This window comes from Tachyglossus aculeatus, chromosome X4 (assembly GCF_015852505.1).
Source record: "Tachyglossus aculeatus isolate mTacAcu1 chromosome X4, mTacAcu1.pri, whole genome shotgun sequence".
NCBI lineage: Eukaryota > Metazoa > Chordata > Mammalia > Monotremata > Tachyglossidae > Tachyglossus > Tachyglossus aculeatus.
In genome coordinates, this window is record NC_052098.1 from 50,207,955 (window position 1) to 50,496,312 (window position 288,358).

Below are 288,358 nucleotides of genomic sequence, written 5' to 3' on the forward strand. Positions count from 1 at the left end.
AGGAAGGTACGACGGGGCTGAGCACCGGTGATTAGCACCGATCTGTGGGAATCACTGGCCGGCGGGTGGGCTGGAACCCAGCCCCAGGGCGGAGGGGAGACGTTTTCAAAGGGGGCTCCCGGACCCGGTAAGCTCCGGTCTGGGGATGCCCCTTTCTTTGCAATTCAAATTCATTCATTCGATCGGCTTTATTGAGCGCTTACTGTGTGCAGAGCACTGAACTAAACGCTTGGGGGAGTACAAATACAACAATAGACTTGGTATTTGGGTCTGTACCCACCTAAGCATTTTCCTGGACAGAGCACGGGCCCCGCCCACAACGAGTTTACCGTCTAGAGGGCGGGAGATGGACATCGATACAAATAGATGACAGATAGGGACAGAAGTGTTGCTTGTGGGACTGGAAGCTAGGGTGCTTGGCCACGTGCGTGTAACATGGAAATGTGAAGCAGCGTGGCTTAGTGGCACCGATCCTCGAACTCGTCTCGGCGACAGGTGACATAAATGTCGAAGGGTAATAATAATTATGATGGTATTTGTTAAGCGCTTACTATGTGTCAAGGCTGTCCTAAGCGCTGGATGGGATGGGATGGGCGACTGGCGATGGATGGGGGAGGTGGGGGCGTGGGGCTGATAGCCTTCCTCGCGGATCGGGGATGGAAGACCCCGAGATGAGACCGCCGCTGGGTAGGGAATCCCTGGGACGATTCCCGGATCCTCGAGGAAAGGCAAACAGCCTTCCCGGCTCTTCATCGCCGGTCCCGTCCTTCGCCGCCCGGACCAGGAAAAAAAGTGGGGGAGACGGTCCTCCGCGTTCTCCTTGCTACGGCTTCTCAAGCCGCCGTAGGGGACAGAGAATGGTGTCGGGAGGAAAAGAAAACCCTAGAGGAGAAACTCAGCGAGAGGGAGACGAAATATTTCTTCGTTGCAGCCCGAGGTCAGAAGGCAGCAGGCGGCCCTGTTGGAGCAGAAGTTGGCCCCCCGGGGGGCCAAGGAGTTACAGAAGCGGAGGAACCTCCCAGTGAATGAGCAGGAGATGAAGCGGGTCGTGTGTTCGGGGTCGTGCGGGGACGAGGAGGAGGAGAATAAGGAGGAGGAGGAGCAGGAGGAAGAGGGGAATTCCCTCGACCCCGCCCCGGAGCCGGAACCATTATCTTCCAGGCTGGATGAGGGAGTGCCCCCGCAGAACCCCCGGATGTCCGCCCAAGCCCCTCTATCCCATTCTTGAGGAGGATCTGGATCACGAGGGGAAGGCCACCACCCAGACCACGACCTTCATCGCCACCCTGGTCAGCCAGGTTTCCCAGGAATTTGCCCCCGACCCTGGAGAACCAGTGATTTCTAGACTGTGAGCCCACTGTTGGGTAGGGACCGTCTCTATATGTTGCCGACTTATACTTCTCAAGCGTTTAGTACAGTGCTTTGCACACAGTAGGCGCTCAATAAATACAATTGATTGATTGATTGATTGATAGGCTGGCTGGCTGGAGTATGGAAGGCAGGAGCTGGCCGGATGGACGTGACCCACACTCATAGTCAAGGTCGCCCTCACCCCCCGGGACCCTCGCAGTGCACTGGGCTCGGACCATTCCTGTGCTCTTTCCAACTAGGCCACACTGCGTCTTCTGGCTAAGTACACCAAATTCATTTCCATAAGCCAGGATTTTGGCATATTGGAGCTGAGAGATTCTATCAGCTGATCTTATTGTGTAGCATCGTGGCATTCCTTCTTTTCAGCAGCTTGGAAATACACCCCTGAAGTTTCAAGGATTCGGTATTGTCTGATCTGATTATCTTGTATCCACCCCAAGGCTTACCCATTGCAGGGCTTGGTACGTAGTAAGCTCTTAACAAATACCAGAATTCTTATCGTTAGTATTTTTTTATCATTATTACTGTAATAACGCCAGGTGGTGTTAGCTGTGTCCTTCCCCGAATCTTTGCAGGTGACACCAAGAGAATAGGATGGAAGAGATGAATAGTAGTTCTGAAGCTTGTATGTGCTGACATTCGCCCTCAGTGTAAAAATCATGACGTTGGCATGTGTAATTTTATTGCTCATACCAATGCTGTTAATTTTCACCTCTTACGTTTTCAACCTCTCCACCACCCTAAGAATGAAGTCTGCAGAGGGAAGGCTCAAAGCTTTTTCCACCTGCTCAGCCCACTTGACCGTGGTGATCTTATTCTATGGTTCTGCTCTTTTCACCTACATGAAGTCCAAGTCGAAAGACACACAGACTTTGGATGAATTAATTGGATTGTCCTATGGAGTGGTGAATCCCATGCTGAATCCCATCATCTACAGTCTGAAGAACAAGGAGGTTAAAGAAGCCGTGAGAAACGTGCTGAGCAGAAACCTGTTCCATCAGAGAAGGTGACAGGTGGTTTATTTTATATGCACATTTGTGCATGGGAATCAGTGTTCTTTGTAATCAAAAAGGATGTGTCTAATGATGTCCCCGTCCATGTGTTCAAATGGGACTGGAAAAAAATCACTGACTGAAATTTTAGAAGCAATGTGAGCTGAGTTGTTATGAACCCCAAGCATGGCCCAAATTTGATAGGTGTTTCGATAGACAAATTTCATCCATCCCAAACGGACATCCCTAAGCCATCAAGTGCTTGAGTGGAGGAAGGAGCCCACACCTCTCAGAGGGTACGTGACTAGGTACTGATTTTGGCCTTAATCCGGAGAATCCATCTAACGGTCAATAGACCAAGTCCCAGGACTTTTCCGTGGGGACTGCTGCTACTACTCCTATTCAGTGCCCCCCAGCTGAATGACACCAATCCAGGTTATCACTTTCATCCGAGGTGGGCTCTCTAACCCCCCTGTGATATCCTAAACGTTAGGAAACAAAAAGATACTCTGCAAGCACTTGGCATTTGGGTTATGGATGTCCTCGATCTCCACATCAATCAAAACTCCTTACCATCGGTTTTAAAGCACTCGATCAGGTCTCCCCCTTCTACCTCACCTCACTGATCTCTTCTTTCAACCCAGCCCGCACACCTCCCGCTCTTCCAGGGCCACCCTACTCACTGCACTTCCATGTCGTCCATCTCCCCAAAGACTCTTTCGCCCTCCCTCCCCATGCAGGTCAGACAGTCCGCTGCTCTCCCCATCTTCAAAGCCATCCCAGAGTCCTCCAGGAAGAGCTTCCTTGACTAATCTCTCAGTTCCGCACCCTTCTTCTTCCCTTCTGTGTCGCCTTGGCATTTGGGTCTGTACCCACCTACGCATTTTACTGGACAGAGCACGGGGCTGGGAGTCAAAAGGTCATGGGTTCTAATCTCAGCTCTACCACTTGCCTGCTGGGTGATCTTAGGCAAGTCGCTTTACTTTGCTGGGCCTCAGTGACCTCATCTGTAAAACGGGGATTGGGAATGTGAGCCCCACATGGGACAGAGACTGTGTTCAACTCGATTTGTTTGGATCCACCCCAGCCCTTAGTACAGTGCCAGGCACATAGTAAGTACTTAACAATTGCCATCACTTTGGTATTTACCCTATCCTACCCAAACGAAGGCGGCTGCGGGGATGGGGGAGGTGAGTTGGGGAAGGAAGAGGGGTTGGCTCAGAGTCCCCTCATTCATACTGACAACACAACACAACATGACGGGTGTGGTTTAGGGAAAAGGAAGGGACGGCGGGGCTGAGCACCGGTGATTAGCACCGATCTGTGGGAATCACTGGCCGGTGGGTGGGCTGGAACCGAGCCCCAGGAAGGACAGGAGACGTTTTCAAAGGGGGCTCCAGGACCCGGAAAGCTCCTTTTCGTCGCAATTCAAATTCATTCATTAGGTAGGCTTTATTGAGCGCTTACTGTGTGCAGAGCACTGAACCAAACACTTTGGAGAGTACAAATACAACAATAAACTTGGCATTTGGGTCTGTACCCACCTAAGCATTTTCCTGGACAGAGCATGGGCCCTGCCCACAACGAGGTTACCGTCTAGAGGGCGGGAGATGGACATCGATACAAATAGATGACAGATAGGGACAGAAGTGTTGCTTGTGGGACTGGAAGCTAGGGTGCTTGGCCACGTGCGTGTAACATGGAAATGTGAAGCAGCGTGGCTTAGTGGCACCGATCCTCGAACTCGTCTCGGCGACAGGTGACATAAATGTCGAAGGGTAATAATAATTATGATGGTATTTGTTAAGCGCTTACTATGTGTCAAGGCTGTTCTAAGCGCTGGACGGGATGGGATGGGCGACTGGCGATGGATGGGGGAGGTGGGGGCGTGGGGCTGATAGCCTTCCTCGCGGATCGGGGATGGAAGACCCCGAGATGAGACCGCCGCTGGGTAGGGAATCCCCGGGACGATTCCCGGATCCTCGAGGAAAGGCAAACAGCCTTCCCGGCTCTTCATCGCCGGTCCCGTCCTTCGCCGCCCGGACCAGAAAAAAAAGTGGGGGAGACGGTTCTCCGCGTTCTCCTTGCTACGGCTTCTCAAGCCGCCGTAGGGGACGGAGAATGGTGGCGGGAGGAAAAGAAAGCCCTAGAGGAGAAACTCAGCGAGAGGGAGACGAAATGTTTCTTCGTCGCAGCCCGAGGTCAGAAGGCAGCAGGCGGCCCTGTTGGAGCAGAAGTTGGCCCCCTGGGATTCCAAGGAGTTACGGAAGCGGAGGAACCTCCCAGTGAATGAGCAGGAGATGAAGTGGCTCGTGTGTTCGGGGTTGTGCGGGGACGAGGAGGAGAAGCAGGAGGAGGAGGGTAGCATCGTGACATTCCTTCTTTTCAGCAGCTCTTTACTTCGTCCATTTCAAGTAAAGGTTTATCTAAGGCGTTCAGTCCTCTAGCCCGTGAGCTCGTCCTCCAGACCGTTAGCTCGTTGTAGGCAGGGAATGTGTCTGCTATATTGTGATATTGTACTTTCCCAAGAGCTAGTACAGTGCTCTGCACTCAGTAAGCACTCCATAAATACCATTGATTCATTGATCGATTCACGTTTCCATCTCTTTGCACATCAGTTATGCTACCTTCCTTCTTTAATATTCACATTACTTTGGGTGTTAACACTTCTAACAACTTTTCTGCCACTCGTTTCCGTAACTGCTTCCTTTATCTGCTACCGAGAATTCTGTGATATTTTTAGATAAGCCCCCTCAGGAATCCCATGCCTTCAGTAAGGAAAAGCTGGTCTACGGCATCACCTAGTGGTCATGTTGCATCATGGCACCACAATGCATTGAGCTCAGTTCTCTATTTTAATCGGTAAAGTAATAAAATAAAAATAATGAAGATAATAGTAACATTTTAAGCGCCTATTATGTTTCCAGAACTGTATTAATCGCTGGGGAAATGCAAGAAGATCAGGTTCCACATGGGGCTCACAGTCTGAGTAGAAGGGGGAACAGTAATCGCTCAATAAATACGATTGAATGAGTGAATGAACGAATGAATAAGTGAATGAACGAATGAATGAGTGAGTGAATGAATAATAATAATAATAATGATGGTATTTTTTAAGCGCTTACTATGTACAAAGCACTGTTCTAAGCGCTGAGGGATACAGGGTGATCAGGTTGTCCCACGTGGGGCTCACAATCTTAATCCCCATTTTACAGATGAGGTAACTGAGGCCCAGAGAAGTGAAGTGACTTGCCCAAAGTCACACAGCCGATGAGTGGCGGAGTCGGGATTAGAACCCATGATCTCTTACTCCCAAGCCCGTGCTCTTTCCACTGAACCACGATGCTTCTCGAATGAATGAATGACTGAGTGAATGAATTAATGAGTGAGTGAGTGAATGAACGAATGAATGAATGAATGACGGTACTCCGACTCCCGCACACTCCACTCCTCAGAAACTGCTCTGTAGGAGAGGGCGGGGAAGGCGCTCGCACTTCCGGTGGCCAACCAGTGGGAGCCCCGGGTTTTTGCTTTTTTAAAAATCTCCTTTCGGCTTCCGTAGGCAGCTTTTTTCGGAGGAAACAAAAATGAAGTAGAAGCTGTGAAGGGCAGAAGAGTTGAAACGGATAGGGCTACCTTGTTTGGCGTCCGTTCCGCTTCGGTAGCTCCAGCCTCTCCGTTCTACCTCCAACTTGGCTTCGGCCCCCGCCGGCGGCGCCATGGCCTGTTTGCGGAGCGGCCTGAGGAGCCTCGTGGGCCGGGGCGGCTCCCAGGTAATGGCCGCCGGGGAGGCGGACTTGGGCCTTTCCTCCCGCTCGGCCGGCTTCCAGGCAGGGTCTGCTCCCTGGCACCGGCGGTAAAGCGGTGTGCGTTCGGGGCAGGCGAACGGGTGGGTGCCTGCTGCCTCTGGCGACCTCCATGTTATTATGTTTGTTAAGCGCTTACCCTGTGACAGGTACTGTACTAAGCGCTGGGGTGGGTCCAAACAAATCGAGTTGAACACGGTCCCTGTCCCACGTGGGGCTCACAGTCTCACTCCCCATTTGACAGATGAGGTCACTGGGGCCCAGAGAAGTGAAGTGACTTACCCAGGGTCACACAGCAGACAAGTGGTGGAGCGGGATCAGAACCCATGACCTTCTGATTCCCAGGCCCCGGCTCTAGCCACTATGCCATGCTGTTCCTCCGTAGTGAAGGAAGGTCTCCGACTTGGCTAAAGCACAGACCTGAGAAGAAGGCAGAGAGAAAAGAGGGTGGGGGGAGAAGGGCGAAGACCTTCAGAACCTCATCAATCCATCATATTTATTGACAGACTGTAAACTTCTTGTGGGCGGGGAACGTGTCTAGCAACTCATGCACTTTCCTAAATGCTTAGTATAGTGTTGTGCAGACGGTGCCCAATAATTGTACTCTCCCAAGCGCTTAGTACAGGGCTTGGCACACAGTAAACGCTCATTACTTGAACTCTCCCAAGCACTTAATACAGTGCTGTGCACACAGTAGGTGCTCAATAATTATTCTCTCCTAAGTGCTTAGTACAGTACTCCACACAAAGTTAGCACTCAATGATTGTACTCTCTCAAGCACTTAGGGCAGTGCTCTGCACACAGAAGGTCCTCAATAAATACCATTGATTGAGTACTTGCTGTGTGCAGAGCACTGTACTGAGTGCTTGGGAGAGCTCAATGTAACTGAGTTGGTAGACACATTCCCTGCCTCACAAGGAGCTTGCAGACTAGATGGGGAGACTGACTTGTATACAAGTGCTGAGGGAAGGGGAAATAAAGGGAGTAAATCTCTTAACAAATTGTTTTACAGCAGCTCCTCTGCTGTACTCTTTGTTAGCTCCATTCCCCCTTCTTGTTCAGAAGCAGTCTGGCCTAATGGAAAGAGCACAGATCTGGGAGACGAAGGGCCTGGGTTCTAATCCTGACTGCATGATTTGGTACAAATCACTTAGCTTCTCTGTGCTTCAGTTTCCTCATCTATAAAATGAGGGTTAAATCCTATTCCTTCCTGCTTGACTTTGAGCCCCAGATCAAACAGGGATTGTGTCCGGCCTCATCTTGTATTTACTGTAGCTCTCAGGACAGTGCTTGGTACATAGTAAGCGCTTAATAAATATGAGCTGAAATAGATCATGTTTTTTTGGTGCTTGAAGTGGATTTTACATTCATTCTTTTCAACTGAGGCAAAATCAGGTGAAAATGGCCCAATATTCCATATTTTTCCAGTCATGGCGTATCTGTTGTGCCTTGCCAAAAGAGCAAGTAATCATTATTTGAGCTTCTTTAAAAATAAAAATAATCTTTTTCTTTTCTTCAGGTATCTTTCGCTACAGGACCCAGGCAGCGTGATGCTACATTCTATGAATTTCGTACTTACATTCTTAAACCAGCAAAGATGAGTGAATTCCTGGAAAACACAAAGAAAAACATACACCTTCGCACAGCTCATTCTGAGTTGGTTGGCTATTGGAGCCTAGAGTTTGGAGGCCTGAATAAAGTCTTTCACATTTGGAAGTATGGTATGTGTTATGCCACCAGTTCAAGTAAAATTAGAGCTGTGTTAGTATTTAAGTATCCACTTTCACTGTACTAAATGCTAGGGAAGTTCAAAACAGTGACATGCATTTCTTGTCCATGTTTCTAGCAAGACTGTAGAATCCTTATATACTGAACAAGCAAGTAAATGCCCCCCACCACCCCTGAAGTTTAAAAAGCAAGTAAAGAATTTTATTTAAATGGACTTCTGAGGGTGGTGGAAAAAAGATGACTGCCTAGGTGGAAAAAAGGAAGTTCTGAAACTAGTGAAGACAAGCAGTGTTAATTGTCTGCTAATCCTATAAAGTTCGAGAGACTGCTTTTAAAGGAAGTACTATTTCCGTATGTAATCCCTGTTCCCTGTACTGTAACCCACTATCCAAATATATAATTATTTTGGTTTCCATGTTCTAGGTATATTAACCCCCAGATCTTTTAATTCAGGCTAATATGTAGTTTAGGGGCCTGAATTGTTCAGATATTAGTTTCTCCCTCTAAAATAGAAATACAGGTCTCCTTTTTTCTTGCTTTACACTGAGACTCTTTTGAGAGGAAAAAGCAGTGGAGAGAGAATTAGCCTAAAGTGAACCCAGTTGAAAAAACAATAATAATACTAAGAAAGGTAGTGATATGGTTGCAGACTCAGACCATAAAACAGCATAGATCTTTCTATGGAAATTTGGATTCAGATTTTTCGTGCCTGCTCTCACACTTACACATGGACTCCTCTAGTCTCAAATAGGAAGGAGAGGAGACTATCAGGTAAGGAAAGCTCCAGCAGAATTTCAGGTGCTTAAAACAGTATGAGGGCCAGCAAGGGAAATGATCAAGTTGCCCTATAGAAGGATTAAAAAAGAAAATGGGAGAGAGAGTGAGTCACTCTTATCCTCTAAGCAGGTACACAGTTGAATAGGTTTTCCAGCTAGTAATGGATGATATTTTTCAGTACGGGCTACTTTGGTGTTTCATCAGCCATCTTCAGGATGAGAAGTAGTGTGGCCTAGTGGAAAGAGCTTGGGAGCCAGAGTCAAAAGAACTGGATTCTAATCCCGGCTCTGCCATGTGTTTGCTGTTTGACCTAGGGCAAGTCACTTAACATCCTCTATGCCTCAGTTACCTCATCTGAAAATGGGGGTGAAATCCTACTCCCTCCTACTTAGACTGTTAACCCCTTCTGGGACAGAGACTGTGTCCAACCTGATTTACTTTATCTACCCCAGCAGCACTTAGAACCATGATTGGCACATAGTAAATGCTTAATGAATACCATTATTAAATTATTATTTTGTTGATGATTCTATAATCTGTGCTGCTGCCGCCTGCCTAACGCTTACATTTTTGATGTTCACACTGATTGTAGTGAGAACTTCTATGTCAGGAGTCCCTGGTGGGGACTTGGTTTTGTTGTTCACAGGTTGTTCTGTTAACCATGTAGTTCTGCCATGCCAGCTGGAGTCTGAAAAATATACCGACTGAATATGGGGTTCTGTTACAGTCCAGATGGTCTAGATCAAGGAGTCTCTGGCATGAGGTTCTCTTCGATTTTGAAGATTTTCTTGATTTTTCTGCCTCTGAGTTGTTTCTACTGAATGGTGTGGAGTCCTTCAAAGTTGACGTTACATTGGGTTTCCTGTATGATTCATTAGAGTTGATGCAGATGTCCCAGTTCTCTTTTGCATTATAGAGATGTATCTTTGTTCTTGAAAAGATGTTTTTTGCTGTGCTCTGCACACATATGTTCTGGCACATGAGCCACGTGGTGTCTTCCAGACACCTTGCGGTTCACCAATCTCCGTAATATTTCCAACCTGTATGGTTTGTCCAGTTTTAATTCTATAGATTGGGGTAAGAGATGAGTCATTTTGGGCTCAAGTTCGTCTGTGTCTCTCCCTCTGGTTTGCTATTTATGGCCTTATTGAAGGTGTTAGAAAAACCACCAACTGTAGGCTTATCTTTACTGTTGATAGTTCCTGGATTTTGAGTTTTAAGGATTGGATAACAAGAGTGTTGGCCATTAAGCAGATTGGAGGCTGATGGATATTGGGATTTGGCACTTAATATCTATTAAGTATTGATTGTAGACTCTGTGTCCCAGTTTTTGTTTAGCAGAATACTTAGGAAGGGGAGTTTGCTGTCATTCTCAAATTCCAAAGTGAAGCCAAGTATTTTTATTAATGCTGCTTACTAATGCTACATTAGTTGGACCTGAAGTGAAGCCCTTTGGTGAAGATGTTGTCTCTGAATTGAATCCAGCAGGTAGGTTTTAGTTATGCCATTTCAAGGACTCAGATCTCTGGATCGCTTGAGAACAAATTGGCTACTGAGTTGATGGCAACCCTCCCACCGTAGCACCCTTGACTTGCCTGTAAAAGTCGTCTTTGTACATGCACAGTGTTGTTAAGGCTTTATAAACTTCAACATGTGTTTGGTGGGGGTTGAAATTGTTTTTGACAATGGCTAGACCTTCTGGTATCAATCAATCAGTGATAGGTAGATTGCAGAGCACTGTAAGAAGCACTTGGGAAAGTACAATACAATAATGTTGGTAGATGTCATCCCTGCCCACAAGGAAGTTACAGTCTACAGGGGGAGACAGACATTAAAATAAATTACAGATAGGGATGGTAATAGAGTATAAGTGCTGTGGAGCTGGGATGAGTATAAAGGGCCCACAACCAAGTGCATAGTTGATATACAGGGGAGGGCGGATAGTGGGTTCAGTTAGGGAAGGCCTCCTGGAGGAGATGTGTGCTAGTGAGCAGGGGCACCGTATTGGAAGTTTCTAGAAGATGGTCCTGGGAAACCATGATTTTTTTTTTTTTGCATGTCTATGAATTGTGCTGCGTTTTTTTTCTTAGGTTCGTAAAATTTGGCTGCTTTAACATAGTGATGTAATGGCTGTAGACTGTAAGGCCATTGTGGGCAGTGGTATGTCTACCAACTCTGTTGTATCATACTCTCCCCAAACTCTTAGCACAGTGCTCTGCACACATTAAGTGCTCAATAAATGCCACCGATTGATTGATTACCTGTGCCAGCTAGCTAGCCAGTGCTTGAGTAGGAGAGTTAAGTGCTCTGAAGATTGGATATAGAAGATAGCTGAGGATCCAGTTATTCATGAGATTTTTCTCAGATGGCATAAGCGTTAGTCCTCTTCGTGACCATTCCGGCAAAATTCAGTTTCTTCGCTTTTAATTCTTAGGTATACAGTTGGGTATTCTGGTCCTTTTTTTTTTTTTTTTAAATAGGTGACATAATTGAGAAGGCCTATGTCTGAAGCAACAAAATATGGAATCAGGGCCATGCATATATCACACAAGAAGATCAAAATACAATCAATCAATGGTATTTACTGAGCGCTTACCATGTGCAGAGCACTGTACTAAGTGCTTGAGAAAGTTAGTACTACAGAGTTGGTAGACACGTTCCCTGCGCATGAGGAGCTTGACATCAGTGAAAGCTGTTCCATTCCTAGAAACTCAAGCTATATCATGTGGCTTGTGGGCCCCAAGGTGAAGGATACCACTCCCATGCAAGATAACCCAATAAAAGTATCCTGAGTCAGACAACAATTTTAACAATGGCATCTCATCAAATAGTGACCTCAAGAGTAGAGTGCCGGACTAACCATTGGCCTGAAACACATCAGGCTCACCCTGACAATACAGCCAAAGTTAGGTACCTGGAAGAAAACAGACCTGCAAGGAATAGCCGTCCCATTGGAACAAGGGATTCATCATCATCATCAATCATCAATCGTATTTACTGAGCGCTTACTATGTGCAGAGCACTGTACTAAGCGCTTGGGAAGTACAAATTGGCAACATATAGAGACAGTCCCTACCCAACAGTGGGCTCACAGTCTAAAAGGGGGAGACAGAGAACAAAACCAAACATACTAATAAAATAAAATAAATAGAATAGATATGTACAAATAAAATAAATAAATAGAGTAATAAATATGTACAAACATATATACATATATACAGGTGCTGTGGGGAAGGGAAGGAGGTAAGATGGGATGGAGAGGGGGACGAGGGGGAGAGGAAGGAAGGGGCTCAGTCTGGGAAGGCCTCCTGGAGGAGGTGAGCTCTCAGCAGGGCCTTGAAGGGAGGAAGAGAGCTAGCTTGGCGGATGGGCAGAGGGAGGGCATTCCAGGCCCGGGGGATGACGTGGGCCGGGGGTCGATGGCGGGACAGGCGAGAGCAAGGTACGGTGAGGAGATTAGCGGTGGAGGAGCGGAGGGTGTGGGCTGGGCTGTAGAAGGAGAGAAGGGAGGTGAGGTAGGAGGGGGCACCAGCCAACTCCAGTTGGATTCTCAACTCCAAGCGCCAACCTAAGCAGCAAATGGACATTTATCCCTGGTACTGTTTCCCGGGCAGCCAGCTTGACACTGGGCACGGATGTCAAAAGTCACCAAGACTAGTTCAGTGAGCATGACTTGGAGATTATCAGTCGATGCTATTTGTTGAGCGTTTATTGTGTGCAGAACACTGCACTAAGTTCTCAAGAGATTATTTGCAGCAAGACAAGAAATGCATCAGCAGCACCGTACAGCCCCTCACCACCCTGACGAGAGATTTGCGGAAACCTATATCGAGATGTACACATCATGTTAATGGACTTGCATAGGCAATGATCCATTCCCCATCACTGATAGATTAAAGCAGACACACACGGACCCATTGGATCAATCAATGATATTTATCGAGTGCTTACTGTATGCAGAGCACTGTAATAAGTGCTTTGGAAAGTTCAATACAGTGGAGTTTGGTAGACAGTGATCCCTGCTCACAAGGACCCTACTGTTGATTTTTACACTCGTTCTGGAGGTTGCATCAAAGGACCTGGATGCTGGTGTTGGAATACATTTCCACTCCTCCAAGAAGACCAACAGACTTCAAACATCAACAGGGCTACAGTCAGCCATTCAGGAATCGCTGTATGAGGTTGACCGAAGTTCTGCAGCTAAGAACACCCGCAGATGATTGTGAATAGCTTTGCAGAATCAGACTGGTGTTATGGACTGGAGATAAATGTGAAGAAAGCTGAGGTAATGTATCGGACACTGTCCCATCGTGTACCTCTTTCCCTTCGTCAGAGCCCTCTTTCAAAGCCACCTGCTCCAGGGGGATTCCCACCTCCCTAGTCTTGATAGCTCATTAACCATCCTTAGTTTATATGCATATGTTTCTTTGTTCCATTTATTTATTAATGTAGTCAGTGCTAGTGGGCACATCTTGGCCAATACCACATGTAAAGTTGTTTCTTTCAACATCGTACTGAGCTCTACCCAGACAGAAGTGTGTTGTTGGAAGAACGTTCCCCCATTTTCTGACAGCATTGTATGCAAAGTATGTAATGAAAACACATTATAGGAAAAGTGACTTTTTTCATTTTTTCCATATTTTTGTTTTCATCACTTGTATCAGTGCTCTCATACGTCTGCAGTTTGTTTCGCCTGTCTTCCACCAGTTGATTATCAGTTCCTTGAGAGCAAGAGCCATGTCTTAGATTAGTCGTATGTTCTTAAGCATGTAGTACAGTGCTGGGCACACAGCACTCAAATGCTGATAATCATGGTGGTAAGTACCTTTCACAAAACTAAAGTTCTTCATCAGCAATAGAGAACTGAGCCATATCGCATACTTTTTTTACCCGGGCAGCCAAGTGTCCAATGATGCAACAATCAGTTGTATTTATTGAGTATTTACTATGTGCAGAGTACTATCTTAAGTGCTTGGGAGAGTACAGTATAACAGAGTTGGTTAGGCGTAGACCCTGCCCACAAGGAGCTTTAGAATCTAGAGGGGGAAAGACATTAAAATAAATTGCAGATATGTATATCAGTGCTGTGGGGCTGAGGGTGGCGTGAAAGAAGGGAACAAATCCAAGTGCAAAGACAATGCAGAAGGGAGAGGAAGTACGGGAAATGAGGGCTTAGTAGTGGAAATCAAAGATTGACTCAAGATCAGTATATCCTTTGGGAGAATGTTAAATACAGTGTGGTTGCTAAAATGGTATCAGACAAAACTGAAGGTCTACAAAGTTGTAGGGCTGTCCAACCTGCAGTATGATTTTGACACCGGTGCCTTCCACAAGCACCACCATCTGGCTCTTGAAGCAGTTTCGTTCATGTCAGTTGTGTGCCACAATCCAACATCTAGTGGAAAGATCACGGACCTGGGAGTCAGAGGACCTGGGTTTTAATCCTGGCTCTGGTAGGTATCTGCTCAGTTATCTTGGACAAGTCCCTTCTCTGTGCCTCAGTGTCCTCAACCATAAAATGGGGATTAAATACCCGTTCTCCCTCCTACTTAAACTTTGAGCCCCTGTGGGACATGGACTGTGTCCGATTTGATTAAGTTGTGTCTATTCCAGTGCTTAGAACAATGCATGACACATAGTAAGCACACATACAGTTATAAGACAGGATTACAAGCAACAAAGTCCTGGAGTGAAGTCAGTCTTCTAGCGTGGAAGTTAAGCTTACCTCAACACAGCTTTGATGGGTGGGTTTATTTGAGAAGAGTGGGTAAAAGAAAGATACACAACTAGTTGTTGGGTTGAGCCACATTAGGGCAGTGAACACGAGGGCCAAGGAAATGCTTTCAAGACCTAGGAAAGCATAGCACTAGACATTACAAATCACAGCTGAAAGGTCAGAGGCTCCTGTGGCAGGCTGATCAGCTGGGCATACTGCAATCAAGAGGAGTTGCTCTGAGCAGAAGCTTCAAGGATTGAGAAGCAGGCAAAATTAAAAACAGCATGACATGGGGCAATCTTCTTGTGTAGATGATAGGGTTGGGATTTTCAGTCCCTCATTGGTCTTTTCAGCCACATAAATGTCATCATAAGTAGTATTTTTGTCAAATATATATGTGCTCAGAGAACCCTCATGCCCCCCAAATACCAGCACCAAGAGGGCACCACCAGGCTATTGAGCTAATGATTCCATAGCCACTGCTTGAGGAGAGCCACACCTCTCCTAATTGCCACCTGCCAGGTTAGTTCATCTGTTGTTCTGGTGGCTGTGCTTCATTTTCCTTCACTGTCTTAAAGTTTGTTCCGCTTGCCTCGCTTGTAGGTACCCCATTTTAGCTCACTGTACCCAGGTTTTTTGGTTATCCTTCCCTCAGAGAGTTTATAATCTAACTGGGAAATCTTTGGTTGTGTGCCGGGCGGATCCAGATCTCTACTTTTCAGGTTTAGCTGTCCATGTCACTATGCTGACTGAAGCAGTTCATAATCATTTCCAAGATTTTCGTGAATGTGCTTCAGGACCATAAATCAGCTCTGTCAATCAATCGGTGGAATTTCTGGAGTGCTTCCTGTGTGCAGAGCACTGTACTAGCGCCTGGGAGAGTGCAATATAACAGAGTTGGTAGAAACATTAAGGTGACTTTCTCAAGGACTCAAGCTGATGCTCGTAGCCTGTTGTGTGTGGGAAGAAGTTCCTCGATGATCGAAAGCACGTTCTAGCATTACTTTCCAGGTCACTTGCTTGGGCTTCAGAATTGGTATCCTAAAACTTTATCATCTTTTTACTACACTCCATTGGATTTTGGGGAAAGAGCTAGTCCTTTTGACCTCCCGTGCATACAGTTACTTGGCACATAGTAAGTGCTTAACAGATACCATCATTATTATACCATTATGGAGTATTCTTAGGATCTTGGTGAGTGAAATTTTTTTTAAGTTAGCAGATTTGGTTGGCAGCTTCCAGAGCCTGGGTCTGTTGATGCTTGAAGATAGTGAGGGGTGTGACTTTAGAATCCTAAGTTTCCTTATTGTTCATATGATTGAGGAGAAGAAGCCCGTCCCTCATTGTTTGTAGATTTTAATGAGTGCCCTCAGATCCAGGAGAATTATTGTTCTCAAAGTTAGAAAAGAGTCCATTGCCTACATTTGACTGGCGGGGGGGCAGGTCTGTGTTCTTAGAGACTTAGAATATGGAAGGTGTGTTCAAAAGATCGTTGAAGTATTGTTGCCATCAGTGCAGGCTGCCCTCCTTGTCTGTGATCAGGGGACAGCCACCTACCCTTTTCAGCCATGTGCTGATATTTTGTATTTAATATCATGAATTTGTATAGCAATTTTATTTTTTCAAAATGCTGTCATGTTACTGATCTCATTTTGTCCTATCAACACCCCTGGGAGATATGGAAAGGCAGGTTTCATTACCCTTATTTTACAGGTGAGGAAACTGAGGTTCAGAGAGGTTAAGGGACCTGACTGAGGTCACCCAGCAAACCAGTGGCATTGCTGGAACTAGAATCCAGGTCTTCTGATTCTTAAAACTATTTGGTGACAAACTAGGTATCCTTGGGTTCTTTCATCTTTGGCATTCTACCACTGGTCGCAAATGTTGCTTAACATTCTCTCCCTGTAATGGTGTGGTTTTTATAGGCTGTCATTCTAGTGCTTGGAACAATGCAAGCTCTTGAAACCAAAATGAGGGCTCTATTAAGAGCTTGCACTGTACTAAGCACTAGAGTAAATGCAAAATAATCACATGACATGGTAATGTTACATTGGCTTCAGAGTACAGATGGTGTTTAATCTAATTGAGATTGTGGACTTTGTGCATTTTTCTTAACACCTTTTTCATTTTTTATAGATAATTTTGCTCAGCGAACGGCTGTTCGGAAAGCATTAGCCAATGATAAAGAATGGCAGGAAAAATACATCTCTCCCAATATGCCTTTTATAGAGAAACAGGAAAATGAAGTTACTTATTTGGTGCCATGGTGTAAAATAGAGAAGCCTCCAAAAGAAGGTGAGCATTTCATAACCCTGTTGTTTTAGAGCGAGTTAGTAATAAAATGGTCTAATTTTGAAGACAAGCAAAAAATGGAAGATTATTTGTCTTGCCAAGAGCACATGATGTATAGTAAAGTTGAGATACCTGAAGCCCTTTTTCACACACTTTTTAAAGGAAAGAAATCACTCTATAGCATTTGCCAAAGTGAGAGTTTTGAGGTCCCCAAGGCATGACTGTGGTTCAAAGGGAGGTCTGAAGGCCTAGAAGGTGGTGGGTAGAGGTTGGGGTTTCAGGAACCAAAAATGAGATGGAACCCAGGCTGTTTGCTCACAGGCCCAAGTACTTTCCATGAGGCAACACCCATTTCTTATATCCCCTCCTTTATCATTCAATAGTCTCTGTTGAGCACCTGCATATAGGGCACTAAATTAAGTGCTTGGGAAAATACGATAAAAATAAAACAACCCAGTCCTTGCCCTCGAGGAACTTACAAACCAACTGGGAGTTTATATTCTATCCAGGCCTGTGTGTCTAATTCTCTTCCTCCTAAAATAGTTAGAAATCCTTATCTTTCTCCTTCATCCCAAACCTTCCCTGCTTGCACAGCTTCCCTATTCCTCTTTCCTATGTTTCTTTCAAGCCAACATCATGGGATAATCTTCAACCCATCATTTTTCTTTTTCAGAGTTTGTTTTTTGACCTCCCACCTCACACACACACACACACACACACACACACATATTCCCTAACAATAGCCATATCCTTCTGTTCAACAAACTCTTGTCCTGTTTACCCTATCTGTTCCTATCATGAAATCTCTACCCAGGCCCTAGTTCTTTAAGTCCTGGAATACTGTAACCTCTTGGTTTCCCAGTTTCCATTCACTTATAGCTGTCCTCCAGGCATTGCCAAAATCATTGCTAATTCCTGTTGCTTCAACTACTTCTTTTTGCTGTTTACAACACTCCAGTAGCCCCCTAGCACCATCCAGATCAAATACAGAATTTCAGACTTTCCTCTGAAGCTGTCTAGCAGTAAGCCTAGTCTCCTTGCCTTCTCTTGTCTTCTGATATATGCCCCACTCTACAGCAGCCAAGTTTTCCTTCTTTCTGACCTTGCATTCAGACCCCTCTCCCTTCCTTTCAACCTTTGCCTAATTGGAACCCTGCTCCTCCTATCAATCAATCAATCGATGGTGTTTCATTGAGCCCTTACTGTGTGCAGAGCACTATACTAAGCACTTGGGAGAGTACAGTCCAACAAAGTTAGCAGTTATGTTCCCTGTCCACAACAAGCCTAGTTGCCAAACTGTAATCTCCCCCTTCCTTTAGAGCTCTGTTCAGAGCCCATGCTGTCTGGGAAGCTCCTTCTAATTTCACCTATTCCCTGATTTGCTAATTCAATCCTTAATGCACCATTTTTGTTTTTTGGAATTTAACTGTATATGTCTGGGTTAATTATTGAGCTCTATTGGTGTCCCTGCCCTCAAGACATTAGTTTATCTAAACTTCACTAAGAAGCAGCGTGGTATAGTGGAAAAGACCCAGTCCTGGGAGTCAGAGGAACTGGGTTCTCACCTTGGCTCTGCCACTTGTCTGCTATGTGATCTTGGACATGTCACTTCACTTTTCTGTGCCTCAGTTCGTAGGGGGGCAGGGGTGGGGCGGAGGGGGGCTGGGGGCGCCCACGGGAGCGTGAGGTGGAAAGTGCAGATGATCTCGCTTTCTTCCTCTCCTTTCCCTCCCTCCCTCCCACTTTATTGCTCCACTTCTCCCTGTCCCGTCCGGCGTCCATCCTTCCACCTTTTCCACTTGAAAAGCCCTACTGAGAGCTCACCTCCTCCAGGAGGCCTTCCCAGACCGAGCCCCGTCCTTCCCCTCCCCACAGCACCTGTATATATGTATATATGTTTATATGTATTTATTACTCCATTTATTTATTTTACTTGTACATATTTAGTCTATTTATTTTACTTTGTTAATATGTTTTGTTGTCTGCCTCCCCCTTCAAGACTGTGAGCCCACTGTTGGGCAGGGACCGTCTCTATATGTTTCCAACTTGTACTTCCCAAGCGCTTAGTACAGTGCTCTGCACACAGTAAGCGCTCAATAAATACGATTGACTGACTCATCTGCAAAATGGGGATTCGGTACCTGTTTTCCCTCCTACTTAGATTGGGAGCCCCATTTGGGACCTGATGATCTTGTATCTATCTCAGCGCTTAGTTCAGTCAGTCAGTTGTATTTATTGAGCACTTACTGTGTGCAGAGCATTGAAATAAGCACTTGGGAGAGTACCATATAACAGACACATTCCCTGCCCACAACAAGCTTACAGTTTAAAGTACAATGCTTGGCACATAGCAAGTGCTTAACAAATAAAATTATTGTTATTATAAGATATCCAAATGCTTAGTACAATGTTCCACTTCTTGTTTATGTTCAAAAACATTTATTTGTTGACCGATTTCTTGCACTACATTCTGGTAGGGAAGAGACATTCAGTTTTAAGGCTATTAAGCAAATATGACCCATTATTTCCATTGCAGTGAACTCTTATTAGATTGAATCCATTTTATTTAAGCTCAATTCTTCTATTTCCTCAGCTTTGTTCAACTCTTTGTACATGGTGTGACAGCTTAAACTATTCTTTTTAAAGCTCCATGCATATAGCCTCTTGGGAAAGTCGGTAGCTTAAAATAATTCAAGGCAACAGCCAGAATCCAGGCACCAATCCTTGTCTTGTTTTTTTTCATGGAACTGTACTTGAAGTAGTAATAGTATTTATTAAACACTTACTATGTGCAAAGCACTTTATTGAGTGCTGAGAAAGCATATGCAGATGATCATCAAGCAGGGTCCTTAGCTCTCAAGGGGCTTGTAAAATTAAATCATACTCTTACATATAAAATAAACAGACATTTGGTTCTATGCAAGCATTTGATAACTAGTGAGTACTGTATTTCAATAAGTAATCATCCTGGAAACCAGTAGTTTTCTCTTTTTGCCATGTATATTTAATTTAATGACACGTCATTTTTTTGTTCCCCTCATACTCTAGGAGTTTATGAATTGGTTACCTTTCAGATGAAACCTGGAGGACCAGCCTTGTGGGGTGAAGCATTTAAAAAAGCAATTAATGCCCATGTCAATACAGGCTACACCAAACTGATTGGAGTGTTCCACACAGAATATGGATTACTTAATAGAGGTATAGTATTCATTTCTGAGAGGTAATGAATCTCTCAGTTAATCGATTTTTCACCAACTTTTTTCCTGTTGCTTCTCTCTAGGGATGCATTGTGTTGTTTCCAAATATCCTTGAACCATCTGCCAAGGTTTCTGCGAAATCTAGACATACCTGCTGAAACCTGCTTAATCCAGCACATATTATGCGTGTTTGCAAAATTTGATGTCACTCTCTTATCTAGTGGAGGAATCCTCAGGCTCTGGAATATTGACTTTTTAAAATTTTATTTTTTACGGTATTTAAGTGCTTACTATGTGCCCAGGCACTGAACTAAATGCTGGGGTAGATAACAAGCTAATCAGGTTGGACACAGTCCATGTCCCACATGGGGCTCACAATCTTAATCCCCATTTTATAGATGAGGTAACTGAGGCCCAGAGAAGTGAAGCGATTTGCCCAAGGTCACGTAGCAGACAAGTGGCGGATCCGAGATTAGGACCCAGATCCTCTGACTCCCAAGCCTGTGCTCTATCCACTAGGCTGTGCTGCTTCTCTAAATTCTTCTTAAAGTTCTTTAGTAAACTGGCATTGTTCAGCAATGTGAAACAGCCAATAATTCTAGTATCACTAGATTAGAAAGGATTTGAGAAATCATCCAGGCCCATCTCCCCCTGTCTTCAAACAGAAATGCACTTTACTTACCCTCTAACTTACCCTGATTTTCAAGACCTCTGGAGACTTTTGGAAAGTACATAACCATCCTTGGTAATCCATGTTAACATGTAACTATTTTTACTTTGGTCAAAATCATATTTTATTAAATTTCTTGCTGTTTAAACATTCAGCCCACAAGATAGCTGTTTTACTGTTGAATCCTTGTGACTTCTAAGGCTTTGCTTTTGTACTCGACTTTCTAGGGCAGCAGCACTCTTCATAGGTGGCTTCAGTTCATTGAGCTCAGTGCATGGCCTAGCAGGTTTCCGATGTGTGTCTTTTTGGGTGGGTCATGGTTAGCTCCTCTCTGTTCTTGAGACCTATCAGCGCAGGGCTGAAGATGAGAATACTCTGACAGCCAGAAGCAGCCTGCACTCTATATACAGCCTAGTGGATAGATTACGGGCTTGGAAGTTAGAAGGACCTGGGTTCTAATCCTGGCTCTGCCACTTGTCTGCTGTGTGACCCTGGGCAGGTCACTTCTCTGTGCTTGTTACCTCATCTGTAAAATGGGGATTAAGACTGTGAGCCCCTTGTGGGACAATGGACTGATTAGCTTGTATCTATCCCAGCACTTAGTAGGGTGCCTGGCACACAGTAAACACTTAAAAAATATCATGAAAAAGAAACGGTTGACTTCCTACAGCTGTCTGTACCATCAGCATCTCTACCATGCTCTTGGTACTGTCAGGAGGTGGAGTATTTTCCTTTTTTTCCTCCCTTTCTCCATATACGTATGCTTTCTGTATGGACGAGAACCTCATTTTAGAGTGTGGGGCTTGGGTTTTAAACCTAAAGAGTGTGTTTATTCGTCCAGGGAAGGATGAGCAGAAATAGGCTTCAAGTGCAATGAATATGAGAATTTCTGAACAAGTGGTATGGTCCTCTGGTAGCGGGGGTGGCGGAGTGGACGGACTCAGGTGGCCTTTTCCGGCCCTGTGCTCCTGTGATTTAGGGATATAACAATATGATACATTTGAAGTCTTCTCACTACTTTCCTATTTTTAGAAACAGAATAGGCGGTTGGTTTTGAATCGTGTCAGCAATGTAATCTTTGGGGTCTGTTTGGTTTCATTTCTACAGTTCACGCTCTTTGGTGGAATGAGAATCCAGATAGTCGTGCAGCTGGTAGACACTATGCCCACGAGGATGCCAGAGTAGTGGCAGCCGGTAAGCTGGGGAGCCAGAGCATCATCTATTTTTCAGGCCAAAACATGGTTCCGAGGGTTTTGTGGACTTCCTCATTACCTCTGGATTTTCATTTCAGTGCGAGAAAGTGTCAGTTACCTGGTGTCCCAGCAAAACATGCTCCTGATCCCTACATCTTTTTCACCTCTGAAGTAGTCTCTGAAGTCTGAAGACCCGTCTTTCAGCATGGAATGATGTGGAATGAGAAATGTCTTATGATGCTAGCACAGAGCACCCACAGCTGCTTCTCTTTCTGCGAGTGAGTCAGTCCTGTCCCTTGTGTTGCTGAAGTTAAAACTTGATTTGGGGAAATTGTTCTGTCCATTGTCCCCTCCCCAGTGACAATTCAGGGCCTACCAGTTTTAACCCCACCCAGCTTGATTCCTCTTGAAGATCTTTTTCCACTTGGTAAATTCTCCTCATTCGGAGGAAGGCTAGCCTCTCTTCTCCAGTCACAATGTGAAAGTTGGCCTATTAATTGTACTGGTTGTCCCTTTTGTCCATTAAAGTTTGCTCTATAATGCCTGATGGAGCATTAGGATTATACCTGAATTACATCTGTGTGTAAAATAATATTTGAATATTTATTCTGGAAAAATTGCTGAAATTGAACCATTTAGAAATGAGCTCACTCAAATGTGTGTCTCATTATAGACCACTGCTTAGCAAAAATGCTTGGGTCTACCTTTTTTTAGGTGCCTCAGAGGAATGCAATTGTGTTTATAAAAATAAACCCTTGCCTAATAAAAAGTTCTATGTTTCATTAATGATGTACTCTTATTGTACTTTGTATTTTCCCTCTCCTTTTTTCTGGCATTGTTCTTGCTTCAGAGTACCACTGAATGTCATTACCAGCAGAACATGCAGAACAACTTAGTTTTGAGCCTCAGAACAGAGTGCTAGCTGTAGGCGCTGGAGTTTGGTTCCAAAGGAACATGGCCTTAGATTGAACCGGCATAATTCCTCCCTTGTACCATTATAAGAGAGTGGCTGGAATTTCTTTGACTTTGGAAACTCCTTCACGTTGCTTCTGTGGGCTGGAGTGCCATCATATACCATTCTGTATTGTGGGTACCAACAACCTTTACATCTTGGGCCATTTAGCCTGGCATGCCACTCTTTGGCACGGGCTCTGGAAGTCCAGGATTTTGCATATTAGCTCTGCCCATGCAGCCACTTCTGGGTCCCTGTTACTTTCCCATAACCATTGCCACTCTCCCTTGGACCACCATGAGAAGCCAGGAAGCGATGAAGTAGTGTGGATGACAGTAAGTGCTGCAGCAACCTAGAACTGTCTTCAAAGGGGCCCACCCCCTGAAACTTCCTTGCCCAAACCATCGTCTTCTCTGCTTTTCATTCTGTTTTCTTCTCAGGAAAAGGCGCAGAACAAGGGAGATCATTATTTTAGACTTGGTCTTGTTGGCATGTAGGCCACTGACTGTGTGAAAGGCTGAGTTAATCTTGGAGGTGTTGGCAAAAGGTAAGCTGGGGCAAGTGGGCAAAGCTGTAGTGCAGGAGCTGCAATGCTAAGGAGATGCTGACCACAGATGGTAAGGAATGCCTTTTAGGGGGTGGGGCCTTGGATTCTGTAGGAGCTGGTAACATGAGAGTGGACAGGGGAATGTTTGAAGTCAAGTCAAGCTTCAGTTTCATTCTCAGTCTTTAAATCATGTCGGTCTAGGCCTCAGGGACACTGTCGAAACAACGAAGAGGAAAAAGCATGGCCTAGGGGTTAAAGCATGGGCCTGGGAGTCAGAATGACCTAGGTTCTAATCCCGGCTCTGTCACTTGTCTCCTGTCTGACCTTGGGCAAGTCACTCCATTTCTCTGTGCTTCAATTATCTCATCTGTAAAATAAGGATTGTGAATGTGTGCCCCATGTGGGACAGGGACTGTGTCCATCCCACTTTGCTTGTGTTCACCCCAGTGCTTGGCACGTGGTATTTAGGCATAGCAGTAATAGTGATATTTGTTAAGCACTTACTAAGACAATGCAGGAGCTAAATTAGCACCAAGTGGTGTTAATAACTGAGAGCTTAGTTTGTGAATTTTAATCAAACAAAATGTGATCCTCGTTCATTTCATGCCTGGTCAGTTTTAATGTTTAGGGGCTACTTTTTTATTTTATTTTATTTTAATAGTATTTATGTGTCAGGCACTCTTCTAAACGCTGGGGTAGATACAAGGTAAGCTGTTTGGACACAGTCCCTGCCCCACATGGGGCTCCCAGTCTTAATCTCCATTTAACTTCTCTGTGCCTGTTACCTCAACTGTTAAGTGACTTGCCCAAAGTCACACAGCAGACAAGTGGCAGAGCTGGGATTACTTAATCTCAGTCCTCACACAGTAAATTTGGAGAAAGGCCAGTAGGGTGGAACCAGGTTTTTGGTGGCTTTCTGTGTAGAATTAAAGTTGATTATTGGGGATTTTCCCCTTTGCAATTATGATCAGGTGGAAAACTCCTTAGAGGCAATTTTAAAAATTCTCCCCCACACCCCCAATTCTGTCACCAGCCAGGGGGTGGCGCCAGATTCCACATCATTGTAGGCCACTTCTATTTCTAACAAGTCTCTAGGTGAATATTCCGATTCATCCATCGTTGGGTAATTGCAAATGGTATGTAGTAATGAGAACTTCAGGTACTTTGTGACACCGACCCTGAAGGCGTACATTCCCTGCTCTTGCAGTAATTTTTGGGCACTCTTGTAATGGAAGGTGTTGCTGTTAATGCAGTGTAACCTTATATAGACCAATAGAACTGTCACAGCTTTATTTTTGTGACAAATTCTAGGCAAGAACATAGAAATATATGCCTTTTTAATACTTCACAAACAGACAGTACATTTTTTCCTTTTTCTTTTTAATGAAAATGATTTAACTTAGAAATCTATTGTGAAATCTTTGTGTAGTTTTGCAGTTAATAGAGATTCCAGTGCAAAAATAGATCCCATTATAGACAGCATAAAGTGCTTGGAATGAAGGACCACCAATATTGAAAAAGCACAAACAGCTTTATCATGGGATTGGGAGAAGAAATATATCTAATCTTATGGAAATACAAACACTACAAAAGGGATGCAACAATTTTTAAAAGAGTATACAGTAAGTGGTAACTGTTTCAAATCGATAAATGCTCTCAACACAGATCCATTTTCAAAGTGGTTTAGAATTATTATGACACGTTTCTCTTTGGATCATTTTTACCTGATATGTAGAACCATGAGGAGAAAACGGAAAATGATGTACAATACTTGAAAACCACAAGGTATATGTATTCAGTACAGTTAAAAGTACAGTAGTTTGAGGTTCTTCCAGGAATTGAAGATCTGTGTGGGACATTTAGGTTTATTTTCATATTCACAGTTGTTAGGTTTCGGACATCAAATGGAAGCAGAAGCAGTAGAAATCTTTCAAAACTCATTTTGGGGAAAACTGGAGATATTGATGTTTCTGCATTAACCTTATTCAATATATAAATATATAATGAAAAAACATCTTATTTGCACATGAAGCAATTTTTTTTAACCATAATTGGATTTTATAGAGAAAAGTCACTGTTTGCATTTCTTGGGCTGCTCTGCTCTTGATTTTTCTTCTCTGGAAACCTAAAAATTATTCTTGCTAAACTCAGATGTTTTAAAGTAAGGGGAGAGGGGAAAAAAAAGATGGAACATGAATTAACAGTCCTTGGGATTTTGCTAGACAAAGGAAAACATGAATAAAAGAGTAAGAAAGCAAATGAAAATACCTCATTTGCACATTTAAAAATACAGACCCTAACTAGTGGGGACATGGCTCAGCCGTTATTGTACTGCACAAGATTTGCTGACTGTCTCCTTAGAAGTATGCTTTTAGGGTGCTGGTTCACCTGCATTCTCTCGGGAAAGGCTCGTAACTTTCAAGGTCCGTTATTGTAAGTTCATACGGAGGAATGATTTGAATGATGATGAAACTGTCACACCTCAGATGATCCAAGTTTATAAGCAAATAGCAATAGAGAGTGAGATGTCATAATCTTCTCTTTTAAAAAACTCCATGTAAACATTTTTTGAACGAATTTACAAATGTTGCGCTACTGTATTATTGATGAGGTACTTCTCACCAATTTTCAGGCTTGGTCTGAGGCCTTTGAGAGAAAATGTGGTTTCTCATGTTTTTTAAGGGATAATCATAATAGGAAAGGTGAGGAACTGGCTAGAGCTTTCTGATTTGAGAAAACTACAAAAGCAAATGATTCCTGTGCCAAACACACATTTGTTTTTAACTTTTGAAACATTCTAAAGTCACAGTCTTCAGTGACAAAAAAAAAATAGTTTCTTTGCCTTGTGACTGTCTTGAAAATTTATCTGCTGCTGCTTTTTTGAACTTTTGAATTGGGGTTGGGGTGGGTTTAGAGGCTTGAATGTTTACACACTTATATAAATCAATTAGCTGAGACTTATGGCACATGAAGTCTTGCAGAGACAGGATGGAGCCATCATCTAACCAAGTTCCTAAACAATTAAGAATACTCAACACCATTTCATAAATCCCGATTCAGATTTGTGATGACACTAAGTATCAAATGTTACCTCCTGCACATGTTACACATCTAAGCAAAACACAGCTAGCAAGACAATGTGGCATAATGGAAAATATGCAGTGTTCCTCCAAAAAAAAAAAATCAATTTAAAGTTTTAGAAATGATCTAAAGTAGTTACAAATTCAAATAGTCTATCAAGAGCACAATGATTTTTGTTAAAATGAAACTACTGCCCTTCAAGATTCTGGGTTAAATGCAGAAAGCCTGAAATAACACTTCACCTATGTTGAACAATAAGGACCTTGGGCTGCAAGGTACCACTTTCTTGTGCAAATCAAGGATTGACAGGCAGTTTCCATAGTAATGTAGCGTGCTGCTTTCTCTCATATCAGTTTCCTGGCCCTAGCAGCATGCATTCACTGAGTCTTTGCACTATTTCCCTCCCTGGGGCTTTGCTGCTGCTGATTTTTGACTCTTTCTTAGGAACTGTACAGACCCACAGGAATCACAGTAAAGTCCCAGTGATGTGAACTTACGAAGCCTACAAGACTCTGCTGTGGGGAGGGGCCTCTCTCCCCCTAAATTTGCAGGATGGCTCAAATTTTACACATCGCCATCATTACGGCAGCTCATCAAAGAGACAAAAAGCAGCGTGTCACCACGATGGTGCAGTGGTGGGCTGGCATTGAACATTGTCGATTTTGACCCTCATCAGCCTGGAGGTCCTCTATAGAGTGGTCAGTCAGGTGTTCCCTTCATAAGATAGGACATGGCACCCCTTGGTGCTACCATATATCTGAACATCTTGGCACTGGCAGGTTCGGTGCACTCATTGCCAGCAATGGATAGGGCACCTGGAAACCCCACTCCTGGCACAGCGGGAACGAATACATATTACCCCCAAATTTCAATAAATAATCACTGGCCATGATTACTCAACGAATTATTGTTGCAACCCTAGTCAGGCTAGAAAGGAACCAAAAACTACAGTTTCAAACCCACAGTGTCCAATGGGCTCTGTAGTACAGTTTCACATAGTTCTACTGGAACAAACTAGATTGAAGTCTTTCACTTGAGAGCAGTAAAACCAGGTAAAGACTACCAGAGGCACTGCCCCTGTAATGGAATTTTGTTCTCATTGCATTGAATTGCATTGGATAGGATGGTAGCAGTACAATGTCCAGTTTATATCTTTTCCCTCAAAATCCTTAGGCTCTTGCTCTGGAGTATTTCACTCCATGCCAAGGGAAGCCTTGATTCCTTCTGTCTTCTGGCCTCTCTATCGCTCAAGAGGCAACTCATACATAACTCTCTTTCACTTTTTCATCTTGCAGAAATGATGTGAGGATAGCGACATCTACAACAGTCTGGTTTTTGTGTAATGACACATCCTTCAAGTGGTCGTCGTCACTTTGGTCCTTAGCAAAGTTTACAAATACCTGCCAAAAGACAGACACAGATACGTTAGCCATTGTGGTTCCGGTCCTCTTCTGTTAGTATCATCAATCTGTGGTATTTATTGAGTGCCTACTCTGTGCAGACGACTGCACCAAGCACTTGGGAAAGAGAGTACAGTACAATACATTTGATAGGCACAATCCCTGCCTAGTGTAGGGCCTTTCTCTTTTGTGGTTCCTTTTAAACCACCACTTCGTTATTCTGTTTACAAAGAGTCGTCCTCTGTGTTCACTCACGGCAAAGAACTGGTACAAACCTTTGGGGCAGTGTACTCTGCTTGTGCAGACAGTTCTTTTTGGTCAGTTCAATCGGTCAGTGGTATTTATTGAGCGCTTATTGTGTGCAGGGCACTGTACTGAGCACTTGGGAGTGTACAATACAGAGTCAGCAGACATGACCCCCACCCCCAAGGAGCTTACAATCTAGAGGGGTAGACAAAGGAAAGGGCAGAGTATAAGGATAAGTACATAAGTGCTGTGGGGCTGGGAGTGGAGTGAGTATCACAGTACTTAAGAGGGGGGTTACAGGCGCAAGAGCATAGGCATTGCAGAGAGGAAGGCAAATAGGGTGGGGAAATGGATTAGTCAGGGAAGGCCTTTTTAGAGGAGATATGATTTTAGGAGGGCTTTGAAGATGGGAAGAGCAGTGGGCTGTCAGATACGAAGCGGCAGGGGAGTTCCAGGCAGAGGGAGGCTGTGGGCGAGGGGTCATCGGCTGGCCAGACAAAACTGTGGTACAGTGAGTAGATTGGCTTTAGAAGAGTGAAGTATGTGGGCAGGGTTGTGGAAGATCAGCAAGGTAAAATAAGATGGGGGAGAGCCAAAAGCGCCCCTCCCGGCTGTAAGCTCCTTGTGGGCAGGGATTGGGTCTGCCAAATCTATTGCATTATACTTTTCCCAAGCTGCTTAGTTCAGTGCTCTGCACACAGTTCAGTGCTCAGTAAATACCACTGACTGATTGAGTGCCTTAAAGTCAATGGCGAGGAGTTCCTAAAGCCAGTGGAAGTTTTAGAGGAGTGGGGAGATGTGGGCTCAATGCTTTAGTTCAGAAAAATGATCCAGGGAGCAGAGCAAAGTGAGGACTGCGAAGGGGAATAACAGGAGGCAGGGAGGAGGCTGATGCAGTAGTTAAGGGATACGACAAGTGCTTGGATCAGCGGGGTAGTAGTCTGAGTGGAGTTGACTTATTTGGGTGTTGTCCACTGTCCCATATATAATAGTTAATGAATTGGCCAACCTGTCACCTTGTTTGGGGGCCTAGGTCAGGCTGGAGGTTGGGTGGGTGGGGGTGGGGGGGGGGGGGAGAGAAGACATTGTCCTGGTGAGCAAGCTTTGGGAAGTTTAGGGGTTCCACTAACTTTCCAGAGCCCAAGAGTTCAAGAGTGAGAGTGTTAATAGGGTGAACCGGAAAAGCTCCTCTCTAAAACATGTCAGTTTTCAGCATATGGAACACTTACTTGGTCAAGTGTCGTCTGAGAAACAGAGTAGTCTTCTATGTGCAGTCTCTTTTTGTTCTGGGAGAGGATGCTGAATATCCTGGCCAGAGAGGACAGTGACGATGGGAGCTGGTACTGCAGCATGTTCCGGTGTTTTTCTTTAAGGACACTTCCCGGAAAGGCAAGTCCAAAGAATTCCTGAACCGGCTTCAGGTCAGGGCTTGACCCTGCTATTCGAACTACTATCGTATAACCATCTCCGAACCTATGAGCGAGTAAAGAAGCCAGAGAGAGTTGTCAGAGAGTTTCTCCCCACAGTGTGTTAATCCAGAAACAACCTGCACACTGGGAAAGTTAGGTTTCCTACTGAAAAACAATACAGAAAATATCTGGAAAGGCCAATGAACTCAATGGCCTAAAGTGCCTAGATCCTGGGGCTGAGCTTTATGAGCCCCAAGGTCTCCGCCCTCCCACCAACTTGCTGACTGCCATTCCCGAGCTCTGCCCCTCTCTTGGAGAGGTGACGGGTAGAAACTTGCCTGTTAAATATTGTAATGGCATGGGGTTTGAAAGTGGGAGGAATTTCACGTTCTGCCCTGGGAGATCTAGCCGGCATGTCGCTTGTTGTGGATTTGTGGAAAGGTTAATATCAAATGGCTGGATATTAAAACTTAAATCCAAATACATCTGACATTTAGAGTGTGGTAACAGCATTAATTTGTAGTTGGTTAAAAGTGAACTCAAAAGCTTTCTTGGAATTGCTAGACATTTGATAAAAATCACCTTTTGCCAATCCAAGGGCAGAATGAAACTCAGGCCTGGGGTCTTCTCACTTTAACTCTTGATATTTTGCATGGTTTAATTTGAATTTCTTTTTATTACAATTCAGATTATATGGTCATTTTTCCATGTGTCCACTTTTCCCTTTTTAGTTTGTAAACCACTTTGTGGATCATAAGCATGCATCATGAGATTTTCTTCTATTTATCCCAATGCTAGATACAGTGCTTGGCCCAGAGTAGAAGCTTTTTAATAAATGTCTGTCATAAGAATGTTCATTTCAGCCCCCCCTAAGACAAATAGGAGTTACCTATTTTTTAAATGTTGGACACTGCCAAGACATCTGAATCTTCCATTGACCATGATTGCCATTCGAGTGCACAGGGCCTCACATTCTTCCATGCTGTAGAAGAAAAACACACACCTTTCAGTCTGCAAGAGAATCTGCTGAAACCATTCCAAATGTCACTATGGCACTTAGCATCAGAGAAAAACAAGATGTGTTTCACATTGGAATTTCAGAACAAAATTAACCATTTTCTGATTTAGGCATATGGTAGGCATTAGAGCTGTGTACATACCTGTGAGATGTGAGCACCACAGATCTTCCCTCTTTGATGACGCTAAGGGCACAGTTCCACAGGAAGCGACGGGCTTTCGGATCCATGCCGGTGGTTGGCTCATCCTGAAGTTTAAATAAAAATAATCCCATGTTTTATGCTGGAAAACCAGTCCAGATTAATTCTTTCACACCATTTCAATCGTCCAAGGAGACAATCTACGCTTCCGACACCCTCATTCATGGGTAGCGGGGAGCTTTTGTGTGAGGATGAATTTAGAAAAACCACACACCAGGGATGTGTCAGTATGAGGTAGGAATATTTTCTGAAGAAAATATTTCAATAAAAAGTACGATTTTTGCCCCAAACTTATAAAACAGCTGCTAAATGCTTCCTGTTAGTGTTGAAAAAGAAACATCAGGGAGCCACATCCTTCTAGTCTCTCCTCCAAGTTTACCCCAGAAGCCCTGGTGTCAGTTGCTGCCTGGCTGTCGGAGAACATTTCAGCATTTTCCACATGCCACCCCGCTCCAGCCTAGTACCCCTAGCCCACTGCCAGCCCGGTTGGGCTCACAGCAGTCCTCAGGATCTAAGCAGGCTAGAGGTAGCGAAGGGGATTCAGCAAATCTGGATAGAGGCTGTTAATCAATGGTATTTACTGAGCACTTACTATGTGCACAGCACTGTACTAAGCACTTGGGAGAGCACCATACAACAGAATTAGCAGAAAGTTTCCCTATCCATAACGAGCTTACGGTCCAGAGGGGGAGACAGACATCAGTAGCAGTAGTTTTAGAATCAGGTAAAGCAAACCTAGCTCTTCACTTCAGAATCTGACTCTTTAGAGCATGTGAACTGAAATCAATGTTTTACAAATAGCAACACAGGAAAAAAAAATTGTTGTCTTGCCACTGTTTTCTCTTCTTGACCTGACAGACCTAAATATCACCACCCCCCCCCCCCCCCCCCCCCCCATACACACACTACTTTCCACTGGGGAGAAGGAGAAAGAGAAGGAATGGCTCCTTTTTACCCACATAGAAGAGAAGGTTTAGGGAAGAACCCCAAAGACCACACTAGCACCCTTTCTGGGGATTGTACAGGAACCTAAATGCAATGAGTCTGGGGGGATTTATTCTCTCTGGTCCAGCCCTGGGTTAACATTTTTTTTATGGTGTTTGTTAAGTGCTTACTCTGTTCCAGGCACAGTACTAAGCTCTGGGGTAGTACAAGCTAATCAGGTTGGACAGAGTCCATGTCCTGCATGGGGCTTACAGTCTTAATCCCAACTTTACAGAGGAGGTAACAGGCACAGAGAAGTTAAGGGACTTGCCCAAGGTCACAGCAGGCAAGTGGCAGTCAGGATTAGAACCCAGGTCCTTCTGACTCCCAGGTCCGTGCTCTAGCCTCTAGGGCACGCTGCTTCTCCAACTTGTCCTGAGGATCCTGGGATGCCAAATTGTACCAGACCCCTCTTGGGGGTTGAGGTTGCTGTCTGGTAGACACAGACATGCTTCTGTATGGGAGCTCATTAGAGGGCCTGAGAACAAACCCTTTCTCCTTAGAATCTTCAGGGATGGGGAGGATTCAGGTCAGTTTTGACCACCAAGGAGGTTTGCCACCCGGAGCTGGGGCATTTCTGACCTGAGCCCTAGGACCAAACAGGCTTCAGGGACTGTAGAGAATTTCAAATGGCTGCTTGCTCCTCTGATACAATCAACTGTACTTCTCGAGTGCTTACTGGGAGAGTACAATATAATAATATGAGTTGGTAGACACATTCCCTGGGAACACATATGAAATCATGAGTTCTGAACAGGCATTCAGCACTCACCAAAAACACCACAGGTGGTCCCCCAATCAATGCGATGGCAGTAGATAGTTTGCGTTTGTTTCCTCCACTATAGTTCCCAGCGTATTTCTCTCCATACTTCAAAAGTCCCAGTTTGCGAATTGCCCATTCACCAACCTACAGCAACAAAGACAGTGTGATTTTCTGCTTCAGTAAAACCAAGGGAATCAAATGAATCATCTGGGGAAATCAATACAGAGATATTGATTTCAAACCTCAATTACCTTGCCAACTTCTTTATCAGGTACACCTCTCAGGAGAGCAAAGAATTCCACGTGCTCTCTCCCTGTCAGTAGCTCATTAATAGCATCAAACTGAGGACAATACCCCATGTTCTGGTGCACTTCCTGTATGTCTGACAAGATACTGCAAAATAATAGAATACTTAGTTTTGAACATATTTTTGGAACATGAAAAAATTATCGCTAGTCGTGTAAAACTCTCCATACTATCAATGTCACTTATGGGGGACTTTAAAGCTTTCAAAGGAATGAGAAATACTTTTGGCACATGACATTCAGGTCTTCTTTTACCTGTTTTTGTTGAGAAAAGCATCTCCTCCGGTCACGTTGGTGTCTCCGGTTAGCATTTTGAAAGTTGATGATTTGCCAGCACCATTAACGCCTAGAAGTCCAAAGCACTGAAGATAGAAAAATGTGTCAGTGTGTAGTGAATCAAATGAAGTGCAATTCCTGAAACAATCCATCAGACCAGTTAGGAGGAAGTTATCATAAAACAAGCCCGCTGTTGGGTAGGGACCGTCTCTATATGTTGCCAACTTGTGCTTCCCAAGCGCTTAGTACAGTGCTCTGCACACCGTAAGTGCTCAATAAATATGACTGAATGAATGAACTGCTTTTAAGGGACCTATTGAAACATGAAATTTAAGTGTTTTTAATCTATTTTTAAGCAAAAAAAATCACAAGTGCTTTTGGTTTTAAAAGATATGTTCCATTAAATAATCCAGTGGACCCCTGGTATCCCAAATACAGTCAGAGTTTAAACACACTCCGTTCACCCAGGGTTATACTCCTGCCAAACCGCGTATAAGGGAAAATGCACAATACAAGATGCATGGCGCCACAGACATGCACACAGCATTGCAGTGGTGTTCTTTCCAAACAGACATGCCAGGGGAACATTTCCCCAATTCCGTAAAAGCAATCCATTCCCCCTCTAAGCTCGTTGTGGTTAGGGAACATGTCTACCAACTCTTTACTGGACTTTCCTAAGTGCTTAATACAGTGCTCTGCACACAGGAAGCACTCAATAAATTCCATTGTTTGATTTATCCAAAACCCCTCAGACAAAAACGTGTTACGGAAGAACTGGGTGTGGGTCAGGAAGTGAATCTGCTGTGTGGCCCAATTTAGCCTTCTAAGTGGAATTACCCAAAATACAAAAATGGTTTCCCTCCTTCCTTTCTGCTGTTTGTGTATTTCCTGCTACTGCGATCATGGATGGCAAAACCACACTGAAGTCTGTGGGGTTATCTTACAGCATCCTTAACTTGCAGAACACTACCAATCTTCCCATAGCAGACCCATCTCTACAATTAGCTACAGAAAGTTTCATTCCACTCACGTCCCCTGGAAGGGAGACTGAAACCAAACTAAAAAAAAAACAAACCCATCAAAAGCGTATTTCTTAGTCTGTGTCCACATCCCAAATCAATGGACTAGGAAACATCAAGAGAGAACAACCAATAAGAAAAATCTGGCATTACCTCTCCGGGAGGGATTCCCACACAGATCCGGTCAACAGCAGGCTTCCTCTTCATTCTATAGACCTGAAACCAATCAATCCAGAAATTAATCCAGATCAGTGACCCAGAGTCCCAAGAAACTCAAGAGAAGGAAAGAACGGGCATTGGTTTGAGTGCACCTGTGTCGGTTACACACTGGGGCTGAGTATTGGGCCAAGCGGTCTCTTGGAAGTTCCTTTGCTTCCACCGCACTGCTGTAATTGGCTCTGAGCTAAGGAGTCACTCAGAGCCAATTAGTTTTTGGTCACTCCCTCACCTTGGTCAGCTCCTTTATTTCCAGGATATCATTCTGACCTCCGCCATCAAGTATCCTCTGCCTTTCTCTCCTCACATCCTCATCTTCATCATTTACAGGAGGAAGTTTTGCACATACGGGTCTTAAGAGAGAAAAGGCATATGTCATCCCAGTGAAGACCAACTCTAGAACAGTGGTTCTCAAAGATGGCCACGGTAATCAAATGTGGCTACTGGACAATTTTCTGGCGGCTACTGGAATAGATGTTGACTTCCCACAGGGCCAGAGGCTGTCCCCGGCACGAGGAAAAGCACAGGAACCTTGCAGGGAGTCTAATTTGAGAAAGGTACAGCACCAGAACGTAATGGTGCCTGCAATAATAGTCACAGCAAAATTTTTTTTGAGAATCACTGGTCTAGGATGCATGCCCTCAAAGTCAAAGATACAGCCTTTAAAGCAGATGTGCAAATTTCACACAAAATGTCATCTTCCACACCTATGAAGACCCTTCATATGCCTTCCTTTGACTTGGAAACTGTCCTTATGGGATTTAGAGCAGCCTGATATTACATAACACTACAGGGTAGAAACAACCCTGAAACTCTGTCCATATGGGATTCAGAATACCCTGATATTACAAAATACCATGGGGTAGAAACAACCCCGAAACTCTGTCCATATGGGATTCAGAGCACCCTGATATCACATAACACTATGGGGTAGAAACACAATATCTGAAACATACTGCACTGACTCCAGTTGGATATTCTGGAAATGAAATCAATTTTTCTTATCCTGACATTACTGGGTTAAATTTTGCAGAACTGCCTTTTCCTTATCAAGGCTGCTTAGACTTACCGTCGCTCAAAGGTAGCCTTGACCCTTGAGGGCCTCGAGTTCTAAGGTTTGGATTTTTGACCTCACATTCAGGGTAAACCCAATACTGGAGCCATGATCATGGAAATCCAAATGCACCTGTTGCTCAGGTGAAGGCTCAACAAAGACAAGATAATTTGAAATGTTCTGGATTTGCCCAAAGTCCAGATTCCAGTACTGTATTTCTCAATAGGTGCAGGAGGGGAGTAGTGGGGGACGAGTGTCTGGAAACAATTTCTTCATGGATAACGTCATCTATTTTAGTCACAGTTTATTTTTCAGATTTGTTTTTATCAACGGAAATAATGAGAAAACAATATGTGAATTTGGAGGAGGATTGCCAAAATACACTTTATAAAATGGACAAGTTTCAAGTTGAGTCATTGGTTGGGGGACGGGGGGATGAGGAGAAATTGATTTTCGCATTTGATAAGAATTATTGCAGGAGTGAATGGACGTGAATCATCTCCACAGTATCGTTAAAGCACTGTACATCAGTGTGCTTTTGTCAGAATCTGACACCATGGGAGATAGAAAAATCCAGCCAGATTCAGGGTACTTGGCACCAACAAGTAACTGCAGAGCTTGCTTGAGTAATAAATGCCTTTTGGGGGCAAATAGTGTTCCCAGAAGGGAAAAGTTCTCTTTAGAGGCATGAATTCCGATTCCATTTGTAACACAACTTCATTTAGGCTGCCTAGTACAATAGAATGCACTCAGCAGAGACACAATATATGTTATTTGTGAGAGGTAAGATGGACATGCGATTTGGTTGAGGGGAGGGATGGTTAAAATTGAGGTTCATTCCCCGCCAAACACTATACCTGTCCACATCGCTAGCCATCAATACGTTTCCAGCCTCTCATTTCTGGAGCTTATTCTTGAGCTTTCACTGCCAATCGCTTATTCTGAAGACCCAGGAATCAAGGAAAATACACTCACCTTGGTTTGATGAAGAACCTGTATTGGATTAACACAGTGATGAGGAAGAACACTACCCCTTCTACTGCCATGGCAAAGAGGTTCCGTCCTACCAAATCCCAGGACAGTGGTGAGACAAAACGATTCTCCCCTAATTGAAACAAAACAAAGCACTGTTCAATACCCACCCACGAGGCTTTGAAGAATGGAGACATAGAAAGAAGACATCAAATGCATCAGATTGTCTATTTTTCTCCTACCATGCCCTCTTCACCTATTCCCCAGTTCATATCACAAGGGAGACTAGAGCAATTTCTAAGCAGGCCGGAGAGTCTCCTCCCTCCCTCACCACCACCCTGCCCCCAGTCGAGTGAATGTTTTCCAGGGATAAGATCGAGATACCCATGCCACTCCAACCAACTGCAGATGAGCTAATTTCAGCCCATATGCTGCCAGGACACCACAACTTGTAGTACAACGGGTTAACAGGATCAGAGCACGATTTGGCAAGATACCTACCAAGGCCATCAGCAAAGCTGCCACAACCAGTTTTGCTACTCTGCAGGGGTTAAACAACAACAACAACATGCAGACCATTTGGAGATGTTTGATGGGAATGGCAAAGGATGTCTAAAGTGGTCTAAGGGCATATAAGAAAGTACAGGCCCTCCTACTCCTACATGGCATCGCATAGGCAAAGCAATGCAAGACAAATAAATAGTTCAGGTTGGTAAAAATGAGGATACTATTTTAAACAAGGGCATGGTCCTTAATAGTTGCAAACAATTTATTACAAATAGCCAGAGAAGGGGGATCAGAGAATAAATGGATAAGAACAAGCCATTTTCATGATTTTAAGAAATTACACTGAATTCCTTGGTGTTTTCTATTGGGTGCGCTGGATTTTTTATATGGTCCTCTTCCTTTAGAATCTCTTGTGTCTACCAGCTCTATTGTAACGTACTTTCCCAAGTGCTTAGTACAGTGCTCTGCACACAGTAAACACTCAGTGAATACCAGTGATCGATTGAAAAGCCAGATATCGTTTTCCTATCCACCAAATTCTTTGCCAGAGTGGAGAAGCGAGCCTCACTCACTGCCTCCCCCTTCAAGAACTTTCTCTAGACATATTGAAAGGAAGGTGCCAGGAAAGATGTCCGAAATAATTTGTTATTTTGTTTTAATGTTTTTATACCCTATTATTGGTCCTGATATCTCTGTGCTGTGCACTTGCTTCACCAGGGGAACAGCAGACACTAAATTAATTGCTTTAAACCAGTGTGCCCGGCCTAAAATCTAATCTCAGGACAAAAAAAATAAGGCACAGAGAGAAACACTCAGAGAGTCTATAAAGGGTGAGAAAAGGATCTCCAAGAGTCTGAAAAGACCAAGAAGGAGGTGATCCAGGCAATGCTCCCTATAGTAAAATTTTTGTTTTCATGTCCGCTTGCTTCAGGTGTGGAAAGACAAGTTCAATTCGTGCTCTCCCTCCTAACTAATCCATTCTCTTCTCCCATTACATCCCAGCTTGCACGCTTCATTCCTCACAAGAAAACCTATTACTGTACCTGTTTTGTATTTCTCCTGCCACGGATCTCTTGCCAAGATCCTCCCTTCTGCCTGGAATTCATTCCCTATCTCCAAAATCCTTCTGAAATCACACCTCCTCCAGGAAGCCTTCTCCACTTAATTTCTATATTGTAATCTCCCCAGCGCTTAGTACAGTACTTTGCACACAGTAAGTACTCAATAAATAAGACTGACTGAATAATCTTCCCACCCCCTCCCCACCAACTGCCATTTCAGCACTGGTGCCACCTAAGCACATGGAAACTCACACATCTTGGTAGTACATAGGTACATAATTTTATACTCTTTCTATATGTAATTTATTTTAGTGACCATTCTCTCCCACTAACCCCCACTATATTGTAAAATCTTTGGGGGCAGGGATCTTACCTACTAATTCTATTGTGCTCTCCCAAGCACTTAGTCCAATACTCTGAACAAAGCAGGTGCTCACTAAATACTACTGATTTGATTGATTGGAGAGCTGTATTAGGAGCATAATCTCCTTCTGGGAGACTCTGGGACCAGAGATTTATTTTCACTGCACTCCTGAAACACTTAATAATTGTGGTATTTGTTAAGCGCTTACTACATGCCAAGCATATATGTAAGATAATTAGGTCCCACATAGGGTTCACGGCCTAAATAGGAGGGAGGACAGGTATTGACTCTCCATTTTGCAAATGAGCAACTGAGACACACCGAAGTGAAGTGACTTGCCTAAGATCACAAAGCAATAAGTGGCGGAGCAGGATTAGAACCCAAGTCCTCTGACTCCCAGGCTTGTGCACTTTCCAGTAGGCCATGCCATTTCCCTAGTCACACTTGGTGCTAAAAGTGCAGGACCTGTAGACGTAAGTTCCTTGTAGGCTTCCACCAACTTTGTTGTAGTGTACTTTCCCAAGCACTTAGTACAGTGCTCTGCACACAGTAAGAGCTCAATAAATGTCATTGATTGATGGACCAGCCTGGAAGGATGAAGGTGGGCCCAGCTGGATACTGTGTGAGCTCGTTGGCCAAATATTCCCCCTAAGGTTTACAGGATTTGCTGTTAGGGCAAAGCACCTAAATGTAGGGTTGTTGTTTTTTCTTATGGTATTTGTTAAGTGCTCACTATGTGTCAAGCACTGTTCTAAGTGCTGGGATAGATCCAAGATAATTAAGTTGGACACAGTCCCTGTCCCAGATGGGACTCACAGTCTAAATTGGAGGAAGGAGGATTTAATCCCCATTTTTCAGATGAGGCAAATATAAGAAGTGAAGTGATTTGCCCAAGATCACCCAGCAGACAAGTGGCAGAGCTGGAATTAGAACCCAGGTCCTCTGACTCCCAAGCACATGCTCTTTCCACTAGACCATACTGCTTCTCGGGGTTCCCAGGTTCTCTGGGGACCAATGCAGCTTCAAGGGAATATTGCTTTAAGGTTTTATGTTCAATCATCCAGCATTAAGAGGGACAGATCTACATTTCAGCCCCCTCGATCACCACCAAAAACAAAAAAAAACCCAAATGCCTACAGGGTCCTCAACAGTTTAGCGTTTAGATTCTTCTAAAAGCAGCGTGGCTCAGTGGAAAGAGCCCAGGCTTTGGAGTCGGAGGTCATGGGTTCAAATTCCGGCTCCGCCAATTGTCAGCTGTGTGACTTTGGGCAAGTTACTTAACTTCTCTGTGCTTCAGTTACCTTATCTGTAAAATGGGGATTAAGACTGTGAGTCCCCCATGGGACAACCTTATCACCTTGTAAATTCCCCAGTGCTTAGAACAGTGCTTTGCACATAGTAAGTGCTTAATAAATGCCATTATTATTATTATCATTCTAACTGCTTTTTTGGGCTATGTCTTCTGGAATCACTCCCTCCTGTAATTCTCCGAATACTGGAAAATGTGGTCACTTGAATCCAGGTGGCTGGAAAGGCCTCCAGACAGGGCTAAGTAGGAGGGACCCCAGTTAGAACATTGCATAAAGCTTGTTTCAACCTGAGGGACCCTATCCTGCAGTGTCAAGCCAGTTCGGACCAGACTTGACCAGTCCCCTTATACTCTGAAAGTGAACCCGACTTGAATTTTCTGATTTTCAAAATCATGGCTCTTAGTGAGTACTGGGACTACACCAGCCAATAGGGAAGGTTTAGTCATTCTCTCGGTGATGCAGAGGGGGCGGTGCATTCAGGGTCTTGTTATCCCATACATGCGTGACAGTGGCTTTGCTGCCAGGCTGCATTTACAAAAACAACTTCCTGGCAGACAGTCAAAGGGACTATTGTCTCTTTAAGGTCTGGGTGGGCCGACCCCAGATTTTACCAAGAGCTTTGGGCTGGACCCCCCCAAATCCAGTTTGTACAGAGCGCTACTCCAAGCGGCCTTAGAAATCATGATAGGGAGCCCCAGAGGTTTCAGAAAGTGGGAAGCCAGACAACCCAAGAAGGGAGGCTCCAGGGGAACCAGAAAAGCCAAGTAACAGGAAATAAACCGAAAGAGAAATTGGAGAGAGGTGTAAATGGGCAGGTAGGAAGAAGAGAAAGCCAAAATCTCGGGCTGCCCACAAATTCAATGTGAGTTTCAGCTGGTTACACCTTTCACCAGTGCAACGATTTGATCAATCAAATTTACTCAGCTCAACGATGAAAGATGTTTAAAATATGATAGGTAAAAAACTGCAAAGAATCTATGGACATGCACTAAATTATCCAAAAAGGCAGTTTTAATGATAAAGGATAACTTTCCTTATTTGGTATTACTTTATTGCCATGCCTTGCTTTAAAGACCCATTGCGCGTCTTTCTTTTCTAAGCGAGCTAGTACCTAAAGATATGGACTATGGAAAATGGTCTTCCTTTTAAAACACGCTTAACAAGCACAGTCACCAGGGTCAAAGTATTATGTCCAAACAGAATCTAGGGCCATTTTTCTCATGACTGGGTATATGCTGGCTGGCACACTGAACAAGTCATCCCACTTTGCAGGTTGCCAGGGCCATGGGTCAGCGTGCCACCCAAGCCACCGTAAACGTGAAATGTGAATCAGCAGCATTAAATTCAATGACCCAAGATGACGGTTCAGTTCCAAGTCATACAGTGGTTAGATTCACTTACCAAACCTTTCCAGGGCATCAGCCATTGCCTGATTTTTCACCATGTCAATTAGTCCTCGACCCAAGCAGAAGTGAGGGAAGATCAAGAACACGGATTTCAGGATGTCATTGATGTTGTTTAGTTTCTGGTAAAGCAAGCATATCAAGGGCCACTTGTCATTTAGAGGTTTTGGTAATACTAATGAAATTTTACAGAACCAGAATATCATTCCTTCGAGGGCAACTCAAATTTCTGAATTCAATCAATCCAAGGTATTTCTTGAGATCTTACTGTGCACAGAACACTGTACTAGGCGCTTGGGAGAGTATAACAACAGGGTTGGTAGATATGTCCCCTGCCCAAAACGAGTTTACAGGCTACCACCTACATAACTTATGATGCAAACTACCAAACAGGAAGAGAGATGACCTTTAGAAGGTATCTAGAATGATGCCTTGAGTGGAGGAAGCCAGGGAGGGGGTCAGGGGATGTGGAAGATGAAGGGAGGGAAGGAAAAAAAATGACACAAGGCACACAATTTGAACTAAGTTTTTTCAGTAGCACATACATAGTTGCAATCAGCAGTTCCAAATTATGTTGGAGTTTCCATTTAGGTCAATACACCTGATCTAAGTATATCCCTGAATACCAATGGTAAGCCCAAATCATAAAAACTTCAAAAGCAGAAGAACTTTTGGGGTCCCTAATACCAAGTATGCCTTCTCTGGCTGTGGTTGGAAGCTCATCAAAGAGGCTCAACCACAGTTAGATCCTGGTGACTCCAAGTAATTCTAAAAGACAGATTTCTGTCACCGAGTGCAGGGATAGCATCAACATAAACACGGATTATTCAACTCCACCGTACTAAGACTTTGCTTCGTTAACCTGCATTCTACACTTGTTCCATTGCCATAAAACTAGAGAGTGCTACTCCATTTTCCCATTAATGACAGAGAACCTGTATATTACTTCTTTAAAAAAGAACATTTCATCATATCTTTAGGATCATTATATATTCTTAAGAATTCCTAAAGAAGACCTAAATTAAAGTCAGGAAGACATTCAAATAGTGTGCAGAGAATTTGCAGAGAATTTTCCCTTTCAAGTTCAGCCCAGTGATAATCTGAAGAGGGAATTAGAAATGAGTAACCACAGACAGGTCTTTGCTGTTAGGATTTTGGTTAACCCTAAGAAGTTGAGCGTAAAGGGAGAGATACTCACATTGTTAGTGAACAGTTCCAGGACGAATGTGGCAACGCTACCATTGATCCCAATGAAGAGATTTACACTGGTCAGCACTACGTAAGCTGTGCTGGGGATCTTGAATATAAAGGAGGCTGGGTACATGAGAGGAGTTATTGACCACCTGGTAAAGAGAGAAGACAGTTTTTAAAGCCTTGATTCATTTGAAAGTGTTCTGCCCCCTATTCCAGGCCCTACCAGTGTTCTGTGTTAAGTGGCCTTACCCATAGAGTAAGAGAAGGAGGGCCAGAACAGGCAGATTGGTGGAGGACACATAGGACTTTTGTTGGAAGCAGATGAAGATGATGATGACGAGGGTGGCAGGTACCACATAGTTGCACTGAAGAGAAAAATCAAAATTAGATTCCCTTCTCTTTGAAAAATGAAAGCCATCTAAGCTCTTCCCCTACAAACAACAAATGATAAACGGAGAATAACTTGGAATAAACAAAATTGTGCAAAATACTAATCAAAGTATGGAATGGTAAACTTTAGTATTTTTTTGGTTGACTGATTTTTTTTAAACTTGCATCCCTTTCATTTTTATGATGGTAAACTCTGGGGGTCATTCTCAATCAACTTCCCCAGGGATAAATTTCAAGTTTCAGTAAATTCATTTTTGGCAGCAGTGAATACACTTGCATATTCTAAACAAGAACTACTGTGTTTGTTTTCTTATGATTATCACATAAAACCTAGTAAAAGTTCTGAAAATAATGGAAAAGTTTGCAAATAGGTGCTGATGCTATTCATTTGAATATGAAAATACTCCCTATGCTTTCTCTGTTCGGTTACTGATGGGTATAAGCACTCTGTTCTGAATGTGAGACTAACACTTCATCACATATAAAGTGATGAACACACACACACAGATGTGCAATTTTTCACAGCCAGTAATAAATGCAAAGGCCTCATCATGTTGGTAGTGTGCTAAGTGAGGGTTTCTCGGTGTTGAGCTATTTTGACCGAAATTTTGTCCACATTTCACTGGACAGCTTTCGAAAGGTTACTGAAATCTGGACATAACATTGATCAAAGCAGTTCAACGAGGAGTAGCAGAGAGTAAGAGAGTTATTTAGAGTATTCTGCTGGGTCTGATACAAGATAACCAGAAGAAATATAGTCCCTGTCTCATAGAGGGCTCACAATCTAAGAGGTAGGCAGTAGTAGTAGTAGCAATAGCAATGGCATCTATTGAGTGCTTTCTGAATGCAATGCACTGTTCTAATTAAATTAATTGTGGTATTTCTTATGCATGTACTATGTGCTAAGCACTGTACTAAGCGCTGGAGTGGGCACAAGCAAATTGGGTTGGACGTAGTACCTGTCCCACGTGAGGCTCACAGTCTCAATCCCCATTTTACAGATGAGGTAACTGAGGCACAGAGAAGTGGTGACTTGCCCAAGGTCACACAGCAGACAAGTGGCATAGCCAACATTAGAACCCATGACCTTCTGACTCCCAGGCCCCTGTTCTATCCACTACGCCATGCATATACACATACAAGTTCTGAGAATAAATACATGGATAAATATGTACATACATATATACATGCAAGAGGGGAATGAAGAGTTGTAAGAATAAGGGTTATAAGACCATTTGTCTGCTGTTTGACCTTAGGCAAGCCACAACTTCTCTGTGCCTCAGTTCCCTCATCTGTAAAATGGGGATTAAGACTGTGAGCCCCATGTGGGACAACCTGATTACCTCGTATCTACCCCAGCACTTAGAACAGTGCTTGGCACATAGTAAGTGCTTAACAAATACCACTATTATTATTATTACTACTACTACTAATAAGAATCAGGGTACTGATAATTAGAAAAAGGTTATTGGAAGAAGTGGTATTTAAGGAAGATTTTCAAGGTGGGGAGGACAGGTCTGGCAGAGATGGGGTTGATAAGGACTGAGGAGGTATCCTCCTACTTCACAGATGAAGAAACTAAAATGTTACATGACTTGCCCAAGGTTACACAGCAAGTCTGTGACAGAACTTGGATTAGACCCTGGATCTCCTGACTTGCAATCTCATGCCCTTTCCTTGAGGCCATGCTGCCACCTAACATATGGCCTTGTTTTTTTTCCTTTCTGTATGATTTCCTTTTATAGACACCTTTGAAAACAAAATCTTTTTTTCCATGTTGTGTACTGTCTATTTCTATCTTAAATATGGTGATCTGCATGCAGTTGGACTCCTTAAGCATAAACTATGAATGCAATCTTACCATATCCCAGACAAAATTTGAAAGCCAGTAGATAACAGGTTTCACACCACTAATAAACTGCAGATGTTTCGCTTTGCTGACTCGCTCCTGGATCAAAAATACCACAAAGCTTGCTGGGACGAAAGACATGGCAAAGATCACACAGATGGAAACTAGAACATCTACTGATGTGGTCATCCTGAAAACAGAAAAGCAAAGTGATAGACCAAAAATATCCTTTACTAAAGTTCTCAGTATTAATCTATGCAAAAATGTGAGTGAAAAATGTAATCATCACCACCACCACTTCCCTCCTCCTGGCAGCAACACATTTATTTTCATCTGGTCTATCAATCAATCAATCAATCAATGGTATTTGAGCACTTATTGTGCACAGAGCACTATATTAAGCCCTTGAGAGAGTACAATATAACATTGTTGGGAGATACGTTCCCTGCCCACAACAAACTTACAGTCTATAGGGGGAGAAAGACATTTATACAAATAAATTAAATGAGAGATATGTACATAAGTGCTTTGGTCTATGTCAGCTCTATAATAGCTTATGACTTCAAAGATAACTTGAGAAAATAATCAAGGCTGAAAACAGCAGCCATTTGAAGGAGAAAAGATTTATCTCTCCCCCTAAAAGTTATGTCAGTGGTAAGAGACTACATGTAAATCATTTAAAGTCTCACTGATGCTCAACATTGTTGTATAATGCAGTTGTTCTTTAAACATTATTTGTTCTTTTTTATAGTATTTGTTAAGTGCTTACTATGTGCCAGGCATGGTACTAAGCACCGGGGTAGATAGGAGCTAATCAGGTTGGACACAGTCCCCAACCCATGTAGGCCTCACAATCTTAATCCCCATTTTTCAGATGAGGTAACTGAAGCACAAAAAAGTTAAGTGACTTGCCCAAAGTCAGACAGCAGACATGTGACAGAGCCAGGATTAGAACCAAGGTCCTTCTGACTACCAGGCCAGTGCTCCATCCACTAGGCCACACTGCATCTTTCATTCTTCTAATTTCTTTCCTCCCTCTGCTATTGTCATATAAAACATTTCCCTCTCCCTTCAAATTAGCTCTTAATGGGCTTAGCCATATCCATGAAAGAGACACACAGAGAGAGTGTGTGTGTTGCCCTTTGTATTTGAAGAAGACAGCAATGACGGTGAGTTCACCTATGAGTGTGTGTTGGATACTTACAGAGCTACTTCGGAGAGCTGTTGTTTGGTTAGGTTCAGGGGGTGATTGAAAGCAGTAATCCCGTAGGTGCTCGGGTTCTCTCCCTCCTGCAGGTTGGCCCGAAGAATGGCATTGTTTATGACATTCAGGAAAGAGCCAATGGCATGCCAGCCCTTGTTATTGAACCACACCTGAAAGGCAAAATGCCAACTTCAGTAGGGTATGAACCAAATACAAAAACATCTCATTCCCAGAGACAAATCAGTATATTCAAATATTTCTGTATCAGGTGTTATATTGGATTCTCCCAAGTGCTTAGTACAGTGCTCTGCACACTGTAAACACTCAATACCATTGACTGACTGACTGTGAAAATGCGCATCTGTTTTTCTCAGAAGTATATAATCTATATCCTTTTACCTCTGCATAGCATCATAGGGTATGGAGGCATATGGGAAATATTTCAGTTACGAAAATATAGTATCACGTTCTTCTTCCTCAGATCTTTATAAGCAGTTCTCATCCTCTGATGAGTTGAACTGATCCCTGAGGACAGCATTTGTCCTACCAGTTATAGAAAGGCTATCAGAATCGAGTCAAGAATTACCCCAATGAGATGATTTACCTTGACATTATTTTTGGTGTCCAATCCAGTCATGAAGCTTCCCAAGCTGTTGAGAAATCGATCTGCAGCACTGCCCTATGGATGGCACACACACATAAAAAGTCCTTCAGTTTCATCAGATCATTGTCTCTTCTTTTTTAAAGCGTGGAAATAAGCCCACCCTAAGCCCCCAGTAGTATTTATAGACAAATTTTGCTTCAATCAATCCATCGATCATATTTATTGAGTGCTTACTGTGTGCAGGGCACTGGACTAAGTGCTTGGGAAAGTACTACACAACACTATAATAGACACATTCCCTGCCCATAACGAGCTCAAAATAAACTAAAAGAATTTTAAGGATTTCACTAAACTGACAAGAACATGTGACAGCTGCCTTAAGAAGGCACTTTGTTTCAGAGGAGGTAAAAGGGGGCAAGGATATCTGGGAGAAACACAGAAAACCCCAACCTTGAGACTCTTTTGTAGATCTTGCACTTTTTCTCCTGCCACAGACACAGCTTGCAGGGTCTAAGGTTAAGAAGATTAAGTGCTGTGGGAGCCTCATGTGTGCCACTGTCCCTGAGATGAACCAGTAGCCAAACAAACAATAAAGCTCACAGGTTTCTGATTCCTAGTCCAGAGAGGCCAGGATGCATCAAACTGTTTCCCTCCCTCTACATAGCCGACAGATGATCACTCTCCCCACCTTCAAAGCCTTAAGCACATCTCCTCCAAAGAGCCCTTCTCCAACTAAGCCCACATTTCCTCTTCTCACACTCCCTTCCGTGTCACCTGTGCACTTGGATTTGCACCCTTTATTCACACCTCCCTCAGCACCTCAGCATTTGTGTACATACCTGTAATTTCTTTATTTCTACTAATGTCTGTCACCTCCTCTAGGCTGTAAGCTCCTTGTGAGCAGAGAACATGTCTATCAGCTCTGTTATACTCTCCCAAGCGCTTAGTACTCTGATGTGCACACAATAAGTGCTCAATAAGTATGATTAACTGGTTGTTTACTGGCCAAATTCACAAAAGTAAGGGTCCTATAACTCTGTTCAATAAGCTAATACATTAACTACCTTAATCAGGAACTTATGATGGCTTCTTAAAAAAAAATGACCATGTGACCAGGAATGTTTTATAAAAGATCATCCCTTCAACTTTTCTACTGGGTGAAGCTATACAATTAGATACCCTAAGAACATCTCAATCCAATGAAAACTTTGGACTTTTTTGGTTTCAAGTCGGGCTATTTCCCTTGGGCTCAGTTCCATATTGGGATTCAATCAACATACCAGCTGTCCAGTTATATGATGCACAGATTCAAATATTTATCCATCAATCAACTGTATTTGTTAATCTATCCAGAGGATACAGCTTCGTATTTTTCAGGCTTTTGTTTTCATTCATTCATGGGGACTCTGCTGTGGACCATCCCCTTCTCCTCAACACACTATCCAACCTTGGCTTCACAGACTCTGTCCTCTCATCTCTCCGGCTGTTCATTCTCAGTCTCTTTTGCTGGCTCCTCCACCCCCTCCCATCCCCTTACTGTAGGGGTTCCTCAAGGCTCAGTTCTTGGTCCCCTTCTGTTCTCGATCTACACTCACTCCCTTGGTGACCTCATTCGCTCCCACGGCTTCAACTGTCATCTCTACGCTGATGACACCCAAATCTACATCTCTGCCCCTGCTCTCTCTCCCTCCCTCCAGGCTCGCATATCCTCCTGCCTTCAGGATATCTCCATCTGGATGTCTGCCTGCCACCTAAAACTCAACATGTCCAAGACTGAACTCCTTGTCTTCCCTCTCAAACCCTGCCCTCTCCCTGACTTTCCCATCACTGTTGATGGCACTGCCATCATTCCCGTCTCACAAGCCCGCAAACTTGGTGTCATCCTCGACTCCGCTCTCTCGTTCACCCCTCACATCCAAGCCGTCACCAAAACCTGCCGGTCTCAGCTCCGCAACATTGCCAAGATCCGCCCTTTCCTCTCCATCCAAACCGCTACCCTGCTCATTCAAGCTCTCATCCTATCCCATCTGGATTACTATACCAGCCTCCTCTCTGATCTCCCATCCTCCTGTCTCTCCCCACTTCAATCCATACTTCAGGCCGCTGCCCGGATTGTCTTTGTCCAGAAACGCTCTGGGCATGTTACTCCCCTCCTTAAAAATCTCCAGTGGCTACCAATCAACCTACACATCAGGCAAAAACTCCTCACCCTCAGCTTCAAGGCTCTCCATCACCTCGCCTCCTCCTACCTCACCTTCCTTCTCTCCTTCTACAGCCCAGCCTGCACCCTCCGCTCCTCTGCCGCTAATCTCCTCACCATGCCTCATTCTCGCCTGTCCCACCATCGACCCCCGGCCCACGTCATCCCCCTGGCCTGGAATGCCCTCCCTCCACACATCCTCCAAGCTAGCTCTCTTCCTCCCTTCAAGGCCCTACTAAGAGCTCAACTCCTCCAGGAGGCCTTCCCAAACTGAGCCCCCTCCTTCCCCTCCCCCTCCTCCCCTCCCCATCACCCCACCTTACCTCCTTCCCCTCCCCACAGCACCTGTATATATGTATATATGTTTGTACGTATTTATTACTCTATTTATTTATTTTATTTGTACATATTTATTCTATTTATTTCATTTTGTTAATATGTTTTGTTTTGTTCTCTGTCTCCCCCTTCTAGACTGTGAGCCCACTGTTGGGTAGGAACCGTCTCTATATGTTGCCAACTTGTACTTCCCAAGCGCTTAGTACAGTGCTCTGCACACAGTAAGCGCTCAATAAATACGATTGAATGAATGAGTGAATGAATGAAATACTGTATATTGTACCTTGTCCAATTCGAAGAGTTTCTTCACTTGCATAATTGCATCACTGACTTCATCACCTGGAGGAAGTGTCTGTGAATTGCTGGCACCCAAAGAAAACCCGCCATACCTGAAAGCACAGATGATTATTAAAGAATAGACTAACCAGTCTTTCTTTATCATCTAATGAAAGTTTTTTCACTTGCTTCTGTTGAACTTCTCGATTCCATTTCTTCTTCTTATCATTGTTATTGTGGTATTTGTTAACCCCTTACTATGTGTCAAGATACAAGTTAATCAGATCGGACCCAATTCCTGTCCCACATGGGACTCAGTCTTAATCCCCATTTTACAGATGAGGGAACTGAGGCACAAAGAAGTGAAGTGACTTGCCCATGGTCACACAGCAGACAAGTGGCAGAGCCGGGATTAGAACACACTCTACTCTTGCCTTCATCCTCTCACTCACTGTTGCCTTGGCTTAGAACTTCTTCCCTCCCCACATCAGACAGTCCTCAGCTCTCCCCACATTTAAAGCCCTTCTATATCTCACTTCCTCTATTGTCTCGACTGATTTCCCAGAACACTATCATGATCATCATTCTATGGTAGGCCCAAGAACTGTGTTGGGTTTGAGCCCTCTCCTGGGCATTTTGAACCAATGTTATGGGGGACTCAAACTACCAAGCTAGTCCATGGATTCTCAGGACTGCAGTTGACTCAGACTAATCTAAAGCCCCAAACTAAGCTGTGTGAACTTGGGTGAGCTACTTACCTTCTTTGGGCCTCAGTTTCTTCAACTGCAAAGTGGGGATTAAATACCCGTTCTCCTTCCTACTTAGACTGTGAGATCCATGTGGGACAGGGACTATGTCCCACCCACCTGATTATCCTGTATCTACCCCAGTGCTTAGTACAGCGCTTGGCACATAGTAAGTGCTTAACAAGCGCCATACGCTATTATTATTGTTACTACTACTATTGAGCAAAGAGTCAGACTCTCTCTGGGGGCCAGGGAGCACACAGCAATCAAACGCGTAACCAGAATTGTCAGGAAGCTATCCAAATGCTCACATTGAACAGGTAGTGTGGCTTAGTGGAAAGAGCTAGGGACTGGGAATCAAGAGTCCTGGGTTCTAGTCCGAGCTCTGCCCCTGCCCTCCTGTGTGACATTGGGAAAGTCATTTAACCTCTCTGTGCCACAGTGTCCTCATCTGTAAAGTGGGGATAAGAGGCCTGATCTTTCAACCTCTTTACTGTGAGTCCCAAGTGGGACAGGGCCTGTGATTGAACGGTTACCTTGTATCTATCCCAGTTCTCTGTACAGTGCTAGGCACGTAGAAAGCACTTAAGAAACACTATAACTAATGCATTAGAAAAACTAGAAAAGCAAAAGAATTAATGTCACAAGGCCATTGTTCTGGTTGGGAAGGCGTTACGTTCCCAAACCAAGAAGGAGCTTGCTGAAGGTCACATAGCAGGTAAGTGGCAGAGCTGGGATTAGAACCCAGGTCCTCTGACACCCAGACCTGTGATCTTTCCACTAGGCCAAGCTGCTTCCCTGACTACCCTATCTGTAAATGATCTTTACACTGCACTTGCCTTTATGGGTATGATTAGGAATGCAATGCACACTTTTACGTGGCAAGTGTGGATTATCCTCAAGTCAACAGAGCCCCACACCCGCTTTCCCCATCATGATGAAGGGACTTTGAGAGATCTGCAACTATGGGGTGAATGAGACGAAAGAAAGTTCAGTGATAGGGCAGAAAAGAAAATTCACTTACCTAAATTCATTTACCCAGATCTTGTTCTTTAAACTGCAAAATCCAAAACAGAAGAAAAGGAATCTAATAATTCATCGTGTCTCAATAAATACCATTGACTGATTAATAGCAAGCAATATACTTGATTCTAATATTGAGAAGAAAGCAAACTGCAAAACATGGTACAAGCAAGGCAGGACCTTTCTCATGGGAGAGAATTGTGGGGAGGGGATCGGAGAGGGCACTACAAAGAAGAGAATCCAACGAGCCCTGTATCAATCATTTCCTTAGCATCAGAACTTTTGATATTCTCGCACGTCTAAGGTGGCCCCAGGAATGAAAATAAAGCTGCATTTTTACAGTCTTATTGCAGGGATGAAGCAGTCATTACCAAAGAATACCAGATTTACAAACAAATACTTCAAAAGTGGAAGGGAGTTTGAGCTTATTTTTTAAACCCCCTCTTTTAGATCCAATTGAGGATTCAGTTCTTATCTATTTGGAAACTCCGGCCAAGAGGTACCAAGGCCAATAGGAAGAACACAGTGGCATACATCATCTATTCTCCTTCAGTGTGACATCTCTGATGGCTGCTAAGGCAACCTATCATTCCACAGTTAAAGGGTTTAATTCCCTTCCCCCAAATTCCTGGCAAAACAAAATTCAAAGTATATAAAATATGCACCTTTTGGCAATAATCTGGACATAGGTCTTCACCAAATAATCTGAAATGTTTCTTCCAGTCAGGTTCTGGAGGATGTCTGCTGTATGTTGTTTTCTCTGTCATCACACAGAAAGTAAATATAAACCCATTACTGACAGGCTATTATAGAATGCAAATTGAACACTACTGTATACAAATATACATGTTATCATGAAGTAGAGCTGTGAGCTGTGGGGTCACTTGTAATTGAAAGAACAATGTAACAGTCAAGCCGAAATGGTCCGGAACATGGTTCTGGTAAAACACTAAGTGCTGGCTCCGTGATTGGGTAAGAATTTGGAAGCGCTGCGCATTTCTCTACCCCAGCTCCTGCCTCTGAATTCCATGGCCAAGCCAGAATGCAAAAGCTCTGGAAGAACTGAAACACAGCTGTCTAATGGTTAGAGCATGGGCTTGGGAGTCAGAGGGACCTGGTTCTAATCCTGGCTCTGCCACTTGTCTGTTGTGTGACCTTGGACAAGTCACTTTACATATCTGTGCCTCAGTTTCCTCAACTGTAAAACGGGGATTTAATAGCTGTTCTCCCTCCTACTTCAGACTGTCAGCCCCATGCAGGACAGGGACTGTGTCTGACCTAATTGACTTGAACCTACCCCAGGGCTTAGAACAGTGTTTGACACATAGGATGTGCTTAACAAAACAAATTAGGCTAGCCACTTGTGAGAGAGATGATGGCCCTTAAGTCTACAAATGTAAAAATCCAATTGTTCAGCATGACTAGAGCAGAGCCGGACTGGATACCTAAATATTCTGACTGACTGTATTTTACCTGCAATTATCAGAGGATCAGCTGGGCTGAATTGCACCTGACTGCTTCTCCAATAATGGGGACTGCTTAGACCTGGGCTCTTGTGGTGTCAATGTCCTGAACTTGGGACAGACTCCAGGGACTCAATCTCAAGTCCTCCCAAGAGTTGGAGTGTTGACCTGAGATGAATCCAGTCTGCGTAGCCGCTGATTACTAAATTGAGCCTGCTCAGGTAACCCTGCATGCTCTGAATTTGCAGAGTCTAGATAATGGAGTTTTTATTATTCGCCTGTTGTATAATCCTTTCAAAACTCAGATTACTTTACCTTAAAGCTCAGATGTTTAAATCATAAACAGCAGATGTCATTTAGTTTTTCTAGATTGTTGTTCTTTCTAGGCACCACCAAACAAGGGTAGCATTGCAAAATGCAGGGGCCTGGGCAAGGTCCAAATAATTTCATTCCTACACACTGAACTAAAGCTTATATTTTGTGATGCAATATACAGATACGTAATTTATTTTAATGTCCGTTTCCCCCCAGCCGCAGACTGAACACTCCTTATGTGCAGGGAACAAGTCTACCAACTCCAGTATATTGCACTCTCCCAAGTGTTTGGATCAGTGCTTGGCTCACAGTAAGTACTCAATACAGATTAGACACCAGAGAAGCAGCAGCACCCTCTGAGTCATTTTAAATCAATTGTATTTATTGAGTGCTTACTGTGTGCAGAGCACTGTACTAAGCGCTTGGGAAGTACAAGTTGGCAACATATAGAGACATTTTAAAGGATTAGAGCTTTAGAAGGAATTTAACCAGTCCCACCACTGCTAGCAAAGGCTAGCAGTTTGGATGTCCAGATAATAGAAGCTGTGAAATGCAGACTGTGATGAACAACTTAGTATAGAGAAAGCATTTTAAGAGCAAGAAGGTACCAAGGCACTGAATGATTGAAGCACATGAAAATCAAACTGCATCAAATATTTTCCTTGGCTTCCAAAACAAGCTCATTCCAACTCAGGCCATTGCTAAAATATGGGTTTGGGAGAAAAGCACTAATGTGTCAGTTCACTGGATTCAGACCACATACATTCCACAGAATGTTTTTGGGGAAACCATAGAAACTTGAAAATTCCTAACAAAGCTGGAAAAAAATTTGACAGTATTTTTTTCAGGGACCTTCCCTGCTTAAAAACTAAACAAAGCCCTGAACCCCCCTAGCACAGCATATCTGTCCCCCCAGACCCTGCCAGACTGTAGACTCTTGATTGTTTATTGCTATATTGTACTATCCCAAGCACTCAGTACAGTGCTCTGTACATAGTAAATGCTCTGTAAACTCATTGTGGGCAGGGAACGGGTCTACCAACTCTGCTGTATTGTCCTCTCCCAAGCACTTAGTACAGTGCTCTGTGCACAGTAAGTGCTCAATAAATACGCTTGGTATCTTGACTTACTTGAGGAGGAGGCAGTCCCCCAGCTCCTGCAGGGCACACAGGCAACATTTTCTTAATTTTATCATTACTACACTCGCAGGCAGGGGATGGGTTCTCCATTGTCCAGTTCCCTTTCAGGAAGATGTCCATGACGGTCTCAGGCACAGCAGCTGTGGTCCATTGATCTTCACTGACTAAGCAGGGTGCATCTCTGTGGAAGATGAAGAGCAAAGCCAATGAATACCATCTAAAATGGATATGACCTTTCTATGGGTCTTTGAAACAAAATGGCACTGAAGCCCAGGCAGATTGCAGGCCTGCTTAGGAACTTATATCCACCTAAAGCGGGGTGTGTTAAAACCTTCAACAAGAGAAGAGTAGAAATCCCCCTTATAACACCTCTTTCCATTTAATTAAATTCATTTCTGGCTGTCATGAAGACACCTAAAGCGGGGTGTGTTAAAACCTTCAACAAGAGAAGAGTAGAAATCCCCCTTATAACACCTCTTTCCATTTAATTAAATTCATTTCTGGCTGTCATGAAGAGAAGCCCAGAGAACACTGCCTGTCTAAAGAATTAACCATGTTTCAGGGACAGGAATGGGAAAAAGATGCCCTGACAAGATTTCACCAGAAGTGGGTCTACAGTAATGCTAAGGTCACCTGCTGACTTTAGTGCATGGCTACATGAGGCTTGAAATGGGCCAACCAGAATCAGTTTGGGCTTGGAAAGGTCATTATTCCTATTTTATTCTAAAAGGGAGAGCAAATGTTGATAGCAAACTATTGCCCCAAAACATTCACATATTTATGCTAAAAAGGAATAAATGCATTTTCATAAAAAAGGGTGGACTATATTTTCAAGGTTGTGTTGACAAGGACTTGCTACCTGCAAAATGAAAGTTACTACAGCATGATGCTACTCTTTGCAATATAAAAGCCTCTTTGATCAGGCATCACACAGAAGTATTGTCTATAAAACATTAATATTGCAAAACCAGAGCTTGCAATAATAATGCTTGGATAGTGTCTTGCTTCTGAGAAATCCAAAAGCCTGCATAATACATTTTCTCCTTAATTTGCATATTGATAGTGCTATTTTAGTTGTAAAGTTGTTTCAATAATGGGAGCAAATAGAACTTGAAACAGTGCTAGAGATGATGAGTCGGTCATCTGATACATAAGGAGCACATACGAAGATTAACAGCCATGAAAACCATAGGCAGGGGGAATTTATCGCACTTTAAAATGCCAATTTCCAATGTAACTATCTGGACTGTACTTACGGAATTGAGCTTCCTTCCATACAACGGGTTCCAAAGCCAGGGTCATTGGTAAGAGCATTCAAGAGCTTCTGAGTATTTGCATCTCCTGGAGCATCATTGCTATGGGTATACCAGAGACAGATTGTCAGGGAAATGGGATAACCTAGAGTTCTTCAAACCCGGAGGCAACTTGACGGGCAGGTGAATAAGCATGGTTTCAGGAGAAGATAATGGAAATGTCATTTTCAATTCAAAAATATACGCTCCTGCAGTTAATCCTTTCCTTGTTCTTGGAGATAAAACTGCTGAAAATTCTAAAATGCCACTAGCAACTTATGATGGTACTCTGCCTCCATAAATAAATACTGAAATTTGGAATTATGGCCAAGTGATTGCTATCAAATTTATCAAATTGATGAGAAAAGCACGACTAAGTAAATGAATTATTTAAAAACTAAATCATCTAAGTTGGCTACCCAGCTGTGGCCAGGCAGGATAGTTAGGACAGAGTTCGTTGTGGGCAAGGAAGGTGTCTATCAACTCTTATACTGTACTTTCCCAAGCACTTAGTACAGTGCTCTACACTCAGTAAGTGCTCAATAAATACCACTGATTGATGTAGTTGCCCAACCCATCTCCCCACTGCGAAAGGTAGAGAGGCAGATTTATTTAATTCTTCCCATATCCCACTACTCCCCATATATTCTTCACTGATATTCATACACATTTCCACAGTGGCTAAATAACAGGAACTCAATGTATTCCTCATTTGAAGGTTGGTGAGGTTTCCGTACTTTTTTCTTTCCTTTTCTTTTTCAGGGCACTGTGATGGATTTGTAAACATTTGCAGGTGGTCTTAATAATACTAATGATGATGATGATTATGGTATTTAAGTGCCTACTATGTGCCAGGCACTGTATTAAGAATTGGGGTGGATACAAGCAAACCAGGTTGGACACTGTCCCTGTCCCACGTGGGGCTCACAGTCTCAATCCCCATTTTACAGATGAGGTCAACGAGGCCCAGAGATGTGACGTGAATTGCCCAATGTCACACAAAGCAGACAAGTGGCTCTATCCACTATGCCATGCTGCTCCTCCACTCTCCCTTACCACAGGAACCGAATCCATCGTTTTCACTCACTTGCGTTCCTGGTTCTGTGGGGCAGGGAGAACATACCTGACAAATGTGTACTGCTCGTTGTACATCCACGGCTGCAGTTCCAGGCTGGGGTACTTGCCAAAGGGAGGCACAATCAAGCTGAACATGAGGGCGATACAGACGAAAACCGCTGGCAAGACAATCTGATACATTTGGGAGAGACAAAGGAGGAAACGTCTTTTAGCAGCTACACACGAGGACTGGACCTCTGAGCCCAGCCAAAGCGCAGCAGCCAGCTGCTCACTGTAAACACTCTAGAAAACAGGATCAAGATAACATGACAGAGCAAGTGTGTGACTGTTTGTGAAGGAGCAGGCGCTCTCTGCAGTCTCATTAACAGCTGCGCAAAGCCAGAGGTCTTGGTATATGCTGTTTTATCTGACTCAGGAGCACTAAACCTGGCTGCTGGACAGAAAAGGCTTTTTAAACTATGTTACAACGAATTTGCTTCTGATGCTGAACCCTGAATTTGATATTCGCCCCACCCACAACCCCATACCACATATATGCATATCTTTAAATTATACATTATAAATTATATATATTATAAATTATTTATTCACATTGATATCTGTCTCCCCACCCCTAGACTGTAAGCTTGTTATGGTCAAAGGAACAGGTTTACTAACTGTTCAATTGTACTCTCCCAAGGGCACAGTAAAGTGCTCTGCACATAGTAAGTGCTCAATAAATACCACTGATTGATTGAGATACCTCATTCCCCCCCTTACCCCTTTATCCTGTGGTTAGGTTTTTAGTTGAAACAATACCATCTACAGAGTGGCACAACTAGCCTTTGGGAGTTGCCTGCTGATTAAAATTTTAATTCTTTGATCTGGATCTTCAAACTGGTCTTGAAATACTTTGTACCTCATCAACTTTCAGAAAACTCAGGTGTACAGTTCAATTTTTGTCTGCAGGCCTCAAATTCTTTAGGGGGATTTCCTCTTTTTTCTGGTTCACATAAGAGGAACTGGACACCACTGACTTGCTGATTTGTCTCCTTGAAAAGTCAAAATCAATTTGGTTCTGCATGACCCCTCTGGGCTATGGCCTTCCTTGCGTTTCCCTGAGGAAATGAGTTCATTCTGGGCATTTCCGAGGGCAGTGAAATTGCTGTTTCCTGAGTCCAGGCATCCCAGCTGGTCTGGGAAGTCTCTTTGATAAAAATGATGATGACTGTTAATTATATTAACAATATATTATTATTTACAACATATTATTAGCAATATATTATTGTCAATATATTATTATTACTGTTGAACACTTTTCTGTTAGGTAATCTTTTGACCAGCCTGAAAAAAACTCTTCAGCAGGATTCCCTGCAGCACTGTCTAGGGGTCCTGGATAGAACTAATGTGAAGAGCAGCATGGACTAGTGGAAAGAGAACAAGCCTGGGGAGAGTGTCTAAGGACTTGGGTTCTAATCCCAGCTCTGCCAGTTGCTTGCTCTGTGACCTGGGGCAAGTCATTTAACTGCTCTGTGCCTCAGTTTCCTCAACTGTAAAATGGGGATTCAATCCTCCTTCCCCCAACTTTGATTGTGAGCCCTATCTAGGAAAGGGACTGTATCCAACCTGATAAACCTGTCTACCCCAGCACTTAGAATAGTGGTTGACACAATAGTAAGTGCTTAAAAAAAAAACCATACAAAAACAGTGCTTCTCACCTGAGCAAAGAATCCTTTTCTGCTGCGTCTGGCAATCAACAGCCTCTTCCACAGAAGGGCTACAAATTGCTGTCTGGTGAGTTTCCAGCCCTTCACCTGGTAGGAGCCTTTGCCATCCATCCCACTGAGGAGGTCTGTCTCTCTGGATTCTGCAGAAAAAGGCACTACTATTCAGCCCAGATACTATCCCAACATCATCTTCTTTTCCCTTTCATCTGTCCCTGTGGCTTTCATTTATCCTTATCTCAAGTAAGCAGGGTCTGATATTTATCGGAAGCATAACAAACTGGATCTTCTTGAGTAAACACTCTTGATGGCAAATTGTGCCACTGAAAATAGTCAAAAATGTAAAATATAGCAACATACCAACACACCATTTACATTGCCCTAGAATGCAAAATTCCTCATTCCCACTGGCACCTAAAGCCTTTCAGCCCTAATCTGTCTTCAATATTGAGTGGCTTACTAGTAAATGCTAGGCTGAATCATTTAAAAAGAGACTCAGTGGTCACATTCACTCTATCAAACTCAGGAGGCATTTCTGAAAATAACAGTAGACCCAACTCTGACTGTTGTGTGACCCTAGTTAGATTCATTCACTCATTCAATTGTATTTATTGAGTGCTTACTGTGTGCAGAGCACTGTACTAAGTGCTTGGGAAGTACAAGTTAGATCACATAACCTCAGTTTCCTCATCTACAAAATGAACACTATTGTTATCATTATTCTCCTGACTGAGTCTCCATCCTGTTCCTCACAAGACCGGAAATTCTTACCTACTCTAGGATTCTATATCAAGGAGAAAATTCACATAAAAAGTCAGGACAGGAACTGGGTTTTAATCCCAGCTCGGCCACTTGTCTATTTCGTGTCCTTGGGCACAACACTTAACGTCTCTGTACCTCGGTTACCTCATCTGCAAAATGGGGATTGAGATTGTGAGCCTCATGTGGGACATGGACTGTGTCCAACCTGATTAGCATGTATCTACCCCAGTGCTTAGTAGAGTGCCTGGCATACAGTAAGTGCTTAACAAATACCATAAAAAAAGAAAAGAATCAGCTTGCTTTGGGGCTAAAGATAACAGAAGTAGAAACCTTTTGGAATAGACTGATTAACCTTTTTCAACTACTGGAATTGTCTAGTTGTACTGAGGTTGCAACTGATATTTACCAACCCTCCAGCCATACCTTGCTCTTAATTCCGCCTACTCTCTCCCCTCCCTCACTCTGTTTCACCAACTCGGGACTATCCTCCTATTCCAACAGAACATATCTCTCCTCATCTTTAAAGCCCTCCTAAAATCCTACTTCTTTCAACAAGCCTTCCCCAAATCCAAGTCACATCAACTCACCAATCACTTCTATATTAATTTATCCTCTCCTTTGGTACTTATGTACTCATGTAAGATCGGTTGCACAGTCAATTTATTCCTCATTACTCCATTCATAAATATTTTCACATCCATCTCCCCTGTTAGAGTGTGGGCAGGAACCACGTCTAATGCTTTTTTTTACTTTCCCAAGTGCTTAGTACAGTGCATTTGCACTCAGCAGGCTTCAACAAATACCTTTACTACTATTATTAGAAAGGAATGGGAAAATATCTGTGCCCTTAACATGTGAGCAACTCCATTTGATTCACTGTGCAGATTATGTGAAATGATCCACTTTTGTGTGAGCAAGTTGTAAGAAGGCACTGCCACTAATAAGTTAATATAATACTACATGGTGAGTAACCATAACTCTCTCTCTCTCCCTTCCTCCTGTCCTCCCTCCCTCCAAATCCAAAAGGGGCTTGTCTAAATCACCATTTTCTTTGGCAATCCTCCCTTAATGTAGAAGATGATGATGGAATGTCTTAAGAATGACTGCATGTCTTTCCTGTAAGTGGTCTCAGAAATAAATGTGGTACTCATTGGCAGAAGATAGTGCTGATAGATACTGTCCACCTTAAAGAGAAATTGAGTACTTCAGACCCCTTTAGATTCCCACAGCGTGTACCACTGAAATGCACAATGCTGGAAAAATAAAATCCCAATTTTTACATGTCTTGCTAATGTTGAATTCCCTTGTGTGGTCAGTGCAGTATCTAGCACTCCACAGTACTCAATAAATGCCATTGATCGAATGATTTATTGAATGCCTATTGTGTACAGTGTTCAGGGAACAGATTCAAGTGCTTAGTACAGTGCCCGGCATGCAGTAAGTGCTCAATAAATACCAATGATTATAAAAATTTTACCTACTTTTCTTCTATCCATACAGTGTCTCTTTTTCTATGTAAAAGGTGCCACACCAACAAGGCCACATTGGCAAAATATTATGTAAAGCAATTTAGAGAGAAGTATGCTTTCAGACAATGTTTAAGCTGACCTGGATCAACATCAGAGTCATTTGGGTCAACGGACGCATCGTCCTCGGTAAACGGACGCAGGCAGCTCTGACGATCCCCAAAGGCCCGTCTGTTCCTCCTTGCAGGCAAAGTGCCATCTGAAATTTTAAGTGGAAAGATTAGTTTCCTCTCATAGATATGTCCATAAAGGACATAAAGAGTCCATAAAGAGTCCATAAAGGAGCTCTCCTGGTCTGTAGTTAACTCCAAATACCGAGTCTGGCGAAGTGATTGAGCAACTTGAAAAACCTGAGCTTAGTGCAGTGCTCTACACACAGTAAGTGCTCGATAAATACCCTCGATTGATGAATAGATTGACAATTAAATCACAAGCAACAATACACCAAAGGAAGTGCATTCAGACTAAGAGCAGTTACCTGAGGTTTCTGCATCTACTCCATTATCCTCAGCCACTTTAAGAAATATCTGAAAAACAGAAATTGGGAACTACTTTGTAGAGGATGTTACGTTAGACATTTAACAGAAAAGGAGCTGGACATGGTGTATTATTAACCACACTGCAGAACTATTTGGAAAGTAGGGGAAAAACAAGTATTCCTAAGAGTGAGATCCCTCCAGCTAAGAAACATTTCCAAAGCCATTTCTAAACGAAGTGGTGAAGCCCTGTTGCAGAGAGACACTTCAAATCTGCAAAGACATCCCGCTAAAAGACCTTTTCCTGGGCCTACTGAATACAGACTTCGAAGTTAGACTGAAAGGTGTCGCCTGTCAGTTGAATAGTTCCAAACCCTACATGTGAACTATCTTAATGTTTACCCTTTCCTACTACATTTACTCATGTCTCCTCCAAACCCAACCTTCATGTCAGATAATTCTTCCCGGGTGATAGGGATCTGTGAACTGAGGACTGGAGCAGCTCCAAAATAAACAAACTCATTTTTGCCTTGGACTTTGGAATTATTTGCTCTGTCTTATTTATACAGTCAGGGGAACATCAGCTGGCCTACATACTTCTTCCAATGTGGTTTCAGAGATGCCATAACTGGAAATGCCAAGGTCTGAGAGTCGATCATCGATTTCATGGAAGAGCTCCACAAACGCGCCCTCTTTAGCAGCTTCGTACGGTAGCATGTAGGTTAACTCATGCCCAATGTCCTCCACCAGCCGGGCCTCGGAAACATGCTTCATGATCAGGTTGGAGATGACAGAAACGTCTACAGAAACAAGAGTACAACACAAAACCCTCTGTGGCTACTCTCTGATCAGCAAGGGATCAGAAGTCGAAGCCTTCTCCCATTTGACTAGCTCAATGGAAAATGATACCTCATCACCAATTCCTCAAAATGAGGCTAAGGGAAGCAGCCTTCTCCCTATCTCTGGGTATGCAACTGAGACCTCCACGAAAATGACTGCTGAAGAAAACCGACCTGCTTATTCTCAGAAATCATACACCCAGAATAGACTCCTCTAACTTATTTTTGAGGGCAGATATTTGGTCTTGACTGCCTTATTTGTTTGAGGACTAATTTTCACCAAACGATACAGCCAGCACCTTCTAGGAAGACTTTCAAGGGAGTCTCATAGTTCATCATCACCCTAACTCACAAAAAGATAAGGATCCAGGTCCAAATGGTGGAATCTAAGGCCTCACTAAGGGTAAACAAGTGGCCAGCAGGCTACGAAATCCCTTTAGTTCTTACCTATTGTCAGTGTGTCACTTTCATGATCGCTGCCCAAGCCAGCATCAGAGCTGCTTTGAGAAACACTGTCCTCCTGATGACAAAGGAAAAAGTAAGGATTACATTAATATCCAGAAATACATGAGATGGAAGAATCATATCTCACTCTCTGGTGATGAATAACACTCTCTTCCTTTCGCAAAGTATTCAAAATCCTTCAGGGGGTTAAGATGTTGAACTAAAACTGTGTTTCTCAAAAGCACCCATGATGACCACCTAAAGCCACTAGAGGATTTTTATACAGCCACAGAGAGCCAGACAAGCAGAGGTAGATTGAGAGATCGACGGTGGGGGGGTGGGTGGGTGGGGAGGGAGAGAGAGGGAGAGAGAGGGAGAGAGAGAAGATTGAAGATTAATTTTAAAATATTATGGGTTTATGTTCATTTTTCCTTCCTAGCTTTATTTTAAAAAGGTGGGGCCACCAGGATATTGCATGGCCTAGTGGAAAAAGCAACACAACAGAGTTGGCTAAACAACATCCTTGGCCCTCCAGGGGCTCACAATCTAAGGGGTTCACAATCTAAGAAATCATCATGTCCTCTTGAATGCTAGCCAAAATTGTTTCATTTGACCAGGATAGGTCGAACTTCCGTCACAAAATTCTTCTGTGAAGTAAGTACACCGTGAGTTTCAATCTGTTTTAAAATGAATAGGACTGAGCCACAAGTGGGATAAGTGGAGCTTAAACTGATGCTGGGGCTGAGCAAGACACGGCCCTTGGACCTGTCCAAGAGTGCCCATTCCTTCAGGGAGAGACCCTGACCTTTCAGTCCCAGGAGGAAGTCAAACTGGGCCCCTAGTTTGGCAAGGCCCTTGGTGCCAGTAAGGAGCCTCAGATTCTGCACCACCCTTGCACTTGGATTTGTATTTTTTATTCACCCCACCCTCAGCCCCACAGCCCTTATGCATATATCCAAAATTGATTTTAATGTCCATCTCCCCACTCTAGACTGGAAGCTCCTTGTGGGCAAGGAATGTGTCTACCAACTCGGTTACACTGTACTCTCCCTAGTGCTTAGTAAAGTGCTCTGCACACAGTAAGCACTCAATAAATACTGTTGAGTGATAGTATTATTATGGAGCGGCAACTGGGCATCTTAAAACTTCTGCACTTCATACCTTTCTCATGCCCACATTTCCCCCATGAGAAAATTGTTCTATCACTGAGAGTGGTGCAGTGTTGCTGCTTTCCAGTTTTATTAGATTTCCTCTTTTCCACGACAAACTGAACACTGAGAAGCAGCATGGCATAGCGGATGGAGCATGGGTCTGGGAGTCTGTAGATCATGGTTTCAACATTTGACTGCTGTATGACCTTGAGCAAGTCACTTCACTGTGCCTCAGTTACCTCATCTGTAAAATAGGGATTGAGACTGCAAGCCCCATGTTGGACAGGGACTGTGTCCAACCTGAATAACCTGTATCTATCCCAGTGCTTAGAACAGCACTTAACAAGTACCATAAATATTATTAATGATTATTAGGCAAGGCCTCTCAGCTCCCAGTGAGGCAGCAGCAAAGCTAGGAATTGGGTTCCAGGATTCCTATTCCTCAGGCCCTAGGCATTGTCACAGAATGTGAGAATCTTCACCTTTTTCAGATAAGACACTGTACTACTGCTGTTTCGACATGAACTCAGGGATGAGTCCGCATCTTTCTTGACAAGGGTCAGATAGTACCCTGTCCCAAGCTGATTCTTCAAAAACAAGGAAGAGCCAATGCAGCACAATTTTCCATGAGAAATGATGGCAATTCTATCTCCCAAGATGTCGGCTTCATCCATGTGATGCGTGGAAAGTATGATCGTACGACCTGCAGAGCACAAACAGAAGGGCAAATGGTAATGCTTTTCAATTACCGTGAACTACTGCTGTGAGATCATGGCGGGTGTAGTAGAGAAATGAAGACATGAATAGTGGAAGATTTCAAGCCTGGGCACTAGATGGAAACTTAGCTTCCAGCTTAGTTTAGGGATATGTTGCCTCAACTCCGAATGCAAATTTCCAGGTTGTATTTCTTTCTTCTCTGTCTGCCTCTTTCTCTCTCTCTCTCTCTCCCCCTGTAGGTCTCTTTCTCTCCCCATATGTACCTCTCTCCCCATCTGTCTCTCTCTCTCCATCTGTCTCTCTGTCTGTCCCCCTGTTGGTCTCTCTCCCCCATCTGTCTCTGTCTTCTCTTTCCTGTCCTAACTCAAATCAGTACTTCTACATTACAAGGTTCTTAGGTGATTACCTTCTAAATCACCCTCTCTGGCTTAATACCGAGGATCAGACAACTGATCCCTCAAAATAGAAGACTTGCATTGTCCCCTGAGAAATGGTGAATTAATCTAATGTATGATTATGTGATTAGTGAGGACGGGCTGCTGCTTCACATATACCTAGAAATAGAAAAAGTAAATACCTTGTCGATATTTCAACAGCAGTTCCCATATTCTTCTTCGAGAGTAAGGGTCAACCCCAGCTGTTGGTTCATCTAAAATAACAACCTTTGATCCACCAACAAAGGCCAAGGCAACTGATAGCTTTCTCTGCATGCCACCTGTAAAGTAGAATCACAGACTTCAGCACTCATTATGGAATGCTGAGCTAAGGCAAACCCAAGTTGGGGGCAGGAGAGGATAGTAACAGGACATGGCCTTATTTCTAAATATATGGAAGCCTTTTTAAACTATGCACCCACACATGCCCTTTTACTCATGCATGCCCCTGTACCCTCTCTCTCCCACTGGCATCAACATTGATGCTCCCAATTGCTACCTGCAGCCTGGAACTGCAGGCTCTAAGAAAACTAATGATTGGTTCCACATTCATTTTTACGAATCACTTATTTTCTTTGCATTGTTCTTGGCCTTACTCTCTTTATAAACCAATGGAGAAGCAGCAAGCCCTAGAGGAAAGAGCATGAGCCTGGGAGTAGAGGACCTGTATTCTAATCCTGGCTCTGCCACTTGCTTGTTGTGTGACCTTGGGAAAGTCACTAAACTTCTGTGCCTCAGTTTCCTCAACTGTAAATTGGGTATTAAATACCTCTTCTTCCTCCTACTTAGACTGTGAACTCCATGCAGGATGGGGACTGTGTCTCTCCTAATTAATTTATACCTACTCTAGTGCTTAGAACAGTGCTTGACACCTACCAAGTGTTTAATAATAATAAATAATAATACTAATAATAATAATGGCATTTGTTAAGCACTTACTATGTGAAAAGTACTGTTCTAAGCATTGGGGGGGAATACAAGGTGATCAAGTTGTCCCACATGGGCCTCACAGTCTTAATCCCCATTTTACAGATGAGGTAACTGAGGCTCAGAGAGGTTACTTGCCCAGTGTCACACAGCAGGCATGTGGCATGTGGGATTCAAACCCATGACCTCTGACTCCCAAGCCCGTGCTCTTTCCACTGAGCCATGCTGCTTCTCTAACAGATACCATAAAAAAATGCAAGGATCCGAGAGACTTCACTTTCTCCTCTCAGAATTGGTTTGCTCTCATATGGAAAGCGGGACGGTGAGGGATAGAAAAGAAGCTAACATTTGAACTTACCAGACAACTGACTTGTTTTGGTTTTCAATTTGTGCGGTAAGTCGACATCCAATACCATCTGCTGCATCTCCGCTTTGACATTCTCTTCAGACAGCCCTTTTAATCGGGCATAGAACCAGATGTGTTCCTCCACTGTCAGCCTGAGCAACAGGAAAATGACCAATTAGAGTGGGCAGGGAACCATTCAAGGGTTTTGAATAATAATAATAATAATAGTGGCATTTATTAAGTGCTTACTATGTGCAAAGCACTGTTCTAAGCTCTAGGATTTATTGTCCATTAGTCACAAAAGAAAACTGCCTGTTGTCTTCAGTGGAGAATAAAAAATTCTAGCCTTTTTGGTCACTAAAAACTGAGCATCAAGACAGCCTCATACGGAAAGAACAGTGAATCATTTGAAAGAATACAGCCATCCTGCACTTGGGTAACAAGAGGAAAATGTAATTTGGAATAGAACCCTAGTGACACCACTTAGATTTGCTTCAAAATGAAGCTGTTCCTAATCCATGATAGTATTCCATCTCTCACCAATGGATCTGCCAGGAAAGTCATGGGGACAAGAGAAATAAATGGAGAGACAGGCCCCCTCATGCCCCCTGACAAAATCCAAGCCACTCAGGACCTGTGAAGTGGGTAGCATTCCCATTGACTATCCCCCTCCAGACACACACACAGACACACACACACGGAACCCAGTAGAAACCAGTGGTTACTCACATGTCAAATAAGACATTATGCTGAGGACAAACACCTAAGTTCTGCCTGATGGTACTGAGTTCAGAACGTATATCTTTACCCAGGATATACGCAGTGCCTGAGGTAGGAGGAAATAAGCCCGTCAAGATGGACCTGTGCACAAAAGAAACACACAGTCAGTGAATTCTAAAACAATACATTGTTAACTTCATGGAAAGGATGTAGTACCCCACAAAGTAAAAATGACAGCCATCTTGGAGTTGCCCTTAAAAGTGTGCTTTCCAGCTCAAAAAGAAATCAGTCATCTGATATGAGAAGGAAATCTCTCCTATTTGAAGATCTATATACTGGAAACAAATTCTTCCCTCTGAAAATATTTCTCCTGTTTCAAAGAATTGTTTCCTTCTTCTGACAAGGCTTGGACACCAACCAAACTTCTAAAAAAACAATTTCAGGACTTCCTCATAAGCTTTGGAAGTTCTACAGCCAATATGAAAGCAAATTCAATGCATTCAAAATGCCCCCAGACTCTTTTTTATACTTATATGTAAAAAGTCCTCACTCATGCACTCCATGAGCTCAAGCAACACTTGCGCATACATACCCTTAAACACTCCAAGGCATGGATTCCAAACTGAACTACAGAAACTCTTTGGAAGGGTACAAAAAATGTTATTTCCTCACATGGTAGTGGTTTTTCCAGCTCCATTATGTCCCAGGAAAGAGGTGATCTGCCCTTCATAGAAATTCAGTGCAAGTCCATCTACAGCCACCTTCTTGCCATCACGGTAAACCTTCACCAGATTCTGAATGGAAACCCCCAGCTTCAGGTGACTGGGCTCCTCTTCCATGCAGACTGTGAGTAGGAAGTAAAAAAAAAAGTAATGTTCAAGACAAATTAAGCACTATGGTTTCAGGCATTTTTAGATCCTCTTGTGCTGTCCATTGCAGTCACCTCAGGTTTATCATCTCATCCCTGAGAAGGGATGGCAAACAATATGCTGTTGCTACCCTCTCCTAAAGTGAGGATGAGCAAGACTAAATTGCTTTCCAGTGATCTTTATTCTGTTGCATTTTAGATTCACCAGAAGGGCTTTTTTTGTGGTATCTTCATCTCAAGACAAGCAGGCTGGGCCTTAGCAACAAGAGCATACACAACTGGTACTTCACTGCATACATTTACATTTTCTCTCTCTCTCTCTCTCTCTCTCTCTCTCTCACACACACACACACACACACACACACACACACACACACACACACACACACTCTGCAGTAAAGGGAGCTATGAAATAAGGTGCAGAGCTCTTAATATCCATGCTTGTTCTGCCTACCAGACTAAAGGACAAAGGAACAAACAAAACTGTAACCCTTCTCGACAGCTAGGAAGGAGAGGAAGAGAGGAAATGTGAAGTAGAATTCCAAACAACCTATCCCAGGGATATTCCATGACATGGCATTATAAAGTGGGTACCTCAATAGGGCCAACATAGGAGAAGATGATATAAATGGTGTACAATATTTGGAGGAGGAAAGGATATTGGTGCTCACTAGTTGACCATGGCTTTATTTCTTGCCAGTATGGATCTTGGGTTGAAGGACTCCATTGGTGATAATAATAATAATGATGGCATTTGTGCTTACTATGTGCCAGACTAAGCACTGGGGCAGATTCTAGGTAATCTGGTTGGACACAGTCCCTGCACCACATGGGGCTCACAATCTTAATCCCCATTTTACACATGAAGTGACTTGTCCAAAGTCACACAGCAAACAAGTAGCAGAGGCAGGATTAAAACCCAGGTCCTTCCGACTCCCAGACCTGCACTCTATCCACACTGCTTCCAATTAGGAAAACAGGGTTGATCAATCAATCAATCAATGGTATTTACTGAGCAGTTATAATGTGCAGAGCACTGCAGTAAATGCTTGGGAGAGCACAATACAACAGAATTAGCAGACATGTTCCCTGCCCACAAGCTTACTTTCAGATGCTCCTTTTCGACTGGAACCAGGGTGGCTCTTGACATCACTCTCCTCTCCAAACCAGTAGGACTTGGTGAAAGGGAAATACCAGGGCCTGGGAATTCCATATTGGCCTGGAAGCAACAGGCATCATGAGCTTAACTCAATTCTGTTCAAGTAATTCTGAGGCCTACTACTACTGAGGACTACTTCTGAGTCCAAGACTCTCTCTCCTGCTGCTCCCCTCAAGCTATCTGGGCCTGGAGCACAGAAATACACACAACTAAATGAGGAAACTCAGCCACAATGGTAACAGTCCTTCCCACATGTGTACCCTCACTACATTTCTGGGAGGTAGGCAAGGGAGCAATGTTATTCATCCTACTTTGCAGCAGTGGAAGCTGTGGCACAGAGTGATGAAGTGTTCCACTTAAGATTCCCCCAATAGAAAAAAGGCAGAGATAAGTTTATAAATCCAAGTTACTACCTCACGATGCTGGGCTCAGATCGTAAATCTCTATTGCTTTTCACCTCCAGAATATCTGTTGGGAAGTCCTGCTCTGGCAGATGCCATTTTCCTCATCTGTTAATTTGAAGTGTAATTACTGGCCTCAGTGAAAACTAAAAGCCTCAGATTTCTGGTATACAAGGAGCCCCAGAATCTCCTGGTCGGGGAGGGAAGCATGATCTCCGGGAACATGATGAATCTCTCAGTCAGAGATTTTTCTGAGGCCAAACAATGCCGGATGGAGTGGTAGGGAAAGGTCTGGAAAGTTATACCTGGGAAAACAGCTTCAATGTACCAGGTCATCACCCCATACAGGAAGGTATCAAACAGCATCATCGAGATTGACGTGGTGAGGTTGAAGCCATCTTCCTCCAGAGGGCTCTCAAAGACATTGTCCCACTGCACGCCGATGCCTTGCTCCTCAAAGAGGGCAAAATATTCACAGCCAAATCCAAATGCTACTGGAGATAGCAAGCTCTGTGAAAGAAAGCCCCAGCCCCCAAAAAGGCACATCAGTTTCCTTTCACATCACTATTACCAAACTTGGAGCGTCCCCAAGTCTGAATTGGGAAAATCCAATGATCCTCTGAAGGAAATAAAAATCCCACCTTCCATGTTTCCTTATGACCCAGGTGGAAGCTGCCTCATTTTAATCCATCAAAAGTAGGGTTTGAGACTATTCTTATTTTCTCAATTTGTGGGCTGGGATGATTTGTCACTTTGTGGAGGGCAACCTGAATTACCATTTCCAGCCATGACAAACACTCAGAAAGTATACTTGCCCCTAGCAGCCTTGACCTTTGGTTTTAAACATAAACCCAGGCTGGCTTCATTCTTATCTATACATACATCCACATTCGCCCAGGTCTCCAATGTTACCATTCGCAATAGGGTTACTCCAGGGGCCCCTAGGGGACCGGGTAGGGTATTAGTTAGTTCCTTGCTCTTTTTACAAGACAGTCTGAATTGCAACATTTGGATTCTGCAAACCAGGAATCCTACACATAAAGAATAGCTCCAAGATCCTTTTCAGGAGATTAAGACGGGAATGGGGAATGCTGAGGAGAGGCCAGGATTCTGCCCTTTGGGGAACAGAGTTTAAAGGTCTCCACAAGCTTCACCAACACACAAATGATCAAAGGCCTAAACCTCTTAATAACATTTGGCTTATGGCGAAGGACAGCTTAATCAAAATCAAGGAGATGGAAAGATCTCCAGGCAGCTCTGGCTGATGAAAGACAAAAACAACCATCATTGCTTGTCTGCAGTCATCTCACCCTGTAAACCAGTATATATTTGGTACAGTCATTTTACTCCTAGCTAAAATGCCTATCCATTATCCTGGGGAAAATGAACAGATAAAACTGAAATGGTCATCGGACAGACAGAGATTGTTCTCATTCTGTGTTCAGGATGGCATTTGGCAGTTTGTTATTGCTCATCAAGTATCAAATACCAGGAATAATGAGTCATCACAGCTAAATGTTGGGAGACAACTGCAGCTGACAGAGCAGCCTGATGTGCAGCATTCAAGAAAAGAGAGGGGCATTTTGAGCAAAAATAGGGCAGATGGTCCTATATTGTTTTTTTCTGCTACAACTGAAGCCCACGGATCAACTCGCTGCCAGTAACGTCGCTGCTAAGTATGAAGAGAGCCATTCACATCCAGGTTCAACTGTCATGCCCTCCTGCAATTACTCACAGCAAAGATCTTAAGTGAGAAGTCCACATAGTCCTGCCAGGCAACACACAAGACATAGGGAAGGTAGAGTGTGAAGTAGATAATCCCTCCACAGGCTGCAGCCAAGTTAGCTCTGGAGAACAGCGTGCTGATCAAGAAGCACTGCAGGATGGTCACCACGGCAAAAACCGAGAGGAAGAGAAATACCACGCTGGGGTCACTGTAGGGCAGCAAGTTTCCTATCTGGAGGGAACCAGATCAACAAAACAAGTTCTATCAAACAAAGGCACATTACATAATACAGAGTTATAAAAGCACCTCGTTTGGTGTCTTTGATCAACTATATGGCTTCACTGCCTCATTTGGTTCCATGTTAGACACAGTTCTTGGGGTGGTAGCCTGGCCTAGTGGAAAGAGAGTCCTGCTGTGTGACCTTGGGCAAGTCACTTAACTTCTCTCTTTGCCTCAAATTCCTCATCTGTAAATAGGGTCTAAAATACCTGCGCTTCCTCCCCCTTCACTGTGAGCTCCATGTCCAACTTGATCTTGTGCTAGACCAATCCTGAGTACCTATCATTATAATTATTGGTTCTTCTGTTTAAGAGAACAAACATACCACACTTTCTCCCCTCACTGAGCTAATCAATCACTTTAATTCTGCCTACAGTTTTCAGGTTGTGACCCATACATCTTTCCCAAGGATGCAATGCTTCCTTGAAATCTTAGACGGCGAGTTCCATGCAGGGCAGGGACTGTGTCCAACTTGATTAATTGTATCTACCCCAGTGCTTAGAACAGTGCTTGACACATAGTACGCGCTTAACAAATACCATAAAAAGTAAATCTTGGGTTCCTCATGGTTCTCATGAATTCTTCCCTGTAGGTAAATTGCTCAAAGTGGAAACTTATGGAAAATTAGAGAAATGAAAGCATACAAATCAAGCATTTCTGACGTGTCAAAACAAAAGTCTCTTCTCCTTGGGTTATCCTTAATTTGGTCTACCTCATTCCTTAGAACATGATGTACTCTCAATTTTCTCCCAAACCATTCCTAAGAATCTCCACCCTCAGGTTGCCCCAGGAAGCCCCCCATCCTTCCAGTGATGTGGGCAGAAAGGAATCAATCAATGGTATTTATTGAGCACTTACTATGCACAGAGCACTGTATTAAGCGCTCAGGAGAGTCCAGTCCTGCAGAATTAGCCAATACGTTCCCTGCCCATGATGAGCTCACAGTCTAAAGGAAGAGACAAGATGGCTGTACCAATGACTGGCAATGTACAGCTTGGGGGACGGAGCAGCCTCACCTTCAATATCAGCACCAGCAGGCCTGCACTCATGAGAAGTGGGATGAGACTGCTAATGAACCAACTAAACCAGAGGATGCCATTGTCCAAACCCATGATCCTCATGGTCTCTTTCAGTCGGGCTTCCTTCTCATACACGATCCCCTTAATGATCACAGCCACAGAGTAGATCCAAGCCAGGGTCATAAAAAGAGGCATTGAACGGCTCATCACACGCAGGAATCTGCAGGTCCCCAGGAAGCAGACAGGGAAAAAATGAAAGAGAAGTGATGTATCAGTGTGTGCGCATGTGTGTAAGAAGCATTTTCATGTAGCAATACCCCAGTGTAGGGAGCTGGGGAAATACAAATGACAGGCTCCTTATATCAGAGTGTCTCAGCAGCAATGTAAGCGTCAGAGGAGAGGAAATACTTTCCCGTAGTGACACATTGCCTTGAAAGAATAATATTTTGTAAATGCTATCCTTTTAAGTATCTCTTCTTCTCCAGCTCAAACATGACTCTTTTAGAATGGCTTAAGCAGAATCCAGGTCTACAGGAGCTATGGCAATGCTGTAATAGAGAACTGAGGATTTGTATTCTTTGATTAAAAGAAAAGGAACTAAAATTGAGAGTGGGTTATTCTCTGATGATAAATGAAGCCCTACAGAAATTGATTAGCTCTTTCAGGACACTATTTACTAAATAGCTGCTTTAGTGACTCTACTCCTATTCCCCTGAACACCAATCCATGAAATTCAGATTTGCAATTCCCAGAGTGGCAACCCTCGGTTGTCCATTGTTTTATTTATGCCCAGTATTTCATAAATGGGTCTTGTTTTTACAAATGGTTATATCATCAACTACTTGTTTCCTCTTTTCAAAAAATCTAGAGGTATGTAATTTATTTTCCCTCCTTCCAGTGACAGAATATACTGCCCCTCTGACTTTTAGGGCCTAGGCATTTAGCCCTCCTTTCCCCACACCAAATCATGCCATTCTACAGTTGGGATGCTAGACATTAGAATGCACTTTATTTTCAGTTACTCTTTTGTATTGGCCAAATAACATAATGCTTACCAGGGAACTGTAACCAGAATTTCCATCTAAAATATTTAGAAGACTTGCCAAGCATTTGATCTTTCAATGCAACTTTTTTTTTATTTTTGTTTTGCTCTTTTACCTTAATCATTCTACAAATATAAACATGAAATGCAAATTTTGATATACTAAAATGTCTGTGTGATTTCACATTGGATAGAAATTCCAAATTAACAACGCTAATCCTCATTTTTAATAGCACCACTTATAAAACAATACTGAGATACGATTGGTGTGAAACTGAAAAAGTCATTTGATTTCTGATTAGAAGTTTTGGGATTGGGAAGGGCTAAGGAAAGACCGCTGACCCTCAGTTTTTGCTATCACCTGTTACTACACCACTTTTATAATGGGAGTATGATTCAATAAAGTGACTTGCACAGATATTTTTCTATAATTCCTTCCTCGGGCCCAACAAATCACAAATCAATTAAAACACAGTTTTTATTTGAAAAAATTAAAAAAACGGAACAAAAACAATGAAAGTCCCTCGTGCAGGAATCAAGGTAAAGGATATCAAAATCTTTTGGCCCATGTTTGACTGGTGGCTAAATTTCATTGCTTCACCCCCACCAAACAGTATAAACCAAGTTTTTACTCTATTTCCACATCATTGAACCAAATTAAAGGAGTACACTTTTTTAAAGCCAAAGACATCACCTTAGAAATAAATGAGTTTTAAAGATAGAGCCCTTGGATAAACCGATTGTGCACATAAGAAACTCAAAAGGCAATTAATTACATTTGATTTTGGTTTCCTAAATTTTGAACATCTGAACTCCCATTTAATAGCACACCATGACTTCAACTCATCATTGGTAATGTGTTCGGATGCTATCTATCTGAACAGATTTCGAGAATCCACATTCATCTCATTAAACTAAAACTCTTCCCATTGAGCAATCAAACAATGAGACTACTGCTTTTACAGGCTCAGATACAGTTTGAATCTTCTGAATCCCGAACAATGTGACAAATCCCAAATGGTTGACTGGTAACCGCTTAGGGAAGCAGCGTAGCCTAGTGGAAAGAGTCTGGGCTTGGGAGTCAGAGGACCTGGATTCTAATCCCAGCTCCACCACGTGCCTGCTGTGTGACCTTGGGCAAGTCACTTAACTTCTCTGTCCCTCAGTTTCCTCACCTGCAAAATGGGGACTCAACACCTATTCTCCTATCTATTTAAACTGCAAGCCCCATGGGGCAGTTGATTACCTCATATCTACCCCAGTACTTAGAAAAGTGCTTGGTACATAGTAAGTGCTTAAATACCACAGTAAATTCATTCATTCATTCATTACGTGGGGTAATGAGAGCAGCACAGACATTCGATTTCCCCAAATGGGGAGTCTGGTCCATAAACCTTTTAATGTGTACAGATGATTTTCCCAAATCATCCCCATTTTTTCCCATCCCAGTCTTTGCCATGGAGGCACACTCTTAGTAAAATGAGTAAAAGCCAGCAGTCTTCACTACTCCTCATCATACATTTCCATTCACTCTGGGCACACAGCTATTTCCTAGGCGGAATTATGTAGTTTCAGAAGGCGATAGATAATTAACTTACATGTCATCTACGTAACAAGGGTAGGGCATCTGCTGCACATAGACTCCAGTTTTCTTCTGAATGCCCGTCAGGGTTCGGATGATTGCTTGCTCAACCACATCCTGCAAGTAAGCAAAACCTCCCCAGACGTAGCGCATATCTTCAAAAGGGTCAGCCCTAGGACCAGGATCCCAATACCTTGAATGACAAGAAAAAAGAAGAAAGAAAAAAAAACAGAGGATCACAAGAACTTTCTCCCAAAGCGTGAGCTGGATCTCCTGTCAACGTGCATGGAAATAAAAACAGATGGGACTTACCCATCTTTGATTTTGTTGGTCCTTTCCACATTGTCAATGTCCATCCGTATCTTGTACTTGACATGGTGGGGTAATTCAACACTACCTGGGGCAACTCCAGTGAATACAATGCCAGCCCAAAACTTTCTCTCATCCAGCAATTCCATGGATTTGTTGATGAGTCGGCCTTCCGAAGACACCGGTTCGAGTTTGTCCAGGTTGACACACTAAATAAAATAGATTCCCCATTAGGACTCTCAGGGTGGGGTGTGGGGGTCAGGGGAAGAGAGGGGATGAGAGCCACACCTGTCTATAATTGAACATCTAAAAGCTAACTGCAAATACCATCTAATCATTTTCCTTGCCAGAAATCAAAATCAACTTATTGACAAACCTCAGTCTCTGAAAATCTGGATTGATGTAGTTGCTAAGCCCCTCTTCCACTAAGGCAGACGAGCGCCAATCAAAGCAGCCACCTCCACTCAAACGCCAGGAGAAGCGTACAACCTCCTCAGGGGTGGGGTCTGTGATCCGGACTAACCCGTCTGATTAATGATTGGACTGTCAGAACTTTCACGTTAGATTAGAGTCCATGCTTAGCTATTGGGTGTTTGACTTTTGGCGATTTGTTATCAAGCCACTGGGAGGCAAGTGGCGAGTTGCTTTTGTTAGCAGCACAGATTGAAGGAGTATGTGGGGGCTCCCATCATAAAGAATTTTCCAACAAGTGACAAAAACTTATTCATTTCCTTCTATGATTTGGGGGAAAGTTGAAAAATGGTCAAGCTATTGTTTGCCTTTTTGCTTGCTGATGGGATTTGGGGTGTTTTGGATCTTATAAATAATGATTCTCTGTCAAAACTCACTGCTTTCTCAGCAAATAAACTATATTAAAGCAAACAAACCAACCAACTCTAGGGATCCCCAAAGGTAAAAAGCATTTTAAAAAGGTCTCAAACTAAGCTTGATTGGGCTAAGCTCCATTGTGCTTGGGAGAAAAACTGCAGAATGACAGGGCTAAAGTAGGATCCCTTGTGACCCTTCAGGACTTGCCCAAAATACTCTATACAAGTTCAAAGTCAGATTTCACAAATGAAACACACTATGCCATTCTGCTAATCTAGGAGATAACTGGAGCAAAATACTATCCCCAAGCAAGGGATGGAATAAAGTTGGGTTAGATTTCACAACTCTGAAATTTCTTCCCTTGCCTAAACCGAGATATGGTACACAAGACACTCTGTTCTACCACAACACGTCTTTCCACTGTACATTTTGGCTAGAATGTTGTTAGGGTATTAGGGAATGTTTACCAACAACAAAGGCCTGTGCAGATACAGCACACCAGGATGTGGGAAGAAATGGTTTGTGCATACACATGTGGCATCAGACCCATTGAGCCTTCCTCGACATGATGTTTTGCAAGAATGCAGCTCCTGCACTAGAGGAGAACTGGGTGTATTGGGGAATAAAGTAAAATAAACGTTTCTGATTGCTGCTTCTTATTTTTCTAAATTGTGGCTGTGCAGAAGAGGGCATCCTTCAGCAATTAAATGTCGCTGCATCCTGAGGACAAGCATCTTGAAGTGGAGAGGCTCTTGACTGTGTTTATTTTTACCTCTCAGAAGCTTTTTCCTTTAGAAACCACAGAGAATGTGGAATTGTTGGTTTTCGAGGGTCCGTCTCCTATAAACAGGACTTCTGCGGAAATGCCCGCACTCTTGTTATCCTGTAATTTCACAGGTCCATTCAAATTCACACAGGAAGCAGTGTGGCCTAGTGGATAGAGCCCAGGCCTGGGAGTCGGAAAGAGCTGGGTTCTAATCTCGGCTCCACCACTTGTCTGCTGTGTGACCTTGCGCAAGTCACTTCACTCTCTGGGTCTCAGTTACCTCATCTGTAAAATGGGGATTAAGACTGTGAGACCCATTTAGGACACCTATGTCCAACCTGATTACCTTGTATCTACCCCAGCATTTAGTACAGTGCCTGGCGCATAGTAACCAATACCATAAACAAACAAAACAAAACAAACTTTATCTGCTTCCTCAAACTGGGCATTGGCTATCACACTTGCAGAATCGAAGAATTGTTTGGAGGGAAGGGGGATACTAAAACCAAATATTTCTGTTTGAGGAGAAAAGGCAAAAGTCTATTCTACTTAGCACTGACCAGATATGCCTGCCAACAACTCACCTCCATGAAGCGAGATATTGTCTGGATGGCTCGGTTTGTCTCATTGAATGCATCTCTCCAGTTGTACATTGAACCATTGGTTGACTGGTGATCCTCTGGGTGCTTTGACAAGAATGCTACGATATCTCTCACTGTCCAGTCTGAGCCATTCAAGTGCAGGTCCCAGAGATGGCTGTTTCCTTTGTTGCCTAACAGTGTCTGCATTCCCATAAGAAAGGACAGTCAGTAAAACAGGGTCCAGTTTAACATCCCACCCAAGAGAGGGCTTTATTTAGTATCATCTCCAAGTGAACCTGCCTCTTCTTCTCTATACTGCATCTTAGAGAAACCATATTGCTACTGATCCAAGTAAAATAAACAAAACCCAACTATGTTTTTTATTGGCATAACTCCGATGTTGCTCACAAATGTTGATAAGGGACTCATTTTGACACTGTGGACTGCAGAGCCAAACAAATAAGGAAGAGACCAGAAGTGAATTATTAACCTTCTTAGGATCCTTCAAACTCATTCTTACAGAGCTCCAAGCCGCATCATCTCTGAGACCAAATTCCTCCCACGATACGTGACAAACTGGACATCTCATGCAACTTAGTGGGAGTAGTTTTATCACACTTTGGTTAGCCAAATGGGTAAATTTGAAAAGGAAAATCAATTTGATATTAAAATTGATTGGAACTGGGACCATTCAGATTTTGTCTGATTAAAGAATTCACTGGGAGAACCAAAGAAGCAGGCAAGCTACAGTTTCTAAAATACAGAGGCATCTGCAGGTTTGATTGTCATTCACTGACATTCAATTCCCTAAAACAAGAGAAACTGCGCTGAAGGCTCAGACCTGATCCTTTTTATTTCTGGTAGCTGTAGAAACAAGGGGCACATAAATATATTATCAACTGACTATGAGGAGAGGGTGTTTTGTCCTACAGATTCTCCTGGGCATGCAGTGCATTGTGGAAATGCTAAAGAAATAGAGCTCTCTGCTCTTTAGGAAGGGAAGGGATGCATATGTCAGTATAAGTTGTGACCCTTTCTTAAATATGGGAACAACTTGCATCCAATTTTAAACTCCGTGAGTACCTCTGGTTCCCAAACCCAACCTTGCCTTGAAGGAGCCAGACACCAAGATAAACATTCAGAACTAGGCTGGAAACTCTCGCATTGGCCCACGAGATGGCAGACTAATTCAAGGTCTCTGGGGAAGTTTGGGCAGTTGGGAAAACGAAACAGACAAAACAAGTAACAAAGAAAGGACAAAAAAAATGGGAAAGGTCAGGACTGAGATAGAAGAAAGTACATAGAAGGAATGATTTCAGCTGAGAGGTTGTTGCTAAGTACTACCGACATGTTTAGAATAAGTTTGGGCTAGAAGTTTAAGAAAACAAAAAGTGGTGATCCAGAGCCATTGGGAATGGAATCAGGCAGGTCTTAAATCCATAAATACAAATCGAGCGAGTCAAAGGTCCTTGGATTTTGGTAAACTCCGCTCTTCTCCTACACTGGTGAGAGGCTTTAATTGAAACAGCTATGGAGTATTTGATTTTTAACAAAAATAATTTATTACCCCAAATCTCACACTTAAAGTGTCATGCAGGATCTAGGGAATTGACTCAACCTCTTTTTGCAGCCCTCCAGCTGCAAGACATTAGCTAACAGCATGTGATATATGACACAGGCATTCAAAACTGAAATCCCTGGAAATGTTCACACCTTGATTGCCATGGAAAGCAAGAGTGCAAGCTTCTGCCCAAATTAGGAACTCCCAGATATTCAAAACTAGGGATTCATAGGTTCTGAACATTATATTATACTCACCCAAGCACATAGCACAGTGCTCTGCACACAGTAAGAGCTCAATAAATACAATTGATTTTGTTCTGCATCAGGTAGAGGAAACCGATCCCCCTACTTAAGTTTAAACAAACTGTGTGGTGCAGAGCTGTATTAGGAGAATGGGAATGGTAAATGAGACAGGTATCAACTCCTGAAGCTGGTGCTAGTAAAACTGATTCATTGAATCATTTATTGAGTGCTCATTGTGTGCAGAGCACTGTACTAAACGCTTGGGAAAGTACAATACAGTAATAAAGATGTTTTCAACATAAAATATTCTCTAAAGCTAGTCCTAGCAACCACTAAAGTTCCTCAAAAACTTGGAGGGCATTAAACCTGAAAGGAAGGGCAAATCCATATGCAGCTTCCCACAAAATCTAGGATACTATAAATAATGAAGGGGCTTAGGACTTTGGGAATTGAAAAAAAAAATCTCATTTGCTGGCAGTATTGTTCAATTTCTCCTCCCAAACTACTCAATTTTCTGGCTTGGTTTTGGAGTGTTTTGATAGTCACAACTGGTCCCCGAGGGAAAAGGTCACAGAATGCCTTGAATTACTTAAGAGCAATCCAATGTAAGTGGGAAATGGGAGAGGATTCTTCAGGCTCCTGGGATTCCTCCCAGGAAAAGAACAAAGCCAGTAAATGATTTTTAGGATTAACAGCAGCTGAGACTTTGCACATGAGTTTTTGTTTGGGGAGTCCTGGAGGAAGGGGAGAGGAAGAAGGAAAAAAGATGGTCAGATGTTTCTTGATCTCAGTTCCATTATTAAACATCTCTCCAGGAATTAGTGGGGGGGTTTTCCCACGCAGAACGCTTAATCCAAAGGCAGTATTTCTTTCTACTCTCTGCTCTTGCTTGATTCCTTCCCTTCCCCTACCTTGACACTTAACTGGAAATTAATTATGACACTATTGAGCAGCTTCTGTGACCACATTAAAATCAGGAAAACTCTAGCAGAGTTTCACATTGGGAAGGTGCAGAGAGGCCCCTTCTCCCATTAGGCAACCCTTTGTACACAGATGAGCACACAGATAATACAATACAATGCTTGGGGAGCATTGGCCGTGAAAGTGACAGGGAAGGGAGGAGATAGAAGACTGTGGGGAATGATGTACTGTACCCTCCCAAGCACTTAGTATAGGGCTCTGCACACTGTAAGTGCTCAATAAATATGGATTTTGACTTTACAGCCACTCATTCACCTTGCCCCCTCCTACCTCACCTCACTACTCTCCTGCAAGCTCACACTTTGCTCCTCTAATGCCAGTCTACTCGCCGTACCTTGATCTTGTCTATCTCGCTGCCGACCTCTAGCACATGTCCTGCCTCTGGCCTGGAATGCCCTCCCTTTTCATATCTGACAGACAATTACTCTTCCCCTCTGTAAAGCATTATTGAAAGCACATCCCCTCCAAGAGGCCTTCCCTGATTAGGGAAGCCCTCATTTCCTCTTTTCCCACTCCCTTCTGCATCACACTGACTTACTCCTTTTATTCACAACCCCTGCCCCCAGCCCCACCGCACTTAGGTACATATCCATAATTCATTTATTTATATTAATGTGTGTCTCATTCTCTAGGCTGTAAGCTTGTCATTGGCAGGGAATGTGTCTGTTATATTATGTTGTACTCTCCCAATCGCATAGGACAGTGCCCTGCATGCAGTAAGCATTCAATAAATATGATTGATTGATACCACCGATTGATTGATGATTCTCTGCTATAATTCACTGCTCAATTTAAAACCCTTGATTTTGAAGTGAATGGTCTCCAGAAAATGTGTCTCTTTCCACATTGCATGGAAGCAAAATATTAGACATCATGGTCTAAGGAATCATGGTAACTTCACTTTTATATTGCCTGGCATTCGTGGAAATTAAATGGTTTACCAGTCAATCACATTTATTGAGTACTTACCATGTGTAGAACACTGTACTAAGCACTTGGGAGAGTACAATATAACAACTGAATAGACCCATTCACCAATGAGCCTGTGTCTTTATCCCATACTAACTAGCTGAACATCTGTAAAGCTCAGAAAGATCAAGTGATTCATTCCAACCACGCAGTGAGTCAGTGTACGGTGTGGGAAGTGAGAGCCAAACCAGGGTTTTCCACTCAACCAATTCCCCGAGCTCACCACTGGATGCATTTCCTTCTCTCTTGTGCAATTTCCCCCAACACAAATGAGATATTAACATCATACCTTGTCTCTGGACCTACAAAACATTATTAAGGCATGTTCTGGAATGCTGCTGACAATACTTAAAAAATAAATATGCGTTTAAATCATTTCGGAGAAACCAGTCTCCCATGACTTTGGCGCCAGTTATCTAAGCACAACACTGGTTGACTGACCCGGATGAGATCCATTTCCTGGCTGTCCTCCATGAATGTCCAAATCTTCGGACTGATCTCCTCCCACATCCCTTCCAGGTCATGGAATACAGCCAGCTCCTGGAATGTCTTGTTCACCTGTCAGGGGTGGGCAGCAGCAGCAGGAGAAAATAGAAACACCAGGTTACTCAAGCATTTGGAGCTGAAAAGAAACCCACCCCCAAGAGCCCTGCACAACTAGCTAAGCCCAAGCTACAGACCCAGGGAGCCTTGGCCCTTGGCAAACTTGGACAGTTAACTTGAATGAAGGAAAAATCACACTTTTAGGAAAGCAGGGAATGATCCCCAAACCAATAGTCCGACACTTCCAAGAACTGTTTCGGAAACTGTCTTCTTTGCCTCAGCTTTCTAAGGAAGTATCAGAATAGGCATATATTAAAATAGATGTGGTCCACTTAAGTCTGGAGGAGCAGCGTGGCCTAGTGGAGAGAGCACGGGCCTGGGAGTCAGAAGGACATGGGTTCTAATCCCGACCCTGCCAACTGCTTGCTTGTGTGACCCTGGGCAAGTCACTTAAGTTTCCTCAACTGTAAAATGGGGATACCTGTTATCCATCCTACTTAGACTGTGAGCCCCATGTGGGTCTGTTTCTGACCTAATTAAAGTGTACCTACCCCAATGTTTAAAACCGTGTTTGACACATAGTAAGGGCTTAAATACCATAAAAACAAACACACAAAAATGTTACTCCCTGCTTAAGGAAGCTTCAGGATGTCCTAAATAAAGTGCTATTGCTCTTAGAAGTGATCATTCCAATACATTATAAGAGGGTGAAGGCGTTGCACAGGCAGTAGCTCATTAATCCCCATCACACTGGGGTGTGGAGAAGGGGAACTGGAATGATTATCTTCACTACTCACATGGGGAAATAATACCCTACTGAAGGTCACAGTGAACTAATGGTAGCATTAACACTGGAACCCATTCCCAGGGCTAGGGTTGATCCACCCAGACCACTGAAAAAATCTGGGCCATATATCCATGGCTGTGCGGGGAGAAGTAGGGGAACAGAGAGCCTCAACCCTTTCCCCTCCCTACCTGCTACCACTCCATCCTTCACGTTGGGGATTTCCTGGAGGTTGTTTTTTTTTTTTAAGGGTATTTGTTAAGCTCTTACTATGTGCCAGGCACTGTACTTAGTGCTGGGGTAGATACAAGCTAATCAGTTGCTTGGAAAATGAATTAGATAGTGTCCTGTGTCTACTGAAATTGATCTGAATTACATAAATTCCATTCTTGATGGATGGAGTCCCAGGACTTGTTGCTTACTTCTGACATGACCCTCCTTGTGGCAGGTGTGTCAGGAGTATACAGGATCTTCCCAATAAGCAGAGGCTTCAGAGCCTTCCAGATAATTCTGGAAAGAGGACTGGATTCCAAATTCTTCATTAAATCATTGCAGTAAGGAGCTATAAAGGGAGATGTTATGGGTTGTCAGTATAAATAGGACAAACTTCACAAATTAACATAGAACAAAGCCCTGCCCAAAAACACACAACAAATATTAACAGGCACACACACACAAATACACATAAATCGCATCTGCATACAAATGACGTAGCTGAGAAAACTCCAAAGGCTTGTTTTTACCATGCCAAGCTTAAATCTGTCTTAATACTAACACCTGGTAACTCTAGGGTTAATTCACACTTTGCTCCTACTAAAATGAATGGAATTTGCCTAAGTGAAACTTGGAGGGTGAAATTTGGACTTGAGTATTCAAGTTTCTAAAGTTTCCCTTTAATGAACAGATTAGTAATTTTCCTCATTCTTTTACTATTCAATTAGGGAGGAAAAGATGTCATTTCAAAAAACTTCACAAAACTAACAGAGAAAGGTTCAATCTTATAAAGGTACCTAAAATGTTGCCTTGGTGTCATACTGGAAAAATTTACAAGATTCTTATATTACTCTAACCCATAAAAAATGGCTTACTATGTTTTGGAAAACATGGATTTGAAATGTACATAGGAGCACCTGCATGATGCTTGCTGTAAGCAAGCCAATATCAAAAACTGCAATATTGCTTTCTTCCTGATCGCTGGATAATAGGCACACAGCACTATGAAACCAACATAAAGCAGTTACCATTTTTGAAGTTACACAACTCTACTATACCCGCCTTGTAATCAAAAATGAACACCAGATCGGTCAGCCTTCATTAGAGAAGATACAATGCCAATAACCCACCTGCACACAAACACACTACTCTCAAAATATTTCAGATCAAGTTCTGAGAGTGTACCTTTCTTAAATGCAAGTACCAAACTTTAACACTTCAGTGGTTCAGAGTCTGGCCAAATACTACTGAACAGAATCTGCTCTCTTCTACTTCATGATACAGAGGACAACTCTCCCATTGGGTGAAGGTGGCCTTGGATATGGGCATGCCACAGAAATCAACTTGTCCCAAACTTACTTGTAGAATTATCGTAGAAATTCACTGCATCTTCTTCAGTGTTGTTACCCCCAAAGAGTGCTTTGTAGTTGTTGTCTTCATACCAGTTGAGGGACTTGATCTTTAGCCCGCCACCCTCAGGGTGACCACACACAATTCGTGACACCGCTTGGTATATCTGGGTGGAAGAGCTTGTGATATTCACATTTGTCAGAAACATCACCTCCTGCCTCATGTCACTCCAGCTCTTCATGGACACCAGCTGTAATTCACAGAAATGGCATGAGGAGAAAGGGATAAAAGGAATGTAGACAAAGGAGAGAGCTACTTTTTCCTTTCTAAAGCCACATCCCAGAAAAAAAAAAACCACTCTTCTCTCCTTCTAGTTCATTCATTCAATCAATCGTATTTATTGAGCACTTACTGTGTGCAGAGCACTGTACTAAGTGCTTAGGAAGTACAAGTTGGCAACATATAGAGATGGTCCCTACCCAGCAAAGTTGCTTTTGGAACCATGTAACACTTTGAAAAAGAATATATGAAAGCACATCAGCATCAACAGTGTTTATCAAAAGCTTTCGGTGTGCAGAGGACTGTACTAAGTGCTGGGGAGAGGATAGTATATCAGAATTGGTAGACACATTCCATGCCCAAATGAACTTACAGTCTAGAAGGGGAGACATTCAATATAAATCATTTATGATTGATATTTTAGCCATAGGTATATAATATATATACTATATATGCACACATATATATCTATACACACACACACACACACATATATATTTATAACCTACTTTGGCTATAAATGGTTAAATTAGGAATTGCTTACATTATAATAAAATCATCACTGCTTTTAGGATATCTGGGTCAGCACCACCCAAGGAGGAATGAGCAATTTTCCAGTCATAAAGACAGATCAGTTACCAAAGAGAAGCAAAACAACCAAATGATTGCTCAATCCTCCACTTCTCTTCAGCTGTGGAGTCATTATATGTCCACTCTGCATTTTTAGATTCTCAATCTCAAGATAATAACCTCCTTGAAGACAAAGACTATGTACGGGTGCTTAGTACAGTGCATCATACTCTGTAGGCATTAAATAAATCCTATCCCTACTACTATATTCTGCAAAGTTACATATATTCAGCATATTAGCCGATTGTGATATAATGATGCTACAAAATATACCTTACTTGTTTCCTATCTCTACCTTTCGTTGTAGGATACAAATATAGTTTGGCCCATTATGTAATTATTTCCCCAACTGCTATTATCATCAAATATTTATAAGGTACTTTGTGTTTTTCCAGGCATTTCACAATCATTAATAAATTACTTTATTCCTCACAACTTCCCTGCGGAGTGTGTCAATAATTGTTCTAACCTTTTCTCTCAGAGGAAGAAACTGGGACACAGAAGTAATTGGTGTCTGACTCCTGGTCACAAAACCTCTTGAGAGCAAGACCAGGATTATAACTTCAAGTCACCAGCTTACGATTCCTAGTAAGACAACTAGTCTTTGCTTACTCTTCCCTCCCTCTACAATCTGCTCCTTAACAGTGTCCAACTCATTCATGGTTTCTACCAGGCCTTGGCTACTCTTTTATTTCTTCTGACAGTGAGTCCCAAATGTCATCTATGCATTTCTGGGGACAATTTCAACTCATTCAGTATATCTCCTGGTTGATCTTCCTCTGCATTACCTCCCTCCAGATGGTATTTATTGAGCACTTACTGTGTGCAGAGCATTGTATTAAACACTTGGGAGAGTACAATATAATAGAGTTGGTAGATATGTCCCCTGCCCACAATGAGCTTAGCCTTCTCATCCCCTCTTGAGACAGATTTTCCCCTAGTCTAGATAAACCAGTCAAATTTGCCTAACCAACCTCGAAGATGAAAGCCCTCAATGCAAATTGGCAGCTACCATATATGTGATCAGTTGAGAAAAATCAAAATTATTACATTGTAAAAATTTATTTTAAAGGTATTCTATGAAGTGGAGTTGGGTTTTACTAATATATTGGAAAGTCTAAGAAGTAAATTGTTCATTTTGCATGTGAACTATTTTCTAAGAGTAATAAAATCCTAATGATATCAATCAGTGGATTTATTGAGCATTTACTGTCATTATTATTATTGCATTTGTTAAGTGCTTATTACATGCCAAGCACTGTACCGTACTGAGGTAGATACAAAATGATCAGGTCCCACATGAAGCTCACAAATCAAGTAGGGGGGAGAACAGATATTGACTCCCCATTTTACACATCAGAAAAGTGAGGCACAGAGCGGTTAAGCAACTTGCCCAATGTCACACGGCAGGTATGTGACATAGCCGGGATGAGAACCCAAGTCCTCAACTCCCAGGCCCATAATCTTTCCACTAGTCCACTCTGCTTCCCCACTATGAACAGAGTACAGTGCAACAGAGTTGGTCTCTGAGTTGAGACCCAAGTTGAGCAGACACGATGCCTGCTCCCAACAATACCTAACATTATTTTAGGTCCCTTCCAAGAATTGTGATGAAACTACCATATTTTTAATGCTAATAATATTTGAAGATTTAAGCACAGTTATGGTTTGCAAGGCTCTGTTGCCTCTGTAGGTTTCCAACTCACCTAAATGACCAAAATTGGTTCTGACTTAAAACACTTCAAATTAAGACAGTTTTCAGGAACCAATTGTGCCATAAAAGTCCAAGGACTGCCTTATTTTGAGATATTTACGGCTACAATTTTTAGTGAAAACAACCTTTAAAGACTTTTTCCAACTTTCACAAGTCTTAAATTTCTCCCAGTGTGACAGAACTGCCTTCTCCCTAACATTCTGTTTCCTATTGAAACAAATGTTGACATAAGATGATTTTTGGATACCAAGGGGGTTTGCAGTATCATGACTATGATATATGGAAAATGCTCATAGGGCTTTGCTCTGGTGATTAATCACTTGTAAGCTTAAAGAGGAATATTAGAAGAATTCAGGAAGAGCCCTCATAGAAGTTCCCTTCTTTGGTAGCAGGTGCCAGAGATTATTGGTAGGAATGTAGAGTGGTAATCTCTCAAGAGCAATTTCCTTTCCAGAAAGAAGAGAAGGGCTATTGAGAAACTTCAATCCTTTGTGGAGTTTGTTAAGTGCTTACAATGTACTAAGGACTGTACTAAACAAGATAATCAGGTCAGACACTGTCCCTGCCCCACATGGGACACACAGTCTAAGAGGAAAGGAGAACAGGTATTGAATCCCCATTTTACAGATGAGGAAACTGAGGCACAGAGAAAGTAGGTGGCTTGCCCAAGGTCACACGGCTGGGAAGGGGGAGAGTTGGCATTAGAACCCAGGTCCTTAGACTCCCTGGCCTTTGCTCTTTCTGTTAGGTCATGCTGCTTTCCTTTGGCTTTTTTCTTAATATCTGAAAGCCAGGTGTCAAGCCCCTCCCTTCATTCTTAATAGCCTGAGTCTACCACTTCTTCCAAACTGAAAACAATTCAAAGTTCACCCCTGCCTTCAAGGATGAAAACAGAGAAGGGTGAAGGACTTAAACACTACATGTAGACAACAGGAAATGGAGGGAAATAGCTTAAACAGATAACTGACTTTAGATATGGGTAAGAATTTTGGGAATTTTCAAGAATCAAATATAAAACAAAATGACCACAAAAGTCTTTCAGTAACAGAAAAGCTAAATCTTAGGACCTGTTTCTAGATGCTTAGGCCCAACAGGAGTCCTAATAGGCAACCAGCAGGTGTTTTGGAGGAATGGGGAGACAAGCATAGACAGATGTTTTAGAAAAATGATCTGGGCAGCAGAATGAAGTATGGACTGTAGAGGGGAGAGACAGGAGGCAGGGAGGTGAGTGAGGAGGGTGATGCAGTAGTTGAGTGAGATCAATCAATCAATCAATCATATTTATTGAGCACTTACTGTGTGCAGAGCACTGTACTAAGCGCTTGGGAAGTACAAGTAGGCAACATATAGAGACAGTCCCTACCCAACAGTGGGCTCACAGTCTAAAAGGGGGAGACAGAGAACAAAACCAAACATACTAACAAAATAAAAAAAATAGAATAGATATGTACAAGTAAAATAGAGTAATAAATATGTACAAACATATATACATATATACAGGTGCTGTGGGGAAGGGAAGGGGGTAAAATGGGGGGGATGGAGAGGGGGACGAGGGGGAGAGGAAGGAAGGGGCTTAGTCTGGGAAGGCCTCCTGGAGGAGGCGAGCTCTCAGTAGGGTCTTGAAGGGAGGAAGAGAGCTAGCTTGGCGGATGGGCAGAGGGAGGGCATTCCAGGCCCGGGGGATGACGTGGGCCGGGGGTCGATGGCGGGACAGGTGAGAACGAGGCACGGTGAGGAGATTAGCGGCAGAGGAGCGGAGAGTGCGGGGTGGGCTGTAGAAGGAGAGAAGGGAGGTGAGGTAGGAGGGGGCAAGGTGATGGAGAGCCTTATAGCCGAGGGTGAGGAGTTTCTGCCTGAGATGGCATATATGTGCTTGGACCAGCATGATGGTGGTTTGAATGGAGGGGAAGGGGCAGAGTCTGGCAATGTTACATAGACAGAAACTGATTTGGTGACACACTGAACATGTGGGTTAAAGGAAAGAGAAGAGTCAAGGATAATTCCAAGGTTGTAGGGAAGAGATGGTTGGGAAGAAAAATGAGTTCCGTTTTCAGTACATTGAGTTTGAGACGTTGGCAAAACACCCATGAAGAGATATCTCGAAGACAGGAGAAAATGTGAAGTTGCAGAGAAGAAGAGAGGTCCGGGCCACAGAGGTTGATTTGGGAATCATCCCGATAGGATTGGTTATCGAAGCCATGGGAGGGAATGAGTTCTCTGAGGGATGGAGAATACAGGGGAACCAAAACTGAGCCTTGAGGGACTCCCATAGGAGTCCCTTGAGAGAGAGGGAGGCGGGGGAGTCAATGGCAAAAGAGATCAACCTTCCTTTAGGAGAAACACTCTTGAATGACCCTACCAAGTTCTCTGAATCAGCAATCGACCTTCTAAATGGGGCTGCTTGAAATGAGCCTCCTTTAGGAGCCAATGTGACTTCTGCAGAGCTATAATTCAGATTTTAAAATATTCTTGCTTGAATTAGCTAATTAAGGAAAAGGTGGGCATTAGACTCCCAATTATCCAGATAAATGCCCACAAACTACTTCATTTTGTAGGTGATACAACTGGCATTAGATTGAATTGTTTTTTAATCATTTTCTTTCACAACCTTCCACACCAGCCAAGACTAAGCCACTGTCTCCTATACATACAAATGAAAATGACCTATTTAAACTACCTGGAGGCAATATAATTAGAACTGATGTCAAATGTGCTTTCTTAGCTGTTTATAACATTTGTGTCTTTCAGCAAGGTAGGAGAATTTTGGTATAAAAACCATAGAAAACATATTGTATTTGTTTTTGAATGCATATCTTTTTTTAAAAAAACAATATTATTTTCTATTCTCTGCCTCAAACTTGGAGAAGCTCAACCTATCAGGTCCTATTCTTCTGGCCCATTTCAGTGCAAACAACCACAGCCTAATCATTATGGTAACATGATTAGGGCTACCTGGGGCTGCTAATCAGAAACAGGGACCATGAACAAACAACACATGTCAATGGTTGATTTCAAAAAGCCAAATTCCCAATTTCTAGAGAATAAATACATCTTGTGTTATCATGAAAATGAGACATTCTGGCCAGAAACCTGGAAAAGGCAAGTTAAAAGGGGGCACAACATGTAACTTGAAAATAGCCCTCAGAGCAACACTAATGGAGAGTTGACCCAAATTGGACTATGATACTATGCTCGATGGCTAGGAACCAATTTCTGTCTTTAAAAGAAATCTAAATCCTGGAGGTAGTCTACTCGTGCCTATCAGGATGAAGAAAGGACAACTATGTATGCGCTATCCCCACCCATACTTAAACACCCCAAAATATATTGGGGAAGCATAAATGAGCAACTTAAGAAAGGCTATGGAGATTTGTAGAATCTTGTGCAAAGCTACTGCTCTAGTGGATTTATCCTCCTTCCCTTCATTTGTCCAAGGGAAATTATCAACTCAGAAAAGGGCTTCACACATAGTAAGCGCTTAACAAATACCATCATTTTTAACCAAGTAACTCTAGGTCAAGTGGCCTGGAGTTACTCTGATCATATCACCATGATGATGTTGTTTGCACTGGAATGGGGCAGAAGAAAGGTGTGAGGGAGAAGTTGCCAAGAAAAATACATGTTCCTCACTGTGGGTGTTTCCGCCACATCAGCAAAGAGAATATCACATGCTTTCAATTATTTTTGCCCCAGACTAAAGGCAGGCTGGAGTGATGTAACAGGAAACAGCTGTAACCAGACCCTAAGGCAAGCTCACCATTCAGCCTCCTCTGAAACTCTTAAAGCTTTGCATTCATTAAACCCACCCTAAAAGCAAAATAAAATGAGAAAAAGAAGAGACTGGACTCTGAATGCATGAGCTTTGCAGCAAATGTTGTAGATGAATCTCACAGGACTCCTTAGGAATAGTCATGTAGTCTCTGTTTCCCTTTCTGCTCCCTATAAATAGAATATTCAGTAACTCATGTGACCCAAGCTTCCTCAGCAACTGTGAGGTTACTACAGTTCACAAGTAGAATAACCTCCTGGTGGATTAACTATAGACATGGGGTGCTTTTACCCTTCACCTTACAAGAAGATTTTGCCACGAAGAAAACAACGCTCAACAAAACATCCATTTCGGATTCAAAGATAACATTCTAAAATCTATTTTTCATCAAATATGGGTCTATTGTGTAAAGAAAAATGGTATTTTTTGAAGGTCAATGCAAGTGAGAAATAACACCCCAAAAGACTGCATTAACATTATCCAAGTAGGGGAAAACTACCACAGTTTACAAGTAAAATAAGGATGAGGTGAAAATACAAACTAGAGTGATCAGTGCCCTAGCGGTCTCTATTTAGCTGATTACACATTTAGAACATCTGGCAGTTAGTCCTTTGCCAATTACAACACCCTTCCAGAACAGCCCCAATTGTTGTGCCACAGCTCACTGGTGTTACATGGCATCCTTCGGCAACCCCGGGGGGCTATCCTATTTTGTTTAATTGTGCATTGGTGCAGTATGAGCCCAGGCCCTTTCTCATTCTGAGGCACTTCGAAAGGCATGTGGACCCAGCTCCCAGAGCCCAAGAAGTAGTGAAGAGAGAGGAGGTGTATCCAGAGAGCTCACAGGCAATGAAAAACTGGATTGGAAGACCTCTAGAGACCCTCCAGCCCCTATGATTCCAGCGTAACAATTACTTGTAAGAAAATGTGTGGTTTTCAACATTTAAATGAAATGTGTGTGCATAAAATGATTCATAATCAGGTGTTTAGGTGACCGTATATTTATAGAGGAGAGGTCAGGATCGTAATCCCCACAGACACTCCCTGTAGCTAAGCAATTGAGATATTTTAGCTAGCAATACTTTCTAGCACCACTAAGGATGGATGATTACCATACAAAGAAAAGTCATCCCACAGCAGAAAAACCATCTTCCCTGAATACCAGCACAAACAATGCTTTTCAGTACTTTTCCACTCACCTCAAAATGTCATAAAAGCAAAGTTAAAAGCCACTGTTACCAGACCCTTTTGCTGAGATGCACTAAACATAAACTTGCTCTGGATAAATCAAATAAGGTTAAAAAAGAAAAGGGTGATGGGCCAAAGTTCTGCCTCTGGTGCCAAGAAGAAGTAACTCACTTCCTTGGCGAGGTTTCCTAGGCTCTTCAGCAAATCCTCCATAGCTTCTGCCAGGTCCTGGGCTGGGAGGGCAATTTTAGAGTTTATTCCAGCCTGGAAGATAAAAAGAATTTGGTTTCTGAACCACAATACAAATTTGAAATCACCAAATAAACAAGTTAAACTCATTTGCTTTCTTAAACTTTACCAAAAAACCACCAACCCAACCAACACCCAAGATCAAACCCCTTCAGATAAGGATTTCTTATTCTTTTCTTAAGTTTTTTAAGTATTCTATGGAATATATAAAGTATTCCATCTACATTTCTGTTTGGTGTAAGAAAGCAATCAATGTGAAATGTTTGCTATTTGCCTTATCGATAAAGAGCCAATATTTGGCATCTGCCCCATATCCAAGAGATCATTTCCCAAAATCCTAATACGTGAATATCACACTTAGGAAATGGAAACAAATCAATTTCTTTAGTAAATAAGAGAAGTTTTGAGTGGGTTTCATTTATGTTTTCAAATCCATGGCTGCAGGAAAAACAAGTGCATAAATATAAATACAAAAGGGGTCTGCTGAAGGTAAGAAAAAGCCTTGATAAAATGTAGAGCCGTTATATTGCACCTGAAGATTTTGACAGGAACTGGTAATGTAGAAGTACAGCACATACACTCAAAAGACAGTGTGGGTGCTGTGACACCATCTTGGGCATGTGGGGCTCTGGGAGAAGTGCTAGGGCAAGTGCTGGAGGGGGTGCTTAATTGCCAGCTCGGTTCCCTAGAGTCCCCCAGACCTACCGCCTGGAATGCTTGCGATCCATCCAGGCTTCAGGGCTCCATGCAGTAACTATTATCCTGGAAATAAATTGGGTTTCTGGTGCCACATGGAGCCCCAGAGACAAACAGCATGGCATGTGGCAAGTGAGGCGATGGTCTCCCACTGCCTCTGCTCATTATTATTATCATTGTACTTGTTAAGCATTTTCTGTGTAATAACGATGGTATTTGTTAAGCCCGTACTATGTGCCAGGCACTGTACTAAGCACTGGGGTAGATACAAGCTAATCAGTTTGGACACAGTCCAAGTCCCACATGGGACTCACAGTCTTAATCCCCATCTTAATCCCCATTTTACAGGTGAGGTAACTGAGGCACAGAGAAGTGAAGTGACTTGCCCGAGGTCACACAGCAGACAAGTGGTGGAGCAGGGATTAGAACCCAGGTCCTTCTGACTCCCAGGCCTGTGCTCTCTCCACTGGGCCGAGCTGCTTCCCCTATGCCAAGCACTGCTTAACTGCTGGGGTAGATACAACTCAATCAGGTTGGATACTGTACCTGTCTCATATGGGGCTCACAATTGAAGTAGGAGTTGAAGTACTGTTGAAGTACTGTATACTCTGCACACAGTAAGCGCTCAATAAATACAATTGAATGAACCCCGCCTTTTACCAGTTGGGAAATGGAGGTATAGAGCAGTGAATTGACTTGCCCGAGGTCACACAACAGACATATGGCAGTGCCTAGATTACAAGGCAGGTCCTCTGACTCCCAGGCCCCAGCTCTTTACAGTACCTGAGTTCATGGTGTTGTACGCACTTTCAGGGACCAGGCCCCTCCTAGCCCTGGAGAGTATAAAAATTTCCCTGCATTCTACTTGATATTTATTTGAATGTCTGCCTCCCCACAGTATTGTAATAATAATAATAATTATGATAATTATGGTATTTGTTAAGTGCTTACTATGTGCCAGGCACTGTTCTAAGCACTGGGGTAGATATGAGGTAGTCAGGTCAGACACAGTCCCTGTCCTTGTCTTATTCCCCATTTTCCAGATGAGGTAACTGAGGCCCAGAGAAGTAAAGTGACTTGCCCAAGGTAACACAGCAGACAAGTGGCAGAGCCGAGATTAGAACCCACATCCTTTAACTCCCTCGCTCTTGCACTAGGCCATGCTCCCAAGCTCTTGGTTCAGGGCTCTGCACACAGTAAGCACTTAATAAATATCATCCATTCACTGATTGATAGATACTGCCAACTATAAGACAGCAACGTATTATAAATTTTCTGGATAGATCGAATTATTTCCTAAAATAGCTCATTTAGTTGATTCTTTGCATGGGACATAACTATGGTTGAGTTCATTCCCTGTTTATCATAAATAGCTTCTAGTCCTGATGCATAATTTTCTGAAAATTTTATACTCTATTTTAAATCCTGCATCTTGGATTAGTTTATAAATGAAATTAAATCAGGGGTCAATGAAATTCCCTTTGGCTGATTGTTTTATAGTTTTGATTTTTTTAATGGAACTTGTTAAGCACCTATTATATACCAGGCACTGTACTAAGCATTGGGCAAGATACAAAATAACCAGATTGGACATTGTCTCTGTCCCACATGGAGCTCATATTCAAAGTCAGAGGGAAGAGGCTTTAATCTCCATTTTACAGATTAGGTAACTGAAGCATAAAGGAAGTTAAATGACTTGCCCGAAGTCAAACAGCAGATAATAATAACAATAATAACAATAATGGTATTTGTTAAGCGCTTACTATGTGCCAAGCACTGTATTAAGCATTGGGGTAGATACAAGATAATCAGGTCCTACATGGGGCTTACAGTCTAAGTAAGAGGAAGAACAGGTAACAGATCCCCATTTTGCAGATGAGGGAACTGAGGCACAGAGAAGTTAAGTGACTTGCCCAAGGTGACACAGCAGATCAATGGCAGAGCCCGGATTAGAACTAAGGACCTCTGACTCTCAGGCCCTTCCACTAGGCCCCACTGTTTCCCAATTCTCAGCTGAAAAAAGGTGTGTTTTCACTAAGTATAATTTCTTTTTTTTTTATGAATTACTTATCAAACTGAGAAATTCAACCTGCAGAGAGTATGAACTAGAATGTTTTAAGACACATGATTTTATAAGGACTTGAATATGTTTTTGCCTTTTGAGATAAAATCCCATACCCACACTGATTGAAGTACTTTTAGGTAACGAGAATGTGGTAACCTCAATATACCGTGCCACCACTTAATTTTCAATGATAGAAATCAAAAAACCTATTATAATGAGCAGCTGTAGTTATAAATTGACATGAATTAAACATATGCTACATCACAGCTAAATATTCTGCTCAAGAAGAAGTTAACTGGAGTTTCTTAGTCATTTTACTTGGCAAAGGTAAATAATATTGTCAAATTATATTTTCAAATCAGCACTAGGAACTGAATTCACAGTTCAGAATTTCTGCCATTATTTCCAAACAAAAAGTCTTCAGCAGACAGCAACCACCACCAACAAAGGATGAAATCACTACAAAAAGGTCACCATTGATCACTGGAAGAAAACCCTCCTCGAGTTCACAAATTAAAAATCATTTTGTTGAGGACCATACTTTCTGGTTAAGATAACTGGATTTTATATATTATTCCATGTTTTGGCTTATGACAAAATAGTGTCCATAGAGGATGAAATGCAAGCACTTTATGTATTCCCCAAGTGTTCCAGTAAAAGCCAGTATTCATGTGAATCATTGTTCTGATTCATTTCCCATACACTGTAGTGTATTATATAAATCCAACAGAGACAAAAGTCATTATGACCATCGCACTCCACATGCAAGTCTCCTTGAATACATTTCTTCCACTTTCACTGGTTTGATACTCATGGAGCCCTGAAAACTGTTCCATCATAATTTGATTTTTAAAAAGATTTAAATAGTTGGAATTACTTCAATATGAGTGAGTTGCTCTTAAATAAACATATATTTGAGTTATTTTCAAAGTGCTACCTGTAAATTTTTATAATCTTGCAAATGCATAGTTCTTAAGAAGGTTGCATCTAGGGATCACAGTTCAATCAGAGCTCTTAATCAGTCAATGCTTTGAGCATTTACAATAGAGTTGGTAAACACAATCCCTGCTTTCAAGGAGTTTACAATCTAATAATAATAATTCTGGTATTTATTAAGCACTTAGTACTACTAATAATAATGATGGCATCATTAAGTGCTTACTATGTGCAAAGCACTGTTCTAAGCACTGGAGGGGGATACAAGGTGATCAGGTTGTCCCATATGGGGCTCACAGTCTTAATCTCCATTTTACAGATGTGCCAGGTACTGTACTAAGATCTGGGGTGGGTATAAGGAAATCAAGTTGGACACAGTCCATGTCCGGCATAGAGCTCACAGTCTAACCCCCATTTAACAGATGAGGTAACTGAGGCACAGAGAAGTGAAGTGATTTGCCCAAGTCCACAGAGCAGACAAGTGGCAGAGCTGGGATTAGAACCCATGATCTTCTGACTCCCAGGCCCATGGTCTATCCACTATGCCACACTGCTTAGTGGGAGGAACAGACATTAAAATAAGTTAAAGATAGAGGAAACAACAAAATATAAGGATATGTGCATAAGTGCTGCAGAGGAGAGAGTAGGGTGAGTATCAAAGTGCTTAGTGGGTACAGACCCAAATGCATCGGAGATGCGGAAGGGAGAATATGGTGGGGAGATGAGAGGTTGGTTAGGGAAGGCTTCCTGGAGGAGGAAGTGATTTTAGTAGATCTTCGAAGATCAGGAGGGTGGATGTGGCGTTGGATATAAGTAGGGAGGGAGTTCCAAGGTAAAAGGGTAGGCTGCAAGAGAGATGAGATTATAGGTTTGTGTTAGAGGAGTGAAGTGTGTGCACTGAGTTGTAGTGGGAAAGGAGCAAGGATAGGTAGGAGAGGAAGGGTTGAGTTAGGGCCTTAAGGTGAGAAGTTTCTGCAAACAGTGAAGGTTTTTTGAGGCAGCAAACTCTGATGTACTCTCCCAAGCGCTTAGTTCAGTGCTCTGCACAGAATAAGCACTCAATAAATATCATTGATTGGCTGAGTAGTGAGATATGTGCAGAATGATGTTTTAGAAAAATTATCTAGGCAGCAAAGTGTGGACTGGAGAGGGGAGAGGCTGGAGACAGGAGGTCAGTGAGGAAGCTGATGCAGTGGATTATGATAAATCCTTGGATCAGTGTGGTTTTAGTCAATCATATTTATCGAGTATTTACTGTGAGCAGAACACTGTACTAAGCACTTGGGGGAGTACAATATAACAAAAAACAGACAGTTGAGATGGAGAGGTAGGGGCAGATTCTAGAGATGTTGTGAAGGTAGAAGTGACAGGATTTGATGTCTGACTGAAAATACGGGTTGAATGAGAGAGATGAGTCGAGGATAATGGCAGAGAGATTTTTCTGCTTAGTACAATGCTTGGCACATAGTAAGTGCTAAACAAATACAATTATTAATTATTACATTCCAAATGAAATTGGGGGAAAAAGAAGTTATCATTCTCCCTAGAGCCAGCAACCTTTATCTGACTCTACACAAACCAAGGAAGTGAAGGATGAATTGATTATATAGAGAATTTGATTGTTATGTCTGGATTAACACATGACAGAGAACACAGGGCTTAAAAAACTCTACATTGTGGCTTCAATTATTCAGATAGTTCTGACAAAAGGTTCTGGTGTGGTGAGGACTTGAAACATTGGGTAATTGATGGCTGAAGTCTGGATAATTTGCTAGGGTAGACCCAGGAAATATAGACAGGAAATCTGAATTGTTTAGGCGATACAAATTTTTACTGAATAGGTTTTGTTCTCCTAAATTACCCAGATAATTAGATTGCCTCCATTCTCCATTTTCCTGAGTAGACAAAGCCTTAATCTTGGCAAAAAAATTAATCATTTTCACTGCCTAGCACAGACTAAAAGGAAATGAAGCATATAACCAGTTAAAGCATATGCAATCTTGAGAAGCATTTCTATTTGCATTCTAACAATTATATACCATGTAAAATTTTTCATAAAATAAAATTTTTATCCAGCCCATTGCGTTTTACAAGGAAAGTAGAATAAATTCAACACATTTGAAGGTACCTAATTAAAAACATTCTTCAGTTTGATGATAAAAACAAAAAAAAACTTTCTTGGGTGTTTAGGAATTTTAAATTTCTCCTTGCGTTTTTCTTCCAATGCAACCTCTTTCTTGTCTTCAAAATAATCATAGACTAAGAGTCTGGACAAATAAATTGTGCATATTTCAGAACTACAATATTTCACCATGAATGGCAAAAAAGACTAAAAATATTTAATGGAATAGAATTATGAAAACAACTTTTAAAATGCTGGTGTTTCTTTTAACCACAGGCCGAGTCTTCCTAGCTACAATTTTCTGGACAATTTACCAGTGAAGGGAAATCTATTGGCTGAAATACTCAGAAAGTTGAGGAAAATCTGAATTACATTGCCAAATTCATCAGCTAATTGTTCGGCTTTCTACTTCAATCTGCTTGTGAAGATCTGGCTAGAGAACTAAAGGTGTGAAAGTCAATGAGCTAAGTAATACTATGTATATTAACGTAAATGAAAGTTAATTTACTCAGAGAAAACAATAAATCTGGATAATTCAGACTAAAAAAAGTTTCTCTTTTCTCCAATAACCTGAGTAACTGAGGAAAAAGTGGTCTTTTGCTTTATTTCGTTTTCCCAGAATTAGTTGGCTAGTTGAGGACGTATAGCTGTGACCTCAGGCATCAGGTTGAAGTACGCCTAATTCATAAAGTATAAATGATAGTTTACCATTTGCATCTGAGTGCTAACAACTTCACAGCCTGACACTCAGCCTAATCGATTGATCGATAAGCTGCTTACTCTTTGCAGAGCGCTGAATAGATCGATAAGCTGCTTATTCTTTGCAGAGCACTGTATCGATCGATAGCTGCTTACTCTTTGCAGAGTGCTGTACTTGAAAACACCATGGATTGATTAAGAGTTTGGGAGAGCCCAATAAAGTAAGTAGACATGATACCTGCCCTCAAAAGGTTTACAGTCTAAGGAGGGAGACAAACACTAAAATATATTACAGCGAAGGGGAAGCAACAGAGCATAAAGATACACACACACACACACACACACACACACACACACACACGTGCTATTGTGGCAGCAGGTGGTGGGAGTACCTAAGTGCTTAACGGATGAGAACTCAGTGCATAGGTGATGTACCCTGAGCTAAGGCTTGAGTGGCTAAAAGGATCACTGAACAATAGCTCGTAGAGGCAACTGCTACTCTTAAATTCGCTTGTCCAGTTTTATTTCTATAGTGCAACTTCAGAACCCCCTGACATTGGGTTCTTTTTCCAACTGAATAGGGCTTTTCGTCTGTAGGAATGCGCTGCTTTTATCAAAAAGCTGCAAGTGAACAGATCTCTTTGTTCAACATTAACAGAATGTTCCTTCTTCTGGTAGGGTTATTATAGGTCAAGACTGCTAAATCATCTGGCCAAACAGTTTCAAATGGGTGGTCACTGTTCTGGGGACAAATCCTTCTGTTTACCCCACTTCATGAAGAGGTTGAATGTCTCACAATTCACATACAACAGCAGCCAAGGAACCAAGCGGAAGTCTTAGACAACCTGGATAAATTATGATTTCTTAACCCCAGTTTAGGAGTGCTAATCAAGATTACAAATCTCACAGAATTTCCTTCAGAATCATAATGTGATATCAAATTTCTCAGAAACATTGCAGACAATCAAGTTAACTACCTTTTGCTTAATTGCTGGGACATACTGACAAGAATATTATCGATAATACTTCAGGTATTAATGATATACTACCAATAATATACTTACAGATGGTAATAAAATTTGTGGCTAAAAGTAGTTTACTCTGTTGGATTTGCATAAACACAATTATAAGGATTCCCTCAGGAAAGGGCTCACCAATTGGGCTTGATACACTTTTTCTGAAGAACATTAATGCCTTGCACAAAACTATTTTCCTAAATCATCCACACCAGTTAGTATGGATCTACTACAGTCATGCTAAAATAAATTACTCTGAACCTGAAATAAATCAGACTAGAAAGAGTGATCTTTGAAATTCAAATATTTAATTAACGGTATTATTTAAAGAAAATACAACCTACAGCATGGGAAGTGCACTTCTTTGGACTATTAATCCCCAATGCATCAGGTATTTCAATTTATGGGTAGGATAAGGAAAATATGGATGATTAAAAAATGTTTATGGCCCAAAAGCTCTCTTTGAACCTAGCTGTGTGGCCGTGGAAAGAGCAGTGTAAACTGATGAACCTGCATGGAAGGCTGCACTACAGGGTCCCTTGAAAGAAGCTGGATAGCCTCATGGAAAGATAACTGGACTACAAATTGAAACTTTAATATTACCTCTGCCATGAGTAACCTGTGTGATCTTGGAGAACTCAACTGATCTTTCTCTATCTCACGTGTCAGCTGAGTGACTCTGGGCAAGTCACAACTTCTCTGGGCCTCAGTTACCTCATCTGTAAAATGGGGATTAAGTCTGTGAGCCCCATGTGGGATGACCAGATTACTTTGTATCTAACCCAGTGCTTAGAACAGTGCTTGGCACATAATAAGCACTTAGCAAATACCATCATTATTATTATCATTACTAATATAATATATTGTAATTATAATGATATTATTATCATTATTAATGATGATAATAATAATAATAATGGTATTTGTTGAGCATTTACTATGTGCCAGGCACTGTACCAAGCACTGGGGTAGATACAAGTTTATCAGGTTGGACACAGTCCCTGTCCCACATGGGGCTCACAGTCTTAATCTCCATTTAACAGATGAGGTAACGGAGACCCAGAGAAGTGAAGTGACTTGCCCAAGGTCACACAGCAGACAAGTGGCAGAGCCAGGGTTAGAACCCATGACCTTCTGACTCCCAGGCCCATGCTCTCTCCACTAGATCATTCTGCTTCTCACACTACCTTCATATTTGTCAGGTGTCACATGTGAGCCAGAAGCTGAATAGGTTCTAAGATCAAATTCTCTTCCAACTATGAATATATATATAGCATCTGTGAATGATTCTTCAATTCTAGAAACATGCATTATTTAGGCTAAAAGGGTAAGCATTAAACCTTATCTTGTGAAAGCTGGGCGGCTCAAAGGGACTGGGCTGCCATTCGCCACAACCTCTCACAGTCCAAAAGGATCTCACTGTAGGAAAGACTTAAGTGCATCCATCAGCTGTAAATAATATCTAGTCATCGTGTGGGTTCATTTTGGCCTCAGAGAGTGCCTGACAAAAGCAAAGGAACAATAGGTGGGCCAGTTATAGCTCTACACTATGAATATCTTTCTAGAAAACTTTAATCCACCCACAAGCAGCAGGTCACTTTCTCATTGAACACAATGCCCCCTGGGGGCATAAAAGCTAAATATGGTTGAATGAATGAATGTTGAATGTAGACATTCTAGCATCTACCTGCTTCTGTAGAATTGTGATCCTAGGCATTAAACTGAGTTATATTCTTGATGCCTTCTCTGATGCCTTCACCTCCCTTCTCTCCTTCTACTGCCCAGCCCGCACCCTCCGCTCCTCCACCACTAATCTCCTCACTGTACCTCGCTCTCGCCTGTCCCGCCATCGCCCCCCGGCCCATGTCATCCCCCGGGCCTGGAATGCCCTCCCTCTGCCCATCCGCCAAGCTAGCTCTCTTCCTCCCTTCAAGGCCCTGCTGAGAGCTCACCTCCTCCAGGAGGCCTTCCCAGACTGAGCCCCTTCTTTCCTCTCCCCCTCGTCCCCCTCTCCATCCCCCCATCTTACCTCCTTCCCTTCCCCACAGCACCTGTATATATGTATATATGGTTGTACATATTTATTACTCTATTTATTTATTTATTTATTTATTTTACTTGTACATTTCTATCCTACTTATTTTATTTTGTTGGTATGTTTGGTTCTGTTCTCTGTCTCCCCCTTTTAGACTGTGAGCCCACTGTTGGGTAGGGACTGTCTCTATGTGTTGCCAATTTGTACTTCCCAAGCGCTTAGTACAGTGCTCTGCACATAGTAAGCGCTCAATAAATACGATTGATTGATTGATTGATTGATTGACTCAATTAGGCAAATGAACTAGGGCAAGTTCCTTGAGTCCCAGTTCAAAAACGGAGCTGAAACATTGATTCATTTTTAAGATGCCTTCTAAATAATCTGATAAAATAATTTTCTGGGGGTTCTCTTTCTATTCTTGTATCAATCAATGAATGGTATTTATTGAGCGCTTACTATGTGCAGAACACTGTGCTAAATGCTTGGGAGAGTACACCACAGCAGAATTAGCAGACATGATCCCAGCCCACAGAGAGCTTACAGTCTAGAGGACATTTTCTCTTGTATATGTGCTGGAGTGACAGGACCAAACAAGAAGCTTGAGGGAAACAATAAGATAAGGTCAGGAAGGAGAAAGCAGGGAACCCAAAGTACAAATGCTAGCCAATAAAAGCAACAGCAACTACAGGAAATAAAGCTAAAGATAGTTAAGGGTTGAGGGGAGAGCAGGAGCAAACAGATACCCCAAAATGAAAACCCTGTTAAGAAGATACTTGGTTTCTTAGAGGAAGTAAGGGCACTGTCTGATTGAAACTTTCGGGGGCCCTGTACCAAGGAAAAAATGGGATCCTTTTGTGACAAAATTAAAAAGCAAGCATAAGCATTTTTACATTTTAGTGCTGTGACAATGACTGCTTACATAATTCGTGTTCTTTAGAAGCATCACAGCTAAAATAATTTAAATAGTTTGGTGAAAAGTTGGAAAGAAAAAAATTAAATCTGAAAAAATTATAAAATGATCAACAAAATTTGGAGACTTGGAAATTTGGAAACCATCTGCAACCACAACACAGGCAGCCCTTTCAGTTTGGGCCTAGGTCAGAGTACATCGAGCCACACAATCAGTGGCATTTACTGAGCACTTACTGGGTGCAATGATACAAGCATAGAGAGAGTAATAATCACGAGAGAGAGAGTGCAAGAGAGAGATAATCGTGAGAGAGGTACAGAAAGAGCATGAGAAAGATGTACAGAGCCGGAGACACAGAGGCAGTAACACAGACATGGACCTCAGACTGATAGAAAAGCCACAGAATCAGACACAAACAGAAAGACAGAGAACAGAGTCACAGAGACAAGGAGAAAGAAAGACTGAGACAGAGAGAAATAACTGGTAGGGACACAGTGGGGAAGTCCAAACAGAAAGTCAGACAAAGACACCAAAAGAAATAGAAACAGAAGGAGGAAAATGATTCAAGAGAATTAATGACGGGAGAAAGAGAAGGTCAATGAATAAGGAGGTGAGAGGGGATATGATAAATGACTAGAAAGGGACAGGATGGTGACTGGAATTTTATCCACATTTCTTAAACTGCATGTTTACAGGTATCAGCTGGTTGATAGCAAAAGACAAATATTATACAGAAGACCGTGCATAGCTTTTCTCCATCTTCTCAGAAGACGGAAAGAGAAGAAGTGACCTTAAGCTGCAACAGGAAGGCTCTACGCAGGACATAAGAAATTCTTGAAAGTCAGAATTGTTCCCACAGGAAGGAGTTACTAAGGCTACCTCCTCCCTAGGAGCCTTTAAACATGCTATCAATCTGTCCCTCATGGTACATCTGGGAAGCAGAAGGATGGACTAGAACAGAACTTTTCAATTGCTGGGCCTTGTGTACCCCAGCTAACTCCCTAACATGTCCCCTCCACCACTTGTCAGCTGTGTGACTTTGGACAAGTCACTTAACTTCTCTGTGCCTCAGTCACCTCATCTATAAAATGGGGATTAAGGCTGTGAGCCCCACGTGGGACAACCTGATTACCTTGTATCTACCCTGGCACTTAGTGCTTGGCACATAGTAAGTGCTTAACAAATGCCATCATCACTGTTATTATTATGTCCCAAGAAGCTTTAGTGTGAAAGAGCAAGTCGATGAAACACTTTTTATCCTGAAGCACTCTGAACAGATGTTGTAACCTACTCTCATGGGCTAAGGCCGGAGAAGTAGAGAAGTTCTCCCCTGGATGAAAAAGGTCAAAATGCATTCAACTAAATGTCCTTTCAATACCTATGCCAATCCTTTGATTCTATTGAAGAGCACTTTATTATACATATTTTTATTTATTTATTTATTTTACTTGTACATATCTATTCTATTTATTTTATTTTGTTAATATGCTTTGTTTTGTTCTCTGTCTCCCCTTTCTAGACTGTGAGTCCACTGTTGGGTAGGGACCGTCTCTATACGTTGCCAACTTGTACTTCCCAAGCGCTTAGTACAGTACTCTGCACACAGTAAGCGCTCAATAAATACAATTGATTGATTGATTTTAGAATCCTAGTCTATTCAGTATTATTGTTAAAGCTCACTTTCACAAAACATTGGCATTTGTAACTTTTCCACCACATTGCCTCATTCGCTCCCACGGCTTCAACTATCATCTCTACGCTGATGACACCCAGATCTACATCTCTGCCCCTACTCTCTCCCCCTCTCTCCAGGCTCGCATCTCCTCCTGCCTTCAGGACATCTCCATCTGGATGTCTGCTCGCCACCTAAAGCTCAACATGTCGAAGACTGAGCTCCTTGTCTTCCCTCCCAAACCTTGTCCTCTCCCTGACTTTCCCATCTCTGTTGATGGCACTACCATCCTTCCCGTCTCACAAGCCCGCAACCTTGGTGTCATCCTCGACTCCGCTCTCTCATTCACCCCTCACATCCAAGCCGTCACCAAAACCTGCCGGTCTCAGCTCCGCAACATTGCCAAGATCCGCCCTTTCCTCTCCATCCAAACTGCTACCCTGCTCATTCAAGCTCTCATCCTATCCCATCTGGACTACTGCACCAGCCTTCTCTCTGATTTCCCATCCTCGTGTCTCTCCCCACTTCAATCCATACTTCATGCTGCTGCCCGGAATATCTTTGTCCAGAAACGCTCTGGGCATATTACTCCCCTCCTCAAAAACCTCCAATGGCTACCAATCAATCTGCACATCAGGCAGAAACTCCTCACCCTGGGCTTCAAGGCTCTCCATCACCTCGCCCCCTCCTACCTCACCTCCCTTCTTTCCTTCTACTGCCCAGCCCACACCCTCCGCTCCTCCACCGCTAATCTCCTCACCGTACCTCGTTCTCGCCTGTCCCGCCATCGACCCCCGGCCCACGTCATCCCCCGGGCCTGGAATGCCCTCCCTCTGCCCATCCGCCAAGCTAGCTCTCTTCCTCCCTTCAAGGCCCTGCTGAGAGCTCACCTCCTCCAGGAGGCCTTCCCAGACTGAGCCCCTTCCTTCCTCTCCCCCTCGTCCCCCTCTCCATCCCCCCCGTCTTACCTCCTTCCCTTCCCCACAGCACCTGTATATATGTATATATGGTTCTACATATTTATTACTCTATTTATTTATTTTACTTGTACATATCTATCCTATTTATTTTATTTTGTTAGTATGTTTGGTTTTGTTCTCTGTCTCCCCCTTTTACGATTGATTGATTTTAGACTGTGAGCTCACTGTTGGGTAGGGACTGTCTCTATATGTTGCCAATTTGTACTTCCCAAGCACTTAGTACAGTGCTCTGCACATAGTAAGCGCTCAATAAATACGATTGATGATGATGATGATTATTGCCTCCAAGCAAACTATTAATTAGGGATTAAGCAGAAAGTCATCACAATAGTCATTCTTGTAAAGGTCCAATTAGGCACAAGTCTACTTACCAGAATGGGTTTAAAAGGGTCCAGGTTAGAACGAAAGATTTGCTCTGCTTCTTCAAGATTTTCCTTTGGCAGTGCACAAATAATGCTTTCACTGAGCTCTGCTACTTCCTGGTCATTGATTTTAACAAACTCAGTTAATTTGGTTCCATTACAGAGATTTTGCAAGCTCATCCGGTAGCCAGACACAACCACCTGCAAGAAGTTATAAAAAATATTTCAAAATCAAACAGATCGAGATGAGCTTCCCAAAGACCAAATGTTTTCCTCGTACTGCAGTGTTAAACCATTACGGGGATGGCCATGTAAAAGGCAGTATTATTAGAAAGGGTACCATGGAGCTAATCCAATTTTACTGACAGTGGTCCTCATGTTTGGCCATTTTGGGCCCAAGATTGATCATTTTAGAGTTGGCTTTACAAAGAGATTATTCCCTTTCTCAAGTCTACTAATGTTTGATTTTGGCATTGCTAGACAAGAGCAAGTGAAATAGGGGGAGGAAGCAGGGTGGATCAGGATCTTGCCTGGGTTTGTCTTGGAGATTCATTAGGAGACAGGAGAAAAGCTGCCAGCACAAAGATCTAGGCATGGCTTGAGTGTCCCATGCCCTTTCACTACCACCAACCCCACCCCAACTTGCCTCTCCAGAGACCACCCATATACCCCAATTTTCTTGGAGCTGGCTGGGTCCAGAGTGAATATGACTCAGGTCAGACACTCTTCCAGGCGCCTGTCCAAACTGCTCCCCTTATCCCCCACCTCTAGCAGTTTCTGCTTTTGCTACAGAAAGACCAAGCGGTTGGTAGCACAGAGTGCCTGCTGCAATGAGATGAAAGACCAGGTACCCATCCACATTCAAAACCAGAGGGGTTTGCTTCACTGGTGTGGGGGGACTGAACAGTCAGATTTTCTCACCCATCAGATCTGGCCTAGGTTGGTGTGAGCACTGAACAGACAGATTTTGCCATCTATCAGAACCTGCCTGGGGGAACCAACCAGAAGAAAGGGTGAGAGGGGAGAATCGTAAACTCAGATTTTAATTGGGGAATCTGAATGACGAAGGTTTCCAGGAAGCATTTCATTTGTTGTGGAAGATGGAGATCACCAAACCGCTAACCTATTGTGTGCCTGTAGAAAGTTCCCGTCTCCTGGGCTGGATTAATGCAGGGCCTTGAAAAGGCTGCAGCTCAGGACCTCAGGCTGGGGGAATGGGGGAGGCACAAAAATGAATCCATAATTCTAGATATTTATAAATATATATACAAATGTAAGTGTGTATCTATATATAGAGACACACACATATATAAAATACATGATCTATGGTTTGGAATATATATCAGATGTTCTACGGCAAGAAGTAGGCTATTTGGAATTGAAACTATATTGTACATGTTTTAAGACTGAAATGTAACCAGGGAACAGATTTATAAGTTAATTCAGTATAGTATTAATATAGCATTAATAGCAACAATGCCAGAATTGTGATTATTTTGATTTAAATTAGGAAAAAGGCTTGTATACAGGGACCCACAAAATTGAATAGCCCCTAGACTTCCTTCAGTCCTAACTGCCTGTCTACCACTTCTCTGACTTTGAGGAAATGGGATATTCCACTTAAGTCAACAGGAGAATATCACTATCATCAGAACTTACTGGGTACCTACTGCATATAGTGTGACTGGTACTGAGTGCTTGGAAAGATACCAAAATAAGTCCTCATGGAAAGATACTTACAATCTAATTAGTAATAAGTAATGTCACAGTCTGATACAGTTGACATCTTCCTCTCCCTTCCCGACGAACCTGAAGCAGTCCTCCCATTACTGGAAGGGTACTGCTCTAGTCCTAATTTTCTCAAAACCAGGATATCTTCATGGCTCAACTGACAGCCATCCAGGGCCCGGTCCAGTAGAACAAGCTTAAGTAGATATAATTGCTACTTCTTTTTGGCACATTTAAAACTGAGAAAGACCCCAAATCCCAGAGTCCTGCCATTCATTACTCATGCTGCCCAGCTTTTATCATGCCATGTTTTGCATTTAATTTTCCTCCCTACCAGGCAATCAAGACCACTTCAGTTTTTCCCTTCTAGAAAACCACTCCTCGACTGCTGTGCAATCAGACTGCTGTGCCTCTATTTAGTAGCACTATGAACAGGGTGGCTCTAATTACGATATAAGTACAACCCAAGTAATTAGGCTGCTGAAGATTTTAAATGCTCAGTATTTGTATTTTAAATTCAGTGTTTATCAGAATGCTACTGCCATGCAACAAGCTCTTACAAGTGAAAGATCAAAATTTGGAAGACAAAATGGTAAATTATGCAATTTACAAATGTGTCTTCCTTCTGTGAGTGCATTTTGTAGTCACATAATTAGTGATTATCAAACTGATTTTCATAGTTTTCCAGCAGTGGCACTAATCATCATGGATAGGGAGTTATCACATTATTGTGTTCTTCTTCATAATTGACTAATTTTTTTTTTTACAAGTTTTACTAAAGTGAAGCACTAAAAAGTTGTTTGGTTTTTTTTTAGTGGAAATACAGCTGATTCTATCGCTGTCGGTAAAGGCAAGATGTTGCCGTGGCTAGGACGCAGGACTTGAGTACAGATTCTCAGATCAACTTGCTGTGTGATCTTGGGAAAAAAATCACTAAGCCTCTCTGAGGATCAGGAAACTTTAAAAGTCTTACAGTTGCAGGCAGGCTTTTAGGATTATGATGGTGATTAATGACATCTTATTGTTCAATAGTATGGTAACATATGTTATATGACCATCCTCACTCAGGTCTCAGGACCATGGCTCATCCACCTTTCTTGAAAAAATACTCAATTACCAATTTATGTGCTGTGAGGAATGTTTTTAAGGGTGGGTAGGTGTGTGCATTATGGTGCATGTCTCTCTGTCTCTGTCTCTGTCTCTGTCTCTCTCTCTCTCTCCTCCCCCCCCACTAATCCCAGACCATTGAAGCCTCTCTACCCAGCATTTTCAAAAAATATGATGACCTTAACCTGAGAACCCATTCAAATAATGGGAGGTGATTGTGAGGAAGAGGAGTAGCCATTAGTATCATTAGAGGTGCCCAGAAAGAACCAGATTGAGAAAGCTTGGAGGAGGGCCAGGAAAAACCTGGATATAGGAAAACAGACTCTGCTGGCTTTTCTCCTTCCAAGTTTCTTCCTAGACCCCTTTCTATTCCTCCTCAAGGTTTTCCCAGAAAAACTTTCCTCCCAGCTCTCTGCAGCCCCTCAGAAAGAACAGCAGGATTGTCAGGGTTTTTTTAATGAATGGACAGAATTTGTTGATAGCTAACCAATATCCTTGTCGCATTAGTTACATTTATATAATAGGTGAGAGTGAGAGAGGTTAAAGCAGCCCATCACCAGGATACGTGAAAATCCCCTTGAGCTACATCTGGATTTCTGTGCTAAAATGAGTTTGTCCAATTTCAGATGCTGGAATTGCTTCCTATGGCAACCCAATCACAGTGAGGAAACAACAGACAACTTCCTACCTGTTGGAGGTTGACTTCAGCATTCAGTATCTCTGCCACAGCAGCCTGTGGCACAGTCATGTTGTGAAGGAGAAATCCTGATAAGGTTTCATTGTCCACTAAGAAGTCCTGAAGCTTCAAGCCTAGGTCAAAAAACAAACAAACATTTCAATGTTACTTAAGAAGTGACAAAAAACAAACATACGCTAGCAAAATGAATGTTTCAAATGATCAATGATGTAGGGTGAGGTAGGCATAACCATTGGGAAGGCAAGGCCCTCATAGATTCGACTGATTTTCAAGCAGGGATTTGCTGTGACCAGTATGTTTTCCAATACTGAAACAACACAGCTATTTATATTACATTTCTAATTGCTTGTCTTTAAACTAAAATTAAAATCTTTACAATCACTTCATTCCCCACTCCTGAATTAAATCTTTTGTATTACCTGCTACTGAAAGACAAACAGAGAAAGATTTCAAGCTCTGCAAGAACTACACCGTACTTAACCTTTCCATTCAGGCTCAAAGAGCTGACAACTAAGCAGGATGAACTCTATGATTTGTTCTGCTTGATTCTTGGGTATACCATTATCTCTTGCTTTCCCAGGGGTATGGAGGGTATTTAAAGGGATAGTGTCAGCTCCTGATTTCGTGTTCAGTGTGACTTTACTTTCTGAGACCTAATTTAGACTGGAAAGAGACATTAAACCTGTGTAGTGTCCTTTCATTATTTCAATATCAAACAAACCAGTTTCTCAGCACAATGTTGTGAGCCTGGTGGGTTTGAATGGGGAGGGAATTCCAGGTAGGCAGAAGGATATGAGCAATGGCCTAAAGGTGGGCAAGGCGCTAGTAGAGGGTAAGACATGATAGAGCATGGGCCTGGGAGTCAAGAGCACCTGGGTGCTAATCCCACCTCTGCCACTTGTCTGCTGTGTGACCTTCGGCAAGTTGCTTCACTTCTCTGGGCCTCAGTTACCTCATCTGGAAAATGGGGCTTAAGACTGGGAGTCCTATGTGGGACAAGGACTGTGTCAGACCTGGTTACCTTTTATCTACTTCAGCACTTAGAAAGTTCCTGGCATGTAGTGAGAGCTTAACAAATACCATTAAAAAAGTTGGGAAGAGTAAAAAGCATGGGCTAGAGAGGACTACGTGGACTTAAAACATATGCAGGCATAAATTACTTACAAGCAGAAGGAAGACCAAGGATATAACTGGTCGTGTGCCAAGACGAAATGACTGAATAAGTCACTGAATATATTTATTTTACATATGGGCTGAAAGTACTGTTGAGGGTGACTACTTAGGAAGTTGGGAAAGTAACCGAATAATGCCTCCTAAGAGGAGATGGGATTTTAAGAGGGCTTTGAAGCCTGGGGAAGCTGTTATTAATCAATCAATTGTATTTATTGAGCGCTTACTGTGAGCAGAGCACTGTACCAAGTGCTTGGGAGAGTACAATATAAGATTTGGTAGGCACATTCCCTACCTCACCTCCCTTCTCTCCTTCTACAGCCCAGCCCGCACCCTCTGCTCCTCCGCCGCTAATCTCCTCACCGTACCTCGTTCTCGCCTGTCCCGCCATCAACCCCCGGCCCACGTCATCCCCCGGGCCTGGAATGCCCTCCCTCTGCCCATCCGCCAAGCTAGCTCTCTTCCTCCCTTCAAGGCCCTGCTGAGAGCTCACCTCCTCCAGGAGGCCTTCCCAGACTGAGCCCCTTCCTTCCTCTCCCCCTCGTCCCCCTCTCCATCCCCCCCATCTTACCTCCTTCCCTTCCCCACAGCACCTGTATATATGTATATATGTTTGTACATATTTATTACTCTATTTATTTATTTATTTTACTTGTACATATCTATCCTATTTATTTTATTTTGTTAGTATGTTTGGTTTTGTTCTCTGTCTCCCCCTTTTAGACTGTGAGCCCACTGTTGGGTAGGGACTGTCTCTATATGTTGCCAATTTGTACTTCCCAAGCGCTTAGTACAGTGCTCTGCACATAGTAAGCGCTCAATAAATACGATTGATGATGATGATGATGATGCCGAGGACAAGCTTACTATCTAGAATTGACAGGGTGCATTGACAGGGTGATAGGCCACATCTCTGAACATCAGGAGTTGTGCCATGAGATACCTCTATATTTTCTTTCCTTTTTTTCTCCTTCTCTTGTACATTAGAAGTTTCAAGGCTATCAGAGACAAAGCTATGAACAAAAGTGAAAGCTGGCCTAACAATCAGAGAGGTTCAAATCAAGGTCTTGAGGAAAACCTTACTACACTGCCACTTCTCAAAGCTCCTGAGTGCAGAGCTTTTAATATTCTGTTCCAGAGCTAAAATGAAGGGTTAATTATGAAGTTTCCTGTCCCATCAGCTCTCAAGTTCCATAGAGTGTTCTGGAAATCTGGAGGACCCAGAGCAGTGAAGGAAACTCTTGAGAGGTGGACTTGGGAATTAAATTGAGGAATGCAGAGCTCTTTGATCCCAAATGAGATCACTTTTTAGTTGCAATATGAAAAAGTCCTCAGTCAGTCCATATTTAAGAGACTATGCCTCATTGAAGGAGACCAGTTTTGTTTCCAGATAAAAGGGAAGAAGTTGGCAAAGAACTGGCTGACAAGAGAACAACCCCACAAAAAAGACAGACTTTGAGCTAGTTGTGGGCAGGGATTGTCACTCTTTACTGTTGTATTATACTTTCCCATGCTCTTAGTACAGTGGTCTGCACACAGTAAACACTTAATAAATACAATCGAATGAATGAATAATAAACAGTTATAGAACATAAAAGGTGATGCTTCCCCTGAAGCCATAATAGCCATCAACAGGATGATTGAGGGGGAGGGGTACAGGAGGTGAGCCTCGCTCTATTTTCCCCCATTTCCAGTTGTGTAGCTTTAACTGGCTGAGAAGATGAAGGTGGTGCCAAGAAGAAGACCAGAGAAAAATCTCTACCCAGCAGTTATAGAAAGATGTGAGAATATCATATCCTGGAACTTTCTCTCTGCCACTGTGCTTCCTTTTGTTTTGTTCGGCCTGGCAGGACATCAGTCTGGTCTAAACATTCTGAAAGGAGGAGAAAGAGAGGGAGGAGGAAAGAATGTGCCGGGCCCTGGGGTTACTATGGCACATTGCTCTCTAGCCTTGATCTCTGGTCTCAAACTCCCAGTAATCTGTTTTGTTCTACACAAAAAAATAACAACACAGTCAGTTGGTTTGAGACATGTTTGGGGGAGGGAGGGAGGGAGAGAGAGAGAGAGAGAGAGAGAGAGAGAGAAAGTGAGAGAGGGAGAGAGGGAGAGGGGGGGCAGAGGGAGAGAGAGAGAGGGACAGAGGGAGAGAGGGAGAGAGAGAGAGAGAGAGAGAGAGAGAGAGAGAGAGAGAGAGAGCTTGTAATAGATTATCTAAGGATGAAAGCACTATCCCAGCAACAGTTTAATGAACTACGGACCGATATGGCAATCTCTCACAAAGCAAATCAACCAGGATTTTTTTTCTAAACTTGCTTTTAATACAGAACATCTGAGAATTGAAGACCTTCTTTGGCCTCTACATGTGTCTATTTCCCACTTTACTGAAACTGCCAAACAATTTCTAGGGGATGATTCCTCTGCTAAATAAGTCAGGGCTCTCTACTTCAGAAGATGAAGAAGCACAAAAAAGGCTTGGTCCATTCACCTGATACACCTAAGGGCAAGGGCGGCTTCAGACATTTGGCCTCTGTGAGGTATTGCCACCTTGGTCATTTTCCATGTTTTGCATGACCCTATTGCATCATGCTCTGTGTGCTTGCAGCAATAACAATATCACATGCAACATTTTGCAGAAGACCTTTTCCCCATTACCATCTTTGAAAAGAGCAGTGGCCTGGCCATCTTTGAGAGAAGTCACAGCACCACTGTTGTTGGAATGTCAAATGTAGCAACCTACCCCTCCGCCACCCTCCACAGGGTGACACCCTGAGACAACAGTTTACCTCACTTACCGTCTAGTTCAGGGGCCCCACCAAGCCCCAGATTCTTGGGGAGAGAATAGGAACTGGATGTGGGTGAACAGGGCATGTAAGATCCCTTCCCTGAAAAGCAGCTGTGGTTACTGTCCAGCTGTGGAATTTTCAGCCCCCATTTTACCCAGGTATTTGCTTAGCAGCCGCAGTTTACATTTGCTTCTGTTTAATGTTTTAAATGCCCTGATAGTTTAGTCTCCAACCTCTGTTTCCCTGCTTTGGAGCTATAATGATTAGCTTCTGCTGCCATGATGCATCCCATAATAATAATGAGTATAATAAAAATAATAGTGGTTCTGTTAAGCATTACTATATGCCAAGCACTGTACGAAGCACTGGAGCAGATAGAAGAAATTGAAGTCCCACATGGGTCTCACAGTCTAAGTAGGAGGGAGAATGGGTATTGAATCCCCATTTTGCAGATGACAGAACTGAGGCACAGAGAAGTGAAGTGACTTGCCCCAAGTCACACAGCAGGCAAGTGAAGGAGCCAGGAATAGAACCCAGGTCCTCTGACTCCCAGGCCTGGGCTCTTTCCACTAGGCCCTGCTGCTTCCCTTAAAAGCTAGTGGTGGATCAGACTGGATGGCTCAGGAACTGACTGGCTATGGACCTTGATGATGATGGTGGTATTTGTTAAGCGCTTACCATGTGCAAAGCACTGTTCTAAGCACTGGGGAGGTTACAAGGTGATGAAGTTGTCCCATGGAGGGGCTCACAGTCTTAATCCCCATTTTACAGATGAGGGAACTGAGGCACAGAGAAGTTAAGTGACTTGCCCAAAGTCACACAGGTGACAATTGGCAGAGCCGGGATTTGAACCCATGACCTCTGACTCCAAAGTCTGGGCTCTTTCACCTCAAAGTCACTAATTCACGTTCAGCTCAGGTATAGAATAACTGGAAGTAATTTTCCTCAGACTTCTGCAGGGTCTATTAAGTAATAGTTTTTACAGGATCTTTCCAGGGCAGAGGATGACACTTGGTGGATTATCCTAGGCCCTTTGATTTTTCCTTTCCTTCAGGTGACTTGATTTTGGCTACTACTTGGCAGATTAGGTTCTCTATCAGAGGCAACAAGTTAGTCGTTGCAGGAATCAGATCAGGAAAAGGTTATTTATCTGTGGTAAGTGTTTTGTGGAAGACAAGGTTGAAACTAATGACTAGGATGAAGTTCAGGAGTTATCCTTGGATTTTATTTATCTGTGCTTCCCTTCCCTTCTTTCCAGACTTTCTTACTCCTCTCTTGGGAAAGATTTTTGTCTCAAGGGCTGTCATTCCAGTACCTTTCATGAGACCTAAATGCACTGAAGAAAAAGGAACCCTTTTGTTCACAAGACAATTTGCTAATTGTACAATTTGCTCAAGAGTATGGCAAAAAACAAATGAGGCACCATTTTCCCATCCTCTCGATAATAATCAGTTTCAGGGAAATATGAGATGTCATAGACTGTTCATTCTAAAGGCCATCCTCATCCTTGACAATCACATCAGAGGGGAGCAACCAAACATGCACTCCAAACATAATAATAATAATTGTGGTATTTGTTAAGTGCTTACCATGTGCCAAGCACTGTACTAAGCCCTGGGGTGGACACAAGCAATTCGGGTTGCACAAAGTCCCTGTCCCACTTGGGGCTCACCCTCTTAATCCTCATTTGACAGCTGAGGTAATTGAGGCCCAGAGAAGTAAAGTGACTTGCCCAAGGTCACACAGCAGACAAGTGGCAGAGCCGGATTTAGAACCCATGACCTTCTGTCTCCCAGGCCCATGCCCTAACCACTATGCCATGCTGCTTCATCCTGCAGTAGGATTTCTGTGGGATTTTCACAGAAATTACTCAAAATCTTTCTCGTAGATATCTAAGCCAGGGAAAACAAGTCCTGGAGCTCAAGCAGCTTAGACCTGGTACATATCTATGTTCACATCTTAAATTATATGTTATAAATTATTTATATTAACATCTGTTTCTCCTTCTAGACTGTAAGCTCATTGTGGGCAAGAAAACATGTCTACCAACTCTGCTGTATTGTGCTCTGTGCATAGTAAGTGCTCAATAAACACCATTGATGATGATTGTTCCGGAAGCCCATTGCTCCCCCAGAAACTCAGTCCTGAAAATAGAGGAACTCCCCTCCTTACACTCCCTCCATCCTAGGGCTATCCACTCATACCTTCTTGTCTGGGGAAAGTTCTAATCAGCAGTGATGCCCGGGAGAGGAGTCTGTGTTTGGCTACTCAACATCTCCCTTAGCACCGAGCACTGACTCCAACCACTAGGTAGCACTAAAATTCCAAGTCACTGGACAGAGACGTTTTGCACATCTATCATACCAGACAGGGTGCAATGGGGTGCCAAATTTCACAGAGATCCCCTGCTATTACAGTACACCAAGAGCAGGATGGTGTTACAAGATTCCCTTCCCTTAAGTCATGAAAAGGTTCAGTTCAAATGAGGGGCATTGATCAATTGAAAAGTATTGCATTTTAAGGCTTCCTGGAAATTCCCAGAGATCCTTTCACTGAAGGTTTTCATAAATTAAAATAAGCTCACTGCTCCACTTACCCTAGAATGTAAAATATTGTACCCATGCAAACAGCATCCACCTGAGGCCACTTAATAGGATATATATTACCATTAATTACCATTACCATTTTATATATATATACATATATATATATACACACCATTTTATATATACCATCTATGGTATATATACCATATATATATACACCATTTTAGCATTAATATTAATAAATTATGCTAATGCATAATGCTAAAATGGTATTTGTTAAGCACTAGGGTACAGACAAGGTAATCAGGTTGGACACAGTCCATGTCCCATGTGGGGCTCACAGTCTTAATCCCCATTTTACAGATGAGGTCACTGAGGCCCAGAGAAGTGAAGTGACTTGGCCAAGGTCACCCAGCAGACATGCGGCAGAGCCAGGATTAGAACCCAGGTCCTCTGACTGCTAGAACCAGGCTTTCCCCTCCAAGCCATGTTGCTTGGACTGACTAGCAGCATAACGAATCTTATATAGCCATAAGATAACATTAATGAATTTCACAATAACCAATTTCTGTTTCTTGGGAGTAGCAGCTTCTACCTTGTTCAGATTCAGATACCAAACTCTGAACCTGAACAAAAGCTTCCTTCCTTCACCCATTAAGCCCATAAATGTTGCAGTAGGACCCCAATAAGGACATTTGCTTCTGAAAACCTCCACCCACTATTTTCTGTATTTTTCTGTTTTCCCACCATACCTAATTCCATAGGGGCTAGTGGAATTGGACAACCTTTTTAAGAAAAGACTTTTAAAAAAAAATGGTATTTGTTAAATGCTTACTATGTGCCAGGCACTGTACTAAGCACTGTGGTAGATACAAGCTAATCAGTTTGGATACAGTCCAAGTCCCACATGGATCTCACAGTCTTAATCCCAATTTTACAGATGAGGTAATAGGCACAGAGAAATGAACTAACTTGCCAAAGCTCACACAGCAGAGAAGTGGTGGAGGTGGGATTAGAATCCAGGCCCTTGCTCTTTTCACTAGGCCACTCTGCTAACCTCTCTGCTGCCCCAGAGAAAAACATCATGGAGGAAATCAATGCATTGCACCTTATGAAATCTGGATAGATGAGAAAACCTAGAAACAGAGGAGGGGGGGAACTGGAGATCATCAGGATCTTAGAATTATTCAGGTTGACAGGGGATTTCTCCCTGTTCCCCCTAGAATGGTTTAGCCCTGTCCCAAGGTGCTTTCCATCTTCTGTTGTTGTTGGCTATTCAAGTCTGTTGGAGAATGGAGAAGCTCTCATTTCTCAAGTTACCCTTTCCTAACAACATATATATAAGTATATATACATAAATATATATTTATACAAATATATAAATATGTAAAAAAATATATATATATATATTTGCACACATGCAAATCCTACTCTGGGGAGTAGGCAGGCAGCAGCAGGCCCTGTTTTGGATGCCCACAAGACACTTAACAAACCCAAAAAAGAGTGATCTAATGGTGCTTTGGGGTACAAGTTGTCCTGCCACTTGGCCAAAGTATGTACCGTGTCCTTGCTGGGAGAAAGTTGATCTTTGATTCAATTCAGTGCCGACAATATTTCAACATACCAATATAGTATTGCATTCGCCAGTGTTACATATAACCCAATTTCAGGCCAAAATCCCCTTCGGTTTCGAAACAAGGGCTCGGATCTCTAAGACACAGTTTGTTTGGGAACTGGATACAATCTTCATCTCTATATTTAGATACTTCAAAGTCAAAAATTGTCAGAACCCAAATCAGACCTCTGAACAATCCTTAAAAGAGAAAGGGTAAATCGTTGTAGCCTGGAGATAGCTGGGATTTTCTTGCCACATACTGACATATTAACAATATTACATATGGAGAGGTAATCAAGGAAGAACTGCAAACTATCACCTCCCTTTGGTAAGGCAATCTTGACTTCATCACTTTGACAGGGTCCTGTATTTCAACTCATATTAGTAGACGTGGCAGGCAAGATGTAAATATGCAGGAAATGTTTAAAGGAAAACCCACAACCATTCCATTCCCTACCAAGAATTCCTCCTCCTTACTGGATGAGATATCTGGAATGGGAGCTATCCTTTGTGTTTCTCAAACTAATGGAAGGTTATATTCCTCTTCCAGAAACTCTCCTGCCTATTGGAATGATTCCAAGAGCATCATAGGGGCTATGGCAGAGCCATACACACAATAGGGTCTTTTCTAGGGCATCTTCGACTGTAATTTATTTATATATTTGCAATTTATTTATTTATGTTGGTGTCTGTCTCCCCCTCTAGACTGTAAGCTCATTGTGGGCAGGGAATGTGTCTGTTATATTGTACTCTCCCAATCGCTTAGTACAGTGCTTTGTACATAGTAAGCACTCGATGAATACTATTGAATGAATGTTTATTGTTATATTGTGCTCTCCCAAGTACTTAGTACACTGCTCTGCACCCAGTAAGCGCTCAATAAATATGATTGAATGAATGAATCCTTAAGACGGAAAAACACATCCTTACTTTTTTAAAAAGGTTAGTAAAAGAGAAATATATCCTTTTCATTATGCTCTCAGATGCATAATTTATATTCCCTACACACAGTGCTCTGCACACAGTAAGCGCTCAATAAATACGATTGAATAAATGAATGAATGTGTGCATGCACACACATACACACACTCTTCAGGCTGTCTTCACTTCTCCCTCCTCTCAATAAGTCTCTTTGAATTTGACTCGAGCAACTGAAGCACATCCCTAGGGCCAAGATGAGCCGGGCCCTGAACCAAATGAGACCCCATGTCACCTATAGAACTGACAGAAACCCAGCCCAGTCAGAGTACTCTCTAGAGACAGTGGTGGAGATATGGGCTAGACAACCCTGCTCCAGAGGAAATGCTACATTACAAAATCATGACTTCAGGCTATCATCACTCTGCATACAAAGCTCCAAGCATCTCTTCTCTCACATCCATGCTGTAAAAATGAGACATGAGAGACATCAGGGCCAGCAACAAGTCTTTAGGGAGGAAGAAAAAAAAACACTGGAGAGAATATAACTTTCAGTTCCAGAACAAGCTGTGCATTGATTCAGGTAAATAGATTGGATTTTATTTTTGCCTTTGAAAGGTCAAAAGAGAAGCACGGGTTTTTGCAGTTACTTCTCAATGTCACCAGAATGCAAGGTGATGTAAATTGAAAAGCCATTTCATTACGCACAATTAACAAAATTCTATTTGAGTAGTCATAGTAAAAAAAATATATACATATCCAGGGACTATGACTGCAATGGTTGGTTAGCAACTCTAAAATCAAAATACCATATTCAAATCACTTCCCAGTCATCTCTTCCCCATGTCTGGCCTTTGACTCCAGGGACAGTACCCCAAAAAAGTAAGACTTGATGGGATAGGGATAAGAGCTGAGAAAAGAGGTTCTGTCTTTTTCACAACAAGATGAGCCAAACGAGAGCACTAAGTGGAAAGCAGGGCTTTGAAGAATTACTTTTTGACGGGGCATGGCAATCTTTCAGAAATACAAGTCTGTGGCAGTAGCTGCCAGTCATGTCCAAATTCCAGCTGCACAGTAAACCTCTGGTGGAAGGGAGGAAGCACAAGGAGGTTTAAGAAGCTGTCTGGGCCATCACTCAATTGTTCAGGTTTTCTTGTTGTGTCAGAATCAGACAATTAAATTACTCCCAAACCTAGCTGATGGTTCCAAGGAGAAAGCTATTTTGCCTTCAGTGGGGGATTTATAATGGAAAAAACACAGGCCCAGCTACAGCTTGCTGCACACTGACAAGGAGCCTATCTGATGTACACCCCCTAAACTAAAGGATCCCAGAAGAGCATATAGGGAATTAGAACTCTGGCAATTATCTATTTGGCTGTCATCCACAGAGGTAACGCAGATGATAAGGCAACAGAGATGGGGAAAACCTTCTGAAAAATCAGAATTTCCCAAACTATGTACTGTCTTTTTTTAAAAAATATGGCATTTGTTAAGCACTTACTACATGTCAAACACTGTTCTAAGCCCTGGGGTAGATATAAGTGAATTAGGTTGGACATAGTCCCTGTCCCTCATGGGGCTGATAGCCTAAGTAGGAGGGAGAACAGGAGAACTGAGGCATACAGAAGTGAAGTGACTTGCCCAAAGTCACACAGCAAGCAATTGGCAGATCAAGCATTAGAACTCAGGCCCTCTAACTCCCAGCCCCGTGCTCTTTCCACTAAGCCATCCTGCCTTTATCGTGAATTGCCTAAATGCAATAACTATTATTTTTCTTTTTCTTTCCTATCCCAAATCCTTTGTCAGATGACTGCCACTCAAATCCTAGAAATCATATGTGTCTCCAGCTCTGGGGAGTGTGTCTTTATCATGGTACTGCCAACCTGAAAGGTCTGTGACTCTTGCTGGTTCAATTTACTCCCCATGCCAGCATGGTTCTGGGTGACGAAGTAAAGCTAACGTTTACCACCCAACAAAGTGAAGAAGAAAGAGGAAGTGAGGAGAAGGAAATACTTGCCCTCTCCTAGCTTGGGCTTGCTGCTGCTTGACTGGTTGTGTTCTCCTAAGTGCAAGCCAATTTGTGGGTACCAGCAAACAAGCTAAGGGCTGGCAGGGGTTTTTCTTCGGGGGGGGGGGGGGTGTTGTTTTTTGAAAAAAACAAAAAGCCTTTATAAGTTCTTGCAGTGCTTCTCCGTTTGCTTTGTGTTGTTCCTTCCTCACAAGGCTGATGGGAGAGAGCAAAATATGGGGAATTCCTCCAGAAGATGCTGGCACAGATGAAGAAAGGAGGCCAGACAGAGCAGAGGAGAAAGGACAAAAGGGACGAACTGATAAAGAAGATACACAGCTTGCCCGGAGTACACATTTTCAAATTTCAACATACATTTGGTTATTTTAAAAGGGGAAAACGTGCCCAAACCCAGAGAATCTGGAACACTGTAACTGAGTTGGTATAGTCTTGCTGGCTTCCTGCCTGAACCTCTCTAGTTAGAAAGCTTAGAGCTCTGCCACAGCTGGGCTTGGCCTTGGATCAGGCCAGATTATGATACTAGGCTCTGGTCTATGTGAGAAGCACTCCAAAAAGAAGCTGCTTAAGAAGGACCTCTTAAGAACAGCAGTAGCTGGTACAAAAGGCACCACAGCAATTAAAGGATGAAACAAACAATGACAAGGAGCAGGAAAGAGTTCTGCAGAGGCTAAAATGCTTCGAATTCTGAGTTTGACTTTTCGGCCCTTACCTCAGCAGTAATTCCTTCTGCCTCCAAAAGTGATCCGCAGTTGTTTTTGGTGAGAAAGCAACAAACATTCCTCAGGCCATCTTAGCCAAGATGAGAAACTCTCAATAAGAGAGTTTATCCTTGCTGCACAAAGGATAAAAATAACTACCGCCTTTTCTCTAGTCCTCCTGGAGACCTCACATTTTCAGGAAAAAAAAAGCTATGTAGTACTATAGGGGTCAAGTAATGAATAGGAACAAGCTAGAGCCAATGGGAGAAGGGATGCTACAAGTAAAAATAGACAATCAAGTGTATGGTCTCATCACCCTGTGATGAGAACCAGAGTTAAGAGCATAGGTAGGGAAGATGAGATGAGGGAAGGTGAGATGCTACCATGAACACAACTGTAAGTTCTAGACTGTAAGCTCACTGTGGACAGGGAATGTGCCGGCTTACTCTGTCATACTGTACTATCTCAAGAGCTTATGACAGTGTTCTGCACACACTGAGAGCTCAACAATACCATTGATTGATTGACTGACTGAGGCCCACAGCTTGGTTCATGTGCACTCATCTTTAAATATCTGCCTTGTTTCTTACTGAGATTTGCTTCCCACACAACAGTCACTCAACCCATTAGTTTATTCTCCATTCTCCAATCTATTCACTTAATGGGTTTTAATAGTTATAGACACACATTCATAGGAATGGATGTGAAAGAGGAATGAATTGCCACTACCGAGGTTACCAGAGACAGCATGGTGTACTGGAGAGAGTATGGGCCTGGGAGTCAGAAGGTCATGGGTTCTAATCCCAGCTCTGCCCCTTGTCTAATGGGTAACCTTGGAAGAGTTATTTAACTTCTCTGGGCCCCAGTTGCCTCATCTGCAAAATGGGGATTGAGACTGTGAGCCCCACATGGGACAGGGACTGTGTCCAACCTGATTCACTTGTATCCACCCCAGTGCTTAGTGCAGTGCTAGGCACATAGTAAAGGGCTTAACAAATACCACAATTATTATTATTATTATTATTATTATTATTATAATCATTGGATCCCAGGCAATTCCACCACCTCTGATCTGCTGCAGGTAAGTTCAAGGGATAAAGGAGTGGTGGTGTGAGATGGCACAAAAGAGGCAAAAATAGAGAGAGCAGGGAGTTTCCTAGTTGGCAAATGTGGGAAGTCCAAGCTGGGGGAAGCACAAGGCTTAGTTAGGCCTTGGTCAAGAGCTGGGGTGCAATGTTTCATGGGAAAGGATCACCCAGGGTCACCCAGGGCCTCAGGAAGAGGCAAGGGAGAGGGTACTTTAGGTCAGGGACAGTCAGTGGGGGATCAGTATCTGGGAGGATGAAGTGTCCACATAAGACAGGGGGAGGCTGGTCGATTTTGCCACTGTTGCCCAAACAAGAACCTAAAGGTCTGACCATTCAGACAAGATCTCCCAGCAACTTCTGTTCAAACTTCTACCTCTTCCTCTTTCCTCTCCCCAGACAAAGTTAATTTTTGAAGCCACTCCAGTTCCTCAGGCCTATCATTTTCTTTCTTTGTGTCATTTGCACCTTTAAATGCTTCTTGGTGCAGGACAGTTCCATCCGCTGCAACTTGTGAGCCTATTTGGGGATTTCCCCTTTGGTCTTGGTTACTCACAACAACTATTATTTCCAAAAACTTGAAAAAACAAAACAAAACCCTAACTATCCTCAGTAATCTGCAAGGTTGGCCACTTTTAAAATCGACTCAACCGATTGGAAATGATAACTTCATATCCCCAAAAGAGAGCAACTACATGAAGCAATCAGCTGCCTGAGCTTCCTTCTCAAAACATCTTAACACTGGAAAACTCCTAAGTGAGAGCTTAGAAGGAGTGAGGATCCTAGGGTAGTAGAGATAGGTAGGAGTAGCTTCACTTACTTGGGCTGTAATTCCCGAACTTCTGCAAAATTCCCAAAAGCTTCTGGATATCCCTCATACTGGTGTCTTTCTGGCTATACAAAAGCAATCTCCGGGCATCTGAGAATAGACGAGAGACACTGCCAAAGGACAAAAGAAAGAGATAGAAATTTACCCATTATGCATATAAATCTGAGTTAAAAAAACCCTCCTTCCTTTGGATTTTAATCAGTGATGGACTTGGATTTAGGAGGTGAAGAGAAAGTGGGAAATAGTTGAAAGGAAGTACACCCATCTCAACTTAAGGGTTTTTTTTTCTTAAATGGTATTTGTTAAGCACGTACTATGTGCTACGCAATGTATTTGGGTACATACACTTTTACTTTTAGAATCATGGAGCTAAATCTTACATACTAAATTGGGTGACTGGGACAAGCTATACTAGACTTTACTTTTGAAAACTTTGTTGGTATGATTCTGCATCAATGGCAGATGAATGTGTAGATCAATTAAACCACGGCCTTTGGATAGCAAATTTCAGGGGCTGGTCAATTTTTCCACTGTGGCCCAAACCAGAACCTAAACTCTGGCCACTCAGATTAGATCTTCAGGCATCTTCTGTTCAAACTTCTACAGTGAACTTGGGTAGATACAAGATAATCAGGTTGGACACAGTTTATGTCCCACATAGAGCTCACAGTTTTAATCTCCTTTTTATAATTGAGATAAGCAAGGCATGGAGAAGTTAAGTGACTTGCCCAAGGTCACAAGGCAGACAAGCACCTACATACCTGGCTGTATTTAAGGAGACCCACTGATGACAACTTCACTGACCTCTGCTCAGTTCCACCACTCCTCCTTTCTCAGAGCTTCACACCACAGGCCCCTGTATCTTAGTTAATACGCTATCATCAAAATTCAAGCATCCGGTACTCTTAATTAACATTTTCTAGGAAAACATTTAATGGATATGATTAGAAAGGAATGCAGATTTGTACTTACATGGACTTGTTGAAGTTTCCAACAACTCCAGGAGACTCCCCAGGGGTTGGGTAACGGAAACAGGGATTGTTGGCATTGCAGATAATCCCTTGAACCCAAGGAAGTGTTCCTGCAGAGGGCATGGCCTTGTTTGGAAAGTGGCCTATGGAAATAAAGAGGGAAAAGCAGTGGGAAAATTTATTTTATGCTTTTCAAATTGCAATCAGTGCTCATGTTTTACAGACATAGAATGTCATCCAAAATGCTCAAATATGGGAAAAGATAAGTAGAACAACACCTTTATATTAATTACAAAGGTGCAGAGAAAGGAATATCCATCTCTCAGTCAAGGGACATATATTAATTTAGTTTGAAAATGTAATTGGTTATGTCCACCAGCCTCAGGAAGAAAAAATTACAGAAAAGATTTATAAATAGACAGTGTTTTTGAGGTGACAGAAAAACCACTGTTCCATATGCATGTTCATTCGATAGCATTTTAGTGTGGGCAGAACACTGAACTAGGTGCTTGGGAGAGTGCAATATAAAAGACACGGTCCTTGACCTTGAGAATTTTACAGTCTAATGGAGTAGTTTACATACAGTGGTAGCAGGTGGAAAAGTCATTGAAAATCTGGTAAGAGTAGGAAAAAATGAATAGGGGAATGAATTAATGGATATGTAAATAGAAATACAATAGTTCCCTGGCATTCGTAGGAGATGGGTTAGAGAAACCACTTGGAATACCTTCTGTCCCTAACAGCAGCTGCATTTAAAACTAGAAAATTTATCCGATAATTTGTGGCCCATCCAGGCTTTCCCGGGGAGAAGGGGAGGCAGGGGGAGTGGACAAGATGCCTGCTAGTCACTGAAGAGTATGGATACAGCCCACAGTAAATAGGAGAAACCATGAACGAAAAAAAATCCGTGACTGCTATGGGATTACTGTATGCATCAAACAGTAAGGATAGCTGTGGAAAAGACAAGACCTCGGCAATGGAGGAGGTGGATTTTCAGGAGGGCTTTGAAGATGGGGAGATGAACATGAAAATAAATTACAGATTGGCACGTAAGTGCTGTGGGGCTGAGGGTGAGGTGAATATCAAATGCCTAAAGGGTACAGATCCAAGTGCAAGGGTGACGCAGAAGGGAGAGGGAGTAAAGGAAAAGACAGCTTTGTCAGGGAAGGCCTCTTGGAGGACTTGTGATTTTAGAATGGCTTTGAAGGTGGAGAAGAGTGGAGGTCCATCATACATGAAGTGGGAGAGAATTCTAGGCCAGAGGGAGGATATGGGCAAGGGGTCAGCAGCAAGATTGGGGTACAGTGAGTAGGTTGGCGTTAGAGGAGCTAAGTTCATGGGCTGGGTTGTAGTAAGAAATCAGCAAGGTAAGGTAGGAGGGAGGGGGTGAACTGCTTTAAAACCAATGGTAAGGAGTTTCTGTTTGATGTGAAGATGGATGAACAACCACTGGAGGTTTCTGAGGAGTGGGGAGATGCGGACTGAATGGATTTTTTAGAAAAGTGATCCAGGTGGCAGAGTGAAGAAACAGCGTGGCTCAGTGGAAAGAGCCTGGGCTTGGGAGTCAGAGGTCATGGGTTCAAATCCTGACTCCATCACTTGTCAGCTGTGTGACTTTAGGCAAGTCACTTAACTTCTCTGTGCCTCAGTTCCCTCACCTGTAAAATGGGGAGGAAGACTGTGAGCCCCACGTGGGACAACCTGATCACCTTGTATCCCCCCAGCACTTAGAACAGTGCTTTGCACATAGTAAGCGCTTAACAAATGCCATTATTATTATTATTATTATTATTATTACGTAAGGACAGGAGTGGGGAGAGACAGGAGGCATGGAGGTCAGTGAAGAGGCTGATGGGACAGTAGACACCTTAAATGTCATGTTTTTAGAGATCTGTTGACCATGCTTGGATCTCTCCTGAGAAGGCCCATACAGCTCAACAGAAATAAATTATTCTAAACTGTGCTTTATTTTTTTTTTCCTATAAAATAAGGTTCCAGAATGGTTGACTTCAGATCTGAATCTGGTTAAGAGTAGGGAGAGGATTCTTCCTGGAGACTGGAGCTGAGAAATTGGGCGAACAGCTGTATGAAAACCTGCATCCTTCACTCAGCTCTTCTTAGTCTCTATTAGTTTGGTCTCCTGGCTTCCCGCTTTGTTCTTGACTACTTGATTGGGCATACACCTTTCGGTTCTTATCACCTCAACATTTACAAAGGAACTTGAATGGGTTCCTATCGGAAAAAAAGCCCTGCACTTAGGCAATGTTCTAGAAAAGTAAGAGGCAGGTGGTCTCTGCTCACCCAATCTGGATATTAAGTGGACGTCTATATATCTGTAATCATGTATATTCCATTCTTACACTCCCAGTAAACCCTCAACTCCCTGAATTACCTGGGACATGAGGGCCATCCATGGAAGCTTGAAGTTTGAAACAAACAAAAGTAATGGTAAGCAGGTTCCGTTATGGAGCCTGGGCCCAGCCAGGAGGAAGGAGTGTAGGTGGGAGGGGTTGGGGGGAGAAGAGGTGAGGACAGTGAGCCATCAAAAAGTAAGAAGCAAAACAAAACAAAAAACCCCTGCAAAAGTCATTGTGGATGGATTTGGGGGTTAAGGGTTTAGGAGAGGCAGAAAAATCACCTATGTCTAGGAGGGTGGGTAGTGTGGAGAGAGATCTACTTACTTTACTGGTTCAGCCCTAATAGTTTTACGGCAAGGAAATCAACATCAAGGGTGTAGTGCTTAGTGAAGCTCATTGTGGGCAGGGAACAAATCTACCAACTCTGTTATATTGTATTCTACCAAGTGCTTAGTACAATCTCTGCACACAGTAAGCGCTCAATAAATAAGCGCTTTACTTATTTAGCACTTATGTACAAGACCCATTCTAATAAATTATTATTATTATGGTACTTGTTAGGTGCTTACTATGTGCCAAGCACTGTTCTAAGCACTGGGGTAGATACAAGATAATTGGGTTGTACACAGTCCCTTGTCCCACAGGGGGATCACAGCCTTAATCCCCATTTTACAGATGAGGTAACTGAGGCGCTGAGAAGTTAAGCGACTTGCCTAAGGTCACACAGCAGGCATGTGGTGGAGCCAGGATTAGAAGCCAGGACCTCTGATTCCCAGGCCCATGCACTTTCCACTAGGCCATGCAGCCTTCAGCTGCTAAGAGGACTGCAGCACAGTGTCCACACTGTACTGCACTGCCACGACCCAGCAGATGGTTGCCTTGCTAGCTGCCATGGTTTTCACCACTCTAGTTAGCCAACTGTTTTTCAGAATTCCTCCTGGGCTTTTCCTTGAAGAATGTCCTATGTGATTCTCCAGTCAGAAACCTTCACCTCTGATAGCACAGTCCTAGTAGGAAAACCGGGTCTAGAAACCAAGTCTACTGACTGTCAGAATAGTATTCTTTCCTCTGGACCAACATGACTAGATGCACCAAGAGAGTAGGTCCATTGGAACTAATGGGGCACAGAATGTTACTGGGACAAAGTGGCTCAAAACGGGAAAAAAATATTTTATTTTCCAACCTATGTAAGGCATATTTCACAAAATAGAAGATCTCCAAGGTTCACTGTGACAGAAAAAATAAATAGAACTGATTAAGTAAATGTTCCCATCCAGTGACATTCCTGCCAGTGTTACTTCCTAATTAGATGTAATGTACTCCACACTGATAAAAATTACATACAAACTCTCAACACATCAACAGTAGAGCTGAACGCCTGATGTTGCAATTTTTTAGGTGATTCTAAGCATGATCAAATATATACTCATTTGTTATAGCAACCTCAGAAATAGCCTCTCACCCAAGGCAAGAACTAAAGTATGCCAGATGAAAAAGGGAGAAAATAAATTTCATTCATTTGGCTGCCTTTACACTTCCAGGGAGAGGTGAGCAGCTCATATTTTGAACTTCTTTACAAGGCTACTTTACTGCCGGGAATGCTAGCAAAGGTACAGTATGGTGATCTTGGAAAGAGCAAAATGTGTGAGCTGAGGAACAGCAGCTGAAGAGGGCAGACATAAAAGCTGGAGAGTTGGGCGAGTCATCCTATAAAATGAAACGACTATTATGCCATGGGAGAACAAGGGTGAAATGAGTGAAGCAGCTGGTCTAAGCACATTTAAGAAAAAGGATACGGTTGTTCCCACTCCATATAACTATGGCACTTTAATTTAATGGTCATTCCATGATTCTACTCCTTCTTCAGGGCAGCATGGTGGTGAGAGGGGGCAGGTAGGGAGGTCACCAGGTCCACAAACTAGTCCTCGACTTCGGGGAAGCATCAGTCAGCAGCAGTAACACTTCAGTCAGCATGACCCTGATTTTGTAATTGCTGCTTCTACAGGAAATCTCAGGCGTTGCAATATAGCAGCGAAAGCTGACACCGCAGCATCGAGAAGGTCCAGAGTAGGACTGTACTGGGACTCTGTGTGCTTCTGGACCGCTGCTGCTGAATCATAGGAATCCCTTAAGACCAAGCCTTGAACTCAGCGGCTGCCCCTTCCTTCTTTCTCCATCTCCCCGGCCCTACTTCACCCTGTGGCAGCCATGCAGTGTGGGGAAGGTGACGGAACAGGGTCAAGGGAGAGGAAGGCAAAAGAAAAGGAGTGTGTTGCTTGGCAGGTGAAGAGGTGGCCTGCTCCCAGGGGTTAAAGGAAAGGATGGCTACCTGGATCTCCTCATGCCAGGTATTGGAACGATGATGGTCGATCCAATGTGTGAGTCTGCAAGGCCCAGGTGAAGAGAAGGCCCAAGCGGTTATCCAATTGACAGTCCACAGAAGTAGCCTAAATGGATTTGGGGCCTGAATCATCTAGTTAGGTTGAATATGGAACAAACTAACTAGCTCGTTGCTCAAACCTTCACTTTTGGAGTGATGTGCAACACCTGGCAATGCTCAGACTATGTTCCAAAGGCATCACATTGCTCACTGGGCAATTTCTGTTTTCCCAGCCCCTCCTTGGCTAGCCCTGCTCTATCCAGCTGACTGAGGCCATGGACAGTTTGACAGGAGAAGCCTAATAAATTTCTTTGATGGATGTATTCACATAGTAATATTTCAGAAAGAAATAAGTTTTGCAATTTAAATAGGACTAAGAATCCTGGTTCTGCCACTAGTCTGCTGGGTGACCTTGGGAAAGTCACTTCACTTCTCTGTGCCTCAGTTCCCTCATCTGTAAAATGGGGATTAAGAATGTGAGCCCTCTGTGGGACAGGGACTGTATCCTACCCAATCATCTTCTATCTACCCCAGGGCTTAGAACAGTGCCTGGTACAAAGTAAGTGCTTAACAAATACTATTATTATTATTAAGATGTCCCCATTCATGGTTCAGTGCATTTTAAATAATGTTTAATTCAAATTGCAACTTGACATTTTGGAATAAAATACTCCCTGCCTCTCCTCAAACAACATACTCTCTTCCAAAAGAGGAAAAAGAATGTGCTTCTATTCCACTGCAAAGAGAACAATCTGGATTTCATTATCACCACTAAGAAGTTCTTTTTCAGTGGAGTATCAAGACAAGTTTTAGAGAATGTTTTTGGAGTCAATTTTTAAAAGGGAGTTTGAAGAAGTCTAGCTTCGATCAGCAAATCAGTAAGTGATTATTGATGTTTATTAATTGGGAAAGAGGTGATAGAGAACAGATCAAGGTCAAAGGCAGCTTTGGGCAGCCATTTTCCCTTGTATTTTTGGAACAATTTTATTCACTGGGTAGAAGACAAAGCAGTGGGCAGGGATTTAGCAATAAATCTAGATTCTTTCTTAAAATCTGATGGACTTTGCTGGTTAATATCTCCACTGTGAATGTCCAAACTTCGCCCACCCAAAAGCCAGGTAAGGGGGAATACTAGACTGTAGGAGTGGGCTTAATGTAGCCAGGGCAGAAAGATGAGGGGGATGGGCCTGGAACCCTGAAGCAGAGTCAGGAGAGGAGACAGAGTTATGCCTGGAACCCCCTCTGGTCTCCTGAATAGTACTGCCACTGGATCCCCACAGCCACTGGACCCAGAAACCATACCAGTCCAGGGAGCTCTACAGCAGCAGCAGGAGCGGCAAGAGTGGAAACCTCAGGCTAAGATGGAGGAATTTCCATCGGGGGGCAGAGGAGGCTTGAGCACACAGCCAGTCGACAATAGTCCTCCAGGCCCAGGAAAGATGTACAACAGCAGCAGCAGAAGCCTAAGAGCTAGGCCAGTGTGGTTTGCAGTGGTCTGACAGGGAGGGGCCCTCATTAACGCTAGAATTATGCTGCCTATCAGCTCACAGCCAGTTCTCAGCTACTCTGTCCCCTATCAGATACAGATACACTACAGGCCCCCTTAATATCCATTTTAGAAATATTTAAATAACCAGCCTCCCTCAACATCGGCTCCTGCCACTGAGTCCGGTGAGAGCAAACAGGGAGGTCAGAGCCCTACCAACAGCATGCTCACTGACTACAGGTTCTGCAAACTTCCAGAAAGAACCTTTTTGGGAATGGCCTTTTGACACCACTATATGACATTACAGATGTTGCCCGGCAAAGGGGAGCCTGCTATCTTCAGCATCATCAGTGGCCAACTTAGCTCAGCAAACTGCTTCAGCCCAGCCGCAAGTATCCTCCATTGCCACTCACCTCCCAAGTGCCAGACCAGACCGGGCTTGGACAAGGCTGGAGTGCCGAGCAAAGCTGGCTGCATAGAAGCTCTTAGAAAGTACATGATGTCACAACACTGCTACATTTTTAGATCGTGATCCACGCCAGACTTTGCAAGAGCAAGTAGCTGGGTATGATCACAGCTTTTGAAAAAGATAACAGACACCGGAACTGTAACCTCAAAGGGGGGAAAAAAAACCTCTCCCTAAGAAGTACTTGAAAAGCTTTTAAAGCGTAATGTCTCCTTCAAGCATTTTTTTTAAATAGCCCTTTCTTTCAGCCATTACTATTCTGTGACTTTTCTCTCTTTAAGTATCTCTTGAAAGTTTAAATTTAGATCCTGCCACATTCCAAACAACCCTCCTGCTTCTAGTTTGCTGACAAAACATCTATCACAGGACTCTGCAAGGTACTTACATTCATGTTGTTCATAGGGTGGGTAGTTAAGTCGTACTGAAATCAATATAAAGAAGATAAACAGTGGCCAGGCCACTTCCAGGAACAGCTGAAACTGAAAAAGAAAAAAAAGAAAAAAAGAAAAGAACAGTGAATTAAGATGTCAATGATAAAATAGTTTTCCTCGGCAAAATGGCTTCAGGCAGGGAGCAGCAAAGTAGTTAAGGTTAGTACAGTAAGCTGTTCTACACACCATATACAGTCAATATTCAATTACCTATGGTAACAAGGGTAGAAATGGAATGAATTTTTGAAATGTACAGATAATATGAAACACGACCTGAAATCCCCTATTAGGCAAGGTTACCATGAATTTTTGCCCACTCCCTGTCCTGCCACCTGACAGATGGTTGACAGGATTCACAAAAGTCTTTTTTTAAGTTGTGGTCACTTTGGCAATGATGGGTGACAGAAGGCAGCTGGGAGCCCAGATAGGAGAAGAGCAGCAGGAACAAGATCAGATTAAAAAAAAAAAAGTATCGGTGACTGATTCGGTTGCCGCTATGACTACCACGGTCTGTAGTTCCCATTTTGATGGGCCATTTCAGAGTACTTGGGCACTGAAAGAGATGGTGAGGAGCAGCAGCAATGATCATGGTAGCAGCAAAAGCTATATTGGTTGCTCGCTCTTTTTTTTTTAACCTTTTCCCACTTTTCTGCTCTAAACCAATGACATATGCTTTACTATGTTTTTCCTTGAGTGAAGCAGTGTGGCTTACTGGAAAGAGCACTGGAAAGGGCTTGGGAGTCAGAGGTCATGGGTTCTAATCCTGGCTCTGCCACTTGTCAGGTGTGTGACTTTGGGCAAGTCACTTAACTTCTCTGTGTCTCAGTTACCTCATCTGTAAAATGGGGATTAAGACTGTGAGCCCGACGTGGGACAACCTGATGACCTTGTATCTACCCCAGCGCTTAGAACAGTGCTTGGCACACAGTAAGTGCTTAACAAATACCATTATTAGTATTATTATTTTGTGTCAAGCCACTTTTGCATTTCTCCCCCTTCCCCGCCCCAATCTTACAGCCATAATGTAGACAAACAGTAGGAAGAGAGAAGAGAAATAAAGAGCTTCAATATGTAATAGACACAAACTGGGTAAAGAGTCCCTGAATTTCCTTTTTGAAGTGTTGGGAACATTCTCTAAAAAATTGAGACTACTCCACGCAAAAAGAATTCAGAGGGTTCCTTCTGGAAAATGCTGCTTTGAAGGAATATGCTGCTTACTTTTCTTTTTTGCTTAAATTGCTGTTAGCCTTGTTTCTAAGAAAACTGACTTGAAGCAACCTAGTATTTATATAACCAAATGATACAGATTAATTTGTATTCGCTCCTTTTTGGAGTCACTATGGAACAGATATTTATCTAAAGTTATAAAAAAATAAAAGTCCCAATCTGCTGCCCTCTCCACACTTGTCACACTCAGTTCTCCCATAATGCAGGGGGCATAGAACACCATATTAAGGAAAACTTGCATCGTAGTACTTGCCCCATGCCTGATGTGACACATATGCTCATAACTGTTTCTTTTGACACCACATCGCATCCCAGCCAGACTGACATGTGTTATCAGAAAATCATTCCCTAATTTTGCCATCAGGTTCTATCTGACACCCATGATGAAAACCTGCATTCTCGTTGAAGCAGCATGGCGTAGTGGATAGAGCATGAGCTTGGGAGTCAGAAGGTCGTGGTTTTGAATTCCGGCTCCACCACTTGTCTGCTGGGTGACATTGGGCAAGTCACTTCACTTCTCTGTGCCTCAGTTACCTCATCTGAAAAATGGAGATCGAGACTGGGAGCCCCATATGGGACAGGGACTATGTCCAACCTGATTTGCTTGTATACAGCCCAGTGCTTAGTACAGTGCCTGGCATACAGTAAATACTTAACAAATACCACAATTATTATTATTATTTTTATGTATATATTAAAGGATGCCAGACCAACAGACAGAGAAGATGGTAAAAGGGCTGTGAATTTGGTCTAAAATTTTTACTGCGTTGAATTAAAAGATTTACAAGTCTCTTTCAAATGCATTTATCATTGTCTGGTAAATCTAGGACTGGAAATTATGGATTTCTAGTCATGCATACTAATGGGGACTGAAATGAACCAAAAGTAAATTAAGACATAAATTAATGTCATAAGAAATCGAGGGCTTTATACTTTTTATAAACCTCAATTTTAAATTTGTGTGGAAATCATTTGTTCAACTATCACTCTTGAAAAAAAACAAACTGACAAATCTCATGCTTGCTGAACATGATGTTCCTTCCAAATGCTCCCAGGAGTAAGATTTGTATCTCAGGGCAAGATATAATCCAGACTGCTCCTGTATAGTGAGTCTCTAAAATTAGTCCCTGACATTCAACACAGAACTCTCCTTCCTCAAACAGGAGAAAATCCTAAGTATTTCTCCCTCTTTGAACCTACCTCTGAAGGTCTAATCATATGCACAGTTTTTGTTTTCTGCTAAGGTCTCCATCCTAATCCTCTTTCACCTCACATCTGCCTTTGACACTGTGGCCCAACCCCTTCTCCTGGAAACCATCTAATCTTGGCTTCACCAACACTGTCTTCTCCTGGTTCTCCTCCTATCTCTCTGGCCACTACTTCTCAGTCTCTTTTGCCAGCTCCTTCTCTGCCTCCCACCCTCTGTCACCAAATCCTGTCGGTACTACCTTCACAAAATTGCTAAAATCCACACTTTCCTCACCATCCAAACTGCTGCCATGGTGATCCAAGCATTTATTATATCCCCCTTGACTGCTGCATCAGCCTCCTCGCTGATCTCCCTATTCTTGTCCATACTTCACTCTGCTGCCCAGGTCATTTTTCTAAAAAAAATAAAACCATTCAATTCATGTCTCCCCACTCCTCACGAACCTCCAGTGGTTGCCCATCCATCTCTGCGTCAAACAGAAACTCTTTACCATCAGATTTGAGACACTCAATCAGCACACTTCCTCCTACCTTACCTTGCTGATTTCTTACTACAACACAGCCCACCTACTCACCGAACGTGCCTACCAACTCGGTTATACTGTACCCTCCCGAGTGCTTAGTACAGTGCTTGGCACATAGCACTTAATAAAGACGATCGAGTTCACCTCTATCTCCTCTATCTTGTTGCTGACCTCTTGCCCATGTCCTCCCTCTGGCATGGAACTCCCACCCCCTTGGTATACGACAAATCACCACTCACCCACCACACTTTAAAGTCATCTAAAAACCACAACTCCTCCAAGAGGCCTTCCCTAACTAAGCTCTCTTTTCCCCTACTCCCTCTCCCTTCTGCCTTGTCTATGTCTGGACACTTTAAACACTTGATATCCATAGCACTTACATACATATGCATGATTGATTTTAATGTTCGTCTCCCCCTCTAGACTGTAAGCTTCATGTGATCAGGGAATGTGTCCATCCAACTGTTGTATGCTTAGTGCAATGTTCTGCACACAGTAAGTTCCCAATAAATACCTCTAATTGATAAATTGATCCCCAATGTCAAGATAAGCATTTACCCTCCAAATTAAACTATCAATCCTTAACTATATACATCCCAAAAGACTAAAATTAAAATGGAAGACTATGCCAAAAAAGTTGTTTTCTGTCCTGATCAAGGGCAGTATTGTAAAGGGGATTTTTACTTAAACTACAGATTTGCTTTTCTTGATATTTTGACTTTCGTATGCGATGCATATATTACTTGGCTCATTTTAGTTTTTCCATTAAATATACCTAAATTCTCCTTCAATGATTTTCAGAACTCAGTTGAAAACAAGTGTACACATTTGTCATGTGGGGGCTCCTGATAAGAAAGGCAGAGATCTTTAAATTGCTCATCATTCACGGAGATTTGCCTTAAAGGGACAACCCTGCTGCACCTTTGGAAAAAAAAAATTCAAGAAATCTGCATAAACCTTAATGGCTCTAGGCGTATCTCACAAACCAGTAGTCTTTGATACTAGTGCTCTTTGTTGCAATTCATTACATTAGGATTCAAAATAGCTTATATTCAGCAGGAGCTAAAGGGATATTCTTATCCATATGCTTGAACCCTTGTATGATGTCTAGACTGGGCTGCAAATCGGCCTGATGGAAAATTGCTGCCCGGAGTTCAAGCACCAGCTCTGTGCAGCTCTCCCCACTTTGTCACCACCCTGTTTGGTTTCTGGAGGCTGCATAGAGCATCATCCCCTCCCTCACACACACTTTCTCAGTGTGCCTGCAAGGAAATAGGGTGATAGGACTTTAAGGCAAGGGAAAGCCTGTAAATCAATCTGTCAATCACCTACCTGTACATTTACCATCTAATTGATAGGCTGAATTGACAGGTTTCCTAGGGTGGGTTCTGATGATTTCTCAAAAATTAATTCTGCCCCAGACACCACCACCGACCACAAACAAATGTAATATTTCATTTTCAAAAAACAAACAAACGGGTAACATTGTGCGTTTTTCATTCTTTTTTGTTAGTGTCTATTTCCTTAGCTTTCCTGGGATCCCTTTGTTCAGTTTTTTGCTAATTCATATGGTGTGGAGAACATCACAGTCATTTAGCACAAATTAATTCAGTTCTATAATAAATGGCGGGAGGACAGAAAAGGAACAGGAAAACCAAGCCACTACAAATGTTTGTCTGTGTAAAATAAAATACTCCCCCATTTTACCCCCACCCCCAAGGCTAGTTAAATCGAGAAAGACAAGCCTCAGGAAATATAAATTGGCACTTGGTATAGCCCATCTCCAACTTGCTCTCAGTTATAGATCTGATTCCTTGCCAGTAAAGCAAGCAGCAAAAACAGATAATATAACACATTCAAATTGTCTATTTTAGCAGAAATATGACCCCCTGAGCTTGGCTTCCCTTCTTTAATGGGGATAAGTGGGGAAGCCAGTAAAATTTTATTTAAAAAAAACCACTGCCCGCTGGTTAGGATGTTCTGTAGTATATTGTAAGAAAGGCATTGAGATTTCTGCACTATTCTAACACCCTCCTGTCCCCCAGTTTATTACTAGCAAGGGCCTGTTCCTCAACCCCTTCTATCTACAGCCAAAGGGAAGATATTCGAGTTGAAATCCTCTGAAATCCAGTCCACCCCCACCCCCCTCAAAAACCTTGTTTATACTGAATGGCTTCCACCCACACACAGATTTGCGCGAATTTGAGCTTTGCACCCAATTTTCGCAATTCTAATCTCGGTGCACTCCCCCTTTTTTTCCAAGAGAAAAGAAAGGGGGTGGGGGACATACCATGTACTGACCACTACCCTGGGTTGATACAACAGGAAAGCCTCCCTTCCTCCTCCTCCCAAACCCACCAATTGCCCCGACTAAAATACAAAAAGCAAGAAAAGTTCTACCCCAAAAGAAATCATCGGGCAACAATAAAAATGAAGGGAGCAAAAATCTACCAGTAGAGTAATAATTGTAATATAACTACACTCTGGAGTTTCTTAATTTAATATTCTTCCCTTCCCGGTGCCCTATCTGAAAGATCACAGAGGAATCATTAACAAGGCTTTGAGCCATAGGGAAGGAAAAAAAGAAAGCAATTAAAGCCATCTCTGCTTGAGGCTTTCAGTGAAAGGTAACTAATGAGCCCTTAAAACAATTACATATCCTGCATTTGCCCCCGAGGGGCTAACAGTGAGGAGGGAAAGCGGGCTACTGCTGTTACCTTTAACCAAAAGGCAATGAAGCCTCAGAAGAGAGTCACCTTCCCCCCAAAAGAAGATCAGTAGTAAAAGCCAAATGGTCCTCTTTTTTGATTCAATAAAGGAGTAGTCAACAGTCCCTTTGAGCGAGATGGGACAGGGACTTGCTCTCTGTCTTCAATCCAGCTCCAACTTTCTGAACTGCAAGCTTTCATCAGGCAAGGGAGATATTCCCCAGGACCTAAGGTCCAGAGATTCAAGATTGCCACCGAAGATGAAACAACCTTCCCTTTATTAAATACAACAAAATGCATTTCCTCTAGAAATTAGGACGGGTGACAAGAGGTAGTTGGGACACAATACTAGACTTGCTCAAAGAGGAAGAAACGTTTAAAGAAAGTTAAGCAATATTTAGCCCCAGTCCCAGGATCAATCCCCAGGCTTTTGCCGTCTATCCCCTCAAATATTCATCATTGTAACTCCTACACTTGTAAGCTTCTTATGGTAATCAATTGACTGCAGATTGATTGATTGATTGTAGAGGAGACCCAAACGAAGATTTCCTTTTAAAGGGAATCAACCACACCATGTTATATATTGCATTTCACTTCTTCCAGGTTACTTCTTGAAACCTACCCATATTAAACTAACACTCTAAGTGCACAGTAACTCAGACTGGGAAGGAGATATTTTCTAAAACAATTTTTTTTTTTGCTCAAAAGCCTCCAATGGTTACCAACTTCCCGTCACAGCAAGCGGAAACTCCTGATCATTGGCTTTATGGCATTCAATAAATTCTCTCCCCTCTAGTTATTAATAATAAAAATAATAATAATCACTGCGGTATTTGTTAAGCCTTACTAGGTGCCAACCACTGCACTAAGCACTGCAGAAGATATAAGATAATCAAATCAGACACGGTTCTGACTCACATGGGGCTCATACTCTAATGGGGATCGAGAAGAGGTGTTTCATCCCCACTTTACAGATGAGGAAACTGAGGCATAGAGAAATTAAATGACTTATCAAAGATCACACATCAGGGAAGTACTTCTCCCACCACACTCAAGCTCACATGCCTGGGTCCTCTCAAGCCAACCTACTAATCGGGGCTCATTTTCGTCTCTATTACTGCCAACCTCTTGCTCCCTCCCTCCCTTCTGCTGGGAACTCCCTCTTCTTTCACATCCCGCTTCAAGGCTTTTGTGAAATCACATCTCCTCCAGAAGACCTTCCCTGATTAATCTCTCATCTCCCTCCCACCCTATTTCCCCCTGCTTATTGCCACCTCAGCACTTCCATGTCTCCCGCTTTTGGGTACCCACCTACCCTACTCCTAGCATTTATGCACATATCATTAATCTTTGTTGCTTTCCCCCTAATGGTACTTGTTAAGCACTTACTATGTGCCAAGCACTGTGCTAAGCACTGGGGTAGATACGAGTTAATCAGGTCAGGCACAGTGCCTGTCCCACATGGGGCTCATGCTCTTAATCCCCATTTTATAGATGAGGTAACTGAGGCCCAGAGAAGTGAAGTGACTTGCTCAAGGTCATACAGCAGGCATGTGGCAGAGTTTGGATTATTCATTCATTCAATTGTATTTATTGAGTGCTTACTGTGTGCAGAGCACTGCACTAAGCGCTGGGGAAGTACAAGTTGGCAACATATATTAGATATTGCCAACCTGGATTAGAACCCAGGTCCCTACTTGCAATCTGTTTATTAGTTTATGTCTTTCCTGCTGGATTGCAAACTTCTTGAGGTCAGGGATCATGTCTGCCAACCCTATTGTACTCTCCCAAGTGCTTGGGATTATGCTCTTAATTAAGTGCTCAATAAATAGTATTGCCTGATGGAACTCTGGTTTCCTTGCTGACCCCAACCTACTATTCTATCACAAATTTTTGAAGGTGCCTACATAGAAATGTGCTATTGCTCCCTGCCCTTTAGTTTCTTCCAAACTCTATTATTGGTTCAGTGGAAAGAGTCTGACTCTGAACATGGGGGGACCTGGGTTCTAGTCACAGATCTGCAAGTAGAGGAAAGCCTATTGGAGCTATCCCATCTGTGGTCAATTGATCAATCCGTCATTCTATGGTATTAAGCGCTCATTGTGTGTGAGAGCACTGTACTGAGAGCTTGGGACAGTACGACCGAGTAGTGAAGGCTTCTGACCGAGGAACCACCTCGGGTATTCTGAGAGGAGGACAGAGATAGCAGGAATCCTAAAAAAATAACTGACATCCTTGAAGGCAACTGCCTGCCAGGAATGAATCGATTACAGTGTTTAATGGATTACTCGCTTTTTTATCCCTGCAGGTCCTGTTCCCAGTTCAGCGCTACGTGGGTCCAGCATGTACAAAATCTTTGCGTGCTTTTTGTAACATGGTGCACCTTTACCCACTTACATGCTTGTTGCACCCCATGCACCCCAAAAGAGGAGGAGTGGCACTAGGCAAGACATCAGCATCACCAATTCCTTTGTGCAGGTTCTCAGGACTGAGAAGAAGTTCTACCACCTGTTTCCCCAAGTAAGTCTTCCAGAAATGTAACCACTGGAGAAAGAGCTTGAGTAATTACTATTGCTAAAGAGAAGCAGCATGGCTCAGTGGAAAGAGCATGGGCTTTGGAGTCAGAGGTTATGGGTTCGAATCCCAGCTCCGCCAACTGTCAGCTGTGTGACTTTGGGCAAGTCACTTAACTTCTCTGGGCCTCAGTTCCCTCATCTGGAAAATGGGGATTAAGACTGTGAGCCCCACGTGGGACAACCTGATCCCCTTGTATCCCCCCAGTGCTTAGAACAGTGCTTTGCATATAGTAAGTGCTTAACAAATACCATCATTATTATTATTAGTGTAGTGCGCCCACTTACTTATTCTTAATAAATGTAGGAATTAACTGTGATCCCCAATATGGTATAAAGTCATAAATACTGCTTCCTTTGATCCGGGGCGTTCACTGTATGCTTTTCAGTGCAGTCTTCACTAACCTTCCTTGGGGGTGTGGGGGGGTATTATTACCCCCAAGGAATTGAGGAAGATATTGAAACAGACAGGGGTTGACTGACCCGCTCAAGGTCAAGAGGGCCGCTAATAGAGTAGTAGCAGGGTGGCTTAGGGGCAAAGGCACAGGCTTGGGAGTCAGAGGATGTGGGTTCTAATCCCAACTCTGCCACTTGTCTGTTGTGTGACCTTGGGCAAGCCACTTAACTTCTCTGTGCCTCAGTTACCTCATCTGTAAAATGAGGATTAAGCCTGTGAGCCCCAGTGCTTAGAAAAGTGCTTGCAATATAGTAAGCATTTAACAAATACCATTATCATTATTATTATTACAATCCCCAAAGAAACTTCCATGTCCCATGTGTCAAACTGGAATTATGGGACTGAGAAGGGCACAGCTGACGTAAAAGGAACAAATTAATCCTTGGTCCCTCTGATGAAAGTGTGAAACAAGATTGTCCCTATCCCTAGATAAGGCTTTGTGTCAAGGACACCAGCCAGTCAAGAATTGAAATATTACACTCAAAAACCCATATCCTCCCCCTTCCCCCCCCCACCCCCACACATATACACATTACTCAGAAACAGCACTCAGTTGCAAGGAACTCAAGCTCAACTCAAACAGGTAGCCTAGAAATGCAGAACACCACCCAGGGGCAGCTAGCGATCTGAATAACGGGGTGGGCATGCACAATTCTACTGCTTTTAAGGGCTGGCGGCTGAGCCAGACATTCATTCAATCGTATTTATTGAGTGCTTACTGTGTGCAGAGCACTGTACTAAGTGCTTGAGACATCCAAACTTCCAGGGTGGGTGTCCACGAATAAGTCCTTAGAGTGGCTTCAATATCTACCTTTGAGAATGCCAACTCTGACCGTTAAGACAGACCAACCTTATTATCACCCTCGTTTTCAGCCTTCTGGGAGGCATTCATATCCTCTTACCATCAACTACCTCCCTCCACTGTTACTGGAGACCAAGTCATTCCTTGGGAGTAAGTAACACACAAGAGTCACGACACCCCTCTACCGTTCCCTTCCAGAAAAATGTTTTCTTTGGAAAACTTCAACAACTTATGAGGCAAAAAAAGTCACAGAGAAACATAAGCTTACTGTTTGTCTTCTCCTGAAAGTAAAATTCTTCCAAAGCAGCAATCCAAGCTGAGACCAAAAAGCCATCTTTCCTCAGCATGCAGGCTCAGCTCCCCTGGTGTGACAGGGGCAGTGGCAACAGCGCACTGCAGGGACACTGTGGCTGGTCATTAACTGGAAGATAAAACAGGAGAGGAGGAGAGTTCCCATTAGTCAATACAGCAAATCCAAAACCAATGAGGTCCAGTACCCTAGTCCCTTATCCTAAGACCATCCACCTCCCAGACCTTGGCCAATGATAATCATCCAGAATCTCATTTTCCATTCTTAAATCTTTAGCAACAATTACTGCAATGAAACGGTGCTCCAACAGATAAGACAGTCATCTGATCGATGGTATTTATCATCATCATCAATCGTATTTATTGAGCGCTTACTATGTGCAGAGCACTGTACTAAGCGCTTGGGAAGTACAAATTGGCAACATATAGAGACAGTCCCTACCCAACAGTGGGCTCACAGTCTAAAAGGGGAAGACAGAGAACAAAACCAAACATACTAACAAAATAAAATAAATAGAATAGATATGTACAAGTAAAATAAATAAATAAATAGAGTAATAAATATGTACAAACATATATACATATATACAGGTAATATGGAGTACTTATGGAGTACTTACTGTGTTCAGAGCAGTGGCTTTAGTGCTTGGGAGAGTACAATACAACAAAGTTGGTAAACACATTCCCTGCCCACAAGGAGCTTACAGTCTAGAGGGGAGACAGATATTAAGGGTAAATTATGGCTATGTAGCTAAGTGCTGTGGGGTTGAGGATGGGGTGACTATCAAGTGCTTAAAGGGAACAGATCCAGAGGGAAGACGTGGATAAGGGGTCGGCAGCGAGATAGGCGAGATCAAGGTACATAGAGTAGGTTGGTGTTAGAGGAGCTAAGTGTGTGGGCTGGGTTGGAGTAGGAAATCAGTGAGGGAAGGCAGAAGAGCTGATCGAGTGCTTTAAAGCTGACAGTAAGGAGTTTCTGTTTCATGTGGAGGTAGATGAGCAACCACTAGAGGTAATTGAGGAGTGGAGATATGTGAACTGAACTTTTTTTTTTTTTTTTAAAGAAAAGCAACCGGGGCAGCAGAGTGAAGTATGGACTGGAGAGGGGAGAGACAGGAGGGAGGGAGGTCAGCGAGGATGATGATGCAGTAATCAAGGTGGGATATAAGTGTTTAGATCAGCATAATAGCAGTTTGGATGGGAGGAAAGGGCAGATTTTTGCAATGTTGCGAAGGTAGATCTGACAGGATTTGGTGACAGATTGAATATGGAGGTTGAATGAGAGATTAGTCGAAGTTAAGCCAAAGGTATGGGCTTGTGAGACAGGGAGGATAGTGGTGTGATGGGACAGTCAAAGACAGGACAGGATTTGGGTCTATTTTGGACACGTGAAGTTTGAGATGTCAGCAGCGGGACAGCCAAATAGCAATGCCCTGAAGTCAGGAGGAAATGCAACACTCCATTCGTCATGTGATCTGATGCCATCTAATAACTATTATAATCATACTGTCGATCATAAAGTGTTAAAATTTCTAACAAGAGTAAATGTATAATACACATTTGGCTTACTATTACTTGAATTTTGGTTCCCTTGAACAAGGAAACCTTGAAAAGAAGTGCCACAGGCATTGAAAGCTTCATCTGAACCCCTTATGTGACTCATGATATTTCAACCTCCTGCAAACCGTTGGTCAAAGTAACCCAAAAGAATGACCTTTAAAACATATTGGTTCCACCAATAACATGGCTTCCAAGCAATTCTATCAAGGAGTAGGAATCCATGGTATCGTTGACTATTCACCAAAGGCACCACAACACTTTTAAGGGAAAGGAAGTGCATCATCGATGAAGCCGTTTAGTTACAGCAAATCACCAAATCAAATCCATAAAGCTAACAAAATCCTTCCAGTCATCAGGATTTACCTAGTGATGGCCTAACTTTATGACTAGTTCTACATCATGATGCTTCTTTCCCTCCACAATCCTAGCTCTCAACGTGTTTTTGTAGATTCTTCTCTCCCTGAGAGATTTTTGGCCCTAGATAATCAACTCCAAACAAGAATTAGCTTGTGACTTGTTTACTCAGTGGGAGCAATGTTTGAAGACTTCCCAGTAGTTATCTATGGGGAGTAGGGGAGAGGGAATGGAAAAGGGACGATAAGAGGGAAACAAGAAGCTCTAGGCAGGAACAGAGAACTGCTAAAAATCATTTAAGGACAACTTTTCTGTTTATAGGATAAGCCATTTTTTTTGCCAATAAGCCATATCCATAAAATTAAGTAGTGGGAACTGTAATGCTATGTTACCAATCAATACCGACTACTGTAAATTGGAATGAACCGCAACGGAATTGAATGGGAAACAAACAGGATGCCCTCTCCCACTGAATGCCTCTGCAAGGATTTACCAGAACAGTAATGTCCAAGGAGTTCAGCGCCTATCTTCATGATCACTGCAAACTTCACAAAGAACAGTGAGAAGCAGCATGGACTAGTGGATAGAGCACGGGCCAGGGAGTCAGAAGGATGTGGGTTCTAATCCCAGCTCCACCACATGTCTGCTGTGTGACTGGACAAGTCCCTTAACTTCTCTGTGCCTCAGTTCCCTCATCTGTAAAATGGGTGTTCCAACTGTGAGCCCAAAGTGGGACGTGGACTGTATCCAACCTGATTAGCTTGTACCTACCCCAGCATTTAGTAAAGTGCCTGGTTCATAATACCATAAAACAAAAGAACAAGGTTGCTCTGTAAATGCATTTAGGTAAAGGAGCAATAAACTTCCTGAAACCAAATGCCCGAAGTCCCATCAATAGTGTTTCCCCAAAATCCCAATAGTTCCTCAGACGGTACTAATGGCCAGTAACGTCACCTAGATTTATCAGAGATCCATGGTGTACGTATAGACATTTCATAACAGGAGGTGGAGAAAAGAAGAAGCTTAAATGAGAAACTTACAAAATAATCAGATGAGAAACTCCAGCCAAGCCTAAATAACCAAATAGGGTTCCCTTCCTCACTCCCAAATCTTATAAAGAAAAATTAAATGACATAGTAAATATAAGCACCTTATAATAACAGCAACACACAAAAATGAGCTTTCCAATTCTGCCCTTCCACTTCATACTCTACCGGACAGGATGGACCTGCCAAGAATTTGTGAAGGATGTAGTCAGGACAAATATAGAACTGTTGGTCATTAAAACCCATAATATTTACAGTGGACTACGTCAAGGAGCGCCCACAATCACACTATTGCTTCAAACATTCTGTGTTGCCATTGTTGGACACAAAATTATCACCACCGATCTACCCAATAATGGCATTTTTTACTTTCTTATAGTGCCGGTTCTCAATCAATCAATCAATCATATTTATTGAGCACTTACTGTGTGCAGAGCACTGTACTAAGCGCTTGGGAAGTACAAGTTGGCAACTTATAGAGACGGTCCTTACCCAACAGTGGGCTCACAGTCTAGAAGGGGGAGACAGAGAACAAAACCAAAAATATTAACAAAATAAAATAAATAGAATAGATATGTACAAGTAAAATTAATAGAGTAATAAATATGTACAAAGATATATACATATATTCAGGTGCTGTGGGGAAGGGAAGGAGGTAAGGCAGGGGGATGGAGAGGGGGACGAAGGGGAGAGGAAGGAGGGGGCTCAGTCTGGGAAGGCCTCCTGGAGGAGGTGAGCTCTCAGTAGGGCCTTGAAGGGAGGAAGAGAGCTAGCTTGGCGGATGTGCGGAGGGAGGGCATTCCAGGCTAGAGGGATGACGTGGGCCGGGGGTCGATGGCGGGACAGGCGAGAACGAGGCATGGTGAGGAGATTAGCGACAGAGGAGCGGAGGGTGCGGGCTGGGCTGTAGGAAGAGAGAAGGGAGGTGAGGTAGGAGGGGGCGAGGTGATGGACAGCCTTGAAGCCGAGGGTGAGGAGTTTCTGCCTGATGCGCAGATTTATTGGTAACCACTGGAGATTTTTGAGGAGGGGAGTAACATGCCCAGAGCGTTTCTGGACAAAGACAATCCGGGCAGCGGCCTGAAGTATGGATTGAAGTGGGGGGAGAGACACGAGGATGGGAGATCGGAGAGGAGGCTGATATAGTAGTCCAGATGGGATAGGATGAGAGCTTGAATGAGCAGGGTAGCGGTTTGGATGGAGAGGAAAGGGCGGATCTTGGCAATGTTGCGGAGCTGAGACCGGCAGGTTTTGGTGACGGCTTGGATGTGAGGGGTGAACGAGAGAGCGGAATCGAGGACGACACCAAGTTTGAGGGCCTGTGAGATGGGAAAGATGGTAGTGCCGTCAACAGTGATGGGAAAGTCAGGGAGAGGGCAGGGTTTGGGAGGGAAGACAAGGAGTTCAGTCTTGGACATGTTGAGTTTTAGGTGGCGGGCAGACATCCAGATGGAGATATCCTGAAGGCTGGAGGAGATGCGAGCCTGGATGGAGGGGGAGAGAGCAGGGGCAGAGATGTAGATTTGGGTGTCATCAGCGTAGAGATGATAGTTGAAGCCTCCTCCTCCTCTTTGTCCGGTAAAACTGACTCTCGTTTTAGAGAAGGCAGGGAGATTCCCAGGGACAAAAAAAATGGCAGCCCTTGGACTACTGGATTATTTTCCTTCACTCTATCCTGCTTCAGTGGTCTTCTCAAAGAAGAACTGGACAACACAAGGACTGTTCTGCACTAGGAATGAAAGCCAACAAGTAATTTCCACATCAGTTTTCCAAGAGAGCCAACAAATATTGGTGCTTTAAATTATATTTCCAAACATTTACAATCAGGGTTTGTCACACATTGACATCCACCTCACACATGATTTCCAGCTGCTGGTTATCAAACATCCATTTATGTGGGGAAAGAGCAAAGTTCTGCATGAACGTGAAATCCTGACAATTAACATGAGGAGTCAGCACTTTTGGATCTGCGGTGACATCAACTGATCAGTTTTTCAAGATAAATTATTGACTCATCCAAACCACTACATGAAAAAGGTGATTTATATTAAAATAGCTTACATTGGATTGTTACTTCAGCAATGAAAAATTATTAGGGTGTTTAAAAAATAATTTAAATGATCTGTTAAAAGAGCTGGAGGAAGCCAAGTTGGCATTGAATACCTGATCTGAATTCTGAGAATCAGCTGTCTACACCACTCAGTTTCACTGAATAACTGCCAAGTCTCCTTTGCTTTGTGCTGTTTGCTCTAATGCCTTTTTTTTAAGCAGCTTACAATTCACATGTAAAAAGAAAAATTGGTCTACCTTAAGACAAAAACTAATAGTAGAGGGAAATGCAAAAATGTCAGAGGGATTTTTTCTAAGCAGAACAAATTACAAGCTGCAGGCACTATTAGGCAATGTGTCCTATATCATTAGTTTAGGGCTTCAATAGGACAGCTTGAGCAAAACATTTGGCCATAGGTATTCTTCACATCTCTTCCCAACACAAAAAGTTTCTGAGAAATACACTTGTGTTGATGTTGCATTCTGCCAGGAGTGTCCATAAATGGGAAAGGGAAATTACTCAAAAGTTCAATTTTTTTTTTCAACTGAGGCATTGTGATGGAAGATGTCTATTCTCCAAATAATAAACAAATTTCCGTTAAAGCTTAGCATCAGACACCAAAATATCAGGAGACTTGGTGTCAATCTCACAAGAGGTACCAAATGGATACAAACCAGATTCTCCAGCCTTTAGCTTTGGAGTAAGAGCAGACTTGGATCAATGTTTCTGAATGCTTTCCTTTCATCTGAGAAGAAAACCACATTAGCAAGAGGCATCTCTAGGAACAATTTAGATGGAATTTTGGCTACCATAATAACCACAAACTAGAAATATTGAAAGTTTGGGATTGAAACTAAGGAAAGCTGAACAGTCAAGGATCTGGAGTGAACAATAGCATTACCACAAACCAGAACAGTTGTTCAAAATGCATATAAACCATTCCAGTCAAGAAATATAGAGTGGTGAGGGAAAGAGCAGAGAATATTCTGGAATGTAGTCAATTCTGTTATAATATAGAGGAAGCATGGTCTAGTGGAAAGGACTTGGGCCTGGGAGTCAGAGGACCTGGGTTCTAAGCCCAGCTCTGCCACTTGTCTGCTGTGCAACCACGGGCAAGTCACTTCACTTCTCTGTGCCTCAGTTACCTCATTTGTAAAATGGAGGTTAAGATTGTGAATCCCATTTGGGACACGGACTGTGTCAAATCTGATTAGCTTATATCTACCCCAGTGCTTAGTACAGTGCCTGGCACATAGTAGGACTCAACAAATATCATAAAAGGGTGGGGGGGTTTCATTACACACATTGGCTCAAACACTGCTGAGAAACTGGTGAACATTCTTCTGATAACATGTCTATCTAGAACACAATAAATGGTTGTGAGCAGGCATTCAGCACCAGACTTGCCATGAGAACAGTACTCCCATGTTAACGAAGAACAGACTGTCCCAAAAAGTGGGATTTAATGGGGCTCGGCTTTAAACTGCATGTGCTTCTAAACTGTGAAATCTGCAGGAAGCCATCAATCAATTCCTGCGCACAGGTTCTCAGCCCTCCAGTCTCAGGACTGAGGCTCATGGCTCAGTGGAATAAGCCCAGGCTTGGGAGTCAGAGGTCATGGGTTCCAATTCTGGCTCTGCCACTAGTCAGCTGTGTGACTTTGGGCAAGTCACCTAACTTCTCTGTGCCTCGGTTACCTCATCTGTAAAATGGGGATTAAGACTGTGAGCCCCATGTGGGACAACCCAATCATCTTGTATCCTCCCGAGTGCTTAGAACAGTGCTTTGCACATAGTAAGCACTTAACAAATGCCATCATTATTATTACTGATGGGAGACTCAGGCCTTGTCAGCATAACTACCTTTTAGGAAATTACAAAACCGTATGAGGGATTTCCAAATCTCACTAACTCTCTCCAGCCACCTACCTCAAACGTTTTTGCCCATGTTTCAATTTGATCGTCATCATTACCCAGCACGCAGCATGGCCTAATGGATAGAGCCCTGGTCTGGGAGTCAGAAGGGCCTGGGTCTAATCCCAGCTCTGCCACTCTTCTGCTGTGTGACCTTGGGCAAGTCAGTTCACTTCCCTGTGCCTCAGTTACCTCATCCATAAAATGGGGATTAAGACTGTGAGCCCCATGTGGGACAGGGACTGTGTCCAATCTGATTTGACTGTATCCACCCCAGTGCTTAGAACAGTGCTTGGCACATAGTAAGCATTAAACAAATACCATAATTATTATTATTATTGTCCTCAGTATTAATCAGTCTTGGAAGGGCTATAACTCCTGTTTCACTTCCGAAAAGGGTTGTCCCCATCCCAAAATGGAGTCGATCTGGATACATGCTTCTCTACCCTCTCAGATTGTGAGTTTTCTTTGGGAAGGCCCACTGGGCACATATTTTAAAAGGTTGCCTTTAGGACTTTGGGTAGGAGCGACATTGAATGGTTTGGTCACTTATACGATAGATGATGAATTGAATCTTTGAACATACTTGCTTTCCAGTCATCCAAGAATGAATGTTTTTGGTTCAGTAGTGCCTGCTCAAACCACCCAGGATGGTGTCTTGTTCGCCTTTTTTTTTCCTGCATATTGATCTGAACTAGCTATTGCCTGGAAAGGCATTTGCTCCCAATTTCCAGCAATGGAAATGTCAGGATATTGATTTCTATTCAGTCTGCTTTGGCACACAGAATCCAGAAGCCCAGCTTCTCAGGGTGAAGTTGTTTTAGTAGGTGATGACTGGAGATATAGGATACATTGCATCTTGATTTAGCTACAGTTGGTTTGCCTCCCTAATGGAAGGGATTCTTGAGTTCCACTATGATTTCTTAATTTTCTCTCTCATTCTTGCCAAACCTGAGAAAAATTGCTCACGCAGTGAACACACAAATACTGTGGGTTCACTTTTAGAACAAATTCCCAGGTGTGCCATACTTTATTCATACCAAAACTGTTTTTCTCCATCACCTCTTATATTATAATCACATTGATCATGTTTTTAGGGCATTTGGTCATAGGAAGGCCATTATCTCACCTCCTTCCTCCCCCACAACCAGATTAATTCCACACACAGAGCTATATTTTTACAGCTGTTTAGGGAAACTAAAAACTCTTGTGAAGGCTTTTTTCTCCCTCTTCCTACCTCACTTCTGCACTACACAAACATTCAATAGCTTCAAAGGAAGCTTTCTGCAAACAATTCAACTGTTTGCTTTGGGGGCGGATGGGTACCTTATGGGTGATGAACCTTTCCCCTAGAAAGAAGTTACTGCTTCAACATTATTTTTCAAGGAACAAATCAGATTTAATCAGATGCCAACATGACATTAGTGTGTGAGTGGCTGTGTTAAAAATAGGCTCCCCAATTTACAGAGAGACTAAGCCTCCCAAACTAAAATAAAGATTCTGGTAAATTCTTTCTTTATACCAAATTGAATGGCAATCCAATCAAGTTCCCATTTGTTTTAGGGGAGTTGTGATAGGGAGTGGCCATCTTTTAAAATGCTACATGAGTAAAGGCAGTTTGGCCAAGCTTAAATCTGTGAGGAGAAAGCTGCCTCGGGGCAGACCTCATATACTGTCTTCTCTCAGCCCAAATAAATTCAATTTTTAAAAAATTTCAAAAGCTTTCCCCACATAACTTCCATTTCCACTGAAGGTCCCAGGACGTGGCTGCACACACACAATGAGGCTTTACTATAGTCGACATTTTGATCCTTGGTGATTATTTCAAGTCACAGAATAATTAAAGACACATATTAGGGCTCCTGAGGCTTCTCAGATTGATGGCCTGTTATGTATGTTTCAAGTTTCAGAATCTGTACTGCAGACAGATATATGAAAAGGAGCAGAACATGGATGACTAGGCAACCTTAGACCTGAGGAAAATTCCTGGCTCATTTTGAGAGAGCAACTGAGCCCCCTTTTTCCCCAGACTGAGTCCCCTTTTACCTCTCCTCCTCCTCATCCCCCCCGCCCTACCTCCTTCCCCTGCCCACAGCACCTGTATATATGTTTGTGCAGATTTATTACTCTATTTTACTTGTCCATATTTACTATTCTATTTATTTTGTTAATGATGTGCATGTAGCTTTATTTCTATTTATTCTAATGACTTGACACATCCACATGTTTTGTTTTGTTGTCTGTCTCCCCCTTCTAGACTGTGAGCCCGTTGTTGGGTAGGGACCATCACTATATGTTGCTAACTTGTACTTCCCAAGCGCTTAGTACAGTGCTCTGCACACAGTAAGCGCTCAGTAAATATGATTGAATGAATGAATGAAAGGGTTCCTCAGACCTCAAAGGGTCCTGTGTGACCAATCAATCAATTGCACATACTGTGTGCACAACATTATACTAAGCACTCGGGAGAATACAATATAACAGAGTTGGTAGATACATTCCCTACCCATGATAAGCTCAAAGTCTAGAGGGGTAGACAGCCATTAATATAAATAAATAAACTACAGATATGGACATAAGTGCTGTGGGGCTGGGAGGGGGGATGAATAAAGGGAGCAAGTCAAGGCAAGGCAGAAGGGAGTGGGAGAAAAGGAACGGAGGGCTTAGTCAGGGAAGGCCTCTTGGAGGAGGTGTGCCTTCAATAAGGCTTTGAAGGTGGAGAGAGTAATTGTCCACCAGCTGTGAAGAGGGAGGGTGTTCCAGGTCAGAGGCAGGATGCGGGCGAGGGGTCGGTGGTATGATATACGAGATTGAGGTATAGTGAGTAGGTTGGCATAAGAGGAGCAAAGCGTACAGGCTGGATTGTAATAGGAGAGCAACGAGGTGAGGTAGGAGGGGGCAAGGTAACTGAAGTGCTTTAAAGCTGATGGTAAGAGTTTATGCCTGATGCGGAAGTGGATGGGCAACCACTGGAGGTTCTTGAAGAATGGGGAAACGAACTGAATATTTTTGTAGAAAAATGATCTGGGCAGTCGAGTGAAGTATGGACTGGAGCAGGGAGAGACAGGAGGCAGGGAGCTCAGCAAGGAGACTGTTACAGTAATCAAGGCAGGATAGGATTAGTGCTTGGATTAACCTGATAGTTTGGGTAGAGAGGAAAGGGTGGATTTTCACAATGTTGTAAAGGCTGAACTGAGATGATTTAGTGATAGACTGAATGAGAGAGATGAATCAAGGATAGCATCACGGTTATGGGCTTATGAGACTGGAAGGATAGTGGTGCTGTATACAGTGCACGAGGCTTTCTAATTTTTTCCTCAAAACAACATAGGATTTGTAATTTCTTCAGAACCCCATTTCATACTTAAATCAACCAAGGATAGGAACTCTACCAACCGGAACTGACCCCCTACAGTGACAACATTGAGTAAATGCCTTGAACTCTGGACTTTACTGGCTCAGAGTCAAGGATAAATGCAATGTATGCCATACCCTTTGTGGGACAAGGACTGTGTCCAACCTGATTATTTTGTACCTACCCCAGTGCTTTATACAGTACTTGGCACATAGTAAGCGCTTAACTACCACAATTATTATCACTCATAATAACAAATTTGCCAGTCATATATGTTAGTTCCTAGATTTCACGATCTGTTTTCAGCAAAAAAAGCAGAGTACTAGAACAATCATCTTTCCTCAGACATTTTCTTCTTTCACCACTAATCAAAGTGGTATCATTTGTCCTGTGTGACTTTATTTATAGAACTCAAAAAGTCACACACTCATATGTGAACTTCACTTTCACCAGTGTCTTCCTCAAATATGAAGAACTACATAATGATAATAAAAGTAGCATTTGTTAAGCACTTACTATGTGCCTTGATCTCTTCTATCCCACCGACAACCCTTTGCTCACGTCCGCCCTCTAGCCTGGAACTCCCTCCCCCTTTATATCCGACAGACCGCCACTCTCCCCACCTTCAAAGCCTTACTAAAATCACATCTCCAAGAGGCCTTCCCTGACTAACTCCTCATTGTCCCACCTATTCGCTCTCCCTTTTGTGAAGCCTGTGTAATTGGGTTTGCATCCCTTAAGCATTTTGATCCTCATCCCTACACCAGCATCAGAACAATCATGTTCATATCCTTGTACTCTGCCTTTCCTTGCCTACCAAATCTACTGTTTTCTTCCAAGTGCTTAATACAGTGCTCTGAACACAGTAATAATAATAATAATAATTATTGGCATTTGTTAAGCGCTTACTATGTGCAAAGCACTGTTCTAAGCACTGGGGAGGATACAGGGTGATCAGGTTGTCCCACGTGGGGCTCACAGTCTTAATCCCCATTTTACAGATGAGGTCACTGAGGCCCAGAGAAGTTAAGTGACTTGCCCAAGATCACGCACTCAATAAATATCATTGATTGACCTGATTCCAAGTTCTCCATAAGAAATATCAAGAGTGCTTTATTAAAAGGGAGTGTGTACATAATTGTGCTTTATGTTGCTATCAATGTAGTTGCTCAAAAAAAGAAAGTTAATTGTTTTATGACATATCAATCCCTTTAGATAAGTCCTGTGAGGTCAGGGATAGCTTGCCCTGTCTATGTAATTTCCTCAGGGTCCACTACAGTGTTCTGGCTACTTGGAAAAATATTTGCAATAAATAAATCAACTTTAATAAATGTGATGCTATGTACACGGAATGAAATATTAACCTCAGACCTACATTTCCAAAGTCTATTGGACAGTAGATGATAGGGTTGTGGTAACAGATAAATTTGGACTTTGAGCTGCAGCATTAGGGATTTAAATTAGGTGTAAAGGACAATTTCTTAACAGTGATGGTAGAAAATGAAACGAATCACTGAGGAAAGTTATGGAATCCCCATCTTCCACCTACCTGGGATGGTTTAATTGGGGTTTCAAGGTCTTCTCCAACCCTATAATCCTATTATGCAGCTAAAATCTCATTTTAATTAAAATTTGAAACTTAACAGCAACTGAGCTATTCACAAGGGAAATCAAAGAGAAGCCAATTAGTGAAGTGTACCAAGATTCAAGTCTGACCAACCAGCAGAACAAATAAAATACTGTTAAGTTTAGTATTCAAAAACTATTAGTTTATTTTTAACCAAAAGTGATCTTCCTTTTGACTGCCAATGACTTTGTGATTTGTCTTTAGTGAGAGCTCAAAGTGTTTGTACTGTATTTAGGTAACTGCAAAGATTACAACCAAAGTCTGAAATCTACATTATCTTGAAGTAAATCTATTTGAACCCAAGTGAACAGTCCTAATAGAGTGAAATCAGTTTCTGGCAGTCTGGTTATTCCTGGATTGGTAACCACTTAGTAAAGTGCTCTGCATGCAATGTGCTCAATAAATATGATCGATTGACTGAACACTATCAATTTCATCAAAACAGTCAGTGCCCTAGTATAGCACTTAGGATCTTTGTTACAATGGGGGGATAGGGTGGGGTGGCGGGGAGAGTAAGAAAGGCATTGAAATGAATGTGTAAGTGTAAATGTCTTCAAAACCAGAAAAGAATCAGTTTTGTTTTTGTCAAATCACAGTTCTTTGGAAATTTTGGCCCATGGTTCAATTTGAGCTTAGCTCAATTTATTTGGTTTTGTTTGTTTTTAGAGAGCTTGGAGGTGGGGGTGGAAGTTGTTTGTTTTTGTTTCTTAAATGTGGAGAGACAGTTTGGGAAAAAGTCTTTCTGAAAGTAAACCCAATGTCCAAAAGAAAAAAAAAAATCATCCTCAGATTCCTGGCAATCAGCAGATTCTCCAAGGCGTTATTTCTTTCCAGCACTTCAGCCAAGGGTCTGTTTCCACTGTTGCATTGAAGAACTAATTCTGAGATGCTATGATTTCTTCTAATTTAAGTCTTTAATCTGAGTTCAATTTTTTATGGCATTTCCTCTGACATTTTACATCCATCCTCATGTCTCTCACAACTATCTGGAGGGGCAAGCATCTGAATCCTTTGAAGCACCGGGTCAAAAACCTTGAATTTAGCCTCCCAGCCCCAGAGAACAAAGTCACTGTGTCCTTAGTAGCTGAAATGCCCACAGTCAATGACCACCTGACACTCCAGATGGGGATTTTGTGAATCGCAGTAGATGAGGTGCAGAGCATGACCTGCAAGTCTGTACTGACCTTGCCTCTAACTTGGTCTGCTTTATGTCCAACAATGTGAAATGGGTTTTGAAAGTTAAATTCATTCAGGCCTTTGATCTTCACAATGGTAAAAAAAATCGTTTGCCTGCTTACGAAAAGGTCTTCTATTTGTTTATATGATGCTCTTCACCATTCTTAACTGAACAGTAGCACATAATGCTCCAACTAAATATTGGCAAATAAGAAACATTAACTCCCCAATATAACAGAGGAGACAGTGACATGAGTCACTGATTGACATACGAGAAATCCTTATTCAGAAATATATTCATCATTATCATCAATATTTAAGCGCTTACTATGTGCAGAGCACTGTACTAAGCACTTAAGAGAGTACAATACAACAAGGTTGGCAGACACATTCCCTGCCCACAACGAGCTTACAGTATCAGATAATGCCATATTATTCCAATAGGTGAGCTATTCCTTAGGAGTAAACTAGCAAACTGCACTAACTACACTCAGGTTACTTGGCCATTATTTAGGACCTACTGAAGCCAGAGCTAATTTAGCAATAGGATAAAAAGGGTAGTTTCCTTAGGCCCAGTGCTTCAAGGAGACCTCACAAGCTCTAAGGAGGCCTTCCAATCAATTAATCAATAGTATCGAGTGCTTACTATATGCAGAGCCTTGTACTTAGCACTTGGGAGAGTACAAAAGAGCAGAATTAGTGGACATGTTCCCTGCCCATTGCTGTGAACCCACTATGGGTCACACGACTCAAGCGAGACTCATCTCCTGTTGCTTGGGTGGCATGTGTGAACAAAAAAAAAAATCCCCCCACCGACACCCCGCAAAACAAAATGTCCAGTCCCAATGTACCCCTATTCCTCCCCTGCCCATAGCCAGGCCTCAGGCTAAAAGAGCAACGTGGCCTAGTGGTAAGAGTACAGGCTTGGGTGTCAGAAGACGTGGGTTCTAATTCCAGCTCCATATGCTGTGTGACCTTGGGCAAGTCCCTTAACTTCTCTGTGTCTCAGTTACCTCATCTGTAAAATGGGGATTAAGACTGTGAGCCCCATGTGGGACAACCTGATTACCTTGTATCTACCCCAGGGCTTAGAACAGGGCTTGGCACATAGTAAGTGCTTAATAAATATCATCATCATTATCAATCAATCAATCGTATTTATTGAGCGCTTACTGTGTGCAGAGCACTGTACTAAGCGCTTGGGAAGTAAAAGTTGGCAACATATAGTGACAGTCCCTACCCAACAGTGTGCTCACAGTCTAGAAGGGGGAGACAGAGAACAAAACCAAATATATTAACAAAATAAAATAGAATAGATATGTACAGGTAAAATAAATAAATAACTAGAGTAATAAATACGTACAAACATATATACATATATACAGGCGCTGTGGGGAAGGGAAGGAGGTAAGATGGGGGGGATGGAGAGGGGGACGAGGGGGAGAGGAAGGAGGGGGCTCAGTCTGGGAAGGCCTCCTGGAGGAGGTGAGCTCTCAGTAGGGCCTTGAAGGGAGGAAGAGAGCTAGCTTGGCGGATGTGGGGAGGGAGGGCATTCCAGGCCAGGGGGATGACGTGGGCCGGGGGTCGACGGCGGGACAGGCGAGAACGAGGCACGGTGAGGAGATTAGCGGCAGAGGAGCGGAGGGTGCGGGCTGGGTTGGATCATTATTATTGGTTTAACGGTACAGTACTCCAGTCCCCATGTCAGTATTACAAGAGGCGCAGAGTCATAGAATTGCTATATGCAAGAAGCCACTTCAAGTGAAATATAGACAGTACTAGCGACCTGACAGAGGTGAATTTGCTGTGGAATGAAGCATGTTATTAATATCTGGAAACAGCAATAAAGGCTTACACTCGACGCCACCTACTGGCCATTCAATGTATTACCTCCATAGTAATATGCTATTGGGTGGGTGCCGCACTCTGGGGAGTGTAGGAAACCCCCAATATTTCCCAGCTTCCATGGCCACCAGGACCTTCATTTGGTGATGAGTGGGTCAAGAGTTTTCAATACCAGTTGATTATTCGGCCCAAAACACAATTTCTCCTTCCTTACACAATTTATACACGGGATGAAACAAAACGGAGAGTGCTATAGACGAAACAGGGTACTGATCTGGTCAGCCGTGGAAATTAACACCTTGACTTACCTTTAACAGCCTATTTTAAAACCAGGAATACGCTGGAACTCTCACTTGACTGTAGCAGAACATTCCAGTTTAAACAACTGTTTTGAGGAAATGTTTCTTGGGACAAATCTGTTCCCACCATTTGGGCAACAGGCCCCGGTTTAGTCCTTCCCCAAATATGTATTTGTTGTAATAAGGACCCAGGCTGAAGTAATTTCTTGAATGGCAATCAGATGTCCTGAAAGAGTTAAGGTACTTTCCCAAAGTACCTTCACTTGCACTTAACTTGCACCCAAGACCATGCACTTAAAGGGCGTGGTTCAATAGATTGACATTGTCTAATTGTCATAACACTTTTTGATCCTGGGAAACACATGCTGCCCTCCCCCAGTGAAATGTTTCCCTAGGAAAATAAGGTCATTTCTACTCCTGCCAAAGGACCCACAATCTGGCTTCCTGTAGAAAACCAAATAAACAGAAAAAACTCCTGGAGCTCTGCAAGGAAATGTCTGGCTAGGACTAAAATCCTGAAACAGAAAACTGATAACGACAGTAACACAAGGGAAGAATGGACCTGTGTTATCTCCAAGGGAGAATAGAAAGCAAAGATGTCTGCAACTCTGAAGCTTCCTCTCTGATCAATACCATAGCCACAGTGGCAGCAGGATATCAGAAGGGCCAACCAGATGAAGAGAGAAAAATGGTTTAAACCAATGATTCTCAAATAGCTTTTTGTGGTGATAGGAGGTGCCAACTTTTCATTTGGAATTTGGGTACAAAAACAGGATGGAGCTTTCAATGGGAAAGTATCAAAGTTGCAGGCAGGACTCAGAGAGCTAATGCATCAGAAAGACCCAGTTCTGACACTCTTGGGTCTTATCAGAGATATGGAATGAGTGAGGCTGCACGTCCAGCTCGTAATATTTTAGGAATGTGGTTTTCTCCCCAAGGCCAGAAATCCATGGCCTTGTCACATAAGAATGACAATAATAATGATGATAATTTCAAGCACCGCACTGAGTTCTGGGATCGACACAAGATAATCAGGTTGAACACAGTCCCTGTCCAGTCTAAGTTCAAGAGCTCACGGAGGTAGCACCTATTTGGTGTGCTATTTTGAGAGAGTCTTTTTAAAAAATTGAACAGTGATCAATGATGTTGGTCCTGTTAGTGATTTCACTGAAATTTACCAGAGGACTACACTTTGAGAACCACTGGTCTAAATTCTCACCCTTGGGAAAATTCCTTTTCTCCTATTCATTCTGTGGCTATCCATCACATATTCTGCACCTTCCCCTGCCTGGATCCAAACTCTGAAGAAGGAAATTTGAATGAAAAATTTATCTTCACTTTCCAAAGGGGAAAGCACATCTCTAGATAAAGGATCGAGAATCCCAGCTGAATTGGAAAATATTTAAAATTAATGCCAGTTGTATGACTCTCTTCTAACGCTGCTCAAGCCACCTCTCTTTTTGCTTTTAACCCTTTCCCCAATCTTTATCTTTCTCCCCAATAAAGTCCTTCAGATCATTTTCTCCCTTTTCCTTTCCCCACTCATTCTAGCCAAACCTTATCCCTCTCTAGCAAAAATGGATCAACTAAGGCACCTTCACATGTGAGGCAATGCTATCAACTGTGTTAGCCACTCTATATTATGAAAGACCTCTCGAGTCTCAAAAGCCAGGCTGCTATCCCGCTTCAAGTAAAGATGGATCAGTCTCCTGCTGCTGTTTTGTTTTTAGGCGGGGAAAATGGCCAGGACTGTTCAAAATAATGGAGCATTGCAAGTCGATCAGCTTTTCTCCATTAAACACAGTCAGGGCAGGCTTACGGGTACATTGTGAGCAAGGCCCACAATGCCAAAAACAAGAAAAGCATCATTTCAATGGCGATAAAGGAAAGGGTGCCCTATGCCTCTGCCTTCACATGTCACATGTCCCAATAAATCTCCACCCACGACTGAACTTCCCAGCAGTCCTCTGCCCCCAAGTATCCCAATTTTTCTTTATGTTTCCACTTTTATTTAATCCATACCCCACATAAACCTGTATCAAATCCAAAATATCTCAAATTTTCATATCGAATACATCTCCCAGGGAGAATCGGTGTTTAGCTGAAAGACGCACTGGATTCTAACAGACACTTTCTTGGAATTATCTCCTAGGTTATAATTAACAAATCTATAGTAGCTAAAGAAGAGAGATCCCTAATGAACAATTTAGGGATGGCAAGGGGGAAAAAAATAGGGTTATGAGACATCCCATCCCAAACCTCTGGATGGAGGCCAAGAAAGGCAACCCTCACCCAGTTCCTCCAAGAATCTCGTTGCTGCTGTAAGAGAAACAACACTGGACTGACTCAGTAATGGCATTGCTTAATTTTGTAAATTCTTATATTACGAGAACCTCAAATGGTTTTACATACAAATTACCTATTGGCTAGGTCCCTTATCTCCACTTTACCAATGGAGTAAAGCTGGAAAGTAGCTTAATTAGCCCCGTGTAAGCAAAACAGGGATTAATTCAAGGGAGAAACCTAGGAAACTTGGTTTGCAGTTAAGTGCAATGTTAACAGGGGCACAATGGTCTGAAACAGGGTACTGGTAAAATGATATGTGCCAGATGGCCCTTTCCATCTTTCTTTTAATGGTTTCAAAGTGGACACCTGGTGATTTGGGGGGCAGGAGGGGATGGTTCAGTGTGGAGATTTGGCTGGGGATGGGGGCTGAGGGGCAGTGTGGTTGGCCCTGGGCTCTGGGAGTGCTATGAAAGAGAGTCAAAAGACCTTCCTCTGCCTGGGACGTGTCTGGATTGTGTCATACGATTCCAGGGTCCTGGCCCAGATCATAAACACTCCAAGCCTTCTCGGAACCTGGAGGGGGGCATAAGGATGCATCTGGATTGCATGTGACTGTGGGGAATGGGCACTAGATTGGCGTCAGATAGTATCATATGACTGGAGGAGGAGGTGCCATGTTGGACCGTAATTCAACCCCATCGCCTCAGGATTGGTAGAATTGATAGGACGCCCAGACAATTTCCTAAGCCAACAACGTGCTTGTCATGCAAATCGCACCACTGATGCCGCCCTGCCAATGTTCCTGCTGCTCCTGCTGTTTTGGCCAGTGAAATATGGCTTCCAGCTCATCCTTCTCTTCTAGTATGAGTCAATTTTTAACCTTTTTTCATGGCTTTTGTTAAGCGCTTATTATGTGCCGAGCCCTGTACTAAGTACTGGGGTAGATAAAAGACAATCAGATTGGACCCGATCCCTGTCCCACATGGAGCTCACAATTTTGCAGATGAGGTCACTGAGGTACAGAGAAGTTAAGTGACTTGCCCAAGGTCATACAGCAGACAAGAGGCGGAGCTTCCTAGCTTTCATCCCCTGAGTATCAACTAATGTAGTTTTCAAAACAGCACAGGTTTGAGTGGCAAGGGATTTGCACCTTCATCAATTTGGGGTGCATTCAGAAAATCCATCTAGAGCATAACCATCAGTTGTTGGTGCTGGCATAAGGCTTTTAAAAAAATAGGAACACAGAGCACAGTAATCTGCAGGTATAACTGCTATTGGAAGAAGGAATACATACTGTAAGCCTTCAGTAATCAAAGAAAGGAGGAAGATGAGTAAGCACCTGGGCTAGGAAAGAAATGAGAGAAGTTTTCAATTCACCACTGAATGCCCTTCCAGAGTTCACCATTGACTTGAAGTCAATAGTTCTGGTTTCTTTCTGTGGAAAAAAATTTTTTTTAAAATGCGCTGACTGGCTCTGAAACGTAGGATTCTTTCCCATTCCTATTATAGATGTGCCTAATTGAACTTTATATTAGAGAACAATTCAATCCTAACTTCCATGCCCTGACCTGTTTGGTTAATAAACAGTGGTATAACATACATTTAGTCCATATTTGAATTGTAGTCTTAAATATTTAGTGAACAAATTAGGATACTCCAACAAATATTGGCGCGTCTCCTTTGCCTTGGTGTCTGGGATAGTTATGCCACTGGAATGATCAAATTGTCTATGTAGGGAATCATAGAATTCACTGGAAACCTCAGTATGATATCAATGATCCCTGAAATCTTGAGACTGATGACCAGATGCTTTAACTTATGGAGAGTTACTTAAAATAGGCTTCACTTGGAAAAATATGGTCTTATAAGGCCTTATAATTTTTTTGAAGGGGTGGGGGGCATCTTCTGAAAAATCCCTCCAGGGGAAAAAAGTTACTGTAAACACCACTTTCAGAAAGCAGACAGATTTCAAGCTTCAGACCTTTGAAGTTGTCTTTTCTCAAAAATGAAAAAGGTTCTGAGAATTGGAACGAGATAGGAATGAGATCGTGCGGATAAAAATGCAGCTGCTTTTCTTTCAGAAGTTTACTTCAAATTAAAAATAATTTGTGACTACTGAATAGGACGTCTATGGCATCAGACCCCCCTCTAAAAAAAGCTCTACTTTTCAATAGCTTTCATTATTAAAAAAAGAAATATTTTGGGGACTGCATTGTGAGTACTAGAAAATATTATGTTTACAAACCCAAAGAAAGCACTTGGGTATGATATTTCAGAAGCCTGCAGCTGCCTTAAAAAAAGAGAAATGAAATTTTCTTTTTCAAGCTGAATGGGAGCAGAGTTGTTGTTCCAATAAAAATAATTTGGACTTAGGCAACATTTTAAGCACAAAAGTTCTTGATCTCCATTATAAATTCAAGCTTTGCTACAGTTAATTACTAGACTAGCATTCTTTTAAAATGAGAAAACAATTAGAAACTCTGTCCTAAGGACTCTGTGCTCTTTATTTGCTTAATCTTTAAGATATTTTCCAAACTGGGAAAGGGGAGGATTTTAAAATTGTTTTTCCTGTTTCAGCTTACTGACAATACCAATGAAGTTACTGTAAAATTACTGGTAATTTTTTTTAAATGTTAATTAAAAAAAAACTAAGAGTTCTGCATAGTGTGGAAAATAATTGAAAAGCATCAGAAAGCTGATCCAAATAGAGACATGGATTTTTCACTCTCTAATAATAATTTTGGTATTTATTAAGTGCTTACTATGTGTCAAGCAGTCTTCTAAGCACTGGGATAGACGGAACAATCTGGTTGGACACAATTCCTGTCCACATGGGGCTCAAAGTCTAAAGTAGGAGGGAAAACAGTCATTGAATCCCCATTTTATAGCTGAAGAAACTGAGGCACAGAGATGTTAAGTAATTTGACCACAAGGCAGGTGTGCTTCACTGAATTCTTCTTGGGCTTCAAGTCCAATTTTAGTACAAAACACCACAAAAGAAGAATATTTTCCTTTGCAAATTATAGCTGAACTTTCACAATTCTAATCAAACATCTATCCTAGGAGTGAGTTGAATAATTTGAAGTGCTAGTGCTCTGAGATGCTACTTATCTAAGAAACATTGCTATCAAGAGCTTTTCACTCCACTTCACCTCAACCAATGAGGCAAGAACACCTGTTTTCTTTCATTGAGCAGTCAAAAAAAAATTAGAGTTTGCCTTGCCCCATTGAAATTTGGAAATCACAGTAATAGATAAAAAATCAAGTCAATAAAGGGACAGAATGCTTTTTAGTCACCATCTCACCATCTCATACTATTACTGTCTGGTTTGACAAACGATCTGAATAATAATAACTAGTATTTGTCAAGTGCTTATCATATACCAAGCTCTGCATAAATGCTGGAGTAGATACAAGATGATGAGGTCAGACCCAATCCCTGTTCCCCATGAGACTCACAGTCTAAGGAATGAGAACCTTGCTTCAATCTTCATTTCACAGATGAGGAACCTGAAGCACCGAGAAGTTAAGTGACTTGTTCAAAGTCATACAGCAGACAAGTGGCAGAGCCAGGATTAGAACCCAGGTCTTGGTCCTTTCCACTAAACACTGTCTTTTCTCTTTTAGTCTTGTTACATACATACATATAAATACACCCACATAGGCTATTATGCCTTCCTGACCTGTTTGGAACATGCACTTAAAAAAATTATACTGAAGGAATACTGAATCTTGAATAATATTAATTTGGAATTAAGATGGAAATAAATTTTACTTTTACTTCCAACTATGAGGGAGCAGGTTTCATTCACTTGAACAAAAATTTGATTAAGGGAAGGACTACTGGTAAGTAAAAGCAAGGCACTGATTGAATAGCAGATAAACCCACCAAGCTCTACTGAAGTTTTTCCTGCTGTTTCCTTACTTTGTTTAATTTAAGTCATACCCTCCTTTGATTGTGGTAACTTGAGCTGTTAATGTTTGTTTCTTCCCTGCAGGAACGGTGAAAGATAATTATCTTTAAGAGCAGATGGCATTCAGTCCTCTAGACTGTAAGTTCCTTGTGGGCAGGGAACGTGATTACTAACTCTGTTATATCTTGCTCTCCCAAGTGCTTAGTACAGGGCTCTTCACACAGTAAATGCTCCATAAATATGATTGTGTAAGTTAGTTCTACAACGGCTTAGAAATCTGTCTTTTGTATCTGAAATAGAATCAGTGGCTTAAAAAGACGCCCTTTTGTTAACCAGTATCTGGGTCCTTAACAATACACAAATAGCTAAAAATAAAGTAGCTAGATAGCGTTCTTTGTGTATTTATTTAAAAAGATAAACATCACACTGCAGATGATAGTAAGGATTTTTCACTGGATCAAGCACACAGTAAGCACACATTGGTCACAGCCAAGAGAAAGAATATTGCCAACCCACCTAGACTGTAAACTTGTTGAGGGCAGGGAATGTGTCTACCAACTCTGTTGTATTGTACTCTCCCAAGTGCTTAGTACAGGATTCTATGCACAGTAAGTGCTCAATAAATACCAGGTTGATGGATCCTTTCAAAAAATGTGCACGCTACTTTTAACATGATGTTCTACAATCGATGAGAAACATAGTTGCATCTGTCATTGCATTTCAATAAGGTATGCAAATTGAGTTCCTATCCACTCACCTTCAAGAAAGTGAGAACTCAAGGGCAGTCAGATTGCCATCATCACTATATCCACTATGTTCCAAGTCATTTATGTCCTACTATGCCCTGCATTCCAGATTTAAACATAGGGCACTCTCATATTAAGTTCCCATCTTTCCTGAAGCTAATAAAACATGTCCTGGGTTTAATTTCTCTTCCTTTCAGTGCCACTTAAACAATTCTGCACCAACTACGTACTTGTGTTCTCACAACTACCCATAGCGTTACTGTACATATCGATTTGCACGCTCTATTTAAGCACCAACTCATATACACATTGTCTTCCACTAAGATAAGTAGAAATGAATCTGCTACAAGTCGAAACTTACCTATGCTGGGCAGCAGTGGCATGGGAGAGAGTTGAAGGAAGAGACTCGTTTACTGCACAGAAGGAGGCAATGGGAAACTACTTCCATATTTTTACCAAGTAAACTCTATGGTTCCACTACCAAAAGGACTGCAGATGGAAGTGGGGCATTCTAGGAAGGATGTGTCTATGGCATCGCTATGGGTGGGATATGGCTTGATAGCATAAGACAACAACTATATAATTTCAGTGCTCACTTCCCTCATTAGATTGTACACTTGAGGACAGGAATTGTCTCTACTAACTCTATAATAATCTCTCAAGCACTTAGTTCAGTCCTCCGCATGCAGTAGGTTCTCAATAATTGATGGATTTTGGATAGCCTGTACTCCAGTTTTGCATGTAATAATAATGATAATTAATAATTATGGTATTTGTTAAGCGCTTCCTATGTACCAAACACTATTCGAAGAGCTGGGATAGATACAAAGTAGTCAGGTTGTCCCACGTGGCGCTCAAAGTCATAATCCCCATTTTACAGATGAGGTAATTGAGGCACAGAGAAGTTAAGTGGCTTGCCCAAGGTCACACAGCAGACAAGCAGAGTCAGGATTAGAACGCATATCCTCTGACTCCCAAGCCTGTGCTCTTGCCACTAAGCCACACTCTTGCCACTAAGATGAGCCCTAACATGAATATCAGACAAATCGACCACAATGGGGCATTTCTAGACATGAATGGATATAGATACCAAATGTGTAAAAAAAAAGTAATTTGGCTACAGGAAATTGGAAAACAAAATGGGAATGGTTTATCCCTGCTCAGTGACTGGACCAAACACCTGCTTGTAATTATCCACATCTCCAAAATTAAAGAAGGATAGCATGAATGCATCCCAAACATTTCAGAAGCCCTCTCCCATTTTCCACCTAATGGTACCAGCCCTCCCCACTTGCAGGCATGGGAAGAATTTTGCATCCAATGCCACAGGGGCTCTAGGGTCCTCAGAGCTCTAGCTGATGACTGGGGGTGCCGCCTTCTTGCCTAACACCTCAAAGTGAAGCCTATTTTCCCCAATGTCTAGAACACTGGGAAGGATGTGGCAGTTTGTAAACAAGATTGTTGGCCTCAAGCAATGAGGTATCCAAAGACCGCTCCTGAATTTGAAGTTGTTTCTACTTTTCATTGGATGGTATTCCTATTGCTCTGTGTTTGTTCTCCCCTCACTTAAAGGGTTATTCCTTTGTAGACCACGAAGAATGTCTGAATTGATTTTCTTGGATTTGCTTGAGAGACTCGAGAGCACTATAGCAATTCAAGGTAGACTGGGCTACAGCATTACACCGATGTATTGAAAAATGGCATCCAAAACATCAAGACAATTTAATATCAAGCTTCTGGAGCATGAAGGCACCCTCAAGATGATCAGCAACAATAGCACAGCAGCACAAATGGAGCAAGGAGCCCCAGTTTTGTGTCACCATGATCAATGAATGGTCATTTCTCCAAGATACTGTCTACCAGCAGAAGAAGCAGTGGAGCCTAGCAGAAAGGGCATGGGCCTGGGAGTCAGAGGACCTAGGTTCTAATCTCGGGTTGGCCACCTCCCTGCTGTGTGACCTTGGGCAAGTCACTTAACTTCTCTGTGCCTCCGTTACCTCAACTGCAAAATGGGGATTCAATACCTGTGCTCCCTCCTACTTGGACTGTGAGCCCCATGTGGGACCTGATTATCTTGTATCTACCCCAGTGCTTGGCACATAGTCAGCAATTAATGGATATCACAATTATTATTATTATTACCAGGCAACCCTTAAGACTATGGGCATACAAGGGGACACTACAGAGATTGCTTTGGGAAAATAGCTCACATTTAATAAATTATTTGTCATAGAACAAGAAATTAATCATCATCAACTTGCAACTTCTCATGATCAATCAAAAGGAAAGTCTACAAAAACCTGCAAAGTCTTCTACAGATCAATTTAAGAAACTTGCATTACCAGTTGCATGTCCGGGGGTGGGAGTGGTGGGGATGGGGGTGGGGGAGATGCTGATAGCTACTGAACCCAGGACTTTTATTCACCACTAAAGAACCAGTAAGGTCCCACACTCAATATTTTTCTCTCAAAGTGTGCAAATGGTACTACCCTCATCGCAGATAATGATAGAATCCTGCAGGAGGGGTAACATTTTAATGATCCTCTAAAAACCCAATCCATAATCATGGCTGAAGTCATCAGAAGCACAGGGAACCTGACAAAATGTAAAAATGTGGCTATAAATTCTTAATTTTGAGTAATCCACTCCTTTAGCAATCTATAAGCAAGAAGAAGGCTACTCCTTAGACATCTGTTCAGGATATTCCTCAGTCTATGGAAAATAAAGCTCATTGTGGGCAGACAACCTGTATACCCACTCTGTTACACTGTCCCCTCCCAAGCGCTTAGTACAGTGCTCTGGACACAATAAGCACTTAATAAATATCATTGATTGATCGAGTCAGGATTTTGGAGATGCCACCATAATCACAATCTTCAAGAAGGAAGGTAAGAAAGCTAGGCTCTGAAGTCTTTGAGGGTAGGGATGTCTTCTAACTTTATTGTAGTTACTACACTGTGCTGAGTACAGTAGGTGCTCAATAAATATGACTGATTTATTTACTAGATCTGACTGAAAATACTTCCAGAGCATCTCGTTCTTTATTTCTGGCAAGAATTTAGCCAGATTCTTTCTGGACATCTACTATACCCTTGCTTCAGACCCAAGCAGAGATCGGCCTACATGATAGTTGACTTGAGGCTGCAGCAAAACAGCGTGGCCTAGTGGAAAGAGCTCAGGCCTGGGACTCAGGGGGCCTGGGTTCTATTCTCTGCTTTGCCACTTGTCTGCGGTGTGACCTTTGGTAAGTCACTTGGCTTCTCTGTGCCTCAGTTACCTCATCGGCAAAATGGGGATTAAAACTGTGAGCCCCAAGGACTGTGTCCAACCAGATTAGCATGTACCTACCCCAGCATTTAGTATAGTGCCTGATACATAGTAACTACTTAACAGATACCATTAAAAAAACCACAACAGAATAACTGCAGTGAGACTCTTACACCATGTTCTTTGGCCTCATAAAAGCATTCGAAACCTTCATCAGATCTCGGCTCTGGTGACCCCTAAACACATTTAAAGATCTGTCCTGGGAAGTTTCAAGGTTCAAAGTACGGCACTACAGTATGGTTAATCAAGTCAGAGTTGAAGGTGCCCGCCTGATCCTTTTCCTAATATCACTGGAATCAAGAGGAACTATAAAATAGTTCCATCCACAACACAAAGTTTACTGCAGTGACAAAATTCTGTCCTCCACACAGTCCAGGATCCAGAAGCACAGACAAACAAGTAGAAAACCAAATCAATATGCCCCTTGTGAGATTTGGTGACAATGGAGCATCAAAATTGATTCTAAACTGAAGGTCTACAAAACTGGTGGCATCCAACCTTCAATACAGCAGTTTCATTTACACGATCAGTTCAACAACTGCTCATCAGAACCCAGCCTTGCTAGCCAGGTCCTGGGAGAAAAATATATGCTAGCAAAACAACAGACGGTCAACTGACCTGTTGGATGGTCAATTAAAATGGGACCCATGCAAACTCGGCAGCAAACAGCCTTGCCTGGGTGCTGCCATCTGGAGAGGGGTTGCTTTCCTTGAGAAGAATTTTCTAGAGGATCAGGTGACCAAGAGGGAGTTTGGAAATACTGATAGCAAGGAACAAAAGACAAGGAGGCAGAAGAGATAACAGCACCAGATGCTGCAAACATTAAGCATAACAAGGGACAGTGAGTCTCACATTGGTCTTTTCAGCCACCCATGAACTCACAGCTAAATTTCATTGTCACTGGTGTCTTTTTTCAATATGAAAGGGGAGTGTGTAAGTAAAACAGTGTGACCTAGTGGAAAGAGCACAGACCCAAGAGTCAGAGGACCTGGATTCTAGTCCTGGCTCCATCATTGGCCTGCTGCGTGATCTTTGGCAACTCACTTGACTTCTCTGTGCCACAGTGTCCTCATCCGTTAAATTGGGATTCAATACCTGTTTCTTGTCCCCTTAGACTGATGCCAATGTGGTGCCTGACCTGATTGTAATGTAGCTACCTTAGTGCTTAGCACACAATATGTGCTTAACAAATATCACAATTATATCAATGAATCAATCGATGGTATTTATTGAGCTCTTTGTACCAAGCACTGTACTAAGAGCTTGGGAGAGTACAACAGAATTAACAGCCATTCCCTACCTATAACAAGTTTACAGTCTGGAGGGGGAGACAGATATTAATATGAATAAATAATTTATAAAATATTATTTAAAGATATGTACATAAGTGCTGTGGGGTTGTGGTGAATATCAAATGTCCAAAGGATATATGTATATATATATATATTTATACATACACAATCATATAAATAGACATGAAAATTATCACTGCAGCAAAGCATAATCTTTACACGTACAATGTGGAATAGGGTAGAGGTTGTGAATAGGTCTTCTTAGCCACATCTACAACTTTCATAAATAGAATATTCCCATCACTCACAACCTCTTAAGACATAAAAGGCAGCAAGTATGGCCTTGTGGAAAGAGCATGGGCCTAGGAGTCCTCTGGGTTCTAATTTCAGCTTTGCCAAGTGCTGGCTGTGTGACCCTGGGCAAGACACCTTAGTTCTCCTCAGTTCTCCTGTTCACCCTCTTTAGACTGTGAGCCCCATGCGGGACAGGGACTGTGTCCAACCTGATTGGCTTGTACCTACCCCAGCACTTAGAACATATAGTGTTTTTACAAAAACCATTAAACAAAAAAAAAAAACCCAAAATTGTGCTCTCTTTCTGTGTGTGTATATATCAGAAATTTGTGGGTCATGAAAATTAACCTGAGTTACTCGCTCTTCGAAACTTTGGCAATGCTGTTTGGTTTTAAGCATTTGGTTTTAGTGCGTAAACCGATTTGGTTTGCTTTCGATACTCATATTTACTTGAATACCGTCGTGATTTTTTTTCAGCGTTTTGTGAAGCCCTTGAAACTTTAGATTGAGGATTTATAAAAACGTTATAAAGTCCAACTCACCAAGTTACAAATGGCCACAATTTTTCTGTTCATCGCCTTGGAAAGAATTGGGAATGAAATTCCTCAACGTTAAAATGTATTTTAATAGCAATAAAACCGTGAAAACATTTTCATCCTCATCTTGAAATCGGGGCTTACTTGGGAGTAAATTCAACCAAAATTTTAGATTTGTCTTTTTGATTAAAACACCTTCTTTGTTTGGTGGATATAATGGGACAAGAAGTTGAAAGGAGAGCCAAAAAGGAACTTGGTACTTCTTAAGTTTGCCTTTAAAAGTTCTCCTTACAGTGAATAGTGTTTTTAAAGCTTAGATTTCAATCCAGATACAGTCAAGGAAAGAAAGCATTAAAGATCAGCCTCAACTGTACATGAATAATCCCTATTTATTGGGGGGGGGGGATTTTGGTGAGGGGAACAGGGGAGTAAGGAGCACATTGATTTGATTTCCTTTTTGAGAACTAAGAAGAGATCAGCAAAGATCACTCTCTCAAACGTCAATCGTCCCTTAAAAAGAGCCAATTGGTCTCCAGAACACCTGATCTCAACCACGGCTCCTTAGGAGCACCGAATGCTTGCTCTGATGTCTCGCAAGGGCACGTGTGCTTGGGTATGGGTTTCGTTTCTGGTAATTCCACCAGAGTGCAAAAACATATACATCCTGCTATGGGCCCACTGGACCATTTCGAAAAAAAAAAGATTAAAAAAAAATCAAAAGTTGAGAGCTGGTAGGGAAAACAAAGCCAAACCAGAAATGCTTTCTACAGCTCCTCGGGGTTTCCTTTGCATTTTGCAATACAAACTCCTGTCCCGTTCCTGACTCCCAGAAAATAGGAAACAATGAACTTCACCTCGGGGTCCGAGGCTGCTGTCCCATGCATCGACACCCCCCACCCCCCACCCCCGCCATTCCAGCTGTGTACGCCCCCGATCCACCCACTTCTCCCCCGCCCTTCCCGGCAGAGCATGTTGCCCACGCGCGCGGCGGCAAGGGGTTACTCTCGGTCATTCCTAGCCGCGCTGTCTCTCAGCTTCTGTACTAAGCTCTCGGTGCAGCGCTTCGCACACAGTACGCGCTCGATCTATCCAATGAGCCTGGCTTTCTTCCCCTTGCCCCCAGCGGGAGCCCCGGTTCGAGGCTCAGCAGCAAGGAGAAGCCAGCCCGAGCTTTACTGGGTGCAGAGCACCGTACTAAGCGCCTGGGGGCGGGGGCGGGGGTCCAATACAGAGTTGGTAGTCGCGTTCCCCGTCCGCAACTAGCTCTCATCAGTTTCGAAACTTTCACCCAAGGTAATATTTAATGCAAAAGTCCTTAGTGACTCTGTTGATGGGTTTTTTTTTAATCGTCGAGCGAATACGAAGGACCCCCATGATTAACCATCAGAATAACCCTAACAGTGGAAATGCAAATCTAGAAGAAAATCATCACCGCGATACCGGAGTGGAGGAAGAGCCGAGGACGGAAGCTAAGGAAAACAAACCCCCAAAAGTATTTTATTAATAATCATAATGACATTACCTAGTAGCCGACGCCTTCTCGACCTCTCGGAGTCCAATGACTCCGGATGAAGTAGGTGTCCAGGAGGGGGGCTCTGCACGGTTTGGGAGATGATGGAGGGATAGGAGGGGGGAAAAAAGGGGACCCGAGATCCCCCTCCCCCCGGGAGCTCCTTGAGACTCCCCGATCCGTTTGCTTAGAGCGCCTTACTGGGTATAGAGCACTGTACTAAGCGCTTGGGGTAGTCCAGGAGAACAGAGTTGGTAGACACACGAGTTGGATCCGAAGCTGTTTTCCCTCCCCTCAGCCACCGAACCCGAATCGCTCTGTTTTTCCGACTCCTTTTCTATCCCCCCAGCTCTCCTCCATCTCTCTACGGGGCAGAGAAGAGAGGCAGGAGGGAAGGACCCAGGCGAATCATCCCTACGTCCCCCACCCCCTTCCCGTGCCGAGGGGCAATAAACAAATTCGACCAAAAAAATAAATAAATTAACGCCCCATACGCTCATTCCCACCTCACTCGCTGCCCCAGGGAGAGACGGAAGAAATCCGAGGCTGCTGCAGTCTCTTCCATCAACAAAGAAATCCCAGAAATCAGATTCCGCCCCAACCTCCACCCTCCCCAAAGAAAGGAGACAGCAAGAAAAAAAAAAAAGCCAAAAAAACCCAAATACAAAGCCAACGCAAGTTGCTGGAGATGGCTCTTACCTGCTTTCCACTTGGGTTTCGCTTTCCCCCACCCTTTCAGAAACGCTTCCTAAAATTGAAAGAAAACGAAACACCCTCCCCCCGCCCCCCAATAAAAAACACAAAAAAAACCTGGGGCTCAGATTATTCTTTCAATGCTCCCCTTCCCCGCTTCCCTGCCTCTGTTTTGCTTCGGGACGAGTGGGGATTCTCCTTCTCCGCCTGTCCCTCACCCAGTGAATTAAAGGTTTTTAGTCCGGACTAGTTCCTTTTATAGATTCGGCGGCGCGATACAGCAGGGTTATTATCGGTCAAACTGTGTTCTTTCTCTTCTCTCCCCCCGCCTCCTTCCCTCCACCTCCCCGATCTCTGTTTATGTAGTTCAGTCACTCACCGAAAGCACGTGGAGGAGCAACACGCCTCTTAAAGGGGCCTGGAGAGGGTGGGTTTCCCCCTCCAACGAGGGGCTTTAACCTACTCCTCTCCTCCACCCGGTGCCCAGGTGACAGAAAAGGAAACTCTCCTTCCCCTCTGCATTTCCTATTTCAAACACAATAGATGCCACTGACCTCTGTCTTGTGGCCCCCTTGCTCTACTGCTTGGTCGTCCCTGGGCCATCTGGGAGGTTTGAGACGGGAAGTCAGGTATTCCAAGTGTGGAGGCCCAAACACCCATCCTCATCATCATCAGTGGTATTTAATGAGCACTTACTATGTGCAGAGCACTGTTCTAAGCACTTGGGAGAGGATGACAGAGTTAGCTGACATGTGTCTGTCTTCCCCTACAGACAGTAATAATAATAATAATAATGGTATTTGTTAAGCGCTCACTATGTGCCAAGCACTTTTCTAAGTCCTGGGGTAGATACAAGGTAATCAGGTTATCCCAAATGGATTTACAGTCATAATCCCCATTTTGCAGTTGAGGGAACTGAGGCCCAGAGAAGTGAAGTGACTTGCCCAAGGTCACACAGCAGACAAGTGGCAGAGCCGGGATTAGAACCCATGGCCTCTGACTCCCAAGCTTGCCTGTGCTCTTTCCAATAAGCCATGCTGCTTCCCACAACAATTGGGTAGGGTCTGTCTCTATATGTTGCCAACTTGTACTTCCCAAGCACTTAGTACAGTGCTCTGCACACAGTAAGCGCTCAATAAATACGATTGATTGATTGATTGTTAAGTGCTTACTATGTGCCAGGCACTGTTCTAAGCGCTAGGGTAGATACAAGGTAGCTCATAAGACTGTAAGCTGGTTGTGGTCAGGGAATGTTATAGCGTTCTCTCCTGAGTGCTTAGTTACAGTGTTCTACACATAGTAAGCACTCAATAAATTCGACTGACTGACATGCCCTGCCCATGAAGAGTTTACAGTGCTCCATACCCTATAGTGGGGAAATGCAGTTTTTTTCCAGCCTGCCTTGAAAAACAAAACTCACATTTCTGCTCTAGTTGGGGAATCCCAACAGAGTAACATTTCATTATTGTTCACATTCTCCAACCCCTTATTTTTATCCTAAGACTGAAAACTGGAAAGCCCATATTCTAGGTCCAGCTCAGCATTTGGCTGTTGAATGGCAAGATGGGTCCCCTACAGATTTTATAGTTAAGTGGTGAACATGAAGAAGACGGTGTCTGTAAAAACCACTTGGAGCTTCTTGGAAGAAAGGCACTATAAAATATAAGGTATTATTATGTGGCTGCTGTTGTTTTAAGTCCCAGCCACAGCACATAAGGCAGTGCTTCTTAATTCACTCTTCTCCTCCACAAAGCATTTGAAACTTAGGACCTGCCACCACCTATTCTTTTTGAGAAGTTTCTAAGGTGGGGGAAAAGTGTTTAGGGATTGGAAAAGGACAGCTTGTAAAAGAGAAGAGATGACCAAGGAAATTTTAGAGCGGTTATCTTAACTCCAATAAAAGACCTGGGAAGATATAGACACAAATAATTTGTATTTGAAAGATCACAGGGTGCCCAATAGGTGTTTGGTGAACAGTTGAGTAGAGCCCAATCCATGAAGGGTTTTATAAATGACATGCACACTCGAGAGCACAACTGAATGGAATAATTTCATCAGACCGACTAGTGGATTATATGCAAAAGTAGCAATCGATGGGTCGCTATCCATCTAGGGTGGGGGAGAACCATGCACACATCGAATAGTATCCTCAGAGGCCCATTCTAGGGTTGGTATTGTCTAATATTTTGTCAGTGACCATGCTACAATCAATAAGTTTGCAGATGACATCAATATGTGGGTTGGCACTCAAGTAATCCCATTGCAGTGTATTCTCCTGAGCATTTATTACAGCGCTCTGCTCATAGTAACCACTCAATAAATACCATTGATTGAAGTATTGAATTAACACGCTTGAAATTTGAATCTTGGGCCCTCCCTCAAGTGAGTGATTGCCTGCAATTTACTTAGGCGAGACCTCTCACAATTACAGATGTATCCTGTGAAAAAGAACATGCTAGGAAAACATTTATTGCAACTTGTAAATCACCCGTGACAGCTCCTCAAAATGAGCAGGAAAGAGGTCCAGTGAATGCACAATTTGTATTCACCATTTGGACCATTATGGAGGATACTTCTAAAACACTAGGTGTCCCCCAAAAGATCAGAATATAGTAACTATCATGGCATCTCACTGTTAGCAAGACCCCTTAATCAGAATCTTTCTAGGTTGGCTACTATGGAATTTCAGTGACCACACACTCTCAGAATTGCAAGGATGCCTTCAGACCACAGCATGCCACAAGGAACATGATCCTCACAGCACGTCGGATACCGAGCAGTGCAAGAAACTGCACTAAAACCTCTGTTCGGCCTTCATTAGGGGTAACAGGATGGCGTACTGAATGGAGCATGGACCTGGGAGTTAGAAGGTCATGGGTTCTAATCCCAGCTCTGCCACTTGTCTGCTGTGTGACCTTGGGTGAATCACTTCACTAGGCCTCAGCTGCAAACTGGGGATTAAGATTGTGAGCCCCATGTGGGACAGGTACCATGCCCAATCCGATTTGCCTGTAATAATAACAATAATAATAATGATGGCATTTATTAAGTGCTTACTATTTGCAAAGCACTGTTCTAAGCGCTGGGGAGGTTACAAGGTGATCAGGTTGTCCCATGTGGGGCTCACAGTCTTAAACCCCATTGTACAGATGAGGTAACAGGCACAGAGAAGTTAAGTGACTTGCCCGAAGTCACACAGCTGACAAGTGGCAGGACCGGGATTTGAACCCATGACCTTTGACTCCAAAGCCCGTGCTCTTTCCACTGAACCACGCTGCTTCTTGTATCCAACCCGGCACTTAGTACAGATAATGGCATGTAGTGAGCACTTAACAAATAGCACAATTATTATTATTATTATTGTTATAAGTCTTACAAAAGCATTTGACATATCTGTAGATCTGGGCACAGACAATTACTAAGTAAACTTGGCTGCCCTGAGAAGTTCATCAAGATTCAGAGATTGCTCCAAGACGGCATGGCCAGTCACGTCAGAGTTGGGAGTGCTGGGCCTGATCCATTCTCCAACACCATTGTGATAAAAAGCAGAACTGTGTAGTAGGTCTGGTCTTGTTCAATTCATTCCATGCAGCCACACTGGAGGATGCAACAAGGGACCCAGACTCTCATGTTTGAATACGCTTCCAAACCTTCAGGAAACTTCCAAATGAACAGGCTACAAGCATCAATGAGAGTTACAGACATAGCCACACATAAGTTGCTATCTGTAGATTGGCTACAACCCGGAGGCATAAACATAAAGAAAACATAGAGATAATTGAGAACAATTTTGCAGTCAGTTTGGAATTCCTGACAGATGATATGGCTGGAAAAAAAAATCGAGATAACAGAGCAGACTCCATCAGGGAAACTCCACATGGGCATGGGCCTGGGTGACAGAGGAGCTGGGTTCTAATCCCTGCTCTACCACCTACCTGCTTGTAACCTTGGGCTTCACTTAACTTTGTGCTTCAGTTCCCTCATCTGCAAAATTGGGATCCAATACCTGTTCTCCCTCAGAGTAGGGGCCCCATTTTTTTAATGTCTTTTTGTTAAGTAATTACTATGTGCCAGGCACTGTACTTAGTGCTGGGGTGGATACAAGTTAGTCAGGTTAGACACAGTCCCTGTCCCACGTAGGGCTCTTGGTCTTAATCCCCATTTTACAGATGAGGTAACTGAGGCACAGAGAAGTGAAGTGACTTACCCAGGGTCACACCATAGTCAAGTGGTGGAGCCAGGATTAGAACCCAGATCCTTCTGACTTCCAGGCCCATGCTCTATTCATTAAGCGACATTACTTCATGTGGGACAGGGACTGTAATCGCCCTGATTGACTTGTATCTACCAGGTGCTTAGTACAGTGCTCGGGACATATTAAGCTCAAAACAAATACCACAATCATTATTATCCACAGATATCCTCTGACAAAACAAAAGTGAATGTTACCACAGAATTCTGTTACCTAGGCAGCACACTGTCCAGTGATGCAACAATCAACCAATCAATAGTAGTGAGCACTTACTGTGTTCAGAGCATTGTACTAAGTGCTAGGGAGAGAACAATAGAGTAGGTAGACATGATCTCTGCCTTCAAGGAGCTTGCGATCCAGCAGAGTTAGAAAATCAGATCAAGTAGGGCAGTAGATCCTTTGACTACATGGTAAGGTTGGCAGCAACAGGGCATCAGGCTTCCGATCAAACAGAAGGCCTGCCGAGTTGTAGTGCCATTCAAACTTCTATATGGTCCTGAGGCCAGGAGCCACCATAAATACCTCACCCATCTCTCCTTGATCAGGTCTATCAGCACACTCCAACATCTGGTTGCAAGACAAGGTCACAAACAAAGAAGTCCATATGTAAAGTTTAGTCTACCAGCATAGATGTTATGCTCATCAATGCATCTTTCTCGGCTGTGACATGGAGAGAATGCATGATAACCAGCTCACCAAACAACTGCTGTATGGTTAGCTGAAACAGGGCAACTGAAAATAAAGGGGACAGAAGAAGCATCTTGAAGACATAGAAAAGAGAAGCTTCAGACAATGTGGTATCACAGCTGAAAGCTGAGAGACAACTGCAACAACGATCAAAAAAGAAGAGACTCTCCTCAAGCGAGAAGCATAGAGAGGCTCATGAAACCAAGAAGCTAAAACCAAAATGGTGTCAGCTACTGTAAACACCAACATGTCAGTGTTTGTGTATATATATAATACGGTCAGGACAATCAGTTCCACATTGGCCTTTTCAGCCACACTCAAAATCCACTGATAAATTTCACCATCGGTGGCATAATTTTCAAAGGGCAATCATGAACACGTGACACTCTTTACCCTCTCGACAATGGAATGAAAGCAGCATGGCCTAGTGGATAGAGTACGAGCCCAGGAGACAGACAGACCTGCATTCCAATCCTGGCTTTGCCACTTGTCTGCTGTGTGATCTTGGGCAAGTCACTTAACTTCTCCGTGCCTCAGCTAACTCATCTGTAAAGTGGAAATTAAGATTGTGAGCCCTATGTGGGATAGGGACTATGTCCAACCTGATTAGCTCATAGGTACCCCAGTGCTTAGTACAGTACCTGGCACATAGTAAATGCTTAACAAATACCATAAAATAAGTCTTCAGAATGGACCTAGTACATATCCCTTTAAGGTTAAAATGGACATTAAACTAGGCTGTGTGTAATATATATACAAAATTTTACATCTGGTAAACATCAATAAACTCCCACCTGAAACAGATTAATTGCCAAATGGATGGAAATCTGTTCAATCTCAGCTGGCTTTGAGCTATAATTCAGTTTCAATCACTGGACTTCATTACATTACATAAAACCATGGTACATCTGCACCTGAAATAATTCAGAGAGTTCTGGTTGCCATATCCTGGGAAGGATATAACAGATCTGTGAGAAGGTACAAGAGAAAGACTAACAAAATGATAACAAGAATGGCATAATTTCTGTATGAGAATAAACTGGAAAGATAATGGTTGAGAAGGAACATGATTGAAGATTACAGAGTCATGAAAGGTATTGACAGGGTGATCTCAGACTAGTTATTCACCAATTCCACAACTGCAGAACTAATGGGGAATCACTGAAGCTTAAAGTGAATAGGTTCAAAATAACACAAAACAAAACAAAAAAAAAAGAAAAACATTTTTCACACAGTGGGTGTTTAGCATATGGAACTTGTTACCACAGGAAATGGTGTGGGTGGAAAACATCAATAAGTTTGAGCAGGGTTGGGATAAACTTGTGGACAGTTGGGTCCATAGCGAGTTATGAGATGGGAGTTCTATATGTTAGAGGGGAACATTAGGGATGTCAGCCTGAGAAAGATTAACTCCATGGACAATAAATCCAGATGGGTCTTTGGAGGAAAAAGTTATAGATATTAGATGATAAGCCTATAGCCTAAGGAAAACTGAGGATAGATTGCCAAGCAATTGCTGATATCTTTACTGAGGCAAAAGAAAAATTGGGATTGTTGTTTAACATTCAAAAAACTTTCTCAAAATATCCACCAAAAAACCAAAAACACCCTAGTGAACATTTAAGGACTGTATCATTAGTTTGGAATCCAGGGCAGTTCTGATCCCCATGCTGCTAGGTGGAACTGAGACATGGAAGACATACAGAGGAGATCATAAGGCCCTGTAAGAATACTGCCTACATTACTAATGAAATATCCTTTGATTCTAATGGAATATCAGTCACATAAGCATAAAGTATTGAAGGCTAAACATCAGCATCAAAGGATGTGGCAGTGGGGTTGAGCACATGGGAGAGAGTGGAGAAATAAAGACACCACCATTTAAGAAAGCACTGCCCAAAGGCTCTGAAGGCCAAAGGGGAGGAATTTGCCAAGATCTCGCAGTGTGTCACATTGAACAGCTGGTGTCCAATCAAATATCAAGTCCTGTGCCTAGTCTTGATTTATTCTACCCACTTGAGGAGCTGACCTGCATACCTAATCCCCATTGATCTCAAAAGAGAGCCTAATACAAACATCATCCCTTTAGACCAGAAACTGGCCCATTATTTCTGAGCCAAGTTTCTGTGACCACATATTGTGGAAGAGATAAATTGGAAAAATATGGGTTATTTTTCTTTGAAAAATATAGTTGCCAAGAGTCAAACATATCTGGCAAAATATGTCCAGGTGAGGGGTTCTTTGAAAAACCAGGAGTGACCCCAGGACATCTTTCAGGAATTTTCAAACTTTCCAAAGCAAAACCAATTGCAGAATTCAGAAAATATGTGATGAATCTTCATTCATTCATTCATTCAGTCGTATTGAGTGCTCAGTGTGTGCAGAGCACTGTACTAAGATCTTGGGAAAGTACAATATAAACAGACACATTCCCTACCCACATTGAGCTTACAGTCTCAGCCTAAAAGATTTGTTTTCCCCAGCAAACTTCAAGATCTCGTAAACACAAAGGCTCTAGTTCTCTAATACCAAAATAAATCTCCTAATTCATAAGCTGTGTCAATAGTGCCTTTCAATTAATTAGGTTTCACACAACCATTTCCGAAAATATCATCTAACAAATTCCTTTAAAATCAGGAAAACTAGGAGCTGGCACTGAAGAAATGCTCAAGGTCAAAGGTTGTGTTCTTCACAGACAGAATGCAGTTTTGAAGCAATTGTTCAGGTAGTTGAGGGGAAAAAATCCCCCCCCCCCCCCAAACACACACCACTCCTGAGGAGATATAGGGAACAGATCCAGTTTGGTTGCCTGTACCGCTAAAATTCAATGGCTCGCTACTCCCCTTTCCATTTCATTTTAGTAGTGTTGAGACAGCCTGGGAGTCTATTGTGGTTTAAATCCATCAAGCAATTTAGCACAGGTTCCAAAGTGATTCGAGAACAGGATGTGGCATCTGCTCAGATAGAAAGTTTCACAAAGACAAAGGTCATTGTACTACTAGTAGTAATAGTAGCAATCATAGTTTTTATAGAGCACCATTTGGTGCTGAGTAAGGAACTAGGAACTTGGGAAGCACAGAATGATAATGTGACATGTTCCCTGCCCACACAGAGCTTACACTCTGAGTGTAAACAGCATGTAGACATAGCGAGAAATATTAGTGCAGAATTAAATCAAATACATATACCAGCTATCTGTTGCTTTTAATCAAACACTCCACAACTGGATTGCTTCTCAGTGAAGACATGTAGTAGTGTCAGGAGTTAGGTCCGGATCTCAGAGCCGGACTGAAGGCTGGAAAAACCCCTTCTCTCTAAGTCTTCAACCCATCCTAGCTCTTTATTCTGCATTGAAGTAGCATTCTTCGATTTCCTCCCAAAAGGACTTTTGGCTTTCTTAATGTGGTCTTCTCCCTACAGATTTGAAACTGTCATCATCCAGATGTTAAGACAAATTTCCACTGTGCCTTAAATGCCTAGCTCTATGGTATTTGAAATACAGATCTTTAGCCGTAAAGAATCAATCATACTTAGTGAGCGCTTACTGTGTGCAGAGCACTGTACTAAGAGCTTGGAAGAATATAAAAGAGTTGGTAGACACATTCCCTGCTCATGACGAATTTACAGCCTAGAGGAAAATTTAGAAGTATTAAATCTGTGCCTTCTCCTGCTTGTCAAAGATACAACATCCTCCATCTATCCAAAAAGATACAGAATCTTTTAAAAGGTGCCAAGGTTGATATCTTGGAAAATTACATTCCATTTAGCCATACTGTCCAGTAGGTATTCAGCGCTAATGCAATCAGAAAAGTTTAAAGACACAGCTTCACCCTACAAAATGAAGTTTTTTTCTCAGGGCTTTTTACCTTCCTACCCCACCCCACCCCCACAAAAAAGGCCTCAGAACTGTCAAATTCTTGATCTTAGCTTGGTTCTGAGATCAAGGTCGAGGAGTAGCTGGAGGGAGGGTGAGGGGTTGGAAGAAGTTGGGGTTAGAGTTCAGTTCAAAAATTTGATGAGAATGAAACTGTGGCAGCTGGGTTGGTCTAAATATAAAACCTCATCTCTTCACTTTGTTCCTAGCGTGGGTATTTGTTCTCTTGTTATGATTGTTGACTTTTTCTGAGCACCTATTTGCGCCACACCTCCCCCATTAACAAAGGTGAAAATCTGCTCCTACAGGAAAAAAAAACACCCCATGGAAGTGGAAGAAGTGATGTGTTTGCATTCTTTTCTCCATTCACTGCATGCCTTTTTGACACTTGATAATAATAATCCACATTGCTGGTTTTATTTTGTAGTTGTTATTTCCTGCCTGAAAATCAAAGAGGGATTTTCTTGTTGATGAGGGAAAAAAATTGGGAATGTTTCATGCCTTGCTGGGAGCCTTCCTTCCTTCCCTCAGTGTATAAGGAAATAGGATACAGTTAAAGGAAATGCTGGTAGCCTGCTGCACAATAAAACAGATATGCTTTTTTTTCTATTCACTTTTCAGCATTTTGGAGATGATTCCTTGAGATTACCTGTTTACTTCTTGCTCTTCTCTCTTCAAAAGCCCCAAATATGCCGAACCTAATCTTTCCACTGAGGGAGATTGAACCTAGTACCCTGTCCTTTCAGTTGGTCTTGGCCAGTGATGTGTAGAATTGAAACAATTTGTTGGTTGCTTGTGCAAAGGTGGGATGCTGAGTTAAACATTAAAAAAAGGGGAGAGAGGTAGTGAGAATTTTTTTTTTTTAAAAAAAAGGAGTGGGCAAGGGACTTAGGGAAAAATAAAACTGGATGAAAGGAGAGATGGAAATAATGATGGTACAATTGAACTGTGAGCATTAATAGTATAAACACAAATAAAGCAAAAGGTCCTATGTATTGAACATTGAAAGAAGAGGAAACAGATGGAAGGATGATCCAGGAAACCACACTGAGAACAAAAGAAGATATAAAAATGAGAAAGATAATTTAATGGGAAAAAGAAAATGCAATGTCTCCTTTTATTTGTAAATAGTATTGCAATAAGAGGGACAGTAGAGATGTGGATTTAAGTGTGTGGGGGGCAATCATATGGATAATCTGTGGAGTTCATTAATTTAAGAACAAAGGTATTTTTAAGGAAATAAGGCTAAGAGGATCACACTTGTGGAAATTTAAATTTTGTTACTGACTCAGACTCAAAAGCTAGGATGTGGCCAGTGTTAAGATTCAGTTCAAGGGACAAGCCTGCTTTAATAGATGCATTTGAAGATGTGTATCAGAAAAAGGGCGGGGGGGGGGGGACACAATTACAAGAGAGGAAATATGTCCTGCTGGATAGAGAGGATTTTTTTTTCAAGAACAGTGGAGTCTATGAAATGCCAAATGGGGTAGGTGTGCCTTACTCAGTATTTAGTGAATAAGGCAGTTTTGCTTTCTAGTAAATTTGGCAGTGAGGTGTGGAGGATAAACTCCCCTCCCAGCAATAACTGTGAAGATACAAGAAAAGAGATATATGAATTAATAAGTGGATGAAAAATCTTGCTGGGATAGAAAAAAGAAATGGAGTAGTGGGAGATTTTGAAAGAGTGAATATTAGGAAAAAGGTAAGGGGAAGAGATTTAAAAAGTAGGGAGGTTTGGGGAGAGGAAAAAATACAATTTTATGAGGAGGATACTAGAAATTATGAAGTATAGACAGGGTAGGGATAAGTAGTCATTAGAGGAGACAAAAAAGCAATGAAAGTACAACAATGTTAGTGAATCAACAAAAGGTATTTGGGACCATTCCTCTAAAACTCAACCCTATTTTGGGTGGCTCAGACCTAATAGACGGGCATGCCTACCCACTGCAGAGAACAAGACATAAGAAGCAACACTTTCTGCTTGTGACTAAATGAGAAAATATGGTGAGTTTAAATCCCAGAAATCAACAACTTTGTCCAAAAAGGCTTATCTATTCATCAAACCCGAGAGATAAATGATAATAAACAAAGGGAAGTCAATCACAGTGCAGTTGAGAGAGTGGGCACAGTTGGGGAGGGAGTTAGAATAAGAAAAACTGTGGGCAGAAAGATTAGCATCTGATTAAATTGACCAATATATTGTCCTCTACAGCAAGAAAACATGTTGCTTTTGGTCCCATATCTACACAGGTCAAACCACATGCTCAGTGAGGAAGCCCAGGATGATTGTGGGTAGGCTGTCCTCATGTCCCAACTGCTCAAAGAGGCCCATGCTACTGGCTCCATGGCAGTACCTACCCCGATACCCTGACTGAGAGCATCTAGCCAGGATTATCCCGCCAGATCCTTGCCCACCACCTTTCTGCTACTGGCCTTGGAAGCCTTAGGGCAGTCCTCTAGACTGTAAGCTCACTGTGGGCAGGGGACATGTCTGTTTATTGTTATATTGTGCTCTCCCAAGCTCTTAGTCCAGTGCTCTGCACAGTAAGTGCTCAAAAAATACAATTGAATGAATAAATTTGATTGAATGAATGAGTCCTGGAGGTCAAACAAATGAGTAGCAAGATCATTCTGTGTTCATCATTATCAGTGGTATTTATTGAGCCCTTACTATGTACAGAACACTGGACTAAATGCTTGGGAGAGTACAATGCAATAGACTTGGCAGACACATTCCCTTGCCCATTTTTCCCCTAGTTGTCCCACACTTTCTTTCTTAATGACTCAATCGAAACAGAATTGAAACAGAAGATTCTGCCTCCAGAGAAGGGAGGGCCCAGGGCTTCCAAGGTAACCTCAGGACACCCAAGCTTAGGACAATGACCCAGTCGACGTGAGAGTGTACACCCAAAATGTTTGTGTTCTGGACAATTCTAAAACAATCAGTTGTACTGACTGAGCACTTACCATGTGCAGTGCACTCTACTAAGCACTTGAGAGAGAACACTATAACCTCATTAAATCTCAGAGTGTGCCATAGACATCAATTATCCAGCAAGCAGTCAGTCAATCATATTTATTGAGTGCTTACCGAGTGCAGAACAATGGGCTAAGTGCTTGGGAGAGTACAATGTAAAAACAGACACATTTTCTGCCCACAGAGAGCTTATAGTCTAGAGGAGGAGACAGACATTAATGTAAATATATTACAGATATGTACATAAATGTTGTAGGGCTAGGAGTGAGGATGAATAAAGGGAGCAAGTCAGGGTGACGCAGAAGGGAGTGGGAGAAGAGAAAAACCCAAACCAACAACCTGATTGAAAACTAAGCTACAGCATGATGAATATCATCAGTGGCTAGCATCCGTTCTATTTCAATTAAAAATGAGGTCTACAAGAGTGGTATAGAAATCTGGTCAGGGAGTTGTCTGTTATTTTTCACTTAACCGTGCAGTTGACCTCATGGAAACTTGGAATTGGTGTGAGAAACCTGTTTAGACTCCGAAGGAGCTTGTCAAACAGGCAGATGTATTTATGGAACACTTACTGTGTGCAAGGCACTGTACTAAGCGCTTGGAAGAGTACAGTACAACAGAGTTGGTAGCTAAGTCATGTATCAATCACTTGTGAGGGGTCCCAAATCTGATAGTGTCAAGATAATAATAATAATAATCATTTGCAAAAAATGACAAGAAAAAATACACCAAAGGATAAAAATAACATTCCCTATTGCTCCTAATGCCTAGAAAAATAGGAAAGACATCTTGAAGTAAGATTTTTCCAAGCCTTGCGATAGTATCAAACAGACCATAGCTTGTTAACAGATTCTAGAAATATGTCAATTCTCCTGCAACTGTCTGCCTTCCAACAGAATGGGGCACTAGCAATCAACCTACCAATCTACCAATCAACCTACGCATCAGGTAGAAACTCCTCACCCTCGGCTCAAGGCTCTCCATCACCTCACCCCCTCCTACCTCACCTCCCTTCTTTCCTTCTACAGCCCAGCCCATACCCTCCGCTCCTCTGCCGCTAATCTCCTCACTGTGCCTCGTTCTCGCCTGTCCCGCCGTCGACCCCCGGCCCACGCCATCCCCCTGGCCTGGAATGCCCTCCCTCCCCACATCTGCCAAGCTAGCTCTCTTCCTCCCTTCAAGGCCCTACTGAGAACTTACCTCCTCCAGGAGGCCTTCCCAGACTGAGCCCCCTCCTTCCTTTCCCCCTTCTCCCCGTCTCCATCCCCCCACCTTGCCTCCTTCCCTTCCCCACAGCGCCTGTATATATGTATATATGTTTGTACATATTTATTACTCTATTTATTTTACTTGTACATATTTATTCTATTTATTTTATTCTGTTAATATGTTTTGTTTTGTTCTCTGTCTCCCTCTTCTAGGCTGTGAGCCCACTGTTGAGTAGGGACCGTCTCTATATGTTGCCAACTTGTACTTCCCAAGTGCTTAGTACAGTGCTCTGCACACAGTAAGCGCTCAATAAATATGATTGAATGAATGAATGAATAGCATAAATCCCCACTGGACAGCCAATACAAGGTCTGTGCAGGTGAAAGAAATTGTTCTCCACCCTGTCAAGTGTCCCTCTCTTCCGCCAGCTGTTGTGCATAAACAAATAATTGCCTCAGTCTTCCCACTTCATTCTGTCTGTAGGACTCTAACCACAATACATTTGGTACCAGGCAGTATTCAAGTGCTGTCAATATAGTCCAAAATTCACAAACTCCTTTGAGGAGGATTTTTTTTCCCCTATGTTCGTTCTACTGTCATTTAAGTGCTTACTTTCCACATAGGCTTTACCACTGGCCTTGTGAGGACACTGAAGGTGATTTTGTCTTCCCTCTTTCTCCCCCACCCTGCAATAAGGATAATGATATCCTTTCTCTAAAACAAAAACAACAGAAACACCCCCCCACACACACTTCTGAAGCAGAATAACATGTTGTTGAAACACTTGTCTTCTGTCATCTCTGTCCAGAGTTATCAACCGACCTACTGTGTTTTTCTCAAGGGAGCAGCCTCATGAGGAGTGACATGACCTTAACCTCAAGGCTGAAAGCACTGCATTGATGGAATGACTCTTCTCTTAGAAAACAGGTGTACCATAACATATCCCCACTGGGCAGAAGAGTTCGTCCCTAATTTTCTGAATTAACCATACACCACTTCTACGAGAAAAAGAAAAGGAAAGTCGTCCATCACTGAAAAAGAGACGTTCAAAACTAATAAATAAAAGCCAAGCCTATCTCTCTTGTGGGACTTCAAGATCAACAGCTGAATCTATAATAGCTGACATTTTGGCAGGCTGGATTTCTTATGTTAAGCAGGGTTAAATGGAAACAATGCAGCTTCAATCTATTCTTATTCTTCAAACACAATACATTCGCTCCCCTGCCCACTCCAGAGGTATACCAGTCTGGTTTTACGAAACTTATCAGCCCCGCTTAAGGACAGAGGCTGAATTGGGAAGTTTGTTGCAATAAGCTAAATAAGCACCCATCACCCCTATGGTTTCCCAAGCTACTGGTGTGTGTGTGAAATGATTGTCCCTTTGAAGAGGCCAGAATCACATGAACTTGGCCAGTCCTTCTTGTAAGAAGCTACAGTGACCTTTCTGGTAACGACCCCCTCAGAGGAAGCATTTATTCATTAGACCAGGGTTGGCAGAAGAATTTTTCAATAGCCAGTTAGTCAAACAATACAGAATAGGGGTGGACAATGAAGAAATAGCAGCAACAGGCAGGCAGACAGACCACCTGGCTGGCAGCAGTCAGGAATCGAGTGACTATTTGAGCAAAGACTTCAGGGAAACCATAGCTCGAAGAGGAAAGTCCTGCAAATAGTAGCCATAGCCACAGATCTAGAGTAATTATTTACATGTGTAGAATGTGAAAGGGACCATTGGTCATACCCCACTCACAGACATGATCACCATTGGTAACACTGTCTTAATACACCTGGGACAACTCTACACACTTGGGAAGTTTGAGGCCTACTTACCTCAAGAAGCAATGAGGCCTAGTGGAAAAAGCATGGGCCTGGGAGTCAGAGGACCTGGGTTCTAATCCCTGCTCTGCCAAGTGCTCACTGTGTGAACTTAGGCAAATCACTTAACTTGTCTGTACCTTCTTAGACTGTGAGCCCCATTGTACAACCTAAAATTAGCTTAGCTTGTATCTACCCCAGGGCTTAGAACAGTGTTTGGCCTGTAGGAAGCACTTAACAAATACTGTTAACAAAAAAAACCAAACAGACTTATTCTCTCTCCAGCCATGTGGCTTAGTGGAAAGAGCACGGGCTTGAGTCAGAGGTCATGGGTTCTAATCCTGGCTCCACTAATTGTCAGCTGTGTGGCTTTGGGCAAGCTACTTAATGTCTCTGTGCCTCAGTTACCTCATCTGTAAAATGGGGATTAAAACTGTGAGTCCCACCTGATTGCCTTGTATCTACCCCTGCACATAGAACAGTATTTGGCACATAGTAAGCACGTAACAAATACCATCATTATTATTATTATTCCTCTCTGCCACTCCCCAACTCTTTTTTTTTTTTTTTTTTTTTTTACTTCCCCTCTCTCTAGTCCTCCCCTTTGTTTCCTTTCTCTTCTCTGGTGATTCTACTTGGCTCCTGCTAAGTGGAAGTTTGAATCAGGGCTGTTCTGAAGTACCCAGGATTTCCAAGTTCATTAGGGCCTTTGGAGCTTCAGAAGTCCCTGACAAACACGAGAGCCTAAGGGGAATGGAGAGAGGAAAACTGTAGATTTACCACTGTAGCCCTGACAAAGCCAGGCATGAAGTTGAAAGTCATAGGCAAAGCAGAAATGCTGGCTCTGCCACAGAACCCTCAGGAACATTTTCCTCCCTCCTAGCCCTACCAGAGCCAGCTTCACATGGTATGCTAGGTTAGTGACTGCCTCAAGATGCAATGCCAAAGGTGACAAGTGGTGGAGGTGGGGGTGAGGCCTGGTGGTGGTCAGGGGGTGACCCAGCAACCAAGAGCAGCAGTGCAGATGCAACCAGCAAAGAGAGTAGGGATGGGGAGCAGGGGCGAGCAGCCAAGGACATGACATGCTTCTTCACAAAGATTGTGGCAGTCCAGCTCTCACAACAATGGCAGAGACCAGGGCTACCTGCCCTTTGGTCAGCGTGGCTTAGTGGATACAGCACGGGTCTGGGAGTCAGAAGGACCTGGGTTCTAATCCCGGTTCTGTCCCTTATCTGCTGTGTGACCTTGGACAAGTCACTTCACTTCTCTGGGCCTCAGGTCCCTCATCTGTAAAATGGGCATTAAGACTGTGAGCACCACATGGGACAACCTGATTACCTTGTATTTACCCCAGCACTTAGAACGGTGCTTGGCACATAGTAAGCGCTTAACAAGTGCCATGATAATAATGATGGCGGGAGGGTTGTGTGCCATGCAGGATTGACGTGACCTATTAGTGAAGCAGAAGTCAGGGTCTTGGAGCCAAAGCGCCTGGGGGAGCTTAGTTGAAGGGCAGAGAACACGGTGGCAGGGAAACTTTCTTCTCATGGACTTAGCCAAATGTTGCGTATAATGTGTGCATGCAGGGTGATGATCAATCAAATCATATTTATTGAGTGCTTACTGTGTGCAGAGCATTGTACTAAATGCTTGGGAGAGTACACTACAATAGATACATTCCCTGCCCACAACAAACTTACAGAGGGGGAGACAGATATCGATATAAATAAACTACAGATATGTACATAAGTGCTGTGGGGCTGGGAGGGGGGAATGAATAAAGGGAGCAAGTCAGAGTGGCATAGAAGGGAGGGGAAGAAAAGGAAAAGAGGGCTTAGTCAGAGAAGGTCTCTCGGAGGACATAGTGATGTCTAAAGGAATGGGAGGGGGCTGTGAATCGTTTCCTAATTCAGGGTGTTCAACTGTCTGAAGCTGGCCTATTGCCCACCCTGGCCAACTCCATTTTAGGTCTACTTAGCACACTTGAATCTGAGATACCCCAAATTTTCCCTCCTACTGAGTAGGATTCTGGGGTGGGCAACAGCCTGGTCCACCTCTTGGATTGAGAAAGGCCCACTTTAGGCACAGGGTAAGCCCCATTTGCTTAGAGCAGAGGTAATAGAAAGGATCTATAGCAGAGTTCAGTCATGTTTTCATTTATTAAGCAGTGATGGCCAGAGGTCTTGCAAACATAGGCACACCACTGGCTCAAAAACCAACAAGCAGGATCGATAAAGATAGTAAATCCAGTACATAACTCCTCCATACTACAGCAGTTTCTGCCACCCATTGCACGTTCCATCAACTGGAGATTGACTAACATTCAGCTCTGAGTCATAATAAATAAGCAATAAATACCTGCAATGGTTTATCCACGGTACTCTTAGGGGATTGCAATCGATAAATATAAGGGAACAGAAGCTATTGGATGTAATCAATCAGTCAAGGGTATTTACTGTGTGCAGAGCACTGTACTAAGCACTTGGGAAAACACAACATGACAGAGTTAGATACAATCTCTGCTCACAAGGACTTAGAGTCAATAGGGATATAGGAGTGCTCTGTAAAATAATAGCCACGTATCTTCTCAGACACTTGAAAATTTTAGTCCAGGGAACTAATGGTAAATTTGGGAAAAGACGTTGTTTTTTCCAACTGTATCTATAGAATCTTATTTCTTGATTAGGAAATTTCACCATCAGGAGTTTTATCTTCTAACACAAAAGACAGCTGCTTATACATTTATCTTTAGGAGAGACTATACAGTGCTATAACCCAAATTATGCACTGAGTAGTGTAACTCGTGAATAATCACTTTTCTAGCAGTCTGAATTTTATACATACTGACTAGGTGGCTATCAAACTATTAATTTATTTTAAAATTTAACTTTTTTCTCCAAAGCTCTGTGGGTACTGTCTATGCTTTCATATTCTGGAAATTATTATTTTGTGAAAATGGATACATTGCTACAGTTGAAATCCTGAATGACCAGGAGTTGGCCCAATCAGTGTCAGCAGCATTAAAAAATCAAAGACAAATCCCCACTACATTGTCAAAGGTAAGGAGAAATAAGTCTGAAACATCGGGACACAAGAAATGTCATACTGCGTTGGACCGATTGTCCATCCAGCCCAATAATCTCTCTCCAACAACAATGGTCCTATCCAGTCTCATGATTTTATCCCCTAACATCCCATATATTTTCCTCTAACAACCTATCAAGGATATATATATTCACACTTCCAGAGTCATCTAACATCACTAGTTCTTCCCTTTATTAGCACATTATTAGGGCTACTATTTTGAACACTGAATACATGCTGGGAGTTGGAATATCATAATGTTATGGTGTCTAGATGTCTAGCATAGCCCACCATGATTTTGCTACAACTTCTCAGCATCCAGAAAGGAAATCCTCCAAATCATGACTTTCCTCGCTAAATTGTGATGTATAGTCACCTCGCTCATTAATCTCTTTTATTAATTAATCCAAACCCTTTGTGAGCCCGCTGACATTTTCAGCCTGCACAACTTCTTGTGCTAGCAAATTGAATGTATTTACCACTCACTATATAAAGAAGAGATTTTTCTTTAAAAAAAATCCAAATATTCAAGCTTCAGTGGTTGCCTCCCTAGTCCTGGTGTTGTGGGATTTGTTGAGCAACAATTTCACGTTCTCTCTGCCCACACTTTGCCTGAACTTGAGGTGCTTGACTCTGAGTAACCCCTCAGTAAGTGCAAATTCTATCGGAGGAGGAGAAAGGATAAATTTAACCTATCTCCTCCCGTACGGCTAGAGAAATTAAATTGGGGAGGACTTACCTTTTGGAAATTCAAGACTGTGGTTTTTCTCATTTAAGGATGAATAATTATCCCTCAATCAATGGTATTTATTGAGCCCTTACTGTGTGCAGAACACTATACTAAGCGCTTGGGAGAGTACACTATAACAGAGTTGGTAGATACTTTAGTATCCACCTTCAAACCAGTGGCTTTCCACATATAGTGATGGGTCATATTAGTACGCTTTGCTTCTCCCCACCCACCTCTGAGGGCTTATGAAAACCTCCTCTTCGGAATCATCACCTGCAGTGCGGATGGACTATTAAAATCACTGGCATGTCAGCTGCAGTCCCAGTCAAACTGCTACTTAATAAAGAGGTGGACTGCCAAAAACAAGGATGCATGTGTTCTCTCTACCTCTTCTGTGATGTCTTTGTTGGTATTTATCCCTGTAGGTCAGAAGAAGCAGTCTCGGCTGTGGAGGGAAGGGTGAATAATTTGGGGGCAGACTTTGGGTCTGCTCAAGGTGAGTATTTTTTTTTAAAGGTGAGAGGTGAGGAGTGGTGGTCTCATAAATCCCACTTCTTATGACTCATCTATTCCCTGGAAAACAGGACCATTCTCTCAGGAAGCTTATTCACTTCCATTGCAGGTGATGCTCAAATCTACCTCTCTAGCCCCTACCTTCTCTCTGTCAATCAATTAATGGTATTTATTGAGCAAGTACTAAGTGCAGACCACAGTACTAAGCCCCTGGGAGAGTACAATACAGCAGAATTAACAGACATGCTCCCTGCCCATAACGAGCTTACGTCTGCAAAAATGTGAGGACATTATAATTGTCAGGACATAGCTGTATGTCTGCGAAATGTTGCATATAATGTCAATATGTTATGGTGCCTGCTTGCACAGTGTTGCATAATGACATCTTACAGAAAAGGGGTGCGCTGCCAATTTTTTCTCACTTCAGCGCAGCTGAATGTCTAAATTTTGTTCTCCTTTACCAACTCCTCTGATGCACTTACCTACCAGCAGGTGTGCTGCAAAAGCCAAACTGCCCTTCTTGGAATAATTCTCCCCAAACAGTAATAATAATAGTAACAATGGCATTTGTTCAGTGCTCGTTATGCAGCAAGCACTGTGCCAAGCACTGGGGTAGATGCAAGCTAGTCAGGTACTCAGTTCTTGTCCTACACGGGGCTCACAGTCTTAATCCTCATTTTACTGATGAGGGAACTGAGGCACAGAGAAGTTAACTGATTTGCCCAAGATAACACAGCAGACAAATGGCAGAGGTGGGATTAGAATCCAGGTCTTTCTGACCCCCAGGCCTGTGCTGTATCCACTAGGCCATGCTGCTTCCCAGTACTTCAGTAATGAGTAGACGCTTCTCTGTGCCTATACGAGACACACCTACCTCTTCGCTACTTCACTGCCCTTCAGGCCCTGGTTGACAGAGAACAAGTAGTGATGCTTATTCTGTTACTATGTCTTTTCCCCTACTATCATCAAAAAGTGATTTGGCTCAGTCTTTTTCAATTAATAGGTTCAGGGGCCAGTACAATTTTTTTGTGTTTCTACTTCCCTCATCTTCATAAATAAGATTTTTGGAAATGTTATTAGGGAGGTGCTCAAGGAATCCTGCAGACTTGACACCCACCCCCGTACCCCATTTCCCCCAGCTCCTCGAACTCTACTTTGCTCATTTTTTTTTCAGCAAACCCATTGGACTCATCTCAAGCCATTCCCTTTTCAAGTGGATGTGTCCCCTAAGGAAGATATTTAATAATAACAATAATGATAATAATGATGGTATTTGTTAAGCGGTTACTATGTGCCAAGCACTGTTCTAATCGTTGGGGTAGATACAAGGTAATCAGGTTGTCCCATGTAGGGCTCACAGGCTTCATCCCCATTTTACAGATGAGGTAACTGAGACACAGAGAAGTTAAGTGACTTGCCCAAAATCACACAGCTGACAAGTGGCAGAGGCACTGACATCTCCAAAGGTGCCAGATTAGCACACAAGGATATGTCTACTCCTAGTCCAGAGCCTGAAGGAAATTCAGGCTTCCTCCACACTGTTGGTGCTTCACCTGGGTGATTCCCTCTCAGATAAGATGATGGGGCATTGTTTGTGAGTGCTCCAATCTGGGAGCCTTCCCTCCTCAACTTTCACTGGGAGTGAAACATGGATTTACATCAGAGAGAACACTATATACTCAACAGGAGATTAAGTGTTTAAACAATGAAAGTGCTTTACCACAAAGTATTGCAAATTTCCACTGCACTAAAGCCCATAGCTGATCACTCTTATGATCTACTTATATTTATTGCTACCATAGTCTAGACTTTCAAGAGTTAGTGTTTATTGAGCCCCGCCATTGTATCGGAGAACATAATTTCCACATTAGTTTCAGTTTAAGGAACTTCCTGGAAACACTTTCCATTTCCCTGTGGAAACCATCATAAGCTGCAGAAATCATAGGAGATCACATTACAGGACAGCACAATTCTGCAGTTCTATTGAAAAAAATTGCTCAAGCTGTTGGTTTAAAATGATAAATGCTACTGTACATTCTAATTACTCATTCAGTGTTGAAGTAGTTACCTTAGCTGCTTTGCCCTGCAATCTTTTTCCCCTGATCCTAATTTCCCCAAGACCTACCAACATCTGATCTGTAAGGTTAGCTTGGTCTACCCTGGGCTGATTCCAAAGAATCAGCCAATCCATCAGAGTGTGAAAATGCAGACTACTACATAAAACCACCACCACCTACTACTACTACTACTACTACTATTACAACAACAACAACATAGAGAAGCAGCATGGCCTAGTGGAAATCAATCAATCAATCATATTTATTGAGCGCTTACTGTGTGCAGAGCACTGTACTAAGTGCTTGGGAAGTACAAGTTGGCAACATACAGAGACGGTCCCTACCCAACAGTGGGCTCACAGTCTAGAAGGGGGAGACATAGAACAAAACCAAACATATTAACAAAATAAAATAAATAGAATAGATATGTACAAGTAAAATAAAGAGCACAGGCCTGGGAATCAGAGGTCCTGGGTTCTAATTCAGGCTCCACCAAATGTCTGCTGTGTGACTTTGGGCAAGTCACATAACTTCTCTTTGCCTCAGTTTCCTCATCTGTAAAAAAGGGAATTAAGTCCTACTCCTTCCTACCTAGATTGTGGGCCCCACATGGAACAGGGACTGTGTCCAAACTGATAACCCTGTAGACATCCCAGCACTTAGAACAGTGCTCAGCATATGCTTAACAAATATCATGATTTTTATAAACTATGTAAATTAACACATACTGCAGTCTGGGTGGATTTCTGTATGACCATTGTGTTACGCTGCACGTCTGGCCTAACAGGTGCAGGATTACGTGAATCTGGAGAGGCAACCCTAAGGAGCGGGCAACAATTCTTTTTCAACACTGGTGGCCAAATGTCTGAAGCCAGTTTTGATCACAGGCAGCAAATGTAACATCATTTACACATGTGCCTGTTGGTTTTTGTACTGGTCTTCTTAGATATACCCACATAGGTAGAGAAAAGCTCAGTAGGGTCATCTCTGAACCTAAAGGATGTGCTCAAAGATATATACGTGTGTGTACATTTATGTGCACGTACACACAAATAAGGAGAACTGGATTCTATTCCAGGCTTTAAGTGACTCGAATCATATGCAAGGGCATGTGATCTCGAGTGAGTCACATCCTCCCTCCTACTTCAGCTGTGAGACCCATTTGGGACAGGGGCTCTGTCCGGCTTGAGTAGCTTGATCTACCCCAGCATTTAATACAATGCTTGGGACATAATAAGCTCTTAAATATAATAATGATAATGATTGTGATCAGTACCCTGAAGAAACTTGCCAACAACTGGACTTAGTCTCAGGTCTTGCTTATAAGCAGGGAATAGGAATGTGTCTCCCACTTCTGCTGTACTTTTCCGAGCGTTTAGTTTTTTGGGTTTTGTTAATGGCATTTGTTGAGCACAAGATAATAATAATAATGATAATAATGGCATTTGTTAAGCACTTACTATGTGTCAGCCACTGTCAGATCAGACACAGTCCATGTCCTACATAGGGTTCATAGTCATAATCTCCACTTTGCAGATGAAGTAACTGAGGCCCAGAGAAGTGAAGTGACTTGCCCAAGTGGTGGAACCAGCATTAGGACCCAGGTCCTCTGACTCCCAGGCCCACGTTCTTTCCACTAGACCACGCTACTTCTCAGTACACTGCACCCAGCGGGTGCTTAATAAATATTTTACTCCTATTAGGAGGAGCATTTTAAGTCCTGGTCTGCTAGTAAACACACTCACTCCCACCTCATTTTCCTTTTATGTTTCTGTTGGGTGCTTCAAAAAGATTGACTTTGCAGTTCTCCATATTGGCTAGGGAACTGCTGTAGCATTCTTAAGAATGATTCTGTTTCAATTAGACACTTTAGAAGCTGCTTTCATTCTTTCCACCAATAGGTTTCTGATGTGTGTGTGTGCGCGCGTGCATGCATGCCACAGAATTGCCATGCAGCTGCTCCCAGAGGGAAATCACTCCGTTGTATGTGCAGTTCCATTAAGTTGTGGGCACACAGTGAGAACTAAACAACAGCCAGGCCTGCAGCCTGTAGCTTAGGGCTTTTAAAGTGCAGGAGCAAGTTGTCTCCAAGTTCAGCCATTCAGAACAGCTGGCAGCTGGGGCAAATTGAACACTCATGCCCCCCACACACACACACACTTCAGGCTGCCAGGAAATTAAGGTCAACTGTACTCACCAACCACAAATCGTTGACTCGGTAGCAACAGAATTCTTCTGGCTGAGTTCCACAGATCTCTACTGGCTAGGTGCTGCAGAGCTCAACTGGCTAAATGCCATGAGAAAAGAGTTAGAAGAGCCACCCACTCCCCAGGGCTTTCTACCTCCCTGTGGTTTTGCTCCATGCTTGTTATCTGGTGTCATCCTCGACTCCGCTCTCTCATTCACCCCTCACATCCAAGCCATCACCAAAACCTGCCGGTCTCAGCTGCGCAACATTGCCAAGATCTGCCCTTTCCTCTCCATCCAAACCGCTACCCTGCTCATTCAAGCTCTCATCCTATCCCGTCTGGACTACTGCATCAGCCTTCTCTCTGATCTCCCATCCTCGTGTCTCTCCCCACTTCAATCCATACTTCATGCTGCTGCCTGGATTGCCTTTGTCCAGAAATGCTCTGGGCATGTTACTCCCCTCCTCAAAAATCTCCAGTGGCTACCAATCAATCTGCGCATCAGGCAGAAACTCCTCACCCTCGGCTTCAAGGCTCTCCATCACCTTGCCCCCTCCTACCTCACCTCCCTTCTCTCCTTCTACGGCCCAGCCCGCACCCTCCGCTCCTCTGCCGCTAATCCCCTCACCGTGCCTCGTTCTCACCTGTCCCGCCATCGACCCCCGGCCCACGTCATCCCCTGGGCCTGGAATGCCCTCCCTCTGCCCATCTGCCAAGCTAGCTCTCTTCCTCCCTTCAAGGCCCTACTGAGAGCTCACCTCCTCCAGGAGGCCTTCCCAGACTGAGCCCCTTCCTTCCTCTCCCCCTCGTTCCCCTCTCCATCCCCCCATCTTACCTCCTTCCCTTCCTCACAGCACCTGTATATATGTTTGTACATATTTATTACTCTATTTATTTATTTTACTTGTACATATCTATTCTATTTATTTTATTTTGTTAGTATGTTTGGTTTTGTTCTCTGTCTCCCCCTACTAGACTGTGAGCCCGCTGTTGGGTAGGGACTGTCTCTATGTGTTGCCGACTTGTACTTCCCAAGCGCTTAGTACAGTGCTCTGCACACAGTAAGCACTCAATAAATATGATTGATTGATTGGTTGATATATTCCCAAGTCCAAGGGAAGACATTGGCCAGATGCGCCATAGCATCAGGCCACAGAAACAGCCACCTGAGTCAGAAAGAATCCCAAGGCAGTTGACAACTAATGTTCTCTTTGAAAGAAGGTTAAAGAAAAGGGCAGAATAGTGCTTCACTATCCCTTACTCTTGTGCAAGGGCAGGGCAGGGAACGGTGGAGTCTTGTTAGGAGCAAGGTGCTAGTTCAGAGGGGAATTTCTCTTCAGAGGAAGAATTTGATATCCCAATCTGAGATCACTGAAAGTAGCAGCATCCTCAGGGCACATTTCCATCTTGCCGGTCGATTGGATCCTATCCCTGGGTTATTTTCACTCGATCCAACAGTGGTACTTACTGAGGCTACTGCGTACTGTACTAAGAGCTTGGGGGTGTAAAATACGACAGAGTTAGTAGACATGTTTCCTGCCCACCATGACCTTAGAGAAGCAGTGTGGCTCAGTGGAAAGAGTATGTGCCTGGGAGTCAGAGGTCATGGGTTCTAATCCCAACTCCACCACTTGTCAGCTGTGTGACTTTGGGCAAATCACTTAACTTCTTTGTGCCTCAGTTCCCTCATCTGTAAAATGGGGATTAAGACTTTGAGCCCCATGTGGGACCACCTAATTACCTTGTATCCCCCCCACGCGCTTAGAACAGTACTTGGCACATAGTAAGCACTTAACTAATACCATCATTATTATTATTATTATTAAGGAGGAGGCAAAAGACCACCTGCATTGCTGAGAATAATCACCTTCCATTAACCTCTTCCACAAGAAAGATTGGACTGCACACCACCTACTCTAATATCAATGTATAACATTAAAGCCTAGCTGCATTGCTGGAACCTTGCACAACACTTTGCAACCAGGCTTTAAGTCTGGGCTCTCTAAACAAACTGCCTGGTGAATCTAGTAACTGGAAGCATCTAGTGGCTGTGGATAGCCCTAAAAGGGAAGCAGCTGCAAATCCAGATCATTGTTGACTCGGGCCCTGTTCTCCTGAATTGCAGTAGAGCCTGGAATGGAAACTAAGAGCAGCGGGAAGTGAAAGCATATCTCTTTCTCTGCCACACCAGTGTTGGATCTGTCTGTCTCTCTATACTCACTTTCTTCCACCAACTCTAGCTCCGGTCTTCCTCATCCTTCTCCTGGATCTGCGTGGTCCAGCCCATCATTACCCTTCTCCTTTCCTCTCTTTCCCTCCCCACCCCATCACTAATGCCAAGGACCTGAGTCAGTGTTAATGGGGCAGTAGGATTAAGTAGGGAAATGAAGAAAAGCAGCCTTATGGGCTAGCATTTGAAAGCCATCTGAGAAAATTGAATGTTGGAAGTCAATTTCACTCCAACTTCATGCCATTTTTATGCAAATATGTCTGAGGGTCTCCATCCTCTATTTTATATACCTGGAAATCTTAGCAGGTGCTCTCTGAATCAAGTCCAGGTATTGCACTATACCACATTTCTTGAAAACCATGTAATTCTGGGCCTCTTGAGAAATGGAATGACTGTTAGACATCGGTGTTCAGGAGCAGTTCCTGTCTTGAACATATTCCCTGCTATCTCTACAGTATGGAGTCTATTGACTTGGCATCAGCAGTTTTTGAGAATTGAGCAACTCAGGGCAACACCCTTTCCAATTGTTATGCTGTGATTACAGAAGCAACCCTCCCTCCCCCAGATCTCCCACCCTGCCATGAGTAATTTGCATAAAGTCTTCAGAATTCCTCATGCTGGGAAACTGCTGTTCAAAAAACAATCGGTCATCTTGCCATGGAATATGAGTGAACAACCGGGAGGAAACAGAGCACTTGAACAAAGTGCAGAGTAACTTGAAGCAGCACTGCCCAGCATGAAGGTCGCGGGCTTGGGAGTCAGACAGACCTGGGTTCTACTCCCAGCTCTGCCACTTTGCTTGCTCTGTGACCTTGGGCAAGTCACTTAACTTCTCTGGGCCTCAGTTCCTGCATCTGTAAGATGGGGATTAAAACTGTGAGCAGCATGTGGGACATGGACTGTGTCCAACTGGATTAGCTTGTTTCTACCCCAGTGCTTAGAACGGTGCCCAGCACATAGTAGGCCCTTAACAAATTCCACATACCAAAAAATAAAATAAAATAAAATAAATAAAGTGGACCACGGCACCTTTCCTTTTCTGACTCTCACAACAGATTTGTAACTAGAAGTTACAAGGGCTATGGGGAACAGGGCACTACACCACTTAGCACAATCTGTTCTGCTGCCCTACTTTAAACATGTACAGTTTTGACTTCTATTAGGCACTGAGCAGGCACCAATGTTCTCCTGTAAATAACTCTCAACCATTTTATCTCCTGGATAGGACACTGATCTACCCAATTGAAGACCTTTCCAATTTTACCAATTTTTCCTCTGCCCGTCTGGTCTTTATACCCCAAAGTACTTCCAATCAACAATACAAAACATGCTTTCCCTTACCATCCAGAAGACCCTTCTCTTGCCAAACCAAAAAGGCCAGCTTCAGACGGCAAGCCAGGTAAGCAGCACCTAGCTCGGGTGACTTGGTGCCTTTTGATCCTCCCAATATGGCTACCATTTGGGACTTAAATGAAACAAACCATAGACCAACAAAGATGGCCACCTTGGGACCAAGAGTCAGGAGACCCAGATTCTAGTCCTGACTCTGTCATTTGCCTGTTGTGTGACCTCGGGCAAATCACCATGGACCTCAGTTTTCTCATCTGTGAAATAGGGGTGAGCACTCGGTGGGACAGGGACAGTGTCTGATCTTATAACCCATAACACTTGAAGGAGTGTGGCCAAATGGATAGAGCCCAGGCCTAGGAGTCAGAAAGACCTGGGTGCTAATCCCAGCTCCACCACTTGTCTGCTGTGTGACCTTGGGCAACTCACTTCACTTCTCTGAGCCTCAGTTACATCATCTGGAGAATGGGGATTAAGACTGTGAGCCCCATGGGAACATGGGCTGTGTCCAACCTGATTAACTCGTAGCGAACCCAGCACTTAGTACAGCATCTGGCACAAAGTAAGTGCTTAAAAAACATAAAAAGAAATATGAAAAAGCCCCTGTGTCTCACACATAGTAAGTGCTTAATAGTAATATTATTTTTACTATTTCACACAAAGCCCCTCTACAAGGAAGGCAGAGAAGGAACATCTTGTCACGGGGCCAATGCATCCGCTCCACAAGATGCTACACAATGTGCTGACATCATGATGTTGCCTGGTGTGCTCGCTGAGGATTTCAGTAGCCATCCCCTGCCCCTCAGCAATCTTAGATAGCCAACTATCTCCCTGAAAACATCAATTCAGCCCTACCTCAAGACACTCTCTTGGAAGGACTTTCGGCAATATGTGGGAGTTTAACAATGCTTTTGATGGAATACAAAGGGCCCAGTCAGTAAATACTCTTAAAGCAAGGAATCTGCATACAATTGTTTGATATACTGATTTATGGTTCTGGCTGTACATAATCTCAGGGTTATTCAGAGTTTCTATGTTTGAATGGCCCTCCATAGATTTGCCCAAGTTGATGGAGTCTAAGATAAAAGCCACCCACTTTTAACCCATGTCTAGAATCGGATCATAAGCATGTGGGGGGCTTAATAATGGACTATTTGATGTTGAGATCTCCTAAAGTCTTCTACCATTGAAGAGAGTTAAAACCCATTTTTACAGCTTGTTCTGGGGTCAGGTGGTGAGACAGCCTAGAGTTTTACAGTCAGGTCCTTTAGTCACTTCTGGGCAGCCTGTATGACTCACTGTGACCAACAGCACATTTTGTATGGCTTGCTTACTGCTTCAGGCCCAAAAATATCTCCTGCTCCTCAGAGAACCAAGTCACATACCTCATTGGTTCAACTGGTCCGAAAAGGCTGCTGGGAAGAGCCACGTTCACCAATTGAGAGCCGGCTCGGTCTGTGACATCAAAGGTAATGGGCACCAAGGTGAGATTTTGGAAGGGGAGTCCACTTGAAACCAATCACTCTCTTATGTGGAGTAAATTCCATTAGGTCATCTTAAACCTTTTGTAAAATAAATAAGTAAATGGATCCTGGTTGAACTGGATTCATTTTAGTTGTGTGGTGTCATTGTTGCTAGAGGTAATTGCTTTTTAGCCTAATTTCTTTTGGGTAGAAGGCTTGTAAAAATCAATCTGCCTGTTCAGACTGTAAGCCTGGTGTGGGCAGGGATTGTCTCTCTATTGCTGAATTGTACTTGCCAAGAGCTTAGTACAGTGCCCTGCACAGAGTAAGCACTCAATAAATACGATTGAATGAACGAATGACTGTACAGACGGTAGGAGGGTGGGAACCTATTCCCCCTTTGAACCTCTCCCACCATGTCACAAGCAATTACCACTGCCTTGGTGACTTTTGGGTCAAAACCTTTTGCTTTCTGTACCTCCAGACCATTCATTCATTGAATCATATTTATTGAGCACTTACTGTGTGCAAAGCTCTGTACCAGGCACTTGGAAGAGTACAATATATCAGACTGGATTCGAGTGCACATCCTTAAGCAAGTGCTGAAAGGACATTTTAAGATTAGTCAAGTGTACCTTACCAGATTATCTCAGTCAGTATGTATGTATTGGCTATTATTATGTGTTAATTGTCAGTAACATGGAATAATATTTCTCTATGAAGGAAATAAAAAAAATGTGGCAGGACTCAAGAAAAGGCTTTTCAGAAGACATACCTGAAAACTCAAAAAAATTTGGTTCCCTATAGAAGGAAGTATTTCCTGACAATAAAAGTTTTCAGACAGGACTCTAGGGAAATTCGGGATTTTTTTATGGCCTCATTAAGGGTTCAGTCTGAAGGTGAGGAATTAAATGGCCTCCTTAGGTGCTACCCAGACATGGCATTCTAGGATAGTTCTTTAAATATCTGCATCTTTCAAGCCACGTTAAACCATTGCTTTGGTCACTAAACCAGCTTCAGCCTTGCTAGCCAGTGAAGTTATTTCCCTGCATCCCTTCAGGAGAAAACCAATGAGGGAAACAGTTTCATCATTGAGACCACTCGAGCTTCTTACCCTCTTCTGTTTTCCCAAAGATGGTGTATTTCCCCACTTTTCATGATCGGGGCTTTTAGGAACCATGAGCAGAAACCATTAGAACCACAAAGACACACACCTCTCAACACAAACACCCAGTCTCATTCAAAAATCAGACCTCCCTTCCTCATCGTATTTAATGATCCAGCAGTAATAATTTAAAGGACTTGCTCTTGCCAGTTTGTTTCTGCCCTATTGTGAAGTATGGTTTGATGCTATAGTTTCTTAGTCTAATAATAATGACAATAATGGTGGTATTTGTTAAGTGCTTATTATGTGCCAAGCACTGGGGTAGATACGGGATAATCAGGTCCCTCTTGGGGCTCACATTCTAAGTAGGCAGGACCACAGCTGAAGGATCAGAGGCCCAGAGAATTTAAGCGACTTGTCCAAGATCACACGGCAAGTAAGTGGCAGAGCTGGGATTAGAACCCAGGTCTTCTGACTCCCATGCCCGGGCTCTTTCCCCTAGGCTATGCTGCTTTTCAAGTTGGCAAGGGCCAAGACAACACTGAAGGAATCCATGCATTTGCTTTGCTCTCATGTTTTGCAACTATCATTTAAATCCAAATTCAAAATATAACTTCAGGCCCCACCATGACTCAGGGTAGAAAGTTAGAGCAGCACAGTCGTTGATAATGATTAATAAGGTGGCTGCTCTGCAGTTGTGACTTACAGATGCCTTGTGAAACCCTGGTGTAGTGCAGAAGCTAAAGCTCAGAGTGCAAAAGTGAAGGGTATTATGTAGAACTATGACCACTATAGTAGAGAAGCAGTGTGGCTCAGTGGAAAGAGCCCGGGCTTTGGAGTCAGAGGTCATGAGTTCAAATCCCGGCTCCGCCAACTGTCAGCTGTGTGACTTTGGGCAAGTCACTTCACTTCTCTGTGCCTCAGTTACCTCATCTGTAAAATGGTGATCAAAACTGTGAGCCCCCCGTGGGACAGCCTGATCGTCTTGTTACCTCCCCAGAGCTTAGAACAGTGCTTTGCACATAGGAAGCGCTTAACAAATACCATCATTATTATTATTTGCTAAGTGCTTACTATGTGTCATGCACTGTTCTAAGTGCTGGAGTAGAACCAAGTTAATCAGGTGGGACACAGTCCTCGTCCTACATGAGGCTCACAGTCTAGAAACAGCATGGCCTAGTGGATAGAGTCCGGGCTGGGAGTCAGAAGGACCTGGGTTCTAGTCCCAACTCCACCACTTGTCTGCCGTGTGACTTTGAGCAAGTCACTTCACTTCTCTGGCCCTTAGTTCCCTCATCTGTAAAATGGGGGTTAATAATAATAATGATGATGGTATTTGTTAAGCACTTACTATGTGCCAAGTACTGTTCTAAGTGCTGGGGTAGATAGAAGGTAATCGGATTGCCCCATGTGGGGCTCACCATCTTAATCTCCATTTTATAGATGAGGTAAATGAGGCACAGAGAAGTTAAGTGACTTGCCCAGAGTCACACAGCTGACAAGTGGCAAAGCCAGGATTAGAAGCCACATCCTCTGACTCACAAGCCCGTGCTCTTCCCACTAAGCCACACTGCTTCTTTTGCTAAGACTGTGAGCCCCACGTGGGACATGGACTGTGCCCAACCTGATTACCCTGTATCTACCTCAGTGCTTATAACAGTGTCTGGCACATAATAAGTGCTTAACAAATACCAAAAAAGAAATGCAAGAGAATTAGCAGACATGTTCCCTGCCCATAATGAGCTTAGTCTAGAGAGGAGCTATCCTCATATTTTCTCTCTCAAACACAGGTTCCAGGGCTGTATGGATCGATTGTTGAGTGTCAATTGTTGCCTAGTCATTGCAGCAGCCACCACACTTCTATTATGATCTTGATTTTTAAAATGTGCCTACTGCTGAGCTTCCAAGAGTGCATACAAAGAACAAATATGCATTTTCATATCTGTTGTCTGAGATAATCCTAGCCAATCCACCCACACCATCCCACAAATGTCTGACTAAACAGTTGGGACTCACTCTTAGTAACCCTAGAAGTCAGTAAACCCAAATCAAATGAATTCAGTTTTTTATGGTATTTGTTAAGAATTTACTATGTACCAGGCACTGTACTAAGCACTGGGGTAAATACCAGCTAATCAGGTTGGACACCGTCCCTGTCCCATGTGGGGCTCACAGTCTCAATCCCTATTTTACAGATGAGGAAACTGAGGCCCAGCAAAGTGAAGTGACGTGACTTGCCCATGGTCACGCAGCAGACAGGTGGCAGACCCGGGATTAGAGGCCAGGTTCTTTTGACTCCTAGGCCCGTGCTCCATCCACTAGGCCAGGATAACCACAGGGAAACTCAATGAGACATGGTAAACACCAACTTTGCAAGTGGTAACTAATGGGTTATGCTGACTAGAAGATGGCAGGAAAGATCCTGTTCCGCGGGATTAATCCAAGAGGTATCTGGAATAATTAGGAGGTATGGTTAAAAAGCAATGGAAAGCCAATGAGGGAGTCATTGAACTTTCTTGGTCAGAACTTGCATGGTTCCCTCTGGGCAGGTAGCTATGGGGTTCTGTTTAGATGGGGACAAAATTTCACAGGGAAGTCAGATACTGAGGAAGGAGTGAATTTCCCTTTGACATAAAAAAAGGAAAAAAAAAGTGTTTCATGTGTTTGGGAGAAAGTTCCCTTATTTAGTGACTGGAATGCCCCTTGTACACCCACTCTTAAAGAATACATCCACCTTCACCCTACACACAAACATGCGGGAAAAATGCACTTGCCAGCCACCACTTTTGCGGCATTGGTCTCAGGAATCAATCAATCAATCAATCATATTTATTGAGCACATACTGTGTGCAGAACACTGTACTAAGTGCTTGGGAAGTACAAGTTTGCAACATAAAGAGACGGTCCCTACCCAACAGTGGGCTCACAGTCTAGAAGGGGGAAACAGAGAACAAAACAAAACATATTAAAATAAAATAGAATAGATATGTACAAGTAAAATAAATAATAGAGTAGTAAATACGTACAGACATATATACATATATACAGGTGCTGTGGGGAAGGGAAGGAGGTAAGGCGGGGGGTGGAGAGGAGGGGGAGAGGAAGGAGGGGGCTCAGTCTGGGAAGGCCACCTGGAGGAGGTGAGCTCTCAGTAGGGCCTTGACAGGAGGAAGAGAGCTAGCTTGGCGGATGTGGGGAGGGAGGGCATTCCAGGCCAGGGGGATGACGTGGGCCGGGGGTCGACAGCAGGACAGGCGAGAACATGTCACGGTGAGGAGATTAGCAGCAGAGGAGCGGAGGGTGCTGGCTGGGCTGTGGAAGGAGAGAAAGGAGGTGAGGTAGGAGGGGGCAAGGTGATGGAGAGCCTTGAAGCCGAGGGTGAGGAGTTTCTGCCTGGTGTGTAGGTTGATTGGTAGCCACTGGAGATTTTTGAGGAGGGGAGTAACATGCCCAGAGCATTTCTGGACAAAGGCAATCTGGGCAGCGGCGTGAAGTATGGATTGAAGTGGGGAGAGACAAGAGGATGGGAGATCGGAGAGGAGGCTGATACAGTAGTCCAGACGGGATAGGATGATAGCTTGAAGGAGCAGGGTAGCGGTTTGGATGGAGAGGAAAGGGCGGATCTTGGCAATGTTGCGGAGCTGAGACCAGCAGGTTTTGGTGATGGCTTGGATGTGAGGGGTGAACGAGAGAGCGGAGTCGAGGATGACACCAGGTTTGCAGGCTTGTGAGATGGGAAGGATGGTAGTGCCGTCAACAGTGATGGGAAAGTCAGGGAGAGAGCAGGGTTTGGGAGGGAAGACAAGGAGTTCAGTCTTGGACATGTTGAGTTTTAGGTGGCGGATAGACATCCAGATGGAGATGTCCTGAAGGCAGGAGATGCGAGCCTGGAGGGAGGGGGAGAGAGCAGAGGCAGAGATGTAGATTTGGGTGTCATCAGCGTAGAGATGATAGTTGAAGCCGTGGGAGCGAATGAGGTCACCAAGGGAGTGAGTGTAGATCGAGAACAGAAGGGGACCAAGAACTGAACCTTGGGGAACCCCCACAGTAAGAGGATGGGAGGGGGAGAAGGAGCCTGCAAAAGAGACTGAGAATGAACGACTGGAGAGATAAGAGGAGAACCAGGAGAGGACGGAGTCTGTGAAGCCAAGGTTGGATAGCGTGTTGAGGAGAAGGGGATGGTCCACAGTGTCGAAGGCAGCTGAGAGGTCAAGGAGGATTAGGATAGAGTATGAGCCGTTGGATTTGGCAAGCAGGAGGTCATTGGTGACCTTTGAGAGGGCAGTTTCTGTGGAATGTAGGGGATGGAAGCCAGACTGGAGGGGGTCGAGGAGAGAGTTGTGTTGAGGAATTCGAGGCAGCACGTGTAGACGACTCGTTCAAGGAAGAGAACTTTAGTCTTCTAACGCCTAAAAATCCTTTCTAATCACATTGCCAATCTCCCTCCCTAGGAAGAACATCTGTCATTAGTCCGCAAAGACCAAAGTTTCTCACAACTAGAGGGTAGAACTCCTCATAGGGACTAAGAGTTCTGGGTTACAGGAGGAGTCACATGGGCCTGGCCCTTTCCCATATGAGACTCACAGTCTTAATCCTCATTTTAGAGATGAGGTAAGAGGCACAGAGAAATGAAGTGACTTGCCTAGGTCACACAGCAAACAAGTGGTAGAGCTGGGATTAGAACCCAGATCCTTTTGACTCCCGGGCCTGTGCTCTATCCACTACACCACAATACTTCCAAGATCAGATCACTTACAACATTTGAATACAAGGTGGAAAGTTATCTAATAGTCACTTTAATGATGTTTCTGTAGGCCCTCAAACATTATACTACTACTATACTACTACTCTAATACTAGAAATACCGGTACTTCTATGCCAGTTCACATCAAAATTTCCTCACCCCCTCACTATCTGTTTCTATCTAAAATTAGGGTCAGGCTAAGCTAATCACCACATTCTAGGTCACTGGACATCATTTTCAGGAAAATAATTTTTAGAGATTGGTGACATCCCACATAACATCAATTTTTGTTGAGATTAGAGGCAGGGCTTTGATAGAGCAGATCATTACTGCTCACTCTCTACCTCCCCAGGTCATTGAACAAAGTAGTAATATTTATTGAGTGCCTACTGGGTGAAGTGCACTGTACTAAGCACTTGGGAAAGTATAACAGAAGCACAGTAGATTCCCTGAACACAAGGAGCTTACATTTAATGGGAGAGGCAGAAATTTTTTTTAACCAATCCTAACAGATATTTGAATGTACGATTGAATTTACAAATATTCATGAATGCTGAGACTAGGTATTAACACACAAGTGTTATAAGTGACTGGTTGATACAACTTGGGAAGAAAAACATTCAATTAATACTATCTAAAATAATATCAATCAATCAATCAATCAATCAATCGTATTTATTGAGCACTTACTGTGTGCAGAGCACTGTACTAAGCGCTTGGGAAGTACAAGTTGGCAACATATAGAGACAGTCCCTACCCAACAGTGGGCTCACAGTCTAGAAGGAGGAGACAGAGAACAAAACCAAACATATTAACAAAATAAAATAAATAGAAGAGATATGTACAAGTAAAATAAATAAATAAATAGAGCAATAAATACGTACAAACATATATACATATATGCAGGTGCTGTGGGGAAGGGAAGGAGGCAAGACGGGGGGATGGAGGGGGGATGAGGGGGAGAGGAAGGAGGGGGCTCAGTCTGGGAAGGCCTCCTGGAGGAGGTAGCTCTCAGTAGGGCCTTGAAGGGAGGAAGAGAGCTAGCTTGGCGGATGCTGGGAGGGAGGGCATTCCAGGCCAGGGGGATGACGTGGGCTGGGGGTCGATGACGGCACAGGCGAGAACGAGGCACGGTGAGGAGATTAGCGGCAGAGGAGCAGAGGGTGCGGGCTGGGCTGTAGAAGGAGAGAAGGGAGGTGAGGTAGGAGGGGGCGAGGCAATGGTAGTAACTTTTCTTAACCAATCAATGGTATTTATTGAGCTCTATGTGCAGAGCACTTTACTAAGCACTTGGGAGAGTACAACAGAATTAGCAGACACATTCCCCACCCATAATGAGCTTACAGTCTAGAGGGGCGACAGGCATTAATATAAGTACTTGCAGTAACACCACTGTAGGATAAGAAGTATAGTGAATTGAGTTTAGGCCGATTATTTACTAACAAAGAACTGACCTGCACAATACTTTTCTGAAATCTAGCCAACCAGACTTCGCATTAATTCAATAGCCAAACTAATTATCAGTCAGCTTTTAGGACTTCATCAGGAGCTATTAGGTCAAAACCTTTACTCACCATGTGCATGCCAATCAACGAATCAATGTCATTTATTGAGCACTTACTACATGCAGAGCACTCCAAAAATCTGTTCTACATTCTCTTTTATATTAAAAATGACTATAACATTACTTTTAAATAACTACGCTCGTCCCATATTGACTAGTTGAGTTATTTCATCTTAGTTGATACTTTATAACTGTAGTTGTGGATTAGTACTTTACATTAGCAAAGGGCCTTCCCAAACTTTTCATGTTTTTTTTATTATATCCCTAAGAGATGTCAGCACTATCAAGTCCAAACTATGCTCATGAACAAAGTTACCATCTTATAAGATAGCCTCCTCTTCCCACATGCCCCAACAAAGATGAAGAGCAAAAATGGACTATACTCAAAATGGCACCAGGCCTTTAGAAATTTTTAGCATAGCTATAAAAATCCCTTTCAAGGCATTTAAAGAAAACACTTTGTGTTTCCCTATCTAGAAACAATCCACAATTTTCCAGGGAATGAGATGAGCCTGAAAGTATAAGGAACTAATCTACACATCTTGTTTCTTTTTACAGAGACCTTGCTTTTATTGTGATACTTCATGCTTCTATTTTGAGACTAAGTACAGAGCACTTTAATGAAGGTAGATCAGGCAATCTTTAAATTAGGATGTGTATAAAATCTTTGACATCTGCTGAGGTCATGAACTGAAATACATTTCAAAAAATTGAACTAAGATCTAAGCTGGGATCAATTACACATTTGTTCCAGTCCTTATAACCTCTGTACTCACTTTCCTGCTACTGAATTCACCTTTGGTTGTCCCGAGATCAAAGTTGATGTTTCACAAAAAGAGGTGGGTTTTTTTGTTTGATTTTGTTAGGGAATTTCTTTATACATACTTTAGCACTCATGTAGAGTATATCTATCTAATGTCTATTTTTGATCTTTCTAGTTATCAATATTTTATGTTTGTCCCCCAAAAGAGCGCAAACTCCTTGTGGGCCAGGAACATGGAACTTCCTTAGTCTGCATTTCCCAAGTGTTTAGCAAAGTGCATTGCATCCACTGGGTGCTCAATAAATGCTACTATTTCTACTACTAACATACATTCTTATTCAGCAAAGCTGCATTTTAGTGCTTTAGGCCTAGCAAACTAATCATTCTCCTCTACCTTTAAAAAGAGATCAAACAGCGAAAACTACTGGGAGCGCTTTCATTTTCTCATTTGAGAGAAGCAGTGGTTAAGTTTGTGATAACAAATGATGGTTTACTAAAACCTTTTTGTTCCCCTTCCGCCAAAATCTATCTTTTCTTACTTTAGTATATTGAGTTCATGTCGTAGAACGGGAATAACAAGATATATTTATTTCAGAACTTGGAATGCCAGGATCATGAGAAAGTGCATTCGTGCTTACAAGAAAGCAAAGAGGAAGTGGGCGAATCAATCATGTTTACTGAGTGCTTACTGTGTGCGGAGCCCTGTACTAGGTACTGGGGAGAGTATACTATAGCAGAGTCGGCAGACAGGTTCCCTGCCTACAAGGAGGAGTCAAGAACTGTCAGGACAAGAAAAAAAGAAACAACAAATAGCAACCAATCATGGAGAAAATAATTTAATAGTTGACATGGTTCCTTAACCTTTTCTTATGCGTCACTTCATCCTTTAGCCCAATGGAAAGACAAGGGAAACAAAATAGAGATGGACTGCTACATAAAAGAGCTAGCCATAAATGCTTTTTTGTTTACTTTATGATTTGTTGCTTTCCCCTTATTGAACAGGATCTGGAATAACCAGATTTCCCCCAACCATCCAAAGGTAGCAGAGAACTGAGGCAATTATGTAGGCAATTGATGTCCCTGAGATTCGGTTTTCTTCAGAATTACCTGGGAAGGTAAACCAGAGTAGGATTGTTTCTATTGCTCTTTCAGGTTGATCTAGGAGTGTTATAAAATTCTGATGTTGACTAACTTCTAGAGTTCAAACACTTACAGTAACTACATTCAGGCAGAGTCCACAGAGGAGAACAGGGACCTGTACTTCAAGAGTCTTAGGTTCTTTTCACACGTGCTTATTACATAAACTTGGGTATCACTTATGCCCTCTTCACGTCTGTCTCCATTTGCAAAAGCAACCATTTATTGTAGGTATGTGATGAAAGCTAGAGCTAACCAAAAGTTCTTTACAGTCTTAAATGAAAGGTGCTAGTTATATTCATACATCAATCAATCCTATTTACTGAGGGATTCCGCCTGTGCAAAGCACTGTACTAAGCACTTGGGAAAATGAGTCAATTTATGTTTCATGCAAAAATCACTTTCCCTTCTCAATATTTGGCTGCATTTTGAAGCTAACCCTGCCCCCAAGAAATTTACAGTCTAGTAGGGGCATACTTTTCCTAAGTCTCTCCCTAGGAACAACTGAGGCACTTGAAGTGCATAAAGTGTTTCAGATCATGTTCATACCCTACGTACCTAACTTGGATACTAAGGCCGTCTGTGTCTAGCTAGGCCTCTTTCCCCAGTTCCCTGAACTCTGTTGATAATTTCTGCAACAATTACACGATTTCTGGAAGAAATGCATGAAACCTCCATAAGCAGAACGAATGAAGTGATTCTGAACTCATTGTATGTAACTTTGACTGTGACTCTTTTTCTTTTACTTACTGCCAGCCCAAGAAGTAAATACTTAAGGTTGTCATTATTAGACCCAGAGGAGGGTAGAGGGGAAAACTCTTCTGAGTTCTTATTTTAAATAATCAGTTATAAGCCATTACATTATGTCTAGGATCCTAATCCTTATAAGAGGTAACCGTAAATAATCTTCCAGGCAGAAAAATCAATAAACAGCCAGTTAAAGATTTGGTTGGAACAGAAGATGTAATATCTCCAAGAAGTGCCACAAGGACTTGTGAAAATCATTTCTAGAGTTTTGAATTTTGTAAGAAAATTAAGATCATTTCTCTAATGGTATTCGAATGTGGTTTCTGAAGGAAATGAAGTCTTTCTATAACAGAGGAAGCATGGAAGTATGCAACACAGGCTAATGCACACCCTAGAGATTTGACCGATAGTAACCCCAAGTAAAAACAGAGAGGGAGAGCGAGAGAGAAGAGTGCTTGAAACACGCTAGTTCTTTACCAACATTAAAGATGAGCAAGCACTAAGGGTATCTGTGAACTCTGCAATGTGTAACCTTTTAGAGGGAAAGGATAATTATTCATTTTTGTGTCAGAACAATTAAATGTATATCTAGGGGGCTCGAAGGAAAATGAGTCAATTTATGTTACATGCAAAATCACTTTTCATTCTCAGTATCTGACTGCATTTTGAAGCAAAGCCTCATCTTTAAACAAACTTTCCCACTATGCTTCTTTAAAGGAGTAGAGATTTTACAAGAAGGGCTAAATGAATTTAACTGCAGCTGAAAGGGAAGCTTGGGAACGACAGAAGTGGGATTTTTAGGAAGTACAGTGGGTTTTATTTGGGGTGGAGATGGGATTGCATTGGAGAGCGGGTGATGAGAGTTTATGGGGTTGCTTTTTGCGGGGAATAGCAATTGGCAAAGGGAGGGATGCATTTGAGGATAAAGGAAGCAGACAGGGGATTCCCATAAAAGAGAGGGGGTGAGGAGAAATATTACAGCAGACGGATAGAGTGACGAAATAAACAATTGACATTCCGGCTGAACAGAGCGCCGATGAACCAGAGAAGTAGGTCAAATCTGCACTAGACGCACAGCTTTTCTTTCTTGCGGGGAAAAAAAAGAGGGGAGGAGGACAGAAACCACCAAAAACTAAACACTCCTGAAGAGGTTTGCAAAGTAGGAGAGTCACGAGTACTGCCGAACAAAGCTCTGGCTCCGGGGTGGGAGGCGGAGGAGGCGAAGAGTGGTGCGCATGCGCAGCTCACGTCTCGTCTGAACGCGAGTTACCCCTGCGTTGCGAGCCGGGAGGAAGTAGGTGAAAGGTAACCTGGTGTCGCTGCTCCCAACCACGGCGGCGACCGGACCGCGCCTGCGCAGCCCAGCGGCCGGTCTTCTCCAGACTGGAAAGAGGAAGTCTAGTACTCCGCTAAGGGCTGAGGCTCGAACCTCTGGGTTTGGCGAGTGTAACCTGCAAACCTGTCATTCTCCAGAGCTGGAGGCGTCAGGGCGGAGGGGGGCGGACCGCACAAGGGGCTATTTCCCCCTACAGTAGCCCCGTGTCCCAGATCCAAATCTCCTACCACGGACAAGGGCGGAGGAAGGATCAAGAAGTAGGGCTGAGGACAATCTCCAGCCCAGCCTTGTATGGACTGGAGCGGGGAGAGCGACTGCGGCAAGGGGCGGGCGCGAGAGAGGGATGGGAGAGAGCCCAGAATAAGGAGCCCGAAAAGCGCTGCGTCGGTGGAGGAACCGAGAAAATGATCCGCCGATCGTGATCAGACTTCTTTGACCTCCAAAAGAGAGCTGCGGGAGCGTGGAAGGAGGGTCCCTCTCCAACACCCTCCTCACCGAGGGCGGGATTCCAAACACCCCGCGAACCCAGAGTCGCCGCTTCATTTCAAGGGAATCCCCTTTCCCCCGGGCTGCCCATTAAAAACAAAGCATTTCCGTTTCCTAGAAGAAAGGGCGTCGGGCTGGGTGGCCACGGCGAGGACAGTGGGGGCCCGCCTCGCGCAGTCTCCGCACTGCGCTCCGGCACGTGATTGGCTGCGCCCGGGAGCCTGCGTTCCGTGTTACTAAGTGAACTGGGCAGGCCGGTGGGAAGCAAACTCTGCCATTGGCTGAGCCCCTTGCCCTAACGTAACCCCCTCTTCGAGGCTCGCAGAGGTGACAGGCGGGTGAGATCATGGGCCGTGGGATCGGCCTGTGCCTTGCCGCCAGCTGCCCCGATCTGGGGAGGACTATGCAGACACGCACACGGGGCCAAAACAAAGAAAAGTGGCCCCCACCTTTCTCTCTCCCCCCCCAATTCTTACTCTCTCGCCCCATCCCCTCATCTGATTCTGGAGCGAGGCGAATATTTTTCCGTCACCGTTCAAACTCAGAGCAGGTGTGTGAGCGGCTCTGGAACCGAAGCTAAAAGATCACGGCGGGGGGGAGGGAAGGAGGAAGAGAAAAGCATGGGCATCGAAAAGGCACACCGACTGACAGCTACTTCAGCAGAGTTTCGATTGCCATCCCGAAGCCCAAAGCTAAGTCCAGTGGGTGCGAGGACCTGGGATTTGGAGGATAACGATTCCAGCTGTGTGGCCTAGTGGAAAGAGCATGGACCTGGGAGTCTGCCAGTTGCCTGCTGTGTGACCTGGGACAAGTCACACAGCAGGGAGTCATGGGTTCTAATCACGGCTCTGCCACTTGTGACTTTGAGGCACAGAGAAGTTAAGTTACTTACCCAGTTACCTCATCTGTAAAATGGGGATTAAGACTGTGAGCCCCCCGTGGGACAACCTGATCACCTTGTAACCTCCCCAGGGCTTAGAACAGTGCTTTGTATATTGTAAGTGCTTAATAAATGCTATTTTTTAAAAAGTCACTTGTCTGTGCCTCCAATTCCTCAACTGTAAAATGGGGATTAAATCCTGCTCCCTCCTACTTAGACTGTGAGCCCTAGGTGGGACAGGGACCGTGTCAACCCCAGCGCTTAGAACAGTGCTTGCTACATAGTGTTTAACAAATGCTATAAAATATTATTTTAGTTTATCATTAATCCCATGCAGGAGATCAGGGCTTTAATGAAGATGGATCCAACCCAGTAAACTCTCCAAAACTCTGTTAAAGCCACTATGCCTGAGGGGGGTTGGGGGAAGGAAAAAAAAAGCATGGTCTTGAGCTCTCTGTGCCTCAGTTTCTTCAGCCACAAAATGGGGCTAAGACACCAGCTCTCCTTATTTCTTAGACTGTGAGCCCCATGTGGGGCAGGGGTTGTTTCCAATCTGATTATCTATCTACCCTTGTGCTTGCAATCAATGAATAGCATTTATTAAGCACTTACTGTGGGCAGAACTATGTACTAAATGCTTGGGAGAGTTCAATAGAGTTAGAAAACAGAATCCTTGCCCTCAAGGATTGTACAATCTCTCCAGTACCTTTTTTGATAAGTGCCTCAATTAACTATGTTGAATTTTCAACAGGGAAAATGAAGGATGGGTATTAAAATAAACCCACTTTAAAAAAAAAAACCCAAATGGGGAGGTAGTTCTGCCCAAGCAGGGCAATTTCTTTAGCAACTTACATCCCCCACCTAACCGTGGAAGTAACCGAGATCTAGGCATTGAGTATACCACTCCTGAGAACTACTTTTAGTGGAAGGAGGATAGAAGAGGTTTTCCAGGCAGCAGCTGAAAAGAGAGGATGATCTAGTGGAAAGGATACTGGCCTGGGAGTCAGAAGGCCTGGGATCTAATCCTGGCTCTGCCGCTTGTCTGCTGTGTGACCTTGGGTGAGTCACTTTACTTATCTCTGCTTCAGTTACTTCATCTGTAAAATGGGGATTAAGACTGGGAACCCCATGTTGGACTGTGTCCAACTTGATTTGCTTGTATCCACCTCAGCTCTTAGTCAAGTGCCCAACCTATAGTGAGTGCTTAGAGAGAGAATATCAAGACAACAGGGTAGTTGCTAGATCACTTTGCTCAACTGGTGGTCCCCGTAGACATATGAGGACCTCTCTGCTCTTTCAGTCTCCTGGAATGAGGTTTGACACCTGGACAGAAATGAGACTTTCTTTGGGAGCAAAACAATTTAGCTAAACTTCTCCCTCTCTGGAACAATTTTTCTGCTCATGCAACCTTCATTCTTAATGACTAATAGAGAACATTATTCACACTTTTCCTAAATAGTTGCAGAAGATTTTGTTTTGTTTTCATTAAACTAAATTAAGGCAGTTGGTCTTTTTCAGCACTGAGATTTATTCCTTAATCCACTTTCGCAGTCCTCAAAGGATTTCCAGGAAGCTGGGAGCTAATGTCATCTTTGATCTGCTTCCAAGATTACCTTGTAGGTGAACATCTTTAGTATGCTTCATCAGGGGGTTGGGGAGGATTCAGAAGGTGTATGAGAACTCATTCACTCCCATGGTTTCAACCACCATCTCTATACAGATGATTCCCAAATCTACATCTCCAGCCCTGATCATTCTCCTCTGCTGTCTCATATTTCCTCTTGCCCTCAGGACATCTCTACTTGGATGTCCCACCAAAACCTCAGACTTAACATGTCCAAAACAGAATTCCTTATCTTCCCACCCAAACCTGACTTTCCCATCACTGTAGACAGGACCACCATCCTCCCTGTCTCACAAGCCCAGAACTTTAGCATTATCCTGAAATCATCTCTCATTCAACCCACATATTCAATCTGTCACCTGTTGGCTCTCCCTTCACAACATCAAAACTGCTACCACATTAATCCAAACATTTATCCTATTCCGCCTTGATTACGGCATCAGCCTCCTTTCTGACCTCCTTGCCTCCCTCCCGCCAATACTTCACCCTGCTGCCCGGATCATTTTTCTACAGAACTGTTCAGTTCATGTTTTCCCACACCTCAAGAACCTCCAGTGGTTGCCCATCCACCTCCGCATCAAACAGAAACTCCTTAGTATAGGCTTTAAATCACTCAATTGCCTTGTCCCCTCCTATCTTATCTCCTTGATTTCCTACTACCACCCAGCCCACACACTTCACTCCTCTAATGCTACTAACTGTACCTCATCTCATCTCACCCACCTACCCTTGTCCACATCCTGCCTCTGGCCTCGACTGCTCTGCCCCTTCATAATAATTATAATAATAATAATTATGGTATTTGTGAAGTGCTTAGTATAGTGCTCTGCACACAGTAAGTGCTCAATAAATACGATTAAGTGCTTACTATGTGCCAAGCACTGTTCTAAGCACTGGGGTAGATACAAGGTAATCAGATTGTCCCACAGGGGGCTCACAGTTTTAATCCCCATTTTACAGATGAGGTAACTGAGGCACAGAGAAGTTAAGTGGCTTGCCCCAGGTCACACAGCAGACGAGTGGTGGAGGTGGGATTAGAACCCTCGACCTCTGACTCCCAAGCCCGTGCTCTTTCCAATAAGCCACGCTGCTGACAGACCATCATTCTCCCCACTTTCAAAGCCTTATTGAAGGCACATCTCCAAGAGGCCTTCCCCGACTAAGCCCTCATTTCCTCTTCTCTCATCCCCTTCAGTGTTGCCCTTGCACTTGGAATTGCACCTTTTATTTACCCCACCCTCAGCCCCACAACACTTACATAAACATCCGTAATTAATTTTTATTAATGCCTGTCTCCCCCTCTAGACTGTAAGCTCACTGTGGGCAGGGAACATTTCTACCAACTCTGTTAAATCATACTCTCCCAAGTGTGTACTACAGTACTCTGCACACAGTAAGTGCTCAATAAATACAATTAATTGATGAGAACTATGAAAATGGTGTTTGTTGCAGTTCCACGATCAATCATCTAAATTCTTGTAAGGACAAAGAGGAGCTGGAGCAAAGGCAGCAATGCTGTTGGATAAGGAAGTCTCAGATTAAAGCCTGAAAAAAAAAAAAGAAAGTTCTTTGTCCTCACTTGGAATTTTCCAGCTTGAAGCAAAGGGGAAGAGAGGTGTGGGAGAGGGTGGAAGTAAAGAAGAGAAAACCCTCTGTGATTTCAGAAGGCACACAGAAGGGTACCCATCATAAAGTAAATGGTGAATATGAGGCAAAATAAATGGTTGCAATCCACTTCGATGTTCCTACAAAATGATTATGACAACCTGCATAACACATCATTACTCTACTTGAATAATTGTCCCACTTTTTGCACAGATTTTTGCAATTCCAAAATAAGGGAGGGGATAATAAATCTCACAATAAGAGGAGTAGAAGGAAAAAAGAGGAGAAGAAAAAAGGGGCGGGGGGGGGGGGGAGAAGGAAGAGAAAGGTAAGAGGGAATTTCATTCTAATGCACTCTTCCAAGTGCTGTATTCAATAAACACTCAAAGAATTAGAGAAATGCCTCCCCCTGCTTCTCCCCTTCTAACCATATGTGCATGAATATTTTTTTAAAAGAAAGCTATGCTGCCCAAGCCTACATTCCTGACATCCTGCCCTATTTTTCTTCCTACCCTAGCATGTGCTGCTACCACTGTTCACCAAAAAAATATTTGGTTTCCTCCTCAAAAATAGGGGTGGAAGAGGCAGAAGGATTAGCACTGGGATAGATAAAAGATAACCAGATCAGATACAGTCCCTGTCCCATATTCTAATAGTTAGGGAAAGTTGGTATTCATTTTTCTCCATTTTATAGATGGTGAAATGAAAACACAGAAGTAAAGTGATTTGCCCAGGGTCTCACAGCAGATTGGTGGTTGAGCTGGGATTAGAACACAAGGCCTCTGACTTAATCCCATGTTCTTCCCACCTTATGGTATTTTTCTGTGGAGACATGACCAGTGATTTGTATAGGTAAGTGGAGTCAAAGTCAAATATATCATTCTATTTTTTGACTGTTCCCCAAGCATCTAGTACAGTCCTCTGCATTCAGCAGGCACCCACTAATATGGATTCCCACTAAATTGTCCCACTAAGCAAGTTGTTGAGGCTACAAAGAAGAAACTCTAGGATGAGGCTCTATCAATTAATCAATAAATGGTATTTATTGAGTGCTTACTGTGTGCAGAGCACTGTACTAAGCACAATTTAGGAAGCAGTGAGGCCTAGTGGATAGAGCACAGGCCTGGGAGTCAGAAGGAACTGGGTTCTAATTCTGGTTTTGCCAACTGTCTGCTGTGTGACCTTGGACAAGTCACTTAACTTCTGTGTGCCTTAGTTCCCTCATCTGTAAAATGGAGATTAAGACTGTGAGCCCCAAGGGGGACAGGGATTATGTCCAACCTGATTATTTTATATCTACCCCAGCGCCTAATACAGTGCCTGGCACACAGTAAGCACTAAATGAATACCATAAAAAAATAGTTAGGGTCCATTACAAGGATTTGGATTTTTTTTTTGTGCAATAGCCTAGGGAAAAGAGGGTTAGTTCTGAAAGTTAAAACCTACATTTCAATTATTCCAGTCAGAGATGCAAGGCTCTAATATTAAAAGTGAGTAGGAATGTGAGGACAAATAGCCTAGAGCCTAATTTTATAATTTAATTCTATTTCCCCTTCCTATAATCCAATACATTTCTCCTAATTTGGGGAAAATATGCCTTTGACGACAATGTGAGCTTTGTTTAGTATCCTGCCAGAAGTTAAACTTCATTTAACTTTGCCAAAACTAACAAAGTGTTTTGAACAGGAGGAGGGAAAAAAAAGAAAAGTATGAAGTCCTTTTCATTAAAATATATAATTGTGCCTATTTTGATTAATTTGATGAGCACCTGAATGGTCACATTTCCTCTTCAGCACATATATAAATACATCAAGTATGTAGATGATTAAGCATTGCCAACTATTTGAGAAAATGAAAAAATAAAAGCGATCCTGAAATTTTTTATATTGGAGGGGGGAGGGAGAAATGTTAATAATAGTATGTATTATAAAGTCCCGAGTTGAGCAGTTTTTCATTGAATTTGTTCAATAGTGACAACTGATCTGGAAAAAACAGTTCCCAAATTCCACTTTTCCCTCAATAGAGTACAATTGTTGTTGGTATGCTTTGCTTGGATTCCATCATTATTATTATTATTCCCCCTCCCCGCAAAAAAAAAAAAAAAAATCCAGATAATGTCCTTGACTATTCACTTCCCTTTCCTATACAAAGCAGTCTCCACCCGTGTGGATGGGAAACAGCTACTATAAGAATACCTTTTTATGGTAACTATTGTATCCATAAATGATAGTGGATTATGAATTCCCATATATTTTTAAATACAAAATTTTCAAGAAATGGTATGGATGAAAATCCTGGGGAAGTCCTCATCTTACCTCTCAAAACCTTTCTCCCACCTATCATTTCCTCAGAGTTGACATCATCATCCCCACCTATCAAGTCCATAACCTTGGCATTAATCTAGATACAATTGAATGAACTCCACCCACTCTTTCAATCCCCTTATTCATTCTGTCATAAAATCATATCAGTCCTTCCATGATACTTCAAGGATCTGCTCCTTCCTCTCCAACCAGCCACTACAGTATTCTAGCAACTTGTCGTATCTCATTTTGCTTCCTCACTGACCTCCTTGCCTCCATTCTCTCTCCTCTCCAGTCCATATGTGATTCTGCTGCTAGAATTATTTTCCTAAAATGCTGTTTTGAATGAGCCCCACTGCGGGATGGGGACCATGTCTAATTCCCATCTGTGTAATCTTTCCAGGCACTTAGTACAGTGCTCTGCACTTAATACTAATTACTACCACTACTACATGTCTCCCCACTCTTTAAAAACTTCCAATGATCTGCCTATTCCTCCCTGCATTAAGAGGAAAATCTGGACCTCTGGCTCTCTTCCCCCTCTTCATCTACTCTATTCTCCCACTACATCCCAGCTCACACTCTTCATTTCTTTTACACTAACCTACTTTCTGTGCCTCACACTCATTTCTCCCACCATCGAACACTCCCCACTTCCTGGAATTCCCTTCTCAATCATATCTGACAGACCACAGCTCTCCATCTTCAAGGCCCTTCTGAAATCAGATGTCCTGCAGGAGGCCTTCCCTGATTAACCTTTCATCTGGTCACTTTTTATGTCTCCCAACTGCCACTTCAGCCTGCCACATCAGCTAAGTGCTCATAACCCCCGTACCACTTGCATACACATTGTATATGCTCTATTACTTTTTCCTATCTGAATATTTTTAAGTATATCTTCCCCTCTAGATTGTAAACTCCTTGTGGGCAGGAATCCAAGTACGGGCATTCTATTGTACTCTACAGTGCTTGACTGATTTATGCCCATGCTTGTCTATAGATCCAGACTTGAAAGTACTTTGTTGCATTCAATCAATGGTATTTTTTGAGCACCTACCATGTGCAGAGCACTGTACTAAGAACTTGGAAAAGTAGAATGCAACAGAATTGGTAGAAGCAACCCCCACCCCCTAGGAGCTTACAGACTATAAAATGAATTACAGGAAGGGGAAATGTCAGAGTATATGCAAGGGCTGAGGATGGGGTGAATATCAAATCCTTAAGGGGTATAGATCTAAGTGTACAGGCGGTGCAGATAGGGGAAATGACATCTTAGTCAGGAAGGGTCTCTTGGAGGAGATGTGATTTCAGAAGGAATTTGAAGGTGGGGAGAGTGATGGTGGTGGATGTGAAATCAGGGGGAGTTCTAGGCCAGAGGGTCAACAGTGGGATGGATGGGATTGAGGTACAGGGAATATGTTGGCGTTAGAGGAGCAGAGTGTGTGAGTTGGTTGTAGTAGGAGATCAGTGAGGTTCGGTAGGATGGGGAGAGCTGATCGGATGCCTTGAAGCCAATAGTAAGGAGTTCTGTTTGATATGGAGGTGGATGGGTAACCACTGTACTTTGGTACACAAAGAAATATTCAGGTGCAAAGCAAGAGAACACTTCAGTGTCTTTTAAGGAAACTATTGGCAGAGCTGGACAATCTGTTGGCAGAGTTTAGTGATCAATCAATTAATGGTAGATCTGGAGCAATTACTGTGTGCAGAGCACTATACCACAGAGTTGGTAGACATATTCCCTTCCCACGAGTTTAAGGTCTAGTGATGACATAAAATGGACAATATAGTACATACAGCTCTTTACCTCCAAAGTATACTCTCTCTGGTACTTTTTGGGCTTTTAATTATGTATGTCATTTCATTAATGATTCAATGAGTATAATTATATTTGTTAAAAATATAGAAAAAAATCAATTACCCATATTAGCCACGAGCTAACCTTAATCCCATAGTTTTAAACACATTTGAATTGGATGGAGAGAAGATTGAAATACTTGATAATTTTTCTCTCCTGGGATCGATAATCAATAATAAAGGAACAAGTAGTCAAGAAGTAAGCTGAAGATTAATGTTAGGAAGACTCACTATGAAGAGTCTGGAAAAAGTCATGCACTGTGCTGATGTAACAATTGCCACAAAAATACAAATTGTCAATTCTATGGTGTTTCCAGTGACAATATATGGATCCGAAAGCTGGACAGTGAAAAAACAGGATAGAAAGAGCATCCATCCTTTTGAAATGTGATGTTGGAGAAGGCTTTTGCGAATACCACGGACTGCCTGAAAAACAAACAAATGGATTTTGGAGTAAATTAAGCTAAAGTGGTCTTTGGAAGGCCAAATGACAACTTAGATTAGCATATTTTGGACACATAATCAGGAGGACTAAGTCTCTGGAGAGGACACTAATGCTAGGAAAAGTCCAGGGAAAACATGGAAGTGGCAGACCAGGAGCTAGATGGATAGAGACCATAACAACAACAGAAGAACCATTAGAAAGGTTACAGATTATGGCAGAAGACAGGACATTCTGGAGAAAATATATCCGTAGAGTCGCTATGAATCGGAAATGACAACAACACTTAATAATAATAATAACAATAGCTCCATACATTCTGGAAATTGAGTTTTTAAACTATGTCTACATTCGCTCAGCTTGTCAAATATACAACTACAGATGAAACTAGATGCATGAGATGAAACTATTTTAAAAGATCACTCAAAATGGCACATTTGCATTTCAAAAATAATTCCTCCGATATCTTTAAGCATTGCAATTAAAAAAGATCAGATGAGAGTCAATGGATTTAACAATAAAAAATTAAGTTGAATAAAAAATAATTTATTGCAATTTCATGGTTGAGTGTTTATTCATTAATATTGGTAGGTAATCACACACAACACACATGAAAGGCCTGTTATCTAAGTATCTGGAATTCTAGTTGAGCTCTCTCTATTCCTTATATCTATTCTGCAAAATGGATAGGTGGTCAAATGGGAAACATATATATATAAGGAGGCCGTGAATTTGCTTTGGTCTCCCAGAGAGCTATAAAGTCCACTGACCCAACTGTGAGATGATAGACGTTTGAGATTTTCAAAATTTTTTCCCCACAGCTCCTCTCAGCCTCACATATATATTAATGATGAAATGTACACTATATTCATTTAATGAAAAGAGTCATTCTGTATGCTGTAATCAAATTCCTGTTGAGACCACTATGGTAAGTCAAGTGCAGTTCTTGATTTGGGGATGTTTGCAATATTAGCCACCTTATTGCATTAGCCCATTGCCGGGTAGGGATTGTCTTTATCTGTTGCTGAATTGTACTTTCCAAGTGCTTACTACAGTGCTGTGCACACAGTAAGCGCCCAGTAAACACAATTGTATGAATGAATGGTTGTTGCATTATTCTGAACCGCAATATTTTGCTTTACTGAAATCATTGCAAATACTTTAGTAATAGCATCATTTAGTATTTATATCATTCCTTTATTTAGAAAGAATTAAAATTCATGTTGACAATTCTGATATTACCAGTGAAATCGTACAGGACCAAGTTTGAAATTGTACTTTAACTGATTTTTCTAAATGGCCTGGGTTGGTGAATAACTTTTGTAACTCTTCCCAATTTCAACATTAACTGTAACTAAACCCTCAAATGTAGAAAATGTACATTGAGGAAGTGGTTTGGCTGACACGAGACAGACGGAAGGATTGACTCTAAACCCAAAATCGTGAGTCACGTACCTAGTTTCAATTCTTACTCAATAACCAATCCATCTTGAGCTTAGGCCTCAAATGCTTGGAACAGTCCTCCCATTCTAGACCGCAAGCTCTCTGTGGGCAGGGAATGTGTCTGCCAATTCTGTTGTATCGTACTCTCCCAAGCGCTTAGTACAGTGTTCTGCACCCAGTAAGTGCTAAATAAATGGTAATGATTGATGGCTTTAATGTGACACTTGTGGAGTTGCATGCACCCTTCCATGTTTTGGGGGTCCACTGAAGTAGGCCTCAAGTGAATAACTACAGTTAGAACAAGAATTCACCCGCTGGAAGACACCGAATGGGTCGACACTCGGGATGGGAATTTGAGACAGAACTGAGCAGGGATCACTGTTGGAACTCACCATTCCATCTGTCTGCATCAGTGCTTTTTGGCTGCTGGTGATGCAGGAACAGAGTCCGCTAAATGGTCCTTCGATGTCTGAGAGTGACTGTGCCTGCCTAAATTCTTAATGGACTACCAGGGAGGAATTTAGGCAAAGGGGCTAACCAAGGGGCTAACTCTGTTCGTCTCTGGTTGCTCCTTTCTAATTGAGCAGAAAAATCTCAAACCACCCTCAATTTGGCTGTAGCAGGAACCTGACATTTCATAATTCTAGACACAAATTATCATATACAAAAACACAAATCGAGAATCAGCATGCCTAGTGGAAAGAGCATGGGTCTGGGAGTCACAGGACCTGGGATTTAATCCTGGCTCTGCCACCTGTCTGCAAGTCATTTAACTTTTCTGTGCCTCAGTTACCTCATCTGTAAAATGGGATTAAGACTGTGAGCCCTAAGTGGGATATGGACTGTGTCCCACCTGGTTATCTTGTATCTTCCCCAGCCCTTAGTACAGTGCTCGATACATAGTAAGTGCTTAACAAATGCCATAAAAAATACTGGTTTATAGACTCACCCACATTCATTCATTCAATTGTATTTATTGAGCACTTACTGTGTGCAAGGCACTGTACTAAGCACTTGGGAGAGTACATTACAACAACCAGCATAGTCCCTGCTCAAAATGAGCTATCTCCAATACTACAGCCAAAATAATATCAATAATAATAATTGTGGTATTTGTTAAGTGCTTACTACATGCCAAGCACTACTAAACACTGGGATAGATACAAGATAATCAGGTCCCACATGGGGCTCACAGGTATTGAATCCCCATTCTGTAGATGAGGGAACTGAGGCACAGAGAAGTTAAACGATTCAGCCAAGTTCACATGGCATGTACACACACACTTGGTGGAGCTGGAATTAGAACCCAGGTCCTCTGACTCCCAGGCCTGGGCTCTCTTCCACTAGGCCATATCCCTGGAGGAAAACATCTGTAACACACCCCTCATGCTACCAATGGTCGATTTTCTTGGAGGACAACCAGGCTATGGCTTAAGGAGCCAAATTCACAGGGTGGCAAACTTGGGGGTCTCACTGCTATGCATATCCCTCCAGCCCAATCGCATGACCACTGCACAACTTCTCGGTGGGGTGGGGGGAGCATGGAGGTTACATCTCCTTACTTCTCCCCCAGCCATCCTGGCACCAATTCCACCTCGGAACTTCCACTTCATCTTTCCTCTCCAACACCCCTCCCTTCCATGTCATCACAACTGCTGCAGTGGGAGGACAGGGTGGTAGTTTCCAAAAGTCCTCCACTGCACACTACTATTTGCCCTTCTTAATCAGCACCTGTAATTTTCTGATTACACCCTCCCCCAGATGCCTACATTTGCCTCAGCAGCCCAAATTTATCGCCACCTGTCTGCTCACTGCAGCTCACTAGCAAACTAAGTAATCAGCAGCAGACACTCAACAGCTCTGAGGACAGCAGGCAGAAACCAAAAATCTACATGATTGTCGTGTTTCCCTTCCCCCTCAACAGCTTGTATCACCCTCCCAGGTGCTGGTTCCCTTTTGACATCCTGGATAACTGCAGGTGCATTGGGGGGGTGAATACAGCCTCATGCCTGACAAGGGGAACCCATAGCACCTGTAGCATATCCAATAAAAATGATTTGCTTTTGACTCTGAAAATCTGACAAAGCCTCAAAGCACTTTGGGTTTGATTGGTTTCCTCTCCTTTCACAAATTCTTCACAATAAAATATAATAGACGATTATCAGCAAGAATGCTTTGCCTTGCAAATGCATCTATTAGGAATTCCTCCCCAGAGCCTTGTAGCATTATAAAATCCAAACAGCGGGTAGTCACATTCGCAGAGCAGAGCGTTTGAAAAATGTATGAAGTCGAGTCAATGGGAGGAATTTTTCTGTAAGAAATGATTTGCATAGCCAGTCTCCACAGAAATTGTTTTCTCTTGCATTATAAATGGGGTGCTTGTGTGATTGAGACCAAGGGAAGGGGGGAGCATGCAGGATAATTGGAGGATACAAAAAATGGGATGAAGCCATTGCCCAAATTATGCAGCAAAAATTATCATTTCAATAAAACATCTACTATTTTCAAAAATATGTGCCTTGGATGAAGGGTCAGAGTAAGGTACTGGGGGGTCTGGGGAAGGGGGTTGATTTTTGTTGTTTGCTTTTTTAAAAAATAGTATTTCTTAAGTGCTTACTATGTGCCAGGCACCGTTCTAAGCGCTGGGATAGATACACGGTAATCATAACCCACATGGGGCTCACAATCATAATCCCCATTTTACAGATGAGGTAACTGAGGCCTAGAGAAGTTAAGTGTCCAAGGTCACACAGCTGACAAATGGTGGAGTCAGGATTAGAACCCAGGTCCTTCTGACTCCCAGGCCCATGCTCTGTCCACTAGGCCATGCTGCTTCTGAATCAATTGTCAATCAGTGGTATTTATTCAGCACTTACTGTGGGTAGAGCACCATACTAAGTGCTTGGGAGAGTATAATAGAGTCAGTATTCACGATCCCTGCCCTTACAGTGTAATGAAGGAGCTTACAGGTAGACAACCATCAACCTGTTTCTCCAAGCTTCTGGTTCCACTGTTGGAGGTAATGGGGTAAATGAGTGGATCGTATCTACCAACTTTATTTTACCCTCCCAAGCACTTAGTACAGCTTATTACATCCAGGAGCATTGTGGTCAGGTGGAAAGAGCACGGACCCAGGAGTCAGAGAACACAGGTTCTACTCCTGGCTCTGCCACTTGACCACTGTGTAAGCTTAGGTGAGTCATTTGACTCCTCTGTGCCTCAGTTGCCTCATCTGGAAAATGGGGACAAAATATCCTGTTCTCCCTCCACTTTGACTGTTAGCCTCATGTGGGACAGAAACCATCCAAACTGATTATCTTGCATCTGTGCCAATGCTTAGTGCAGTGCTTGGCACATAGGATGTATTTACATACCATTTTAATTTTATTACTACTGCAGTGGCTGAATGACTACTGCCTTGGATGGAGTACTGTCACTGAGCCTGCTCTCCTATCTCTATGCAAACACCTCCTGCCTTTATCAGGAGGCAAACCCAACTCTACTTCCAGGTACAGCCCCTCCCACCCCTTCCCCCTCCCCCAACTTGATTGAGTCTCAGCTGCTCCTGTGCCAGTGGCTAGAGTGGTTCTTGGCTCTTGCACTTCAAGTGAAACACCTTTTATAATAGGGATCACCTTTTTTCATTTTGCAAAATGTCACGCTCCTGCTTGGAAAGAAGCAGAACTTGCTCCTAAACGCTGCTAACTCTTTAGAAAGTGTATTAGATTCCTATTTTCTCAAATTGTGAGACCAGTGGAATTGTGTTTACTGAGGTTCTATTACTGTTGTCATCTGCTGACTCCTTTTGAGAATTGAAATAGCCCTCTGAATGGATGCATTTGAGAACATCCATTAATGTGGTACAACTAATCTGATCTAAACTACCAATCACTGGCTATCAGCCTCTGAAAGCAATTTGCTACTTAAAGGAAGGTCAGATTTGCTTCTTCTTAAACTGAAAACCTCTTTTGTAAAATAGTGATTAAAAGTTCAAAGATTTCCAGGATTTCAAATGTTTCTCTGTACTGGTTATAAAACAGTTGTGGTACTTATTAAGTGCTTACTATATGCCAAATACTGTTCTAAGTGCTGGGGTAGATACAAGTCAATCAGGTTGGACACAGTCTCTGTCCCACATCAATCAATCAATCATATTTATTGAGTGCTTACTGTGTGCAGAGCACTCTACTAAGCACTTGGGAAGTACAAGTTGGCAACATATACAGTCCCTACCCAACAGTGGGCTCACAGTCTAGAAGGGGGAGACAGAGAACAAAACAAAACATACTAACAAAATAAAATAAATAGAATAGATATGTACAAGTAAAATAAATAGAGTAATAAATATGTACAAACATATATACATATATACAGGTGCTGAGGGGAAGGGAAGGATATGGTAAGGTGGGGGGGTGGAGAGGGGGAGGAGGGGGAGAGGAAGGAGGGGGCTCAGTCTGGGAAGGCCTCCTGGAGGAAGTGAGCTCTCAGTAGGGCCTTGAAGGGAGGAAGAGAGCTAGCTTGGCAGATGTGGGGAGGGAGGGCATTCCAGGCCAGGGGGAGGACATGGGCCGGTGGTGGACGGTGTGACAGGCGACAACGAGGCACAGTGAGGAGATTAGCGGCAGAGGAGCAGAGGGTGTGGGCTGGACTGTAGAAGGAGAGAAGGGAGGTGAGGTAGGAAGGGGCGAGGTGATGGAGAGCCTTGAAGCCGAGGGTGAGGAGTTTCTGCCTGATGCGTAGGTTGATTGGTAGCCACTGGAGATTTTTGAGGAGGGGAGTAACATGCCCAAAGCATTTCTGGACAAAGACAATCTGGGCAGCAGCGTGAAGTATGGATTGAAGCGGGGAGAGACAAGAGGATGGGAGATCGGAGAGGAGGCTGATACAGTAGTCCAGACGGGATAGGATGAGAGCTTGAACGAGCAGGGTAGCAGTTTGGAAGGAGAGGAAAGGGCAGATCTTGGCAATGTTGTGGAGCTGAGACCTGCAGGTTTTGGTGATGGCTTGGATGTGAGGGGTGAACGAGAGAGCGGAGTCGAGGATGACACCAGGTTTGCGGGCTTGTGAGACGGGAAGGATGGTAGTGCCGTCAACAGTGATGGGAAAGTCAGGGAGAGGGCAGGGTTTGGGAGGGAAGACAAGAAGTTCAGTCTTGGACATGTTGAGTTTTAGGTGGCGGGCAGGCATCCAGATGGAGATGTCCTGAAGGCAGAAGGAGATGCGAGCCTGGAGGGAGGGGGAGAGAGCAGGGGCAGAGATGTAGATTTGGGTGTCATCAGTGTAGAGATGATAGTTGAAGCTGTGGGAGCGAATGAGGTCACCAAGGGAGTGAATGTAGATTGAGAACAGAAGGGGACCAAGAACTGAACCTTGAGGAACTCCCAAAGTAAGGGGATGGGAGGGGGAGGAGGAGCCTGCAAAAGAGACAGAGAATGAATGACTGGAGAGATAGGAGGAGAACCAGGAGAGGACGGAGTCTGTGAAGCCAAGGCTCACACTCTTAATCCCCATTTTACAGATGTGGTAACTGAGGCACAGAGAAATTAAGTGACTTGTCCAAGGTCACAGAGCAGATTTGTGGCAGAGCTGGGATTAGAACCTAGGTCCTTCTGACTCCCAGGCCCATGCTGTATCCACTAAGCCACGCTGCATCATTATAAAATTTCAAAACCTGGAAATCCCATCCACATACCCCACAGCTACACAAGAACTTTATTCCAAATCCTAATCTAACAGAGTGTGAGGGTTCAGAAATAAACTCAAGTGAACGATCATTGCAAATGATTATTGTGGTACTATTACTAATCCTAAACATTTATACACTGCTATGAAGAGAAAAGTTGGTAGTAATCTGATTAATTCAGAGTATGCCCATTTTTTGCCCTGAATTATTCATATTAACTTTTTCATGATCTGAATTCTCCATTTCACTTGGTGCTGTCCAGATTTGGCCCATAGCTACTTTTAATCTTCAAAATTGTTTTACAAAAATCTTGGAAAATTCTCATGAAGGAGATATTATTATTTCCAATTTAGAAGTGGAGAAACTGAAGCATCAGTTGATGAATGACTTGTCCAAGACAGTTTCTAGAGGAAGAAAGCAGAATTTTTGGGCTCCAAATCAGATATTCAAATCAATAATTAAAAATAAATAACTTACATGAGAAAGCAAAATAATTCCTCCAGAGAATAAAAAGTGTGAGGAGGGAAAATTGACTCTGGAAAAAAAAAAAGGAAAAATGTAGTTTAAGGCTCTATAGCACAATCCTCTGTTACATCTCTCAAGTCAGGAATTAACCTTTAACTTCGTGTTCAGTTGATTATCTCAAGCATCACCTGAAAAGTGAGGAGACTTCTCAACCAAATCCCTGACAAGAATCAGCCGACTTGCCATTTAGAGAAGACCCTTCTTCATCAGGATCCAAAGTGTTTTATAAAAATTTGTTTCCACTGTTTCCTCAGAAATGCATCTGAGGTAGGGAGAGAGCACATATTGCAACTTGTCCAAGGTTACATGGTGAGTGATGGAACCAAGCCTTCAGCCTAATCTATTCACTGGGCCAGACTGCCTAGAAATATTTCTTGGCAACTCACATGCCATGAAAAAGAATCATGAGTATTTATGTTAATGAGAAGAAAAGACCATGTGCTTCAGTTGATTGATTTAGCCTGGTAGTATACTCATATTCATAAGGAAATGATTATTCCCCTGCTACGGAAATACTGTGCCAACAAATCATTTCCCTCAATAAATAAGTTTTTCTGATGTACTTTGTGTGTAATTTCATCTAATTCCATGCAATTGTTCTTGCTTAAATGGGTGGAACACAAATACAGTCTTGTTCAAGAACCGAATATTGAATCCCAAGCAATCAGAGTCTGGGGCATTTCCCAGATATTGCAGTTCTTTAATTCGGTACTTTGCAATACAGTAGAGTGCATCATCAAAAACTGGAGGTGCTACTCCTACTGGGGACAGACAACTTGTAATGTCCCTGCAGGTTTTTACCTGCCTTCAGGACATCTCCATCTGGATGTCTGCCCGCCACCTAAAACTCAACATGTCCAAGACTGAACTCCTTGTCTTCCCTCCCAAACCCTGCCCTCTCCCTGACTTTCCCATCTCTGTTGATGGCACTACCATCCTTCCTGTCTCACAAGCCCGCAACCTTGGTGTCATCCTCGACTCCGCTCTCTCATTCACCCCTCACATCCAAGCCGTCACCAAAACCTGCCGGTCTCAGCTCCGCAATATTGCCAAGATCCACCCTTTCCTCTCCATCCAAACCGCTACCCTGCTCATTCAAGCTCTCATCCTATCCCGTCTGGACTACTGCATCAGCCTTCTCTCTGATTTCCCATCCTCGTGTCTCTCCCCACTTCAATCCATACCTCATGCTGCTGCCCGGATTCTCTTTGTCCAGAAACGCTCTGGGCATGTTATTCCCCTCCTCAAAAATCTCCAGTGGCTACCAATCAATCTGTGCATCAGGCAGAAAATCCTCACCCTGGGCTTCAAGGCTGTCCATCACCTCGCCCCCTCCTACCTCATCTCCCTTCTCTCCTTCTACAGCCCACCCCACACCCTCTGCTCCTCCGCCGCTAATCTCCTCACCGTGCCTTGTTCTCGCCTGTCCTGCCATCGACCCCTGGCCCACGTCATCCCCTGGGCCTGGAATGCCCTCCCTCTGCCCATCCGCCAAGCTAGCTCTCTTCCTCCCTTCAAGGCCCTACTGAGAGCTCACCTCCTCCAGGAGGCCTTTCCAGGCTGAGCCCTTCCTTCCCCCCACCCATCCCCCCCATCTTACCTCCTTCCCTTCCCCACAGCACCTGTATATATGTATATATGTTTGTACATATTTATTACTCTATTTATCTTACTTGTACATATCTATTCTATTTATTTTATTTTGTTAGTATGTTTGGTTTTGTTCTCTGTCTCCCTCTTCTAGACTGTGAGCCCGCTGTTGGGTAGGGACTGTCTCTGTGTGTTGCCGACTTGTACTTCCCAAGTGCTTAGTACAGTGCTCTGCACACAGTAAGCGCTCAATAAATACGATTGATTGATTGCAGCCTGTACGTACTCAGCAATGGGAGTCAGAGGACCTGCTATGGTACCTTGGGTAAGTCACATAACTTCTTTGTGCCTCAGTTCCCTCATATGCAAAATGGAGATTCAATACCTTTTCTCCCTCCTACTGAGACTGGGAATTACTTAGTTCATTCATTTCATTCAATCGTATTTATTGAGTGCTTACCGTGTGCACAGCACTGTACTAGGCACCTGGAAAGTACAAGTCAGCAACATATAGAGACGGTCCCTACCCAACAACGGGCTCACAGTCTAGAAGGGGGAGACCTGCCCCAGCACTCAGTACACTGCTTGACACATAGTAAATCAATCAATCAATCAATCGTACTTATTGAGCGCTTACTATGTGCAGAGCACTGTACTAAGCGCTTGGGAAGTACAAATTGGCATCACATAGAGACAGTCCCTACCCAACAGTGGGCTCACAGTCTAAAAGGGGGAGACAGAGAACAGAACCAAACATACCAACAAAATAAAATAAGTAGGATAGAAATGTACAAGTAAAATAAATAAATAAATAGAGTAATAAATATGTACAACCATATATACATATATACAGGTGCTGTGGGGAAGGGAAGGAGGTAAGACGGGGGATGGAGAGGGGGACGAGGGGGAGAGGAAAGAAGGGGCTCAGTCTGGGAAGGCCTCCTGGAGGAGGTGAGCTCTCAGCAGGGCCTTGAAGGGAGGAAGAGAGCTAGCTTGGCGGATGGGCAGAGGGAGGGCATTCCAGGCCCGGGGGATGACGTGGGCCGGGGGTCGATGGCGGGACAGGCGAGAGCGAGGTACAGTGAGGAGATTAGTGGTGGAGGAGCGGAGGGTGCGGGCTGGGCAGTAGAAGGAGAGAAGGGAGGTGAGGTAGGAGGGGGCGAGGTGATGGAGAGCCTTGAAGCCCAGGGTGAGGAGTTTCTGCTTGATGCGCAGATTGATCGGTAGCCATTGGAGGTTTTTGAGGAGGGGAGTAATATGTCCAGAGCGTTTCTGGACAAAGATAATCCGGGCAGCAGCATGAAGTATGGATTGAAGTGGAGAGAGACACGAGGATGGGAGATCAGAGAGAAGGCTAGTGCAGTAGTCCAGACGGGATAGGATGAGAGCTTGAATTAGCAGGGTAGCGGTTTGGATGGAGAGGAAAGGGCGGATCTTGGCAATGTTGCGGAGCTGAGACCGGCAGGTTTTGGTGACGGCTTGGATGTGAGGGGTGAATGAGAGAGCGGAGTCGAGGATGACACCAAGGTTGCGGGCTTGTGAGACGGGAAGGATGGTAGTGCCGTCAACAGAGATGGGAAAGTCAGGGAGAGGACAAGGTTTGGGAGGGAAGACAAGGAGCTCAGTCTTCGACATGTTGAGCTTTAGGTGGCGGGTGGACATCCAGATGGAGATGTCCTGAAGGCAGGAGGAGATGCGAGCCTGGAGGGAGGGGGAGAGAGCAGGGGCAGAGATGTAGATCTGGGTGTCATCAGCGTAGAGATGATAGTTGAAGCCGTGGGAGCGAATGAGGTCACCAAGGGAGTGAGTGTATATTGAGAACAGAAGGGGACCAAGCACTGAACCTTGGGGAACCCCCACAGTAAGAGGATGGGAGGGGGAGGAGGAGCCTGCAAAAGAGACTGAGAAAGAACGACCGGAGAGATAAGAGGAGAACCAGGAGAGGACGGAGTCTGTGAAGCCAAGGTCAGATAACGTGTTGAGGAGAAGGGGGTGGTCCACAGTGTCAAAGGCAGCTGAGAGGTCGAGGAGGATTAGGACAGAGTATGAGCCGTTGGATTTGGCAAGCAGGAGGTCATTGGTGACCTTTGAGAGCGCAGTTTCCGTGGAATGAATAAATGTTTAACAAATACATCATCATCATGAATCCTTATTAGTCCTGGAATTTCAAAGGTTGCATCCAGTGGATTAAGAGAGGATTGGCAGCTAGGGAATTTAGGACAAAGCAGAGTTGAAAAGGGGACTTAAGCCCAGCCCAGACCACTTCAATGACATAGACTATAGGCTCGTTGTGGGCAGGGGATGTGTCTACTGACTTTATGTTGTCCTCTCCCAAGCACTTAGTACAGTGTTCTGCACACAGTAAGTGCTCACATATGATTTGATTGAAAATTATCCCAAGAACATTCCCAAGAATGTTTCATACTAAGTGCTTGGGAGAATACAATATAACAGAGCTGGTATATATGTTCCCTGCCCACAATGAGCAATGTTAATAAATAGTTTTCAAATGTGGACATAAGTGCTGTGGGGCTGAGGGAAGGGTGAATAAAGGGAGCAAATCCAAGGGCAACTCAGAAGGGAGTGGGAGAAGAGGAAAAAAGGTCTTAGTTGGGCTCAGTGGTTCGCATAACCATTGCTCAGATTGAAACAGCTTCTGGAGGCCCACACTAATGACTGTGATGGTCTTCTTTCCCTCACCTCTTTCCCTTTTTTCTCCCCCCCACCCCGCCTATCTCTGTAGGAATTTGGTGGGGGGGAGGGGGGGACCATAGGTGGGAACTAGGACCCTGGACCCTTGAGGCACAATCCCTACTTGGTATAAAGTTTGGCAGTCTTGAGATGACAGGCTACAGAACTGAAGACGTGATACACAGCAGAGAGAGCCACAGCTCAGAAACAAAATAGCTGTTCATTGACCCAAAAACACAAACAGATCTCAAGGTCGAGATAGAGAGTAGGAAGGCCAAGGTCATTCAACACAAAAACTATGTTTTGTGATATGTGAGGAACCAATGGGAATTCTCTAAAACAAAAGGGAAAACTAGAGGAACATCTTGTGAAAAATGAACATTTTCTTTTATGATCACAGTCCCAGGAATAGAGCAATAACAAGCAATTAACAATAGTTTATGTAAAATTCTTATCAAGTGCTTTAAGCAAAATTTATGAAAAATAATAATTGCCACATAACATGTTCCAATATCCTTTATGGCATAGGAATACACCCCCGGCTAACTTTTGGAGTAAAATCCCAAAGTATCCAGAGAGAAAAGCATCTCCTGAAAGAGGTCTCTTTTAGAAAGAAAAATGTTCTATGAACCAGAACCATCAGACATGGCCAAACTTCCACATGTTCCTTTTTTAAAAGCTATAAAATTTGCATAAACGACTGCTCTACTGTTGAATCTAAAAATCTGTTAGTTTAGCTAAAGGATACTTGTGGTGTACTGTATTAATATCATGTGAACTTAAAAAATTTGCATGGCATCTTGGCATGACATGCTTTATGAGAATCTTAATTATTTTATTATTCCTCATCTGCTACTATAGCATCATGTCTCTTTTGGTTCCTAAAAAGTTACATAAATAGTGAATGCTCAACTGACAAGTCTCCTGTCACACACAAAAATGCAGTACTAAGTGGCTACAATCTCTATCTGACAGATGAGATCAAATGGTCTCACTTTCTTCAGGATCACAGAAGTATGAAATTTTTATTCAGTGCATGCCTGCACATCAGCATGCCCCCTCTCCACTTAACACTTATGTAGAATATCTGTAGTTTATATTAATGTCTGTCTCCCCGTCTCGACTCTAAGCTCATTGTGGGCAGGAAATGTTTATGCTGTATTGTACTCTCCCAAGCACTTAGGTCAGTGCTCTGCACACAGTAAACACTCAATAAATAAGATTGACTGGCTGGCATAATGGAGTTGGAGTACGTGTAAGCACATAGATTGATCCATTGCTGGACTGCTCTCTGGGCTTGGAAGGAATATGCCAAGTGCCCTTTCTGATGTGTTTATTAATGTTGACAAATATGATAATAGGGTCCCACTTGTTCATTTCCTGTCCATTAAAAGGAAGTGAGACAATGATTTTAGGGTGATGTTGGAGAGGCTTAATTTCAGTTTGGGGATATGTATTGCCTCACTTCTGTGAATAACCTAGCCCCACAGGCAAAGCGCCTCCATTGTGGAAACTTTTTCTCCCCTCCATATCACTGCCTCTTGGAGTCTCTTCTGGCTCTACGCTTCTGTGATTCACTCTGCTCCGATGTCTCCCTCCATTGCACCTCTTCCAATCACAATGTTTCTCAGTCCCCTGGCCTCCAACTCCCATTAGCACCCAGCTTCTTGCTCTCCTCTTCCCCCTGCTCCTACTCCATTCTCTAGCCAAGAAGGACAGAGACAGACTTATAAGAGAGCTTGTTAAGGGGAATTGAGGAATTTAAGGGAAGAATGACTGGGTAGGTCACTGGAAATAGAAATAACCACTAGAAATAGGAAGAAAAAAATGACAACTTCAAGAATAGAAGGGTATCATTTAATCAGACTAAATGCAAAACAACAAATCAATTATCTATGCAAGTTCTTATGAATACTGATAAACAGGCCTGGTCCTAGTAATAATAATAATAATAATAATAATAATAATAATAATGGTATTTACCAGTAGGTAACACAAGATTTTAATCATTAAATATTTGGAAAACCACATTACTGTCAAACTGCTTTTCTACTGAGTTGTGCTGAAGTAGGATCACCCACAAAAGCACACCCAATAGACATCTTACAACCACTCTAAGCTGCTTTGTTTCCCTGTTGCTGCTGTCACTTTGAAAAGTCTGCACTCTTTTTTATGGTCTTTGTTGAGTACTTCCTATGAGCCAGGCACTGTACAAAGCTCTGTGATGGATACAAGCTAATCAGGTTGGACACAGTCTCCCCACACCACAGAGCATCAATCCCTATTTTACAAATGAGGGAAGTGAGGCACATAGAAGTGAAGTGAGTTGCCCAAGGTCACACAGCAGACAAGTGGCAGAGCCAGCATTAGAATTCAGGTTCTTCAGACTTCCAGGCCCTTGCCCTATGCACTAGGCCATGCCACTCCCCATCACAAACAGGCTAACTCCTTCCCATGGCGTAGTGTCACAGATACAAAAAAAGCAAAAACAAAATAAGGATTGTGGAAGTGGCTTCTTTCTCTTTAGGGGGTCAGGAAGCTTGATATTTGAGATGTGTTTTATAATAGATAATGGATGTCTCCATAAGAATTCTTAAAAATGTAGAAATTAATCATTTGTGTCACTTCTAATCATTGGGCACAAGAGTTGATTCTTCTTAGCATTGACTACAAGGGTTTCCACCTGTAAAATCCCCACTGTCTTTCATGGTTCTCATGAACCATGTAGTTAATATCTGATACAGCATGTTGCTTTAAAAACTGACCATAGGGTCCAGCATTTGAAGATGGTGTTTCAGTTTGGAGACTTATTAAAGCCTGGTAATGGGGTGACAGGGTTCTATTTTAGGCTCATAATGTCAAAGTCTCAATTAAAATCTGTTTTTGTTCTTTCTACAATGACTCATGCTTTACTAGTGTTAGTCTTTGCCAAAGTAACAGTGCTCAGAATAATATAATGTAAAGGGCCTTACAATCAAAATAGCACTGGGAATTTGAATGACAGCTAATCAGGGCTTTTTGGTGCTGCTTTGTGTATGGGTAGCTTTTTAGTTCTTATCTAGTTTGAATTTTTTCCAAATTCTAAAACATTTTAATGGAGTTTTTACTTCAAGTTCCCACCCTTCCATAGGCACCCAGAATAATTTAAAAGACAACATTTTAAAAACATATCTTTTCAGAAGATTTCTGGATGTCCTAACTCCTGAGAGAATGAATTAGCATAACTTGTCCAATAAGCAGCTGTCATTAAATTCAACCAAAGAGTAACTATAATTCCTTAGGGGAAGAGTGAAATGATGCCCGGTTCCTTCTTCCTTCCATATTTTTAAGAACCAGAAAAGGAAATGTGGCCCACATGGCCCTTGCCAATATGCTGCATGTGACTGCATAGCTATCTCCCATAATACTGGTCATAGCCCTGTAAGTCTGTTCCCAGAGTGTCCCTAGGTGATTTTCAATTAAATAAGTCAGCAGAAACTGGAGACCTTCTCTGTCTTCAGAAAAAGTGAAGAGTTGGAGTAATTTCAGTATAATTCAGGCCCCCCAAAAAACTTCTATTAAGAAGAAAAAAATGCATGGGCGGAGGGCTGAAAATCATTTCCCTACAATGCCCATGTTCACCAGATAATTGCTTGAGTCTCCATTTCACTTGGCCTTTGTAATCATTTCCATAGAGTTGGCTAGGTCCTACGCTCAACATTTCTCTCTAGCTGGCTTTGAGAAGAGGCATACTAGTCATATGACCAGATTTTAAGTGTCCTTTTAAAAGAACATTGAAATAATGAAGAAAAATTTCAGAAGATGAAGTCAGAGAGACTTCCAGTGGGATGTCAAATAACCCTTTTTCTAAAAAAAATGGTATTTGTTAAGTTCTTACTATCTGCCAGGCACTGTTCTAAGCACTTGGATAGATACAAGTTAATCAGGTTGGGCACAGTTTGTGTCCCACACGAGGATCACAGTTTTAATCTGCACTTGACAGATGAAGTAACAGGCATGCAGAAGTGAAATGATTTGCTCAAGGTCACACAGCAGACAAGTGTCAGAGGTAGGATTAGAACTCAGGCACCTACCTTCTCCCAAAAGCAGAGATTTGGACACATTCATTGAGGAAAAAAAAAATAAGATGAATCAAACAAATATTCCAACCAAGTGTTATACTGATACCTAGGAAAGAGCTCCATGCACAAAAAACTCCTTTTGTCCAGAAGGGCAGAATGGTTTCCTACAGTCATAGCCTTCTAAACTATAAGCAGAGAACATGTCTACCAAGTCTGTTATATTATACTCTCCCATGAACTTAGTACAATATTATGCACACAGTAAGCACTTAATAAATACCACTGATAGAACCAGGGCCTTGGGATCCTGTTGGGGTTGCTATAAGTTTCTGTCTTATTATCAAAGTGATTTAATGTCTCCTGGGGTCTCATATAACATGGGTATTGTGAAAGAAATGAGATACTATATGTACATACTGTGGACTTTTGGAAGGCAGAATCCAGGAAAGGACTTATTTTTTTTCCACCTAAATGTCACTGTCTTGCGCTACACCATCCCACTCAGAGCAGCAGCCTGAGGTTAGTGTGGGGGCTAAGGAGAAGTTTGACAAATTTTATCTTTTCTGGTCAGCTTTTTCCTCTGAGGATCCAGCTACCTTCATCAGGCCAGTAGACAAATTCCATTTAGGAAAGTCCAACCTTGCGAAGCTCTATCAGAGTGGAACGGGGTCAAGTTACCAAGGAGAGCAGATCTTTCAGAAGACGAACTGCTTTCTCTCCTTTCCTGCTTAAATTGCTTTGCTCAGGAGCAGGGGAGGGCAAAAGAAGTGAGGTAGTAGTTGCCCAACAATGATGGGCTGTGAAGGAGGAATGAAAAAATATATACAGGGCAATATTCTCTTCAGAACTATATTGGTGCAACTGGTTTATTGTATTAGGAGCCAATAGAGAAGGAGGCCCAAAGCAGCTTACAGGATGTCTCATTTGAAGACAATGGTGAACTTTACTCAGGAAGGTAGAATGGGATGAAAAGACCCTGTGACTTTCACATTGTATTTAAGAAAAGATTTTCTTTTACTCTGCTGTTGCATTTGTTCTTTGCTGTTTTGATTCTTCCTCTTGATAGCATCAGTATTTATTGACTGCCCCCTCTGTGTACAAAGCACTATGGCAGGGTTTAAGGAACCCAAGAAGAAGCAATGGTATCTGCCTTTGAGGAGTTTACAGTCTCAGATTAAAAAGAGAGCCACACTCTTCTGGTTGCCCACTGCCAGGATGGTGTGTCTACTGCTATCCTCTATCAGGCCCCTCCTACATTACCTCACAGCTTTCCTACTACATAGTGTGACCTCGTGGATAGAGCATGGGCCTAGGAGTCAGAAGGACCTGGGTTCTAATCCCAGTTCTGCCACTTGTCTACTGTGTGGCCTTGGGCAAGTCACTTAACTCTTTGCCTCAGTAATCTCATCTGTAAAGTGGGGATTAAGACTGTGAGCCCCATGAGGGACATGGACTGTGTACAACCTGAGTAGCATGTATCTACCCCAGTGCTTAGTACAGTGCCTGGCACATAGTAAGGCTTAATAGCATTAAAACAACCCCAGCTTGCACACTTTGGCCTATTCACTGTACCTCAATGTCCTCTATCTCACTGCCAACCTATTGCCCACATCCTGCCTCTGGTCTGGAAAGCCCCTGTTCCTCTCCCCCGCAACCCCTTCATATCCGACAATCACTATCCCCACCTTCAAAACCTTATTAAAACCACATCCCCTCCAAAAGGTCTTCCCAGACTCAGCCCTCATTTCCTCTTCTCCCATTCCCTTCTGCATCCCCCTTGCACTTGGCATCTGTAATTTATGTTAATATCTGTTTCCCTCATTAGACTGTAAGCTTGTTGTGGGCAAGGAATGTGTCTGTTACATGGTACTCTCCTGAGCACTTAGTACATTGCCCTGCACACAGTAAGTGCCCAATTCATATGGTTGATTGAGGTTGTGTTTCCCTGTTCTGCCCTCCCTATTTCCACCTGTCCCTTTTCAGTTCACTATACTGAAATTTCCAACTATATCCTGCTTCCATCTGATGGGCCCCCCCACCATGCACCATGGAAAGGTTGCAGATATTGTTTGAATGTACGCGGTTCTGTTGCCATATATGGTAGGGGTCTTAGACCCTACAGCCCACTGGCTGGGTCCAGGAACCAAACCAAATAAGGAGGTAGACTCCATCCAGCTCTGTACCAAATCTGCACCAATCCAGTCCCCACTGTTTTCAAATCTACCAATCACTGTGATCAGCAACAGTGGTATATAAGCCCACTGTATCTGGCACTTGGGGGCCTTTTCCCTTAAGGAAATGAGCCCACCGGGTGCGTTACCCCCTATTCGGTCTTCAGCCTTACCAATAAAACTTTATTAAAACTTTTGGCAGTCACATGCTGTCTAATTCTTTAGTCGCCCGGCGACTTGGTGGCCATCGGGAACAACCGCCGCCATCACATCCATTCTTCTCCCATGTCCTTCTGGCTGAGATACAACTCCTTCTGAGGTCTACCCCAAGTTGCTTCAGTGGTAGCAGTATCGCCTAGTGGAAACAGCCCAGGCCTGGCAGTCAGAGGACCTGGGTTCTAATCCTGGCACAGAGAAAATAAGTGACTTGACCAAGGTCAGACAGTAGACGAGTGCAGAGCCAAGACGCAAACCCAGTTTTGACTTCCAGGCCTGTGCTCTATCCACTAGCACGGTTTCTCATCTATCCTTAATATTATTCTTCAGTAGACCCTCTAAAACAATTTCTTCTTTATCTTCCCTTCCCTGCTGCCATGACTGGGGGGAGGGTGGAAAGGGGGAAAGAAACAGAAGCTAGCACAGTCCAGTAGCAGTGTTAGTTGTGACTCATCAGGGTGATCATTGTGCATATTTCAGTAAGAGAATAGGGTGAGCAGGAGGCATTTCAGGAATAAGGGCTCTCTCCTACCTTAGCTCCACCCTCAGAGCCTGGTAGTAGGATACATTTACCCCAAGGTGAGTAAAGACAAGTTCCTGGACCTCACATAATGGGGTGGACCATTAAACAGGAAGCTGGGGTACCCGAGTCCCCTGAGATGAGCCATGATGGTAATACTATGGTTCTCTGAGAACTGTGTTGCATTGCTGGTGGGGTAGGAATGAGGAGCATCTGATTAGAAAGTGACATGGGGATCAAGGCACTCTTCCCCCTATCCCAACTGCTGTTTAATTCCAACTGCTTTCCAAACACAGATTTAGAGGGAAATTTTAGAGGCCTTCCTCCATTAAACCCTCTTTTCCCAGGCTTCCTCTCCCTTCTGCATCATCAATACACTTGCATCTGTACCCTTTGGACACTTGATATTCGCTCCACCCTTAACCCCAAGGCACTTATGTATATCTTTAAATTTTGCATTATTAATTATTTATTTATAGTAATGTCTGTCTCCCACTGTAAGCTCATTATGGGTAGGGCAAGTGTACGCTAATTCTGTTGTATTGTACTCTCCCAAGTGCTTAGTACGGTGCTCTGCTTATATTAAGTGTTCAATCAGTCAATGTATTTGAGTGCTTACTTTGTGCAGAGCACTGTACTATCAATAAATATCAATGAGTGATGTGTTGGAATTCCTTATGCCCCTATGCTCTGCTGCTCTTGATGATTCATTTCCTATTCTTGAGGAAGAGAACTGTTTTGCTATTGGAAAATTAAAGACCATACCCACTAAGCACAATCTCCTCACGGCCCTTTGGAATCATGTAGTTGAATCAGTTAATCATGGACCCTGGAGACTTAGGTTGGAGACCTAGGAAATTTAACCTTTTCTAGTCAATTAGAAATTCAACTAAGTACTAAACTAAGCTATTCTTATCTTTATGTATTTTGAGCAGAGATGAATAATATGAGAATCTAAGCCAGACTGTGGGAGGAAAAAAAGGGATTTCTAATCTTGAATTTTTGACTAGCTTTGACCAATGTTTTGCTGGCTTAAATGTGTACTCGAATGAAACCTGGTTGTTTGGCATATTCGCTTCCAAACCAGCTGAGCTTTTCAATCACATTTTCATGCAGCACTACTTCAATTTTAAATTCTCTCTCTCTCTCTCTCTCTCTCTCTCTCTCTCTCTCTCTCTCACACACACACACACACACACACACACCGCGAATGCATTGAGCAGGAGGTTTTTTTTCCCCATTCACTTGCTGACTAGAGTTCACAAATATACCACAGAAAGGGGCAAGACCTCATCACATCATGTGCAAATAAAACCGGCATATCAGTACTGATTTTCCTCTGGGTCATTACTTTCCTGAATTACCAAGGAGCATGGGTAAGGCAGACCAGAGCACAGCATCCCTTGAGGCTTACCTCCTACAGACTTTGTTCTTGAAACAAAAGGCACATCTAAAAGAAAGTGAACAAGAGACCTCTCAGGGCTGTTTGTTCTATGGTTTAACAATGCTACCTCTAGTTTTCTCCTGAGGACCCTTAGTAATCTCTCCCTCTATTCTAAATTGGTCGGGAAAATCAAAACAATGCCAAATGTAGTTCTATAATCACCCAATCCACAAGACAAAGAGAATAACACTGCATTCCTGTTGCTGTCAAGGAGTATCTAATTATTGGTGATGGATCCGGGACTTTAACAAAAAACAACAACAAAAAAAAGTTATCTGGCATAATGAAAGGAACAGAATTCAAATGAGTGGCCAAAATCAAGTAAGTAGGGGTATTTTTCCATGTTAAGTGTATTTAGTTCTAAATCCAGAAGCTCTATTTCAAAGCACAGCAATGTTCAGAGTTGTTATTGGACAAAACTAGGCTTGAACGGGAACTTTAAGAGCAAAAGAGAGCTCCATCCTTCAGACCCATTATCTGAGAAAAATCAGGAAATAGTTCTTCATGAAAGAAAATTGCATGAAGTAGTCTGTGGAACAGGATGCCAATGAGGCAATAAAACAAGCAGATTTTTCCTCAGTGCTATGGTGTGATGTGCCCCTGTGAGACTCAGCTTTGAGGTAATGCTAATCAACATTAGTTAGACTGGCCTGGTCAGTTACTATGGCCACAGTTCTTTCTACAATGCTTTAAGGGTTTCCAAATTGCTTTAAAAAACAATACAAAACACACACTTGGTAAAAGTGCTTAAATATTAAAAAAAAACACTACATCATATTAAGGGCTCAGTAATTGATTCAATTTTCTTACCGGTTACATGAAGTCATTCTGTTCCTATCAAAAGGCACATAGATAACAATAATTGTAGTTTTTGTTATGCACTTATTATGTGCCTAGCACTGTTCTAAGCACTGGAGTAGATACAAGATAAACAGGTCAGACACGTACACACAGTAAGTGCTCAATAAATATGATTGAATGAATTGCCTTTCCCACGTGAGGCTCACAGTCTAAGTAGGAGAGTACTGAATCCCCAACTCATATGAAACTGAGGCACAGAGATGTTAAGTGATTAGCCCAAGGTCAAAGATCAGGCAAGTGGGAGAGCCGGGATTAGAACCCAAGTCCCGACTTCCAGTCCTGAGCTCTTTCCACTAGGCCACGCTGCTTTGCCACTGTGCTTTCTTCTTTGTATACCCCTCACCCCCACCCCAAATGCCCTCCGTCCTCAGCTCTGGTCGGTTTCCAACTGGGCATGCTCAGTCTTCTCTGTAGCCCAGACTGACCTGAAGAACTGAACACTTTATTATATGGAAGGAAGATTGATCCCTCTTCTGCAGTGTGGTCACTTACTCCTTACTTGAAAGAAAAGAGAATGGGTCAATCAATCCACCCTAATGGATTAAAAAAACAATTAATTGCCCCAGGGAAGCTGGATCAGGGCTTGGAGGAATACTGCAGCAGCTGTAGAATACCTGGGAAGTAAGGCCTGTTTGGACTAAACTCATCTGTCAACTCCTTGCTGCCCTCTTTCAAAGGGTATAGGTGCTGTGATACTCAGAACAATGCATGAATAGGTAGATTTTTCAACACAACAACCAGGGCTTAAATAAGGAAATACCTATCAGCATTCACACTCCCCCATTTCTCTGGGCCCCCCTTAAATAATCAAGTTCTAGACCATAAAAAAAGATTTTTAAGTCTGCCTAATTCCAACCCTACTGATAGCTCACTTCCCTGAGGTCAGAAGAGGTGGAAACCTCAAGTATGCATAATCCTTGAGTTTCAGAGGATTTGGGAATGATAGAGTATGCATTTCTGTATATTCAGATTTTCCTCAGTGCCCCCGATCTCTTTACTGAGTTGATATAATTTAAGTGCCAAAATGTCATTTGGCTTAAGTTCAATTGCTGAAACTTACGATTTTAGCTAATGATTTACCGGTGACTGCACTATTTGGGCCTGCTGTTGTCAGGGCCAGATTTGTCATTTTGCCCCCCTTAAGGTATTAAACTTATTGCTAACCACTCTGTTCATGACTGTCCCACTCGGGGGATGTTTACTTTGGAGCCACCCCAGGAACAAGCTGCAAATGAAAAGCATATGTATATACAGATAGTTTGTGTTAATGTAGAATCTTTTAAGATTTTTCATTTTTTCCATTCATTCTATGATGGTTCCTTGTCCTCTGCCGCCAGGAATGCATGTCTCCCTATCCTTAAAAAAACCCCCAAAAAACAACTTCTCTGGATCTGCTGTAAGCTCACTGTGGTCAGGGAATGTATCTATTGTTGTTGCATTGTATTTTGCTCTCCCCTATGCTTAATACAGTGCTCCACACACAGTAAGTGCTCAATAAATGATGACAATTAATTCTCTAGCTCTCAACCCATCTCCTCTGCCCATTCCTGTCCAAACTCCTCAGATGGGTTCTATAAAGCCACTGCAACCCCCACTTCCATTCCTCCAACTCCTTCCTTGATCTTTTATAATCCAGTTTCAACCATCTTCACTCCCCTGAGACTCCAAGGTCACTAATGTCCTTCTCCTTGGACTTCATTCTGTCAATCATTCACAGTCCCTCATCTGCTTGGACACTGTGAATCACTCCCTTCTCCTGGAAAAACAATCTAACCTGGGTTTTCCTGATACATTTGCTCTCTGGTTCCCCTCATACCTCCCTGGCCAATGCACCTCTGCTCTTTCACCAGTTCCTCACCCTCTAACTGTGGCTGTCCTTCAGGACTCTGTGCTGAGGTTCACTTTTCTCACTTGACACTCACTCTTTTGAGGAGCTCATCCACTCCTCTGGCTTCAACTACCATCTCTGTGGAGATGACTCCCAAATCTACCTTACTATCCCCAGGCACTCTTTTTCTGTAACCTTGCATTTTCCCTGGCTTCCAGGAGATCTCTAGATGGATTTCCCACTGCAATCTCAAGCTCAAGATGTCCAGAATTGAAATCCTCATCTTCCCTCTTAAATCCTCTCCACAATCTGAATTCTCCATCCACCACCACCCTCCCCACCTTTGAGGCCTGCAATCTTGGCATTGTCCTCAACTCCTCCCTCTCTCTCAAACCCCACGCTTGATCTTTCATCAGTTCCTTTAGATTCTTCCATCATGACCTTTCCAGGATCAGCCCTTTCCTCTCCCTCCAAACATCCACTTTACTGGCTCAGACTCTTGTCATCGACCATCTTGGCTACTGCATTAGCCTCCTTGCTGATCTGTCTGGCTCCAGTCTCTTCCCTCTCAGTCCTTTCTTCAGTCTGCTGCCTGGGTCATTTTCCTAAAACGTTCAGCACACATCTCTTCACTCATCAGCATCTTCAAATGGTTACACATTCCTCTCTACATCAAGCAGAAACTCCTGACAGGCTTTAGGGCACTCCAATCAACTCTCTCCCACTACACCCTTCGTTCCTCTAAAGTTAACCAACTCACCGGGCCTTGTTCTTATCTCTCCTGCCACTGACCACTTGCTCAAATTTATTTGGTCCTTTGTACCTTAGCAGATGGAGATTAATCGTGTACCTCTTTCCCCTAGCCTGCAACTCCCTCCCCTTCAAATTCAACAGACCACAGCTCTCCCCATCTTCAAAATTCCCATTTCCTTCAGGAAGCCTTGCCTTATTAATTTCTAATCTCTCTTACCCATATCCCTTCCACTGCCTGTTCAATATTCTTGTGGCACCTAAGCATTCAAGTACTCACAATCTTCTGCAGCACTTTTGTACGCATCTTACATACCCCATTAAGTGCTAACTCATATAATAATAATGATGGTATTTGTTAAGCGCTTACTATGTGCAAAGCACTGTTCTAAGCACTGGGGGAATACAAGGTGATCAGGTTGTCCCCCGTGGGGCTCACAGTCTTCATCCCCATTTTACAGATGAGGGAACTGAGGCACAGAGAAGTGACTTGCCCAAAGTCACACAGCTGACAACTGGCAGAGCCGGGATTTGAACCCATGAACCCCTTACTGTAGGGGTACTCCAGTAGGGGTAGGGGTCCAGTAGGGGTACTCCAGTACTGTAGGGGAACTCCAAAGCCCGGGCTCTTTCCACTGAGCCATGCTGCTTCTCTATACATACCTCCTTTTCCTTCATCCTCTCTAATGCATTTTCATGTCTGTCTTTCACTCTAGATTTTAAGCTCCTCGAAGGCAAGGAATCACTTTCATACACTCTAATGTACTATCCCAATTGCTTACAACAGTGCTCTGCATACAGTAGGTACTCAGTAAGCGATTTATTGATTGAGCGCTCATTGGGTGCAATGCATTAACAGGCCATTCAAAACAGAGAAGTAACATTCCCTGTCCACAAGGAGTTTGCAGTCTGCTGAGAAATTTGCCACTGCCTTACACTTTGCAAAGGAAATCCCTTGCATCTGGGTACTAAATGGTTCTGCTCGTCCCCCAGCAATCAAGAGGGCTTAGTCATGGTCCCGCCTGAATTCAGTGGTCAAATGCAATGCCCTGTATATCCAAACATCCTGCTCCCATATAAGTCCACAAGCAGTGTGGCCTACTGGGTAGAACACTGATCTGGGAGTTAGAGAACCTGAGTTCTAATCCCAACTGTGCCACTTGTCTGCTGTGTGACCTTGAGCAAGTCACTTCACTGTGCCTCAGTTTCCTCATCTGGAAAATGGAGATGAACATTGAGCCCCATGTGGGACATGGACTGTGTCCAACCTGATTACCTTGTATCTACCCCAGTGCTTAATTCAGTGCCTAGCACATAGTAAGCACTTAAATACCACAAAAAAGTCTAAAGAGGAGGATTCCCATTGCCCTCAGAATGGGCCACACCTTCTCCTCAGCAGATCCATGTGACATCCATCCTTGCCCAGCTCTGACACAGCTGTTAACCTGGTAAACTGCCCAGGACACTAAAAAAATCCATGCAACAGGGAGAGGTCATGGAAAGGATACTTCCCCTCATTATAAGATACATAACCCAACTTCATTGCCCAATTAGGATCTGGTCAGGATCAGGTCAAAAATGGAGGGAAGAGAGAAATGGGGGAGAAAAGAAGCAGGGATAAAAGGATCTGGTTGAGGGTAAAAATGTGTTCTGTGCCATCCACAGTGATGGGAAAGTCAGGGAGAGGACAGGGTTTGGGAAGGAAGATAAGGAGCTCAGTCTTGGACATGTTGAGTTTTAGATGATGGGCAGACATCCAGATGGAGAGAAGGCAGGAGGAGATACAAGCCTGGAGGGAGGGAGAGAGAAGAGGGGAGGAGATGTAGATTTGGGTGTCATCAGCGTAGAGGTGATAGTTGAGGCTGTGGGAGCGAATGAGTTCATCAAGGGAATGGGTATAGATTGAGAACAGAAGGGGACCAAGTACTGACCCTTGAGGAACCCCTACAGTAAGGGGATGGGAGGGGGAGGAAGAGGCTTCAAAGGAGACTGAGAATTGAATGGCCAGAGAGACAAGAGGAGAACCAGGAGAGGACAGAGTCTGTGAAGCCAAGGTTGGATAGCGTGTTGAGGAGAAGGGGATGATCCACAGTGTTGAAGGCAGCTGAGAGGTCCAGGAGGATTAGGATAGAGTAGGAGCCATTGGATTTGGCAAGAAGGAGGTCATTGGTGACCTTTGAGAGGGTAGTTTCAGTGGAGTGTAGGGAACAGAAGCCAGATTGGAGGGGGTCTAGGATAGAGTTGGAGTTGAGGAATTCGAGGCAGCAAGTGTAGACGACTCATTCTAGGAGTTTGGAAAGGAAGGGTAGGAGGGAGATAGGGTGATAACTAGGAGGGGCAGTGGGGTCGAGAGGGTTTTTTTTATGATGGGAGAGAAGTGGGCATGTTTGAATGCAGAGGGGAAGGAACCAGTGGAGAGTGAGCAGTTGAAGATGGAAGTTGAAGGGAGGAAGGAAGGGGCGAGTTTTCATAAGATGGGAGGGAATGGGGTCAGAAGCACAGGTGGATGGGGTGGCACTTGAGAGGAGGGAGATCTCATCTGAGGATACTGCTGGGAAGGATGTGAAAATAGAAGAGAGGGTTGAGAGCAGGGGGGTGGAGAAGGAAGAGGGGTGACTTTGGGGAGCTCAGACCTGATGGTGTTAATTTTACTAATGAAGTAGGTGGCCATATCGTTGGGGGTGAGGGATGGAGCCGGGGAGGAACTGCTTTCGAAATGGGCCAGGAGGTCCTATTCCTTCTGAAAGAAACGCAGATCATTTATAATTGCTTCATTTTAAGGACACTTGGCAATGCTTAATCAGCAATAAAAAAGCACCCCAGCCTTAATAGGAATGGTATAAAAGCATTGGCAGTTTTGATCCTGTAGCGAGTGGCAAACATTTGGATGCTTATAATAACAGATTATACGATACTCTACCCTTCTACTGCAACTTTCATCTGGAGATCTCAAAGCCCTTTTGAAACAATGATTATGAATAAAGCATGGTTATATAGATCCTTTCCTCCCAAGCTCTCAGTGCGCTTTACTACACACCAGGTATTTCCAGCATCAAGAGAAGCAGCATGGCCTAGTGGATAGAACCCAGGCCTAAGAGTCAGAAGGATCTGGCTTCTAATCCCACCTCCTCCACTTGTCTGCTGTGTGACCTCGGGCAAGTCATTTAACTTCTGTGCCTGTTACCTCATCTGTAAAATGGGCATGAAAACTGTAAGCCCTATGTGGGACATGGACTGTGTCCAATCTAATTAGCTTCTATCTACTGTTTATCCAGCACTTAGTTCAGTGTTTGGCACATAATAAGTTCTTAAATATCATGAAATAAAAAGAGGAGGGAGATAAGCTGTACCTTACCCATTTTTCAGATAAGGAAAGGGGAACACAAAGATTAATCAATTTATGAGGGCCATAGGGCTTCACATGCTTTTTCTACACTGTTTTCCAGTGCCTCTGGGCTTTTTTTCCTGTAACGTGCCTTAGGTTTGACTCTGTGATGAGGTGTATGTGGTGGCTGAAAAACGTGGAGGTCAGGGGTACAGCACCACCATTGGCAGTCTCAAAAATAACCTTTTAAAAACAGCAGGAGGCAAAAGGTGGGCAGCCTTTCAGTGATTACACAGCTAACCAAATGAACCTGGCAAGATAAAGGCTAAAGAGGAAATCCACACAAATGTATTCCTTAGGAGAAATGCAGAAATTCATGGACTTGAGACTGTCAGCTGGGCTCCCAAGAGATGTAACAAATACTGCAACAGGAGTCACAAAAACTGAGATTATGCTACTTTTTTCAGCTAACACAATCACAAATGCTAAGCAGCATGGAACAGTGGATAGAGCAGGCCTGGGAGTCAGAAAGTCATGGGTTCTTATCCCTCTTCTGCCACTTGTTTGCTGTGTGACCTTAGGCAAGTCACTTCACTGGGCCTCAGTTACTTCATCTGTAAAATGGGGATTTGAGACAGAGCCCCATGTGGGACCCGATTTGCTCGTGTCCACCCCAGCACTTAGTATGGTGCCTAGCACATAGTAAGCGCTTAACAAATACCATAATAATAAAAGAATAAAAGATAGTAAGCTCACATGTTCAGAGCACTGTACTAAGTGCTTGGGAAGTACAAGCTGGCAACATATAGATATGGTCCCTACCCAGCAGCGGTCTCACAGTCTAGAATGGGGAGACAGACAACAAAACAAAATATATTAACAAAATAGAATAAATATGTACAAGATAAATAAATAGAGTAATAAATATGTACAAACATATATACACGTACTGTGGGGAGGGGAAGGAGGTAAGGCAGGGGGGATGGGGAGGGGGCTCAGTCTGGGATAATGATGATGGCATTTATTAAGCGCTTACTGTGTGCAACTCAATCTCCTAAGCACTGGGGAGATTACAAGGTGATCAGGTTGTCCCACTGGGGGCTCACAGTCTTCATCCCCATTTTACAGATGAGGTAACTGAGGCCCAGAGAAGTGAAGTGACTTGTCCACAGTCACACAGCTGACAAATGGTGGAGCCAGGATTTGAACCCATGACCTCTGACTCCAAAGCCCGGGATCTTTCCACTGAGCCATGCTGCTTCTCTAATTGAAATCCCTCTAAGCATTTAAGGTTCTCAGCCTACTCCCCATCCCCACAGCACTTACATATATAACTTTATACTACCTGCAATCTATTTTAATATCTGTCTCTCCACTAGGTTTTAAGTTCTTCAAGGGCAGGGATCATTTGTATTGACACTGTCATACTCTCCCAAGCATTTAGTACAGTGCTCAGAAAAGAGAACGCACTTAAGACCATTGATTGAAATTCAGAAAAATATGCAAGCGTGACTACAGAGTTTCAATTCTTACCTTTCAGGCTGGGCCAGAATAGTAAGCCAGCTACCAATGGTTTCAAACAATGAAGCAGTAGTATTGATTGAGAGTTTTCTGTGCATGCAGAACACTGTACTAAGTGTTTGGGAGAGTACAATAGAGTTGGTAGACATTCTGGAAAAGATTCCATTTTTTGTTTTGCATTGATTCAGTTGGCATTCAATACTCTGAAGAAAAATTGCCCATTTTAGATATTTTCTGTGGGTACTTTCTAAATTCTCAGCAGCTGCAAACCTGATTTCCCTCGTCCCTTCTCCCATACTGCAAGTCCCAACAGGCCCCAATGACTCAGGATTTTTTGCCAGATGAAGCCCCAAATGCCTTCCCTGTTGTCATTATCTATTTTGTATTTTTCACACCCTTTGGTCACAACTTAGTTCTTCCAAGGAAGTTATTTCCTGCTAAAATGTACCCACCAGATCCCTCCCCACCTTCAGAGCTCTCCTAAAGCCACCTCTTGCAAGAGGCATTCCATGATTAATCCTCACCTTCCTATGTAAGGCATCCAATCACATGACCCCAGCCCTCCCCCCCAGCTTCACCCACATATGTAGATAACTGTGGTATTTTTTAAGTGCTTACTAAGTGCCAAGCACTGTACTAAACTCTAAGGTAGATACAAGATAATCAGGACCCTCATGAGGCTCAAATTCTAAGAGGGAGACCAGGTATTGAATTTCCATTGTGCAGATACGGAAACAGGCACAGAAAAGTTAAGCAACTTGCCCAAGGTCGCAACAGACAAGTAGCCAGCCAGGATTAGAACCCAGGTCCCCTGACTCCCAAGCCTGTGCTCTTTCCACTAGGGTCATGCTGCTTCACAGATCTGTCAGTCATTTTTTAATGGTATTTGTTAAGCACTTACTATGTGTCAGGCACTGTACTAAGGGCTAGGATCATCAGGTTCATCAGGTTGGACACGGTACATGTCCCACGTGGGTTGCACTGTCTTAATCCCTCTTTTACAGAGGCGGTAACCAACACAGAGAAGTGAAGTGAATTTCCCAAGGTCACACAGCAGACAAGAGAGAGTCAGGATTAGAAACCAGGTTCTGATTCCCAGTCCTGCGCTCTTTCCACTAGGCCAGATCCTTGAAGACAGGGACTGTGTTCTCCATTTTACTCTTCCAAATGCCTAGGAAAGCACTCACAGAGGGCTGCTGCTGCCTTTTCAGCTTCATTAGTGCTTGTACTCACACCATCCTCACAGGATATGTGTAGGTATGGTTACTTCTCTTATCTGCAATTTAAAATTAACCTCTGTCTCCCCTGCTATATTGTCAGAGCCTTGATAAACTTCCCTAAGGCTTGCTAGAGCCTTAGAGAAGCAGCATGGTGTAGTGGATAGTGCACAGGCCTGGGAGTCAGAAGGCCACGGGTTCTTATCCTGGCTCTGCCTCTTGTATGCTGTATGATCTTGGGCAAGTCACAACTTCTTTGTGCCTCAGTTCCCTCATCTGTAAAGTGGATATTGAGACTATGAGCCCCACATGGGACAGGAACTGTGTCCAACCTGATTTGCTTGTATCCACCCCAGTGCTTGGCACATAGTAAGCACTTAACAAAAACCACATTTTTTTTATTATTATTATTATTAGCAGGGATCCCTCTAGACTGTAAGCTCATTTGGGGCAGGGAACCAATCTAGTAATTCTGTTATAGTGCACTCTCCCAAGCACTCAGTACAGTGCTCTGTACACAGTAAGCACTCAAATCCCCCTGACTGATTAGTATGGAAACCACAGTTGATTGTACAACCATCCCAATGACACAGCCACTCCACGGATACAACCTACAGTTTGAGGCCTTATCACAGGTTACAAATATTCCAACCACTGCAAGGATCAACTTTTATGGTTCAATGCCTCATTCCATGTGTACCTCCTACCGATGTAAAGATGAGTTAACTGAGCCACAAAAAAATTAAAAGACTTGCCCAAGATCACACAGCATACAAAGTGGCAGAGCTGGGATGAGAACCCCTGACCTTCTGGACCAGCATTCCAAGTAGGAAATTCCCTTTTCTACCCACTCTCCTCCTGGCCTGGGATTAAGTAATGAATGGATCTTGGCGGAAGCTTTGCTCCCAGTTTGGGTCAGATTTGCAAGTCTTAGAAGAGAGGATTGGCTAGATAACCCAAGAACTTGAACTGGGGAGGCCAGGCAGTTTAGAAATGGATGATGGGTTGCAGAGGAATCATTGTCCAATGAGGACCTCAAGCACTTAGTACAGTGTTCTGCACACAGTAAATGCTCAAATACAATTGATTGATCTCATTGGACTCTGAAAATGCAAGATGCCAAAGCAAATGAAGTAGCTCTGATATCTCCACCACTGGCTAAAACTTTAGGATTAAAAACTCTTGCATCTATTTCAAGTGAGCAGATGAACTTATGAATATGATTGAGGAGGACCCTAATGGAAGATGTTTAGAGGTGGATAGAGATGCTCAGAAAGGGTTAGTGAACTTCAAGTTACTTTAAGAAAAGACTGCTGTTCAGACTAGACTGGAAAAATTCTCCATTGAATTGGCAAATCAATCAATTGTATTTGAGTGCTTACTGTGTGCAGAGCACTCTACTAAGCGCTTAGGAAAGTACAGTATAACAGAATTGGTGGACAAGTTCCCTGCCTACAGTGAGTTTATAATCTAGAGGGGGAGAAGGCATCAATCATTACCATTGTCAGCAGAGCAAGCTTCCATTTCTGGCACAACCTCCTGCAAAGTTTCATCATCATATTGCAGCTCCTCATTTATCCTGTATTGTGATGTTATGCTTTGACTTTAGTAAAGACTTTTAACCATAATTTTGTGGAATTTCTTATATATAGGAATATATATAGCATATATAGGAATTTTGTATTCATTTTTTCCAGACATTCTGGAATAGACAGATTATAAATTGGGATCTTTGGGAAACCACACCATGACACCATGCATAATGTAACTACATTTTCACTGAACATAACCCAATTACATCACAGTGTATGCTGATATTTCACCACAGTCCAAAAATTTAGACTAGATATTTATGAACAGTGCTACATAGACCACATGGCCCTATGACCAAGTATAAGGACAGCCCTACTAGACTAGAAATAGCATAACAAAAATCAAGTGAATCTGGAGACTTGAAGAAAACATCCCATCAGAGATCCAAAAATCCAATAAAATAGAAAAATGCAGTTCAGCATTAGAAATTCTCATTACCTTGAAAAAAAATATATAAAAAAACCCCAAAGCTTTGTCACTTGCCAGTTAAATATTTTTTTTTAAATGGTATTAATGGGACTCACAATCCTGTTCACACATGGAGACTTTCTTGTGCTGTCAAATTTGTTATTTTCAGAGCCTGCCTTGGTTTTCACCTTTCCCTCTTGGACTCAAAAATCCTTATGAAGCTTCTGCTCTAAAATTGCATGTTGAATTCATTAAAAACTGCTCTAGCCACTTTGGAAGAATAGGTCCCACCTCTTAACAACAACAAAAAGATCTCCCATATGATGTTAATCAGCAGCACATTCAATCAACCAGTCAATGGTATTTGAGTGCTTACTACATGCAGAGCACTGTACTATGCATTTGGAAGAGTACGATACAACAGAATTAGTGGACACGTTCCCAAGAGTTACTAAGCTAGAAATATTGCCATCAGAACAAACTGTTTTAGAGGCCTCTAGAATCTGTTGTATTTTCTAAATTAAAATTTGCATGTCAAAGAATCCTCAAAAACCATAACACTTAATTCTTAGGTGAAGCTTAACTGCCAGCTGCTACTCCTTATTGTGGTCTGAATCAGCTGCTAGGCTCATGGTCATATCCAGGAAAATGACTTACCTAATGAATGTTTGCAAAGCGCTTAGGGGTCTGTGGATGAAAGTGTCTCCAGGTGAGATAAGCATTATTATTGTCATAATAAATGCTACCAGCTGCTCAACACCCCATGGGCTGGTAAAAATAATACATTAGATTATGCCAACAGCACACCACAGAACTTTTAAATAAGTTTGCAAATGACAACTAAAAATAGCTGAATAGGACCAAGCATCCCAATTTCACCACAGGCCACCACTCCACCTTTCTTCAGAGCCCTACTAAAATCTCTCCTCCAGGAAGCCTTCCCTAATGTCTCATCTCCCCCCATTCTCCCTCCCTTCTGCCTGCCTACCCAGTTGTGTTAATAAAGCCTAAGCACTTTGATAGCAGCCCCACCCCCCACAGCACTTATGCACATGTCCTTATACTCTGTTGCTTCCCTTATCCTTAATTTTATTTCCTTTTTCTCATTCATTCAATTGTATTTATTGAGTGCTCACTGTGTGCAGAGCACTGTACTAAGCACTTGGAAAGTACAAGTTGGCAACATATAGAGACGGTCCCTACCCAACAGCGGGCTCACAGTCTAGAAGGGGGAGACGGACAACAAAACATATTAACAAAATAAATATGTACAAATAGAGTAATAACTATGTACAAACATATATACATATATACAGGTGCTGTGGGGAGGGGAAGGAGGTAACATGGGGGGATGGGGAGGGGGGAGAGGAAGGAGGGGGTTCAGTCTGGGAAGGCCTCCTGGAGGAGGTGAGCTCTCAGTAGGGCTTTGAAGGGAGGAAGAGAGCTAGTTTGGCGGATGTGCGGAGGGAGGGCATTCCAGGCCAGGGGGATGGCATGGGCAGGGGGTTGACGGCGGGACAGGCGAGAACGAGGCACAGTGAGGAGAGATTCCTCTCCCTTTAAACTGCTACCACATTAAACCAAGCACTTGTCCTATCCCACCTTGATTACCCTAACAGTCTCCTTACTGAGCTCCCTGCCTCTAGTTCATAATTCACTCTGCTGCTGGGATCATTTTCCCACAAAAATGTTCAGTCCATGTTTCCCCTCTCCTCAAGAGCTTCCAGTGGTTGCCCTTCTACCTCTGCCTCAAACAGAAACTCCTCACCATAGGCTTTAAAGCACTCAATCATCTTGCCCCTCCTACCTCACCTTGCTGCTCTCCTATTAAAACCCAGCCAGCACACTTCCTTCCTCTAATGCCAATCTACTCAATGTACCTCCATCTCATCTATCTTGCCACCGCCCCCTTGTCCGTGTCCTGCCACTGACCTGGAAAGTTCCCCACCCCTTCATATCTGACAGACAAATCACTCACCTCACCTTTAAGCCTTATTAAAGCTACATCCCCTCCAAGAGGCCTTCCTGGACTAGGCCCTCATTTCCTCCTCTCCCACTCTCTTCTGTGTTGCTCTTGCACTTGAATGTGCACACTTTATTCACCCTCCCTCAGCCCCACAGCTCTTATAATTTATATTAATACCTGTCTCACCATCTAGACTATAAGCTCGTTGTCTTATTTTGTACTCTCCCAAGCTCTTAGTAGTGCTCTGCACACAGTAAGGATTCAAATACAATTGATTGTCTGGCCCTGTCCCTAGATTGTAACCTCCTTGTGGGCAGGGATCATATCTACCAACTCTATTATACTATACTCCCCCAAACACTTAGTATAATGCTATGCATCCAGTAAGAGATCAATAAGTACCATCAATTGAGTAATTAGCTCTTTTCTTGTACATCTTTAAAAAAATCACTCTTGTCTTTCCTTATTCTAGGAGCTTTGCCCTCTTGCTGTGAGTATGGATGGCAATTGAACCCCCTCTGTGCTTTCCACACCTTATCAGAGGTGCCTGAAATCCCTGATTTTTCAAGGAGATAGGCTGTGACTCAGCTTGGATGTAGACCATAGTTCTATATAGAGTGATACTGGGCTCTACTCTTGATCCCACTCTTTGCCCCTCTATTGCCAAGAAGCAGCATGGCCTAGTGGAAAGAGCATAGGCCTGGGAGTCAGAGGACCTGGCTTCTAATCCCACCTCTGCCACTTGTCTGCCATGTGACCTTCAGCAAGTCACATCACTTGTCTGTACCTCCGTTACCTCATCTGGGAAATGGGGATTCAATACCTGTTCCTCCTCCAAGATTGTGATGGGAAAAAGAGTGTCTTCAACCTGTTTACCTTGTATAATAATAATGGTACTTATTAAGCACTTACTAAGTGACAAGCACTAAGTACTGAGGTAGATACAAGTTAATCAGGTTGGACACAGTCCCTGTCCCACAAGGGGCTCACACTCATTCCCATTTTGTATTTTTCCCAGTGCTTGGCACATGGTAAGCACTTAAATGCCACAGTTATTATTATGGATGGGGAGGGCATAACTGCTTTCTCTGCCTGGTTCAGCTCCCACTAAACCCTTCCCCTGATACTGCCACAGAAGCAGGCATAAAGACAACGACAAAGGAGGTATAGCCACCAATCTCTTAAGTCTCTAGACTGTAAGCTTGCTGTGGACAGGGAATGTGTCTGTTATATTGTACTCTCCCAACCATTTAGTACAGTGCTCTGAACACAGTAAGCACTCAAATATGATTGATTGATGGACCCATCTTGCCTCCTAGACTTGGAAAAAAAGATTCCACTACAGTCCCCTCCCCTGCCAAAACTCACCCTCAAGTGCAGCCAGATGGAGTTCACTTTCCCATTAATCACTCCTATGGCAGAACCCACTTCCCTGCCTGGAACTACAGCCTGTTACTAAGGCTAGCGTGCAGGTGGCATGAGTTTGGGACTGAGTTTAGTCCAGCCTGACTCAGAAGCCCCTGACTCAGCTTTGTAAGTCAGGATTGGGGGAGAGCCTCCAGACCAACAAGGAGAGAAATGGGAGCCAGGGGTCACCCCCTCAGCCTTCTCCCCTTCCCCCCAAAACCCTTGGCTGTGAGGAAGCCCAAGCAGGCAGAGTAACTCCAGCTGCAGCTCCTAGAAAGCCAGGCCAAGCAGGCTATTAGCCCCATCAACTAGCAAGTTCTAATTGATGGGTGGTTAGTGCTTGTTAATGTTGTTAATGGGAGCCCCAGCTGGTACATACATAGGCTGAGATAGTAGGGGAAAAAGAGGAAGCCATCTCACCAAAGTAGACAAACTCCAATGTCGTCATTCACACAATGATGTAATGATATTGTGTGTCACTTAGGGTCCCCACAAAAATCCATTAGCCCAAGCCCCCAGAGGGATTAGCCTGCCTCTGCCCACAAGTGAGCCTATGGCTTCCTGGTGGCTGCTACCACGGGGCACCTCCAAGTGCTCCTCAATAGCCATGGGGGCGTGCCAACCTGGGAGCCAGCTGCCTTGACAAAGGGGAACCTGGTCACCCCCAGCTCAGTGACCCAACCCTAGAGATTTTTCTCAAGCCTAGATGGAAGGGTTTTGAAGGCTTAACTCCACTTTCATAATACCTGGGCAGAGATCTGCACCATGGGTCAGATATAGAGGGCGTTAGCCAGTGCTGGGGCTTGGATGGAGTTAGGGAATGAGTGATTCCAGGTTCTTTCTCCCTCCTTTCTTCTGCTCTACCACACCCCTCCTTCTCTCCTAGACTATTACAGTATTTTTAATTATAGACTGAGGGGGTGAAAAGGAGCTTCATGTGGACTAGCCCATCTGCTCGTCTCCAAGCAGAGTGACATATAAATGACTCAGGGAAGTACAATGCCTATCGTATCTATCTTCGACCTTCAAGAAGAACCTGTAACTCCCAGGAAATCCTGCTTCAGTTTCTGACAACCCTCACCTCCTTTTATCTCACCCTATCTCAAACCTAAATCCTTCATACTGGAATTTAAAGATCTATTCCACTGTTCTAACCTCATTACACATTATCCCAAAAATCACAGAAACCCAAGAACAATAGATTCTCAAATATTTTGGGGTCAGTGTCCATTTAATAGTTTGTTCCTTTGGGGTGCTTAACTGTGTCCATTTTTCTCCGCACCAATTCTCAAACACCTTGCTGTGCTCCTCAGTATATTATTTTAGCAAATTTTCTCCTATAATACACTGTAATCTTCATGATAGCATTATAAGCACATAGTAAACAATAGGTAGAACACATTCTCCGGAGGCAGAATGTGACTTCCAGCATGTTCCGACAGTTTTCCCATTTTTCAAAAACAATCTCCTCATTTTGGTCAAGAGGATTGCAAGACACTTCTCAATCTATGGAATTGGCTGCCTCCCAGATATCCTGAGTTGTTTCCACCTTCACATTCATGAAAAAAAAGTATTCATTTCACTTCATTTCCCCAAGCTCCCAAACTCATATTCATCAATGTATGCCTATTGTCTTCCCAGTTAGACCAAAGGCTTCCTACTTATGATGATGGGTATAGCATATATATATATTTATTAGATATATGTATATCTAATAAGGGTGAACTGAGATCAACACAGTTGGCTGCAATTTGGGCAAGTATCTAAGTGCTGGTGAACGTAGAAGTAAATCAGGTCAGACAGTCCTTATCCCAGATAGGGCTCCCAGTCTAAGCGGGAGGGAGAAGAGATATTGAAGCCCCATTTTACAGTTGAGTAAACTGAGGCAAAGAGAAGTCAAGTGACTTGCCTAAAGTCACACAGCAGGCAAGTGCCAACTCTGTTCTATTGTACTCACCAGTGCTTTGTACAGTGCTCTGCACAGTAAATGCTCAATAAATACAATTGATAAGTGGCAGTGTCAGGATTAGAACCCAGGTCATTCATTCAATCATATTGAGCATTTACTGTGTGCAGAGCACTGTACTAAGTGCTTGGAAAGTACAATTCAGCAACAAAGAGAAACTATCCCTGCCCACACAAGGCTTACAGTCTAGAAGTCTTCTGACCCCCAGGCCCATGCTCTTTCCACCAAGCCATGCTGTTTCCTCACACTTGGCGAAAACAGAGATGAATCAGGGTAGACCTCCTGGAAGAAAGGTGATTGCAGAAGGGCTTTGAAATTAGGGAGAGCTGTGGCTTGGTGGATTTGAAGCCAGAGATAATTTCAGGAAGTGGGGAAGGTGTGAGCAAAAGGTCAGCAGGGGAAATGATGAGATTGAAGCACAGTAATCACCATTCACTGTTCCATCTCAAATGGAAGAGTCTGCTCAAGTGCCAGAGTTGAGGATTCACTTTAAATTCTTTAGCACTGCTAATTTGAAAAAAGTTTCATCTTCTACCTGAAAGCTTACATGAAAGCAATGTCATTTTACTATCCCTAAGGATAGCCTTCTCCCATGAATCAACGCCTTATCGTGACAGGAGAGTTTGTGTATGCCAATGAAGCTTAGAGCTATGCCACTGAGAGAGATTCTCTCACCAGGGTTACCCATATTGGGAAGGTCTAAGCTGAAGCGTCCAAGCTGATGCACCTGTTCTGGGCAGCAGCAGCATGGGAAAGAGTTGAAGGTGGATGACCAAGTGATCAAAATGTCAAAGACAACTGCAGAGACAAAGTTTTTACTGCATGGAAGAAGCCAATGATAAACCACTTTCATTTTTTTAACCAAGAAAACTCTATGAATGTAGGTCCATAAAGTTGCTATGAATAGGAAACGACTCTACAGCATTTGAAGGCAACAAGGATCACTGGTGAAAAGTGAGAATTGCAGTTAAGCCTCAATTTACCTGTTTGGTTTTTTTTGCCGAGTTTTAGTTTTGCACAGTCAATTGAGTTTGACCCTTCGTTTTTGTCTGGATTCACCTTTACAGTGTTCCGACTGCAATGGAGTCATTGTGGTCATTTCACCCCCACTCCCCTTATCATGCCGCTTTCAGTTAGTGACTGGAAGATGTCTCAAATATCACACTCTTCCCTTGTCTTTGCTTGCTAGATCTCTCAATTAAAGAATCACCAACAACTCAAAGAGGATTGGAGAGAGTAATGAATCATAAAATTGCCCTTCATATGGGAAGAAGGTGTAAATGTTGACTAGAGCTGAGTTCCAGTACCTGGCACACAGTAAGCACTTAAATACCACAAAAGCCCACTAGGGTTACTGACAGTTAAGGGACTTGAGTTGACTGCATTTGTTGAGACAAAAATTGGCACAAGTGTTACTGCAAGTGCTGCAATATGTAAAATGGGGATTAAGACTGAGCCCTGCATAGGACGGGGACTGTGTCCACCTGATTTACTTATATCTACCCCAGTGCTTAGTACAGTGACTGCCACATAATAAGCATTTAAAAAATACCACTATTATTATGTGGTGGAGCTGGAATTAGAACCCAGGTCCTCTAACTCCCTAGCCCATGCTCTTTCCACCAGGCCATGCTGTTTCTCAAGCACTTAGTACAGTGTTCTGCACAGAGTAAGTGCAGAGAAGCAGCATGGTGTAGTGGATGGAGCATGGGCCTGGTCTGCTGTGTGACCTTGGGCAAGTCACTTTACTTCTCTGTGCCTCAGTTACCTCAGCTGCAAAATGGGGATTAAGACTGTGAGCCCTACATGGTACAACCTGATTACCTTGTATCTACCCTCGGGCTTAGAACAGTGCTTGGCACATAGTAAGTGCTTAATAAATACCATTATTGTAGTAAGTGCTCAATAAATACCATCAATTGATTGATTGATTGATAGATAGGGAATGCTACTTTCTCTTCAGGAAAGATTATCATCCAGGGACCCAGCTTAATAGCCAGCAAGGGATAGTATGAGAAATTTAAAGCAAGGTGGGGCTGCAGAATGCTCAACTCATTGGTGAAATTTTATCTGCAGATCTTGAAGCCGTAGCCAAGTTTTTATCTGAGTTGGTCAAACTCATTGAAGAGAAAGGTTACAAGCCACTTAAGTTTTTGATGCACATGAAACATATTGGAAAGAAAAGTCAATTGATGGTATTTATTGAATACTTACTATGTGCAGAGCACTGTACTAAGCGTTTGAGAAGCAGCATGCCCTACTGGAAAGAGCACAGGTTTGCCTGAGTACACCCAAAAGCAGTGCTTGGGTGAGTACAATAGTTGGTAGACATTATTCCTCCCCACAAGGAGCTTACAGCCTAGAGGGATGCAAGAGATTCTTTCCAAAGAGGAAAATACACACACACACACACACACACACACACACACACACACACACACACACACACACACATATATATTGTCCTTCAGTCATACTTACTAAACACTTACTATGTGCAGAGAAGAGTACTAAGCACTCGGAGCACAGCAGTTAGTAGAAATGTTCTCTGCCCACGAGCTCACAGTCTTAAGGTTGCGAAAGACCAACTGAGCCTTCCATGAAAATGCAGCAGGGGGTTTATGGTAAAACTGGACTGAGCCCAGGATGCCTGGAGTTCAGACAAAATTAAGTATCAGTTTTATTGGACAAATTAGAGAGGTCATCGTGTGAGTCTGGAATCTAAGCCCTTATTTCCCAAAGACCATTTGGTATCTTTATACATGACTTCTCTTTGTATGATGATTTTCAAGAACTCAAGACCTGACCATAATGCAACTTTCAAAGGCTTTATTGTACATTAATAATTGTAGCAGTGGTTAAGCACTATATATCAGGCACTGTACTGAGTACTGGGGTAGATACAAGTTAATCAGGTGGGACACAGTCCCTGTCCCACATAGGGCTCACAATCTTAATCCCCATTTTATAGATGAGGGAACTGAGGCCCAGAAAAGTGAAGTGACTTTCCCAAGGTCACATAGCAGACAGGTGGTGGAGCTGGGATTAGAACCTAGGTCCTACTGGCTCCCAAGCCTATGCTCTATTTACTAGAGCATGCTGCTCCTCATGTAGTTACATGAACTAGTCAAACTATTGTGTAAAACATTTGTAATCATGAGCAGAATGTATTTCAAATCGCAAGCGTTTTTTTTAAGCTCTTAGACGTCTTACTCGTGATTTTTCTAGACTCACCAGTGTGCTTGCATCAGTGTTGTGGAAGCTGGGCAAGGAGGAGGAGAGGAAGAAACTGAGTGTGCCAACTTCCTATACAGTATGGTGCTCCAAGCTTCCCCAGGGGCAGGGGAAGAGGTGGAGAGAAGCATTCAGTATATGGTCATGAAATGGGGACATATGTGGGGGCTAATAGACCACCACCAGTGGCCTGGCCTAGGAGGCTATGGTTTGACCACATTGACTTAAAAGATAATTCATCAGGAAGCAGTGTGGTCTAGTGGAAAAAGCACAGGCCTGGGAGTTAAAGGACCTGGGCTCTAATCCCAGCTCTGCCAATTGCTTGCTGTGTGACCCTGAGCAAGTCGCTTAACTTCTCTATGCCTCAGTTTCCTCAACAATAAAATGGGGGTTAAATATCCGTCCACCCTCCTACTTAGACCGGAAGCCCCACAAGGGACAGAGACTGTGTTCAACAATTCCTACCTACTCAAGTGCTTAGAACAGTGTTTGACACATAGTAAACACTTAAGTACCATAAAAAATGTATTTGTGACTTTGTATCTACCCCAGTGCTTAGAACAGTGCTTGGCACAAAGTGTGCACTTAAATACCATCATTATTATTATTTGAAGAGTAAGAACATAAATTCAGGGAAAATGCCATCCTCTGGAGCCCATTTTGCTGTCAGATAAAAGAGGGAAGTATAACAAACTGAGGTCCATTATGGGGAACAGTAATTCCCTGACAATGAGACTGGCTCACCTCAAGTCTTACTCCTCTCTAGTCTCGAGTACATTGTTCCTAAACCAAAAAGACTGTACTTGGGTCATTTCCTGGTCTCTGTAAAGAGGAAATGAGATATTTTAGTTAAAAAAATTCTACTGCTAGCCTCGGCCAGAAAGGCAAAATCCCCTATCATGAGATAATCAACAGGCAAACCTGGATCTTCCATTTGAAAAGTAGAAAAAAAAAAGAATATAATGCACAGGCCTTTGTCCTAAGGAGTTGCCAGTCAGAACCCAGGGTGTTGGGAATCAGTCAACAGGAGCCTGGAGAAAAGCAACAAGGGATCTCTCAGGAACTCTGGGGTCTCTCTTGCTAAACATGAACTTCCCCAACAAGTCACTGCCTTAAGTTGATTCCCTGTAATAGAGTGCTGTTTGACTCAACAAATAAGACTAAGCATTTACTATTGCTTCCAAACACGTCTAAACAAAATTCACATAGAAATTGCAGGTAAATCTACAGTTCGTATTTCTATGGAAGGTGAATGCTCTAGATCAAATGTTGAAAAAGGGAAGGGAATTTGCTAAAGGAACAGTGGTGCAATCTTGAAAGTTTGCCTTGGACTCAAAAATTCCTTTCCCAGATAATAATAATGGTATTTGTTCAAGCACTTACTAGGTGTCAAAGACTATACTAAGTACTGTGGTACATACAAGTTCATCAGGTCCCACATGGGGCTCAGTCTAAGCAGGAAGGAGAACAGCGATTGAATCCCCATTTTACAGATGAGAAAACTGAGGCACTGGGAAGTGAAGTGACCTACTCAAGTTCACCCAGCATGTACATGGCAGAGTCAGGATTAGAACCCAGATCCTCTGACTCACAGGCCCAGGCTCTTTCCCCTAGGCCTTACTGCTTCCCAGAGCTGCCTGCACCCATTAAACCCAACATGGGCAATACATACCAAGGCTCTGTCAAGGAGATTCAGGTTAAGCTACCATTTTCTACAGCTGCATGATAACATGTCCTTTCCTCCTTCCCCAAAGTTCCACCTCATACATTCAGTCTATGTCAACTAGTTCTCCAAAGGCATAGGAGAGGGGAGAGTAGAGAAGAGATGCAATGGAGAATTCTGAAGGAAAAAAAAGTCAATCCAGAAAGTCAGCTCATACTAGCACTAAACAAGCTCCTAACTCATCTACCTAGCTGCTATCTGTCCCATTTAAGAGCTCAGATAAGAGTCATAATGCACGTGCTGCTTTTGGCCCTGCCTCCACAGTCTCATATATATCCCTCCTACTTCACTTTCTTCTTCCATGGGAGCTAGATTGGGGATTTCATGACTATGTCCTAAGAGAGGATATCTGTGGGGCAGCCCCAAATACCACATTATTTGCATAGTCTGGCCTATCCTTGTTTGAGACTCTGCCTCTTACCCTGGCAATCTAACTAATGCTTTGCATATTTACATTGTAAATATGTACAGAGCATCACACTAATGTGCAGGGAAAATGTATCCTAATTAGTTGCCAAGTCTTACCTCTGAGTTTTAATCCTTGCCTGCTTATCGCAAATCTGAGCTCCCTGAGCCAAGTTGCTTGCAGTGCTTTGTCACTAGACTGTAAGCTTGTTGTGGTCAGGGAATGTTTCTACCAACTCTGTTGCATTGTACTCTCCCAAGCGCTTAATACAGTGTTCTGCACACAGTAAGTATTCAAGAAGTATGATTGCCTCAGTATCTCTGTAAAATGAGGATGATAGCACTTGCCATTTACCCACCTCACTACCATGTGGAGGAATATAACCCAGCCTGTACACTTCGTTCCTCTAATGCCAACATGCTCACTGTATCTCCAGTGGCTACCAATCAATCTGCGCATCAGGCAGAAACTCCTCACCCTCGGCTTCAAGGCTCTCCATCACCTCACCTCCCTTCTCTCCTTCTACAGCCCAGCCCGCACCCTCCGTTCCTCTGCCGCTAATCTCCTCACCGTGCCTCGTTCTCGCCTGTCCCACCGTCGACGCCCGGGCCACGTCATCCCCCTGGCCTGGAATGCCCTCCCTCCCAACATCTGCCAAGCTAGCTCTCTTCCTCCCTTCAAGGTCCTACTGAGAGCTCACCTCCTCCAGGAGGCCTTCCCAGACTGAGCCCTCTCCATCCCCCCATTTTACCTCCTTCCCTTCCCCACAGCACCAGTATATATGTTTGTATATATTTATTACTCTATTTATTTTACTTGTACATATCTATTCTATTTATTTTATTTTGTTAATATGTTTGGTTTTGTTCTCTGTCTCCCCCTTCTAGACTGTGAGCCCACTTTTGGGTAGGGACTGTCTCTATATTTTGCCAACTTGTACTTCCCAAGCGCTTAATACAGTGCTCTGCACACAGTAAGTGCTCAATAAATACGATTGATTGATTGATTGATCTCAATCTCATTTATCTCACCAGCCTATGACCAAGTGGCCTCTGGCCACATCTGCCTCTGCCCTGGAATGCCTCTCCATATCTGACAATCACTCTCCTCACCTTCAAAACCTTATCTCCTTCAAGAGGCCTTCCTCATTAAGCCCTTATTTCCTTCCTCTTCTTCACATTTGCACCCTTTATTCACCCCTCCCTTGGCCCCACAGAACTTATGTCCATAGCGGTAACTGAATTTATTGATATTAATGCCTGTCTTCGCCTGTAGACTGTAAACTCATTGTCGGCAGGGAACCCAGGTCCTTCTGACTTCCAGGCCCCTGCTCTATCCACTAGACAACAATGCTCCTCCTCCCCCATTTCCTCTATTCATTCATTCAATCATATTTATTGAGCACTTACTGTGTGCAGAGCACTGTACTAAGCGCTTGGGAAGTACAAGTTGGCAACATATAGAGACAGTCCCTACCCAACAGTGGGCTCACAGTCTAGAAGGGGGAGACAGAGAACAAAACCAAACATACTAACAAAATAAAATAAATAGAATAGATATGTACAAGTAAAATAAATAGAGTAATAAATATGTACAAACCTATATACATATATACAGGTGGGGAAGGGAAGGAGGTAAGATGGGGGGATGACGAGGGGGAGAGGAAAGAAGGGGCTCAGTCTGGGAAGGCCTCCTGGAGGAGGTGAGCTCTCAGTAGGGCCTTGAAGGGAGGAAGAGAGCTAGCTTGGCGGATGGGCAGAGGGAGGGCATTCCAGGCCCAGGGGATGACGTGGGCCGGGGGTCGATGGCGGGACAGGCGAGAACGAGGCACGGTGAGGAGATTAGCAGCAGAGAAGCGGAGGGTGCGGGGTGGGCTGTAGAAGGAGAGAAGGGAGGTGAGTTAGGAGGGGGCGAGGTGATGGAGAGCCTTGAAGCCGAGGGTGAGGAGTTTCTCCCTGATACGCAGATTGATTGGTAGCCACTGGAGATTTTTGAGGAGGGTAAATAGAATAGTAAATATGTACAAGTAAAATAGAGTAATAAATCTGTACAAACATATATACAAGTGCTGTGGGGAGGGGAAGGAGGTAGAGCCCTGGTTGAACAAAAAAGCTTCCTTTGGTGGTTACTAGAAAACAAAAAAACCAGGGGGGAGGGGCAAGGAGGGAGAGGAAGAGGAGAGAGAAAGAAAGAGTGGAGCCATCAGGGAGGAAATTTAAAAAATCCAACCCCCTCCCAGTGATGTCAATTTAGGTGGTCAGGAATACAGGAGAGTCCCCAGAGCTTCTCTAGACCCTTTAACATTCCTTCAGGAAATGTTCTGCTGCTGAAGATACAGTCCAAGTTGCTGACCCAGCTTGTCTTGGAGCAAATGAAGCCCTAGTTATGCTAGAGGAGGTTGGAGAGAGGGGACTTTCTGGGGGAAACTGGACTGAAAATAGAGAGTGCAATTGTCCGTCAAAGTCGGAATGAGTCAAGAAGACTCAGCTGGGAGGGAGCTGGCTAATATCTGAGGCGCTAATCAACAAATCCAGGGAGCAACAGTCATCACTGGTAATGAGAGAACAGCAGGCCCACACAGAACCAACAAAGAGGTTCTGCTATCTCCAAACGCACAGAGGACAGGGGAGTTAGCCATGGCTTCCAGCCATTCAGCCGAACTGAAAGGCTCTGAGTGGAAGGGTTGGATAATTTTACAGGTCCTGATAACATTTACAGCAAGGCAAGCTGAGGTAATGAAAGAGATAATCACATCTCTTGGTTTCACAGTGGAAGCTGATCTGCTGCCTAAGTCAGAGAAGCATTTCCTCCTGCCCCACTTTCTGCCACCCACCACACATTAGGTGAGATATGTCCTGAATTGTATTGCATTTCCTAGGAAGAGCAAACTTAAGTGCTGCTGCCGGAGACATGAGATCAGGCTTGAGACCCATAGACCTATTTGGATTCCCCTCTACTTGCATCCTGTGAGTGATGAGCTTTAATAAGGATATGTTTCTAGACATACTGCCTTACTCCAAAAGGCTCAAAGCACATTAGCTCATTAATTGTCACATTATTACAGAAGCAGTGCTGGCTAGTGGAAAGAGAACTGACCTGGGAATCAGAAGGATCTGGATTCTAATCCAGGCTCCACCACCTGTCTGCTGTGTGACCTTGGCCAAACCACTTCACTTCTCTGGGCCTCAGTTACCTCATCTGGAAAATGGGGATGAAGACTGAAGCCCCATGTAGGACAGGGGCTATGTCCAACATGATTAGCTTACTTGTACATATTTACTATTCTATTTATTTTGTTAAATGATGTGCATATAGCTATAATTCTATTTGTTCTGACAATTTCGACACCTGTCTACATGTTTTGTTTTGTTGTCTCCCCCTTCTAGACTGTGAGCCCATTGTTGGGTAGGGACCATCTCTATATGTTGCTGACTTGTACTTCCCAAGCACTTAGTACAGTGTTCTGCACACAGTAAGCGCTCAATAAATACGATTGAATGAATGAGCTTGAATCTAGGCCAGTGTCTGGCACATAGTAAGCCCTTAAATACCATAAAAAAAATCTGACAGGTAGGGATGAGGCAGATAGTACTATCCTTTTTCCTTTTACGAGAGAGAGAGAGAGAGAGAGAAAATAAATATATATATTTATAAAGTCCAGGTTTCAAGTCCATGAGAAGCAGCATTGCTTAGTGGATAGAGCACAGGCCTGGGAGTCAAAAGGACCTGGGTTCTAATTCTGGCTCTGCCACTTGTCTGCTGGGTGACCTTGGGCAAAATTCACTTCAGTTCTTTGGGCCTCAGTTACCTCGTCTGGAAAATGGTGATTAGGATTGAGTGCCATTTGGGACATGGATCATGGCCAACCTGGTTAACTTGTATCTACCCCCAGCACTTAGTACAGTGCCTGGCAAATATTGTAAGCTCTTAGATACTATTAAAAATATCAAAATGAAGGATTTATGAAGGGTTCAAAGTATCCAAACATCCTCTCTGGATTGCATTCACTCTATCTTGTGTGAGGGACCAGCCAAATCTCTTGACAGTGAACTACTGTCCATGTTGAAATTCCTAGTTCAGACACTATTCAACAGAACTTAAAGGAAATTTTCACAATCCCTCTTTTCCTTCTCCCCAAAAGGAGGAAACCAACTTGGAGTACAGAGATTCCACAGGGAGGGGGGAATTCAAGTTTTGGGGGCATGAGGAGGAAGAAGAGATGAAGGGTGAGAGACCATCTGAGAAGATCCCCGTTTTGTTTGAATCAATCCCAGCTCTGCTTCAAGATGGGGAACCTCACTTCAATCCAGGCTTATAGAAGCAGATAAGAGTAACTGGATCTGAGGCTCTGCCCTGTGAATTGGCAGGGTAACAGCTATGAGAAGTGAGTAACCTGTGGTTGCTGCAGTGGGCTGTTGAACTCCAGTAACCTCCCCTGACATTCTGATGATTGCAAACTCATTTCCCAGCCACCACAGAAGCTCAACAGCAATCCCAGTGGTAGTTACTCCATCTAGTCCTGGAGTTCCAACCATTGAGTTGACTGTCAATCAATCATATTTATTGAGCGCTTACTGTGTGCAGAGCACTGTACTAAGCGCTTGGGAAGTACAAGTTGGCAACATATAGAGACAGTCCCTACCCAACAGTGGGCTCACAGTCTAAAAGACTTCTGCATTAACAATCTTATTTTATCCCCATCACATCCTGAGAGCTAGGGAGGGGCAGGTACTCTTACCTCCAATTTGCTGTCAATCTGCTGTACACAACCAAACCAACTTCCCAAGAAACTTCCAGTACTTGAACAACCCCCCTTTCATTTAGTCATGGTCCTTTAAAACTTCCAGGACCAACAAGACACCCCCCAAAAGTGTGTTGGGGGGAGCCAGGGTGTGAAGCCTATGTCAGTACCAGCTCTTCACCCGATCTACCACAGAGGAGAAACTTGCTACTGTGTATGTTTTCTGGCACGACTACACGCTCTGCAGTTGATTGGTTTCCACTTTTAGGACCAGTTATGGGGTGTGCCCGTGACATGATAGAGAATGAGTTTATGGTGCTGAGGGGTTGGGGATTATAGTCTCTTATTCTGAGATTACCCAGGTTGGACTTTGCCAAGCGTCTAGCCTCGGGAAATTGAATTAGCTCTTGACTTTAAAGAACAATGGGGAGAAATTATTCCAGACTGGAGTCAGGTAAAAATGAGTTGGATATCAAATTCCAACTTCCTTCTGAACAGAACCAAATTACAGAAGTGCAGAAATGAATACCTGGATGGTATACTAGGCTATAGGGCAAGGATTTGCTGTTTTCAACTCCCCTCTATCAAACTAATTTCCCTCACCCCCACTCCGTTCATTTTACACCACACACACTGGGCCCTGGATCATCACCTCAAAAGCACTGTCCCACCAATCAAGTGCTCATCCTGCTGTTGGCAGAAAGCCAGGCAAGAGGCATGAGCTCCCCAAATATCCCCCCACAACTCCACACCCACTCTTCCATCCTCTTTGGTCATCTCTTCTGCCTCCTTTCAAAATTGATTCTTTCCACTGCCCTTTTTACCCTATCCCTTAACTTCTAAAAAAAAAAAAAAAAAACCATGCCCACTCCTATTCCATCCCCGACCATCTCTGGACCCCACTGCATAATACAGCTATAGCACGAGCTCCCCTCTCCCCTTCGTATCCAAACTCCTCAGATGGGTTGTATAGTCCCTGCTCCCTCCACTTTCTTTCAGTCTTCTACAATCTGGTGTCTAGCCCCTAGACTCCTGAAGAATTTCTTCAAGGTCATCTATGAACTCCTACTTGCCAAATCTACTCTGTCTGAATCCTCCTTGACATTTTATTTATTGCTACTGTTGACCACCCCCTTTTCCTGGAAACAATATCTAATCTTGGTTTTTCTGAACGTTCTCTCCTGGTTCTCCTCTTATCTTTCTGACCGATACTTCTCCATCGCTTTTGCTTGCTCTTCTTCTGCCTCCTACCCACTAACAGCGGGTATCGCTGTAGGCTCTTTTCAATTTATTTACACATTTGGGGGAGGTCATCCGCTCCCACGGCTTCAACTATCATGTTTACACAAATTAATTCCAAATCTAACTTCCCAGCTCTAATGTCTCTCCTCCTCTGCAGCCTCACCTTTCCTCCTGCTTTCAGGACATCTCTACTTGGGTGCCCCAGCACCTCAAACTCAATATGTCTCAATCAGAACTCCTTATCTTTCCATCCAAACCCTGTCCTCCTCCCGACTTTCCCATCCTTGTAGACAGCACCACTGTCCTCCCTTCTCTTGAGCCCATAACCTTGGCATTATCCCCAACTCACCTCTCTCATTCAACCCAAACATTCAAACTGTCTTAAAATCCTGTTAGTTCTAACTTCATAACATCTCCATCTCCATGCAGACTGCTACCAGGTTGATCCAAGCACTAATCTCCTACCTTCACTACTGGATTAGACGCCTCACCAGCCTCCTTACCTCTCCCCACTCCAGTCCTTAATTCACTCTGCTGCCCAGATCATTTATTCTAAAGGAAAAAAAAAATTCAGTCCATATCTCCCCTCTCCCACAAAGCCTCCAGTGGTTACCCATCCACCGCTGCATTTAAACAGAAACTCCTTATCACCAACTTTAAGGCACTCAATCATCTTTCTCCCTCATACCTTATCTCACTGTTTTACTACACAACCCAACCTACACTCCACTCTTCTAATTATAACCCACTCTCTGTACCTCAATCTCATCTCTCCCACCATCAACCCCTTGCCCACAACCTCTCTGAGGCCTGGAACTCCATCCCCCTTTATATCCAATAGTTCACCAATCTCACCACTTTCAAAACCTTTCTAAAAGCATATTTCCTCAAAAGAGGCCTTCTCTGACAGCCTTCTTTTCCCTTCTCCACCCCTCCCCCCAGGTCAACTACGCACTTGGGTATGTACCCCTTAAGCACTTTGATACTCACCCCAGGCCCCCAGCAATTATGTTTTTAATCCTTATACTCTATTACTTCCCCTATCAATAATTTGTTTTAATGTCTGTCTCCCCCATGGACTATAAGCCTCTTGTTGGCAGGGATCACATCTATCAGCTCGTTTATATTGCCCTCTCTCAAGTGCTTAGTATAGTGCTCTACACAAGTACTCAAATATCACTCATTCACCCCTAACATCCAAGCTGTCACCAAAACCTGCCGGTCTTAGCTCCGCAACATTGCCAAGATCCACCCTTTCATCTCCATCCATACCGCTACCCTGCTCGTTCAAGCTCTCATCCTATCCCGTCTGGACTACTGCATCAGCCTTCTCTCTGATCTCCCATCCTCGTGTCTCTCCCCACTTCAATCCATACTTCATGCTGCTGCCCGGATTGTCTTTGTCCAGAAACGCTCTGGGCATGTTACTCCCCTCCTCAAAAATCTCCAATGGCTACCAATCAATCTGCGCATCAGGCAGAAACTTATCACCCTGGGCTTCAAGGCTGTCCATCACCTCGCCCCCTCCTACCTCACCTCCTTTCTCTCCTTCTACAGCCCACCCCGCACCCTCCTCTGCCGCTAATCTCCTCACCGTACCTCGTTCTCGCCTGTCCCGCCATCGACCCCCAGCCCACGTCATCCCCCGGGCCTGGAATGCCCTCCCTCTGCCCATCCGCCAAACTAGCTCTCTTCCTCCCTTCAAGGCCCTACTGAGAGCTCACCTCCTCCAGGAGGCCTTCCCAGACTGAGCCCCTTCCTTCCTCTCCCCCTCGTCTCCCTCTCCATCCCCCCATCTTACCTCCTTCCCTTCCCCACAGCACCTGTATATATGTATATATGTTTGTACATATTTATTACTCTATTTATTTACTTATTTATGTATTTTACTTGTACATATCTATTCTATTTATTTTATTTTGTTAGTATGTTTGGTTTTGTTCTCTGTCTCCCCCTTTTAGACTGTGAGCCCACTGTTGGGTAGGGACTGTCTCTATATGTTGCCAACTTGGACTCACAGTCTTAGTCCACATTTTACAGAGGAGAGAGCTGAGGTAGAGAGAGAAGCAACTTGCCCAAGGTCACACAGCAGACAAGCGGCAGAGTCGGGATTAAAACCCAGGTTCTTCTGACTCCTAGGCCTGTGCTCTATCCACTAAACCACACTAATTAATAATATTAATGTTGGTATTTGTTAAGCATTTACTATGTGCCAAGCATTATTCTAAGCATTGGGGGAGATACAAGGTAATCAGGTTGTCCCACATGGGGCTCAGTCTTAATCCCCATTTTCCAGATGAGGTAACTGAGGCAAAGAGAAGTTAACTGACTTGCCCAAAGTCACACAGTTGATAAGTGGCGGGGCTGGAACAAGAACCCATGACTTCTGACTCCCAAGCCCATGCTCCTTCCACTGAGCCAGACTGCTTCTCTACTTCTCAGCTCTCCCCACTCAGTTTCCACTTTACATTTCAAGGAAAGCGGTTGCCTAATCCCAGTCAATACTAAGGCCAGTACAGGGCCTTGTTGCTTTCCCTGTAAACAAAGCCATGACTAGTTGAAACCCAGGGACACATGAAAGGTGATGGGTGGGAGTCTTTCCTGAGGTCAGGGATCTGGGTAATGCTTAGCCAATCTAGCTTTGTTTTCCTGGTCTGGACTCTGCTCAAAAGAGCAAAACATCTGGTCTGCCTCTTGATATCAGCAGTATTTTATTTTGCAGTGTAATCCAAATATTTCACTCTTCCGGTAACTTCCCCACTTCAGGGTTGACTGTGCTCTTTGCATTTTTAAAACAAATCCTGACAATTCTCCTCCATTTGCTCATTTGTTCTTTCAGAAACCATAGCCTCTCAAGCTGCTTCCATTCTGATCTTTACACTGTGAAAATGCTGCCCTCCGAATTCCTCTCCCGAATTCCTCTCTTTCCGCTCATGAATGAAAATCTTCTCCAGCAGTGAACTACTGGATGACCTTGGGCACACTGTTTTACCTCTAAGTGCCTCCAATCCTTCAGCTCTGAGGTGGAGAGCATTATTATTGCTTAGGAAGTAAGTGGTGCCTTATTCAGCCACAAAAAACAAACAGCAGAACTCACTATCAGTTCCCTCTATAGGATACTTCTAGAGGAGGTTTCTCTGCATGAAAATTTTCTGAAATAGATATTCCAGATTAATCATCTAGGGTGCCAAACTAGTTGCCTTAAAGATCAATACCACTATTAGAGAATTTGACCTAGCAGAGGATCATTTCAAAAGAGGTGTGGGTAATAATAATAATAATAATGGCATTTAAGAGCTTACTGTGTCAAACACTGTGCTAAGTGCTGTGATAGCTACAAGATATAATCAGACACATGGGGCAAGAAAATAGATCTTCTTCCCCCGAGCACACATACACGCCATTTTATTGATTGAGAAAACTAAGGCACAAAAAAGTTAACTTTTCCAAGTTGACAGTAGGCAAATGGCAGAGACAGGAACAGAACCCAAGTCCTCTGACTCCCAGGCCCCTGCTCCTTCCTCATGCCTCTCTGCTGGCCTGCTAGGTGACCTTGGGTCAGTCACAACCTTTCTGTGCTTTTCTTCAGCTGTAAAATAGAGGTGCTTTTTCTAATGATGAAGAGGAAACTGAAGCACAGAGAAGCAAAGGGACTTGCCCAAGTTCACATAGTAGACAAGTAGTGGAATCAGAATTAAGGTCTCCTGATTTCCAGGCCTGTACTCTTTCCTCTAGGCCATGCTGCAAGTGCATAACTTTTCTAGAAAGTAACTACTGAAATAGCAGAGGAAACACTTTGCTGGGATATAAAGACCAAGTGTCAGGAGAAGAGTTTAGACAAGGAAAGGAGTAGGAACAAGGAGGAAGGAGAATAAAATAGGGAAAGGAAGATTTAGGCTCAAGATCAGGAACCTACGATCGGGACAGCTTCTGAAAAATGACTTTCACATGTCGGCATTTTCTTGGATTCTCAGGCCAAGAACCATAACATCTAACGACATTTGCTGTAAGGCCTGCTGTGCTCTTATTGTGCTTTCTGGGAACATAGTTCAGTTGAAAGTTGATATTCTTGACAGGAGTCTAGCAGCAAGGTGAAGACATTTGAAAAATATCTGAGTACAGCAGTTCAGTCCTGTCCTTGCCTATCTCCTCATCCAATTTGGGCTTAGCCCTACAGTAAACTCATGGTGTCTGCTACAGTCCAGGTAGTTCTGCTTGGTCTCTGAAGATTTCTAGGAGCCTAGATTGATTCATAGGCCAATCCAGAGATCTGACTCTGGTCTAGTGGAGTTCCAGACTGAATCAATCCAGAAAAATGACTCAATGGAGAGTAGGTGGTATGAGGCAAACCCTCATCTCTGCATAATAATAAGAGGGTATTTGTTAAGCACTATGTGCCAGCACTGTACTAAGCGATGGGGTGGAAACAAGCAAATCAAGTTGGACACAGTCCCCCTCCCATGTGGGGCTCACAGTCTCAATCCCCATTTTACAGATGAGGTAACAAGCACAGAGAAGTGAATTGCCCAAGGTCACACAGCAGACACGTGACAGAGCTGGAATTAGAGCTCATGTCCTTCTGACTCCCAGGCCAGTGCTCTATCCACTATGTCATGCTGCTTCTCTATTTCCATTTCTCACCGAGATTCACACCAGGATGTTCCGGTGGCCTAATCATTCATTCAATTCATTCAATCATATTTATTTAGCGCTGTGTGCAGAGCACTGTACTAAGCAATTGGTAATCCATCAGTGAGATGCAGTGTGGCCTTGTGAATAGGTCTAGGAGTCAGAAGGACCTGGGCTCTAATCCCAGCTCTGCCACGTCTCTGCTGTGTGACCTTGGTCAAGTCACTTTACTTCAATGGGCCTCAGTTCCCTCATCTGGAAAATGGGGATTAACACTGAGCACCATATGGGACAGGGACTGCATCTAACCTGATTACCTTATACAGTACAGTATATAGTTTATACAGGTGCAGTGCCTGGCACATAGTAAGCTCTTAAATACCATAAAAAAAATCAGTGATATCTGCCAAGTGCTTAACCTATGTGCAGAGCTCTGTATTAAGTGCTTAAGAATGTACAAGCTCATTCATTCAATCAATTGTATTTATTGAGTACTTACTGTGTGCAGAGCACTGTACTAAACACTTGGGAGATTCATCTCTGGGCTCTTTCAGTCCCTCTAAACTGTAAGCTCATTGTGGGCAGGGAATGGGTCTACCAACTCTTATCCTGTACTTTCCCAAGTGCTTAGCAGAGTGCTCTGCAGACACTAAATGCTGAGCTAGCTCTCTTCTCTTCCTCCCGTCAAGGCCCTACTAAGAGCTCACCTATTCCAGGAGGCCTTCCCAGACTGAGCCCCCTCCTTCCTCTCCCCCTTGCCCCCCTCTCCATCCCCCCATCTTACCTCCTTCCCTTCCCCACAGCACCTGTATATATGTTTGTACATATTTATTACTCTATTTTACTTGTACATATCTATTCTATTTATTTTATTTTGTTAATATGTTTGGTTTTGTTCTCTGTCTCCCCCTTCTAGACTGTGAGCCCACTGTTGGGTAGGGACTGTCTCTATATGTTGCCAACTTGTACTTCCCAAGTGCTTAGTACAGTGCTCTGCACACAGTAAGCGCTCAATAAATACGATTGATTGATTGAATAAAGTACCATGGATTGATTCAGCAGGTATTTCAATATCTGTTTTTGAAGAGCCACTATCTCACTATTAATCCAGGGAAAGGTCTGGGGAGGAGGTGGTGTCTTAGATATTTGAAAGATGGGAACTAGATGACTTGATTGAGAGGGGAGGATAAGAGCATTGCCCATTTGAGGGACAGATTCCACAGTGGGAAACAGAGCTGAAGAGAGTTGTGAGGAGGTTCATGTCAAGGGAGAAGAATTAGGAGGTAGAGGAATGATGGAAAGCAAATAATCAAGTAACCTGGGGGAGAGCCTGATGACAAAAGATGGAGAGTTTGATTTTTCATGGAAAAAATACCTCTGGGGAACTATTATTGACTTGCATAGCCACAGAGAAAGGATGATTTTAGCTGCTGTGTTGATTTATTCTGGAGGTAGGGTATGTGGTGCAGATTAAAAAGAAAAACCAAGTCATAAATACTAATTCTGCCTCTTACTCACCCACCCTCAAAGCATAGGCCTTGAGGCAGCTGGGACAAGGGATGGGATGGTCACATGAAATTGGGTTCCAGTGACTGCTCCTGCCTACCCAAGAGAGCTCTTAGTACAGTGCCTGGCACATAGTAAGAAATTAATAAATAACATAAAAAAGCCAAACAGGACACAATCCCCATCCCTCAGGAGGCTCCCTGGTTTCTCGCTGCCTTCCCTATTTAAGCAGTTTTTGAAATCCACTTTTCTTTCCACTAAGGAGCCTTTGATTCATTGGAAGAGGAGAGGTGATTTTACTTCAGCCCTATTCAGTCTGAACAAGTAACTTTCAACGACGACTCCTTCCCTCATGCTCTCCTTTCCCCCACCACAAAAAAAAAATATATATATATATGCATCTGCCTCTGTGCTTCGTCCACTGTGTTAGTACTTTTTGTTCCAGAACATAAGCCCTTTATATGCTGAGTAAAATGTATCAAATCTGACACGGTCTCTGCTCTCAACCTAGCACTGGGTCAAAAGGAGTTTAATAGTTAATTTTTTTGATAATCACCACTATTCAAAAGAACACCCAGGTTTCTGTTGGCAAATGTCTTGTTCCCTAGGCCAGTGTAAAGACATAGGTGACCTGGAGAGATAACTATTGGTGTTCCACTGAGTCTTGGATGAGGTGTTGGCAGTAAGTGAAAGCCCCAAAAAGCCTGGCTAGGTTATGAGCAGGTCACTGTAACACAGGGCTTCATGTGTCTGCAGCATGTGGGGGAAAAAACAAAACAAACAAACAAAAAACACAAACTGAATCTTCCAGTTCTAGGAATAGGCAGGCTTGTTTGCTAAGCAGGCAGAGGTCAATTCCTACCACACATTGCAGACTACTTCCTCCTGGGGTTCTCATTCTGGAACTTCTCCAGTTTGCTGAAGTCTTTCACCATTCCTGACCCAGAGGAACTCGACTCATGATAAACACATTTTTAGGAGCCCTTAGAGAAGAGAGAGGGCAAGTCAGAACAAGGCAGAGAAGTTTTGAAGCAAAGAGGTTTGTGGGGACTGTGAAGCAGCATGGCCTAGTGGAAAAAGCAAGACACTTGGAGTCAGGAGAGCTGGATTGTCATCCCAGCTCCACCACTTACCTGCTGTGTGACCTTGGGCAAGTCGCTTCACTTCTCTCTGCCTCAGTTTTATCATCTGAAAAAAAATGGGTATTAAAACCCTGTTCTCCCTCAGACTGTGAGCCCCAGATGGGACAGGGACTGTGTCCGATCTGATTATCCTTTATCTACCCTATCGTGTTCACACCTAGTAGGTGCTTAAATGCCACAGTTATTCTTAAAATGTGGCAAATATCTAAACCCGCATGTACGTTTCCACACACAACACTGTTGGCCTTTCTGATCACTGGAGCACAAGCTCCCCATTAGAAGGTAAGGTTCTTGTGGACAAGGAATAGGCCTCTTGCTTCTGTTGTCCTCCCCCTGCCCCAATAGTGGGAACTCAAATACTATTACCATTATGACATTATTGGGCTTAAGAAGAAGTGAGGACATGGAAAGAACGCCATCCTAGCCAATCTATCACTCAAATCCATCAGAAACTGTACTTCGCACAATGACCCTTCTGATCCTGAATGGGCAGGGAATGTGCATGCTAACTCTGTTGAACTGTACTCTCCCAAACGCTTAGTAGAGTGCTTTGTAAACAGTACATTGCTCAATAAGCACCACTGATCGATTCACAAAGGCAGAGTAATAGACGGGGCCATGGGAACTATGGATTTTTTGCATACAGATTCCACCACTCACTTATTGCAAGATTGACAAAGTCACCAGCTTTTATCTGCCTCTGAACACATCACCTTAGAAACTGTTCCTCAAAATGGGACATTTTCATTTGCTACTAATCATTTTTGTTGCTCCAACCTACACCTCTTTCCATTATCCCAGGCAGTTCCAGCAGCAACCCAGAGTCTTCAGGGAGCCAGATTTGCCTTTCCCCACCACACCCTGTCCCCCCCATCACTAAATCATACATCAACCCATCACCTTGGAAAAAAAACAAAAAACCCACAGAAAAAGCCCATTGGAAGAATCAGAAAAGCATGCTAAACCAGTGTGAGATTAGCCACTTCAGCCAAAGTGAAGGCATATTATAATGCAAACAGAAATTTTATTATATATGCTGTTATTGCCACATTTTTCAATTTCTGGTTGGTCATGGCCCACATGGTTTGTGTTCACTGTTTGCTTTTGGGGGTGGGGAATGTGTGTAACAATACTTCTGTTTTTGTACTCTCCCAAGTGCTTTGTACAGTGTGCTGCACAGAGTAAGTGCTCAATAAACACCACTGATTGACCTTCAACGATAGAGGTTTCTGAATTAGTTTCCTTTAAATGAAAGGAGTCGATTTCTAATTTGCGTCTGTAATAATAGTTGTGGTATTTGTTACTATTGTTACTATGTGCCAAGCACTGTACTAAGCACTGGGGTAGACAAGATAAATCAGGTCCCACATGGAGGGAGAACAGGTATTAAATCCCCATTTTGCAGATGAGGAAACAAACTCAGAGAAGTTAAGTGACTTGCCCAAGGTCACAGCAGTCAAGTGGTGGAGCCAGAATTAGAACCCAGGTCCTCTGACTCCCAGGCCCATGCTGTTTCCACTAGGTCATGCTGCTTCCCATACTCACTGACATTCCCCCCTACAACATCACAGGCATGCATAAAAAGCAATGTAGAATATTGCAACTTGGAGGTGATCCTTCCCTTGAATAAAAAGGTCAGTGGAGATTTAGATCCAATCTGTTGATTTAGCTGAGGGTGCCTTTCACTACATAATAATAATAATAATGATAATGGCATTTATTAAGCACTTACCATGTGCAAAGCACTGTTCTAAGCACTGGGGAGGTTACAACGTGATCAGGTTGTCTCTCTGGGGCTCACAGTCTTAATCCCCATTGTACAGATGAGGTAACTGAGGCCCAGAGAAGTGACCTTGGTGTCATCCTCGAGTCCGCTCTCTCATTCACCCCTCGCATCCAAGCCATCACCAAAACCTGCCGGTCTCAGCTCCGCAACATTGCCAAGATCCGCCCTTTCCTCCCCATCCAAACCGCTACCCTGCTCGTTCAAGCTCTCATCCTATCCTGTCTGGACTACTGTATCAGCCTCCTCTCCGATCTCCCATCCTCGTGTCTCTCCCCCCACTTCAATCCATACTTCACACCGCTGCCTGGATTGTCTTTGTCCAGAAACGCTCTGGGCATGTTACTCCCCTCCTCAAAAATCTCCAGTGGCTACCAATCAACCTGCATATCAGGCAGAAACTCCTCACCCTCGGCTTCAAGGCTCTCCATCTCCTCGCCCCCTCCTACCTCACCTCCCTTCTCTCCTTCTCCAGCCCAGCCCGCACCCTCCGCTCCTCTGCCGCTAATCTCCTCACCATGCCTCGTTCTCGCCTGTCCCGCCATCGACACCCGGCCCACATCATCCCCCTAGCCTGGAATGCCCTCCCTCCCAACATCCGCCAAGCTAGCTCTCTTCCTCCCTTCAAGGCCCTACTGAGAGCTCACCTCCTCCAGGAGGCCTTCCCAGACTGAGCCCCCTCCTTCTTTCCCCCTCCTCCCTCTCTCCATCCCCCCGCCTTACCTCCTTCCCTTCCCCACAGCACCTGTATATATGTTTGTACATATTTCTTACTCTATTTTACTTGTACATATCTATTCTATTTATTTTATTTTGTTAATATGTTTGGTTTTGTTCTCTGTCTCCCCCTTCTAGACTGTGAGCCCACTGTTGGGTAGGGACCGTCTCTATATGCTGCCAACTTGTACTTGCCAAGCGCTTAGTACAGTGCTCTGCAAACAGTAAGCGCTCAATAAATACGATTGATTGAAGTGACTTGCCCAAAGTCACACAGCTGACAATTGGCAGAGCCAGGGTTTGAACCCATGACCTTTGACTCCAAAGCCCGGGCTCTTTCCACTGAGCCATGCTGCTTCTCTGACCTGGCTTGGGTAGTTTTGCCATATGCAGCTATAGTTTGCCCTTGCCCATACTGTCTCCTCCCAAACCACAAGGCAGGCTTCACTTCCCAGTGTTACAGTATGTAGTATATAGCCTACCCTTACTATTGGTACAGCTCCACCCTGGGCAACTCTGGATCTAATTATAACAGCAATATTATTAATAACAATAATAATAATGGTGGTCTTTGAACACTTTGTGTCCCAAGCACTCTATTAAATGCTGAGGTAGGTACAGAATTGGACATAGTCCATGTCCATATGGGGCTCCCAGCTTAAGTAGGAGGGAGTAGGATTTAATCCCCATTTTACAGATGAGGAAATGGAGATACAGAGAAGTTAAGTGAGTTGCCCAAGGTCACACAGCAAACAAGTGGTGGAGCCTGAATTAGAACACAGGTCCCTGCCTCTCAGGCCCTTGCTCTTTCCTCTAGGCCCCACTGTTTCTATTCTGAGTTGCCTCAAGCCTGTTGTTGTTCCAGGCCCTATGGTGCTTTAGGTCAGGACAACAAGCCTAATTACTGCTTCCTGTTCCCATCTCAGATGTGGGATCCTTTGCTGCCATGGTTCTAGACCTGGGAACTGTTCACTGTCATGGCTATCGTGGCCTTGAAGCTGGATCAAAGCATCTTTTCGTGTCATGGTTTGAAGTCTAGGTGCCTCTCCTTGTCACAGTTCTGGACTTAGCCACCTCCCTGCTAGGACTTCAGTTTTTCATACCTTTCTTCCTCTTAGTTACACTGCGAGCCCTATGTGGGACCTGATTATCCTGAATACCCCAGGGCTTAATATAGTGTTTGGTGCATAGTAAGCACTTAAATAGCATACCTATTCATATTAATATTAATCCCCATTGTCCCCACTGTGTGTGAGGATAGGAGGATTACTTCCAACTTCCTCCATTCTGAATACCTTTGTGTGAATGAGTTAGTGATCCCAGATTTCCATTAGTGAAAAATACTTCATTTAAAGGAAACTAATTCAGTTGGTCACCATCACAGACTTCATCAGCCTTCTTCAACCAATGTAAAACCAGTGGGGTGCTTCTGGAGATGTAAAGGTGTGACAATGTGAGGAAGAGATGAGAAAGTGTGAGAGGGGATAGGGGATAGCAGAAGTTCTGACCCTGTAATTCTCACAGATTTGAAGTGCAAAGATGAAAGACTACAGCCTTTTCTTTCACATCCCTCCTACCAAGAAAGTGTCAGAGTGCATTCTGACAGAGGAACGAAAAAAATGTCTTCATTTTCAAGAATCCAAAGAATTATTATACAGAAAACAGTGACTAGTTTTCTCCAACTCTGAGAACACCTCTAGAAAAATGGGATCATCCTGCAAAATGAAGGGTGGGCACATATCTGATTCATAGTTTTTAAAAATATATTTTTGTTTTTTTAAAAAGTGCTTATTTTTACCCATTTAGGAATGGAAAGCCCCTTACCTTTTCCAAAGAGGTTGGTCACAGCAGGTGATTAAATAATTAGGCTAGGAAAAAATAATTGGACAGAGGAGTTTTTAAAAAGCTGACCTTCCTTGTCACCACAGAACCTGCTATCTCAGTAGAATTCTGGCCCTCTTAATGAGACATCAGAGGAATCCTGTATAAAGCTCATCTTCCTCTGACTCTAAAGCAATTCCATATATCCAGTCTCTGAACTCTCATCTTTGTCCTCCAAAGTCACCATTTCCCATTTATTGATGCCTGCTGTGTGCAGAGCACTGTACTAAGATTGTGTGTTCCTAAAAGCTAAAAGAACACACAGTAACAGACACCATTCCTGATTACAAGGAACTTACAGTCTAGTAGGAAATGCAGGCAGGCAAACTGCCAAATAATACACTAGGTAGAAAGGAAAGATCATCGATACAAATGATAAAAATTAAATCAGGAAATGAAGCGAGCTGGTGATATGGCCAGAAAGGTTGGGGGGTTAGCCTGGGAACATCTCCTCAGAAAGGTGCTTAAGAGGCCTTTGGAGGTGGGAAGGGAAGTCGTTTGGATTTGAGATGTGGGAGAAGCATGTGAGCAATGGCTGAGAAAGAAAGACAGACTCATGGTGAGGTACAGTTAAATTAGCTTGGAAGGAGCAGAGTGTGAGCTGAGGACTAGCTGGCAAAGACAGTGGAAAGATAAGAATGAGACCATTGGTGGGGAAAAAAAGTAAATCCCATTCATTCAATTCATTCCATCGTATTTATTGAATCGTTACTGTGTGCAGGGCCCAGGACTGAGTGCTTGGGAAAGTACAATACAATAAACAATGACATTCTCTGCCCACGATGAGCTGAACAGTCTAGAGGACGAGCTTACTGGTTCGAAAGTTTTTGAGGAAGGAAATGATAGTGATGATACACATAACTATATGTAGGGAAGACAAGAGGGGAGAGGCTATCTCTGGTCTTTTGTATTAAGTGTTGCAAGTGTTCAAGGTATGCTGCCAGTATCACACTTGGTGCTCCACACTAATGACTTGATGAAATAGTGCAGAATGGATCCACTTCCAGTCTAGACCCTCCACGGCCACCGTAAGCGATCTGCACCAGATCCTTCTACATCAGCCTGACCCAGACCTCAGTAGCACTTGGTATGTGCCACATATCTCTTCCAGGCAGGGTGAAAAGGCATACTGGAGTCTTGGGAAAGTCTGATGGGCAGATGTAGGCTATACCTTTGCATTTGAGTGTCTCCTATATGCAGTTCACTGTACTAGGCCCTTGGGGGACCTCAAAAGAATAGACATGACCCCTGTCCTCAAGGAGCTTACAATCTAGTACACAAGGCAGATACTAAAAAATAAAAAGTTACAGACAGGAGGAAGTAGTACAGCAGGATGGATTAGTGGATAAAGCATAGGCCTAGGAGTCAGAAGGACCTGGGTTCCAATTCTGGCTCTGCCAGTCTGCTGTGTGACCTTGGGAAAGTCACATCCCTTCTCTGTGCCTCAGTTAGCTCATCTGTAAAATGGGGATTAAGACTCTGAGCCCCCGAAGACTCTCCTCTTGTTCTGGCTCCCCTCCTCCACCTGGCCCTGGCCCCCCTCTTCCTCTTCCTGCTGTCCCCTCCTGCTTCAACTTGTCCTGGTCCTCCTCCTCTGTCTGGTCCTCTGTTTGAACTCCCTCTTCCATTTGGTCCTGGTCCTGTCCCTCCTCCACCTGGTCCTTGCCCTCTGCTACCAGACCTGTGAGGGGTTAGCTTAAAGAAGTCAAACACGGCAGTTCGCTCCAAGTTAGGCACCTTTAATCACACTCCCTCCCGGGAGGGTTCAACACATGACGGCTGCTCCAGGCACAGAGCGAACCGTGGACAAAGCGATTTGTGGAATGAGTGGTCTACGTATCGAGCACGGGCCGCTTACACAGGCAGGGCTTTAACAGATCCTTTCCTTTGCATAAACCCAACCCTGGCAGACACAAGCGGTTCCTCTCGGCCCTCCTGAAGATGCTCCCACAGGAGCAAACCCTCACTGATCCCCGTGCTGTGCGTCAGGTTCTGAGGCCTCTCGTTGGCACGTGAGCACAAAGTTGGCATCCCTTGTTTTCCAATTATCTCTGTTCATCGCTCTGAGTCCTTCTTCCCATACGCGACATCACCCTGTATATCCTCAGTTCCTGGGGAATACACTTACTCCCTTGGTGAACTCATTCACTCCCACAGCTTCAACTATCATCTCTACGCTGATGACACCCAAATCTACATCTCTGCCCCTGCTCTCTCTCCCTCCAGGCTCGTATCTCCTCCTGCCTTCAGGACATCTCCATCTGGATGTCTGCCCACCATCTAAAACTCAGTACGTCCAAGATTGCACTCCTCATCTTCCCTCCTAAACCCTGTCCTCTCCCTGACTTTCCCGTCACTGTAGATGGCACTCCATCCTTCCCGTCTCTCAAGCCCGCAACCTTGGTGTCATCCTCGACTCCGCTCTCTCATTCACCCCACACATCTGATCCATCACCAAAACCTGCCGGTCTCACCTCCGCAACGTCACCAAGATCCACCCTTTCCTCTTCATCCAAGCCGCTACCTTGCCGGTTCAATCTCTCATCCTATCCCAACTGGATTACTGCATCGGCCTCCTCTCTGATCTCCCATCATCCTGTCTCTCCCCATTTTGGTCTATACTTCACTCTGCTACCTGGATTATCTCTGTACAGAAATGTTCTGGGCACGTCACTCCCCTCCTCAAAAATCTCCAGTGGCTGTCCGTCAACCTACGCAACGAGCAAAAACTCCTCACTCTCAGCTTCAAGGTTCTCTATCACCTCGTCCCTTCCTACCTGACCTCCACTCTCTCCTTCAACGGCCCAGCCCTTACCCTCCATTCCTCTGTCGCTAACCTCCTCACTGTGCCTAGTTCTCGCTGTTGACCCCAGGCCCACATCCGTCCCCTGGCCCAGAATGCCCTCCATCCACATGTCCGCCAAGCTGGTTCTCTTCCTCCCTTCAAAGCCCTACTGAGAGCTCACCTCCTCCAGTAGGCCTTCCCAACTGAGCCCCTTTTTTCCTCTCCTCCTCCCCATCCCCCCCGCCCTACCTCCTTCCCCTCCCCATAGTACTTGTATATATTTGTACAGACTCTATTTTACTTGTACATATTCTATTTATTTTGTTAATGATGTGCATATAGCTATAATTCTATTTGTTCTGACAATTTTGACACCTGTCTACATGTTTTGTTTTGTTGTCTGTCTCCCCCTTCTAGACCATGAGCTCGTTGTTGGGAGGGACCATCTCTAAATGTTGCTGATTTGTACTTCCCAAGCGCTTAGTACAGTGCTCTGTACATAGTAAGTGCTCAAAAAATATGATTGAATGAATGAATATGGGTCATGGACTAAGTTCAACCTGTTTAGCTTGTATTTACCCCAGTGCTTAGAATAGTGTCTGGCACACATTAAGCACTTAAATCCTATAAAAACTGCACTAGGGATTGTGAGTACTGAATCTATTGAGACTTACTGTATGCAGAGCACTGTACCAAATGCTTGGAAAAGTATAATACGATAGAGTTGGTAGGCATGATTCCTGCCTACAAGGAGTTTACAGTCTACAGGGGGAGAAAGACATTAAAATAGCGTGGCTCAGTGGAAAGAGCTCGGGCTTTGGTGTCAGAGGTCATGGGTTCAAATCCCGGCTCTGTCAATTGTCAGCTGTATGACTTTGGGCAAGTCACTTAACTTCTCTGTGTCTCAGTTACCTCATCTGTAAAATGGGGATAAAGACTGTGAGCCCTCTGTGGGACAACCTGATCACCTTGTAACCTCCCCAGCGCTTGGAACAGTGCTTTGCAAATAGTAAGCGCTTAATAAATGCCATCATTATTATTATAAATAAATTAAAAACAGGATAGTCGAGTGCAAGGTTATATACATGAGTCCTGTGGGCCTGGGATGAGTATTAAAATGCTTAAGGGGTGCACAGCCAAGTGTATAGGTGATTCATAGGGGAGGAAGGGAAGCCAAAGGCTCAGTCAGGGAAAGCCTCTTGAAGGAAGTGGGAGTTAAGGAATTTGTCAATTAATCAGGGGAGGCCACCTGGAGGAAGTGGAATTCCACACGGGTTTTGAAGATAGGGAGAGTTGTGGCCTGTCAGATATGAAGCAGAAGGCAAGTCACTTCACTTGTCTGTGCCTCAGTTCCCTCATCTGTAAAATGGGGGTTAAGACTGATAGGGACTGTGTCTAACATGATCATCTTGTATCTACCCCAATCAATCGTATTTATTGAGCACTTACTGTGTGCAGAGCACTGTACTAAGCGCTTGAGAAGTACAAGTTGGCAACATATAGAGACAGTCCCTACCCAACAGTGGGCTCACAGTCTAAAAGGGGGAGACAGAGAACAAAACCAAACATACTAACAAAATAAAATAGAATAGATATGTACAAGTAAAATAGAGTAATAAATATGTACAAACATATATACATATATACAGGTGCTGTGGGGAAGGGAAGGAGGTAAGATGGAGGGGATGGAGAGGGGGACAAGGGGGAAAGGAAGGAAAGGGCTCAGTCTGGAAAGGCCTCCTGGAGGAGGTGAGCTCTCAGTAGGGCCTTGAAGGGAGGAAGAGAGCTAGCTTGGCGGATGGGCAGAGGGAGGGCATTCCAGGCCCGGGGGTCGATGGCGGGACAGGCAAGAACGAGGCACCGTGAGGAGATTAGCGGCAGAGGAGTGGAGGGTGCGGGGTGGGCTGTAGAAGGAGAGAAGGGAGGTGAGATAGGAGGGGACAAGGTGATGGAGAGCCTTGAAGCCCAGGGTGAGGAGTTTCTGCCTGATGCGCAGATTGATTGGTAGCCACTGGAGATTTTTGAGGAGGGGAGTAACATGCCCAGAGTGTTTCTGGACAAAGACAATCCGGGAAGCAGCATGAAGTATGGATTGAAGTGGGGAGAGACAGGAGGTTGGGAGAACAGAGAGAAGGCTGATACAGTAGTCCAGACAGGATAGGATGAGAGCTTGAACGAGCAGGGTAGCAGTTTGGATGGAGAGGAAAGGGCGGATCTTGGCAATGTTGCGGAGCTGAGACCGGCAGGTTTTGGTGATGGCTTGGATGTGAGGGGTGAATGAGAGAGCGGACTCGAGGATGAAACCAAGGTTGCGGGCTTGTGAGAGGGGAAGGATGGAAGTGCCGTCAACAGAGATGCCTGGCAAATAGTGTTTAAATACCATATAAAGGGGGTCAGGGGAGCTCTGCTCAGGGAGGGGAGAAGCACCAAATAAAAAAAAAAAACCAAAACAAAAGACCACTCCCAAAGAAACAAGCTTCTTTAGGCATGATTTTTTTTTTTTTAACTCAGCATATCATATTCCTGATCCAGAATCACTCGTGCCATTGTACTTTAAATGGCTCAAACTTGGTACATGGTTTTTGCAGAAACACCTGGGGGCTAGGTGGAAAACTCTACTATCTCAGAAGGCTGTTTTTGAGTACTATACATTCTTATGACACCTATATTGAAGGTTTTCAATCTGGTAATGTAACCAGTCCCATTTTTAAGGCCAGAGAAAGTTCTCTTGCAGTGTTCTAGCAAAAAAAAAAAAAAAAAAAAAAAAAAAATCTTACTTCCCAGCCTTATTGGGTACAGGGTTTTGAAATGTGTATTCTAACTTAACAGTCCAAAGGAATATGGCTTTTAGCAACTTTGCAATTGTGTTAAGGGGAATGCTTAGTCTGTAAATTATAGTTTGAAAGCTCTTTGAATCCTTCAGTATAGAGACACTATTGCAATGCAAAATAAAATATGATGCAGGACTAAGTTGCATTTGCTTAAGTGCTTGTAGACTACTTTATATTCATTTCAACAGTAGCAGATACTATAAAACTACAGCATCACCACATTAGCATTAAATGTCATTTTATTGTCATGGATCCCCTTAGAGCTCCCGAGATAACACGGGATCTAATACCATAAATTAAACCCAATTTATTATAAACAAAAGTCTATATTTATGTAGCATACTTAACAGGTATTCCCCTCTGCTAGGCTTACTCAAAAAAGTATCAATAAAACCACCTCCTTTAGAAATTTGGTGTACATGTTCCTAGCAGGTGTTTGCTCAAATGTTCTTGGAGGAAATGGAAAAGGCAAGCAAACCCTTCAAATTGCAAAGTTCTCAAACATTTGACCCTTCTGTCTAGATGTGTCATTTTCCAACAACTTTCACTGATCAATCATGCACATTTATTGAGCACATACTGTGTATTGAGCACTGGACTAATCATTTGGGAGAGTACAATCTAACAGAGTTGGTAGACCCATTCCTTGCCCACAAGAGGACCACTTACCCATCAAATCTCTAACAGTTTACATTCCCTTTAGTACAAAATTACTTCAGTAAAGATTTCTTCTACTTCACTGTCATCAAGTGCTAGTCCTATTCTAGGTGCTATATGTGATGCTGATTAAGCCATACTGTGGGATTTGTTGCCTAGTGGAAAAAGCATGGGTCTGGGAGTTAGAAGACCTAGGTTCTATTCCTAGCCCTGCCACTAATAACTGACTTTTGTTAAGCATTTACTATGTGTCAAGCACTGTTCTACTTGCTGGAGTCGATTTAAGATAATCAAGTCAGACACTGTCCATGTCCCACACGGCACTCATAGTTTAAATAGGAAGGAGAACGGGTATTTAATCACCATTTCACAAATGAGGAAACGGGCACAAAGAAGTTAAATGACTTGCCCAAGGTCATCCACCTACTAAGTGGAAGAGTTGGAATTAGAACCCAAGTCCTCTGACTTTCAGTTCTGTACTCTTTCCATTAAGCCATGATACCTCTCCACTGGCCTGCTGGGTTTTCTCTGGCAAGCAGCATGACCATGAAGAGGCATCACGGTCTAGTGTGTAGAGCTCAGGCTTAGGAATCAGAAGGACATGGGTTCTAATCACAGCTCCACCACTTGTCTGGTGTGACCTTGGGCAAATCACTTCTCTGTGTCTCAGTTCCCTCATCTATAAAATGGGAATTAAGACTGCGAACCCCACATGGGACATGGAGATCTGGGAAAGAAAAAGGGAAGTAGAGGAAAGAGGCCACAAGAAAAAAGGCAATAATGGCACATAAACAGAGCCAGGCAAGCCTAGTTCGCATTAGTGCTCCATTGTCTTACATCCCGCTTGGCCATCATAAATGCAGGTTTAGTCCTCATGCTGAATGCCTTCTCCCCCCTTGCCTCCACAAATATCTCTACATCTTCTGGACACATGAATCTTTTCTCACCCAAACTCATCTCTGTCCCTCCTCTGTCATGTTTTCTATAACAGTACCAATTTCTTCTCCTAGCCTCTTTTGGTGCTTTCTTAAAAAAAAAAGTCTCCTAAGTTCTGTCCTTGTTTTTCCTTTTGCTGTAGATTAACATGGAGGCTCCAACAATCACATTTATTCTCTTGATCTGCCTTTCCCAGCTGGTAGTAGCAGTGGATTTATCTTTCTCCTCTATCTACAGGGAAGAGACAGCTCACTTACTCTATCAGGTCACACACATTTCTTTATGACTTACATACTTTGGCTTTATCACATAATTATCAGATTCTACAGTGACCAAAACAACAAGAATCCAGCAATTTTATTCTCCCCCACCCTGCCCAAGTGGCATTTTTCTATTCAGGAGATTGGCTGAGAGAGGAGTTGTGGGGGTGGGATCCATGAGACTAGAGGCTCCATGCTACTGGGATCTTGGAGGTGCACAGAGGGCCCACCTGACAGCTGGACAGAAGCACAGAAGCCCCTGTACAACCCTTAGAAAGCTGGGAAGGATGCGGCTGTTTCCCCCCCAAGGACTTTTGCCTGGAACTGAGAGGCACCCAAAATACTGATCCCTCCTACTTCTGTTTTGTTGACATCTACTGTTGCTATTTTGATTTTTGAGTTTTAAATTGTTTTCAACTCTGTTTCATATGTTTGTTCCCACTTAAGTTGTGAGCCAAGACCCAGATCTGACTTGATTTTTCTTGTAATTATCCCAGCACTGGTGGAGAATGATGCTATCTGCTTGGATCAGCAGCCCTGTTAGAAGAATAATCACTAACCATAATCTCCAACATCAAATGGGCATTTCTCCTTGCTACTCTCTAACAGGCAACTGGCAAGACAGTTGACATGACCAAGCAAATTCACCAAGATTAGTTCAATGCAAGTGTCAGAGAAGAGTCTACTTGCAGTAAAATACCTTCTGTACCAACAATGCTTTTCAGCACTTCATGACAGACAAAAGCCAAAAACTACCCTGTGACTTTCAAACCAAAACTTGAGAAATACGCATGACAGGTGGTGGATAGGAAACCTGAAGTGATCTAAGACTCCGCAATCCACATGGCCTGAGGGAAAGAGCACAGGCCTGTGGGTCAGAGGACCTTGGGTTCTAATCCCAGCTGTACAGTGCAGGGCACTGTACTAAGTACTTTGGAGAGTACAATGTAACAGTGTTGTAGACACATTTCCTGACCACAATATGTATGCTGTGCAATACTGAACATCTCTGTGGCTCTCAGGCCTCTGTAAAATGGGGAATAAGACTGAGTCCCACGTTAAAAGGGACTGTGTCCAACCTGATAAGCCTGTAACTATCTAGCCCAACTCTTAGTACAGAGCCTGAAAAAAATGGGGAGGATGGAATTGGAGCCCAGATCCACTCTCAGGCCTGTGCTCTATCCACTAGGTGACTGAGTGAAAGATACAGAAAGAGACACACCAGGCATGCAGAATAGGCATGTCATATGGAAGTATGTTGAACCTGGGCACCTGGAGCACTTCTCAGGAGGGGATGGGTAGGGGAGGGAAAAAGAGGCTTTTACTCCAGGCCCATTTTGTTCTCCTCCTAGGGCTCTAGTGCCACTTTTGATTCAGGAGGAAGGGGAATGGGAATTCTCAAGTTTCTCCAGCCACTGGTGCCCCACAACCACCCATATAAGGGGGCTGCTTCACTCACTTACCATCTGATATCAGCCCTGTCTCACAGGGATGTATTTTTAGTTGTGCTTGAAAGGTTACCAGAAGACGGCCTGTGGAAGCACATCAGGCGGGTGAAGGCTTACCAGTAGGGTACTCATCCCTGAAATACTAACACATTACAATGTCCAAGGATAGATGAAAAAAAAAAAAAAAGTTGAGTACTTACTGTGGCAGAGCACTGGACTAAGCACTTGGGAGAGTTTGTAGAAATGTTCCTGCCCATCAGCATCTTTTTTGTCTTAAATGCCCTCCAGATGGCAGGAGATGAGCTTATTTTAGGTAGGAGCAACTCCTAATAGGTTCTCAGCTGTGTCATGCTTGGCCTTATCCCTTTCAGCACTGGTGTGTGACTGCATGTTGGAGATGTGGATATGCATGTGCATGTTGTGAGGAGGGTAAAGAGGACCGAAAGGCGTCGTGTTTCAGTCTTCTGTAGGAAGAAGGAATCCTTCCCTCCCATATTCTTGAGAGCCAATCTGAGCTCTCTCTCTCTCTCTAGATTGTAAGCTCTTTGTGGGCAGGGAACAAGTCTACCAACTCTGTTGTGTTATACTCTCCCAAGCATTTAGCACAGTGCTCTGCACACAGTAACCTTGGTGTTGTCAAACTCATCTCTCTCATTCCACTCACATATTCAGTGTCACCAAATCCTGTCAGTTTTACCTTTACAACATTGCTAAAATCCACCCTTTCCTCTCCATCCAGACCACTACCATGCTGATCCAAGCACTTATCTTAGCCTGCCTTAACTACTGCATCT

General features: G+C 43.3%; 3 protein-coding genes across 4 annotated transcripts in view; 2 read left to right on the forward strand and 1 right to left on the reverse strand.

Annotated features, from left to right (window-relative positions):
- The window catches only part of LOC119947913 (olfactory receptor 13D1-like), a 4,200-nt gene extending 3,171 nt beyond the window's left edge, over window positions 1-1,029 (forward strand). The window contains exon 2 of the mRNA XM_038769565.1: window positions 729-1,029. Coding sequence (XP_038625493.1) covers window positions 729-1,029 — 301 coding nt within the window. The remainder of the gene's footprint in view (window positions 1-728) is intronic.
- A 4,884-nt stretch (window positions 1,030-5,913) lies between these two features.
- LOC119947964 (protein NipSnap homolog 3A-like) lies at window positions 5,914-22,528 on the forward strand. Its single transcript, XM_038769683.1, has 6 exons — window positions 5,914-6,136; window positions 7,689-7,890; window positions 16,527-16,685; window positions 19,731-19,880; window positions 21,657-21,743; window positions 21,841-22,528. The coding sequence occupies exons 1-6, from the start codon at window positions 6,083-6,085 to the stop codon at window positions 21,915-21,917; spliced, it is 729 nt and encodes a 242-aa protein (XP_038625611.1). The 5' UTR covers window positions 5,914-6,082; the 3' UTR covers window positions 21,918-22,528.
- A 2,076-nt stretch (window positions 22,529-24,604) lies between these two features.
- On the reverse strand, window positions 24,605-139,712 carry ABCA1 (ATP binding cassette subfamily A member 1). 2 transcript variants are annotated; one of them, XM_038769501.1, is made up of 49 exons: window positions 139,574-139,712; window positions 129,760-129,853; window positions 122,687-122,828; window positions 121,706-121,824; window positions 108,033-108,154; window positions 104,519-104,710; window positions 90,939-91,031; window positions 83,197-83,437; window positions 82,047-82,186; window positions 80,739-80,855; window positions 76,545-76,742; window positions 74,370-74,575; window positions 74,074-74,250; window positions 71,431-71,653; window positions 70,145-70,366; window positions 68,715-68,919; window positions 67,955-68,068; window positions 66,654-66,825; window positions 65,991-66,122; window positions 65,274-65,413; window positions 64,132-64,269; window positions 63,320-63,540; window positions 61,690-61,762; window positions 61,001-61,203; window positions 60,406-60,454; window positions 60,010-60,126; window positions 57,634-57,782; window positions 55,983-56,107; window positions 54,824-54,922; window positions 53,559-53,748; window positions 51,316-51,410; window positions 50,652-50,684; window positions 48,889-48,994; window positions 46,070-46,144; window positions 45,466-45,635; window positions 44,274-44,451; window positions 42,272-42,387; window positions 42,027-42,171; window positions 40,827-40,950; window positions 36,187-36,316; window positions 34,390-34,510; window positions 34,095-34,157; window positions 32,902-33,008; window positions 32,593-32,734; window positions 32,351-32,485; window positions 30,538-30,641; window positions 30,267-30,359; window positions 29,198-29,441; window positions 24,605-27,722 (listed from the first exon to the last, which is right to left on the reverse strand). In XM_038769501.1, the coding sequence occupies exons 1-49, from the start codon at window positions 139,637-139,639 to the stop codon at window positions 27,582-27,584; spliced, it is 6,801 nt and encodes a 2,266-aa protein (XP_038625429.1). In that variant the 5' UTR covers window positions 139,640-139,712; the 3' UTR covers window positions 24,605-27,581. The 2 variants fall into 2 exon arrangements, 1 of the variants encoding a protein (XP_038625429.1); XR_005456595.1 differs by lacking the exons at window positions 24,605-27,722; window positions 29,198-29,441; window positions 30,267-30,359; ... (2 more) ...; window positions 32,593-32,734; window positions 34,390-34,510 and having other exon boundaries at window positions 32,922-33,008.
- Window positions 139,713-288,358: the final 148,646 nt, after the last annotated feature.

Bases quoted from the DNA above. Each gene is read 5' to 3' on its own strand.
- LOC119947964 (XM_038769683.1), top strand. From the start codon at position 6,083: ATGGCCTGTTTGCGGAGCGGCCTGAGGAGCCTCGTGGGCCGGGGCGGC. The intron at 6,137-7,688 runs GTAATGGCCGCC...TCTTTTCTTCAG, and splicing joins TGGGCCGGGGCGGCTCCCAG to GTATCTTTCGCTACAGGACC. The intron at 7,891-16,526 runs GTATGTGTTATG...CATTTTTTATAG, and splicing joins CTTTCACATTTGGAAGTATG to ATAATTTTGCTCAGCGAACG.
- ABCA1 (XM_038769501.1), bottom strand. From the start codon at position 139,639: ATGGCTTTTTGGTCTCAGCTTGGATTGCTGCTTTGGAAGAATTTTACT. The intron at 82,187-83,196 runs GTAAGTTTGGGA...CTCCCTTTATAG, and splicing joins TTTCTACGATAATTCTACAA to CTCCTTACTGCAATGATTTA. The intron at 27,723-29,197 runs GTAAGTGTTCCA...GTCTTTTGGCAG, and splicing joins CTCAGACGACACTTGACCAA to GTATTTGTAAACTTTGCTAA.